The sequence below is a fragment of the Haemaphysalis longicornis genome, unplaced genomic scaffold (genome assembly GCF_048455015.1).
Source record: "Haemaphysalis longicornis isolate Haplotype H1 unplaced genomic scaffold, Haemaphysalis longicornis Haplotype H1 scaffold_2, whole genome shotgun sequence".
In the NCBI taxonomy this organism is placed as follows: domain Eukaryota; kingdom Metazoa; phylum Arthropoda; class Arachnida; order Ixodida; family Ixodidae; genus Haemaphysalis; species Haemaphysalis longicornis.
Genome location: NW_027526295.1, coordinates 124663583 through 124951940, shown reverse-complemented (window position 1 = coordinate 124951940; position 288358 = coordinate 124663583). Strand labels below are relative to the sequence as shown.

The window sequence follows — 288358 nt, the reverse complement described above, 5'->3', positions numbered from 1 at the left end:
CGGATGGAAAAATAACGGTGTTGAAGGAAGTATCGGACGAAATCGCAGACTTTGTCTGGAAGGTGGAGGCCATTGAGAACTTGTAGGATGGCAGCGTGACTAACGTTGTCATACGCCTTGCATATGTCCATGGCGATCACAGATCTCACACGGCGGCATCGCCCTCCAACTAAAACCATAGATGAGAGGTATTCCAACCCATCCTCAGTACCGAGATAGGGCCTGAATCCAATTTGCGCAGGGTGATACCATTGGAAGGTATCAAGCCACCACTGAAGCCGTGTTGCAAGCATTCGCTCTAACAACTTGCACAGCGTCGATGTCAGGGCGATGGGGCGCAAGTTCTGAAGTACATGTGGTGGTTTCCCGGGCTTTGGAATGGGAACAATATCCGCCTGAAGCCAAGAGTCAGGTAGTTGACCGGAGAGCCACACCTGATTAACCGAGTCCAAAAGCGGCACGAGGGCTGGGTCGTCGATGTTCTTGTACACCTCGTAAGTTATGCCGTCGGGACCCGGAGCAGTCCGCTGTTTAGCGTGATCGATCGCTGCCAGGAATTCAGCCACTGTGAACGGTGCCTGAATTCCCAAGACGGCTTCATGAGTAGGCCGTAATCCAACATCGTTCGGCAGGGGGAACGGAGACGGCATGGCCACTGGGACAACATCAAATGCAGGAAACAAGGCCCGAGCAACGTCGGGGGCGAATTGTGCCGGATCCTTGTTTGACGCAATACAAGCGCTGGCAGCTGCATCCGGAGGGCGACTGCCCGATTCCATGGCGCGAAACGTGCGCCAGACAGACGCCGTTGAGGAAGATGGGCCTAGAGAGACGCACCAGTCAAGCCAGCGCTGCCTCGACAGTCTTTTTCGTGCCGTCTGGCAGCAGCGGTAAGGCGCTGATACTGAAGCCTGGCCGGTATGGACGAAGGATCCCGGGCGGAAATTACTTCAGCTTGCTTGCGCTGCGCCCAAAGCTGCAGGAGCCGAAGATCGGGCTTTGGGCGGGACTCCTCCACCCACGTATGTTGAGAGGCGTCCATGAGGACACGCCGTAAAAGAGCGGTGGGGTCCGGGATGGGCGCCGAGAAGGATGCATTCAGTGTGGAACGGAAGGTGTCCCAGTTCACCACTGTGCAACGGCGACGAAGGCGACCCGTCGACTCTGGCATGAGGCCCAGGCGAATGGGGTGATGGTCGCTGCCCCAGCAGTCAGCTTCACGTTGCCAGGATACGGGTTGTGCACCCAGCCACCACGACAAGTCAGGTGAGTACGGTGGCATCCGTGCGTGCGTACACCGGCGTGTCGGGCAAGAGATGTCGTTCAGAAGCGTGAAGCGGGCATCGCTGAAGTGTTCCAGTACCACACGACCACGCTCACTCAAGGACGGATATCCCCAATCACAGTGCGGAGCATTGAAATCTCCTATGCGCATAACATTATGCGCATAACGAATTCGGCCACTGTAGCCACAATCGTAGTCATCATTGTAAATCATCCTCACCTGAACTTCATCACCTTCGCCTTCGTCCGAAATGTCTACTCAAGGGAGGAAGGCGACCTCCGGTATGCGACGTTGCAGAAATTTGTTGAGCTTAAGGAGAAATGTAGTCTGGCGCCATTACAACTGGGGAGAGAGATTGTGGGGAAGCAGGATGCCGTGATGATATGAACCGATTGTAAGCCAGGAGACTGGTGTCCACGCAGACGGATCCGAATAAAGGTGAAGTGGAATCCAGTCGTCGCTACACATACGGACCCAATAAAATGTACGCGAAGATTCCGAAATTCGCAACTTTCGCAACAACAAAACCTCGAAGCAGTCCACCGACCCTCCATCGATGTAAAATATTTTTACCGGGAGCGTTTTACTTACCACCTGCATTATCTCACCTCAACCTATTCAGCGATTCATTCGTTTTTTGGCATTACTTTCTGGCCTAAATTGCTGTTTTTTTTAATTCAGAGGTTTCGCTTTTTATCAGAAAAGAGCATGCTCAAATGTACTGATGGTGCGTCGATCATCTTAGCTAGCCGCAGCAGGTTGATGTTGATGATGAAACAACATTTATTGCGCCCAAAAGATGGTAGTCGACGGCGATAGAGAGAGAGAGAGAGAGAGAGAGAGAGAGATGGAACTTTATTCAGGCATCCGGCGTGCAAAGGACACGATTCCCGGCCACGCAGGGCTCGGTCGCGTCCCCTCTATCTAATCACCCTAAGTCGCAAAAGTCCCAGGGCGTCGGGCTTAGACCCCGAGGCGGTTGGCCTCGGCGTCCGCTCGAGCTACTCGGAGCGCTCCCGGCCGCCACCGTCGGCCCCCGACCCCCACCTCCCGCATGGGAGGGCGGAGTGCCGGGAGGGACGGGCGGGCGCGGGGCCCCCTTTCGCCTTTGCAGAGCCAGAGCCGCCTCGAGCCGCTGGATGGCCCTCCTCTGTTGTTGGGGCTCCGCAGAGCCCACGCATTCGCGCACGTCCGGTGGGTACGGGTCCTGTGGGTCCGGTGGGTACGGCGATAGAGCTGTGATCTCAAAAAGATTCTACAGGCCTCATCGAGAGTTCCATGTTGAATGGCATTTTCTCCGTGACTTCTTTTCCAACGAAGAGGGAAAATCAAATGCAGCTCACGCTGACGCCCAATACATGAAGGTAGCCAACCTGTATGCAACCTTCACGGCCATCACGACGGTTGAAATCCACGATTGCAGCCGAGTTGCTTCTTCTTCGCTGCCGCAACGACCTTTGCTCCATTATTGCTGCTATAAATGCGAGCTTCCTTTACTTTTTCGAAGTGAAAATTATTGAACTTCAACTTGGAGGGGCGTACGCTATGACGTGTCTTTCTTGTTCCGAGCAAGTGTTGCCACGATTACGGGGAATGCTAGAGTAATTTTGTGGCCAATCTTAACCAATCTGCCTAAGTGGGTACGCCTGGCTTGACAAACGTGCGTGGGGGTCGCGCGTTTCAAAATGCTTCGATGCACAGAGCACCTACATGAAATGGCTCATGTCACTGCGTGCGCTATATTTTTGAGCACGTGCTAAAAAGATACCACTGATCTAACTCTGTAGCCGCGATGTAGACCTGCCGCTGACGGCTTGGGTTCGAGCCGCAGCAGGTCTATGTGTCAGTTTTTTTTTTTATTGCCTATTTTTTTCTGAATGAATTTTTTTTTCTACGCTCAAATCTACGCGTCCTTGTTGTTGATAGTGGCGATTTGGTATGTTTTAGATCGCTTTAGATTTGGGGCGCAGCCAATGACCACGTTGAATTACTGTTCTCCATCGCGCGAACAGACATTTCACGTGGGTGTTCTGTGCGTCGAAGTGTTTGGAAATACGCGTAGGGGACGCAAGGCGGTCGTCTCGAGGCACGCGCACGTTCAGCGCCGGGCATTTTCTTGGTTTCTTTACTACCGGGCGGTCGCCGCATTCTTGGCCAATCTCGCTAGGTGGGTATGCTTGGCTTCACGAACGTGCGCAGTGGACGCTGGGCGGTCGTCACGAGGCACACACACGCCACAGCTAGGCATTTTCTTGGTTTTGTTAACTGCGGCCACGAAAAATTGCGGTGTCCTACACACCTTAGTTGTTAAATCTGTGAATGTTGTATCACTCAACAAATTTCACCTTTCTTTCTAAGCGAGCACCACTTGCAATGATGCAAGGTTAACGCGGTGCGTTGTATGCTACTTCCTAGCACATAAGAATCGATATGTACACGTGAAACTGTAAGTAAACTGGACCCGGCTTCCTGAAAGTAGATTAATTTCAATTTTATGCCGTTGCTAGCATAATTGGCGTATGTTCGGCCGGATTTTGTTTTAGAAGGACTTTCATGAAAAGGCACATAGCGGAGAAATACCTTCAAACTGTCCTACCCGTGCTCCGTTTACTTTTTGTTTCCCCTGTACGCACCTCCCCCTTGTCGCAGGTGGGTAGCACACGTGGCCGCTTTCGAATCTTGGACATCGGATCTTAATTTTCACTGAGGTGTATATAAGGGCCTAACAATAATGGAAACGTACTGTTTTTTTTTTTACCTTCTCTTGGAACCATGGCCAGCACCATGTGATAAGTGGCTACTGCGTGTTAGCCTTGGAGCTAATGATCATGCATTCTTGATCTGCATTAGGGCGGGCGCGCTTTTTGTGTGTGTGTGTGAGTGAAATCTCTCCTAGGTGTTGGTTCAAGTGTGCCTATTTTGGTGCACCATTGAGTCTTTTTTTTTCGCTTCACACTCAGAGTTCATGAAATGCCCGTCGTCGAATCGCCAACTGTCTTTCGTAAATGACCAGAGTACTCGTCTTTAGCCGCACCCATATCATCTTGCAAAAAACTTGCGTGGGTGAACGCGTGTAGCCACGATTTCTTAAAAGTGCATTTTGCATCCGTAAGGTGTCGTAACAAGACTTAAAAATATCCGAAAATGGATTTGCAAGCCCTGGACGTCAATTTATACTCACGTGCAGGCATGACTCTCGCGTTTTAATACACGTTTACGGCTCTAAGAAATGCAGCTTTTAGAAAAATGCTCGCTAGACTAGGTATATCTAATTTTATCCGCTAGGATAAAATTTCAGTAAAAGCGGACATTTTTCTATGCAGATTTGCAGGGAAATAGAGAAAGACTCTTAGAGACACATATCTCCATTCTAACACAGGGTATAGACCTTTAAAGATGAATGCTAGTAAATGGATAGTAAGGACAGGTGCGTTATAAGTTTGGAAAGAACGTCAAGCGTCGCCGAGAAAAAAACCTAACGGTGTACTAAAGGAGTCATTTCACCGTTATGAGTCGTCCGAGAAGGAACAGATGCAGTAGGTGTAAGGCACACCATCTAGCTTGCTTCCTTCATTTCTTGCGCACACAGCCTGCTGGCTCGTATTTGGATTTCATTCGCTAGACGATGTTCTCGCACAAATTAGTACAGCGATTTATCGAATAGGTTGTCCGCCGTGGGTAGCGCCTGTACGTAATGAACGTGAACAAAATTTGAACCTACCAACGATAATTTTTTTATAAGACTGCTTGGCTGGATGGGCTCACAAAGGGACACAAAAAAGGCTTGCAAATATGTTTGGTTTTTAAGATTTCATTAGTGTCAAAGAAAAGTTTTTGTAACGGAGTAGGAGAAATTTATTTCATCGAGCAGACGTCTTGATGGCTCGAGCCTTCTTCCGCGTCGGTGAAGCCATCGAGAGGTTACTGGCATTGGAACCACCTAAATAAATAGCGGCTAACGGAAATCTACCTTACTGGTGGGCTATTTAGTAATTTTATATTTATCACGGTCTAATTACTCATGTGGGCATAAATGCATGTCTCAAACAAACGTATTTTAGCCTGTAGAACCTTCTGAAGCGTTGATACACAGCCCCATCGCCATCGACAGCCATTGGCCCTCGGCTGCGAACCATCTTCACAAACTGAGGCCAGTCTCCCTTGACTGGCATCATCATCATCATGGATCGCACTTCACGAGCGCACGCATTGCTTCTTTTTCTTCTCCTTACCGCTCGACGTTCCATTAAAGACAGACCTCCATGGTCGCTTCTCTCCCCCCTTGACGGTCGAGTCTCGTCCTTGGGGGTCGACGGATCCCACATATTCAAAGGCCACAACACCTTCTGTAGGGCCGCCTTTTGCCAGCTAGAGCCGTGGGTATGAGCCTCCCAGAGCAGTGGATGCAGGCTCCTTTCGCAGTCACGAGGCCCTATGTGATATTCCCAATACAAACGGGAATTTACTCAAATTGATTTACATATGAACTGATTGGTTAGGTTCTTTTTGCAACACCGGCCAATTTGGGTGCCATTGTTTGATTACGCCTGAGGGCGTTTTTTTTTTACACCTTCGGGTCCACGATAAGTGCTTCCTCACTAAGGCAGCATTCTTGTATGCTGAAGCGAAGGGTCTGGACTCCATTGACAAATTATTCAAGACACATACCTACATACCAACACAGCCACATGCCGCTACAGATGATTGATTAAAAATGGACAGATAGAACCATTGGTGCAAAAATATTGAGAGACACGTGTTTCAAAGAGGAGGAGAAAATACTTTATTGTGAGCCTAGTGATGTGGGAGTGGCTCCTCAGTCCAGGAGACCATGGGACGACCTCGCTGTCTCAGCCCTGGACACCAGGAGTTGCTGTGCATCTAAGCCAGCGCTGGTCGTCAGGTTCTCCCACAGCTCAGGGAGGGGAAGGGAAGTGGGTAAAGGTGGGAGGGCTGGGTTGTGTGCGCACTCCACGATCATGTGTATGAGGGTACATGGGTTAGGACAGAATTTACATGTGGCAGGGTATTGAGTGGGGTACATCCGATGAAGCCAAGTTGGGTGAGGAAAGGTGTTTGTTTGAAGCCTCCGGAGTATTACTACTTCTGTTTTAGTAAGCTGCGGGTGAGGAGGGGGGAAATGTTGTCTTGATGTGCGGTAATGTTGGGTGATGTCTTGAAATGTGAGCAGGGGAACGAGACTTGGTGTTTCTTCAGAGGCCTGGGAGGAGAGTTCGCAGGCTTGTCTGTGGGCAAAATTATTGCCCGTTAGTGAGGAGTGCCCCGGGGTCCACACAATGTCGAGTTTCCTGTTGGGGGCATGTTGAGCCAGGAGGTTCCACGTAGTTGAGGCCACGTAACCCGACAAAAAGCTGCGACAGACGGCTTGACAGTCCGTAATTATAATCGTTGCGGGTGTTTGAGTAATGGCGAGGGCCACAGCAAATTCTTCCGCGGCCCAGATAGATGTGGTCTTGATTGAGGCGCAGGTGAGGATATTGTCTTTAGTGGCTGCTATGGCTAAGTGATGGGACCGATTGGAGTAAGGGCTGGCATCTGTATACAAAACATTAGGATTGTTTCCGTAGATTTGTTCTTGGGCTTGGCTACGGGCGTGTCGCCGACCGGAGTGCAAAGTGGGATGCATATTTTTGGGAAGAGGGCGGACACGAATGGATTGACGCCAATTATGGGGAAGAGGTTTTTTGTCCGTAATCTGAGGAGTTGACATTTTGAGGTCCTGCAACAGTGCCAGTCCTGTTGGTGTTTGAGTTAGGCGGAGACGTTGACTGGAAAGATGGCCTTCGATGAGTTCTGTGACCGAGTTGTGAATGCCTAATTGGAGCAGTTTAGTTGTCGCCGTGGACATTGGAAGATTGAGAGCTTTCTTTATAGCTTTGCGGATGAGGCGATCAATGGCTTCCGTGTCACTTTTGCTAAGAGTTAGATAGGGGGCGATGTAGATGACCCGTGATATGAGGAAGGCGCGGATAAGTCGTAGAAGGTCTTCCTCCTTCATGCCGCGATGTCGATTGGAGATTCGCCGAAGCATGTGTGTAACTTGAGTAAATACTGTGGTGAGCTTGAATACTGTCTGATCGTTCCGTGTATTGGCCTGGATTGTAACACCAAGTATCTTGAGTGAAGGTCTGGGATGTATAAGGTGTCCATCGAGGGTAATTTGAACTGATTCTTTATTTGCAGGTGGGCTTTTCCGTACAATGATGAGGTCAGATTTTTGAGGGGAACACCGAAGGCCAATTGATGAAGTATATTGTTTTACAGTGTCAGTGGCTTTTTGAAGGGTATCTTGAATTTCACCTAAAGAACCCGTGTCTGTCCAAATAGTAATATCGTCGGCATACAGTGCGTGATGAACACGGGGAATGGCTTTAAGCTGACGAGGGAGGTCTAGGAGAGCGATATTAAAAAGCAAAGGTGAAAGAACAGAACCTTGAGGAGTGCCTCGATCTCCTAGGGTGATTGGATCAGATGTCACATCGCCTGCTTTTAGGATCGCCTGTCTGTGTGTGAGAAAATCGGCAATGTAGGACTACGTACGCAAGCCGCAGCCTGTTTCGTTGAGACGGAAGAGGATGGCAGAATGAGAGACGTTATCGAAGGCTCCCTTTAGGTCTAATGCAAGAATTGCACGAGGTGAATTTTGGGAGGCCGGTATGAGAATTTCTTCCTTTATGCGAAGAAGGATGTCTTGCGTGCACAGGTGTTTTCTGAAGCCGTACATTGTATTTGGGATGAGATCCTTAGCTTCTAGGTAGGGTTGTAGGCGTCGGAGTAACATGCGCTCCACCAATTTCCCCACACAAGATGTTAAAGAAATAGGACGAAGGTTTTCCAGGTGGGGGGAAAATGAAATGTGTTCACGCAGATACCGGTACAACTACAAAGCTGCGCCTTCGCGTGCCGTGTCGGCTAATCAAGAGCAAGAGTGCGCCGTGTGCTGCAGACGTCGCCTTCCAAGCTTCCTCGCTATGCCCTATTGGTCATTTTCGCACTTGAAGCAAAGTGATCTTCGGGAAATGTACATGGGGTTTTTGAGGACATGTCTGCTCATCAAAGGGAAGCGTGGATTCTTAACAACACAAGCGCAGTATAAGAACCAACCTGTATAAACATTTGGGGGAACTTGTGTGGACACGAAGTGTGGACACGAAACTTACTTGGTTTTTTATACTTTTTTGTGCTACAAGAACGTTTTTGTGAAAGAGAATGCCACCTTTTGGGAACAACACGTGGGTTATCGATTTAGCCAGCAAAAGTAGAAAAACGTTTCATTTGATGCGCTCGATCCAATTCCAGTAATGCGGTTTGGGTTCAAAATTGGTGAAAAAAAATTCCACTTCGCGTTTTCTCCGCGTGCTCACTATAATCGATATTTTCCTATAGGCGGCTCTCATAAGCAAGGAAAACCGGTGCAGTCAGTATCGCTGCTCGAAGTACCTCATTTACTAATGCTGAAAACAAAGTGCGTTCCCCTGTTGACAGACACGAGTTCATTGTCCCACTAATCTTCTTGATTTGTATTTTCCCTGTCGCAACCGTAGCAAGAGATCCCATCATAGCGGTCGGGGCATGCGATTGTGTGTGTCCGATTTGGAGATTTCGTTCTCTCAAGAGCATTGCAGACGGGGCCATAGGTGGTAGAAGTTGGGTAAAGTTTACAATGGCACAGCTTGTTTCTGGCGCTTTCTCCGCAGATAGAAGAGTAGCTGGCTACATGCTCCTGTCGCTGGCGCTCTTTTTTCTCGCGGCAGTACTACCTAGCTCAGAATCAGATGAGGCCCCGTGGCGGACCATCCTGAAATACCCGGTCTTCAGCCGCTTTATTGACCAGCTTTCGCATAAGGGGACCCCGCTGGACGTTGGCGTGCCCTCCTCGTGCTTCGCACACCACAAAGGAATACACGACGACATCAGCGTCTTTTTGGAGGGACTCACGTCTAGTTTTCGGTTGTTCACCACGCCCAGGGGTTTCTGCCAAGGTGACACATTTTGCTACTTACCTTACAGCGCAGTCTCCAAGGTCCTTCTGCTCGTTTGCGGCAAGGAATGGACCAGTGTGTGCAACAGCATGGTCCGCCACTACAGCCACCACGTAATAATTTTGTCAAACGAGTTCTACCTGAAGAATACAGGGGTTCACAGTTACCTTCTTCGAAATACAATGACCCGCGCTATCCAGCAAGGCACCAGCTACAACGTGACCTTCAGCGGGAAACACATATACCTCACCTTGGGAGACGAAACAGAGTGTTTGTCATGTTTGCCGGCTGCAGTGCTATCAGGCGAAAAGTTAAATACTACTAGGCAAATTCCCCTCGGAGGGCGTCAGTTACGCCTCTACTGTCTTCATCCATACATTTGCGAGCTCCCGACGTTTCCTGTACTGGTAGATGCACTCCGCCACAAGGGAGCTAACGTCATAACATTCCACATCAGCCAAGGCAGCGTTAGCATGCAGCACGTGGCCGAAGCCTTCTTCATGCCCAGCGAGAGCATCGTCGCCTACAACCCGATCACCGAACTTAGGAGTGCCGTGCGGGTTCCGATGGTAGTGGTGCCCGTCTACTACGACTCGTTCGCGTACTCAGTATTCGCCAGGCGACGCAACCCTCTCCCGAAGGAGGTGGTCATCCTCCTGCCCTTTACTTGGGAAGTCTGGGTGTCGCTGTTGTCTGTGATGACACTTTGCGTTCTGACATTGGAGTTTTTCTCCCGCACTCCGTTTAATCAAACAGTGAGATCAAATTTCGGCAGAAGCAGCGTGGTGCAAACGTTCACAGCATTACTACTCCAACAGAGCTACAGGCTTCCAGCAACCATCCGCAATCGCACTCCAGCGCAGCTAGTGGTTGGTCTTTGGGCTCTGCTCGCAGTTGTCGTAGGCACCGCCTTCAGGGGATCTCTCACGTCCCTGCTGCGGCAAATTCCTTTGGAAGGGTCACCGCTGGAGTTTGCAAATGAACGCGACATTGTCGAACAGGGTTACAAATTTTGCCGACTCACGTTCCAGGGAGATGAAATCAACTTGGATGTCGCCCGGTTGACTCCTGTAAAGAGCATGCATCGTATTTGCATAACAGAAAAGAACGAGGTCAAGTATATGAATATCGCCAGAGCTGTGTTTCTCTTGCATGAGCCGTGCGTCAAGAAAGACGAGAATTACATAGAGCAGTTGTACGAGAATGACTACGCGCCGCTCCCCCAGAAGCTCTCTCCTTACATGGCAGGGCCGTCGATCAGGGCCAGTTCGCGGTACAGAGACGCCGTCAAAAGCGTGATAACCCAGGCATTCGAATGCGGTTTGTTTCACATGCAACTTTTACATGACGATTTCGTGAGAAATTACAAAGCTGCACAAGTGATGCGATCTAGAAGAGAAATTATCTATCTAACAGTTGGTGACCTGGAAGGAGGTTTTTCTTTTGTTGCTTGTGGATTGGGCCTTGCAACTTTCTGCTTGCTTCTTGAACTTGGGGCCAAAGTGCTTAACCTTTTTTTTAGTCAGCGAGGACATCCACAACACTAGGCCCTACCTCGCATTTCGGGCAGTCTTAACGACGGTGACAATCGGATGGAAAGTGCACGTTCACCGTAGCTCGCCAAGACCAGTGAGAGCAGTTTGTTATACGCGTCGTGGAAGGGCCGTAACTTTTCATTAGTCCCCTTAAAGTACTGGGGTGTCGTACTAGCGAATGAAGGTATGTTTTTCAATCGGGGAGAGTACAGGAGAAGAAAAATTATTCTGCAAAGTAAGAAGGCAGTGAGGTAGGAAAAATGAATGAGAAAATTTCTGAGGCAATTTGGAGGGGATGGAAGGCGTGACGGTGGGAATTCCGTTTATTGGTGTGCTGTCCCTCTGAAACAGCTAAATACGGCTTGTGAGCTTCGGTACTTTGAGTTGAAGTTAAAGGACGCCATTATTGTATCAACTACGCCACATACGGCTTGAGTATTTGCAGCGTCTCTCTTGGAGTGGACGTACGGCAACTCCGCTGGCCTTCGCTGTATTATAATCCAAGCCACCATGTAATGACGTCAGTAAGTCGGCTATTGTTCCTGTATGAGGAAACGCGAAGTGCAGCCAAGTTCACAGGAGGGGAGGAATTGCAGGGAGTGCAAGCGATGCACTTTGTTAAGCCCGCGCTATCTTTTATGAAGCCGGTAACCTGCAGTTTTTGTTTGCTTTAACGTGGTCTAGAGGGGTGCGCAAACATGAGGTTCACTTCTGGTTAGTTGATGTTTCCCAGCCTTAAACGTTTCCACTGTCCTAGCCCAAAGTGTATTATCTAATGCAAAGGCAGCAAGTTTTCAAAAGAAACTCTCAGCATCTTTATCACCCTTTGTCCTAATCGTCTTCGATGCATGATCATAGCGCAGTGTGTGGGAAGATATCGCTACTGTCGACGGTGCAGCCCATACGCAGGTCACGGCAGGCAGCATAGTCTGCAAGTTTAGTCGAATTCTGCAAGTCTAGATATGAAACCTTTGGAGATAACAGGTAAAGGTACATAGTTTTCGACAACGGCGTATGAAGTGTGCGAGTATTGGCTGCATGGCGGCGACAGTGTGGTTTGGCAGATTGTCCATGTTTGTGGTTGAGTGTAGCTAGCAGACGACTCGGCTGATACGACTTGTGTAAACGTGCGACCAATGTACTGATGTAATATATGTAACTAAATAATAAACGCCAAAAGCACCCAAACCTGTGATAATTATTTCGGGCATCCGTTTTATCTGCACCGCATTCCACGCTTGTCATCAGGGTGCAGTCAATCATACACTGACTTCGAAGCCGGTCGTATCGGAGCCTTCTGCATGTGCGAATGTGCCATTAAGAAGAGAAAATATTCATCCGCGGCTTCATCACCGACATGAGAACTTGTCCTTTGGGGTTATGTCGGTACGTTATAACAGCGCATGCTTATTTTGTTAGTAATGTTGAAGGAAGCATTGATTTATTGCTTTTTCTACAATGATGTCCGGCGTCCCAATTAGCCCTCGACTTGAGCTTTGTTGGGTCGCGTTATCTGGCACAACATGGAACCTGGCACTACATCGCTCTCCCGAACATTTTTTTTTTAATTGGCTAACCTAAATATGGTATATGCTTTCCTTAAACGTAACTAATATGCGTAGTTACAATGGCTCATAACCCAACGTAACCACATAAATACGGCCGGGTTCGGACTGTTGCGTCACTGTCGTAGTAACGTTGAAGAATGACGTCATTTCACGTCTCAGCCAACCGAACTGCGTGACACGCGTTTTTTTTTTTACGTTCATAATCACGATATGGCTTTTGTGTCGGTACTTTGAACATAGCCTTAGTACTACATCTAGATGTGTAGCGTAACAATACGAATGCCTTATACAGCGCTCGAGCCTAAGCAGGTCCACTGTGAGATATCCCAAGAAACATTGCAAGATTAAGTGGTACGGCCGTATTTTTACAGGTGATGCGTTTTACCATGAAATAACTGAAGCATTCTTTTAACTATCTGCGAAGGCGTTCCTAAATGTACTGAAACAGTGAACTTCAGTTATTGGCGACGCAAAAGATTCAATTAGTTTGTTGCATACACTTTAGTATGTTTAGGGAATTTTCATTTGGATATTCAAACGACTTCAACCGATGTGTCATACCAAGAAACTTCGTGCATTCGTTCGTGCACTGCAGAACAAAAAAGCAGGAAAAAATCCGCAGTTTCCCCGAGACCTCGGCAATAGCATGAGAGGACTCCTTAGAGGAAGAGACATGGTAGGAACGTTACAATTGCAAAAGCTTTTTTTACTCTGATCTTAGAGGAACAAAGGATGGTAGAAAATTCATAGAAGTGGGTGGCGGGTGGTGTATGGTTAAGCAAGTAGAAACAAGTTTACATTTTCAAGGGGACGCAGGAAGCGAGAGCGAAGTCCCACAATGAGCGAGCACTTGCTTGGCTGTCTTTGCTGGTAGGTAGAAGAACCAGATGTGCAAGCGCGTGATTCTGTTTGACTTGTAAGAGTTAAGCTCGGGTTGTGGACGAAGGATAGGCAACGGGGAAATGAGGGGAGCATCCTGAGGGGTGGAACGAGGAGATACGAGAGCAGGTTACGTCGCAGAGGTGGCAGGAGACTATCGGGTTCAGAGGACGTTTGCAGCAGAGCCAGCGGATACGTGGCCATTTTTAACGAAAACCTGGCCCGCCTGCTTCGTTGGAAATGCCGCCGAAAGGCGGTAGTCACCTGCCGCCCGTGCCTAGTAGCGCCATTTTTTTGTCTTCTCTATCCCGCTGTCGTCTCGCCTTCGCCACATAAAGAATGCAGCGAAAGTTGCCTCAAGTCGATTCCCTTTTTTAGGTTCGCACAGTTCACCCGCCCTCTGCGGAGCTCTTTTTTTCCTTTGTTTTCACAACGACTCGCAGTGACATTTTCTTAAGATTGACAATTGTCTCGACCGGTCTGTGAGACCGGTTTTTACGACTTGCTTTTATATGCTTTAGCAAAAATCAGCCCGACGTTCAATAATTGCCTAAGTATTGTAAATTTTCTAATTGCTGACTGAAATTTACTAATTGCTGACTGACTGTAAATTTTTCTGACTGGCACAGTTGATGTTTCTGATGCATGCCACCAGTTTCAGTAGTATTGAATGGTCTTGCCTACATATGCTTTTTCTTCAAGCATCCCTTAAACGTTTCGGCTGGCTGCTGAATCAGCGGACAGACAGACAGGCAGGCAGTGAAACTAGCCTCAAGTCGATTCCCTATTCTAAGGTGGTATTCTAAGTTCGCGCAGCTCGCGCGCCCTCTGTGCAGCTCTTTTTTTTCTATTGTTGTCGGAGCGTCTCGACGAGCCATTTTTGGGGGATTTACAATTGTCTCGACCCGTCTTTGAGACAGACAGGCAGCCCAAAATTTTTAACAGCGAAGCTGTTTGACTAATCGTAATTTTTCGTGTCCGCAGTTAAAAATACCAAGAAATCGCCGAGCATCCGCACGTGAGCGCGGACTTTGCGGCAACCGCCCAGCAGTTAACAAAACGAAGAAAATGCCGAGCGCTCGTGTGTGCGTGCCTCGCGACGACCGCCCAGCGTCTCCTGAGCGCGTTTGTAAGACCAAGCATGCTCACTTAGGGAGATTGGCCAAGATTGGCCAAAAAAAAAAGAAGCTTCAGCGTTCGCCGTCATCGTTGAAAATCTTCCTCGGAACGAGAAAAACACGTCAGAGTGTACGCCCCTACAATGTAAGGTCAAATAATAATCACCTCCAAAAATAGGGAAAAAGGTCATACTTATAGCACCAATGACGGAGTAAGGGTCGTTGCGACAGCGCAGAGGAAGCAAATCGGCTGCAATCGTGAACTTAAACCTTCGTGATGGTTGTGAAGGTTGCGTACAGCTTCCTTACATTCAAGTCTTACGCGTTGGTGTGAGCTTCCGTCATTTTTTTTATTTTCGCTTTGAGTTAGCTTAACCAAGACATAGTTTCTATAACCCTAGCTTCTCACATCTCAACACGCATTCGGCGATCGAACTCGCAGTATAGACGCGGCTATTCATTCGCTTTCAGTACAAACAGCGCAACTTCTACTACATACGGCCACGACTACGTTCCGGTTTTCCCACGTTCAAGCAGCCGCCCCACAATTTCAACGCACACTAAAACTTCGACTAGGAGGGGAAGATCGTGACAAATAGCAAGTAAGTGTCCAAAACTGTGTTACGAAACATTACAAAACTCAGGTATGAACCAAATCAACCATTAAAACACCACACGCAATTGATGCCGCACGTTCCTGTTGTAGAAACAGAAACCTACCAAAGGCCTTGGTTGGACTCTGATTTGAAGAAAGCTCTGCGAGAACAAAACAAAGCATTAGAACTCGTGCCCGAGAGCATGACTTGGCTGCCTTCCGGCCTGTAAAAGGTAAAGGCAAGCGCGTGATAAGTGCAGCGCAGTGATACAGTGTCAATATAAAAACATTTCGCCAACCAACCCACGCACTGGCACCAACTATTCGGGAAAGGGTAAATTCAGTGCAAGGACGTCACATCAACACTCACTGCAGTGCGGCACAGCTGGAGGCATGCTTTAATGTCAAGCTAAGGCCGCACCCTACCACTTTGTGCGCGTTTCCGGGTCTACCCACTACTCACCTCAATCATTATGGCCCAAAAACTTGCCAGAACACTGGCATCTAGGAAAGAAGTAAGCAGAATGAATGGGTGCCCACTGTTCGCTGACTATACACCAGTTGTGGATTTCTGCAGTTCTTGAGACTTACGAGGACACAACCCCAGCAGTGTACAATATATCACGCCTGAAATTTTGAAACGCCTAAACGAAGACAGCAAAGAAGCAGTTTTCTTTTTATTTAATTGATTGATTGTCGGTTTTAACGCGCCGGCACAACGCAGGCGATGAGGCGGGTCGTAGTGGAGGACTCTGAACGAATTTTGGCCACCTGGGGATCTTTATAGTGCGCCGAAACCTCGCACACACGGGCGTTTTTGCTTTTCGCCTCGATCAGAAAAGCGGCCGCCGCGGCCGGGAATCGAACCCGTGACCCTCCTTTTAATAAACACACTATAGGAAGCAGGTCGTCTTCTTTGTATTTTATTGCGTGCCATTTCTATTTAACTTTCGTTTTTTTCTATAATAGTTGCCTTCCCAATCTCTCACATTCACTTCACTGCATTGTAATCATCCCCATCTGGCGTAGCCAGCACTGCCGCAGAGCTCACCTCTCCAGCCCACATTAAAGAGCTCTTTCTCTCTCTCTCCCTCCCTTAAGTCCTGAATGTAGGCAAATGTCTTTCCAACAATTCAAGTGGGTAAGAAAGCGTTCTGCGCGAGCATCTCTACGCGATTTGCCCTAACCAGTTGCCTGTGTAACGCTTTATAAAGGGTTATTAGGTTATTTTTTGAGTAAGCCCTAATTTTACACACCTCCCAGGGCTATTTTTGCTCTGGGAGGTCCAATAACCCTAAGCCCGTTCACTGTTGAGCAACTATACGTCGGAGAATGCATTTATTCATAAGCAGAACTCGCCATTCCATGTCCTGAAAACGGCCTATGACAGCACTTGAGGGCCTGAAATTTTAGTCGACTCTAGTCCAGTTGAATTGTATGAAAACGTTTACCGTGCTTTTATTACGGACTCAGACCCAATAAAACAATATACTACAGGGATCCATATTTACTTCTTACTTGTTATCGTCAAGATACACTCTTTAAATAATATTTTATCGTTTTCAGTTCTTCCCTGTATTTATTTTGACCCCCCGATAAGCTTTAAATCAAGCCGTTTGTGAATATTTAAGGAATATGTTCGCTTCGGAGTGATTATGTTATAGTGCCGGAGGCGGGGAGCGAGTCACGTTGATTTTGAGCTGAACAATGACACAAATTACTTGGGCATTATTGTTTGAACTGTGAGGAATGTCACCGGACCCATGTGTCACTCTTAATACTAAATGTGTCCCCTAGTAAAAAAGTACACACGTTTTTGCGGGGGCTCACAGGAAAATAATTTTCATACCAAACGTCGAAAAATTAAGCTTAAATAGCGCGAAAACCTGGACCATGGAACGTGTGTCATACGGCACAGTTAAATCTTCCTGAAAGTATTAATTTGTTTATCAGGCCGAGGCTTCTAATAGTTGTGCAGTTTATCAATAGTCTGCAAGGCTGCCGTTGAAACTTTTGGACCGTGAGTACATCCTAAAGCACCGACTGGTGAATGGCACATTCCGGATGACCCACCAGAACTTTTTCATGTATAATTAGCGATATGATCACTGGAGAGCGTGCGCGCCAGCCCAAGCTTCAATATTATGACGAACAAACCGAACGCAACTTGAAAAACTTTCGCCTGACATCTTGGTACAGGGCACATTTGGAGCCAAAAAAACGCCAGAAAAGAAGAAAATGTAGAGACAGTGATGGGATATTTGCACAGGATTAAAGGTAATTGAGAAGAACGCTAGTTGTGAGATGTGCTGTCATTCCTAGCCTGACTGACTGCTGCTGTCGTCGTCGCTCGCACTTGTACTTGAGTTCGTTTATTTTTACTTCCTTACCTTTTTCTGACATTGGTGTGCAGCTTCGGAAGAAAACAGCAACCAGTTTAATGTAGTTACATGCTTCACTGAACTGCATCAAGCTACAGTCACCAGGATCGCCACGCGAGCATATCTGTGCTATTATTGCGAAATTCCGTTCCCTTGGGGGCCTGAAGCCCTGCTTTTTCCTGCGCACACCCAGCGTCATCTAATGATTCGCTTGGATCACTTACCGCATTTACTAGCGTAATGATCGCACTTTTTTTCAAAAATATTCGATGCAAATTTAGGGGTGCGTTTATTACGCGGTATATGCTGTTTTTTTTTTTTGCAAAAAGCCTTTTAGCACAAAAAACGCAAGAAATTTGTGGGGAAACATTTTTACAATAATGCTCATGAATCTAATAAAAATAATAAATAAATACACAATAAAAACTTCGCACACCGCCGCCAGCCTCTTTCAAAGTGACGTAAAATGCAGTGTTCTCATGAATTACGGAATGCGCCGGAACGAGTTTTCTGGGAGGTGACAGCACGTCGACCAATAACTGCCAGCCGCTGTCACAATGCGGGGCATCAAAAGAGACGTGACTGCCGACGCAGAGAGCTGAGCGCATTTTTTTTTTCTTTATCTTGTGAGTACGTTACGTGCCCTTAGTGATAGTTTCTTCCTCATCAATACAGAACGCATGCTTGGGGATATCGCGAATATCGGAAATACTGCGGTGGTAACGCCGCTTTGAAAGGGAATGAAAAACGACCACCATCAGCAAGACTTGGCACCCATACGACATATTTCTGCGCAAGTTCAAAGTGCGTTCATTGTACAGATCATCATGAAGAGCTAGTGGAAACGGAAGATTAAACGGGTGGTCCCAGCAGAGCCATGGCGTAGGTCTAGTTTATCAACATGTTTACCATGGCGTAGGTCTAGTTCCTCAACATGTTTGGTGCCGTGAAACCCGGGAGGAACGGCCTGGTGGACACCAGATGTCGGCGCACAACGACGTCGAGGCACGCGAGGCCCGGGAAACCGTTTTATCCCCTGATCCCGTGGGCCTTGCCCTCGAACGGCGCCCCCCATGGCTGGATGCTCGACGCACCGCACCGACCACTTCGAATCCGGAAGTGTACAGCAGCAGCACCGTATCCAGCACACCCTCCCTGTGGACATTCAGCCTACTGAGGACATGGAGGGCGTGAGTCAACTGAAGCGGCTAAGGGATACTCTCCGGGCAAAGATAGCAGAACCAGTCAGAACAACAGACAACCTTGTGGAATCACCAACACCGAAAATAAGTGCGCTTAAAATCCTCCTCGAATCTCTTACCGAAGTGCTGGACGACATAAATAATCTTGACAGACAGACACGAGATCTCCTCAAGGAGGTTGTATACAACCGCCTTGGATTTCCTAGATATCACAGAATACGAAAAGTATTACGAAGAGCCTGACAAATACTTATACATGATTTTCAGCGCGTAGAGGCTATATAACGACAAGATATCGAAGATGAGCTTGATGAGGGAAAAAATGATCATGCAGCACGTCACGAATTTGGAAACCACTCAAGTCGCACCCGTCCAAACATCATGGAGCTCGTTGGTTACCTCTACAGCTGCCTGTAATGAGGTCTCTGAGTGCGCAGATCCATTACTCATAAAGAATACGACAACGGCGGAAACCATCCCACTGCCAGTAGGCGACTTGAGAACTTCCACAAATGTTACGCTGTGGCCATGGATAGATTTTGTACAGCGTGAAGAACTCTTAGCACAACCTGCTAAGGCCGTTCCCGATCATCAGGAGCCCGTTGTTTCAATGCATCTGATCACGAACACTGATGCCATGACACCGACATGAACCGGCGCAAGAGGAGAAGACTTCGGGAGAAGCCAAGCAAACAGAAAAGGACTGCCAAACTAAAGACGAGAAGGAGAGTTTGTCGAAATTCGCCTAAGCTACGACCCAATTCCGTCAGACGGAGTGCAACTAGTCCCTCCACATTTACAAGGTGTGTTCAGACAAAGGATGTTCGGTCGAGGCAAGTGCGATCTCGACCAAGATGATGTGAGAGACCAGCTCGACGCGAGACAGCCCGAATTTTCTTCCCTGCAACACAACAGAGTGCTGATGTACGTTCATCGCCGATCCTTACGAAGACCGTCATTATAAAGCAGCATCGGACGTCAAAGCACCGATGGAAAATTAAGCTGCTGACGAACGGTGACCGAACGGCTAGACGGATTCAAACCAGACTGCTGAACTGAGTATAGTTTTGTTTTTCTGGCATGTTTTTTTTTTTCTCCTCAAACCCATTTTATCCGTAGATGCATCACTATCGTGGCCGGGAAGATGTTGCAGCAAAGGAAGAAGACCGCTTGCCAATGTACAGATCACCATGATAAGCTAGTAGAGAAGGAAGATTAAACGGGTATTCCCAGCAGAGCCATGGCGTAGGTCTAGTTCCTCAAGAATCTTTACATGAGTGCGATCATTATGCCAGTAAATACGGTATTCACTTCTTTTATGCAACTGCTAAAAAGTGCTCCACTGTTATGCCTCAGTGATTTATGGGTATAATTATGCGTTTTGGAACGAACGCCCCCCTGGGCTACTCCAGCAACGCTAATATTTTTCTGAGCACACGTGAGTTTTGTATTCAAAACTATCCTCTTACCTCAATTCTGCGCATTGTTTGCATAAATAAAAGTAGCTTGCTATCTTCTAGGTTGGTTGAGAAGTGTCATATCAACACATTTAATTGACGTTTTGCATCGCCCCGTAAGTACCGGGGTGGTACTTATCTAGAAAAGGAATATCCTCGTTTATGCAGGAACCAACTGACACTGCATTGCACGGTAACGCAAAAAAAATTACTCCCACCTCCCCTCGCGGGAACCCCTGTGTAGATGCGACGCATAGGGGGTTCCGTTGTTGTTTCCGTTAGGTTGATGCTCCCATCGCGTGAAACGTGCCGTGAACCCCCTGCCGCGGCTATGACGCAACGTGGTGCGGCTATGACGCAACACAATCCAACACAATCCACTTTAATCCAATCCAATCCAAATCCAATTCAATCCAATCCAAGCCAAGCCAATCGAATCCAATTCAATGCCCCTCGCGAGAGAGTGCTCGCTATAGGAAAGGAGAGGGGGTGAGCGGCGGAGAGCGCAGCTTGCGCGGCGAGGAGAATGGGGGAGGGGTGTGGACGCCGTATGGAGGGACAACGCCGTATGGAGGGACAAGGCGAGTGAATGAGATGCAGCCGCATCCTAAAAGAAGACCCAGAGGAAGTGCAGTTTCCGCCCCTCCCGTAGGAGTTCCGGCCTTGACCATCCCCACTGATTTCGCTAGCGGAGGTCAACGCTTGGTCCAGAGGTCCCCTCGGCCGAGAACTAGCCTCGCGGGGCGGGCCGAAAACCTACTAAAAAACAGCCTGGCCTCGTTATTGGTATATGCATGGAAGAACACTTTTATATTTGCACCAAATGGTGGGGTTGAGAGGTGGTAGATGGAGGAGGAGGAGAAAAAAGGGCGGAGAGGCCGGGAGGTTACCCAGTTGTAGAGCCCGGTTTTCGGAGGAGAGAAGATGGGCAAGGGGGAACGGTAGGCAGCGGAGAGGGCTAGGGAAGTGCAGAAGGGTTTTAACTTGAAGTAGTGGCACAGACCGTATAGTATTTTGACATCATTTGCAACGGAGTAAGGATATATGTGCGCCACATATCATCGGGTCGTCTTTGATAGCTTTCCCTTGGTAACCGGTACGCCAAAACGTAGTTCGGCAAAGTTGTGGCAGAGAAACCCTAATGACCTGCATGTATGAAGAGACATATCTCTTGAGCAAGGCATGTACCAACGCACAAACGATTGTGCGGATGTTTTTTTTTTTTCTAGAGAACATTGTTTACAAGTCTATGACTTCATTTTGAACTACATGCGATATAATCAAACAGCTCAATTCGGGGTTCTCACAGGAAAGATTTTAACGTTTATATTTGCGACAGTGGTACAGTAATAAAATGGTACTTCTATTTAAGAAAGGCATTTGACACAATTATTCCGCAATCATTGCCGAGCAAATTAAAACCTTCCGTTTCACATGGCCGTATAAGCAGTTCTTTAGTAAATACTTTTCCAATCGCGCTCAGAGCATCTGAATTTCATATTCCAATTAGCAAAATGTTTCCCATGAAGCATGAAGTGCCGCAGGAATCTCGGCTCTGGCTTTTATTAGTTCATTTTTATGCCGATCAACTTCCGAGCTTCCTTTGAAATCAAAAAGTAAACGCAGTTGCACCCAGCGTAAAATCTGCTGAAACAGCTCAGCTGTAGGTTGTGTTTACAAAGATTCTGTTGATCTCTAGCTTCGTTCTCATCGCTAATGTTAGAGTCACCTTAGCTAATAATTGTCATGTAATTTATTCAGGATAGTTCCGGCAAATCAAGAGTTACAGCCGTTTTCTGTAGCCAGACTCCCTCATATCACAATGTATTGACAGCAGACAGTAATTCTGCAATGTTTAAACTTCACTGTAAAATAAATTATAAAAATTAAATGAAAGTCGACGTAATTGTAGAGTCATATAGGCGGTTAATTGTTATATAGATTGTTTCGGCATACGAATTGTTTTCGGTACACTAGAGTTAGACCCTTTTTACTCACACTCGCTCTGCAAATGACGATGCTTCACTGCGCAACAAGTAATGTAAGAAAGCCAGCTTTTGTAAGCAGGCTTTTTTACATTACTTGTTGCGCTTACACCGTCTTCTCAAAGTCGGGCTCACTTCAACATAAATGGATTGCTGAAAGGCATTTTGTATGCAAATACAGGCCCTAGGATTTGTTTTTATTTTTATGAATTTTTCTAGACTGAGAACTGGTTTCGCGCGGCGGGAAAAGCTGCTCCAGAGAGAGCGCGACACGATACCAGTAGGGACTGCCGTCAAGGGCGATGTTAGAGCAGCTTCGCATTTAATACGTTACTTAAACGGACGTCGTCCTGGCAGCCGTGTGCATTATCTGGGAAGTAGTCTCGCCCCTAATATGGACCTTTCTTTAATAGGCACGGAAGAATTTCCTTTCGTTGGTGTAGAAGTCTGTATAACCTATCTCCATTGTGGAGAGAGACAGAAATAGAAAGTTGCTTATTAAAAAATGGGTGCAGTACGTTCTACCCAACCTGGAAGGTGTCGGAAGTGCGGAATTTCCCTTGTGTTATTGTTGGGACTATTCTGCGTTTATCTTGTTCTTTGTGTTTCGCTTTTGTTTTTTTTTTTTTTGCGTTGTTCTTTCCTTTTGCTGTATTTTGCGTTCCTTTTTCCGTGTGTTGCTTTTTTTATGTGTTTTGCGTTTGTTCATCTGTTCTTTCTTTTTCTTTTTGTTTGTTTCTCCGTCGTTTCTTCTCTTCTGTTTGTTTAGTGTGACTTTAGATTTGATTTTTTGGAATTTTAGTACATTTAGTAACGACAGTAGACATGAATTAAAGCTTTCTACATATGTGCATTACTAAATGTGGACGTTTATTGACATTCGGCTTTTTATTGCCAACGCGTACGTAATTTTTTTCGTATTGTTTCTCCTTTCTTCTTTGACAGCATGTTATCACATTGTCTTCTTCCTGATGATTTCAAGACTCGTCTTCTTGTTGCATCGGTTCATCATCTTGGGTTTGGCGCGTGGTGCCGAGTACAAAGTTGCGTTTTCCATTCACTATTACTGCTTTGGTGGTAGTGAAGTGAACCGCCAACGGTTTTTCTCGTGCATTCATTTTAAAGTTTGCGAAGTCGAGGTCTATGCAGGTACCCGAATCTTTGTAGGATGTTTGTAATCCTACGATATGCAGATTAATATAAATTGGCGGTTCATGTGGTGCATTATCCAATCATTTACAAGTATGTTAAAGGGGCACTGACACAAAAATCTTGCATCTTGTTTTTTTTTTTTTTCAATAAGTAGCTATTGACATACTTATCACCTGTAGAAACCTCATTTGCTTCAGCTTGTGACGGTTGTTTAATTAGAGGCAATTTTCGATGCGACCAGTCGCAGTTTCGGTTTCAGCGGGTGCCGCGAAACGATGGATTTTTTGTGAGCAAAGCTGACCACGTGACCGTCGGAGGGATATCACAGAGCACAGCTGCCGTAGCACGGTCGAATCCGCATCTCCGGCAGTTTCTGCGAATGCCCCCACGTACTGATCTCGTGAGCCGTTTAATTAAAAAGCGACCGTGGACGGGACGCAGGCGCTGCGAGCGCAAACGCTACCGCAGCTAAAGAACGACGCGCGACGCTCGAGACAGCGGGTAGGAAGACGCGCGCTGGGAGCAGCCGGCCGGTCTGCCCACAGGTCCGCCTACAGATGCGTTCGGCTTATCACTGCGGCGGATATTCGATTGCCGATCTCGTAAGCGGTGCAGATGACAATTTTAAGTGCGAATGCACTTTATAAGCGACCCCAAACCTTCCACCGCCGGCGGCGTCCGCAGTCCTCCTCTCCCTAGCAACGGCGTGGAGCGGAGAGGAGCGTCGGTAGCAACGGCGCGGTGACGTCACGTCACCACGTGACCGCGCTCGCTCCGCCTCCTCGCCGTGGCTGCGCGGGTGCGCGGGTGCGCGCCGCTCCCCGCACCGCTCCTCGCGCCGTGACGTCATGGTATGACGTCACAGCGCGCCTCCTCTCCCCAGCAGCTGCCGCGCGCCTCTCTCTCCACCGTGACGTCAACTCTCTCCTCTCCCCCTCGCTCGGCTGCAGCTGGCGTGCGCCGCTGTCCCTCTCCCCTTGCGCTCGCCTCCTCTCTCAGCCACCTGGCTCGGCGCGCTCGGCGCGGCGTACCCCCCTATATATGCAGCGATAAACTGCCAGACCTCCGTGGGTCGGCTCGCGCGCGCTCACGGGCGAATGCCAACGGATTTTAACTTTACTCCCCCTCATAGCATCACCCCGTGCATTCGCACTTAACCATGTTCACCCTCGGGGAAATGCTTGGGAGTTTTTCAATGCAACCCGCCATCGCATCATTAACTCCTTTCTCATTTTTAAGCTGCCATAGTTGGAACTTGGGTCCAATTTCGTGCAGCGGTGACAAGCTATCACTCGAGCTACCTGCGCGGGCCTGCGCCACTTCGCGGCCGTGGCCGCCGCCTGCACAGCGACCGTGCGGCTCGCTCAGTGGGCTTTTCGTGTCTCCGACGCGTTTTTGCGTCCAATGTAAATAAGAAGTAATAATAACAGAGTGCCTGGAATCGCTGTACAACTTTGGTCACGGCCGGCTGCCCGATGAGCCGACGAAATCACGGCGCCTCCGCCGCCAACGATCGGGTCGTTCGTTCTCGAGAGCCGAAGCTCCGCCCTTCGATTGGAGCGCGGAGCCGCGCGAGCCGGCGAAAAACGCCGGCAGTGCAGAAGCGGTGAACACAAACTCGTGAAGTGTTTGGATGTTGTTTACGTACAAAATATCCACGGGATGTCGATTGCGCGTGGCCCTCTGCTGGCTGCTCGGTTGCGTTTCGCGCACTTTAAAATTGATTTTAAATATGTTCTGGGCTGCATTCGCCGCTGATATTTTGCATATGATGTATGTGTGTTCACACAAATCTATCTCGGAAGTTACCTCGCCTTCAAAATTTTGTGTCAGTACCCCTTTAACGTTTTAATAAGGTCTCTTACTAGAACAAAGGAAGTGTTCTTGTATTTTGGGTCACTGCGATACCTGCCCAAAGCTTGGGCCAAGTTGTTGACTATACTTTTTTTAGAGTGATTTGAAGTCATCTAAGGGGGTGGCGCTGCGGTCGCCGGAGGGAACGGACGTGTCTCTCATCGGCTCCTGCTACTATGCCAATTAACGCAGCGTTAATTTTCAGTTACCGCGGCATACTTGGTACCAAAGTGTGCGCGAAGGTACGAGGCATCGACCGATACCAGTTGTGACCAAGTGGTGCGTGCCTTTCTCGTTTTTCGGACACTTTTCTCTCATGAAACGTGAACATTTCGCTAGGCCTGACGTAGGCCTCTATGGAGCCCTTTTTTTTTTTATAGTTCTCGGAACTTCTCAAGGAGACACCTCGAGAAAAACGTCTCGAGGAGACGAGGAAACGAGGGGCGTACTCTATGACGTGTTTTTCTCATTCCGAGCAAGGGTTGCCACGATGCGCTGAACGCTTGAGTTTTTTTGTGTGTGTGTGGCCAATGTTGGCGAGTCTTCCTAAGTGGGTATGCTTGGCTTGACGAACCTGTGCTCTGATCACGCGGCGAACGCTGGAATTTTCTTTTTAACATGAAGGTGTTTTATTCCCGGGTACACCAAGATCTCACTCACATCATATCCGTCATGGGAACGACGTCGCCAGAGAGTGTGCCATTGACGCTGCGGAGCCCAGATACGATCCCATGCCCTCTCCAGCCCTCTCGCCGCAACGGCAGGTACGTAGCGCTCTACCAACGGCGCTACAAGCAGCGACGTGTGCAGCTTTACGAACGCGCCTTATGTCATTTCCTATGACTCATTCATATGGTGCTGCCGTTTAGGAGAGGCGAAGCGAAGTAGCCCATCATGACGCTTATGAACGCAGACAGTTGCGGTCTCGATGGCAGCGCCTTCGTGTACGGGGGAAACGCGTGAATTGATTGAGACAAGGATCCGCTATGGCTTGTTTTTCGAGCTGTTGTTTTTGTTCATGTCATTTTGGTTTTGTTGTCCCGAAATTAACCGGTTATTTTGTTTGTTTCTTCGGCGTCACTTCGTCTGGTGGGGTCAGGCTGGCGAACCCTTCGCGCATGAACGTGATTCGTTTAACATTCAACTGCTCCTGTGAAGGCACCTTTCACTTTCTTGTTTTACCGATTCCTGTGAAAGAGGGATCAACCACAATTATTTTTTTTATTTTTAAAGTTCGGATTTGTCGAAAAACACAGGAGTCAATCTGTTGCCAATATGGGCCAATCGCTCTACGCTCGTTAGCTTACCATGACTAATGTGCTCTTGAGGCACGCGTGCACGAGCGCGATTGGCCTTCCTCTGTCGATGCCGGTGCTGTTTTCGTTCGGGGCCACATCCCTGGGGTTTTGTCATAGAGGGATTATTGCGGTCATTAACGAGTACATATCAGAGACCAGACGCATGTCCTGCTAACCCGGTCAAAATGTTTTAGCCTTTTCTTCCAAAAATGACATCATTCACTGATTCTTCTTTAGATCTATTGTATAATTCGGTAACCGTTTCCCCAATTCCTACAGGCTGATTATAGAGGGCCATGAGGTGAGCGTTTTAGCCCCAAAAAGCCACCCCGTTTGTTGGCCAATCCCCCACGTGGGTATGTCCACTAGAAGAGGAACGACAACAACAAAAATTTTATTGGTATCTAACTCCGGACACTATACACAAACTGTTTGCTCAGCAGCTTCACTGTTAAAAGGTACAGCGTTTTTTTGCGCGCTCTTTGTGTATTTTCGCCATAGAGAAACAAGTCAATCGGCGTACACGTCCTTTGCCGTACCTTCTCTGAACCGCCTTCACAAGACCCAGAGTCCCAGCATCATGCGCCGCTACACGTGGATGTGGGTAGTTGTAAACACTCGGCTACCTAGTGAGGTGCACAAATTCTAATCGCACCCAGCCTGAGTGGGGGCAAGGAAATCGGTACTTCTCCATCTCACAAAGCAGAGAATGGTGATGCAAAGTACTCTATTATAATTTCTTGGCCGAAGTGGTGGCAGAAAAGTGCGTTTCTAATTTCATTTTTGATACCTTCATATTTTGTATCTTCTGTGTTCCCATTAATGGTGTCGCGTCATATCAGGGTTAAGGTGTAGAAGAACTAGGTTACACCCCGTTACCCGTTAGCTGCGTATCACACAGTCCGTGTGCGCACCAATCACAATCTACTGGCTCGCTATGGACACTGACATTATGTGAAACACTTGGTGTCCTAGAAGTAGAGTCTGGAGCTTAGCCTTTACGGCTCCTGTTCAAAGATTTTTCGTCATTTCCACAATTGTTCTTTGAAGAAAAAGATTCGCATATGTTTCCACGTGTTCTCTAGGCACGTTTTCCTAAATCTTGCTCAAATAGGCGCCTTGATGCATGTTAGACCGGTGTAGATTTGGGGCACGGCCGATGGCACAGTTCACTTAATGTTCTGCAGCACGGAGGATGTGCAGGCTGCGTACTTACGGAGAACGGAATGTCATGTCCACTTGGAAAGGCAAAGGCCGTAAGACCAAATATTTTCGCTCTTGGTAGATTATTTGTTGGTATTACGTAAATTATGACGCGCAATTAGTTCATTTATTTCGCTCTGAGATATGCCATCCAGACGATGAGCATATCAGTCGCTTGGACACAGCTGCGTGATAGTCGCGTTAATTTCTTCGTACGTTTCATTTAAGTAGGCACCGGTTTCGGTGGTCGCGTCTACGTCGGGCGCGGGAGTCGACACGCGATGTCGACGTGCAGAGGATGTGTACGGCTCAGTTGAGCGGATGCCGCCTTGCCGGGCCGTCTTTTGTGGAATAGGCGTGGACTGCGAGGCGATCCGTGTGAACACTCCGCTCTTTGGCCGACCCCTCTGGGTCCTCCTTGGCTGTTCCGTGGACTCCTCCAGCGACGCCTGCAGCTTCAAGCGGTAGTAGATGATGACGAACACGATCAGTGCGAAGGTGAAAAAGGCGACGAGCGCGTAGAAAACAACGCGTATGCTGCAGCCGCCAGAGGGGCTAGAAGATATGGAGCGCGTAATGGGCGGCTCCGCGGGACTTGCAACGACCAGCTGCAGTTGTGAAGGTCCCTGCGCAAGACAAAAAACAAAGGAATGTTCATCCTGTTTAGTGAACTACCGTATGACATCGTGTGCTATACCGCAGCTTGCATTTTGTACCCCGGCTGCTGCTTTTCTGGAAGTTTCACAGCTGAAAGGAAGCTAGCCATCTCTACACTGCAATTACTGAACAGTTTGTCGTGTTTGCACGTTTTTAATGCGTCCCCCATTGTAGCGCGCAGTATAATTTAGCACCGCAAATCAAAAAACATATCTTGACGCCGCTCATTCCGCGCTCTCCAAATTTTATTGCCCTTAACAGATGCCTCAAAAGTGCACACAACATTTATTTGAACACATTTCGGCACACGCTGTGAGCAGCTAGACGCCTAGAGTGAAGCTTCGCACTTATTGATGTGGCTCCTTTGTCTTTGCCAATCGCGAACGCGCTACTCCGGGACACCTTATGCACGGGACGCTCCAAGGCTTCCCTTTTATTTCCCCCAAGGTGATTACTTTTTGTTTAAACGAAGGCTCCATCATTCATTGAGCCGCTTCATTTCGGTTTCGAGTTACCGGTTCTGAGATTTTTACTTTTGCGCCCGATTGGAACGCACGGGTATTTTTGCCTCTGATTTTCAAAAGGGTGCGGGTTAGAATCGTGCAAATACGGTATGTCTATTATTCGGGCCACTGGGGCTGCTTATTGCGCTCTTTAAGCTTATCGCATTTCAGGGGAACAACAGTGCTTATCAGAAACCCTTAAACATTGGGTTACGGAGCAGCAACTGACCTCGTGATAAAGATATCAGCGCAGGGATTGAAAGCGGGGCTGTTTAAGAAACTTGGAAGCGCCCTAACCGCTTGAAGGTTGCCTACACCTCTAATATTCTTGGGGTTTACCTAAGGAACGCCTTCGGCAATAAAACCCTCCCTGAGCTTGCTAAGGCTTCAACAATCCGCACATGCGAAACAATTATTTGTGGAGAATAGTAAATGTGTCGTCGTTGTTTTCCTTCCGAGAAGTAAAAGCGGAGAAATATTTGGGACGTAGGCGGCACAGGCGGCACAACTGTACGTTCGCGGACAGTTGTGCCCTATACGTTTGGCACAGTGTGCAACAGCAATTCGTCTGATATATTTCGCCTTCTATTTCCCTGCGGGAAATTCCCTGCTTTCAAATAGAAGGCCACATACTCACCTGTGGTTGATTCATGGCCCGCAGCTTGCTGGACAACCGCTGGTCTCGTCGTTGCTGCTGCTTTACGGCCAATGAAGGAACGGTTGGCGCCTCTGTGCTTACGGGGTCCCCTCTTCGAGCCTGGACAGCAGTCGCTGGGGCGGGTACGACGTGCAGTGCACGGTACCCCAAGACCTCTTACAACGGTTCTCTGGTTGCTGGTTGGTTGGTTCTGGTTGCGTGTCTGTGCTCCTTCGTCATCTTCCTCTGCCAAACTGGCCGAGAGTTCAAGATTCTCAAAAAAGCCGAGGTTTAAAAATGAGAAAAGAAACGGTAGTTATGCGAAAACAATGTGTCAAGACATACGGCCTGAGCGGTTAGCGCCTATTATGAGTCTCACGTATCATTTTGTGCATAACGAATTTGGCCACTGTAACCCCAATCGTAATCATCATTGTAAATCATCCTCATCTCAACTTCATCACCGTCGTCTTCATCCGAAATGTGTACTCAAAGGAGGAAGGCGACCTCCGATGTGCGTAGTTGCAGAAATTCGTAAAGTTAATGAGAAATCTACTCCAGCGGCATTACAACTGGGGAGAGAGATTGTGGCCCACAATCCCTCTCCCCAGTTGTGATGTAATACAATCGGTTCATTTCATCACGGCATCCTGCATCCCCACAATTTGTGGGGATGCAGGATGCCGTGATTAAATGAACCGATTGTAAGCCAGGGGACTGCTGTCCACGCCGACGGATCCGAATAAAGGTGAAGTGGAATCCAGTCGTGGCTACATATACGGACCCAATAAAATGTACGCGAAGATTCCGAAATTCGCAACTTTAGCAGAAACCATTCGGCTTACGAAGCTAGCCCGGCCCTGGCCCCGTATCTGCCTTCTTCTTTGAAAATGCCGCTGAAATGTGGTAGTGACCTGCAGCCCATGCCTCGTAACATTACTTTTTACCTTCTCTATCCCGCTGTCAGCTCGCCGTCGCCTCGCAATAAACGCAGTGAAACTAGGCTCAAGTGGATTCCTTTTTTTAAGGTCGTACATTTCGCGTGCCCTCTGTGGAGGTCTTTTTTTTCTTAGTTCTCGGAACTTCTCGAGGAGAACGTCTCGAGGAACGTCTAGAGGAGACGCGGAAACGAGAGGCGTACTATATGACGTGTCTTTCTCATTCCGAGCCAGAGTTGCCTCGATACTGCAAACGCTGGAGTTTTCTTTTTTTGTGTGGCCAATATCGGCCAACCTCCCTAAGTGGGTATTGCTTGGATTGACGAACGTGCGCTCGACGCATGCGGAGAACGCTGGAGTTTCTTTGTGAACATACTGGCCAATCTCTCTGAGTGGGTAAGCTTACCTTGACGAACGTGCACTTGAGGAACTGGTGCACGAGCGCTCTACATTTTCTTGGTATCTAATGGCGGACACAATACACAAACAGTTTGCTGAACAGCTTCACTCTTAGAAGGTACAACGTTTTTTGGTGCGCTCTTTCTGTATTTTCGCCATGAAGAAACAATGCAGTCGGCGTACACGTCCTTTGTCGTACCTTCTCGGAACTGCCCTCACCAGACCCAGAGTCACACCGCCATGCGCCGCTACACTTGGATGCGAGTAGTTGTAAACATTGGACTATCTCACGAGGTGCACAAAATCTTCCTCGCACCTAGCCTGAGTTGGGGCAAGGGAATCGGTACTTCTGCATCTCAAAAAGCAGAGAATGGTAATGCAAAGTACTATTTCTTGGCCAGAATGGCGGCAGAAAAGTGCGTTTCTAATTTTGTTTTCGATACCTTCATATTTTGTATCTTTTGTGTTCCCAGTAATGGTGTTGCGTCATATACAGGGTTAAGGTGTAGAAGAACTAGGTTGTACTCCGTTACCCGTTAGCTGCCTATACCGCAGTTCGTTTGCGCACCAATCTCCATCTACTGGCTTGCTATGGAAACTGACATCATGAGAAAGCCTTGGGGGCCTAGACCTAGATTCTGGAGCTGAGCCTTTCACGGCCCCTGTTCAAAGAGTTTTCGTCATTCACACCATTTTTTCCTGAAGAAAAATTCTCATCAGTTTCCGTATGTTCTCACAGGCAACGTTTTCTATTTTTAGCTCAAATAGGCGCCTTGATAGATGTTAGACCGGTGTGGATTTGGTGCGCGGCCGATGGCGCCGTTCAGTTAACAGACAGACAAAGAACTTTATTCAGGTCCTGAGGAACTGCCTTGGACCGCCCCTATCAAAGGGAGTCCGTGACTCGCGGGCCGCTCCCACGCATAGACCGGAAGGACGTGACCCTCCGCCCTCTCGCAGGGCCTCTGGACAGCCCGAAGCTGAACCGAAAGGCGCCGCTCTTAAGGGCTTCCTCCCAATCCTCTTCTTTGGTGAACCCTGCATCGCGTAACGCAGGACATTGCCAGAGCATATGTGCTAGTCAGCAGTGCGCCTCCCCGCAGTCCGGACAAGGCGGTTCTATGTTTGGCGAGAAGTGGCTAAACCTTCCCCTCAAAGGGAAAGATCCCGTTTGGAGCATCCTGAATGCCGACGATTGCGGTCGAGTGAGGTGAGGGTGAGAAAGCGGAAAAGTCATTTAAGAAAGTTGATAATGAGTCGTGACCTCGTGGAAGGTGAGGAGTGAGTCCCTGTACCTCCCAGCGACCCTGCCTACGAATTCGCCGGGACCGCCGCGGTGACCGAAACCTCGCGCACGGTCATGGGCAAACTCATTAGCGTTGGGAACATCGGGATGTACGTTGGCCCCCATGTGGGCCGAGGACCGTTTTATGGTGTGAAATCCAGCAGCGCCCTCGCTGCCGAGGATGGCCGCTGCCTCTCGCGAGATCGAGCCCGAGGCGAAAGCCCTAGCTGCGGACCGCGAATCTGTAAAGATATCTGGACGCGATGGGTCTTTCATTGCTATAGCAATGGCGATTTGCTCAGCCACCGTTGCCGATACATTTTTAACTGAGGCAGAACATGGGAGTTTGCCACTATGGTCGACCGAGACCACTGCGAAGCAGACGGAGCGCTCGTACTGGGCTGCATCGACAAAGGTCGCGAGTTACGGACTCTCTGCAACCGAGGTCAATAAAGAGCGGGCCCGAGCTAAGCTGTGCCCTACATTGCATTGCGGATGGACATTTCTTGAAAGCGGACGTGCTGTAAACGCACTAACTATCGAGGGCGATAAGGCCACTTTACGCTCATTAGACTCGTTAAGACCGCAGCCAATGAATTCCAGGATGCGCCTACCTGCCCGCGAGGACAATAGACGCACGACCTGAGCCGTCTTCTGGGCCTCGATCACCTCCTAGAGGGAATTATGCATGCCCAATTGCATGAGCTTCTCGGTGTTTGGGTTGAGAGGCAAGCCTAGAACTCGCTTTATGCTTTTGCGCATTAGTGCATCGATTTTGGCCTCCTCCGTTTTGGACCAGTGCAAAGCCGAAGCGACGTAATTAATGTGGCTCATAAGAAACGCATGGTAGAGCCGAAGGAGATTGCTCTCTCTCAACCCTCCCCTGCGGTTAGAGTCTCTGAGTATGAGCCTAAGCATGTTCTCTGTCTTGGAGGTGATGCGGGCTATTATCTTAGAGTTCCGCCCCTTCGACTCCAGTAGAAGACCGAGGATCCTGATGGAGTCTACCCTGGGGATTCTTTGCCCATCCCGTGTGTATATAGCTATGGGAATCTGCTCTAAAGGAGTGAGGTTCCTCATCCCGTGTCGAGTGGGTCTGTAGAGTAATAACTCGGACTTTGCCGGTGACAGGCTCATTCCCGAATCGACTAGAAAATTTTCCGTTATGTCTAATGCCTGTTGAAGCACCTGCTCTACCTCAGCGTCGGACCCTCCCATGCACCACACGGTGATATCGTCCGCGTAGAGAGCATGGTTGGTCCCGCACACCGTGGCCAGTCGCTCCGAAAGGCCCTTCATAGAAATATTGAAGAGAAGTGGAGAGATGACTGCACCCTGTGTGGTGCCTCTCGCTCCCAAGGTAAATTCCTCAGATTTAATTTAACCGATTTGGATGGTAGCCTTGCGATCCCTAAGAAAGGAGCTAACATATGCGTGGAAACGTTGTCCCAGGCCCATATCCGAGATCGCCTCAAGCACACATTTGTGCGAGATATTATCAAAAGCTTTAGCCAGGTCTAGCGCGAGTATGCCTCTAGTATTCCTGGTGTAGTTGTCAATAATTTGTTTATTGAGAAGGAGCATGACGTCCTGTGGGGATAGTGCAGATCGAAATCCTACCATATTGTGGGGAAACAGCTCCTGGCTTTCTATGTATCGGAAAACCCGAGTGTGAATCGTATGTTCAGCCACCTTGCCCACACAGGACGTAAGCGAAGTGGGCCGCATGTTGTCCGGCGTTAGAGGTTTACCTGTCTTTGGGATGAGCACAACCGAGGCCGCCTTCCAGGAATCTAGAACGAGCCCGATCTCTTAGATTTTGTTGACTTCCTCAGTTAACTTCGCAATAGATTTTCCGTCCAAATTAAGTAAGAGCTTATTTGAGATTCCATCCGGGCCCGGCGCAGAGCGCCCGTTGAGCTCGAGTAGGACGTCCCAAATTTCGGATTCAGTGAAAGGTGCGTCCAGCTCCTACACCGTTACCCCCGGTAACGAGGATAATCCGCGTCCCCGGAAGAGCCCACAGGAAGATATCTGTCCGCTAACCACTGCAGGAGGGCCTTTTCGGACACCCCCTTTGCCTTTTGGCTGTGAACGATTCTGTCGATAGCCAATCTCTGATTACCCTTGGACTGAGACTCATCAAGTAATTGTTTGAGGAGGTTCCATTTGCCCCCCACTCTCAGCTCTCCGTTAACCGAAGCACATACTTCGTTCCACTGCTGTTTGGACAGTGCAATAGAGTGGGCCTCAATATCGCGATTGTGCTCCGCAATTTTCTTGCGTAGTCTGCGATTGAGCCTTTGCGTTCTCCATCGGGCTAGGATGGAATTCTCGGCCTCTAAGAGGTGCGCGAGACGCGCATCTATTCGATCAACCCTCAGGTCCGTTTTGACAACCTTGGTCGCAGAACTTGCATCCTCCTTGAGCCTTGCAAAAAGGCTGTCCAAGCTGTCGTATTCATTCTGGTCCTCCTTTCGCAATTTCCGAAAGGCATCCCAATCCGTTACTTTATATTCCCTGAGGGGAGCTGCGTGGATTGCTAGGGTAATAGCCACTATGAAGTGGTCGCTACCTAGATTCTCGTGTAACTTTTGCCACCTTGCTCCGGGAACGTTCTTGACGAACGCCAGGTCCGGAGTTGTGTCTCGGACAACTGACGTGCCAGTTCTCGTCGGGCAGTGCGAATCTGTAATCAGTTCCAGTGAACATTCCGATACCGCCTTTAGGAGATTGTTACCCTTGGTGGATTGCCTCGGGTAGCCCCAGGCGTTATGCGGAGCATTAAAGTCAACGAAAGTTTTTAGTTCTGTAGCAGCGGAAGAGAAATGCATCTCATTGACCCGACGTTGCCGCCGCTCGAGCCGTTTCTCCTGCGGGTGAAATAACTAAGTACACCTCACCCTGTAACCTGGCGGAGGTTCGGGGTATAAATTAGCCTTGTGCTTCTAAAGCAGGGAGTTGGTCCATGCCGCATCCCTCTGCTCAATTGTGGGGAAAGGGTTTTGAACATAAGGTGGAGCCATGGAGATGTCACTCGCATTAGAACCGCCTGAAAACACAACAGCCAGCTGGAATCTACCTTATTCCACGTCTATTTGGTAATTTGATGTTTATCCCGCTCAAATTACTCATGTGGACCTGAATACATGTCTCAAGCACGTTTTAGATGCGGAGCATCTCATGCTTGGGGCCGCGTCCCTCCCTCCCTTGTCGTCTGCCGTCCGCACTCTACTCCGCATGCGCGTCTAATCTTCAGCCCCGTCAGCTCAGACCACTATAAAAAGAAATAGTTAGGCGGCGCCCAGTTTCGATCCCACGACTCTCTGGCCGCAACGCGAGGTACGTGGCTCTTTTCCCACTGCGCTAAAACCCGAGACGGGAGCATGTGCTACGAACGCGCCTATGTCCTTCACTCATTCAAACTGCGTCAAGAAGCTACTGATACAACGAAGGCACGCGAAGCTGAACGTCAACGGAAACGACGAACTGAAAACTAATGGGAGCTTCAGTCGACCCCATGGCTGCTTCACATAGTACTCAGGGTTCCCCTACGGGAAGATGGTGTAATTTTTTTTTAATCCAAAGGCCACAACGCATTCTGTTGAGCCACCTTTAGCCAGTTATAGCCATGGGCATGAGCCATCCGGCGTGGGTAGTGTGTGTTCCTCTCGTAATATCGAAGTCCAATGTCATATCCCCATTGAAAACGGAAATTTACAAGAATTGCTTTTCATCTGTATCTTAAGTTCATTTTGGAACTTCGGATTTTCTGGATGTCATTGTCTGATTACGCCGGAGGCAGTTTTTCAACCTTGTGGTCCTGTAATTACTCCTTTCGCACTTAAAGGAGCCATGAAGACAAAATACAAGTTGTGTTTATTAGAGATACTGCGTAGTCCCAATAACAATTATACCAATATCATCGCAATCTTCGAACAAATAACGGAGATGTTAAAGGAAACGTGTGAAACAGTCGCGACCCCCTAGCCAATTTCCCGCAACTTTTCTATGACGTCACGGAACCTTGTTTGTGCGATTGGCGGCCGCCTAACTGACCTGTCGCGACAACACATGACTGGACGTCTGTAATGGGGCCTCTAGTTCCATTTGACCGCATCACTTGAATGCTAACGTGCAGTTAACGCACTGAAAATGGTTTTATTGTTGGCCCGTATGACGTCATTCTTGCTCATAACACGTCACTGCGGCGCAAAATTTGAAAGTATTTAAGTACTTGCTTTTTTTCGTTAAAAAACATCTTTTGTGGCTGTAATGGAGCTGAGTGAGACACTGAATCCTAGTTCTTTCAAATTAAACGAAGTTGTATTTTGTCTTCATGGCTCCTTGAAGCAACATTCTTGCATGCTTGAGCGAAGGGTAAGGTGTCGATAGACAGGCTGTTCAAGACCCATGCCTACATACCAACACAGCCGCATGCCGCTGCAGATGAATAATAAAAAAAGAACAGACCTGACCGTTCGCGTACGAATTTTGAGGTGCACGTGTTGCAAAGAAAAGTAAATCTCCTCACCAAAATACCGGTGAACCTGCAAAGTTGCATTATCCCGTGATCTTTCGGGTAATAATGAGTAAGTGTGCGCCTTGTGCTGGAGTCTTCGGCTCCAAAGCTGCCCCACAAATCCCTGTCGCTCAATTTCACCTTTCAAGATATGGGTGGTCTTTTAGAAATGCACACGTAGATACTATGAATGCGTCTGCGCGTCAAAGGGTGAATACTTAGTAGCGTGAATACTTAACATAACAGCAGTATAAACCAACCTGTAGCAACATGTCGGGAAACTTTGTGTCTAAATACTCTCACATACGCTGAAAAAAAAAACTTTTATAACTAACGTGCATTTCTTTATTTTTTGTGTAAAAAGAGCGTTTTTTTTCGTAGGCGAGAATGCCACCTTTTTGGCGAAAGAAGTTGGTTATCGATTTAAGAGAGCAAGAGGAGGTAAAAGATCGATTTGATGCATTCACCCCAATTCCAGTAATGCACTTTGGGTTCAGAATGGGTGGCAACAAACAAAAATTCCGCTTTGCGTGTTCTCCACGTGCCCGTTATAATCGATATATTTGTGCCTGCAGGCGTCTCTGATAGGCAAGAAAAACCTGTGCAGTCCGTATCCACTGCTCGAAGTACCTCGTTTGACTAATGCTGAAAACAAAGTGCGTTCCCTTGTTGACAGACACGAGTTCATTGTCCTCCTAATCTACTCCAGTTGTATTTTCCCAATCGCAACCGGGAGATCCCATCATAGCGGTCGGCGGATGTGACTGTCCTATTTGGACACTTCGAACGCTCAAGAGCCTTGCAGATGGAGCCATAGGTGGCAGACGTTGGCTAAGGTTTAAAATGGCACAGTTTGTTTTGTGCACTTTCTGCATGGAAAGTAAAGTTGGCGGCTGCGTGCTCCTGCCGCTTGTACTATTTCTTGTCACGCCAGTTCTACCAAGCTCCGCATCAGATGAGGCTCCGTGGCGGAATATCCTGAAATACCCGGTCTTCAGCCGTTTTATTGACCGACTTTCGCATAAGGGGGCCCCTCTGGACGTTGGCGTGCCCTCCTCGTGCTTCACAGACCACGCAGGAATACACGACGACATCAGCGTCTTTTTGGAGGGACTCACGTCTACTTTTCGGTTGTTCACCACGTCCAGGGGTTTCTGCCAAGATGTCCCATTTTGCTACTTACCTTACAGCGCAGTCTCCAAGGTCCTTCTGCTCGTTTGCGGCAAGGAATGGACTTCTGTCTGCAACAGCATGCTCCGCCAGTACAACCACCACGTGGTAATTTTTTCAGACGAGTTCTACCTGAAAGACGCAGTGGTTCAGAAGTACCTTATTCGGAAGAAAATGACCGGCGTAATCCAGCAAGGTGCCGGCTACAACGTGAGCTTCAGCGGGAGACACATATACCTCACCTTGGGAGACGAAACAGAGTGTTTGTCATGTTTACCTGCTGCAGTGCTTTCAGCAGGAACGTTAAATACTACCAGGCAAATTCCGCTCGGAGGGCGTCAGTTACGCGTCTACTGCCTCCATCCGTACATTTGCGAGCTCCCGACGTTTCCTGTCCTGGTAGATGCACTCCGCCACAAGGGAGCTAATATCACAGCATTGCACATCAGTCAAGGCAGCGTTCGCATGCATCGCGTGGCCGAGGCCTTCTTCATGAGCAGCGAGGGCGTGGTCGCCTACAACCCCGTCGCCGAGCTTAGGAGTGCCGTTCGAGTCCCCATGGTCATGGTGCCCGTCTACTACGACTCGTTCGCGTACTCAGCATTTGCCAGGCGCCGCAACCCTCTCCCGAAAGAGGTGGTCATCCTCCTGCCCTTCACATGGCAAGTGTGGGTGTCGCTGTTGTCTGTGATGACGCTTTGCGTTCTGACATTGGAGTTTTTCTCCCGCACTCCGTTTAATCAAAAAGTGAGATCAGATTTCGGCAGAAGCAGCGTGGTGCACACGTTCACAGCATTACTACTTCAACAGAGCTACAGGCTTCCAGCAACCATCCGTAACCGCACTCCCGCGCAGCTAGTGGTTGGTCTCTGGGCTCTGCTCGCAGTTGTCGTAGGCACCGCCTTCAGGGGATCTCTCACGTCCCTGCTGCGGCAAATTCCTTTGGAAGGGTCACCGCTGGAGTTTAGAAATGAACGCGACATTGTCGAACAGGGTTACAAATTTTGCCGACTTACGTACCAGGGAGATGAAATCCAATTAGATTTTATACGGTTGACTCCTGTAAAGCGCACGCGACGTATTTGCATAACAGAAGAAAATGAGGTCAAGTATATGAAGGCCGCTAGAGCAGTGTTCCTCTTGCATGAGCCGTGTGTGAAGAAAGACGAGGGCTACATAGAGCAGTTGTACAAGAATGACTACGCGCCGCTCCCCAAGAAGCTGTCTCCTTACCTGGCAGGGCCGTCGATCAGGGCCAACTCGCGGTACAGAGACGCTGTCAAAAACGCGATAACCCAGGCATTCGAGTGCGGCTTGTTCCAACGGCAACTTTTACTTGACGACTTCGTCAGAAATTACAAAGCTGCACAAGTGATGCGATCTAGAAGAGAAATTGCTATCTATTTAACAGTTGGCGACCTGAAGGGAGTGTTGTCTTTTGTTGCTTGTGGATTGGGCCTTGCAACCTTCTGCTTGCTTCTAGAACTTGGGGTCAAAGGACTTTACCCTCTTTTTAATCAGCGAGTATCTCAACAGCATAAGACCCTAGAGCGCATTTTCTTCAGTCGTAAGGACGTCGACAATCGGATGGAAAGTGCACGTCCACCGTAGCTCGCCAATTGACCAGTGACAGCAGTTTGCAGTACGCGTCGTGGAAAGGCCCTAGCTTGTCATTAGTCCCTTTGATGTGCTGGGTTTGGTATTACGAAATGGAAGTATGTTTTTTCAATCCAGGAGAGTAAAGGAGAAGAAAAATTATTCTGGAAACAAGTGTAAGAAGGCAGTGAGGCGGGAAAAATGAGAGAAAATTTTCTGAGAGAATTTGCAGCGCCATGAGTTAAAGCTGCTGCTCTGTGGTTATGGGAACTTAAAAGTCCCGATTCTCAGCTCTTGTTATAGCATTATGTTTCCGCCCGTGACCAACTGATTAATCATACCCCAGATCTTGTAGCATTGAATACACCGAACACCGAATCAAAGAAGAAAAAAATTGGCGGCAATCCGAGCTGTGAAGGTGGTTGGAAAGCAAAGCTGTAAACGACAACCGCAGCAATTACCCTTACGACGTCACTTGAATTCCCACGCGTGGATGGACAAAGAGTGAAACCAGTGATCCTGCCTGTCGCACCACTTAGACACCTAAGAACGTGCAGTTACTTCTGCGTGGGTTCGTGAAGACAAAACGCAAGGTTGGTTCAGTCGAAAGATTGGCTTGTTCGAATAGCACTGACACCACTTTTTACACAAACTGCCCTCAAATAACCTGTATAATCACGCAAATAAAGCATAACCATGCGACACCGTGGCTACTTTTCCGCAGTGAACGTATGGCGTATTATTTATGGGCAGCCTGTTGCAGTTGGCTGAGGCCGACAATATTCAACGCAAATGAAACCGGGGTGTGCAAGGTTGCAGAGCGAGATACTTGTGCTTAAATTGGATGCACATCTTTTATAGCAGTAGGAATGGCGGAGTAAACAATGAAAGTTACTAACGAATATGTCAACATAGAAGCATCAGTGTGTACGGCCTGCACTTTTACGGCCATAGCTGCGCAGCCGTCCGGCGCCTTGGGCTTGCCTGACGCGACACTGGCCAACAGGCGTAACCGACTTTATCTTACGTGACCCTGTTTTTCGAGAATACCAAATGTTTCACGAAACCATTACTATAAACCGAAACAAAAATGATCCACGTACAAATCCGGTCAAACACAAAGCGAGGGCAGGCAGAGGTCTTGAGCGGTATCGTAGCGCCATCTAAGAGGACGAAAGGTAAGCAAGGGAACAAAAAACGTCTTGCCGTTCGCTGCATCCTTGTCAAAAATACTAACATTCGTCTATGTCCTTGCCCTGGATACGTAAGCGCTGACACAACTAAACAAACGGCGCTGCGGGAGAATTAGATTATGGCTTAAATTGTTTACTTTTTCAGTGAATAAAGCATCTTCTGCTTTCAGACAAGCGCTGGGGCACTACGAAACATCAATCTTTCCAACAAAACAAACTTGTATTCTGTCTTCATGACCCCTTTAAAAATAGGAGGCGTGAGGGTGGGAATTCCACTTATTGGTGTGCTGTCCCTCTGAAACAGTTAAATACGGTTTGTGAGCTTCAGTACTTTGAGTTGAAGGTAAAGGGCACCATTGTTTTAGCAACTACGACACGTGCGGCTTCAGTCTTCGCAGCGTATCGCTTCGATTGGACGTACTGAACCTACACTGTCTAAGCCAAGGCAGTGCCATCATTTAATGACTGCAGAAAGGCGGCTATTATTCCTGTACGAGGAAACGCAAAGTGTCGCGTAGTTCACCGGACGCGAGGAATTGCAGTGAGTGGCAGCCATGCACGTTGTTTAGCCGCGGCTATTTTTTATGCAGCCGGAGAGCTGCAGTTTTTGTTTGCTTTCACGTGGAATAAAGGGATGCACAAAGATATGAAGAAAGTTCACTGTTGGCTAGTTGATGTTTTTACAGCATTAAATGTTTCCATTGTCCTTGTACCAAGTGTATTAACCAGTGTAAAGGCAGCAAGTTTTGCAAAAAAATGATGTCAACACCTTTATCCCCCTATGTCTATATTCTATATTGTCCTCACTCATGATCATCGCACAGTGTGCGTGAAGTATCGCTAATGCCGACGGTGCAGCTCATATAAGCAGGATAATGCAGGCAGCATACCCAGGAACATTAGTCGAATTCTCTAATTCTAGAAATGAATTCTTTGGAGGCTGGAGGTACGGTACATCGCTTTTTTACAAAGGCGTATGAAGTGTGCGATGTTGCGAGCATTGACCGCATGGTGGTGATTCTGTGGATTGGCGGATTGTTCCTTTTTGTGGTTGAGTGTGGCTAGCGGATGTCTCGGCTTACACGACTTGTGTTAAAGTTCGACCAATGTACTGATGTAATACATGTAACGAAATAATAAACATCAAGAGCATCCACACCTGTTGTAAATACTTATGACCTCCATTTTATCTGCCCCGCATTCCACGCTTGTCATCAGGGTGCAGTCGATGATACATTGACTTCGGAGCCACTCGTATCGGGGCCTTCTGCATGTCAGAAGAGTAAATATTGATGCGAGACTTCATCACTGTCATGAAAACGTGACCTTTGGGGTTACGTCGGTACGTTATAAAAGCGTACGATTAGTAATTTTGAAGGAAGCACTGATCTTTGCTTCTACAGTGCCGTCTGGTGTCCCTATCAGTCCGCGACTAAAGCTTCGTTGGATCGGGTTATTTTGCACAACACGACGCCTAGCACAATATCGCTCTTCTGAACATTTTTAAATTGGCTAACGTAAATATTGTATAGGTTGTATTCGCTGAACAGTGTAGCCAAGGTAAAAATTACTGGTAGCGAAGCTTCCATAGAAGCCCATACGTTCATAAAATGGCGGCTCCTAAGCTGCTTATGTGGCCTAGCGCCATCTGTGTGAGGAGGAAACACTTCGGGCGGAACAAAAAAATTTACACCATCTTCCCGCGAGGGGAACCATGGGGTAGATGCGGCGCATCGGGGGTTGCCATTGCGTTATTCAAATCATCGAACTACGTCATCGGAGCTCCGGCGGCGGAACGACTGTGCGGAGCGGCGCACTTACCGCGTTTATATGCAGCGGAATGAGAGAGAGCAGCGCATGCGCATGCGTTAACCGAGCGCAAGCGCGAGCGCAAGCTGCGCGCTAACGCACAGCTGGCACGGCGACGGGAGCGAGCTGACCGCGCTGACGCACAGATGGCGCTGCGGTGAGAGCGGCGGAGCGCACAGCTGCCGCGCCGAGGATGCGGACTACGCCGCGACAACGACGCGGGACAGGGCGAGTTAAAGAGATGCGTCGCATCTAAAATAAACCGGATGTGACGCAAGATCCGGTCAACAAGTTACGTCATTTTGGTGGCACAAGCACCAAAATTTGACTTAAGCTTTAGCAGGCCTCTGATCTCTGAGGGCTCATGTCATTGCCATCCGACGCAAGTTGGCGAGCCCTTGGAGAGCGTGCTTCAAGTCAACGCCAGCTTAACTAGTACAGACTTGTGACTACAGAAACGTACTTAAGCATACTGTCGTATGGTTCGCATCCGTGTTGCTGAAAAAATCTTGCATTCATGACTTCCACTGTTGTATAAAAGTGAGCACTTCTTTACCTTGATTGCAGTGGGCGGCAAACCGGGGAACCGGGCACGTACCCCGCCCCACTAACTGTTTTTCTGCCGTGAGATACAGACCACAAAGTGACACTCGACGACACTTGTCTGCTGCTAGGCCCCCCCTTCATATCACAAACGTGCCCCCCTGCCCCCGATGCAAATTTCTGCCTACATTACTGCTTATTTGTTTAATTGCATCGCACACACGCAGGTTGCGTGCGTACCTTAAGTATAGATTAAGGTTGTGTAAAGCTTGCGCGGTTTGTGTGCTTCAGTTATAAGAGAACAAAACAACGCATAGTCATGCCATAATCATGACATTTCAATTTTATTTCAAGATAAACATAATTACACCGTACAAAATCAGCACATATGAAAATAAGTACAAAATTTTCGTGGGCAATATATGTATTATGATTTTCTTCACTCCCCAAAAATTGACTTCACCCGTAACACATAGCATTATAAGCAATAAAAGTCTCAACAGCAGAACTATTTCGAAACAGAAAAAAACTAGTGCATTGCCTTAACAAACTATATATATGGATCCAGCTGATGGCACACATTTAATAAATGAAAAATGACCTTTTGCTTGTGTAAGTTCGGCAAATACATATAATTTTAACATTTTTCCCCAACAGGTAGGTAGGTATGAACCTTTATAGACAATATTCAGGGTGGTTAACTTTTTTAGAGTTAATACTGTCAGATTTACAGGCTTCCCAAAGAAAGCAGCGTGCTTCGAACATCTTATGTCATTCATTATGCCGCCTTTGTATCAGTGTCGCAGGAAAAGAAGCAATCCAACGCGCCAGCACAACTGTGCTAATACCTTTTGCCTTACCTTATGCCATGAAGACAAGAGCCTTGTTGCAAATATTATTAATTTATTACCTTGAACACCATCATATCCTTCTAGGCCTTCGAACCTGTCATGTGATGGGTTGTACGAAAGCTCTTTCTTGATGTGCATTTCATCGAAAACGATGCAACAGGCACTGTCACTCATGAAAAAGGCAGCCGCTCTTGAGTTTATAAGGTCGAAAATTTGCGGGAAGAACCCAAGGCAGTCGCTTAAGCCATAAGTGCAAATATCGCACTGAAGGTAGCCTCAAGCGTCGCCTGCAGTACCTATATTTTGGGCTATGGAAGTAGAGCCCTAGGGCAGAGGCTTGTTTTGGTTCGAACAACGGCGACCAGAGCAGCTCACATTGTTCCTCCCCAGCCGAGCCTCCACTCCACGAGTTCAGCAACAGCTGGAGACACGTGTGACCGGACGACTTCCTGATCTGTTAGGGCTTGACGTTGCCTCTCCAATCTTGCTTGCATCCTACGGTTCAAATCCCATTGTTTCCGCAGCTTCGCCTTGGGCTCCTTGGTTTTTCTCTGCACGTCGCGGTGACTCGAACAAGGCACTGTGGGAGATGCGGTTTTTTTTTTTCAGGAGTGCGCTTTGCAGATGTTCAATGTATATTACAAGTCGTTATAAGGTGACCATATGATATTGACCACTCTTCGGGACATTGTTCTGAGATTCAAAAATAAACTTAATTATAGCTTAAACAAACGATCGAAAATGCAAAGCATTGGTGATTGCACATTTGCCATTGTAAACAATTTCTCTATGAAAAAAAAGATAATTCGGCCACAAGGCAGTGCGTGTTCTCTTTATTACCTTACACCTTAGACAAAGAATACTTCTAGAAAATATAGGGTTATACTTTGCCTATTCGCACATAATAACGTCACTGCAGAGTAGACATGTCAGGTGACTTGCATAAAAAACATTTAAATGACTGCGTCAGAAACGTAGTCGTGAAGAATTTTGACGTCAGAGATGCCTGAAAGACGATTACGAGACAGATTGTGTTTAACTTTTTCTACAAGGGTGGATCAGATGCTTTTTTGGATAGTTATTTGTGCAACATTAAGGCATATGGAGTATGCTGTACTCTTGCTGACTTTCATATTGTTGGCTGACATAAAGGGAATGTCTCGGCGTATTTCAGGAATCGCTGTTCATTTCGTCAAACAAAAACAGCGCTCAAGACGGGACAGAAAGACGAAGGCTACACACACAGCGCTGTGTGTGTAGCTTTCGTCTTTCTGTCGCGTCTTGAGCGCTGTTTTTGTTTGAAGTATGAACCAACAAGCCCAAACACTTCCATTGCTGCATTTCCTATTGTACAAGATTGCACTCAGCGCATTGAGGATAAATAAAATAAATATTCGCAGATACACAAAACTTACCAATGTATTGAAACATAGGCTAAATTGAAGGATCACTCTTTGTGGCGCACACGTCGATATGCGCACAAGGAATCACAGAAATTGATTTTCTGTTTTTGTATCTTTAGTGTTACATACATCTTTGCAAGCACAGCTATTTTTCTGAAAGATTACTTTTTGTTCTCATTAACATTTGCGTGTGCAGCAAATCATATTTTAGTCACGATATTTTAACAACTCACGACGATAATATTTTAGGGACCTCTAGACAGATAGCCAATAGCAGGATACCACATCAACAGGTGCCTTGGATTCTAATTAGTGATGTAATCATTTTGAGAACGTACTTTTGCAATAATAATTGATGATCATCAATTATTATAGAGGGTTTTACGACGCAAAACCAGCTGTGATTAGAACGTACTTGTGTACTGGTGGTGAGAGAAGATTGCACGTTGACGTTCAAAACGGCGTGCACTGTGTATTTATGCTCACATTTGCTTGAAACTTCAGCAGCTACGCCAGGAACAGAGTTGATTCTTGGAGTCTGTGCAGCCGACGGAGCCTGTGAAGCCGAATCAGCTCTGGCCTCTTGTGCAGGAACAGCGTTGTCCACGTGCGAGTTGTCCCGGTGTTCTGCGAATTAGGGAGATAACATGGCGCAATATAGCATGTTGAACGAGGCAGCAGTCGTTCAACATGCAAGGCAGCAGTCCTCTTTTTGCTCTTCATCTGCTGCCTTCATTTCAGGAAGCAGTTACCCTCTGCAGCGGATACTTTGCGCACGGCCGTCTTATCAGGCAGTTGGCAGCCCGTGGACGAGGCATTACCTGGACGTACGAGCGCACGCGGCCTGGCGAACCCGACTCTGCAGACGCGATGCGAAGTATTTCTTTTAGGCCACGTTAATCCATGTGAAAATCTGAACCGAAACTCACCTGCAGTTTTGTAAGGCTGGGCATGATTCTAGCCACGGTCACCGCAAGTGTCGTCATGAGTGTTAGATCCTGTGCCTGCGAGAAAGATGTAGTATGCACTTATTGATTTTTTACCTAGGAATGAATTCTTAAGATTCTGTTAAGGAAGTTGTTTTCATCAATTCTCTCCATGTATCAACCCTGCTATGTTAAATATAAACACGCTATTTTTCGTACGAATAAATGTGCACGTATGCGAATTGTAGCGACAGTTAAATCTCCCGCTGGCTATGCGCCAGTCATCATCATCAGCATCATGTAGATTGGCCGTGTCATTAAATCTGTCATCCCCGCTACGGGCAGCCATGGCGCAGGTCTGCCTTGCGTCGTTGTCCCGTAACAGCGAGAAAGACGGCTCAGCGATATACTTATCGAAAATAGAAAATATGGTAGGCACTGCATCTTGACGCAGAAAACCGGGCCGCAGGATTGCCGATTCACGAAAGTGCAGCGAGCACACCACTGTGAACCGCAGCCGGCCCGCGGCGGCGTGAAATAAATTGCCCGGACGCTCAGACGCGAAAGAGAGAAAAGGAGGAGTGCGAGTGGGAAAGGCGAAGGGCGCTTGGCTTTTCCGCCGTTGTGCACACTCCCTGCGCTCTGGGACGCGCCGGAGCCGCCGGAGCTGTGCCCTCTGCGCTAGCCTGTGCTCATGTTACGTGAAGTGTTTCAATCGGCATGTTGTATTTCGCTTTCTGCGACGGCCGCGCTGTGGATTGAACGCCTAATCATTCATATTCTAACGAGTTACGAGTGCTTCAACCGTGCCTGTGTTGGATTTCGCGTTCTCAACAGGTGTTTCCCGCCGCTTATGCACTTACGTGAAGCGGCAAGTGTTTGGATCAAGCCGGTCGTGGTTTGGGTCACGACAGCCGGTCGTGGTTTGGATACACAGTGTGCGCTACCGCAACCGTGCCTCTGTGCGTGATTACGCGTTCTCAGGCGTTGCCCGCTGCTGTAGATTTCGAAGTGCCTCAACCGTTCGCCAATCGCCGTGTATATGAACCGGTTGTTTCTCGAGCGTGTATCTAGATCTACACCATTCACCCTGTGGTGATCGACCGCCGCTGTAAAAGTTATAAAGTCAACCTTTAATTGTCAGGTGTTTCCCGCCGCTGTGGATTTCGAAGTGCCTCCTCAGCCGTTCGCAAATCGCCGCGTGGTTGGAACGGCTGTTTGTCAAACGTGGATCTGCACTGTTTACCCTACATGGAATCAGCTTAACCTTTGGCCCGAAAATTGCATTTTGTGCCCTGATTGTTTCTGCGATAGTGCAGACCACGGGTGCAGACAACCGTGTTGCTTCAGATATATATTTTTTCTAGCGTTCCGTGCTGACGAGACGGCAATTGGAACTCCCTAAAGTTTCGTCAGGCGGAATGATAACTGGCCAGAGTCCTTCAGTGATTTACTATTGCTCTATTTCACGCCCTCGGCCGTTCGCAAATCGCCGCGTGGTTGGAACGGCTGTTTGTCAAACGTGGATCTGCACCGTTTACCCTACATCCCTACATGGAATCAGCTTAACCTTTGGCCCGAAAATTGCCCTGATTGTTTCTGCGATAGCGCAGACAACCGTGTTGCTTCAGATATATTTTTTTTTCTAGCGTTCCGTGCTGACGAGACGGCAATTGGAACTCCCTAAAGTTTCGTCAGGCGGAATGATAACTGGCCAGAGTCCTTCAGTGATTTACTATTGCTCACATGCGTTGCCTCCATCAGGCAGGATGACCTTTAATTGTGTTATTCAGTAAAGCTTGGGTGTTGGGCTAGTTGGTATGAAGACATGACGAAAAGCAGAGCGCTGAAGTTTAAAAGACGACCACAGAATAAAGGAGCAAACGAATCACACCAAGCGTTTCGTTTGTCCCTTTATTCTGTGGTCGTCTTGTAAACTTCAGCGCTTTACGTTTCCTCATGTCTTCATTGTGGCCTTTGGTGTGTGCTTCCGTTGCTAAATGTGTTGTCCGGTGCTTAATCAAATTTCGCCCCCCGTTTTCTTTGGCTACAGCCACGGTAGCCATTGTTTTCACCTGTCGTGCAGTTCACATGGTGAGAGCAGAATTGCTTAAAAATGCTCACTTCTGGAAGCATATTTGGGAAACTGGTCATTATAATGCAATAGTCATCACATCAAAGGCTATGTGACAAACTTGCTAACACCCACGCTTTGCAATCGGTCTGCTGTACGCTGAATTTGCGCATGAGACACTCTTTTAAGAGTGAAGTGTACATGCATGTGTTGCTGCAGGCCAGCTAACAGTGCTGAACTGGCTGTAAAAGTTGGTCTGCCAGAAAAACCACAATTTTTCAAAGCCTTTTCTTTTATTCATCAAACTGGCTTTTTCTCTTTCGCTTTTTGGAAACATATCAGGGCACGTCACAAAGCGCCCAGAGCAAGCCAAGCCCGCCAATTCAGTTACCGCCTTCTTAAAAACTTTTCTAATTGCCCTTCACTTTTCAAAGTTACGTTCTGTCATTCTGTTACATTCTACCTAATGCTACCTTGGTGTGGCGGCGTACAGCAAAATAGGCCACCCAGCCCCATCTCTTTGCTGGCAGGGCATTATGACATCGGCAAAGCTTCCCTAGGAACGCCCGCAGTGGCACCACCTAGGAAAAGCTGCTACGCGAACTTGCCTGCGCCATTGATCAAAGCATTTCACAGCCGTCTTGTTTCCTGCTGATTGTGCTCATAATCCCCTGCTGTCACTAGCTGCTTTATCTGTATGCGCTAAGTCACTAGCTAGGTACAGTACTACAGTCTCTAGTGCACCCACATGCATGCATTTTTGTGGCTGTGCTTGTAGGCAAGGCAAAACATTCTGATGAAATCGACACTGCAACAAAGTGTGGGATGAGGCATCATATTTTATGTTTGCTAGATGAGGTTTTTGTCTTTTAAGAAGCACAAGACCAGGAAAAGTTCTTGCACACATTCATATCCCTGCATCAGTGTTTGCTTCAGAAGAACGCTTCGACTAGTTCCACCAGTCATGTCTTGACATCCGCAATTAGTAATGTCACAAGTTGTCGTGCAGAACAATATATGGGGCAGCCATGCCTGTTTTCACGCCACTTTTGGAATTTTCATGCACTAATAAAGTACTGCTGCTGCAAGTGGCATATTATTTGTATTCACAACACTGTAATTACTGATGCTGGCCAACTTGCTCTTGCACTTTAGTGTCTCTTTAGGCGTCTGTATTGTACCGTAAATCCATTAGGTCCCTCCTGGGCAGATGTGCTGAACTATGCTCCTGTGCTATGTCGCTTTTGCATCCCAATATATTTACTTCCTCTTTCTCTCTTTTTAAGCATAGCAGCAACCTTTGAGGTGCAAAAAGTGTCGAAACATGAAAAAGTTCAGTGTAGTTCTTCGTGCTTGAAATGAGTGAGCTACATTCTGCGCATATTACACCTTGTGGCATTCCTGCTGCCCACAGGCCTGAAAGAAGGACACGACAAGTGCTTGACTTGCAACAAAGTTTATTTGTTTGCACCACAAAGATATGCAAGTACAAAACATCAAAAGCAAGAATCACAAGCAGGAGCCTGCGTCCTAGCCTTATAAAGGTGGCATTATGCGAACCATAAAAACACAACTTCAGTCATATGCATACTCCTATCACTCAGTACATTCACATTAACAACTTCAGCAATTGTAGCAGCACCCACACAAACAAAGCACAGCAACATCTCTCACTAAGTGCATTGGCAAAAAAATTCACCTACACAGTCTGTACAGATGATTAACAAGCAAAGCTGTGACATACAGTTGCTGTTTTATGTGTGATGCGTGGCTTACCCATTGAGCTGTGCTTCACAGAGTAGCTTGCTGCATGTGCGCTCTGCTGCGAGAGACGCCTTAATGTTCCCTTTGATGTGGCATTCCCAAGTAGCACTGTCGGTAGGTGTGAGAGTGTAGCTGCGTCATCTATAAACCTATAAGCCAATCTCTGTCTTTGTCGAGAGTTCGACGGAATGCCATCTGGTCAGGTAAAGGCATTTGTATAAATGTTGCAACAAAATTGACGTTTCGGGATCCGTATGGATCCCTTGTTCATAATGGATTGATGGCTTAGCAGCAGGCTCCTAAGTAGCGTTGAGCGCATGACGTAATGTACGGGAGTACACATGGTTTAGAGTGCCAGATGATCTGTTGATTGTGTTGCTTGTTGTCTGAATTATTAGCGATTCAAGATTGAGCCTCGTTGCGAAATTCTTTCCCGGCGACCACTACATAATTCAGTCACAAATCTCCCATCAAAGAGCGAGCAGCCAAAAAATTGGCACTGCGTGCATAACAAATTGGAAGAACTTCCGAGAAACCACCCCCGCTGATCGGATAACAGTCTCGAGGAATGGACTACCAAGCTCATTCAAGAGGCAAGAAAACACGCCAAGGAACTTTCCCTTACGCAGGATAACCCAGCCATCGATGCCCATCTCCTCCACCTCTGGGACGCCCGTAGAGGGCTAATCAGGCGGTGGAAAAAGAACAAGACGAACCGCAAGCTGAAGATCCGCATTGCGGAAATTACGGCAGAAGCTGAAGTGTACGCCCATGAGCTGAGCCAGCACAACTGGACGCAGTTCTGCAACAAGCTGCAAGGAACGCTGGGAACCCGCCGCACATGGTACCTGCTCCGTTCCCTTATGGGCCTCGGTGAATATAAGGCGGTCGCAGCAGACCAGCTTCGCCGATTAATCCACAATTACCCGGGCACAGAAGAAGACTTGTTGGACGAACTTATTAAGCAAGCCTTGGCGCCCCCACCTCACGTCCAACCCACCCAGGCACCTGACTACACAGGCGATCCGAATCCCAAAATGGACGAGCCGTTCTCCATTGCTAAAATCAAGGCGGCAGCGTACAACCTCACCCGAAACACCACTCCGGGTCGAGACAAAATCCCTAACAAATTATTGCGAAACCTCGACCATGCCGTCCTAGAAAATCTTCTAGTCTACATCAATGAGTGCTGGCTGGCGGGTTCCTTGCCCCCACAGTGGAAACACGCAGACGTCACTTTCATCCCCAAGCCCGGCAAACCCTTGAACTCCAAGAATCTGAGGCCTATTTCCCTGACCTCATGTGTCGGCAAATTGTTTGAACACCTGGTTTACAACCGGCTCTCGCCCCACGTTGAAGACAACGGCTACTTCCCTGACACGATGTACGGCTTCCGCCCACATCTGTCAACCCAAGACATACTACTTCAGCTTAAGGAGGAAGTGCTGGACGACTTTAATAGCCACAGCAAGCGGTCCATCTTGGCCCTTGACATTAAGGGGGCATTCGACAACGTTTCTCACCAAGCCATCCTTCAAGGCCTCGCATCTACAAACTGTGGCGAGCGCACATTCCAATACTTTGTCTCCTTTCTAACCCAGCACATAGCAACAGTGGGCATCGGGCACCGTCGATCCGACGCATTTAAAACCTTGCCAAAGGGCACTCCGCAGGGGTTGGTAGTATCCCAAATACTATTCAACCTCATAATGAGACTTGCCACCCCTACTAAAAGCCATCCCGAATCTTCGCCACGCAATATACGTGGACGACCTAACGCTCTGGGTCCCCACTGGATCTCCGGGCGACCAGCAAGATGCACTTCAAGCAGCCATTCAGGTCACCCAACAATACCTGAAAGCCCGAGGACTCGATTGTGCCCCCGAAAAATCTGCCCTTCTAACCCTGTGCAAAAGGACATATAAGAAGCGTCCAGATCCCATACCAGATCCAGAACTTACCATTAATGAGCAACACGTCCCCAATGTCCCACTCCTATGCATATTAGGCCTCACCATACCAAAAGATGGCTCAGGCGCTCAGACTATCCTTCCCTTGCAACGGACTCTTGACCAGCTCATTCACCTCATCCGCAGGATCTCCCATCAGCGACTTGGGCTACAAGAAGCTGACACCCTGCGCATCATTCACGCCCTCCTTATTAGCCAGGTTACGCCACTGTATTTGGCCCTGAAACCCGCAGAGAAAGAAAAGCTAAACATCGCCATACGCCAGGCCTACGAGGCCGCCCTTGGACTGCCTCCAAAAATAGCAACAAGAAAACTTCTACAGCTCGGCATCCATAATACATGGGAGGAACTGGAAGAAGTTCATTGCATCTCCCAATTCACGCGACTTAAAGGGACATTGAAGTGAATTTGTCAAGCTCCCGTTTTTGCTTGCACTGCGTAGACTGGCTCAAATTAGCACACTTTTCATCGTTTATCCGGTTGACAAATCGGTAATTATTTTACAAAGCGGGAAAGAAGAAAAACTACTATGCGCGGTTTGCGGCGGCCGCACCAACTAAGGCTGTGACGTTGGGAGGAGGGGCGCCGTGATTGGACGATGCCCAAGGTTAGCAATCAAACAAGTTTCAGTTTCGGTTCTGTAAAACATAACCAATGGCGTTGTTGGATGGGCATTCTCGATATCTCAGTAATCATCGTACCGCGCTTCTGCCATGTTGTCGGCTGTAAAATGCACAAGATAAGCCTCCCAGGACGGCTTGTAGTCGTAGCATTCACTAGCCGAGACCTACGCAGTGCATGAACGCCCTCCGCGTACCCGCAGACGCCCAAATGTCATGCGCTTTTCCCCCATATTTGGAGCTTGCCTCCCTCATGCCTGTATCGTAAAAAGCGTGTTCGCACCAGGCCAAGGGTCTGTTCATTCTGGCCTGTGCCCACTGCCTGCAAGCAGTTGGTGCTTATGGCAACAGCACGCCAACGAGAACTCGCTAGCGCGCCAGTGCCAGCCTGCGCGCGTTTTGTGAACTAGTTCGTGTAGCCATGAACGTTGCGGCCCAAAAAAAGGTAACTCAATATAGAAAACATCGGCGGAAAACAAAAAAGTTAACTTACAAAAAAAAAAAAAAAAGCACGTACCCGCGGGGATTTGAACTCGGGACTTGCAAAACACTCGCGGTGACACACCTAGCGCCCCAGACCACCGAGCCACGGAGCAGGATGCGAAGGCCTTGCTAATATAGGGTATATATTGCACAACCGCTTCACACTTTTATTTAGTTTTGGCATTTCAAGCAGCTTAGGTGACTATTTGTTGTACTGCGCTCGTGCAGTAAGCGTCGCCCGAGTTTCCACAGTAGCTCACGTCTAGTAATTGCATTTCGTAGACGGAAAAGCGTTCGCAGATGTGTAGTCGTGCTGCTGATCGCTGTGCTTGTTCGCCCAGTGCAAAAAAGTGCTTCCCGCGCCCTAGTTTTACGCTGTACGGTAAAAATATCAGTTGATTTTATTTCCTTAGTACCTATATTGACTTCGCTGACTCTTCTCCCGCCTTCAAGAGGCCTTATATTTTCCTACTGGCGTACCAGTCAGCGAAGCGTCGCATGTGCGCTTGTGCAGCGCTTGTGTGAAGCAACCTTGACTTGGAGCTAGATACAGTGTACAAACAAACCAAGTAAAGAAAGGCACATTCTGCCATTCACAAACGTGTCCTGGCTTCGTTTCAACTAAGCGAACGAATTGGGACCAAGCAATTTTTTTTAACCTCCTTGATTGCGACGACCCGCCGGCGGCCGGCGGACGAAACGCTGGGCCGACTGACTCTGAAGGCCGGGGAGCCATGCAGTAGCGCAGCCAATTGCCAGCTCATCCCCTCCTGACGTCACACGAAAACGCCACAGAAAATGGGCGAGCGTAAAGAGAGGAGGACAGCATTTTCGAATTAGTTTTTCTACTAAATAAAATCGCGTAAACGCGCCTAGAGTGGTCGAAACATGGCCTGGGGACTCCGGACTACAATTTGCGCTAGTAATCCCGCAATGTTTACATATCACTTCAGTGTCCCTTTAAGCTCACGCCAACCGGCAGGGCTACACTTACCCGGCTCGGCTACAGGCCTCCCCCAAAATGCGAACAGAGGCAATGCATCCCTCTAAACATCCGACAGTACATCACAATCGCACCCATTCCCAGAAATATGCACCCCATCTATAACAAGGCACGCCGAGAAGCCCGGATACGAGCCCTTAGAAAACGCTTCCCCAACTCTCCCTGTACTCGTTACACGGATGCCTCTCCATACCACCAACAACCGGAACATGCCGTGAGTGTCACCGGAGCCAACAGTGCAGAACTGACAGCCGCTACAGTACACACGACATCTATTGAGGCAGCAGAAGGACTTGCCATCGCTCTAGCCGCCACCACTGGAAACGACTACTTCACTATAATCCGCCTGCCGCAACTTCCTGCTAGGTCGAATAACACCCACGGCCTTAAAAATTCTGCAAAGTGTGCACCAGCTCCCGGAAATGCACATCATCTGGACCCCCGGACATGAGTCCTTCGAGGGGAACGAGGCGGCACACGCCGCTGCCCGCGTTCATACACACCGGGCCGTTTCTCAAGAAGGCGAAGTCACGCAGCCCCTTCGCTCTCCCAAGCCCGCTACTCTGAATTCATACGCGGACATCCTCGCCCATTACCGCCACGAACGACGACGCTTCCCGCCACCACATCCCCATTTATCCAGAGCACAGGCGACTGCCTTTCCTCCATGCCATGTACCCCACCCTCTACTACTCAACGTGTAATTTCTGTCACCAACCAGGCACCCTGTACCACATGGTATGGGAGTGTCAGAAAACCCCATCTCTTACCCCAAATCCTCACCCAACGTACGAGCAGTGGGCGGACCAGCTGGCCAGCTCCGACCTCTCAGTCCAGCGTATCCTGGTGGAGAGGGCTAGGGCAGCCAGCGCGGACCAGGGCTTCCCGGACTACAGGAGGCCCCCCACCTGGCGGGCACCTGAAGCTCGTCTCAATAAAGTTTATCCACTCCACTCCGTGGCTATGATGCGCGCGTGGTCCCACTCTATCTTGTGGCCCATCTTCTCGGCATGCTCTGCAAATGCATTCGTCACGGTGTGGCCCTTGGTGACGCCATTTTTGTGCTGTTTAAGACGCCGGCAGAAATTTCCGCTTTCACCAATGTATACCGATTCGCAGTCGGCGCATGGGATTTTGTAGACCACACCAGGGAAACGTTGCCGAGGGAGGATCCTTTATGTTAAGCAAGTCACCCTTGAGCTTGCTTGCTTGCACATGCGCGATCTGCACACCACGTTTTCTGAAGACACGAGCAAGGGCTCCACTTCCAGGCAGTTCCTCCACAAGGACATGACATTAGTGTATCGCACGCCGTTCGATGTCACTGAGCTCTGCACCTTGCTAGGGTTTTGCCTGTCTAACACTTGCTTCTCGCACAAAAGCGAATTCTACAGGCAAGTTTTCGGTACCGCTATGGGAGCATCTATTTCAGTCACGACTGCAAATACTACAATGGAAGCAATTTAAAACAAGGCATTGGAATTATTTTAGCCGATACCCAAGGTGTTCCCGAGATACTTCGATGACTGCTTCTGCGGTAAGGTGTACATCAGACAAACCAGCCGATGCGTAAATGACCGACTCAGGGAACATGATCTTTCCATGAATAATGGCACCGGGTCGCAATTTGCCTCATCACTACCGCGAGTGTGGCAAAGGATGCCTTCCGAGACTGACAGAGACAATCATTATCGGAAAGAGTCGTGACACCGTGGCGCAAGAACTGCGCGAAGCGTATTTTATCAAAAAAAAAAAAAAAAAAACAGCGCAGGCTGTATCAGTGAAGCATCGCTATCCCTGTTTTCGAAGGAGTACCGAATCCTAGACAACATGCGATAAAAAGGTGTGATTGTTGTCTTCAGCTGTGGCTATTTTGTTTTTATAGTATCTTTTTCAGATCTATTATCCTTTGTGTATGTTTGTGCATTTGTAGACAAGCTACTTATATCGCTGTCTTTCCTTGGAATAAATCAGTTGTTAGTAGCGCATCTGTCTCGTCGTTCTTCGTTTTTTCTGTCCTCGTTTGTAGCGCTCGATTTTCCTTAAGCAATGAACCAACTAGCCCAACAGCATATTTTACTAAAAAAGCGGACCCTGATTTACAACGCTACTTGCCCGTACGATTTCGAAACGGAGCTTTTGTTATAGCCGACGCTTCAGCTATCACGTCTCTCTCTTTGAAGGGAACAAACCGCACGCGGGCTGCGATCGATCACTATTTTTACCATACATTATGTGCAAACAGCTTCGTGAATATCAACCCAGTATATTTTGCTTTGCTGCCCATCGGGAAACGAATTATAAAACGGATCTTAAACGATAAGCCAGCTTCCACAGCTAAATGATGCACTAAAGCACGAAAACATTTCCTATCTGCCACTGTTTTCTACTTTAACCAGAGACAGGTGCTGCTGAAAACATTTTACTTTCAAATAAACTAAATCTAACGCTCAAAGTAAATACTTCACTTGGGAATTGAACTTTTAAAAATCTAGTCTATTATTTAGGAGAGAAGTTTCGTTAGTTTTCGCACTTGACGAAGACGACGGCCGATATTTGTGCTGATGTATTTGTTACTTAGAGAAAGGCTGATTTTGGCTCACTTAGCGAGTGAGGCAAAAGTCACACAAGCGTTTATAGCCGCGTGTACAACAACTCTATTTAGGTCGTCAAACTTTTGAAAAGGTCTAAAGGATAGAGGTGGCGTTGGGCCAGCCCAAATATGGCCCATATTGGACGCGGGATGCAAGCGGCCAAAAAGTTATAAAATATCTTTTTTTTTCTGTGGTAAATGCAATAGGAATGACAAATGTAAGGCATGTGCTCATTTCGCGCTATTTTTATCTTTGAGTAAAAATTTTATTTTTAAGTAAAAAGAGGTTTGCTAACACCAAGACATTCGCAAGCGCGTGAATAGTTTGTAGGCTTCTCATCTTTCTTTCTTTTTTTTTTTACATTGAAAAAAAAAAAAAACATGGCGGATATGCCTGCCTATGCGGTTAGTTTAAACCTGTGATGGCGACGGCGCTGGTGTAGCAGAGAAACCCCGGGCGAGCACATCCCTGCACCTGGCGGAGCACCCTGCAAGTCGCCGGAGAATTGCGAGCTTCACGGGACAGGTTCCCCAACCTCCGTCACAGGCAGCTCGGAACTTGTTTCGGCAACTCTCCACCAGGTGCAAACGTCGTCTGCATGGAGCTACTTTGAACGATGGTACCTAGTGTGCAGTGTGCTTGCGAAGCTCAGGATTTCGCCAAGGTGATTTTAATAGCTTAGACTGCTTATTTGGACAAAGAAAAATTTGAGTGCAGTTGGCCTTTAATGCCGAGACATGTGCATTTAAAAATATTGGAGTTGATTTCCCGTGAGTTTTCACTATTCATTTACGACTTGTAGTGCCATTCACACACCTCCGGAGAAAACATAACCCTAAATGAAGAGGCCCACACAAGGGGCACCCTATTAGGTGCCTTCTGTCCCTTCTGTAGTCCGAGAGCTTTGGCGTGCGGCACCCCATCTCTGACGCTGAGGTTCAGGGCGTGAGGACCGCTTGACCTTCTTGCTAGCCGAGCTCTTGGCCAGCAGGCACTCTACCTGGTCCCCGTTTGACCCCAGGGCGACGCCTGGCAATGCTTGTGGGCTGGACCTTGACGGTACAGCCGCACCTCCGGGCGCTGGTGAAGCCTGCCTTCATGGGCAGGCTCCTTCCTGGGGCTCCTTTCTGATCTTGTGCATCTGCAACAGCAGCTGCTGAAGGGCAGTGGCATAATATGGGTTGCCAGCAGCTAGGGAAGGCTGGCGCCACCACTCCTCGTAGATCTTCTGCAGCTCCGCAGTGTCCTACGAAAAATTTGTTCAGGATATACCACAGATTTACTCAAAATTTGTTGCATCTCCTATCTTTACTATTGTCTTCTTTGCACTGCTGAAGTAATAAGGGTGTTTCGTAGGTATTCAACTATGGGCCTACCGGGAAACCCATTAGGGCAGAAAAATGTTCACAGAACTCACCTTCCCCTGCCAAGCTTAGATAACCAGTTTGGACCAGAGAATACTACGCAGGTATTTACAGATTAGTTTCACAAACATTAATGCATTCATTGAACTAAAATAAAACACAAGAAAAAGCTTTGTTTAGTGCCATGTTCAGTTACATAATAATGACTGATTGATTGATTGACTGCGAGGTTTAAAGTACCGAAACTACACCTTGCTTATGAGGCGCGCTGTAGTGGAGACAGCTGGGGTTTAATTTTGGTCACCTAGGAACAGCTAGGAAGAGTTAATGTGCGCCGAAATCTCAACACACAGACGCTTTCGCTTTTCACTTCTATCAGGAAAATTGCTACCGCAGCCGGTATCGAACCCATGTCCTTGGGCTCAGCAGCACAACACCATAGCCACTTTAGTCTCACAGAACCCAAGCAACGCCTCTTCAAAATCCCAGGGTTCCTCAAAGCCTTACTTGAGAGCCCCTGACCTAGCGCTTTCGCAAGGCACCTTTTTATTCACAGGGCCTTAGTGGCATACAAGGACTATTCAGCGAAACACACAGAAAAACATTAAGACCAGAATGTAAAATTTTACATCTCAAAAACTTTCACTGTGCAACTGACTATGTATCTAATGGTATGAGATTGGATCCTGGCAGAGTCTGTTTAACACCACTTCTTTTAAGCTGGGCTGAAGACTGTCCCACCTGGTGGGGGCCCCTAACACCAGCACAGTGCTGTTCAATGAAAGTTTATTCCTCCTCCTCTTAGCACCCTCCCTATGTCAGAAAGGGCCTCGGAAGACATACGACAGCCAGCATACAAAATTTCACACTAGCTGTGACATATGAATACTACTTCATTCTTGCTCCCCTTTACATGCATTGGAAAAACTTGTTCGTCTTGCTTCTGCTATGATGCTACGCAGTCATGTTGGATTGCCTTAATTTTTGGAGTGTCTTTTTTGGCATCCTGTAGCCTTCTTCTACTTAGCTCCTGCAATTGTACCTTCGTAAAAATAAATTTTACTACAAGAGACCCCTGAAAAAATGCATGCACGTGGTTATAAAATAGGTAGCTCTTTCCAAAAGTGGAGTGTGTTGCTGAGAAACAGATCTTGTTCAGGTGTCTAGTTGCTACCTAGGTGTCCAGTAACTGGAGTAAGGGTCACAATTATTAGGCTTTGCTAAAATAAATGCACAAGCACAAGCCACACCTCAACACTTCACGTTGGTGACTGCTTCCAGTTGAGCCCTGGGCCTCCAGCTGTGGCTCGGTATCCATAGGCAGCTGCTGCTGTTCAGGCTCTGCTGCCACCGGTTGGCCTTGCCCTGTGGGTGTGCTGGTGCTGGCTTCTTGGGAGTTGTCCTGTGTTTGCTTTCCCAGTCAAGCTTCCTGAATGCCCCCTCCAGACATGCTGTAAACAGTTAGGAATAGTGAAAACTGACTGTGAATCAGATCGAATATTCTCAAATACAAATAGTAGAAACCAACCGAAAATTACATATATTCGAATGTAAATGGTAAAAGATTACTGCAAATGAATTATTTTCAAATGTGAATAGTGAAAATTCACTTCACATTGAATTTGATTCAAATTGCGCATTGCTCCCACGCCAGGCTGCTGTTAGCTGTGCCACGTATAAAGATGTATTATGAGCTGCACTGTTGTGGCGAATACCACACGCCCATTTATTCCTTCTAAGTGGAACAAAAATAGTAGAGCGAAGGTATGTACTGAGACATATGAACGTCTGGGCCATAATTTAAAAGTAGTTTTACAAGCACAGGCTTTCAGTCAGGCTGTGCCATCTTCATTAGGACAGGTGCATCAGACAAGTCTAGTTAAGTGCGCCGTGGCTGTGCATGTGCTCATTGCTGCCTTTCTCCCGAATTAGAGAATTCAACACTGCAAAACAGAGTTTATGCGATACCTTTCCGTCTACACTGCATGATAGCTTGCTTGAAGCTGAAAATTAAACTGAGAGAGATACCATGTTTGCATAAACGTTGGCACAGGTCACATAAAAGTAGCAATATATGGAGTGTGCTGGGGTACATAGCTACTGACAATGTTCAACGTGATTTGGTGCTCTTCTGTCCAGCTTAGTGAGGGGGCTCACTCCTTCGTCGCCATACTGCCCTCTCCGCCACCCGCAGAACCAGTGGTAGACGGTGCTGACTGGGGGATTTACAGCGCTGCTAGCGAGCAGGCTTTCACCGTCCTCCTGCCTTGCCAGCTTCGTTTTATGAGGAGCTAGTGCGGCTGCTGGGGTCGTATCATCTTGAAAGTAGCGGAAGAATGCGTCACTTTTGTCCGATGTGGGTTTTAGAAGGCGAAGCCCATCGGCGCAGTCGAGCCCGTGGTTGAGCACCTCATGCAGCTTGATGACAGCAGTCGGCGAGACTGGCCAGTTGAGGAATGGGTCGTTCTGCTGAGTTGCTTTTGTGACTTCCTAATTTTGACATCTACAAATGCTTAGCAGTAGTAGAATGCTTTCCGGCAGTTTCGTTCAAGCTTCTGTGCTGACACCTTCACTCCTCGTGGAACACAAACCTGTAAAAAGAGAATATCCCAAATGATCTCAATTCTCAAAATATTATTTAAAGCTTGATATACAATGACTAACCTGCAATATATTTTTTTACTTAAATTACAATTTTATGAAACACAAACGTGTTAAACGGTAATATTATGAATTATTTTAGTTGTGAGAATATTATTGAGAACCAGATATGCAATCTGTAACCTGCAAATGTTTTTTTGACTTCAATTACCCACTTCATCTGACAAGTTTCACAATCAGACAACTAAGAAATGCTGAAGTTCCAAGGTGATGCGCATACTGTATTAAAGATGTGCCTCCAAGTCATGTTCTGATCTACTTCGCGGAATAAGAAATTGTACAGGTTTAGCACTCGCCTTTCACTTAATTTTCCCATGTATGAAAAATGGCGTTTTAGAAAAATTTGTGTTGGCACCAAGCAAAAAAAAAAAAAAAAAACTTGCTCAATCGCTCACGAAATCGAAGCGGAACAGTTGCATGTTATGCTCTTGCATATAACACAATTCTCTCCAAAATAGGACAGTTATATCCTTCCCACATTTCGGTTACGTTTAAATCCACTGAACACGTAATAACACGACACGTTTAAAGCCTCTTTTAAAGCATTTTCAGTTGGTCTTTTTTTCCTCCTCAGCAAGGGGTGCCCCTTTATAGACCGAAGGGGGCAGGAGATAATTGGCTAAAAATCATTCATCTGTGAAAATGTTAAAAGCATGACACACATGCTTGACTCTTTTTGCTCGGACCATACTATGAAGCGTTATTTGTTTGTGAATTAGAATTACATCACACATTATTCTGATATTGTTTAATCTTACGTAAGGAAAAATAAATTAATTTAAACATGAAGTGAAATGCGGATTGTTTTTGCACGGGTGCTTCAAATCGTGGTAAAAAAATCCCAGCCCAACTCAATGTAATGTAATTTAAGTTATATGTTCTTTCACCTCGGCCAAGAGAACATACGAAGGAAAAACGTTATCCGCAGGGCACGCTCCTTTGTAAATATGCCTCGGTTTGGAAACCTTATGCGTTCAGCCCTGCCTTCGATACCCACTCAAGATAATGAATGTCGCGCCAAGGAGCTAGTATCATTGATACAGGATTCCGCCACGCGAGCTAAATTTCCTATTACTTCGGTGCAAGGGAAGCCTTGCAGTCCATGGTGGAATGATGAATGTACGAGGGACTACCGTCGAAGAAAAGCAGCATGGAAAAAATTGCGGTATAATCAGTGTCCTAGTAATTGGAGCAACTTTAAGTATTTTCGCGCTGTGTTTAAACGCACAGTTTCACGGGCAAAAGAGATGTACAACACAAACCGATTCTCTATTCTCTCAGAAGCTTGTAATAGGCGGGCGCTCTTCAGCTTCTTGCGGATAAGGAAAAACGGCGTTACTGCATCAAACCTTGACTCCTTCATTCACACGCCAACTGCCTTAAAAATTCTTCTTGAAAAATTGGCTTTAGGACTGCAGGCTCGGTTCACATCTCAATATTCTGTACTGGCCCCCCAGGTGACTGACTCTCCTTTACTGAGCTCGGCTGTAAATTTTGAGGAGGTTACAAGGGGTGAGTTATATGACGTGTTGCAGCGTGTACCTGATGCAGCACCAGGCCCAGATGGAATTACAGTTCAAATGATAAAGGTGTTGTTCAGTGAGTCACCCAAAGACCTCCTGCATATTGTCAACCACTCTTTGGGTGCCTCCTGGATCCCTTTGGATTGGCGGCTGTCTAAAATTATCCCCTTGCCTAAGAAACCCGGATTAGGATATGCACTGGACAACATAAGACCGATAAGCTTAACGTCTAACCTTGTCAAAATTATTGAAAGAATTTTATTGGCCAGAATTGAGAAGTTTTTACCCAGTTCTAACATATTGAGCCCTCGGCAGGTGGGATTTAGGCCAGGCTGTTCGATATGGTCGGCGCACATAGACCTAGAGAGCCGCCTTCATCTGGCTCGACGTTCTAAAGAGGTCGCAGCACTGGTGACATTGGATGTGGCCAAAGCGTACGATTGCGTTGAACATGGCATACTTTTAGAAAAGATGGTGTGCTTATCTTTCCCGGAATATATTATTTCCTGGGTCAGGTTGTTTTTAACAGGCCGCAAATTCTTTATTGCCCAGCACGGAGTCACCTCCTCGAGTTACAGTCAATCGCGAGGCCTACCACAGGGATCCGTCCTGTCTCCGGTGTTATTTAATGTGTTGCTGAGCGAGGTGCCCGTTATTGCGGGAATTCAATCATATTTGTATGCTGATGATTTAGCCTTTTTCGCATCGTCAAGGAATATACATTCTTTGCACCAGTCCCTGCAGCTGTACCTCTCGATCTTAGGATCGTGGCTAGACGGGCTCTGCCTATCCTTAAACGTCGGAAAGTGTGCCCTCCTGGCATTCCCGGTTCAAGACCCTGTTTCCATTTGTCTGACATACCAACAGAAAATAATTCCACAAGTTACTTCCCTGAAATATCTAGGTGTGATATATGAGAGCAATCTAAACTGGCGTCCTCATATTGATTATACTGCAGCCAAAGCGGGAAGGGCGGTTTCACTGTTAAAAAGATTTTGCAACAAGAAGTCGGGTATGCGTAGAGACATTCTCCTCATGCTCTACCGCCTATACGTTCGACCTATTCTAGAATTCGGATCCATCCTTTTTTCAAGTTATCCGTTTTATAAGCTACGTCCATTGGTTACACTAGAACGACAAGCTTTGCGCTTGTGTTTGGGTTTACCGAAGTACGTCCCTATTCGGGTATTGTACTGGGAGGCTCGCATCCTTCCCCTGATTCCCCGATTCAAAGTGTTGACAGTAGAGGCATACCTTCGCGTAATGGAATTGCCTATTTCAAGGTCGCAAATGGTCTTCGTTCACTCCCCAACGCCTTTTTTCGCTCAGCCATGGCCCAGGTACAAACGCCCGCAGGTGGTGTTTGTACAGTCTCTATTAGCCCCATTAAACGTCAACATTCTCTCGATTTCTTCCTTTGAACCTCGAAATGCGATGGTGGAAATTGATTTTGATAATATTTTCCCCTCCAATTCCAAATATCTGCCGGAGAAGACTATAGCTGGTCTTCTAATCACCCATTTAGAGAAGTTTCCAACCCATGTGGTTGTAGCCACAGATGCGTATGTTCAGGAAAGAAAGGCTGGTATTGGTATCTTTTCACCTGCACTTGACTGGGCATTTTCTTTGCGGCTACCCAATTTCACAACAATATTCTTGGCAGAATTTTTGGCGATTGCCCTTGCTATTAGAAAACTCAATGAAGACAATTCGAAAGTTATTATTGTGACGGACTCGCTTTCAGTCTGCTCCACCCTATCTAATCCAAGATTTACCCCTCTAAGCCGAACGCTCTCGATGCTCCTACCACCCTATGTAAAAGAAATCCGCCTGGTCTGGGTTCCAGGACACAGGGGTATCCACCTTAATGAAACCGCTGATTATCTGGCGGGTGTGGCATTGAATGGACCGCTGGTTGATGCTGTGCCCCCCATAGCCCAAGTTGTTGCATCCCGGTTTCGCAGGTATAGCTCGTTGGACAGCCTGCACCCAGACAGTATCTCTGGATGCCCCGAAATTGAGCACCTCCGGTATGCGTGGAAGAGTGATGTTGTGCAGTCACGATTGTGCGAGGTCACATTGACCAGCTTTCGCTGCCGAGTGCCCAATTTGAATTTCTACCTTCACCGTGCACGCATAGCGCCTTCGGCCCTATGCGAGTTTTGTCAAGAGGAGGAGACAATCGAACATTTCTTGCTGTCTTGCCGGCGGTTCTCCTCTATCCGAAATCGATTCCTGGAGGTTCCCCTCCGGCGCCTGGGTCTTTCCTTGTCTGTATCGAATTTACTGTCATTTGGGGCATCGGGTTTAGGTTTCTGCCACGGGGATGTTTGTCGCGCCCTTCACGCTTTTATTTCACAATCCGGTCGCCTACCCTGTTAAAAGACACTTCGTACTTTCTTTCTCTGGCACGTGTAGTATCGTTTTTACTTCAGTATGTTATAGTTTTTTTTTTCCCCTCAAAATTGCCAACATCACTTCCCTCACAGTCCACAGCTCTATTTTACCCTTAGTTTGAATTCTTGACCAGTTTCCCCAATCTGACTTGGCCAATCCCCCAGAGTGGGTACGCGCCACTGATTTTTGGTTCCAACCAACCAACCAACCCTTTGAAATTGAGCGTGAAAGACGGCGGCATCGATGATTGACCAGTGGCGTTGTTCAGCGTGACGGAAGCAAGTGTGATCAGTAGTAACCAGATTTTTAAGCCACCGCTACTGTAATAAATGCGTAGCCCAAAAAAAAAAAAAAAAAAAACTCGCTGGTGTAGCTTTGCAACTGCAACTGATCAGTCTGTCTTGATTTTACTAGGTCGGGTAGGGGGGTGATTTGGCAACGCCTCCGAGGACCTTGCCAGAATAAATAAAGACACTGCCGAAGAGCATCTATGGTACCTCGTTGGGTTGGGGGCTCCCAGTCGACGATCCACGACGCACGGTTGCCTCGCCGTAGTAGTCAGCCATGCGTACGCATCCCCGCACGAAGCACGTCCACGTTATCGACGCTGGCTTTGCAGTCTAACTCGAAAGGTTGGTCGCGCCCGCGCATGTCACAACGGCTGAAGAAATTAACTGCTACTTCGCCGTCGAACTAGAAAAAAACCGTAAAATTGCAGCAAACTCTACGCCACTGATGCTGCTGGTGGCGAATGAGCCCTAAACAAGAGCAGAGGAGTGCGGAGTACGTTTACTGCTTTGTTCGCACGCCGGCAGAACCCAACATTACTAGATAGATAATCTAGTAACGTTGGGCAGAACCAGCCTAAACATCAAATAGCAGGGAAGGAGTGCGGAGTACGTTTGGTGCTTTGTTCGAACTTCGCACACCGCAACGTTTTTATGGCGCAAGGTTTGTTTTGCATTCAACAGGTGGCGCACCGCAAACGCGCAATTTTTAAATTGTAAGCCGCGGCATCCGCGCTCACGTCTCCGGCTACGGATGAGATTTCTTTTTCTTGGAATGCATTTTTAGCATTTCTGCGCGTACTGTAGCACGATATCACGTTACTGTGATCGCCTACAGCATCAGCAACCATGCTTAAAATAAGACATATTCCCGCTGCATTTTTTATTCAGTGACAAAAAAGTAAATTCTCAACAAGAAAAGTGGGGGGAGGGTTCATTATGAGAGTCAATACAGTAGCTCTCATTTTAAGCACAAAAAACTACACTGAACTTTTTCATGTTTCGACACTTTTTGCACCTCAAAAATTGCTGCTATGCTTAAAAAGAGAATGAGGAAGTAAATCTACTGGGATGCACAAGCGACATAGCACAGGAGCATAGTTCAGTACATCTGCCCAGGAGGGACCTAATGGTTTTACGGTACACTATAGACGCCTAAAGAGACACTAAAGTGCAAAAGCAAGTTGGCCAGCATCGGTAATTGCAGTGCTGTGAATACAAATAATATGCGACTTGCAGCAGCAGTACTTTATTAGTGCATGGAAATTCGCAAAGCGTCGTGAAAACAGGCACGGCTGCCCTGTACATTGTTCTGCAGACAACTTGTGGCATCACCGATTGCGAATGGCAAGACAAGACTGGTGGAACTAGTCGAAGTGTTCTTCTGAAGCAAACACTGATGCAGGGTTATGCAAGTTTAAAATGAGTGTGTGCAAGAACTTTTCCTGGTTATGAGCATTTTAAAAGACACAAACATCAGCCAGTAAACATAAAATATGATGCCTCATCCCAGGCTTTCTTGCAATGTCGATTTCGTGGGAATGTTTTGCCTCGCCTAGAAACACAGCCACAAAAATACATGCATGTGGGTGCACTAGAGACTGTAGTACTGTACCTAGCTAGTGACATACAGATAAAGCAGCCAGTGGAAACAGGAAAATTAGCACAATCAACACGAAGCAGGACGGCTTTCAAATGCTTTGATCAATGGCGCATGCATATTCAGCAGCTTTTCCTAGGTGAGTAGCGCCTGCAGGCGTTTCTGGGGAAACATGGTCAAGTAGCGCGGTAAAGACGGGACAAAAGTAGAGACCACACAGGACTAGCGCTAGACATCAACTGAAATTTTTACTACACACATCAAAAGATATACAGGAAGGGCGCATGCGTGAACATGCTTAAAGCACAAAGAAAAAAGACAAGGTCAAGTGGTGCATTTTGTTACGCACGTGGCAAGTTCGCATCCAGGTAATCTATTTCTTTTTTTGATGAACTAATAGATGCCGTGCTTACACACTTTTCACCGGCTTTCATGATGCACCACGCTTCAAACAATTCACAGCTGGCTTGGTCCTTAAAACAGCACAATGTTACTGTCTTCTCGTAAATTGGAACACAGTGTGGAACGCACCGGCAGCGGCGGCAATGGTCAGCTAAATGGCCCCCCGCAGCGAGCGCTTGAACAGCTGTACGGTGCTCCCAGAGCCTGTCATTTATGCACCTACCAGTCTGCCCAATATAGCATTTTCCACCAGATAGAGGCACTTCGTATACAACACCTTGTTTGCAACCAACAAACAGCGTGGCATGCCTCTTCTTCGGTTACCCTTCCTCTCGCCATTCACAGCAGAGCACATTCGTGCTAGTTTTTCTGGGGCGGAGAACACAACGTCGGCACCACATTTCCCCGCCACCTTTTTAAGGCGGTTGGAGAAATCGTGCACGTAAGGGACGACTACAGGCCTCCTTTCTTTGCGAGGTTCATCTTGCCCTTGACTTGACGTCACGCAATAGGCTTTCAACCACTGCTGCTATTACTTCCCGAGGGAAGCCGGCATCTTTCAAACGTGCAACTTGGTGCTGAACACTATCGGCGACTTGGTGCTGACAAGACTTCTCGAGGGCACCGCGAAGACAGCTAACGCCAATACCCCTTTTCACTATCTTCGAATGCGCTGAACGATAATCCAAAATTGCCTTTTTTGACCGCGGCCGATACGCCCAACACACGTGTGTTCCCCAGAAATTAAAACACACATCGAGGAACTGCAAGGACCCATCATTTGGTAATTTATGAGTGAATTCCAAGCCGTCAGAGCACTCCAGAAATGTTTTCTTAACTGTCTTGACTAAAAGGTTTACTTCTTCTGGCTTCACCGACCTAGTAACAATCATGTAATCATCGACATGTCTAAATATCTTTGCTGTCTTAGCCGTGTCAATTTATGCCTCAATGCTGCAGCGCCAGACAAACGTCTTCAAATTTTCCTTCTTCCCACACACCATATCCGACTGGAATAATCTGCCTGTATCTGTTGTCTGCAGCATTGATGGGATTGAACATATTGAAAATTGAGACAGTATGTTTTTACAAGTTACTGTATTTTACCCTGTGTTGTCGGTTTGTTTATATTTGAGTAATTCCTGCTTGGGTCCTGTGTGGGGCCTGCAGTATGTCATAAATAAATAAATAAATAAGCTGGTCCGCAGCAACACATGCAATGTACACTTAACTCTTAAGCCAAATACAGCCACCATAGCACATTGTTTTCACCTGTTTTGCAATTCACACAGTGAGAGCAGAACTGCTTAAATATGCTCCTTCTGGAAGCGTCTTTTGGGAAACTGGTCATTAGGAATGCAATAGTCATCACTTCAAAGGCTCTGTGACAAGCTTAATAACACCCACGCTTTGCAATTGGTCAGCTGTACACTGAATTTGCACACCAGACACTTTCCTAAGCGGTCGCCAGCGACAAAGAAAAAGGGGGGTGGGGGCTCACAAAAGATTTGAACCCTGGAACAACACATTTAGCAACGGAAGCGCACACCAAAGGGTCATCCTGTCTGACTGAGGAAATCGTCCGAGCAGTAGTAAATCATTGAAGGACTCAGGCCAGTTATCATTGCGCCTGCCGAAACTTTAGCGAGTTACAACTGCCGTTTCGTCAGCACGGAACGCTAGTGAAGAAAAAAAAAGAACGAAAGCAACATGGTCGTTTGCGCTATCACAGAAAAACATCGGGGCACAAAATGCTATTTCCGGGCCAAAGGTTGAGCCGATCACATGTAGGGTGAACGGTAGATCTACGTTTGAGAAACAGCCGCTCCAACTACGCGGCGACTGGCGAACGGTTGAGGCACTTCGAAATCTACAGCGCCGGCCAACACCCGAGAACGCGAAATCACGCACAGAGGCACGGTTGAAGCACTTCACGTAAGAGCATGAGGAGAGGATCGACTGGCGAACGGTTGAGGCACTTCGAAATCTACAGCGCCGGCCAACACCCGAGAACGCGAAATCACGCACAGAGGCACGGTTGAAGCACTTCACGTAAGAGCATGAGGAGAGGATACAGTAGACAGGGTTGCCACTGAGTTTTGGGTCAATATCGCCAGACGGCCAGCAAAAAGTCGCCGAAAGTCGCCATTTTTGCTTTAGAATTCGCCAACAGTGTCGCCACACTAGATGTCTACGGCAACGCCTAAAAATAAAAGCTCCCAATTTTGTATAACCCCATAAAAATCAGCAACGTTCAAAACACTTATATTGTATTGATGTTTTTCAATGCCAGTCGTATGGTACGCTTCATAATGCCTGGTTCTTCGACTAGCCGTTAGCCGGCGCCGCAAGAAAAGCCCACTCTGGAGTAAGCAGCGGCTGTAGTATTGGTGGAAAAAAAAGCAGAGAAGTCGATAAAGTGTCATCCCAAGCAGGGGTAGCGGCAGGGCAGAATTAAAAAGAAATCTGAGTTGAGGGTTAACTAAATTTAAGGATAGGCTAAATGGCGCATGCCGTTACGCCGATTCAAAGGGGAGGCCTTTGATCATCATCATCATCATCAAATTGGCGGGAAAAGCCCACTTTGGCGGCGGTTTGCGCGCAGGCGGCCGCGGCCGCGCTGCAGCAATCCTCCCTGTTCTGTGAGACTGTAGCACAATCAGCACAACCACAGCTTGGGGAGCGCGCTGCTCTTCGAGGCTCGAGCGGGAGCTCTCCGTACTCTTGTGCGCTCCGTACTCGCCACTCTCGGGGCGCGCGGTGGCCCCGCGCCGTTTCACACCGGCTACGTCACCGCTGAAGGCCTGGGTCGCACTAGAGAGGCTTTCTTGTCGCACAGGCCACCCGTTTTCGGGAGCAACGCGGCAGTAGACCATGTACGCTGTCGTAGCATACGCGGGGGCAGCGGAGGCTCGGTAAGCGCCACTCGCCCACACCAGCGGACTGGGCGCACGAAATCTCCGGACAATCCGGCCGCCGAGCCACCGAACGACCAGCGAGAATTTTCTCGCCCCGCCGCGGACCCCTCGCCGCGCACGCAGTCGTTCCTAACGGAGATGCTCCCCTAGATGCAACCTCGTTGTTGCAGCAAGCCAGTAGCTTGATCGAGTCCCTTTCAGGCGCTCTAAAGGTTTCCCTGGAGGCACCGAAGCTGTCAAGGCTACTGGTGAAGCTGGAAATACCAGTTTACCGCGGTTACGAGGATACCATCAGCGTGACCAACTTCACTGAGGCTCTCACGCACTACCAGACAGCCATGGGACTCAGCGACAGCGATATGCTCGCTCGTGTCGTGCCAGTCGTGCTTACGAAGCGAGCAGCGCAGTGGTACCAGCTTGCCGGTCACCGATCCGCCACGTTCACTGAACTCAAGGCGGCAATCCGTCGCTAATTTCTTCCAGTGGACTGCCATCGGAGGACGCGGCGTGAACTGGAGCTGCGCACACAAGCTTCCTAGGAATCCCTCCTAGTGTTTGTGCGGAGTATGGAGAAGCTATATCAAATCGCCGAAACGACAGCCCCGAACGATGAACGCGTCGAGAGGGTTATCAGGCAGGCGCAACCCACTTTTGCGGCGTACCTGCGCGGCGTTCGGTTCCGCGACCTGGAGGAGCGAGCCGCTGAGGCGATGCGGATACAGGGCCACATACTCGCTTCCCGAGCGTATCGCCCTCTTCCTCCGGCAAGCGAGGCTCTTGAGCCCCGCTGCGCGTGGAAGGGAGCTTCCTCTTTTTCTCGCCACCCGCCGGACGCCGCCCACGCAGTCGGAGCGGAAGACAAAGGTCCGTTGGAAATTAGCGAACGAGCTTTGGACCCATTCACTTACGGACGCCACACGGCCAATGCCAGGAAAAAGGCTGCAACAACCGCCCTGAACTCCCAGGTCCGGCGGCAGGCGGAGACACTCCAAGGGATGCCAATCGCGGGAATACCCGTGGTGGGCTGCGCTGTTTTCGTTGCAGAAAAGAGGGCCACATCAAGCGCAACTGCTCCCAGCCGCCGGCGCAGTTGGGAAACGCAGGTGCCGGCCGAGCGGGAAAGCCCGTTCGGCCATCTCTAGGCCGCCCGGGTTAGCCCGTCGGAGGATGCTCCGTTCATCAGTGTCGTCATTGCGGGCCGAGAATCCCGGCTTTATTGGACACGAGAGCTAGCGCTTTGTTCGGAGACGAAATGTTGTACGTCTTGCAACAGCGTTCTGTTCGCCTCAGGGAATGCCGAGCTGTGTTCAGCCTTGCCAGCGTTGTGGCGCGTGCCGGCGCCGCCGCAAGGTTGACAGTTCGATGGTACGGGCGGAGGAGTCGATGTCGTTTTATCCGCCTGCCAAGCCAGAGTGTCCCCGTGATTTTGGGCCGCGACTTTCTTCGGAAGTCCAGAATTACGATCGACATTACGATCCCGCTTTCTGACCCCCGATGCCAACCCCCACGCCGCCGCCTCGACATGCCCACGCCTCGGGCGAAATAAGACACTGAACAGAGACGACTGAAACTTTCGAACACCGCATGACCGCATCACGCGCAGAGGTATTGCGGCCGTGTCAAAGCAACACCATAGAGAAAGAAATACAATTTTTTATTTCTCTATGGCAACACCGATTAGGCAGAGCAACGCCACCTAGACTGGAAAGAATTTCCTCTAGGTGGCGTTGGGCAGAGCCGTCGGGACGGACGGAGAAAGAGAAGTGGGGGAGCGAGAGTCCCAAGCCGAAATTCGCCATAAAATCGCCATTTCGCCATTTGTGATTTTCGGTCGCCACGGGCCTCTCAAAGTCGCCAATTTGGCGAAAAGTCGCCACCAGTGGCAACCCTGACAGTAGAGCGCACACTGCGTATCCAAACAGTTGCCGCTTCACCTAAGAGAACGCGAAATATCCAACACAGGCACGGTTGAAGCACTCGTAACTTCGCTAGAATACGAAGGATTAAGCGTTAAATCCAAAGCGCGGCCGTCGCAGAGAGCGAAATAAAACACGCCGATTGATACACTTGTCGCTTCACGAAAGTGCCCGAGCAGAGGCTAGCGCAGAGCGCACACTTCTCCGGCGATATTCAACGCCGGCAGGGCGGTCCCAGAGCGCGGGGAGTGTGCACAACGGCGGAAAAGCCAAGCGCCCTTCGCCTTTCCCACTCGCACTCCTCCTTTTCTCTCTTTCGCGTCTGAGCGTCCGGGCAATTTATTTCACGCGGCCCGGCGTCTTATCAAGTGGACGTAGGTTTCTACAGAACTTCACCCAGGATTCACGCCTGCAATTTCATGGTTGCATTGTCTAGGCAAGTGTCGCAACAGATAAGTAAAAGAGAAAAAATGGGCGCAAATCCACCCTGTGAATGTACTTGGAAAGCAAAGCTGTAAGCGGCACCCACAACGATTACCCATGCGACATCACTGGGAAACCCTGCTGCGCAGCTCTGATCCTCTAACGCAGCTACGCCTTGTCCAGATGGCCGAAGAAGCCGCCAGGGACCAAGATTTTCTGGCTGACTAACGCGGCAAAGAGAGTCCAAGCTCTCTACTTCTGGGCGAATAAAGTTCTTCTCTCTCTCTCTCTCTCTCTCTCTCTCTCTCTCTCTCTCTCTCTCTCTCTCTCTCTCTCTCTCTCTCTCACGTGGCTCTACAAATAGTGAAACCAGAGACAAATGAAATCAGTGCATGATGCAGGAACGGGGGTTGGTTGAGTTGTATTGGGGAAGTACATGAGTAGAAACTCTTTTTAAAAGGAAGCTCAAACCCGGTGTTAGACGATCTCACTTATCCGTCTCTACCGCCACGAAATCGGCAAGAGATCGAGGAGGAGCAGGAGGAGGAGGAAATGCTTCCATTCAGATTTCTGAACGGCCCAGAGGACGGGCCAGGGGAGTGGTTCCTTCTTCACTGGAGCCCGTATGCATTCAGCGGCGCCTGTGCTCTATCCACCAGCTGACGATGGGTAGGCAGAGAGAAGGACAGCAACATCTTTCATTGCTGTTGTTGGGTTGTTGACGGGAAGAGAGGAGGGTGCTCAGGGCTAAAGTCGCACACCCCGATTATGTGGTGGAGTGTTTCTACTTCTGAGCAAAATTTACATTCAGCGTCGTAGCGATTCGAGTGCATTGAGTGAAGACGTGTCAGATGGTATGAGCCGTAGGGTAGTTGTTCGGTGGAAAGTTCAGGGTGCGGCGAGGGTAGGGTCTGTCTCTGAAGGCAATAATGCTGGGTTTTGTCCCTGAATGTCCTCGTGAAGCTCCATAGCATGGGGGGGGGGAACGGAGTAAAAGCGCAGGCCTTTTGGCGGGCGTATTCGTTTCCCTCCATGGAAGTGTGAGCAGGCGTCTACATGAGCTGAATGGAACCGGTTGGGCAGCGTCTTTTCGAACACGCAGTGCAGCTCGGAACACCCACCCCAACTGGTAATTCTGGAAGGCTTGTTGGGAATCGGTGACTACCTTTCGAACCCACGGTTGAGCGAGAGCCAAGGCGACGGCTGCCACTTCTGCTGCCGTCATGTCTTGGGTCTTGAGTGAGGCGCACGCAAGAAGGTTGGTTATGGTGGTAGCCACAATGATGGCGTACTGCTGCCCTCGGTGTTGGGAGGCGTCTGTGTACATAATTGCATGATCCCCGCCGAGGGTGGTGCTGAGCGCATTAGCCCGTGCGTGTCGGCGAACCTCGTGGTGTGAGGGGTTCATATTTCTAGGTAAAAGGGGGAGCATCTTAGTTCTTGTCGGCAAGAGTCCGGGAGTAACTTACGCGGAGTGAAATTTTTGGGCTGCCCAGGCTGCCCAGCCAATCTGGTCAAGTGTCATGGGTGTAGACTTGTCGACGTATCGTGCGCGGATTGGTAGATTTGTCTCTTGCCGAGGGCACACAAGCCCCATCAGTGCTCGCTTTTCTGCTGCGTCAATCCTCTTGCGCACTGTATGTCTGAGACCTTCATTCTTGCTCCTAAGCACGGGCTTTGCGCTACTGCTCCTTTGAGCAGGCGATGTGGAAGCAAATCCCGGTCCTAAGATTGATGCCATTTTAGCTCTAATGAGGAAATTTCACGGTGAAACAACGGCTACCCTGGAAGAATTAAAAAATGACATTCACAGTATTACTTCCCGAATTCTTGCAATTTAGGGCTACCTCGAAAAAATAGCGCAGATTGAGACCAAGTGCGAGGGCGTAGGTGCCTCCGTCCGTGAAGTCGAATCGAGCATAACCAAGGTAAACGAAGAAGTGACTGACGTTGTGGACGACATGAATAACAGAATGAGAAGGAACAACCTTACCGTCAGAGGTCTTCCTGAGACCAAAAAGGAGGGCTATAAGGAATCGGAAATAATAGTAAGAGAGTTCTTTTCCACATACTTTAAAGTACAAGCTGGCGAAATCGAACGCGCTCATTGGGTAGGTAAGCGGCGCCCCGATAAGTCCAAAACCGACATTTTGCGCAATGCCCCCAAACTGAAAAACCTCGAGTACCCGAAAGTTTGGATAGATGAAGATTATTCGTCTAAAGTACAAATTGCGCGCAAGAAATTGAGGGACTTTGCTAAAGAAAACCGTAAAGGAAACGAACGCTTTTCGCTGCGCTTCAGCTGCCATTACAAATGGCATTGCATGTTTCGATATGAGTTAGGCACCGACAGTATTGTCAAGGTGACCACCAACCGCGAATTTTCAACGGATTTAACAAACCCGCAAGGCGCTATTGTATACACGTGCCCACGTCGCACCATATTTCCGCAGATTGACAAACGGTTCCACTTAATCGAAAATCAACGGCTAGATCTGATATATCAGTGCTGTTAGCCAGCTTCCGAAGCATCTTCAGCAAGCTCGATAACCTAAAAGCACTTATCTACACATGTGCGGATGACATAATCATTGGTTAGGAAAGGTGGCTCTGCGACGAAATTTCAAGCAGTGAACTCAACTTTCCTACACAGTTTGCGGTTTTTCGCAAGGACAGAGTAGTATGTAGAGAAGGAGGAGTTATTATAGTTAAAAAAGATTTCCAACCGTCGGCTATCGTTTACGAAACACCCCTCAAAATTATTTGGGTTACTGCACGGTCAGTTCATATCACTTTCGTTATTGGCGCGTGCTACCGTCCACCCGACAGCGGTCCTGAGTTTATAGACTTGTTAAATGATTCCCTCGAGTATATACCTGAAGACTATCCAAATGCTGTCCTGATTTTAGGTGGCGATTTTAACTATCCCGGCATCGATTGGTCGGCCTCATCCGTTCCCAGTAACAGTTCCCATCGCCACGAATACTTGCGTTTTCTTCATTTGGCGCATGTTCACCATTTGACTCAGTTAGTCGAAGAACCACTCCGGGGCTTAATATTTTAGACCTGCTTTTCACTACCCATCCTGGGAATCCCCTCACCCGCGTTCTGGAAAAGATTAGCGATCACAGGGTCGTTCACTGTTCCCTTTCTCTACCACGCGTCTATAGTGCTAAGGTTGTCAAACACTTGTTTAACTACGTATGCGCTGACACCGAGAGGATGAATAGAATGTATGAAAAATTTATACCTAGATTTGAATCTGATTTTGGAAATCGCACAAAAAAAAACTGGCACCTATTTTGTGACACTATGAAACAAATATAAGAATGATGCGTCCCAAAATTAACCATCAGCTCTAAAACTAATGATCCATGGTTCACACGTGATGTAAAAAGATGTTTAAACAGGGAAAAACGTGCAATCAAAAATGCTACGCGAACAAATTCACCGGAGGACTGGCTTAGTTATAAAAATATTTCAAAGGAATCTGAAACTTCCATGAAAGAGGCCAAGGACAAATATTTCAATTGCACTCTACACAACTTTCTTAAATCCGGTCCCAAAAAATTCTGGCGTGTGGTCAATCCTAGAGAAAGTCCTACTGATTCAGCACTAGCGAGCAATCAAGGCGACATCTTATCAATTGAGCAAAACGCTGAACACTTCAATAATCATTTTGCATCAGTATTTGCGGACGAACATCCACTCGATTTTCCGATGCCGGCCCATCTAGCATTCTCCACCCTTTTCTTTCAATTACCTTAACCGAAGATGGGGTTGCGCATGCTATAGGACGTCTTCCTTGCAAAACAAGCCCGGGGCCTGATGGTATTAGCGCCAAACTTCTCAAAATAACCTGCCACAAATCAGCATACCTATTGACACTCATCTTTCAGCAATCGCTTGATACGGGCTGTGTACCGGAAGATTGGAAATATGCTCATGTTAAACCTCTATTCAAATCTGGCGAAAAGTCCTCTCCTGACAATTACCGGCCTATCTCGTTAACGTGTATCTCTTGCAAGCTACTAGAGCATATTCTTCACTCACACATTATAGCGCACGCAAACAGAAACAATTTGATCATCGAGAACCAACATGGTTTTCGCAACAAGCATTCCTGCAATACCCAACTTTTGAACTGTTAACTCACCTCCATAAATCCATGCATAACTCTGTGCCTACTGATGCAATTTTTTATAGACCTTTCTAAGGCATTCGATCGCGTACAACACAAACGTTTATTAGCCGAAGTCCGTAACCTTCAACTTGATGAAAAAACTACACAATGGATTTCCGAGTTCCTATGCAACCGACACCAATCAATAAAATTTAACAATATAATTTCCAGAAAAAGCATGATCAAATCAGGTGTTCCTCAGGGATCTGTGCTTGGCCCTTTATTATTCTTGGTTTACATTATCGACATCTTATTTAACATTGCCTCTTCAATACGTCTATTCGCGGGCGACTGTGTCGTATATAGAGAAATAACCGAACTAACCGACGTTTCTACGCTACAGTCGGACTTAATGAAACTAGCAGAGTGGTGGCGATTGTGGCAAATGGAAATTAACATTGAAAAACCAAACACATCAGATTTTCTTCCGCTACACCCCACCCTCCTCCCAAATATGCTGTTAATGACACTATAGTTGAGACGTTCTAAACTGCAATTTAACCTGGAACAGTTATCTTGAGTACATTACTAATAAATCCTTTAAAAACTCTGTCTCCTGAAGCGTCGAGCGCAAACGCGGACACTAAACCTCTGGCATATAAAGCTTTGATCAGACCTTCCTTGGAGTACGCGTCAACAATCTGGCACCCTCATACGGCAATATTGACTGATATGCTGGAATCAGTTCAAAATGAAGCAGCCAGGTTCATTTGTTCTTGTTACTCTAGTTATCAAAGCGTCTCATTGCTAAAGCCCAATTTGAACCTTCCTTCCCTTGCCATGCGCAGAAAGTTGTCTCGCCTTTCCTTTTTTCACTCTTTGTATAATAGTAACACAACTTTTCCCGAAGCTTCATTCACCTTGCCCCTCACGTATCTGTTCGGATCGACCATGCGCATAAGATTAAACCAATATTCTCGCGCACTAACAAATACTAGTTTTCACCTCTTTCTTTGTGTATAAACGAATGGAATGCCCTCACTGATCCATCGCGTTTCAAATTTGCTTTATTGTGTTATTAGAAGCCGGTGAAGATATGCAGCGACTCTTTTCGGTGTAGGCTGTGTCTAGCGTTCCGTCCAGACGGAACGATATACAAGTGCTAAAGTTCCGTCCAGACGGAACGGAGCTCTGCGGGTTATCCTCCCGTCCAGACGGAATACAACTGAGAGCTTAGCGTTCCGTCCAGACGGAGCCAATTTGTACAGTTCCGTCCAGACGAAAGCAAAACCGGCTGATTAGACGCCATGCTCACTGTTCCGGTTTGGTGTAGAGGGTGCGCCTCCGACAATGGAACTCTTGTAACGGGTTCGATTCCCCCCGGACATGCTTTTACAATTGATGCGGTGAGAGCAGTCGGCCTTGATATTGCTCTCAACCGACCGCTCCGCTACCGCTCACTAGAGCCAAAGCCGACGTATCCATCGCCAGAGTTCCGATCATCTGTAGTTCGTAATGGTGATTAATAATTACGGTTATTCTTGCTAGTCAATGAGCGGGAGGGGGTCGTTCTTCTGGGTAAATATCAAGAAAAACTAGTGGTCGCGCTGCTCGTTGTGAAGCGGGCGTGGTCGAGCTTGGCGGTTCGTTTGACGGCCGATCATCTCATTGAGAGTGATTATAAATCAAATGTGACTCTGGCTAGTCAATGAGCGGAAGCGGTTTGACCGGTTGGGTAAAAATTAACAAAGGCGATCGGACTAATACCCTAGTTACACGAGCACAGTTCACCACGGTTAAGCGAACCGCGGTTAGACAAAACCGCAGTTTGCTGCGTTACACGACAAACGAAACTGCGGTTACCCCGCTAACCGTGGTTAATGCACACTGAGCTCGGCCACCTCAATTCGGTCACGCGCTACCGCAGTTCCCGCAGCCGCAGTGCTCAAAATCGCACAAGTCAGTTGGGACGCAAGTTGCGGCGCATCAGCGTAGGTGAGAAAAAAAAAAAAAAAAAAAAAAAAAAGCACCTGGCATTCGGAAGAGACGAAGGTGCTCAAATAGCGCGCGCCCCAAAGCTGCCCCTAAGAGGCGCTTGCGTTCTTTGCGTCGCTCTCGCAGTCAGCAGCGGCTCGTTTCCCGATCCACCCTATCAACTACGACAAAAGCCGTGCTAAATTTGTCAATTCCGCGCGTCGTTCGCCAAAGCAGGCAATTATGGTGCGTTTTCAGCACTCGGAAACAATCGGCGCGCGTAACGTTGGGCCGTGCCTGGTAGGGTGCCTGAAAACATGCCGGCGCGTCTGCCCGCACGGCACTGAGACCGGCTCGGGCCGGCACAGACCACGGCAGCAACAGCTTGTCGCCGCTCTCCGAAATCAATCTGATCGCGGAAAAGAACTTCCACATGCGAGAAAGTGGATGTTAGTGTGGTGAAAAATTGTGCTATGGATTGTAATTCGCAGTTGTAGAGATAGCGGCGGACCGGCGGTCAAATATCCACCGCGATGCTAAGACTAAAGTTCCCAACACCGAGCAAACGCGAGAAAACCAAGCGAAGCCCCTTTCCTAAATCTCGCCGCGCGCGAGTGCGTTGCGTTTGGGTCGGAAGCGACTGTTTTAACGATATTTCCTTTTGTCTACACTGCTTCCATTTGGTTTTTTATTGTGAAGTTAAAAGTGTGTTAATTTATTTTTGTTACGCTCACAACCAAGTGACCGCGGTCACCACACTTAAAATTTCGCGTGTAACAGCCAAAACCGCAGTTTGCGATAACCGCGGTTAAGGTTTAGTAACCACGGTTAGACTTAACTGCGGTTACTTCCGCCGAGTCTCCATACAAACTCTAACCCCGTCAAACGGAACTCCAAACCGCTACCTCGACCACGCCCACTTCACAACAAGCAGCGAGAGCAGTCTTTCTTGATATTTACCCAGCCGAATGAACCGCTTCCGCTCATTGACTAGCCAGAATAACCGTTCATTAGTGATCACCATTACGAACTACAGATGATCGGAACTCTGGCGATGGATACGTCGGCGTTAGTGAGTGGTAGCGGAGCGGCCGGTTGAGTGAAAAATCAGGACCGACTGCTGTCACCGCGTCAATTGTAAAGTGGGCGCGAAGAGCTGTTACTAAACGCTGGTACGACCACGCATGAAGCAGGTCTAGGGAATCGAACCCGGTACAAGAGTGCCATTGTCGGAGGCGCACCCTCTACACCAAATCTGAAGAGTGAGCATGGTGTCTAATCAGCCGGTTTTGCTTTCGTCTGGACGGAACTGTACAAATTTCACGCCGGCTCCGTCTGGACAGAACCCTAAGCTCTTATTTGTATTCCGTCTGGACAGAAGAATAACCCGCAGAGCTCCGTTCCGTCTGGACGGAACTTTAGCACATCGTCCCCTCTGGACGGAACGCTACCACAGCCTTTCGGGGCAAGGTGTATTACGCGTGTTGACAATGTGTGCTCGCTTCTTTTCAAGTTTATTACATGTTTTTGCTGGCTCACCACTTTGTTACAGTGCCCTCACCAAATGTATAGTTGACACTGTTGTACCCGCTTTATGTATCCTCCCTTAAGTAATGCTATAGGGGCTTTTAAGGTAAATAAATAAAATAAAATATAAAATAAATAAAAAAAAATATTGGCCACTGCGTGGGTTAGTCGGCGAATGCGAATGAGGCCTGAAAGGTAAGCGGAGTGCAACCGATGTTTCGTGCACCGGCCGGGTTAGCCGAGACAGGCCCGCCATACGTGTACATATGCCATATCTACACTCATCGCTGGCACTCTTTCGGCTTTTTGCAAATGTTTACAAGTTGAGAAAACATGGTACTTACTGAAATTTGTGCTCGGTGTTCTGGAGAATTCTTGTTCCAGAACTCCGAGGGCATTAGCTCGTGATTCAGGGTTGCGCATGTTCCCGATCTTCCTCAACGCGTCATTGAAGCACAGCCTATCACACACATCATCATCATCATCAGCCTATCTACGCCCACTGCAGGGCAAAGGCCTCTCCCATTATTCTCCAATTACCTCGGTCCTGTGCCAACTGTGACCAATTTATCCCCGCAAACTTCTTGATCTCATCTGCCCATCTAACTTTCTGCCGCCCCCTGCAACGCTTGCCTTCTCTAGGGATCCACTCTGTTACCCTTAATGATCAGCGGTTATCTTGCCTTCGCATTACATGCCCTGCCCACGTCCATTTCTCTTTCTTAATCTCTACTAATATGTCCTTAACACGTGTTTGTTCCCTGACCCGCTCCGCTCTCTTCTTGTCCCTTGATGTTACACCTATCATTTTCCGCTCAATTGCACGCTGAGTCGTTCTCAATTTAAGTTGAACCCTCTTAGTGAGCCTCCAGGTTCCTGCCCCGTAGGTGAGTACCGGTAAGATGCAGCTGTCATACGCTTTCTTCTTCAGCGACAATGCATAGGCTGCTATTCATTATCTGAGAATGTCTGCCATATGCACCCCACCCCATTCTTATCCTTCTGATTATCTCTGCCTCATGGTTGGGATCTGGGATCACAACTTGGCCTAAGTAGATATATTCGCTTACCACTTCCACTGCCTCGCCACCTATCTCAAACCGCTGTGCTGTCCCGAGGTTATTGATCATTACTTTAGTTTTCTGCATATAAATTTTCAGGCCCACGGTTCTACTCTGTTCGTCCAGTGCGGAAAGCATGCTTTGCAATTCGTCCCCCGAGTTACTTAGCAAGGCAACGTCATCAGCACATCTGAGGTTACTGAGGTATTCTCCATTAACCCTTAAGCTTACTCCCACCTGTTCCCAATCCAACGTATCACACACAACCTACGACCAAAGGAGCAATCACAGCCTACGGTCAAAGAAGCAACTTACCGTTGAATCGGGCATCCGCTTCGCCGGTCTCGGGTAGCTGCCGCCATAGAGTTGTATGAAACCAATTGTATGAAACCATATGGCTTCCGCTGCCATTGTATTACATACTAATATTAGTATGAAATTCTATGGCCGCTGCTGCCGTCTCAACTCCGCTTCTCGTAGCCGCACCTGCGGGTTAGCTGCTGTCCTCGGCGTTTCACTTGTGTGTCTCGAACTTGAAGTTGGGGATTTTTTTTTGCACATTCTTTTACTCTGAAGCTACGTACCCTGAGGCTGTGCGTGCACTCTGGTGTGTGTGCGCGCACTCAGAAGCGTATGCGCGTACTCGGAAGCCTTTGCACGCACTCAGAAGCTTGCGCCCGCACTCTGAGTCTCTGAAGACTGGCTGCACACTCCGAAAGCTGAGTGCGTACTCCGAAGCTTGTGCCCTTGTGCGCGCACTCTGAAGCCTATGCGCACACTCTGAATCTGCACGCGTAATTTGAAGCTTGTGCGTATAATCTGAAGTGTGCACATGTGCGCGTACTCTGAAGCCTGTGCGCGTATTGAAGCGTGTGCTCGTACATTGAAGTTCGTGCGCGTACCCTGAAGTCTACGCGCGCACGTGCACTCGGAAGCGTATGCGTGCATTCTGAAGCCTGTGCACGTATTCTGAAGCATACAGTCTGAAGTGTCTGCGCGTATTTTGAAGCTTGTGCGCGATACTCTGAAGTTTTGCGCGTACTCGGAAGGTGTGCGCGTACTCTGAAGCGTGTGCGCGCACTCTGAAGCCTGTGCGCGTACTCTGCAATATGCGCGCGATTTTTGAAGCGTGTGCTCGCACTCGGAAGAGTATGCCCGTACTCTGAAGTTTGCACACATACTCTGAGGCGTATGCGCACTCTGAAGACTCTGCGCCCGCTCTGAAGCTGGTGCGCGCACTCTGAAGTGTTACGCATAATCTGAAGCTGGTGCGCGTATTCTGAAGTCCGTGCGCGCACTCTGAAACCTGCGCGCGCACCTTGAACTTGTACGCGTAATCTGAAGCGTGTGCGTGTACTCGGAGGCCTGTGGCATACTCTGAAGCCTATATGCGTCTACTCTGAATCCTGCGCGCGCACTCTGAAGCGTGTGCGTCTATTTTGAAGCCTGTGCGCGCACTCTGAAGCCTGTGCTCATCACTCTTAAACCTGTGCGCGCACTCTGAACCTGTACACGTAATCTGAGCCCAGTGCGCATACTCGGAAGCGTGTGCGTGTACTCTGAAGCGTGTGCTTGTAGTGTCGTGTGCTCCAGAGTCTGTGCTCACAATGCGCAGGCACTCAGAAGCCCGTGGGCGTGCTCTGAAACCTGTGCGCGTAATCTGAACCGTATGTGCGGAAGCTGAATCCTGTGAGCTCATGCAGTCTGAAGCCTGTGCCCTCACTAAACCGTGGGCGCGCACTCAGGAGGCTGTGGGCACACTCTGAAGCATGTGCGCCTAATCTTAACCGTGTGCGCGCACTCTGAAGCTTGTGCCCGCACTCGGATGCGTGGGTGTGCACTCGGAAGCGTATTCGTGTGCTCTGAAGCCTGTGCCCGCACTCTGAATCCTGTGTGCGTATTCGAAGCGTGTGTGCGTACTAGAAGCTTGCGCGCGTGTGCGCGCGCACTCTGCCTATGCGCACGCGGCACACACTCTGATGCCAGTTCGCGTTCTCTGAACCTGTGGCGCTCTGAAGAGTGTCCTTGTGCTCTGAAGCGTGTGCGTGTACTTTGAAGCCTGTGCGCATACTCTGAAGCGTGAGCGTGTACTCTGAGCGTTTGCGTCTACCCTGAAGACTGCGCACTCTGAAGCGTGTGCGTATGTGCGTGTGCTGTGAAGCGTGCGCGTGTACGCTGAAGCTTGTTCGCGCACTCTGAAGTGTGTGCGAACACCCTGAAGTGTGTGCGAATACCCTGAAGTGTGTGCGCGTACCATGAAGCGTAGGCGCGTAGTCTGAAATTTGTGCGCGTAATCTGAATCCTGCGTGCGCGCACGCCGCACCTATGCGCATACTCTGAAGCCTGTGCGGCACTCTGAAGCGCTTCCGTGTGCTGTGAAGGGTGTGCGTGTACTCTGAAGCCTGTGATCAAACTCTGAACCTGTACGCGTAATCTGAAGCGTGTGCGTGTGAAGCCTGTGCGCGTACTCCGAAGTATGTGCGCGCACTCTGAAGCGTGTGCGTGTACTGTGAAGCCTGTGCGCGCGTGCACTCTACGTACACCCTTCCATGCATCGTACGTGGTCATACCGACTGCACCCTCTCTCCAGGAATCGTTCCCGCTTCTCCTCCTGGGACAATATTAGATCGCGTAATCCTCTCCTGAGCTATCTTATTCCCCTATTATACCAGGAAAATAATTTGAAAAGCTGGGGAGCGTGCAAATTGAGTGCACGAGATGGAGCTGTGGTCTTGTGACAGTCGTACGTCCTTCAGTTTGCGACAGCCTTTTGTTCATTTACAGCGACAAGTTGCACCCTTCCACCAAAAGGGCGGGTATCTGGGGCCCAGCTCCCCCTCTTAGTGACGCCACTACTGCTGCCAAACTAGTTCCAGTCGCACCAGCCTCGCTTTGAATAATACGATGCCATAGGAGGGCACTTCATCCATTGCTGCAGTACCATATCAAACCGTACTCTTCACTGCGTTAAAGCTGACAGCACCCATGGCCATGCAAGCCATGCTACCATATCGCTTGCAGCAAACGACAAGGTAGAGGAGGCCAACAAAGGCAAGAGACGTCCCAGGCGAAAAAAAAAAATCAATTGGAGGACCATTTGGACCTGCAGAAAACACAATTGGTTCAATTGTAACCATTTGGGAATGCAAATGGTTCCCTTTGACCCACTTGTTTTGGGCAGGTCCAATTGAGCCTCCAACCCCCGTCGTCTGCTGCTACCGTTATTCCTTCTTTCTGGACAGATGTGCTCTGTGTTGTTGAATCAGCCGGAAGTTTGTGACGGCTGCTTTAGTCGCCGCTGGCAAATCCACCTGACTGATGACGTCGCCTAAGTAAAAGATTTTATAAATTCTTAAATACAGCATTCTACCACCACTATAATTCCAGAATTCACATTGTTTGTCCTAATATGTGTCGTCCCTTCCACCCACTTTTGTATTTTTTAAAATTTCGCTTCCAAAAGCGTTTTTCACGACCACCACTTTTCCTGCTCTCGTCTGTACCTTGTACAGTACATAGAACCCCGATTATACGACTTTCGCGGAACCTTGAAAAAGTGTCGTGAAATGCGGGCGTTAAAATCCAAACAGCAACATTTACGCCTAAAATATAATTTCGCATGACGGATTTGCAAGGAACTTCAATGTAAACTGCAAATTAACGCGCGCTTTTCGGGGTTCGAAAACCCAAATCACTAAAAAAGTAAATGCACAAATAATAATGCAGTGCAGGTGCCAACACGCTGTAATAAAACAAATCTTGTACCTCAGTTCACTGCCGGGATTCCCGTCAGCCAGTGAACCACATGTGGGACACAATCACGAGAAATACATGTGGAAGGCGAAGCTTGTCAGCGTAACCTCGTTGGCGATTCACTGCTGAGTTGGAGAAATGAACACCTGCGCACTGCCCCTGAGACCACTGCGCAACAGGAGTAGACGCCAGCGAGGGGCGGGAGGGAACAGAAACTAAAGATGAGACGAAGGAAGCTGTGCCAGAGAACCGATTGAGCATGCTCAAGGTCCGTGAAACAGTCCCGCGGCACTTTCATTTCGTCCACCGGCCGGTCGAGCATTTCGCGTAAGTGGTTCGTCGAATAACGTACGCGCCGATTAGGCATGAAACTGCGTCGGATAGCAGAGGTTTTAGTGCATTGTTTGTACGGTGCCTTCACCGGGACTCAACTAACCCGTTGGAAAACCTGGGTAGTCATAACACCCGGGGACGTATAATCAAGGTTCCGCTGCATTTGCTTTTCATGCTTGTCTGATTGCACCCTTTGGCGTCTGTCCCTCAATGTTCAAAACATGTTACGTTGTGTGCGTACCCAGTTATGTTGAGTTTTTTTATCAGACCATTAAATTTTGTATGTCCGTACGAGACTCGTCATTGTCATCATATTCGCCCTTGATGCCACACGCAAGAGGAGAGGGAGTTCTTTCACCAGTGCACAGGTCGCCTGCACTCTATTCTTCTGACGAAGCATCTCTCTCAACTCCCCCCCAAACAGCGATGGAGCTCATCTCTCATTCGTGCCACCCGCACGGACCTGCTTTCCGTGTGAACGGCTGGAAATTAGTGCGAGCCACAAACGAGGGAGCACGAAACTTCCTTTACTTCGTCTTGTAATTATCCCGATAGTCATACTCTCACACCGCACAACACAGTCTTCTTCCTCGGCGGCTCATCATCATCTTAAATTGTGGCTGGGGTTGTTCAGGCTGCTCGCAGAATAAACAGGCCTGCTGGTACTGAACTGCCTGTTCCCTTACAAGCAATGCAACCACCATTACCACTGGTTTGCAGCCACGGCTTCTTCATCTCTGTACACACCACTTACTCACCTTCCTCTTCGAAGGATCTGTAACAATCTGCTGCACCCGCAAGTATACAGTACTTGGCAGAGACGAGAATAAAGCGCTCTTTCCATGTGCCTCATGCCATGCACCTGACATCAAGTATTCCTTCCAACAGGCCTATCAACATCAATAACCACTCTCGGTCGCCATCCTGCTGCCTGCCGGCTTGGCCCTCGAATAAAGCGGGTTTAGCGCAGCAGTCTGCTGTCTCCAACCATCGCCTTACAAGACATCCGGCTACTGCGACCCCCGACCTCATCCACCGGACATTCCTAGAAGGAAAAGACGACGCTGCGCTCTGCAACTCTCCTGTACTGCACCCCCTCCCTCATACAATCCTGCAGGGATATCCTCCACCACCCCTATACACCTTCACCTTCTCTCTGCTTTCTCAATTTCCACAGAAGGCCACATGCATACGGAACCAACTGCAAACCCACTCCTACTACCATGACTCTCATTTTCATTGAATCTCAGACCACCCACCCTACGACTGCCCACTGCCCCAGCAAACCTAATACCACACCCCACTTTGTATTTCTTTGACTTGCCAACCTATCTGCTTTTCCGTTCTCTCTCGGGCAGTGGGAGAGCTTGCTGCACAGCAGCGAGCTCAAAGACCAGCAACTCCTGACCCCTTGGGCCAGGACGGCTGCGAAGGCCTGCAGCCTACCAGACTAGGATGGCCACCTACCGCTCAGTTTTGAATAAACATTTTCACCACCACCACTACAGGGTGAGGCGGTTTTTGTGCGTCTATCCATGATGTCCAGCTGATTCAAGGATGCTCACTCTCCTCCATGTCCCCCAGGACAATAAGGCCATGCAATGCTTGACGGAAGACAACAGGTTTCAGAAGGAAAAGAGGGACGTGCTATGGTGCAGGCGTGGTGGTTTCTATTCTGCACCTCACTAGCATGTAAAAAGCATAACGAGGAGCAGGATCTTCACACCCCCTCCTCATCCAAGCTGGAGACACATGTGAAGAGGTTCAGTCACTCTTTAAACCCCCGAGTACCCACTAATGCTGCCCGCATTTTACGACACTCATTCCCAGTCTCGAAAAAGTCATATAATTCTAGGTTCTACTGTATAGGCCGTGATGCTATACTTAGAGTTCTCTATGTGGACCAGCCATGAAGGATGTTTCTTATCCAAATGTCACTGCTGCCAAGGAAGTGATAGACGACTTTATCATGCAGGATATGTTTGGAAACTTGCAAGGGGACCCTGAAGGAGTCCCTGATGCTGAGGGAAAAGCCCCAAGCAACCTCAAAGAGCTTGCTACGCGAGATTGACTGTTCCTCAAGATGCCATGCCATTCCTACGGGCCTAGGAATACAGAGCGAGGCCATCTCCAACAACAAAACAGATGCAAAATAAAGATTGCTTTCAGTTAAAATTACAAATCATTTGAATGAGTCCTTACGACTGGCACGTACATTGGTTATGTTGTGCAGAATTTTGATGCAACAAAATGTCAATACAACCAAGTAAAGCGTCGTTTTTTTACGACTTTGTTACATCAAAGTTTAACTTTCCAACGAGTCACCGCTGTTCACACTTACGCCTTCACCCCGCACACTCACACCTACATTCCCCTTCAAAAACCAGAGACGACACAACAGTAATGATGCCAACTCTCTTCATTTAATGCAAACAAGCACAAAATTTTTTTATCTCTTCTTTTCAACGTTCTACTAGAAGTCTCTCTCCACCTGGCCGCAGTGCTACTAGACAGCTTGCAACAACAAAAAAAAAAAGAAAACAAAGAGGAAGGAAGAAAATCCTACGCGCCATCCCCCGCAATCGAGCGGGCAAACATCGCCTGTACATATGTATAGTGCGGTGAGAGAGAGAGAGAGAGAGAGATAAAGAAGGGAAAAAGAGAAGCCGCTTCGTCGAGTCAGGGGAATAAGAATAATGGGAGTGTCGCCGTTGCCATCAGAGGTTGTCCTTGTGCCACACCCAGCGTCTCGACGTGTGGTCGAAGGCGTGGGTCGTCCACTGCTGCTGCAGCAGCTGGTACCGCTCCACGCTCAGGTACAGGGGTTTTCCTCGTCTGCATGGACACACACACACACACACAGCCAATGTAACTCCCTGCGTGCTTTTGCTGAGAGTGCATTTGCTACAACCGAAAAAACACTCGATGTGGCCAAACTCGTGACTAAACTGCACATTTGGCAGACAGGTAAGAGAAAGAGATGACAGAGCACTTGTCAATGTTGCTAATCATCGACAGAAGTCAGCCATGCACCCGCTTTCTTTCTTTCTTCTTTTTTTTTTTTTCAGTCTTTGGTGCACACGCAACAAGCAACAGAATGGGCCCCTCCAACCTTTCAGCCCAGTGCAATCTGTAGGCAGTTCGTCGAGCAGGTCAGACAACAGACTCACAATGGAATGACCTGAGTACGAAAGTGATTAGTCTCTGTCAAGTGAAAGTTCTCCAGTTGATATTGTGGCCACGCTGGGCCAACAGTGTTGAACTTCTTAGGCACTGCAGATGGCACGATGCGGCCAACAGAACTCGTAGCAAACGAAACGAAAACCTCTGGTTGTATTCAATAAAGCTGCGCTCTCGGCACTGCCTCACTCAACACTGTTCTGCATGCTGGCGAATTACAGTACAGTCAAATCCCGATACAACGAAACTGACGGGACATTTTGCTGAAGTGGAAATACGCTGTGGTGGAATCTGCCCCAACACACCACAAAAGGGCAAGAAATATATCCCTGTACATCATGCACATCACTGGCCACATAATGCAATCTTCAGAAGAAGGAGCACAGTGTTTTTTTGGGTAACAAATGTACCAGTGGTTATCAAACTCTTTTTTAGCTGCACGTAAAGAGTGCAGGAAGAAATGGAGTCACAAAACATTGTGCAGCAAGGCACATCTACCTAGCTGGTTATTTGCACATAGCAGCTAGGTCGTCAGAAGCCCCCCACTTGCTTGCGGCTGAAGCAGCACCCATTATCTTATCCTCCGACAGGGCACCGCAACATCTGACCTTGGCAGGCAAGCGCACGCTTGCCTTTATCGCAAGCACGTGCTCGCGATAGAGGTAGGATAATGCGGGTTCAAGACTAAACAGGAAAGCATTATTTTTGATTGTGACTTTGAGGAACGGTAGAAGGAAAACTGCACTGACAGTGGCTCACTATGCATACACCACAGCACAGCAACACTCAATTGTGTGGTTTCAACTGGATATGGATTGGCTGTAGCTCTGGCTATGCAAACTGTGCCTGCGCCTTGAATAATGATGGCCGCCCACATTACTATCACCAGCAAACAATGGCACCCATCTATGAGTTTTGTTTTTGTTTATGGGTAGTGGTGTATGCACACTGCGCACATTTTGGGTGAAAATAGGCGCCCCCAATGTATAAAAAGTTACAGATGGCTGGCATTACACCTATATTATTGTAAAATAAGTGTTCAAACTCATCCCCACTGAGTGACGATTTTGTTGAAGCGAGAACCAACGAGACAAATGGTTTGTAGTGGCACATTGACTTTTGTGGCTAGCTGACGGGGAATTAGAAATATTTCGTTGAAGCGGAGTTTGTTGTAGCAGGGTTTGACTGTATTACTGCAACACAGAATTCAATGGCTAAAGTAAATGAATTTCACGATTTCCGATACCTGTTAACAAAAACTAAATAAACTGCGCATAAGTCTGTCCCTACCACACATTAGGTTTCCAATGTAAATCACGATATTTGGCTCAAGGGTTTGCAGTGTTGAAGTTTGGCTACATACACCCTCTCACCCAACTTCAAATTCGAGTGTATGACCTTGTACCCTCTCCACCCCTGAAGAACGAAGAAAAGAAAACAAGCAAACCAAGCAGTTCGTCACGACAGTGTTACGGCAGCTCAAACTCGGCCTCAGCGATTCCGGGGCCTCTCAATCGTCAATCGCGGTGGTCCCCAGTCCCCTCTCACTTGAGGTCCCTGTCCTCTTCACCGAAGCTGTCGAGGTAGACGGAGCCCCAGAGGCAGGCCCGCTTGCCCCGGATCACTATGACCGTCGACGAGTTCACCGCCAGGAACATGGCCGTGCCCGCTCCGCAGTTGATTGAGTGCTGCATGGGGCCAGGCAGAGGGGGGAAAAGGAGAGAAGGGAGAGAGTCTTCTTTTTGCTTCGCTAATACAGTTGAACCTCGATATAACGAACCTCGATTTAACGAAATTCGCGATATAACGAATTTTTTCCAGTTTTCTACCAAAATTTTGCTAAATCCATGTATTTTTATCTCGATTTTACGAAGTAATTTTGTGCGGCGCTTTCGATTTAACGAAGTCACGGCGAGAAAGGAAGAACGAAATTCCGGTCGAGGCACATTTATTTTGCCTCTCAGAGCCTACATTGAAAACATTAAGTACTCACATTTACTGATAAAAGGCTAAAATGAAAGAAAAGCGGTGAATTATGCGGTTGACAACAATTAAAAGCGATAAAAGCTGCTGCTCAAAAACCGCTAGCGGTCATGGACGGTTTAATAGTGCCGCCACCATTTTGACGTCTCCATCGTTGCCTACGCCAGCGCCCTCTATGCTTAGGCTGCCGAAGCCTACTTCAAGTGTTTTTTTTTTTTTTTTTCTACGCGTCTTGCTCACGGTGCTGCTGCTCTAGGTTGTGCTCGCTGATAACCACATTAATATTTTGTTCGTCCATCATAGATGAGTCTTATAAGCAGCATGAGCACTCCAAGGGAAAGAAAAGTGTTCCGAACAAGAGCCTGTAGAAGTGTCAGTGAAACCGACGGTAGACCGACGGCCACCGAAGTGATGGATGCCATCGACGTTCTGGGAGGCACGCAGGCGCACGCGAATGTTTAAGAGCAAGCCTTTTTAGCGCTGTCAGCATACGAGCGTCACGTAAAGCCCACCCTGGTCAAGAAACGCCAAGCACTGCTTACGGACTTCTTCACTACGGCTTGAACATCGAGTGCTGGTGGCAATAAATTGCTCTCCGAACGTGGTCAAAACGTGTTCATTAGACAGCTGCGATGCGGCGAAATCGGTTTCTTTAGGGCTCAGCGGGCATACAAGTAATTGCTTAATCAAATTTGGCCAGAAGATATTTAATGTAAGCTTTCCACTCTAGCGGGAGCACGTAAGCGCTGCTCCACAAAGTGAAGCGGTCCGTGTGTACTCCGCTCAATTCTCAATCATGGCTTTATCTCGAGTGTCGTGGTTGCATCACGCGCCCATACTGCAGAGCCTTTGTGCATGAAAAAAGTCTTTAGAAAGCTTTATAGCACCCTTCCGCTGTTGGCCCGCCGCACCCCTCAACGCCGCGGCTAAGCCTACTACTGAACGGACGAAAAGAGGCGTAACTTTGAACCAGCACCTCGCCGGGGTGAAGTTCACGGGGCACGGACGCGGGTTCAATGGACTAACAGCGGCGTTTAGTAGTGACCGAAATGAAAAAAAGAAAAAGTGAAAACCTAGTCCGCTATCATATTTAATGAGGCGTTGCGGAAAAAGCGCCGGTTTTACGACGACACGAACTACGGTCGGCTATCCGAATTCCATTGCCTAAGTGTTGAGGCTCTTAATTCACACAATTTTCGCGGCCAGTTTTAGCACAAATTTCGCTTTAAGTGGAGAGGTAACTACATAGCAGTTGTTTCTGAGCGATGGGCAAGGTTTTGAAACCTCAATAACTGGTTAAATTAACTGTAAAATCGAAACCTCGATTTTACGAAATTCTCGATTTAACGAAATTTTCGCCCGCAAGTACGACTTCGTTATATCGAGGTTTAACTGTATACATTAAACATGCAATTCAAGTACCCCTCCAATATACGCCTCCATCAGAAGACTGCAGATATGTGAGAGAGCACTACAGTCAAGAACACGTGCCATTCGAAGGTACTTTTGATGATTGGCATAAGAGTGAGACGAACTTTACGACGTCACCTTTGAGGGTGGAACAGCAGTGGGTACCGTAGTGGTTCTGATGCTGGTCGGATGCTGTGGTATACTACGAGTTCCCACCAATACGTGACAGCAACTACCGGCATCGGAACCGTTATGGTGCCCACGGCTGTCCTGCCATTACTGCTGGAAGTGACTGGCTGAGCCAATTTTTGTCCAGTTCAAATGACCACACACAAAGGGTTTCCACCAAGATGACATTTCTGGATTTTCCCTGAGTGGATCTGTAGATTTCCCCGAGTGAAAGGACTTAGTGTTACATGAAGAGGGGCTGACACAATGCCACCTGACGCTTTCTCGTGCAAGTAAGTAAAGGGCAAAAATGACTTGTTGGTACACGTGAACGAATACCCTAATTTTGTGTGCACATACAATTTGAATGTTAACTAGTTTTCTTTATTTCATTCCAGCGGGGAACAGAAAGAAGAGGAATAGCTTCGGGGGTAAAAAACAAGTCAAGAACAAAAAAACCCCACAGACACTGTTCAACCCACTGAAAATCGCGTTGGATATTTACAAACAGGAGTTATAAAAAAAAGAAAAAAGCTGCAAACTGAACCAAACACATTCAGATGTAAAGTGATTTGATCCACTGATTCTAACCTCGTTGGTTATGGGGCTATGCTGTTATGAGCGAGTTTCTTTCCCCGAAAGCAGCTGCAAAATCTAGTTAGGCTCCTTGCACATTACTGAAACATGTCAGTTACTTTGTAGAACTAGGGGAGCCAAGCAATGTGAAAGGCTTTTCTTTTCTCTTTGTGGCTAAACAAATTAGACAAAGCAATATCGAAGTTTCAGCATCACTATGTTGAAATAAAGGCTGATCAGAGAGTATGTGGTTGCTAAAAAAAAAAAAGAGAGAAAACAGCTCAGAGAAGGCATAATGCAATGGGCCTTTTCCACGAAATAAGAAGTGCCTGTGAAGGTGAGCGGATGCAGTTGTAAGCCTCCTGTTACACTGTCCAATCTTTCTAATCATGCAGGCCAGACTCATCGATCCTCGTAATCAAACATGCTTCCTGATTGGTTTGATTGTGCCTTTCTTTAAGATGTTGTGCTGTAGGACCATGATGTCCTTCATCAACCCTTCTAAGTTTTCGTAAAAAAAGAAAAAAAAAATCAAATTATAGGCATTAGCGCGACAAAGCTTCACCTGAGCTACAAGGCCACAGCAGAGCTCCAGGACTGGTTTTGACCCCCCTGGGATACTCAATGTGTGTGCAAGCCTAAACACAGCGGCACTTTTGCTTTTCGTCTCCACCTGAAAAAGCAGCCACCACAGCTGGGAAACCAAGTTTTTGTCTCCAGCTGTGTGCGTATCAACCGCGGATGGTGAAAAAGTTTCAAGTACCGCAAAAACGCGACATCCTGACATCGTCGCTCCGTCTCTCTAGAACCGAGCACCTCCCCGGTTCCTCTGCTAAAGACAAGAGAAGGGGAAAAGAAGGAAGGCAGCCCTCACGTGCACGGCCTCGAAGTGTGCCTGCTGGCGGCAGCAGCTCTCGCGCAGGCAGACCAGGGTGCCGCAGGCCAGGCAGACGGAGGGGTCCTTGGGCACGCTGTGGCAGCCGCTGCACGCCCGGCTGTGGTAGTACTGGAACAGCTCGTCGTAGCGCTCCGGCAGGGCCAGCAGGCGCGCGGGGAGCCACGCCCACCGAACCTGCGACACCAGGCCCTGGTGGGAAGGAAGAGGGGTTGCTCTTATTAAGGGCCTGGTCAGCTAGCTGAGCTGCTACCGTAGAAGAACGGTGTGTAGCATGCATAGGGCCCCTCACTTTTTGCGGTGAAACATTTCAAATTCTGCGATTCTAGATAGGGGAATCTGCAAAATTCCGCAACAACATTGGAACGGCACAAGGTACAAGTAACAGTTCATTTATTAGACACTTCAGACTCCTAACATGCTAGATTTTATTTACAACTGAAGGAAGCTGTTGTGGCTGAGCATCTGATGATGCTTTGTGCTTTCTTCACCAAAAGAATGGTGCTTGTGAGGCACGATGTCACCATAGCGACTGAACAACTTTTCTGCGTCAACAGAGTTGATTGGCACAAACAGGTATTTAAGGGCAATGGAAGAAAGTGTTGGAGTCAGGTGTTCCATCCCAGCCCAGAAAGCCAGGACATCAAAATCTTCACCTGGCTTTTCTTGTTTAGAAAGAAATTGTGCCAAATCCCTGTCACTAGACTTGAGGTCTTGGGCAGACTTCAGGTACACTTGCCATTCAGCAGCTAGGGCTATAAATCCAGGAACGGCCCCAAACTCTGATCTCTTCTCTGAGAGACACCCAACTTGCTGGGGATCCAAGCACCTCACACTCTTGAAGAACTTCCAAGTGTCAGAGTTCTCCAAGTATACTAGCGCCTTGGTAGCCGCTTTACTCATTGCACCCTTCATTTGTTTGCAATCTGACGGGCCCTGTCGTGTGCAATGTTCTCTTTCTGTGGCTATGGCTACGCCCCTTGATTCGGGTGGAGGCTGCACCACCTAGCCACTTTTATTATTTGACAAGGTAGGAATACGCAGATGCTAATTTAAATGTTCAACAGTAAAAACGTTGCAGACAATTAATAGAAACCATTTTGCTATTGCTAATAGAAAATACCGCTTTTCCGCCACATTTCACCGAATATATCGTTTTGGGGACATAGCGCCACACTTTTAACGTTTTTTTTTTTGGAATTCCGCGAAAACACTTCAATTCCGCGATTTTTCGCGGAATTGCGGAATCGCAGAAAGCTAGGGGCTCTAAGCATGCAATGCGGATTTGCCATTTCGTCTTGCTTTTGTTGCTGGCCGTAAAATATGCAACGCCATAAAAAAAGGTCATAGTTACTCCCACTGTTTACTGCGCATGTGAGCACGCGCTTTACGAAGAGCGCCCCGTGTCATCCAGGCGTGTGCGTGGGACTTGCAAAAAACACACAAAAAAACAGGTCGCGTGCGTCCGCAGCTCAAGGGGGCAGCACAAGACAGTTCACGCTATAGACTAGAAGTTCAGAAAGCCGGTTGCCGCCGGTTCTAGTGCATGCCCACGCGTTCCACTTTGGGAGCAATGTGAAAGCCTGCCGCCATAATGATTCAGGCCCGCCAGTCATGCATGAGGAAGACGACGAATTAGATGGAAATGATGACGACTACTACTACCACAGTGAAACACGTAAATAAACAATTTCAAACCTAATGCAATGCGTGGTCGTGTGTCCTTCAGTGCTTACATAGAAAAAAATCCCCCGGCTTCACTGTGGTTCAAGCCTTGTGCAATTTAGTTCTAGTTAAAGCTTCACCAATTTTTCTCCCCCCCCCCCCCCCCTTTCTGCCTTGCATGACCCCTAAAGGATTACCAGAGGGCAGGCTTTTTGGCAGCAGAGTCTTTCCTGACAATAGATGCCGCGTGTGGAAAACTGAGCGGTTGGCAAGTGGTGACTTTTCCTCAGTTGTTCGAGGTTGTTCTATACAAGGACTAAAAGGCCAATCAGTTAGCTGAAAGAATTTCAAGAGCATGCGATATAATAAAAAAATGGCGGGTTCAACAGTTAACAGTGTCCCTACCTTGCACTCAGAAAGGTCCCCTAGCCTCCTGCCTGGCAGAAAGACAGCCAGCCTGTCAGTCCGCACTTGACCAAGTTCCCAGTGGCCTCCGTTTTTATTTTCTATCCTTTTACCCTAAAACTTGTCACCCTGGTAGGCCACCACATGAAGTGTTGGCCTACCAGGGTGAAGTGTTGGGCTCAGGGTTTGCGGCATTGACACTCACTCTCAACAGATTGCATAATGTGCCTTGTGTGGATCGATTCAATATGCAAACCTTTCAAATGTTTGCACACCGTTACAAGTTAACATGCTTCTGAGTTTGCGAGTGCAATGAAACTAGTCAAAGTTATTGTTTTATCACAGCACACATAGATGTCTCCAGAAATTCACACTACTGCTTGTTTTACAGCTGTTTTTTCCTGTGGCTCTTCCCGCACCAAATGATTATGGAAGTGGCAGCCTCACATGATTTGCTACACAACTGTGACTGCCAATAAGGTATGACAGAGAATGAAATGAAACTTGGCTCGATCACAGAGTTGTCTTTGCGGTAAAATATGGTATTTGTTTTAAGATTTTTATGCATAGGCTAATTCATATTTGTTTTAAGAAATATGAATCAGCCCGTGCGTAAAAATCGTTTTCCTAGATCACAATATTGATGTAAGAGGACTCTGACTAATAACATCCATCACAGCTCCAGAATGCCTTTGTTAGCACCAAAATTTACCCAAATTGGATGCAATTCACTTTTGCCAGCAAACTCTTTGAACTCGTATCATCCAGAGCTCCGTATCGGCCATGATTGTGTCATTGGCATTCCAGTATATTGCTACAGAGCAAGCAGAAATTGATAGTTCCACCGCACTTGCCGATTGTGTTCTTTCACCTGCGTTTGTTGTAACACCTTTGTAATGCCACAATTAGCTCCATCCGTCAAACACTGTGGTTGCCACAAATGCCCCATCAATGTGCAGTAGAGTGGATGTAGTGTGTCTTACACAACCAATCATTTCTGTGGTTTTTAATGAAGCTACAGGACTTGAAATAGAACCGATGAGCAAGATTTTCGATTTAAAATCATTATTGAACTTCGCACTGCAATCAGCAGCACCATTAGCCCTAAATTCCCCTTCAGCTTACAGTGTCCCAATCAGCCATGCCCAGCATACCATAAATATTCAATTACATGTGGCACAGCGCCATAGTTCCTTTTCCGTGGCTCTGATATGCGGCTTGTTTTCCCGTCGTAAGCAAGTTTCGAGTACTCTTTCTGCTATCCTCGCACCTCCAGTGCTGCCTTTGTACCCTACCCTGTTGTGCACAACAAAGGCAAAGGGAACAGAAGAGAGGGTTTCCCAAAAGAAGACTGGGAGCTTCTCAAACAAGAGGCAGCATGTGGGTCGAGCCCAGTGGACCCACCCTGGCGGCGACGGAGGCCAGCCCGACGAACTGGCCGAACTCTTGGCACCAGGTGCGCAGCAGCAACCGGGGCTCCTCCGTCACCCAGGAGACGCAGGCCGTGGCCGACGGAGGGGCCGACTGGGCGGGGCCCCCCTCCAGTGGGGAGCAGCCGCCCGTGGCCACGAGGCCCAGGAAGTGGCACAGGGCGCCCATCTCCAGGCTGGGATCCTGACGGGGGGCAGTCACCACCAATTTCAACGAGTGCTCAGCTGCGGGCCAGTTCACGGTGTTTTGACATTCTTCATGCACAGTGCGCAGGAACAACAGGGTTCAGAAGAAGAGACGCTGACACGGTGCTAACTCACAATTGGAAGTTTTTTTCAAAAAGGGGGAACACATATACCATCAGAAGTTTCTAACCTTTTCTCGTTGATGGCCACTGGCGCATGCTGTTAAGTGGGTGCGGCAATACTGCCTCACACTGGCGGCTGATGCCACTACGGAAAATCGCTACACCTTCTAGTAATTTGGAGGGAGTTTTATAGGGACACTGAAGTTATTTGTAAACATTGCGGGATTACTAGCTCAAATTCTAGTACGGAGTCTCTAGGCCGTGTTTCAACCACTCCCGCTGCGTTTACGCAACTTTATTCAGTAGAAAAATCAATTCGAAAATGCTGTCCTCCTCTCTGCATCCTCCTTGCCGATTTCCTGTAACGTTTTGTATGACGTCAAAACAAGATGGCTTGGCTTGACTGCCCTACTGCATTGCTTGCCGACCTGCCGACAGAATCAGTAGGCCCAGCGTTTAGTCGGCCGGCCACCGGCGGGTCCTCGCAATTCATTCGCTCAGTTGAAACTAAGCCACGGCACGTTTGTGCCAGGAAGAATGTGTCTTTAGTTTCTTAGTTCGTAGACTGTATCAAGCGCTAAGTCACTCCACAAAAGCACACATGCGACGCTTGGCTGACTGGTACGCTAGTAGAAAAATCTAAGGCCAACTGAAGGCGGGAGAAGAGTCAGCGAAGTTTAAATCAACCAAAATTTTTATCATACAGCGTAAAACCAACATGCGAAAAGTACGATTTCCGCTGGGTGAACTAGCACAACGGTCAGCACCATGACCACACATCTGCTACCGCTTTTCCGTCTAAGGAATGTATAGTTGCTAGACATGAGATATTGTGCGAATTCGGGGGACGCTTATTGCATGAGCACTATACAAGAAATAGTCATCTAAGCTGCTTGAAGTGCTAAAACTAACAAAAATGTGTAAACAGGCTACACGATACATACTTTATATTTCTACTGCCCAGGCAGTGCTTGCTTATGGCCGAGTTGTCTGGAGCCTAGGTATTCTGTTTTATAAGTTGCAAGTTCGAATCCCCGTTAGTCCGTGTTTTTTTTTTTTTTAAAGTTGATTTATTTGTTTTTCGGCAATGTTTTCTATACTGAATTTACCATGTTTGTTCTGTCACGTTCATTGCTCCACAGGCGAGTACCCAGACTGCAGTGAGACTAACACTGCCAACTGCGACCTCTCACTGGCGCGGTGTTGACATAATCACCGATGGCTTGTGGGCACAGCGCTGATCCAACCAACTGTTGGCCTGGAGCAAACACACCTCTTACGACACAGGCATGAGTGAGGCAAGCTTCAAAGATAGGCGGAAAGCGCATCGCATTTGAGCATCTGCGATGACGCGGACGGTGTTCATCTACTGCATACCCCTCGGCTAGTGATTGTTACGATTCAAAGCCATGCTGGTAGGTGTATCCTACGCATTTTACAGCTGACAACATGGCAGAAGTGCGGTATGCTGATTACTGAGATATCGAGAATGCCCATCCAACAATAACGTCGGATGCCAAACATGTTGCTTCACAGAACTGAAACCGAAACTCATTTGAATTATAATCTTGGACATCGTCCAATCACGTAGTACTTTGCAATGACGTCACTGCTGTTGGTGCGGCTACCGTAAACCATGCATGGCAGTTTTTCTTCTTTCAGGCTTTACAAAATGAACACTGCCTTATTGCCTGGATAAACGATGAAAAGTGTGTTTTGTTTAAGCGTCTACGCAGTGCAAGCAAAAACAGGAGCGTGAAAAATTCACTTCAGTGTCCCTTTATAAGCTGCACTGGCATGCACACAACCGGATGGAAGAACCAGCAGGTGATTTCCACATGCAGGAAATAAAAAAAATCGAACAGAGAAAGCGTAGGAAGGGAGCGTCTCCTCCCTCTTTGCCTGGGCCTCCCACATCATGGAGAGGGGATTGCAGCAGAGGAAGACTCACTTTTAAACTACTCGGCCATTGGTGATGTGATACAAGCCACGGCACCAGATTTTTTTCCGAAAATCAAAACCATTGACATCCTAACAGTTCGAATGACTCAGCAGCAGTAGCACTCGGCTGCAAATCCCAAGAACTGAAGGACGAAACGTCCTCCAGTAGTGTACCAGATACCTACCCATGCATACAGCCAGAAAGTAAACACGGTACGGCCATTTAGAACCTTTGTGGCACTGTCAAATCCATTTACGGCAATACCAAAAATCGAAGCAAGCAGCATTACTACACTCTATTACATTCACAACTGAGCATTCTGAAGTGCTCGCACATTGATTCCACAAGCCTTTAACTAACACGTGCTTAACCCAGTCCAAACCAAAGGTGTACGGACACACTGACTAAGCACCGTCCACAAAATCATCGCAACACGAGAGGTCAGACAGAAGAGACGTGCTGTCCCGACCGGTACCATTACTGCCAGCTCTGATTGCATACGCGACACATGCAAGAAAGTGAGGGGGCCCCTGCCGCTTCGCGAGCTCGTCGGTCAGTAGCTCCCCGCAGTTACCGTGATGGCGGGCAGCTTCTCCTCAAACAGGTGTGCCTGCAGCAGGGCCGCCAGGCGCACAAAGGGCCCGCACATGGACCCCACCCGCTGCTCCAGCTGCGCCACGCTCCACTCCTGGCTCCGCTTTGAAGAACAGGGGGGGGAAAGGGGAGGGGAGAGAGTGCGACGCTTTAAGTACAGGGGGGGGAAATGACGAGCTTCGTTCGATAGCACACTTTTTTTTTTTTACTTTTCTCTCTCGCTCTTTGCCAAACTGGGCAGAACAGTAGGCATTCATTTCTCAAGACCACCTGAATGCCACTTGTTGACAGGACGGAGGCACGGCGGCCAGATAATGTAATTGTGAACGCATCGCTTCGTGAACGCAATCTGTGAATGTAATCCGTGAATGTACTCCTTGGCATCCGGTCTCTGTCCCTGCCTCTTTCGCACTGCTACTTTTGAAACTGTAAACAGTTTTGAATTTGCTTGGAAATACCGTAAAACACCCTCCTCAGCAGTAAATTTCTGGCATAAGATGCTTACTCTAGTAGTTAATCTTGCAACTACCGTATTTACTCGCGTAATCCTCGCACTCACGTAATCCTCGCACCCCTAATGTGAGCCACCAAAACTTGGATTTTTTGGTTCCTCGCATAATCCTCGCACCCCCAACGTTGTAGCGGCGAAAGTTGCCTGCTCGCGAAACCCGCATGGCACGCGCTCTCCAACGCGCGCCCTCCCCCGCCGCCTCTCCGTTCGGCGGAGAGCGCTGTGTATCCAAGGCCATCCAGGCGCCCTAACAACCCTAGCAGCGTGTTAGGGCGCCTGTTAAACAGGCGCCCTAACACGCTGCTCACACTGTCCTTGAGCCGGTTTCGCGTGCGCGCAACTAGACGGCGTTCGCGCAGCCCGCTGTCGTGTCGTCGTCGTGGTCCCGTCACTCGCGTCAACGGTAGATAGCTCGCTGCCATTTTGAGAACTTTTTGATCTCTTTGTTTTGTGCTTGGTGCCGCTTTCAAATTGAAAGCGATAGAGTACGCGATCGAACGCGGCAACCGCGCCGCAGGCATGCACTTCGGCGTCACCGACTTCAATGTGCGTTACTGCAGGGGTAGGGCACGCACATGACGACTACGAGATAGGGCGCGCGCCAGAAAGCAAAGGCGGCAATTTCATGATCGCTGATCGACGAGAGACTGTTTACGTTGTAAATAATAAAATAAAAAGAAATAGATGCTGTTGGCAACACTGAGCTGACATATACAAAAAACGACCGCTACATTTAGCGGGATTGGCAGGAGGAAGTTTGGCAACACTGTGCACCGGATTTTTTTTTCCCCGCATAATTCTCGCACCCCTAACTTAGCATTGACTTTTCCGAAAAAAAAGTGCGAGGATTATGCGAGTAAATACGGTACACTCCTGGCTGGGCACTCACCGTGCCTGACCCCATTTACCAACAACAGTGCAAGCAGTGCATGCCAAGACCTGCGCGGACTCCCCCCACACGTCGTGCTAGACCCCACAATGTGTGATCCCAGGTAGCCCACAACACACAGAACACGCTCTGTTGCTCCCAGAGTGGTCGGCAGACATAGCGAGGTGCTCACCAGATGGGCATCCATGTCGTCGTCGTCCAGGTAGAGCGCGCTCTGCTCCAGCTGGTCCACCAGCACGCCCAGGATGCAGTCCACAGACTCCAGGGGGGCCTGCACCACCAAGGGATGGGGCACTCTCAGAACGACCCAGCGCTGCACTGAGGTCACACTTTGGGGTGGAAACAGAGGAAGTGCCACAAAAGCAACCGCAAAAGCAAGCAAGGAGGGAGCCACGGTGAGTACAAGGAAGAACTACAGCTCAGCCAAGTGTACCGTCCCATTTCCCGGCTGTTCACTGCACATGTAGGTTAGGGCTTTGTGTTCTTTCTGAAACGCGTTTGTCATGCGATTCTTTCGAAATGCACTCCCATCAGTTCAAGAATGGAAATCGTTTTTTTAATGTTGAGTATGTAGGAAAGCATGGCTTTAATTAGGGATGGGCGAATATTCGGTATTGTCGAATATTCGATCGAATAGCTCTCTATTCGTTATTCGCTTCGATCCGAATGCAGGTATTCGATATTTTCGAATTATTCGATGCTCCCGAATAGGCAGCTAAAAGCCAAGCTTTTCGGTCAAGCTTTCCGAGAGTTACCCCAGGCTTGGCTCAAGACCCACCGACGCGGACATTTCTATTATCAGTGCCAGCACTGCCGAGTCCTTGCCTAGAGGTTGACGAAGCTCTCGGCCGCCAGCACACTTAAGTTAAAAAAAAAAGGCGGCACTGAAACGACACCGCTCCGAACATAGCGGCACCAAGCCAGCAGACTTGTACAGGCCGCCATTTTGAATAGGCTCGCACAGCGCGGCAGTACGCCGCACTAAGCGAGCCTATTCAAAATGGCGGCCAGCCACTTGCGCTTTGCTTGGCTACGGCCGAGGATACTAGTGGCTACAATACTTCTTTTTTTAGCGAAGCTTCTAGGCGGCGCTTAACTCTGCGAGTTTCTAGGCGGCGCTTAAACTGCTGCACCTAGAGCATGTGGCGCAACAGGCCTTTCTTCATGAAAACTTGTGAATACAGCAAAGGAAGCTGTGTGTAAGATTTTGCAATAAATGTTCAACTGGTAATAGTTTTACACAATGCTGTGCCTACGTGAGTTCTAATTATTAGAAAAAAATGTGTACATTAGTCAGGTCACAAGTTGCTCATTTGTCTTTGTGATTTGCAATGTGTACTATTCGAACTATTCGATTCGAAATTATTCGACCAAATAACTATTCGCTTCGAATTCGCTTCGAACCTCAAAATCTATATTCGCCTATCCCTAGCTTTAATGCTTCCAGCCAAAATATGCTACACCAACTGTGCCCTTTTGGGTGCACAGGCTACTTAGCTTCGGTTGGCAAGAATTTTCTTATCTTCGGACGCACCTGTGCTCACCTTGATATCCACTTTTCTTTTTTTTTAGTTCCCTTCTGTGCTGGTGCACCGACCAGTGCTGCATTTCATCCTCACTCTTCTGGCGCAAAGTCGGTTGTGATCCACGCACATTTATGCTGTGTGGGTTTCAGTTTGGGGACCAGCCCAGCAGGAACAGGGACACCGCAAATCCCTAAAAGAAAAAAAAGGAGGAGAGGCCCACCTGTGGTGAGCTGGCATGGCTGCGGTGCTTGAACTGCGTTCGGGCAGCCTGCCCCAGGTTGCAGCTGATGTGCACCAGGGCCTGGACGTAGCTCAGCGTGTACAGGACACGCACCAGGCACGTGAAGTACGCTGCACACCAGGGGGAAGAGGGGGTGACTCCAGGGCTGCACTGGGCTACCAGAAAGGGCAGCTACACCACCGCTAGAGGGCAGCTCGAGGGGAGCGGTGGCACATGTGGAGTTTCGTGGTTTCACAAGGCCATGGATAAGGTAGACTAGCAGACCATTACTACTACAAGGTTTCTCAAAGCCATGGATAAGGTAGACCATTACTTCTTCAAGGTTTCTCAAAGCCATGGATAAGGTAGACTATTACTTCTACAAGGTTTCTCAAAGCCATGGATAAGGTAGACCATTACTTCTACAAGGTTTCTCAAAGCCATGGATAAGGTAGAGCATTACTTCTACAAGGTTTCTCAAAGCCATGGATAAGGTAGACCATTACTTCTACAAGGTTTCTCAAAGCCATGGATAAGGTGGACTAATACCTCTACAGGTGTTTCTTACCAGAGTAGCTGCCAGAAGCTTTTCAGCCTCCCTGCATGTTTCGAACTATCTGAACTTGCCTATCTACACCTGGGCTGTATGCAGCTAAAGCTTACTGACACATTTTTGAGTGGACTGCAAAAAAAAAAAAAAAAAAAAAAAAAAATCCTTCCACAAAAACATACTAGCCACACTGGGACCAAGCTTTTAAGAACTTTTTTTTTGTTTTCCAGCCATTTTTTTTTAGCTTTCCAGCCAGACAGGCCCTCCAAGTACCTCCTGTCGTATTAGTGTGTGGGTCCAAGCACACACACTGCCATCCCCAAATGAACCCAAGGGTGGTGGTGCTCCAACCCAACCCTGCTAGGTCCTCTTGAAACATCCTCTCCTATTGCACGTATGCTCCAGCAGCCCCACACTGTACTACAGTAGAACCTTGTTACAAGACAGTTTTTAATTAAGGTTAGTTGCGCTTCTTGTGATCACAAAGACGGACACAGGAAAAAAAAACGTACACTTTCCTGAGAAGACTGCGCTACTGAACAACAGACTTAATAATACTTGAGCTTTACTGAAGCTTTATTGACTTAAGCTTTACTGAACTTCATTACTGAATTACAAGAGACACTTGGTTACAAGAGACATTTGAATGAAGACAGTTCGGTTGGTTTCCCTATGTTCGCCGTGTTAGCAACACTGCATACAAGAGACCTTAGTTACAAGAGACACGTTTCCCAGGTCCCTTGAGTGTCTCTTGCAACGCTGTTTTACTGCATACACAAAATCGACCGGTGGTGCTCCCAGCCCCCTCGTTACCCTTGTCCAGGTCCAGGGGAAGCGCCAGCAGCAGCTGCAGGAGCACGGCCGACGGGTCACACACCAGCAGCGGCACCTTGCGCTCCATGGGCGTCAAGCTGCAGGGACGGACATGGAAGGCTCACCCCTCGGCACTCGCAACGGCCAACAGGGCAGAGCGGAGAGTGCCCCCGACCTACCTGGAGAGGTTTTCGCTGAGCACCATGCCCGAGAGCTGCGACCAGAAGGGGGCCTGGCGGCGCTCCATGCACATGTCCGTGTGCAGCGACAGCATCCGGAACAGGGCCGCTGAACAGGGACAGAGGGGAAGCGGTTGAGTCTCGCCAAAGGGGCAGGGAAGGATCTTAATGCGCAGGTTTTGTAGTTGTGTCCATCTCTGAAACACAATCACAGTTCTACCCTGGCTGTCCGCTTGTACTTTGTTTTACTTTACTCTTCTGTACTCTAATGTACTTTACTGTACCTTTCCCATATTGTTCTTTAATGGTAGTGGTGGTGATGTTTATTAACAGGTGGATCTAGCACTGCGTGATATGCCGGCAACTGCTCCCCCGATCAATACCTTCTTGCCGCTATGCGCGGGAAATCACCAGGAGACTCTTGTGCTCTACATGTTGCTTGTACTTTATTAACTCAAACGTTAGAATTTCCAGCTTGTTTGATTTTGCTTCTTGATTATGGGGCCTCTGTCAGGTTTTGTAGCCTTTAGTATAACTTCTCCTCCTACTGCCTCCTTGTACTTCTGAGGAAATAAAATCTCTGGCGGAATGGCTTCACAACGTTGGGAAGATGCTACGAATTTATTTAGAGCCAAAGGTTTCCCTACAGTGCCCCTAACAATGCACACACAAGTTCCTTACAACGCAGCTGTTAGGAAGCTGCCCAGCGTAAGTGCTATGGTGTGGCCAAAAACTCGTTACATAATTTTCGCATGTGTGCCTTCACACGGAGAGCAAGAGAATGCCTGTTTGCACTGCCTCTCAACACTGTGCCGTTCACCTACCGTAAAATTCTGGAGAAGTGCCCCCACCCATGCAAGGCCCCCCCCTCCTAAACACACTGCCCATTTCAAATTTCCACATCATTCCAGGAAATGCCCTGGCCAGTCTATAATCCAATCCAATCCAATCCAATCCTGGTTTGCAGCTTGATAGCCCGATCTCTATGCGCCATTTCTTGTTTTTCTTTTGGCGGCAACACACTCGATTTTGTTGATAAGGCATGGGCTGCTGTACACTAAGATACTGTGTCACGGTCTTTCGGGACCTGTGGCATAACCAAAGCACTCGATCACTCGGAGGAAGGTAACCTGCATTGTGTTCTGCAGATGTTGGAGCCAGGGCACCAAGAGACCGAAGCTGATTTTAAGAAAAATGCTGCAAGCTTTCGTTGGCACTGACTCAGAGGAGTCTTTCAATGGTTTTCAGTGCGATGACTAACATTCTTTGGCAAAATGTTAGATGCATTAGCAATCTGCTTTTTTTTTTTTTCCTGGTGGGGGATCTTTGTCGCCGCCATCTTGAATTTTTGTGTCATTCCGGGATACCACCCCCGCCCCACTTTTTAGGTGATCTCAACTTGCTTAGAGGGGGGGGGGGGCAGTTGCTTGGAATTATATGGTACTTTCACAAACCTTCACTATCCTTTAACAAATTTTGTATAATGTTGCATGCCCTTCCCGTAATACTCCCCAGTAAGATTCAAAGTATATGCATAAATAACGAAAGAAAGATTGCGAGATTTGCCCATAGCTACAAAATGAAACTACAGGTCGTGTACGCATGAGGTCGCATCGAGCCAAGCCACAAACTCTGCCCACACAAAGAAAGGGAACCCCTGAACAGCAAGGGAACAAGGCCCATACCCTGAAGAACACCACAAGCATTCTGCCTCTGCATGAACCTCAGCAATGCCTGCCTCTTTCCCAATAAACCAGGCCAACAAACCCACGCAGCCAATCAAACTTCTCATGGGGAGAACACGCATCAGCACTCACAAGGACACAGGTCCACACAGGGCAATATGCTTAAAGGGACACTGAAGTGATTTGTAAACATTGCGGGATTACTAGCGCAAATTGTAGTTCGGAGTCCGTAGGCATTGTTTCGACCACTCTGGCCGCGTTTACGCGAATTTATTTAGTAGAAAAATCAATTCGAAAATGCTGTCCTCCTCTCTTTATGCTCGCCCATTTTCTGTGGCGTTTTCGTGTGACGTCAGCAGGAGATGAGCTGGAAAATGGCTGCGCTACTGCACGGTTCGCCGACCAGCCGACCTACCGATCGAGTCAGTCGGCCCAGCGTTTCGTCCGCCGGCCGCCGGCGGGTCGTCGCTATTCGCTCGCTCAATTGAAACTAAGCCACAACACCTTTGTGAATGAAAGAATGTGCCTTTCCTTACTTTGTTAGTTTGTACACTGTGTCAAACTCAGAGTCCGGGTCGCTCCACACAAGCGCTGCACAAGTGCACATGCGACGCTTCGCTGACTTTACGCTAGTAGGAAAATCTAAGGCCAATTGAAGGCGGGAGAAGAGTCAGCGAAGTCAATATAGGTACTAAGAAAATAAAATCACCTGAAACTTTTACCGTACAGCGCAAAACTAGGGAGCAGGAAGCACTTTTGCGCTGGGTAAACAAGCACAGCGGTCAGCAGCACGACCGCACATCTGCGAACACTTTTCCGTCAAAGAAATGCAATTGCTAGACGTGAGATATTGTGGAAGTTTGGGGGACACTTACTGCAGGAGTGATATACAACAAATAGTCACATAAAGTACTTAAAATGCTTAAAATAAATAAAAGTGTAAACTGGTCATACATTATAAACCTTATATATCCAAACCGGCCAGCGCCGGCTCGTGGCCTAGCGGTCTGAGGCGCTGGAATTTGTTTTGAAAGTCGCAAGTTCGAATCCCCGAGGGTACATGTATTTTTTTTTTGTAAGTTGATTTTTTCGTATGCGGCCGATGTTTTCTGAACTGAGTTCACCATTTTTGGGCCGTAACGTTCACTGCTCCACGAGCGAGATCACAGAACGCGCGCGCATACTGACAATGACGCGCTAGCGAGTTCTCGTTGGCGTGCTGTTGCCACAAGCACCGACTGCTTGCGGGCAGTGGGCCCAGGCCTGAATCAGCACACCCTTGGCCTGGTGCGAACTAGCTTTTTACGAACAGACATGAGTGAGGCAAGCTCTGAATATGCGGGAAAAGCGCATGGCATTTGAGAGTCTGCGGTGACGCGGAGGGCGTTCATCCACTGCGTAGGCCTCGTCTAGTGATTTCTACGATTCCAAGCCGCCCTGGGAGGTTTATCTTAGACATTTGACAGCCGACAACATGGCAGAAGCGCGGTACGGCGATAATTGAGAAATCGAGAATGCCCATCCAACAACGCCATCAGATGTCAAGCATGTTGTTTTACAGAACCGAAACCGAAACCGAAACTTTTGATTGCTAACCTTGGGCATCGTCCAATCACGGTGCCCCCCCTCCTGACGTCACAGCCTTTAGTTGGTGCGGCCGCCGCAAACCGCGCATAGTAGTTTTTCTTCTTTCGCGCTTTGTAAAATAATTACCGATTTGTCAACCGGATAAACGATGAATAGTGTGTTAATTTGAGCCAGTCTACACAGTGCAAGCAAAAACGGGAGCTTGACAAATTCACTTCAGTGTCCCTTTAACCCTTTGAGGGTTTTTGCAGTACGTGTACTGCGGCGGTTTTCTGTCCCGCAAGGTCTTTGCCGTACGGGTATGATTTCGAGCATCCGTTTGAAATTTCGCGCCATATTAACGATGCATGCTCCCTGGGAGGTGCTGCCACCTCCTGGGACTTACAAGAAGTGTTTGAAATTTGATTGTGCTACCTCCTTGCGGTGAAAAACAGAACTCTCTGGCTTCGGTGCGTTACGGCGTCTGTACGTGTCAACGCGTTTCGTGGTTTCAGTTTCGCCACGATCGCATCGGAGGCGCGCAAAACTTGATCGGCGCTCGCTATCAGGGGCAGCGGAAGTTGATTTCAATCTATATTGGCGCTGCTCTTATCGTTTATTACCCACGCTCACTAGGTATTCTTGCCCTCCTTGCTTGGAACTGAAGTAACCTAATCGGAGGCTCCGTTGCGGGGGCGGCGGAAGTTGATTTCTATCTATATTGGCGCTGCTATTAGCTTGTTTATCACCGGCGCGCATGAGTTATTCTCGCTCTCCTCGTTTACTGGGTTGCCTTTGAGTTCTTCAGATGCACGGCAAAGTGGCGATATGGCCCAACGAACTGCCCGCTCTGATGACACCGACCACGATGACTCTTCTGACTCTGAGTTTGCTCCTTTCACCGAGTCTGAATCGGGAGACAGTCTTCTTCGGAAAAAGACAGCTCATTTTCAGACATGCGCTTTATGCATGCAGACTGCAATAAGGCACTGTGCGTAGACCCGTGTTTCAAGGAGTACCACACTCTGAAATACTATTGAACATTTTTCAGTTCTAAGTGATGCTGACCCCAAAATACTGTTCCTGATAATTTTTTACCATTTAATCCTGACTTTAGACATTTTGTACATTCCAAATCCGCAATAAACTAATTTGACCACCAGGGAAAGTTTTTAAAAAAAAATTCGACCCTCAAAGGGTTAAAGATCTGCCCAAGAAAGTTTGCTCTAGAAAATTCATCTAATGTTGTCTGCACACAAACAAAAGCCCACGCAGAGATTCCACCGGGATGTTCAAAAAGCGGCAGCAACCCACTGTCCATGTAGGAGAGGAGGAGGAGAAGCGCGGAACTCACAGAAACAGGACTTCTTCCCTGGATGTGGCTCACAGAGGTTTCCCCTTCTAAGCACTACCTCTGCTTCCAAGTTGGTCCTGGCACGTTCAAGGGCGAAAGGATGAGGAAAAACAAACAAACAAACAAAAAAACATTACAGGGGTGCTAAATTTCGCCACTTTTTGCACTCATGTGCAAAGCACCATCTATAACACAACCCCGCATTGCAGGGCAAATGACCAGGACACCTCGCCAACCCTTCAAACAGTTGCGATCAGGATTAACACTAGCATGTCCCAGTTTTTACACCATGCAGGCATTCATGCCTCGTTTTACGTCCACCGCTGCCAAAAATGTCAACCACATGAGTACACTACGTCTTGCAAACTGCAAAAATGGTCCGATGCAGAGCTGTCAGGGCTTGAATTTGAGACCTTTCATGTGCAAAGCAGTTGCTGTACCGGTGCACTGCACTCCTCCACAAAACAATGCAAAAAAGAAAAGCGTTTCACCATTGGGGGATAACACTACTTTGCGTGCTCTAGGAAAGAACTGCAATACTGCCAAGTTTCACTGCACGAGAGAACCGCTCTGTGTGCTGAAGAGTAATTAAAAAGTCCGTAGTTTAAGGTTTAATACTATTTCAGAAGTTTGAGTGTGTATTGTTACCTACACATGTACGCATACACAGACATCACAAAAAACCTCTGAAGTCACCCAGCCCTTCTTATGAGTTGTGAATGCGAAGGCAATAATGTCCATTTCTAGCGCCGAATGTTAGGCCTAACATCAGGCTGGCACATAGCCACATTCACAGCCAATAGAAATCCAGGAGCCGTTTCACTGCTACACACAGTGCCGATGCCGGCTTTTTTTTTTTTTTTTACTTAATGATCCATCTGATTGCTTTTCCATAAATCACGACTCTTCAATCCGACCTTGCCACACATTTTCGCTACATGAGTAATGCAGAAGAAGGGCTCGCAGTTAAGATTCAACATCTGCAACCCATGCCGTCTCAGTCCACCCGACCCGACTAGAGTAAATGAGAATAGGATCTAGTTCAGTAATCGCTCTCTCTCCAGAGCCTACAGGTAAAAGTCCCTCCCTTCATCCTGACCTTGCAATGGAGCAGAGGAACAGGACGAGGCTGTGCGGATTGGGCAGATGGGAGGTGGTGCGGTACTGGCTGAACGTGGCGTTGGTCAGGTCCTCCATGAAGGGCCGCATCTCCTTGGCCCACGGCTCCTGCTCCAGGGGAAAAGGGCAAGGGGGGTGGGGTGGACACAGAGAGGTGACACCTGTGAAGTAACACCACGCACTCCACCTCTTAAACTTGTCTCGCTAATTAGAACATCCGTGCCAAACTTTGCTGCCTTCAATAAAACATGTTGGACGAGTTGGTACATACATACTTGGAGGCTTAGCGTAAAGGCGATGAGGACGGCGACAGATGAGACAGGCGTGAAAGTTTTGTGGGCTCTACATGGGGAAAGCGAAGAATGCCTGCTAGAACAGACAACCACTTCTTCAAGAATGTTAAAATTACACCCTTTTGTTAAGGTTTACACAGGTTCAAGAACGTGTGTTCCGGGGAGAGTGTGGAGAGCTCTCGCTTCAAGAGAACCCTCCATTATCAACATTGCGAGGTCTCCCCCATCAATTTATTACACAAATGTAAATTTCTTCACTCCTTTAATGGTTCATTGAAGGGTTTCTCCAAGAAACCTGGCCAGGGACGTCAGCTGATGCATGACTTTCAATGCCGCCCCAACACAGCTGACATCTAAGATGGTGGGAAGCAAGCCATCATCAGCCACCAGGCTTCGCAGTCGGCCGACAGGCAGCTTGGCTCGTCTCAGCTCTGCTGACCACCATCATCGTCAGCTGCTCATCAGTCCAAGAACAAGTGCTTGGAGCACGTTTTCAAAAAGGTTGCGCTGTTTTACCAATGTGATGATTGCATTTGAGAGCTGTTTTCGCGGGGGAGGGTTTCACTCTGTGCGCTCACCTGGCCATTATTCATTGCCACACAGTAAGCAATACAGTGGAATCTCGGTGATACGAATTCGGTTGATACGAATTTCGTTGTGATACGAATTTTTAAAATTCCCCGGCGAAAATGCATTGTATGCAATGTAAAAAAATTCGGTTGATCCGTACGCATTTATCACCTGGTGCGGGTGATACGAACACGGGAGCCGCGAGCAGACGACTGCGGCGTGGACGGGACTCGGGAGGCGGGAGTGTTGGTGTGGCCGTGCGGCCTTGGTTGCGCGCGGGCACAAAAGCATGGAGCGTGAACCGCATGGAGCGTTTTCTGCTCGCGAAAACGCGCCGCGCTCGCCACAGGCGCGCTGACCCTGCCGCGTAACCACCTGCACGCGCCGCGGCCGGCGGCGGCAACATGGCGGCGGCTTCGGCCGCGAAGTGGTGTCGGGAGCTCGAGCGACCGCTTCTAAGCGCTCTCTAAAATGCCGCTCAAGGCACGCACGAAGTTGCTTGAGCGGTAAAGGAGCTTATAATGTAGGTGGAAACGGTACTATAAAACATCATCCGCGCCGGTAGTGAAAGCGCCCATTCAATATCTGCTGGGGTGTTAGTCCTAAACATCTCCGGCGGGGCCACCGGGCTGTCCGGAGCGTTTTCAAACTGCCGCCATGAAGAGCGCACCTCGCCATTGGCGCAAGTCGGCAGGCTCCTCCCACTGCCGCGCGCGTCGGGCGTCATTTTCCGAGCGAGGTAGCCTCTGTCGCGGAGGCGAAATCGTCATCGCGGGCGTGAAAATAATGCGCGCGCAACGCCGACGTGCACGAATCGCATGCGGCTCGCGTGCGCACGTCGCGTCGAAGGTGAGCACGCGTTCTTTTGACTCCCGCGTTGACGATTCGGGCCGGCATCCCGGCGCCAGCCTCTGCTGGGGTGGTACCTCTGCCCACGGCCGGGCTAGAGCGGCCGCGTGCGCACGTTGGTATCGACACAGCGCGCGTCGCCGCCCTACCCCGGCCGTGCTCAGCCTTGGTTGCCGCCAACGTTGCCGCGAACGGCAGTGGGAGGAGCCTCATGAGTCATGACTTGCGCCAATGGGGAGACGTGTGCCTCATGGCGGCAATTTCGAAGCGCTCGCAGCAGCTTGCTGGGCCACCTCCGCGGCGCATATTTGGCGCGGATGATATTTTATAGTGCAGTTTTCTCCCACTTTATGAGCTCTTCCCCGCACGAGCAATTGAGTTTACACCTTGAGCTGTGTTTTAACAAAAGGTTAGAAGCGGTCGCTGAACTACTTGCACCTCTTCAGGGCAACAGCCGACGCCATGTTGCCGCCGCCTGTCACATGCGCGGCACTATTCCATTTTTTCTCGTTTTCTGATGATACGAATTTTCGGGTGATACGAATATTTTTGCCGCCCCTTGAGATTCGTATGACCGAGATTCCACTGTATTTCCTTGTTAATAAAAGATACCAGTTCCAATTTTGAGCTTTTGGTTTTTTCTATAAACAGCACAACTCGCACAGAACTTTGGTTAAATCAACCAAACTTCAAATTCGGCACCTTACATCTGATAATTCGCTATATGTAGTATCAGTGTTTATCATGGCCAGGCTTGATGGTACTATACTTGAAAAAAGCGGGGGGAGAAAAATGAAGCTAACAATTACCCTATAAGCAATTAAGCATGTGTGAATAATATACATTTGTTGCAGACATTCAATTAAATAACACACTATTCACGTTCCCCTTGATCAGAGCACCAGTATTTGAACACTGTGGCTTATTCAGAATGAAGGAAAATAGTGAAAGTGTATGCGTGGATCACTCAGACAATCCTCCACATGTGGCTGCCGTGGCTACAGCGCCGAAATGGGAGGCAGGCACGAGACAAGGCCAGATGACAGAAATCCTCAAGGGGGTTTATTATCCAGATTACCCTAAGCGTTCCTTTCTTCCAGGAGTCTCTCGTTGGTTCAGCGACCAAAGCCGTCTCGGCCGCGAACAGGTAGACGATGTTGGACCAGGTCTCTTCTTCAAGTGACGTCACGTAGCTCTACCTACCGCCCTGTTGGACAGCCGATTCCACGTGACCCGTGACGTGACCATGAATGCACACCTGGCTTTTGAGTGAGGGGAATGGCGCCTTCTCGCCGGCCATTTGCTGGTTCCCGAGATTCCCCCTCTCCACAAACGCTATGGTGCCTCTTTGAACGTTCAATTTTTCCCCAATTGACGAAAATGGGACATTTTATAATGCCTGAACCTCCCAAGGCACTTGTGCATGAACACTCGCTGCCTCTGATGCAAGCGCGAACAGAGTGCGATGAAATGCATTCGCCGGGAAATCCTGCTACCAGATGTCAATACTAAATGTGCCTGGCAAAATTCACTCTTTCTTAAACTTTGAGCTCTAAGACGCTTTGTTTAAAGGTTCATTACCTGTGGAATATAAGGCTTCACACCTTCGGTTAACACCCTCCCACCTCCTTTCAAAGAAGACTGCATCGATGCACTTCAGGGGAGTGCATCTATTACGCATGTTGAGTCTTAGTCTGCTTCTTCTGTCCAGCGCAAATGCAGCATTAGATGGTCAAATAAGTGAAAAGGCTTACACTAGTGTCTGTAACTACGAAACAGCTCCTTGAAAAGCGTTCCATCGTATCAGGCGTTCCATAGCAGGAGGTAGCAACAGGATGCCATGCATTGATTGATTGATTGATTGATTGTAGCGTTTAACGCGCCGACGCAACGCAGGCGATGAGGCGCGTCGTATTGGAGGGCTCCGGATTAATTTTGAACACCTGGGGATCCTCAACGTACGCCGAAATCTCGTACACATGGGCGTTTTTGATTTTCCACTCCATCAGAAAAGCGGCCGCCGTGGCCGGGAATCGAACCTGCATCCTCGTGCTCAACAGCACAACGCCTTAGCCACTGAGCCACCGCAGCGAGTGGAAGAACACAGGTGAGCGAACAGACAAGCAGTGAAATTCACCGTCGTCGCTAACTCTCCTGTTCCACAACGGCATGAACGCACAGTGGTGCAGTACGTAGGAAGCGGCAAGATTTTTTGAAAAGACGTAGAACAATGCGAGGTGAAACAAGGTGTCTTGGGTGTTCAGCTGTACACTAATGCTTTTGCATTCACCACAACCCATAGGAAGAGAGTAAATTGCTGGGCTAGTTTAGTTGGTTCACAGAGTATACCTAAAAATGGAACCAGTGAAAAGGAAGCAGGGCAAGAAGAGAAGACACATAAGCAACACCGGTGGACTAACAACTGGTTCACTTGGAAGAAACATCGCATTTATACATGTTTCCAGCACACATGCACACCTTGACCAATGTGGAGAAAGGAACTTTGAGGATATCCGTTTTCAGTTATGACAAATGACGTATCGCTGACACAAATAAGTTTATTTTTTCTGATTAAGAACGCCCCGAGCAGGTCGCACTCATGTCCTGACTTTCCATGTGTTGATGATCTCTGTAAGTGCCTTTTTTCGCACCGGTCAAAGTGTGCGTGTGTGCCAAAAAGGCAGATAAATGAGAGGTTTCTTCTGAGTAGAGAGTTGTTAGTCTAGCCGTGTTGCTTGTATGTCTCCTCTTCTTGCCCTGCGTCCTCTCCACTGGTTTCATCTGAACCCCTGGAGAGTGCGTAGGTGTCCCTCAGACTTTTCTCCGTCCCGTCTGCCCTTCTCCGCACTCACCTGGGTGGTGGAGGCGGCGGGCCGGTGCGCCAGCATGCCGGCCAGGTCCTGGGCGAGCTGCTGCAGGGGCACGGGCCCCCTGCGCACCAGCAGGCCCCTGGCCCCCTTGCCCCCGTCCATGGGGGGGTGCAGGGGCAGCACCGAGTTGGCCAGCTGCCGGCACAGCGGGCACCAATACTCGCCACGCTCCACGGCCACCGTCTGCAGCCGCTGGCTCTGCTGGCTCTGAGGCCATGCCGCGGGAAGAAGAGGGCGCAGAGCTAGATTAGGTTACGGGCTTCTGCGTGCCGAAGCTACACTTGGGCTATGAAGCATGCCACAGTGGAGGGCTGAGAGCACTGTTTTTTGGTGCACGGTTCAGATTTGGTGCACGGTTCACGGCAATCCCGACCGTGCACCGAAATCTGATGACATGGGCATTTCCGCTTTTCACCCCATCTGAAATGCCGCCCCCACGGCTGAGATCAAAACCCGCATCTTTGGCCTCAGCAGCACAACACCTTAGCCACTGCGCCATTGCGATGGGTAACTAACAGCAGCTGACAGCAGCATTTGCTGTGTGTGAAATGCCTGCACAAGTGACAATCAGCTCTCACTCTGTTCCAGCAGTGTTTAAAAGTAACAACACAACCAGAAAAAGCCTACACTCCTGCACTTTTCTGGCAACCGCACAAGCCAGATGTCAGTTCCAAGCTATTCAGGTGTACAAGGTCAGCAATTACCCAAATTTAGTGCCGGCATGTATAAAAACTTTCACATCATCAAAGTGCAAGACACACTGAAGGAGGCAATGCACCAGAAAATGTGGCACTGTACAGTCACCCCAGTGTGCAGACTGAGAGAAGAAAACGACGACGACGGAGAAGGCGCCGAGCACCCACCCTTTGGGACAGCATGTAGGACTTGTGGCAGTCCAGGTGCAGGTAGTGGCCGCACGTCTGTACATGCACGCCGCCTTCCCAGCCAATGTTGACCGAGTGCGACAGCGGGTACTGCATACCGGGGGAGAGAGGGCGAGAACAAAATGCAGAACAGCCCTTCCGCGAAGATAGAACACCAATGAAGCACTACTGGCAGATTACTATACTGAGCTGTGTATGGTGACTACCTATACCATTTGAATAAAGACGCATACACGTAACGTGTTTAGAATTAACTCTAAATTATTTCTCATATCATTTCATTTGGGATATAGTTTCGATAAAACGAGATTTACATCAGTTTCCTGTAACCAGACTCCCTCCATCGATGGTATTACATTGGCAAGGCAGCAACAAACTGGGCTCTGTCGCTTCCGTCATGTAGTGGTAGCGTGGTGGATGAGCGGTGAGCAGAAGAGCTGCTTCAGTGTTGATGACAAAGAGCCCAAGGCAAAACTTAATTGTTTTACTGCATGGCGAGAGATGAACAACTACAACACAGGAACAGCACCCTCCCGGGCGAGCTTACAGCATGACTTGAACAGAGCAATAGCAGGATCCGATGCTGTCGACTGAATGAAATGCGCACCAAGGGAATATTTACTTATAATCCAAAGTGCCAACGGTCAGTAAGCATTCACAGTGCTTTGCACGCAACCCGAACAGAGCAGAACACTCTTTCCCAGGTTCATGAGAGCCAGCGCGCATTGAGTCAGGTTTGAGTGAGGGGGAGAGGAGATTATGGCAAGCAGAGTGTGCTTGTAGGTTCAAGTCTCTACCTGCTCCCACTTGTCCCAGATTTTGCAACTGCCATGTGCACGAGCCACCGCAGCAAGCGCCTGAGCAGCGGAAACACTCCGGCTTGTCGTAGCATGTTCGAGGAAGGCAGGCTCTGCCACTAAGCACAGGGAGCGTCCCCGCACTACACCACACTTATAGCAAGCGTGCACAGGGTAGTGGCGTGCTGAATCTTAACAACGGTGATGTACTGACAGCGGTTGGGAAGTCTGTAACGTTAACAACTTCACTCTGACAAAATTAATCACGACAAGTAAATGACACCCTGCATAATGATAAGAGTTCCACTAGCAGCCAATTTCAGTGCGATTTTTTTCTAAGACGCTAATATTAGATAGAGCTACAGAGCATTTCACGCTAGCTCTGGAGCGAGTGTGCGATTCCTTGTCAACGTGACCCGATGGACGCCCACAACTTTGGTCAGGACCTAGTGCAAGATAGCTTTGCTGTAAAAAGGGGACTACAGTCCCGGCTTTAGATCCGCTGACTGCCACATGTGTGAACATAGCAGGAGACACATTGCTGGCATGTAGTTTTGTTAACCAAGGTGTGAAACAGTGCTCCAGTTTTGCAAGCACAGCGCAATCTCGCCTCGCATCCCTTCACCAAAAAATTACGCCCACCTCCCCTCGCGGGAACCCTGGTGTGATGCGACGCTGAGGGGGGTTCAAGCGCAAGCGGAGAGCAACCGTTGATCGAAAGGCTGCTGGAGAGCGGCACACCGGTTATATGCGCAGCGCGCCCGAAGGAGAGGAGACCGCGGAAGAGAGAGTACTGCACATGCACCGGCGCCAGTGTGTCTGCCGCGGCTATGACGCAACACAATCCAACACAATCCACTTTAATCCACTTTAATCCAATCCAATCTAATCCATTCGAATCCAATACAATGCCCCTCGCGAGAGAGGGGCATCGGAGAGGAGAGGGGGTGAGCGGCGGAGAGTGCAGCTTGCGCGGCAAGGAGAATGGGGGAGGGGCGGACGCCGACAACAACGCTGACAACGCTGCATGGACAAGGCGAGTGAATGAGATGCAGTCGCATCTAAAAACTGAAGGAGACAGTTTTAGTACAGAAACGAAGTTGCGACAGGGCACGCTCTCTGTATCTGCCCTGCACTACCCCTGCATTGCCCCTGCATTGCTGCTGCACTGCCAATGCCCCCAATCCTACTCACGTCGTCAAAGTGCATGGTGAGTGTCTCGAGGCGCTGCTTCATGTAAGCGGACCGGCTGGTGTCGTGCAGCAGCTGCAGACGCTCCTCATCTGAGCAGGGCAGCTTGCGCTCCGCATCCTCCGCCTCCCGAGCGTGGCCCAGCACTGTGGAGTAGGGGGAGAAACAGTGCCACTAATTACTCCTCTGATGGCCAAGCATGCTTCCTCTGAATCTGGCTTAAGGGGGGACGTGGCTTTCAAAATCAACTTTTTTATTTCTTTGTGGATTTTGATGAAAATTGGCACAGCAACTGGAAATGCTTCTGTGATAACACCATAAAAATTTGAAGTTAATATTTTGATAACTTTTTTATGTATGAAATTTTCTTTCTGTTCCGCTTGTACCGAGCTTGAGCGGCTTATAAAACACGATAGAAAACTTGTTCGAAGTGCTTTGCATTCCCAAATGAATGGACGAGGTCGTGACAGTTTTGGAATTTTTTTTTTACAACACAATGTTTTTTAGTTTTCATTTTTTTAGAGGTTAATGTGCAACAGGCATGTCAACTGTGAACGATTATTTGAATAAAAAAATCACAAAAAACAAATCTGGAAAACTAAAAGTGTCACGACCTGAACAGTTCATCAAGGAATGTAATGCAAGAAACGGAATCAAAATAGACCCAGCAGTCACGAAGAAATCCCTGGGACAAGCGACACAGGTGGCAAAAAAAACTGTTTTGAGAAAACGGCTTCCGAAGTTGCAACATAGGTTTCACATATCAAAAGTCGTCACGGTTGTAGCCTTTCATGTCCTTTTGAACATGGGGCTTCTGGAAGGCCTTGCCTTGAAATTGGAGTGCCTTTTCAGCCTTTCTCTTTCCAGAAAACATCATTTTCAGCTCCTCCGTGAAGAGTACATACCCCCCTTTGCAAACCAAACGGAGGGGAGATGGGTTTCAATGGGCTTTCAGTGCAAAGTAGGTTAGTTGGTTGGCTGTATCGCACTGGACAACCTCCTTTTGCAGTGTTGTCACCATGGCAACAAGTTAAGCATTTTTTTAACTTAAATTTGAACATTTTTGGCTTTCTTTTCATGTTTTATCTTGCCTGGCACAGCAACTTAGTACTCATAGTGCAGGTGTTCATTGCCAAAAGTTTGCATACCACAAGGTTGAAAATGAGCTACTTTGAAGCTTGGTAGAGTATTCTGCATAACTCCCAACTTCAATGCAAGAGCATATTTTTTTTACTACTTTTGACATTCAAGGCATCCAATATTTCTCGCAGCACAGCCAGTATGCCCTGAGCAATGGTATCAATAATTTCCCTAAAAAAATCACTGTTAAATGCTGCCACAGTAACGTACATTTTTAACGCAGAGAGCATATTTTTATTCCTATATTACTAACTCAAACCTGTTTGCATGAAAATTACAAGTGCACGGGAAACATTGCGCAAGAAAGGCGATATGGCTCGCGCGCATCGCAGCGCACGCTTACCGCGACATATCGAGCTTTGATTATACCTGATATGGCTGGTCAGGTCGCTTTTAAGATTAAAACTAACGTCGCAGGCATTAATTACAACTACTGGCGTTCAATCGTAACCGGTTGCCCAGTCATGTGATGCTCCAATGCGCGTCGGCTATGCCGTGCGCGCCGCAGCGTTTGACGCGTCGACCGTTTCTTTCTCAAGGCTAGCGAGCCCACAGTCAAAACACAGCAATAACTAAGCGTGTAAACATCGCAAATCCGACTAAAAGTTCACTTCACGAACCGCTATCGCAAGCGCGCACACCGCGTCACCCTCCGGGGTCTGGCGACGGTAGAGTCACGCGCACCACGAAGCGTTCGATGACCTCCGCCTTTCGAGCCACACAACTTCCCGTAATCTGGCTCGTTATCTCTGGCATTCCCATCGCGATAACGTCCGTGTTGAATACCACAGATTGAACAGAAACTCGGCCGAGCGAAGCGGCGAAAATGAACTCAATCCGCTCGCTACGCAGCTCAGGCGGCCGCCATCTTGCGTTGCGCCCGCGACATCCAATCAGGAGGGTCGTCGTTCTGCGCCCCGACCGGAGGACCAATAGCGCTTCAGCATCTATTTCTAGCTTCGTTTGTGCGTCGTTTCTTTTCTGCCGTTTGTGCGTTTGTGAATGAACGAAGATAAAAGAGACGAGCGGAACCGGAAAAACGATCGCTCGGCCGATCTAACCATATCAAAATGACCGCGCCCGGTGGCACCGTTGCTGCCGGGATAGAGCGCTCCGAAAATTGCCGTTTTTTCGCCCTTTTGCGCTGATAGTTTGTCACCGCGCCTGACAAAAGTATTTTTTTATGCCACTTTGCGACGCTTTTCAGCGTAAAAACTTTGCAGACGCACAGAATAGGAAACATAGAAGCCGAATATGCGGGTTTCAAAAAAACGATGTTTTGGTCATTTTTCCGAAGTTGAAAGCCGCGTCCCCCCTTATTAAGTACATCAAATTTCACGCACACGTGGTCCCCAGTACGCCAAATTCTATTCCCTAGCGAGTACAAGCCCAGTATTTCCTGTGTGCCCCCAGCGCCCCCTACTGCTTCGATTCTGCCAGTTCTGCCTATTCGTTTCATAAATAAAAGCAGTTTGATATTTTTTAGGTGGCTTCACATATCAACATATCACCGGAAGCGCCTCGCCTGTACCTGCCGTGAAATGGAATATTCCTCCTTGTCCCCCCCAGTTTCATCTACACTGAAAACACAGCGGTTCCCGTGAGCTAATCGCTGAACTGTTGCATCGCCCGCTGGAGCAACACTCAACATTTCACACGGAACAATGTTTCAAAGAGTTACAATTGTGTGTGGACACAGATCCGTCTGTAGGCCTACTCATGGTAAATAAGATTATTCGACTTTTTTTTCACCAACCGCTGTAGCACAAGTTGCTGATCACCCCGACACTATTCTATTTGCTTGCCACACCCCAAACTCTCAACAAGCACAATTTATTTTAGGGTACAGCCCTCTGGCAGCCGTTACCTGGGCTTTGCGGCGGTGGCGGCGGCTGTGTAACTGAGTGACCGAATGCAGCAGTGACGGCAAAAAGAAAACAAAGAGGAGCGTCTGCTGAAGAGTGAGGAGGAGGAGGGCGGCACACACGGGTATGGCGTCACCTCTCTCACTGGCCCCCCCCTCACTCATTTCATGCGTCGATGCCAAAGCCCTGACACTTTCCCTAGACGCTGCTCCGTTTGCCGCTAATCCAAACCACGTGACGTGTGCGGGACGTTCAAACACGATTCGCAACAACATGCTTGCTGCTCCCCCGTGCGTGACTTATCCGAACCAACATGATATTTGCGTGGGAGGTTAAAACACAATTTGCAACGATATGCTGGTTGGTGACAGCGACACGCTGCAAGGTAACAATAGAGTAGCATGCGCCGCTGTGCGTTCACTGATCACGTGATCGCTTCCTGAGACGCAGCAGATATGCGCTGTGACCGAAAAGACGGCAGCTCGTGCTGCACCCAAAGTTCGCATTAGGAGATATACAGTGTGGACCGCTTATAACGTATGTCGCGGGAGCCGCAAAAATCCGCACTATAAGCGGTACCGCACTATAACCAAAACATGCGCGAATCCAACCACATCGCAACGTACCTCTCAAGTCATCCTTTATTTATCATCACTCAAACGCACGGCACTTAAAAGCAAACGCCTGGTCTTTATATCGTTTTTTTTTTCCACATCAGCCGCTGCTGCAGGGTTCTGCGCATTACAAGGCGGTCTTACAAACAGCGAGCACGGCTTTAACTTCCGTTGTGTTTGTTTTGGAGGATCGTGGCTGCGTTTATGGAGTCTATGAACAGATGCCGCGGAACGTGATAAGAACGCCAGCGGGATTTTTTTTACCCCACCTTGCGTTCACGATGCCGAAGGCGGCTGCTTATCAGCGCAGCGTACTGGTGGTGGAAATCTTCGGCTTCGCGCGGCTCGCTTGTTCGGAAAGGGAAAGGGCTTATCTGCACAACGTTCTAAAGCCTGAACCGCATGGAGACGAAGGCGCGGCGCATGTAGGCTCCCTAGGCCCGGTTGCAACTGGTGTGGTGTGCCGCGCGGAAAGAGTGGTAAGAGGCGGCAACATGGTGTCGGCCCTGGCCGTGAAGTGCTGCGGGCAGCTCCAGCGACCGCTTCTAACTGCTCGCTGAAATGCCTCACGAGGCGCAAGCGAGGATGCTCACGCAAGAAAAGAGCTTATAATGTGGGCGAAAAGAGGAATATAAATTGCCATCAACGTTGCTCGTGAAAGCGCCCATCAAAAAACATCGCGGTGCTAGGCCTAAACATCTCTGGCGCGGCCAGCCAGCTGGTCGGAGCGTTTCGGATCTCCCGCCATTAGGTGCACGTATCCCCATTGGTGCAAGTCATCAGGCTCCTCCCACTGCCACGTGAAGAAGCCACCGTGAGCGCAAAATCGTCGACACGAGCGTGAAAAAAATGGACGCGCAACGCCGACGTGCACGAATCGTGTGCGAAAATGGGCCATGCGGTGCACGCGCAACAACTTGCCGAGCGCGGACGGCGAGGGGGGTCGCTATCTTCCGAGATGCGTCAAGCAAGGAAAGTTGTGGTTATCACGTACGCGCGAACTAAAGGGTGCCTATTTTTTCTTGTGTGTCGAAGTTAGAGGAGAGCAAGGGGTGTGCACTGCATCAGATGGCCGATTTCACCCTTCTTTTTTCTTTTGCTACCCTAAAACGATGCCCCAGTTGCGCCGGTCGATAAGCAGTCCCGCGAGAAAACCGCACTATAAACGGTATTGGGCTTCAGTCAACCGCACTCTAAGCGGTATGCTTATACATTGAGTTCTATGGGAGGTGAACTGGTGGTCACAAAAACCCGCGTTATATCCGGTCCCGCACTATAAGCGGTTACGTTATAAATGGTCTACACTGTACTATAATCATCACTGAATTTTTTCATCAACTGCATGCTTTCTGAAAAAAAACAAAATACTGTTACTTTTTATGTCACAATCTCATCACTTTTTATTTTTACATTTTTTGCAAAAAACTTGCGCAAACTTTCCCACTCCAGTGGTATTACTTTGCAAAAAATTAACACACCTTAGACTTCAGAATACAAGAAAAGGAACGCCACTTTATGTTGACATTTTACTGAAGGCAACACTACACTCGGGTACAACTTAAGAACGACAGCGAAACTTGCCCAAGCAGCTTATCAACGCAGCCAGCTGTTACTTCTGTTGTTTCGAGTATTTTGAACCCACACAAATCGTTTCCACGACTTTTTTCTGGTTTAAAGGGACCCTGCAACACTCTTTGAGCAGTGCAAGTAAACCTGCGCGACGTTTAGATTACACTGCCAAGAATACCTGAGCCACATATTACACGTGCACGTGAAGCGGTGAGGCGCAAATCGATGTGAAAGACGCGGAAAAACCATCCGCTCTCTCTTCAGTTGTCCTCATTATGCGACCCCTGGCATGGCCTAAGGGACGTCACATAGGCCATGGCTGCCCAATCGGCTGTCACTGGTCAACTTCGCAGCTAGATTCTCCCATTTCCATCGTCGTCATCGCTGTGTACGAACCTCTTCTATGCCTGAACCTGTAGGCACAGTTTTGCTGTTTCTTTTGTGTTTTGAGTGCGCGCGGAGTTTGAGTGATGAGCTCAATACTTCCCTTTCAACGGGACCACTCGACTACAAACGTTTATTGCTTCAAAAACGCCCTACCAGCCCGAGCGCACACTTGCGAGCAGGCACCCATGCCTGCTTTTTTGTGGCACCAGACCGGAAATAGGCCCCTCCGCGTTGCAGAGAAAAGGAGAAAACTACCTGGCATGTGATATATCGAAGGCCGCCGAAGAGAACACCACGAGCCACCCCCCTCTCTGGGAGAGAGCGCGCAGCTTTCGTCGCGTTGTTCGCGGTCGAGTTGAGAGGGAACGATTATGCGCGATTTCTCATCGCGCGTAGTTTCGTTAATTGTGAACGGATTTTCATAATTCTTGCGGGAGGAGATTTCTGGGACAATAGACTTTATCCCAAAATACATTACTAGTAGTCGATGGCAAGTGTTGCAGGGTCCCTTTAATGTGCTTATCAGCTACTGCAGCGACGAGAAACAAACTACGTGAGAAAAAGCAGACAATGTCACACCTTTCTCCTTCCAAAACGCGTCCCATCGTCGCCACCTTTACCGGATTGAGGCACTACGTGACCTGTGGCCGTTTCTTAACTTGTACCCGAGTGAGTATAGTAGCCACTCCGACCAACCAAGAGAAAAAAAAAAAAAAAAGAACACACACCCTGCGACCAGGGACTCACCACTAGTGGCCTGCAGGAGCACCACCATGCCGATGGGGCGCGCCACCGTGGAAGGAGACGTCTGGCTGCAGATGACGCACTCGTACTCCCTGGTGACGGCCATCATGGGCTCCGGGTCCGACGATGCCTGCTCCCCTGCCGTGCACTCTTCTGTCTCTGACGATGGATGTGGGAGGAGGAAGGGAAGGGGGAAAGACTTTTAGTGGCGGTCAGTTCACCTGTAACCACCTTCTCCTCCTTTAACCCAAATCGACTAGATTCAGATTAGGGGGGTTAACACGCTGAAGCCATAGGGGAGGGCTCTAGATTAACACTGACCACCTGTAAATCTATAACATGCGCCCCCAATTCTTGACACATGAGCATTTTTGCTCTTCGCCTCCACCTGGAAAGCAACTGCATCAACCGGGAACCTAACTCAGGTCCTTGTGCTCAGCAGCACAACGCCGTAGCCACTGAGCCACCGTGACGGGCAACCCAAACCAACCCCAACGCCCTTCCCCCCTTCTTCCAATTCAGTATTCACAAAGTAAAGCTACCTACAACCCTAAATTCATACAGTCAACACTGGTTGACTGACGAGCCCAATTTGGAATCTATATGACAAGGAGTAGACTACAATAAAAAACAGTCTTCAACTATAGTTGGCCACCTTGTTGACATTGTTTTTCCCCTTGAGCAGGAAGGCATGAACTGAAATGAGACCATTGTCTGCAATACGGACATAGCGATTTTATCTAGCAAGCAGATCTGGGAAAAGACAAAGAAATCAGCCCTCGACCATGCTCCTCTGTAACAGGAGCTGCTAAACCAGTTTTTAGTGCAATATTACTTTTCACTGCGATGATACAGATTCAAATCGACTCGAACCCAAACACAACGAAAACCGGTACGAGTTGACGAGTAACTGGTTCTAAAACAGCCTACTGAACTGATGAATTCCTGCACCCACTGTGCAGCTGACTTCACCGGAAATTCAACACATCAACTTAAGGGGGGACGCGGCTTTCAACTTCGGAAAAATGACCAAAACATCGTTTTTTTGAAACCCGCATATTCGGCTTCTATGTTTCCTATTCTGTGCGTCTGCAAAGTTTTTACGCTAAAAAGCGTCGCAAAGTGGCATAAAAAAATACTTTTGTCAGGCGCGGTGACAAACTATCAGCGCAAAAGGGCGAAAAAACGGCAATTTTCGGAGCGCTCTATCTCCGCAACGGTGCCACCGGGCGCGGCCATTTTGATATGGTTAGATCGGCCGAGCGATCGTTTTTCCGGTTCCGCTCGTCTCTTTTATCTTCGTTCATTCACAAACGCACAAACGGCAGAAAAGAAACGACGCACAAACGAAGCTAGAAATAAATGCTGAAGCGCTATTGGTCCTCCGGTCGGGGCGCAGAACGTCGACCCTCCTGATTGGATGTCGCGGGCGCAACGCAAGATGGCGGCCGCCTGAGCTGCGTAGCGAGCGGATTGAGTTCATTTTCGCCGCTTCGCTCGGCCGAGTTTCTGTTCAATCTGTGGTATTCAACACGGACGTTATCGCGATGGGAATGCCAGAGATAACGAGCCAGATTACGGGAAGTTGTGTGGCTCGAAAGGCGGAGGTCATCGAACGCTTCGTGGTGCGCGTGACTCTACCGTCGCCAGACCCCGGAGGGTGACGCGGTGTGCGCGCTTGCGATAGCGGTTCGTGAAGTGAACTTTTAGTCGGATTTGCGATGTTTACACGCTTAGTTAGTGCTGTGTTTTGACTGTGGGCTCGCTAGCCTTGAGAAAGAAACGGTCGACGCGTCAAACGCTGCGGCGCGCACGGCATAGCCGACGCGCATTGGAGCATCACATGACTGGGCAACCAGTTACGATTGAACGCCAGTAGTTGTAATTAATGCCTGCGACGTTAGTTTTAATCTTAAAAGCGACCTGACCAGCCATATCAGGTATAATCAAAGCTCGATATGTCGCGGTAAGCGTGCGCTGCGATGCGCGCGAGCCATATCGCCTTTCTTGCGCAATGTTTCCCGTGCACTTGTAATTTTCATGCAAACAGGTTTGAGTTAGTAATATAGGAATAAAATATGCTCTCTGCGTTAAAAATGTACGTTACTGTGGCAGCATTTAACAGTGATTTTTTTAGGGAAATTATTGATACCATTGCTCAGGGCATACTGGCTGTGCTGCGAGGAATATTGGATGCCTTGAATGTCAAAAGTGGTAAAAAAAAATATGCTCTTGCATTGAAGTTGGGAGTTATGCAGAATACTCTACCAAGCTTCAAAGTAGCTCATTTTCAACCTTGTGGTATGCAAACTTTTGGCAATGAACACCTGCACTATGAGTACTAAGTTGCTGTGCCAGGCAAGATAAAACATGAAAAAAAAGCCAAAAATGTTCAAATTTAAGTTAAAAAAATGCTTAACTTGTTGCCATGGTGACAACACTGCAAAAGGAGGTTGTCCAGTGCGATACAGCCAACCAACGAACCTACTTTGCATTGAAAGCCCATTGAAACCCATCTCCCCTCCGTTTGGTTTGCAAAGGGGGGTATGTACTCTTCACGGAGGAGCTGAAAATGATGTTTTCTGGAAAGAGAAAGGCTGAAAAGGCACTCCAATTTCAAGGCAAGGCCTTCCAGAAGCCCCATGTTCAAAAGGACATGAAAGGCTACAACCGTGACGACTTTTGATATGTGAAACCTATGTTGCAACTTCGGAAGCCGTTTTCTCAAAACATTTTTTTTTGCCACCTGTGTCGCTTGTCCCAGGGATTTCTTCGTGACTGCTGGGTCTATTTTGATTCCGTTTCTTGCATTACATTCCTTGATGAACTGTTCAGGTCGTGACACTTTTAGTTTTCCAGATTTGTTTTTTGTGATTTTTTTATTCAAATAATCGTTCACAGTTGACATGCCTGTTGCACATTAACCTCTAAAAAAATGAAAACTAAAAAACATTGTGTTGTAAAAAAAAAATTCTAAAACTGTCACGACCTCGTCCATTCATTTGAGAATGCAAAGCACTTCGAACAAGTTTTCTATCGTGTGTTATAAGCCGCTCAAGCTCGGTACAAGCGGAACAGAAAGAAAATTTCATACATAAAAAAGTTATCAAAATATTAACTTCAAATTTTTATGGTGTTATCACAGAAGCATTTCCAGTTGCTGTGCCAATTTTCATCAAAATCCACAAAGAAATAAAAAAGTTGATTTTGAAAGCCACGTCCCCCCTTAAAGAAGTGCTGCCTTAACATGAGCGCATTACTTTAACAACGCCGACTGTATGTTAGGTGTTTTATCGGGCACACAATAAACGCGAATGAATGAATATCACGCACAAAAAGAGGAGGTAGGAAAAATATATAACAAGGAAATGTCGGGGTCACAAAATATTGCACTGGGGGGTGGTGCGCCTATCTTGTGCGCCCATTTACCCAGAGCTCACACTGTTTACACATAGCCTTCCACGCCACAAGTACCCCTCCCAACAGCTGTTGTCAATTCGGGGCACAGACCTGCATGCATTCCCGTATACAGCCCACCAACAGGTGGCCAGCAGATCCCCTGATGAAACTTAATTACCACGAGGCCAAGGAAGTGAGTGAAGATGTTGATAAAAAAGGACGATGAAAAATGATTAGGCTTGTGCAAACAGTAATATTTTAGTTCAAAGCGAATTCGAAGCGAATACTCTTTGGGGTCGAATACTTTCAAAGCGAATTCGAATAGCTGTCAGGTGTCACTGAGCTTTCTGCACTGAGACACTGAGCTTGCGGGCCTGGCAGGACCTTCATAAAAAAGTTCTATATCGGGCTGGCACCCGTCGATGGATTGGCCATGTCACTTGACTGATTGAAGCAACTGGTGTCCACTGAAGTTCAAGTGCGGTGAGCAATCAACACCTGCTCACTGCACGCGTGCCACGCGGTAGCCAAATTGTATAATCAACACCTGCTCACTGCACGCGTGCCACGCGGTAGCCAAATTGTATCATTAGTTTCATTCTTTGAAACAATGAAACGGGAGCCTTGACTCTGTTGACGAATTTGCGGGCGTAAGATGGCTACGACAACGCTCTGAATGTGGCTTAGCTTGTATTGGCTCCAAATCTAGTCAAGCTGTAGGCCTGATGTCAATGCCACTGCGGCTTGCCTAACGAAACCGAAATTCCTGATAGTACTTGAACGCAGTTTGGATATTCGTTTGAATATTCGAAGCGCTCGAATATTCACACAAGCCTAGAAATGATGGCAACGATCGGACATGTTTAGTTGGTAAAAAGGGGTAATACAATTCTTTTCCACGGGGACATGGCTCTTCACCCTTTCAGGGCCACGGACGTACATATACGTCCTCTGCAAACACCTTCAAAATGGTCAATAACGTATATGCACGTCATCGCTTGTATCTTTAAAAAGCGCGCCTTTTTCACCAACTTCTCTTGCTTGGGATGTGCTGCCACACTGCAGAAATACGTCAAATAATGTTCTTGCATCGATAGCTCTTCTTTTTATTTTTTTATTTTTTACTTCGGCGGCGCGCCAGCTATCGTTTGCGCATCCGGTAACGAGGGGGCGCGCTGGGTATCGGCCACCGGGCGCCTCTTGCTTCTTGCGCCTGCCACAGACCAAGAACACCTGCGAAACTGATGAGGCTCTTTTCTCCCCTTTTTTTTTTTGTTTTTTATAGGTGCTATTCGTTGAAAAGTTTAGCGGTCAATTTCTTCGCCTGGCAACACTGGAAACGGCCGCAGAAATGGCCGATGCGCCAAGGACACGGCGCGGCTTGGGCCACTGCGCCCGCACACCGAAGAAAAAAAAAACACCGGCGTGCGTCATCTGCTCCGTTCCAATCCGATTCTAAACGGTGGTGTCAACAGAGATGTTATTAATCCACTCACATTGAACTCGAGGGAATACTGTGCGTTCGATGAGGTATAGTTTGTAACGTGAAACAGTCATGTGTTTCACAATCGTGCTTAGCATGGACAAGTACCGCCACCCCGCGGAGCCCGACGTAACGAGTGACGGCACACCACGGCCGGGCTAGAGCGGCGGTGCGCGCTGTGTTGATACGGCCTTCGCAGCGAAGGCGGCGGCGGCGGCAAGAACAATGCAGCCCCGTCTCGACGTAAAGTTCCGCCACCAATGCGTGCACGCCACTGCTCTAGCCCGGCCATGGGTGCACTCACACGGTTGCATGGAGAAGAGGGGTGCCTGATCTGCGGGCCGTGCGCACAACATCACCTAGCAACAGACACTTGGCCACAGATATGGCGGCGCACACTTGGTTGCCTGCATGCATTCTGCGCCGTTGAATACCGGCTATAGGAGCGGTGTGCCCGTCTATTGCTCAAGCATTGGGCCGCGCGCGCGCAGCGGCCTGTTTCGGTATTGTCCTCCTGGCGCTTCCCGCTTTTTGCGCCCGCAAAACTGATGTCTATCTGATTGATTCACTCAAAAGGTGCCGGCTTGTTACTGTCTCGTTTTTATTAGAATTTTTCTTGTGTTACTCATGAATAAACCACATGTGTAGACAACACAAACGATTTTTTTGTCAATTTATGGTCACCCTAAAAAAATTACAATAATTTTTTCTCGAAATAGCATCATTCGAAGAATTTCAATCAGCAATAACAAAAATCGACCCTGGGGGGTCGCATTTGGTGAAAAAATTCAACCCTCAAAGGGTTAAAAGAATTTCTTTTAATTGCGAAATAAACTGAAACTTGTCAGCCCTGCTGAATTTTTTCCACTGATTTCAAATATGTCATTATTTTTTGCTTAAGTCAAATAGTTACCAAGATAATTAGATAATTGATCATTTTTGGAGGAACAATACACAAATCAGTCTTAGCCATAAAACTGCAGTCTTTATATTTTCCAATACTATAAATGCTGGTGAGTGCAATACGAGAACTGTTTTTTTTAAGCACCGCTTGGAACTAATTTTACAGCTCATTAAACTTTGGTGTTTGAAATGGGCATTCGAAATGGTTCCTTGCCAATGGTGCCACCGATGTTTAATGAGCTGTAAAATTAGTTCGAAGTGGTGCATCAAAAACCTGAGTCTCTTAATGCACTCTCCAGGGTTTGTAGTATTGAAAAATAAATAAAGATTACAGTTTTATGACCGACACTGTCTTGTCTATTGTTCCTCTGAAAATGACTAATTATGTCTAATTATCTCGGTAACTAATTGGCTTACTCATAAAATAACGGCCTATTTAAAATCAGTGGGGAAAAAAGCAGCAAGCCTGACAAGTTTCACAGAGTTTACTTAACAATTAAAGGAGAAAGCTGTTTTAAGAGCAGTGTCCCCCTTAATCCCCTCCCCCCCCCGCTCACCGATCTCCATGGCCTTCTTGAGGAAAGACTTCTGCCGGTTGGCAAACTCGGCCATGAGCTTCATCTGGCGCTCCTTGGCCCGACGCCTCCTGCAAGGCAGCCATACACACACCCGGCTCACTCAGAAGACCCAACAGTGGACAGAGAGAGACCCTTCGTTTTTTAGGTGCGGAGTGCCTTAGGACCGCACAATGTCCGTCCGCGTCTGTGCGCATAGCATTTACAATCCCGAAAAATCACACAGGCACCGGCAGGATTCGAGCCTGTGCCTGGTAGACCAGACAGAGTTAGTGTCAGTCGTCTCACCCATTCGGCTATGACCGTGAGTTAGTACCCGAGACTCAAACGGCTTACTCCCTCGCCTGTAACAGTGCGGAGTACCTTAAGACCACCCAGTGTCCGTCCCCGTCCATCCGTGCGCACACCACCATCAAGCGAGAATCAAGAGAAATTCGATTTGAGCCCTGAGTTGCAGTTTCAATTAGGGAATAATCAAGGTTCAACTCATGGCTCAAATCGAATGACGGTCGGGGCGCATATCGGAAGTCACTCGAGGCACAACTTGGATGTCATTTCGAGTCCCCGTACTCCGCACCCTCGCCATCATCCACAGAGTGGAGATGCTGCCATTTTTTTCCCACCAGGTCTCCCAACAGCAAGCTATTGACATGGAGGTACACTCTGTGAAAAGCACTCCACACAGCCCAGTCTCAAAGCCCAAAGAAGACTCCACCTTTCCTCCACTTAACACTTAAACAGAGGTTGTACAAGAACGGTGCAAAGACCCCCACACAAAGCACCACTGCAGACTGAGTCTGTACAGCTCCTTTTTCTTCACCCCCGCAAAAATCATACAGAATGAAAGAATCATTGTTTAGTCGCCAATGTTCCAAGATTGTAACATATCGAACCGGATTTGTTTTTTTGTTTTTTTTTCCAATATAGCACCACATTGTTTTCGTTTTTGCTTTCGCATACACAAATTCTTGAGGGAAATATAGCAATTTTAATTGTTTTATTAACTCATTTAGAAGCTCTAGAAAAATATTTGCAAGAGAACACATTTTGCCTTCCTTCGCTGCCACGCATTTGTTGCATTATTTTACAGGAAAAAGAAATTTTGCGATACGCAAAGCAGAAATAAAATACAGTGGAATCTCGGTCATACGAATCTCAAGGGGCGGCAAAAATATTCGTATCACCCGAAAATTCGTATCATCAGAAAACGAGAAAAAATGGAAATGTGCTGCGCATGCGACAGGCGGCGGCAATATGGCGTCGGCTCTTGCCGCGAAGAGGTGCAGGTAGCTTCAGCAACCGCTTCTAACCTTTTGTTAAAACGGAGCTCAATGTGTAAATTAAATTGCTCATGCGGGAAAGGAGCTGACAGTATGGGAGAAGCACTATAAAATGTCATCTACGCCAAATATCCACCGCGGAGGTGGCCCAGCCAGCTGCTGCTAGCGCTCCGAAATTGCCGCAATCACAATGAGGCGCGCGTCTCCCTATTGGCGCAAGTCGTGAGGCTCCTCCCAATGCAGTTAGCGGTAACCGAGGCAGAGGCTGGCGCCTGGGTGCCGGGCTGAATCGTCAGCGCGGGCGTCAAAAGAACGCGCGCTCATCGCCGACGCGACGCGCGCACACGAACTCAAGCCTGAACCGCATGCCATTCGGGCGCGTCGGCGTTTGCGCGCGCGTTCTTTTGACGCCCGCGTCGACGATTTCGCCCCCACGCCAGATTTTACCTCGCTCGTAAAATGACGCGCGACGCGCGCGGCAGTGGGAGGAGCCTGCCGACTTGCGCCAACGGGGAGGCACGCTCTTCATGGCGGCAGTTTGAAAGTGCTCCGGACAGCCCGCTGGCTCCGCCGGAGATGTTTAGGCTTACCACGGTGGCGGATATTTAATAGGCGCTTTCCCTAGCCGCGCGGACGATGCTTTACAGTGTCCTTTTCGGACTCATCAGCTCCCTTACTTCATAAGCAACTTCGTTTGTTCTTTAAAGAGCGGTCAGAAGCGGTCGGTCGAGCCACCCGCCCTACTTCGCGGCCGTTGACGCCGCCATGTTGCCGCGGCTTACCGCGCCGCGCGCCGCATGCGGGTGGTATTCGCGGTGGCGTCAGCGCGCCTGTGGCGTGCGCGGCGCGTTTTCGTGAGCAGAAAACGCTCCATGCAGTTCACGCTTAATGATTTTGTGACTGCGTGCGACCAAGGCCACACGGCCGCACAAACACTCCCGCCTCCCGTCCACGCCGCAGTCATCTGCTCGCGGCTCGCGTGTTCGTATCACCCGCACCGGGTGATAAATGCGAACGGATCATCCGAATTTTTTTACATTGCGTACAATGCATTTTGGCCGGGGAATTTTGAAAATTCGTATCACAACGAAATTCGTATCAACCGAATTCGTATCACCGAGATTCCACTGTATCACCAAACAGTTCCAAATTGCACGACAGAAAAATTAAAAACTAATACATAAATACACTCTAACTTTCAGTTCCGAGAGTTTTATGGGAATGTTCCTTTTTTGGAACATTGGCGTTTCACAGTGGCGTGGACAGGCACCCGCAGTTTCTGTTTTCTTTTTTCTTCTTCTTTTTGGCTTGTTAGTAGCAACCTGTAGGTGGTGCTTGGCAGAAACTTGAACACTAGCTTTTTTTTTGGGGGGGGGAGTACAGTTGAACCCCTTTATAAGAGACATGTACTGGGGAGCAGCTTCTGTCTCTTATACGAGATGTCTCCTATAAGCAGGGAACTATGTTTTCACTTACTAATCGGACCCTAGTTCAATATGGGCACCGTAAAATAAGCTCAAAAGCATGCTAAAGCATGTTGCAAAAGATTCATTCTAATTTATGTTTGGCTTCCAGAATTTATGAAACAGTTCTGAATCTTTGTTTGCTTCATGACTGTATTTACACTGTTTTTAACAACCAATTCTACAAGCTTTTTTCCCTTTCACTGTTTGTGGAAGATGAATCGTAGATGTTGAGTTCACAAGAATGATGAATAGGCAGAGTGCACAGCCTCTTCCGCTGTGTGCTCAGGCTATTCATTACACTTGCAGGACTCAACATCTGTGATGCTTCTTGATTGGGAGCTCCGCGAGTGGGACAGCCCGCATGTGCGGTCATGCTCCAATGGATGGCAGTAAGTTTCAACCGCTTCTGTAAATTGCATTTCCATTGGCAGGGCTTCTCATCGTCATTTCATAGCTGACTGAATCACTTTGTGTTTGCTGAAATTTTAATAAATAGCGACTGCAGGCGTCTGTCGTCCACCTGTGCTTCCACAATGGAAGCAACTGCAATTAGCGACTGACGGCACTGCATCTGAAGTAAAAATGTCTGTTACAAGCGAGATTACTGATTAGAGCTCAAGGATGACTTGTCCTTCATAACCAACTGTCTTCTACATCCAATGTCCGTTATAAAAGAGGTCAATTTAATGAGAAAGATAGGGCAGCCAACCATGTGGCTGAATAGTGTCTCATACCCATTTGTCTCTTAGATCCATGTCTCTTATAACGAGGTTCAACTGTATCTCAAACCCACCTGGCACGTGGAAGGAGCATTTTGTGCCTTTAGAAACAACAGTGATAGCCCCCAATAGGTTTCACCAGCCGAAAATTTATATATTTTTTTTATGTTGCAAGCAAGACTTGGTTGAAAGCAGGTGAAATGATGGGCAAAGATATAGTCAAAAGATATAGTCATTTTACAATTAGATCTCCAACTGTTTCCATCAGTTTTGATCGTTCCATGAACGCCGCAGCATTAACGATTCAGTGGTGTCATATTGTGGCAACTACGCGTGCAAAACGGTCGTTCACGGTAAACCTGCTCCATTTGGCAATAAAACATAGACTGGCTACAACATACGAAAAACGAGCACCTTTATCCGATAGAAATATGTAGCGGGAGCAATAAGAAGGATGAGAAGACACCTCTCTGATTCAGGGCTGTTTGCAATACGGTATCTGTTCTGTCCGCCACTATACAGCACAAAGTCTACCCTGACAACTTTTTCACCTCGCACAGTCTCCTGACGACTGGCTGATAAGGGGATACATAGAACGGGGACTGTACGAAAGACGAGAATCGGTGGTTGTCTGCTGAACATTAAAGACGTCCGTAAGAAGGAAAGGGGGACTTTCTACTGCAAGTTAGAAAAGTGCCTTTCACCGCATGCAAGCTGAAATGGCAGCGGAAAAGAAATACAGTCGAGTCAACTTATAATGATACTGTGTATAACAATGTATCAGATATAACAATGAACAACTATGGCATCTTTGTATGCGTTGCACCGTAAATTAAACCGCTCATTACAATGCTCCAGTGCTGCGACATCAAATATAACGATTGAATCCGATTACAGCGCGTACCTTGAGTTTCTGCTGGCTCGGGCCACGATGCGCCTCATATCCTTTCCATTCCTCAGAAAACGACGTGACTGCACTGCTTACGAGGAGAGAGAAGGAGGGGAGCAGTTTTCCTAACAAACACCCCTCCCGGCGCCGCCACTTTGGCGTCGTCCCTACACCCGCTGACGAACTCGTGCCGCTCGCTCGCGCGTTTGCCTACGTTCGCCTCTTGTGTCACGTATGCACCGCTTTAAATTCGACTGGGTGCCTCTTCAAATGCCTCCATTTTTCCACAGAACGGACGTCAGGGCCAATTTTTTGTAAACTTCCGAGTGCCTCACTGAAGAGGTGGTTGTTGCGCGGATACGTGCTGTGGACAGCACTGACGGTGACACTCGGAACGCGGTTGAGCAGCCTACTCAGGCAGGGTCCTCGCAAAAGGCCCAACGCATGATACAGTCCCTCAGGGACTAAGCTTCTGCCAAGGGCCTTTTGCTCAACTAGGTGGAGCACCTATAGATGCTCTTAAAAAAAAATGCGCACCAGCTTTCCATGCAGCAAGCAAAGCCGACTGACTACGGCTTCTTTACAGCAAATAAGTAGCAGTACGACCTTGCGTGCATGCGAATAAAATGTTTTGATCTCTGTTTTGTCTTTATTTTGCCGGACCTTGCTTATAACAATTATCGGGTATATCGATGAAATTTCCTTAGCACTTAAATATTGCTACAAGTGACCTAGACTGTTGTGCAAGCGCTTACATTGCATAACGAATGCCCCCTGAATATGCGTTGATTTCCGGGGTAAAAAAAAGTGCTTTCATTATGAGAGTAACTATGGCATTAATGCAGGGTTATTCACAGGACCTCCAGACTGCCTGTAGATATTGCAGAAAAAGCCTCCTCTCGCAATTCCTGTACCAGGCCATGCCGTTCCGATGCACCAACTTTTCAGACAAGTACAGATGGAGCTGAATCAGTCACACCCACCAAAGCACTGGAGGTGCAGCCTAACTCAAGTTCGACGCTACAAAAAAAGTCCGACGACACCTAACCACTTTTTAATGGTTCGGAATAAGAAACCTTCAACGTCTAATCGAACACCACGATGCTTTGCTTCCACCTTGCATTCTCAAAGGGCTTCGTCATCTAGATGCTTCAGACAATTTGCTGCTCTGCAACCTACTTCTGCCTTACACTTTCAAATGGCTTTGATCAGTCTCCTACACATTGCACCACTGCTTGTCCCTGCTGCCTAATACTGACAGTGGGTTTTGCTACCTGTCTGTTTCCTCAGTTCGCTGTGTACTGCCACTCCCTTGCTACTTCTGTGGTGCACTGGTACGGACGACCATCTTTCACTACTGCCTAGCTAGTGCGCACTATGGAATGCCCCACGCCAAGGAACGCTTCAAGGGCACATCGTCCATAAACCACTTCGCAGTTACGAACGCCAGCACTCTTTTTTTTTTTTCTTGCGTAATTGAAGGGCCATTTATGCCTTCGTGCAAAAAGCGCACATGCACGTCACGAGGGACGAGACTACACGCACCTCTCCTCAAGTCCTCAATTGTGTGCTATGGAACGCTTTACACTATGGAACGCTTCAAACACACAAAGTCCAGGAGCCGTTTCGCTGTTACAGATGCCAAGGTTGGCTCTTTTGCATTCAGAACGGGCCATTCCGTGCTTTTCCATTAGAAGCACACATGCATCATCACCCAAGGTCAAAACCACACGCACCTCTCCTCGCGGTCAGAGGCCTCCCGCGCCGCGCCTGACGTGCTGGGCCTGTCGGAGCTGGCCCCGTCGGCCGGCTGCAGGGGCCAGAGCTTTTGCCGCTGCTCCTCCACGGGTGAGGGGCGGCCCGTGTCCGGCCGGCACGTCAGCCGCACCAGCTTGTCCAGAACGAGGCCCACGAAGTGGGGGCCCGCACCCAGACGACTGTCGCTCCCCTCCTCCGGCGCGGCTTTCTCGTCCGGCGGCCGGTATGAATCTGGCCGGCCGGACAGCTTGGCGTGCAGTTGCAGCAGCACCGACACCAGGCTCTCGTTCACCTCGGCCGCCCGACGGGGATGGTTCGACGGAGGGGGAAGCGCCTGTAGAGAACAGGTGTTGCAGATTACGACAGCTGTACGAGCACACAGGCCAACCCAAGCGTCCTACTAACTACTCCCTGTACAAATACATGTATACATTACAAGGTCTCTACCAGACTTCACCAAAATTTTTACAAGATGTGCCATTTCTTAGGGATGGTGCCTAACACCACATTATCTAGGAAGGGTAAAGAACAAAGCAGACAGCAAGACCAAAATAACAAAACTTGCAACGCTAAAAGGCATAGACGGCTGGTACTAAGCAGTATCGCATTTTACATCATTAAACAGTGCTTGAAGATAAGGACGACACAAAAAGGGTTAATACAACCGCGCTTATTGTCTTCTATTGTTGTCTTCAAGCACTGTGTAACGATGTACAAAAACCAATTAGCCCAACTGTCGATTCTGCTGTACCGTCTATATTTGTACCAGCAGATCCGGCAACAACGAACTTTCGGTTACAATGGACTGTTTCTGTTGGCTTGTTTGGTCCCCAACGCATTTTAAATGGAATCCATACTGCTCATAATGGATGCGGCTAAAGCAGACTGTCACCCACAACAAACGAAATGTTGAGGAAAAAAATTGTTTCGACTGATTGTTGATAGTGGACTTCCACGGGACGAACAAAAAGTAGGCCTTTTCAATTTTTATTTTAGCAACGAAACTGCCATGTCTGCCCACACTGTCAGCATGGAATGGGTCACTGGCACAGCTGAGCCAAGCCAGTGCCGGAGGCCATTTTCTTTTGAGTTCGACCAGCAGCAGGGTAGCAGATTTCAAAGGCGGATAAACTAAGCGTAACTAATAACGCCAAACAAAGCAAAAAACCAGCAGACATTGCCAGAAGAACTGGCCTGTCTAAGCAGGCGGTCAACTCGACCATCAAAAACAAGGATGCAGCTGAAAAACGTGACTCTGGTGAGATTGAAGAACAGTGCTTTAAAAACAATAAGCGGTGCACCCGGAGATCAAGTCTGCCCTCATCATGCAGTCTGTTACGTAATATAGTAAAAGCTTGTTAAATTTGAACTCCAAGGGGATGCTACCTCTTTTTGAATGAATGAAAGTTAAAACTAATTAAAGTGAAGTAGTACAAAAGACATACAATGCGACTGTGAAGCAGTAGAGCATGTCAGCAACTGAATGCAGCAGGGGTGGAACAGGGTCCATGGGTTTGGGAGCAGTCCTGGGAGCAGGCAAAAGTGCCTTTTGTAGCAGGCTCGGAGCAGCCAGAGAGACATTTTTGGAGCAGGTTTGGAGCAGCCAGAATTGCCATTTGGAGGAGATGTAACACCATTTCACAGCATTTTGGTGCCTCCCTAATCTCCCTACATGCCACTGTGAAAGTCCTCTGCCGAGTATACCTGTTATCCGGCTGCTATCTCAGGCGATCTACCATGCACTAAAACCTACTCTGAACTAGGAACGCAGTTCTTGTACTATATCTAGAGGTTTACAATATGCAGTCATCTACTGTCGGCCCCAGTGAGTGCGTTGCATTACTATACCGTTCAAAGGCCAAACCTCACGCGGATAGTCGAAAGAGATCACATAAGAGGCCTTGCTTCGTGTCCGATAAAAGGCAGTGTTTATGTGAACTCATGGCGGCATGCTGTAAAACAAGGTGTTTGCTTGCATTTTTTTCTATCGAACAGCGGTTTTAGAGCGTGAGAAGCTGAACACAGCTTTGTCCTTGCCCGTCACGGGGTTGACTAGAGTCGACGAGCTTACGGTGTGTAGACTACGAAACTAGAGTGCGTGAGCAGGCACAATCAATGTGGGACAATCCTCCACTAGGTAACGCTAACCCCAAACTTGAATTAAAATTGAAGTTTATTTGTTCATTTCTGAATACAGAATAATGGAGAGAAGGCAAAAGGCTACAAACCTTCCCCTCCGTTTCACAAAGAGTTCATTTCAAGTTTCAAATTTATCTCCGCTTAAAGTCCACCGGCAAAAATGAGTAATTACCTCAAAACAAAAGTGCACCGAATTAACAAGTGAGGGAAAAGCGTCCAAGACCCTGTTAGTTCAATACATGCAGAAACGGAAAGTTGCAGGCAGCAAAGCTAGGATCGCCCAAAAATGGGCAACTAAATTGATGTTCACCTCCAATAAACTACAGTCTAACCTCGATATAACGAACCTCGATATAACGAAGTTCGCGATGCAACGAACTTTTTATGTTTCAGTTTCTTGTTGCTATTAAGGTGCATGTGTTTTTACCCTCGATTTAACGAAGTAGTTTTAAGGCACAGTTTCGATGCAACGAAGTTTCTGCGAGCACAGAAATCAAATTTCGGCAGATCCCACTACATCATTTGTAAATAACGCTCGAAATAATTCACACCCATCTCATTGCGACCGGTCCCGTGCAAGTGCGGACACATGATGCACGACTGGCCTCCCCACTGCTTCCAATCCTATTTGGTTTCGCAGGTGCCATGTTTGGCATTGCTTCACTACCGACGAGTGTTACACGAGATTCCAAAAGCTGCAGTGAGACTTCGTTACCTTTTAATAAACAACGGGGGAAAAATTTGTAGTTCAGCATAGTTCCTTGAAGTACAGTTGATAAGTTGAGCTTTTAACGATTGCACCAGTAACGATCAGCCTTTCAACAAGAGCTCGCAGAAACTTACCAGATATTTCGACCAGGTTGCTCCTGGAACACAGCTTTTTTTTTATTTCGAGAATTAACAACTGCAAGGCTTCTCTTACACCGCGACAGCACTTGGCAGGGTAAGCGTCGGCACTACTTCAGGCGTAACTTTTGGTAAAGTGTCAGACATCACGCAATAATAATAAGCACTGCACTTGTACTACAGAGCTAGAGCAGCGCATTAAGCGACCCAGCGGTAATCAGGTAGTCGACGGCCTGTACCGATTTACCGCCCGAGCGCGCACACTCGGGCGGTAAATCGGTACCGGACAAAGCTTCAGCGCTGACAAACTGAGTTCCACCATTTTGTGGGCACCCCCGCGTCCCGTTCCCATCAGTCCGCAATAGCACGTGACCGGTCCCAGTGTTGCTTGACGCATTAGAGGACTGCCGCTGAGTTTCACCGAGTTTCGTTTTCGTATTTGGTGAATCAGAATGCGCCCGCCCCGGGGTAGTCACTCTAGCATGGTGCGCGTTTCGCGGCATCTTTTACCTCGAACCATCAGTCAAGATTTCCAAATAACTTCACTATACAACACTCGCTGGTCGGTTTGTTATAGTTTCGTCTAAAATAATTTTTTAAAATCAATATCTTCATGAGGACATCATTTGTGTCAGTGAAAGGCAAAAATCTCGATGCAACGAAGTTCGCGATCAAACGAAGTTTTTTCCGGAAAGTACTGCTTCGTTATATCGAGGTTCGACTGTACAACTTTTCATGTAGATATTATATTACCTGTTTGCGATGAGGCAAAAAAACATTTTACTTTTGGTCATTTGCCACTGATTGCGGCACAGCGGCTCACACCAGCAAACACAACTGTGCAAATGCAACACAGAAACTCAAACAGCCGGCGCGTAGTGCTGTGGCCTTACGGCTAACCCACAGCCAAGTTCCATAGCCGCTCATAGCCTTGATGGAACCGAAAATACGATGTTCCAGCCAGGTTTTCGGGCACTGGGCTTTATGGCGGTTGTATCTTGCGGCTCAATTCACGTACTGCGGTGTAGGAGGGCGCTAATAAACAAGTTTGGCACAACAGGGGCGGTTCAGTGCAGGATGGTGCAGGTAACAAGTTAGGCGCTCAATGGTGCAAATGGTGCAGCTGTTCCACCCCTGTTCCACCCCTAGAACGCTGCATGTGCAGAGATGCTGCAGGCATGCAGAAAGAATAAATTGTCTGCAGCACTACACGAAGTAGTAGTGGTCGCAGTTCCCACTTTATACTCATACTCTTCACCCCCCCACCCTCGCTGTTCGGATGCTTCAAATACAGCAGACTTTTTTTTTTTTTTTTTTCCGGATACAAGGGTGAGACAGCCCAAACAGATTTGGGAGCAGTTTTTGGAGCAGCAAAATTTCGATTTTGGAGCAGAAGAATCTTGATTTGGAGCAGTTAGGGACATTTAATACATCGTCTTGTGAGCTTAAAAAATCATTATTTCAGCAATTTCAGGGTCAAGTGCACATTTCAATCAGTTTTGAATACACAGAACACTCAAACTGCCTTACCTGAATGAGTTTTTAAGAGTATCACAACGTACTAACTGCACTACCTTTTTCCTAACTGGTGATATTGTGTTGCGCCTGCACGCAACACTGACAACAAAACTGCCGCTAACATTAGAGAGTTTTAGCAGTCCGTCTGTTCTGTTTGCTACCGGGTTGACGGGACCGGTCTGCGCCTGCGCGCGCGGAAGGGCAAGGAGGCGCGGACAAGGCGAAGGCAGGTCCGCGGAACTAATCCCCCAACGGCTACGAATGACCAAGTGCCCAGACGAGTCCCGGTGAGCACGGTAACTACGTACACGACGGAACAGACGGACTGCTAAAACTCTTATCAAATTTAAGGGCTCCGCAATTGTGGCGTTTTTTTGCTGTTTTAATGCTAAAGTTATTATTTTTGTAATCCCAGGCTGCGTTGTACAAACGACTGTAGTCACGGCAACAGTTGAGCAGCTTCGAGCTAACGATCGCATAGCCCAACCAGCCTACCCGTTTCAGTCCCCGGGGCGCAGGTTAACCCTATGGTCACTTGAGTAGCGTTATGGTTTAGCCACCTAGATTTTGGCATAAAATTTCACTTTGCATACATCAAGTGTTATAGTCGCGTGCTCTTGCAACCGTGTAGTCCTGCAGCTATTGGGCGCTGCCGGAACAGATCGCGGCGCCGCAGCAAAGCCCGCAACTTTCGTGTCGACCGTTCCATCCCCGAGGCTCACGATCGCGCTTCGAAGCAAAGCAACACCTCAGCATTTTACAACAGCACAACCAGCCAAAAAATTCACTTCACGAACCCGATTATAGACGCGCGCACCGCGTTTCGCACTCAAGGACAAACCACGCCGAAGTCGTAGGCCTCACATTTCAATGAACTTTTTTGCGAGCCGCGCAACTTCCCGTAATCTGGCACCAACCTCAAACCATATCCCCGCGTTAACGTCACTGTTCAGAGCCACAACAGATAGAATGAATAGACTGGAACCCAGCTGATAGCGTAAAATAAACCAGGGAAAATATCGGCGACACGCACTGTGCGCGTTGGTAGCAGCCAGATCAGGCGGCGGCCATGTTTGTTGCCACAGCGATGCGTAATCAAGAAGGCCGTTTCAGCGAACCCCGACGGAAAGCGAATCGAGTTTTTAGAAGCTATCGCTTGCTTCGTTTCAGTCTTTCTATTTGTGACATTTCTGTGTTTGCGATTGACCGATGATAAAAGCGGTGACCAGGATGCGGGAGGCTTTCGTCCCCGCCGAAACTGACATGAGCATCAAAATCCGTGCCGTTGAGGCTCTTCTGGAGCAGTTTGGCGCAATTTTCGCCATTTTCGTGCTTTTGGAGCAGCTTGGCGCAGGAACATGGAATTGTATCAGAAAGGCGCAATATGCGCAGCTGTCTCACCCCTGCGGATAAGAAGGGTAGTTGTAACAAACAGACTGTATCTCTTTTTTATTGGCATAAGGCCAGCGATGGGCAAAGAGCACCAGAAGCCACTGTTCGTCATTCTAAAATGTTTATCACAACTTTTTCATTGTAGCAGAAATTTAATTTAAATAGCATTCGTTGCACCGGGGGTTCACAGAAAAACAAAAAACAGTGCACCACTAAAAATGGTAACAATTTCCTGAAACAGCCACCCTGCGGCACACACGAGCAGTGGAATGTCTAAGCTAACTTGTGCATACAGTCGAGTCCACTTATAACGATACCGTTCATAACAATACATCGGATATAACGATGAACAACTATGGCACCGTCCACTTTTGTATGGTTTCAATGGTAAAGCAAACCGCTTATTACAATGCTCCAGTGCCGCAACATCGGATATAACGATTAAATTCGGCTACAGCGCGCACCAAAAATGTAAACTACCGCCAGCTCCCATGTGCCTTGAGCTCTGATGCGCCGCGCTTCCTTTCCACCCCTCAGAAAACGAGTCGATTGCGCTGCTTACGAAGAAGCGAGAAGCAGAGGGGAGCAGTTTTCCTTCCACATTTCCCTTGGCAGCCATGGGGACGACGCCAAGGCGCCAGTGCCTTGGCATCGTCCCCATGGCTGCTCACAAGCCTTGCACCGCTCGCTCGTACGCTCGCTTGTTGTGTTACGTGTGCAGCGCTTGAATTTGACTGAGTGCCTCTTCAACTACCTCCATTTTTCCGTGGAAAACATGTCAGGGCCAATGTTTCGGAAACGTCCGAGTGCCTCACTGAAGAGGCGATTGCTGTGTGGATACGTGCTGCTGGCAGCGGTGACAATGATGACCATGACGATGCAGTTACGCAGCCTACTCCGGTAGTGTCTTTGCAGGAGGCCCAATGGGTGATACAGTCCTTCCGGGACTTCGTTTCCGCCAAAGGCCTTTCGCTCAGCTAGGTGAAGCACTTAAAGATGCTCTTGAAAAAAATGCGTGCCAGCTTAGCATGCCGCAAACAAGGCTGACCGACTATGGCTTCTTTTCAGCAAAGGGGTACCGTATGTATTCGAATATAGGTCGACCTTTTTTTTCCGAAAATGTGCTTAAAAATTGAGGGTCGACCTATAATCGTGACCGAAGAACCTCGACCTATCGTCGTGATCAAAAATGGCGAGCGCACCGAGCAATCCGTTTCTCCGTCACGCCCGGCGCTCCTCAATTTGAGGCGGCAGCGCGGAGCATCTAGAACAAAGACAGGCAAGAAAATAATGGAAAAAATAACAAAACAATCAGCGTAAGAAAACCACCCACAGTCACTGCCGGCTATCGCGCATTACCTGCGGCCGAACCGGACACGAGCGAGCTGACGTACTGGCTAGAGAGCCAGATTGGCTTGGCTTGGTGTCTTCGGAGCCGCGGTAGCGGCTAGCGCGAGGTGGGGGTAAAGGAGTAGTCTAAGAACGTTGGGTAAAGGTGACTTTCGCCACCTAGCGTAGCCACCTCGTGAATGGAACGGCGTTGCCTGCTTCGCTCGCTGTCTCCGCTGTCTCTACTATCTCCCGTTCTCCGTTTCATGCGCTTTCTTTGTGTTTGCTTCGTTGTGATTTGCGCATACAACGTGTTTCTCGTGCGCATTTCGCGATGTCACGTCGGACTTTAAGCGGCGGGTGATCCTGTTTGCTGAGAACTTGAACAACTGCGCCGCTCAGCGAGAGTTAGTCGTTAATGAAAAGCTGATCAGGGGATGGCGGAAACAGCGGGACGAGCTTTTTGCTTGTAGGGGACTGCGTCGTGCGTTTTGTGGCCCTACAATTGGGAGGCACGATGCTCTCGAGAAAAAACTCCGGCTGCACATGGAAAAGGAGCGTGCGAAAGGACACTGAGTGTCCTGCGAAGGACCAAAACTACACAGTTAGCGCAGCGAGGCGGGATTGGCCGTTCAGCCTTCAAAGCCAGTCGGGGGCGGGGGTGGGTAATGAACTGCGGCGCATGCGGCGCAAGTTCCGACGACGACGCAGTGTGTGGCTCCGACCAGTGAAGTGACCGCGTTGTAAATAAATGGGAGTTTTAAAAGTTTCCTCAAGTTTTTTTCTTAAAAGTATGGGTCGACCTATAATCGAATATATTATTTTTTTTTCGGCGACTTCAATTTTTAGGGGGTCGATCTATATTCGTGCTCGACCTATTTTCGAATAAATACGGTAGTAGTACGACCATGCTAGCATGCAAATAAAATATTTTGAGCTGTTTCGTCTTTTATTTCGCAACCCGCTTATAATAATTATAGGTTGTAACGATGGAATTTTCCTGGCACTTGGACATTGTTATACAGTTAAACCTCGTTGTAACGAAGTCGGTAAAATTCGTAATTTACTTCGTTACATTGAAATTTCGCTACATTGAAATTCGCGGTTATAATGAAGTGTTCATCCCGTGAAGCGTTTCCTGAAAAAGAAAATGTGGCGCGCATACACGGCCGGCGCACTGTTTCTGTTTCTATCGGTGCTTAATTGCCTACGCGGGCATCAGCGTGATCCGCATGGAGCGTTTTCAACCCGAAAAAACGCGCCCCGCAGAACACAGGCGCGCTGACGCAGCCACGGAGACCACCCGCGCGATGCGGGAAGCTCCAGCGACCGATTCTAACCGCTCGCTGAAACGCAACTCGAGGGGCAAACGAGAGGGGTAGGCGAGAAAAAAGGCGGATAACGTGGGCGAAATTTTCACTGTAAAACGTCATACGCACCGCTTACGAGAGCGCCCATCAAATATCCTTCGCGGCGGCCTTATCGTCTAGCCAGCCAGCATCCCCGAGCGCTTCGAAGCTCCCGCCATAGGGTACGCGCCTCCCCATTGGCGAAACTGGTCAGGCTCCTCCCACTGCTGCGCGCAGCGCGAGTCACTTCCTGCCGCCGGCACGCAATCGCGGACGCCGGTGTGAAAAAAAAAAAAAAAGACGCGCGTGCAAGGCTCATAAAGATTCACAAATGTTTGCTGGGACGACGAAACCCAACAAGCATGAGCGAACTCGAACAAAGTGCAAAGCGGCGGCTTGCGGCGGCGGCGGCAACGCCAGTGGCGGTTAGGCTTACCACCGCGGAAGATATTTGATGGGCGCTTTCGTAAGCGGCGCGTGTCACGTTTTACAATGAAAATTTCGCCGACATTATCCGCTTTTTTTCTCGCACGCCCCTCTCATATGCGTTTCAGCGAGAGGTTAGAAGCGGTCGCTGGGGCTACCCGCATCGCGCGGGTGGTCTCCGCGGCTGCGTCAGCGCGCCTGTGGCTTGCGGGGCGCGTTTTGCATTTTTGCAGGGAGAAAACGCTGCGTGCGGTTCACGCTGATGCCGATTAAGCCGTAGACGATTAAGCTCCGACAGAAACAGTGCGCCAGCCGTGTATGCACGCCACGCAGTTTGTAGGCAAGGGACTTAATCAAAGACTCCGTGGCTGGCTGCATCCGCGGCATTGGGCGACCCGTGTCGCCGTTCGCGTTTTATTGGGACCCCATTTCGGCGCTTGCGTCTCCCAAAATCTACTTATACAACTTAAATATCGTGCCTCGTTCTCCATGAAACTTCGTTACATTGAAATTCCAGCAAACGGGACTTCGTTACACAGAGGGTGAAAATACATGGTGTGCATACACCTGAAGTTACAAAAAATACCGTGGTTCGTTACATCGAGGGTTTCGTTACATTGAAGTTCGTTACATCGAGGTTTAACTGTACGTGGACTACACCGTAGTTCCTAGCGCAAAAAGAGACGAGAGCACGGAAGAAGAATGTGGACAACACAGGGTTCTCGTCTTTGTTGTAGTCTTATTTGCATTACCAAGTATACGTAGAGAAATATGTATAGAGTAGAAAACTCTTGTTGTACGGAAGCCGAAGCATATTTTTTTTACCCTTTTTAAATAACCTGTTGGTCGGCAATCCCATGTTTTTAACTATGAGTCTTCTACCCAACCATACTACGTTTCGTCAAACCTAAGATTTGGCAATACAGTTAAACCTCGTTATAACGAAGCGGGATATAACGAACTAATGGATATAACGAAGCAATCATAGTTCCCCTTGAAATTCCCATAGATACCCATGTATTAAAAACCTCGTTTTAACGAAGCTAAAATTTCCTCGCAATGGGTATAACGAACCTTTTTTTTTTTCACAACGAATGTCTACGGACTATTTCGCTACCTGCCAGGTCAATTTCTTATAGCGCGTGACCGGTTACGTCGCATCACTGATGCGGTGATTCAAAACTCGCGCCCGCAGGGCCGCCAACTACAGCGCGCTGCAAGCGCCTGGCAACACGCGCGAGGGTGCGCCTCTCCCGGCACCCCCGGCACGGAGGAAATCCCTTTCTCGTGGCCTCGCCCGCACCCCACTCTTCTCCTCTTCTGCTGCGCGGCTTTGTGGCTTTGTTGCTGCTTTTCTGCGTGCACGTCGACCGTCGAGTTGCCGCTCAGCTATTCTTTCTGTTTGGTCGTTCGAGCTCCCGCCGCCAGAAAAGAGATGGACGACGCAAAAAGAAAGCGCAAGACGATATCGATAGAACAGAAGGCGGCTATGCTGAAAGCCGTAGAGTCCGGCGTAAAGAAAAAAAAAGTAGCCGAAGATTTCGGCATAGCGTTGAGCACGCTATCGACGATTTTAAGTAGCAAAGCAGCTGTCGCCGGTGCTGTCGCACGTGGCGTAAAAGGCGACAGGAAGAAGCTGCGCGCCCCCGCCTTCGAAGCCGTTGAGAAGGCGGTCTTCAAGTGGTTTTTGGACGCAAGAGCAAGCGGCATTCCAGTGAGTGGGGCACTGTTGCAGCGGAAAGGGAGGGACTTTGCGTGCATCATGGGGCACGACGACTTTGTGGCGAGTGCGGGCTGGCTGCAGCGCTTTAAGGAGCGCCACAACATCGTCGGCAGGGCCGTCTGCGGGGAAGCGATGTCCGTCGACCGCGAAGCTGCACTGCTGTGGGTGGAAACGAACGTTGGGCAGTTGCTGGAGAAGTACAGTCCCAAGGACTTGTTCAACGCGGACGAGACCGCCCTGTTTTATCAGATGCTGCCGCAAAAAACCTTGGCCCTCAAAGGGGAACGCTGCCAGGGCGGCAAACAGAGCAAGGTCCGCGTGACCGTGTTGCTCTGTGCGAACATGGATGGGACTGAAAAGGTGCCGGCCCTCGTCGTCGGCAAAAGTGCATCACCGCGATGCTTTAAAGGTAAGCGGAAGCTACAAGTGAGTTATGTGTCCAACCGCAAGGCTTGGATGACACGAGACGTTTTCGCGCAATGGCTGCGGGAGTGGGACGAAAGGCTGGGCAGACAGAAGCGAAAGATCTGCCTTGTCCTGGACAACTGCTCGGCGCACCACACTGCCGTTGTGCTAAAAAACATCGAGCTGTGCTTCTTGCCGCCAAACTGCACTGCGGTTGTGCAACCCCTTGACCAAGGGGTTATCATGACCTTCAAATCCGGCTACCACAAGCGTGTCATTGACCGCATTCTGTTCAATATGAGCACGAAGCGCGAGACCCAGATAGACCTGTACATGGCGATCGAGATGCTGCAGGCTGCTTGGATGTCTGTACCGGCAAGCACGATCGCCAACTGCTTCCGGCATGCCTCTTTTGGCGTCAGCAGCGGCGAGAACAACGAGGATCTCGGTGCTGCCGCCATTGAGGGGGCTGCGGGGGACGAAGCCCTAGCGTCATGGGACGCTCTCCTTGACGCCGGCGTTGTGCCCGACTGCGACACATTCTGCACCTACGTCAGTGCCGATGCTGACGCGGTGACGACCGAGGAACTTACGGAGGCCGAAATTGTGCGCTCAGTGACGGGGGCGCCTAACGACGACAGCGACGAATGTGTCGACGACGGCCCGGAGTGCAGTGGTGGCGAACCCGACGTACCGACGTCCACACAAGCCCTGGATGCGGCAGACCTGCTGCGCCGCTTCTTTGGCGCCCACGATGACGGCGAGGACGGACTCGAGATCGCGGCTGCAGCTGAGAAGGCCATCATTCGCTTAAAGAAGACGCGGCAGAAGTCCATCACGGACTTTTTCACTGCTAAATGAGCCGCCAGCTCGCGTCCTGTCAATCGAGCGTCGATGGGCCGTTTGGCGTAAATAAAGTAGCGATTCCTTGCTCTTCATTTTTTCGCTTGATTTTCTCCGCGCGACGGCCGTTTTTTTTTCGCGTGGCGCGCTGTTGTGAGTTTCGGGGGTGAGTACATCCTCTCTTGTTTGAAAATTGTCGGTACAAATGGACATTGGCTATAACGAACTATTGGTTATAACGAAGTCATTACGACCCCCCGTTCAACTTCGTTATAACGAGGTTTTACTGTATGCGCAAGTTATCCCCATGCCCACTGTGGTGGCTGAGTGGCTTTTTTTTAAGATAATTTTTTTAAGATAAGATAAATTTTTTTTAGGCTGCTTTTAAGATAGGGGCGAAAAGATAAACGCCCGAATATCGAGATTTTGGTGCATGTTGAAGATCCCCAGGTGGCCAAAATTAACCTAAAGCCCTCCACTACGGCACGTCTCATAGTCTAGCTTCGGCGCCTTTTAACCCCGCAATCGACATCAAATCGACAAGTTACCCCGGTACCAACTAGACCAACCTTCCGCTGTAACGGATGTCTCGTCCCATCTCACCTTGAGGGTGGTGCTGGGTGCCAGACTGGCGCACGGGGCCGTCGGTGGCAGCTGTGGGTGGCTGCTGCGTCCAAGGCCCCCCAGCCTGCACCGGGGCAGCCCTCGGGCGCGTAGCTGTTGACTCAGTGGGACGAGCCCCCGCCCGAGCAGAACCAGGGGCCCACTGGGGGCGCCTTCGGCCACACTCGAGCTGCTCCCGTCTGAGGAAGGCGGGGATGGGTGCCTCGGCCGTGCCGGCACCAGGGCACTACTGCGGCCGCCTGACGTGCCCTCCTGAGACGACGTCCCCGGAACCCCCTCCACGTCCGTCCTCGAGGTGGTGGTGGAGGGAACGAGGCTCGTCGCAGACGGAGCAACGGTTCCGGCCATGGCGGAGGGGCCTGCAACAAGACGGCCACGCCGGTTCATTACAAACAAGTTGCCCTGTAGAAAGCGGGAAATGCCCTCATAAAAACACGCTCGATATATTCTTTCGAACAAGATATAAGCTCTTAAATTTTGTTTCTTTTTGCCCAAAACAAACTCCACTGACACTTGGTGCTAAGATCAAAATAACAGAAAGAGGCCGGACAAGGCGGCCGGTTTTTGCATTTGCACTCGCTGCTTAATTACCATATAAAGCGGAATATAGGTTGAGATTTTTACTGAACAATTTGCCGGACAGGTATATCCCTCGACCTATATAGCAGTCACTGGCATAATTCTAGTCGTTTTTTGGCAACCGGGCAGCCCATCAAGCCCATCTAAACCCCAAAGGCACCATCGCCACCACCATCAATCGGACGCACCGCCATCTTTGTTTAATTGCTTTTTTTGCTATCAGTGAATGTGTGCGTACTATTTTCTTCTTTCCCCAAAATAAGTTTAGGCCCTTGGTGCCAGTTCACAGCAGCATTTAAACAAAAATTTGAAAGTTTTCCACGACGTGTCTGCCTTGTGCCAGTTCGGTGCCACCAAAAGAAGTGTGCGTTACTGACGTTAGTTGAAGGGGCAGCTCTCGGTATGCATTGCTCGGAAGACCTTGTTTCATGAGCGCTGCTCTGTGCACCTGTGCTTCTGTACAAAGTGGCGACTTTTGTCCGTGAGCGTCGTGCGACGTCTCTACGAATGGATACTCCAAGATGCTTGCTGGCTGCCTGCACAGACTGGCTCTCAGTATGGCCTGTACACGAGTGTCCCATTCTTTGCGCTCGCTTCACGATGACAGGGTCGTGTGAGTGTTCAAGTGCTGTACAAGCAATTCCCTGGGCTGAATCGAGGACGATTTGCTGTGTGGGCAACAGCCAGCGAGGAGCAGTCGTTCGACGACATTTTGGACAGCCCTAACGAGTAATCTGAGACGAAACAAGTTATAGCCTCAAGAAAACGATGTTGTGTACCGAATTTTCTTTTTAGCATTTTTCGGCTACAAGGTGAGGAGGTCGACGTATATATTCCACATTATACGGTAAGTTCTCACAAATAAAGGAAGCGCGTTTCTACGCTCTAGCATGACTTGCGCCAACCTTACAAGCTCGCATCGCACACATGATGACAGCTGGCAAACTGCCTCAGAATGCACAAAGCGCGGCAGTAAAGTTTTTCTTTCTTTTTAGTAATTTATGATTAAGTGCATGAAAATTACACCACGAGAGGTAATTTTTCGCAAATTATGCGAAGATGCAACTTACACCGCAGATATGTTAGTTTAAATACGTACTTCACAAACATGCCATGCCAGATCATGCACTAAGGCGGTATTTACTCACACCCCAATCATATGACACCCCGGTCATACGATGTTTTTACGTGCTCGAGAAAGTCGTATATTCGGGGTTCCACTCTATTAATAAAGATAGAAGCAACAGCATGGTTTCTTTGTTTTACTTACAGAAGAGTGTCACTTTTCAACAAAGCTTTTTTTTTTCTATGAACTAATTGGAAATTACAGCTTTCGTATCTGCATTGACCCTAAACTATTCAAGTTAACTATTACTTGCCTCGTATTCGCTTCGAAAGCCAACAACGCTATTCACACACGCCTCCTACTTTTGCATTTAGGACAAACTGTGCCACTATCTACCATTCAGTACAAAATTTTCCCACACCATATGTAAGTCACGCGCTCTCGTCCTCTCGTCTCGTCACGTGCTCTCATCACATCTTTTAGGTCGGTGTAAGCCGCACCATTTTTCTCAAGAACCGTCAAGGCAGGCCACCACTGTCCTATTTTTCTGTGACAGCACTGGGACAACACTGGGACTATCGTGAGACCACCAAAGACTGTGACTGCACAATCATTAAAGGGGCCACAAAGCCAAAACGCAACATCGGTTCATTTAAAAAAATTCCTTGTCCTGGTAACAATAAAGTCGAATTCCGCTACAACTAAATTGATGGGACGTGTGAAAAATTTCATCGATAGCGGAAATTCGTTGAGGCGTAATCTGCCCCAACACACCATGGAACGGCAAGAAAAATAGCTCCGTATTTTATTCGCCCATTGACTGCATAATGCAATGTTTAGAAAAAGGAATGATGTGCAATTATGTAGTGTTTATTCGGATAGCCATCAGTAATCTGTTTTTTACCGGCACGTAAAGAGTGCGTTACGGGGGGGGGGGGGGGGGGTAGGGGGGATGAAGAAATGCAGTCACCAAACATACTGCTGTACAACAAGGCATATCTACTGAGCCAATTACTTTCAGATAGCTGCTGGATATGGATTGGCTGTAGCTCCGGCTTGACGAACTGGACCTGCGCCTCGCATAAAGATGGTCAGCCACATTGTTATCACCAGCAAGCAATGGCGTCCATCTACGAGTACGTTTTTGATTATGGGGGGTGGTGTGAGCGCATGGCGCACGTTTTCCGCGAAACTAAGCACTCTGAATGTATAAAAAGTTACAGGATAGCTGGCGCTGCTCATTTTATCACAAATGTTCAAACCTATCCTCACCGAGCGAAAATTTCGTTGAAGCGAAAGCAGGGCAAACAAATGGTTTGTTGTGGTGCGGACTTTGTCTCATTGACTTTCTATGGCTGGCTGACGGGGAATTGGAAATATTCTGTTGAAGCGATGGTCGACTGCAACGCCAATGTTATCGCAAATGTCAAACAAATAATGTATGTATTAAAGCACGCAGAAGAAGCCGTGGCAACTCCCCAGCCAATTTCTGGTGAGTTCACTGCGACATCACAGTACAGTAAAACCTGGTTACCAGAGACACTGTTACAAGAGACACTTGGTTATAAGAGACATCTGAATGAAGGCGGTTTGGTTGGTTCTCCTATGTTCACCATGTTAGCAACATTGCATACAAGAGACCTTGGTTACAAGAGGCATGTTTCCGCGGTCCCTTGAGTGTCTCCTGTAACGAGGTTTTGCTGTATCTTGTTTGTGTGCCACTGACTTAGTGTTTTTTTTTCTTTTTTTTGGCGCTACACGAAGTTATAGATTACCACTACCAAGTAGCCCAAACTCAAACTCTAATAAGCCACTGGCAAGAAACATCACTAAATGATCGCAGTGAGACCTCTAGTTCCGTCTGATCATATGAATTCAATGGCGAACAAGCAGTTTACACTGATAACTATGTGTATAGTGCGGGCCCTAGTGCGGGCCCTGTGTGTTTAGTACTGGCCCTTCAGTGTTCAGTGCCGGCCCTGCCTATAACACGTCCCCGCGGTGCAAAATTTCGAAGCTTTTCAATACTTCTCGCGTTTTTCATTTTAGAAAAATGTCTTTTGTGCCTAGGGTGGAGCTCGGTGAGCTCCCAAGGGCTAGTGGCATTTTCAAAGTGAAGTTGTGTTTTGTCCTGGCCCTTTAACATGGCCGCACTGCAGCAGCGGGCGCACAAATTCAGTGATTCAGCGGAAACTTGTCGGGATGAAACATGTTGCGGTAAAAACGACTGACCCTGACCAAAAGAAACTGCTAACACTTTAAAAACAAGCATTCAAAAGGTGTTTCAGCTTTGCTAAGGAAGTGCCATTCACAATGGGCTTTGTAAATGCCTTGTTTACAATGGCCCATTGTAAGGTCAAACACCTTTTGAATGCTTGTTTTTAAAGCGTTAGCAGTTTCTTTTGGTCAGGGTCAGTCGTTTTTACCGCAACCAGCAGCAGGAGGAGGATTCCCTCACCAGGAGACGGTGCTTCCGCTGGACCACCACTGGTAGAGCCGCTGGCCCCCGGACTGGGCACCAGGGCGGTACTGGTACCGCCCGGAGCGGCGTCCTGCGGTGCGGGTAACGCAGGCGTTGAGAAACGTGGCATCCCTGGCGCGTAAAAGGGAGGGGGAGGTGGTGGGCTGTAGAAAGCCGGTACCACAGTGCCAGCGCCCGGTCCCACTGGTACCAGAGCCCCCGACTCCGGTGTTGGTGTTGGCGAGGTTGAGGGGGGCAGGGCCAGGGGCTGGCTGGACGACGGAAGCTGCAAGGAAGCTCCACCTGCGACAGAGAGCAGGGAGCGGTTGCAGCAGGCGTCTCGAAAGCACCCTTGCTCTTTACAGTCTTAAGACTTGCCAGAGCGAGTCTGCGGCTAGTCCGAGGATCCCTATACGTACCATAGAAATATAGGTGACAAATAAACGACAGATTGCTTCCTGGAAAGTCCGTGGTGAGTCCGAGATTGGTAATGGAAGAGCCCCACTATTGCCGCCTGATCCTAGTTGATCAGATGGTGCCTACTGGAGCGTTAATTCTTTCTTTACGGCACCATAGGCCATTGGACACGGAGCTCCCATAATTTCAAACGTCCCGCGAAAACTAAAAATGGCGCCTTGTGGACAAATAACTCCATCTGGCATATTTATTGACAACTCCTTTTTCAATTTTACTATCTTTTGTTGACATTTCGCGTGCGGAGATGGCACCGAGAGTGAAATTAGAACCCGCGATAGCGGCGAGTTGTGCGGAAATGGCGTCCACTTCACGGCGCACTCCGCAAAAGTGGACAGCCATGGCAGGGACTTCGGCAGCTGCTGCTGCTGCTTTTTGTTACCCCGGCAGCAGCGATGACTCCAGCAACAATGTGGATTTGTCAGATTTTAGTTTTAACAGGGGTGAGACAGCTGAATCAGATTTGGGAGCAGTTTTTGGAGCAGCGAAATCTCGATTTTGGAGCAGAAGAACCTTGATTTGGAGCAGAAGAACGACATTTATTGTCACCTTACGAGCCTAAAAAATCCAATTTTTGGCAACTCGAAGGGTGGGGGGGGGGGGGGGGGGGGGAGTGCACTTTTGAACGTACCTAACACTGAAACAGCCTTTCAATAAAGTTTTTTCTACCAGAGTACCACAAGGTACGAACACTGCAATACCCTTTTCCAAACTATTTTTAAATTCTTAGGCTCTATGCCTAGATAGCGTGGGTGCAGTTGAAAATATCGAATTGAAAAACTAAGCAATCGTATGGCCTTTTTGTTATCATGTGAATGCCGAGATTATTATTTTTGTAATCGCAGACTCGGCTTTACACACAAGTGTAAAGCCACGGCAAAAGTTGTGCAAAGCGAGGTGACAGTCGCCGCACCCCACCAGCCCTCCCATTTCAATCCCCAAGGTGCACGTTCACTCCAAACATAATATGAACGTTGGTATGTTTAGCCACCTCCCATTTGGCATTAAATTTGACTTCGGGTGGATGAACCATTCTCACTAGCACGCAATAATAGTCCGTCCCGCTACTGGACACTGCTTGCACATTTTGCGGCGATGTAGCCTGCGCCGCCCCATTTGCAGTGTCGATCATCCCATTACCGCCGCTCGCAACCTCGCTGTCAAAGGCAGCAATAACTCTGCGTTTTATAACACCGCGAAGAATCCAAAATATCACTTTAAGCACGCGCACCGCGCCTCACACTCAAGGCCGAAACACGGCGAATTTGTGAGCGCCACATTGTTTTTGATGAATTCCCGTTTTTGGAGTCGCGCAACTTCCGGCAACAGATCAGACGACTAAATGTAAACGCAGCCATCCCCATAACTAAAACCATGGTAGAAATCGGCGTGAACCACGAGCAACGGCTTCGCCAGGCAGCCCTGTTTTCCAATCTTCACCACACCAAGATGGTGGCGCCCAGTAATGTCGTTCTGGAGCACGACCGTCTAAAGCTGGTCGTGTTCGAGAGATACGGGGCTCCGGAAATCGCCGTATTTTTTTTTTCAACTTGCACGAGTGGTTTGCCGCCTCAGTACACAAGTATTTTTTCTATAGGACTTTGCAATGGTTTTCGATGGGAAAACTTTAAAAATGCACAGAATATAACGTGTGCAACCCTACATTGCGACTTTCGAAAAAACTAATGTCGGGGACAATTTTATGGGTTTTTGTATTGCATGATTAATCAATTCAACCTTTACAAACAGCATCACCTTGGGGGTGGAGGAAAATTATGCCGTTAGTAAGCATTTTTCCCCACTGAAACTCACGGAAGCATTAAAATCCTTGGCTGTCAGACTGTTTTGGCGCAGTTATTGCAATTTTCGAGCTTTTGGAGCAGCCTGGCGCAGGAAAACACTTTTGTATCAAAACTGCGCAATATGCGCAGCTGTCTCACCCCTGTTCTAATGAAGATGTTCCCATTCAACAGCCTCAGACTTTGACAGGTGCTGCCAGTTGAGGTTCGTTTTTTACGTCTTTATAAACAAAACGTGCCGCCTATCTGACGATTGCAGTTTTACTCTTATGTGTAGGGTCTGGACAACCTGCGGCAGGGATATTTTGCCAAATGCACTTTGTCGTATCGCGTTCTCACCTTCAAGGTAGCCCGGCACTCACGTCATATTAAGCGCTGCAGAGCAATGCACGCCACTGCCCAAGAGCACTAAATTTGTTTTTGTTTTGTTTTGTTTTTTACCGCTGCAGTGATAATGATTTTGTGTGAGAACACAAACAAGCATGCTTGGATGCATATTTTAGAGAGACCAACATGCTCTCAAGTAGCTTTGCGGAGTGGCACAGCCGCCAGGGCCAGAAGGTTGACGGGCCCGCAAAAAATCTATAACTTGGTGTACAGCGTTGATGTATACAATGAATCATAGTTTAGAAACACAGGAACAACTTGTATATCTTAGAATTCCTAAAATAATTTTTAGGCTCAGTACAACAGCCCATATACATTGTGCGCATACTTTTTTGTGCATTTTTTTTTTCTGTTCAATTGACCAATAAACTGCAACCTTTCAGAAAACTGCTGTGATGTGTTTGAAAGAGCAATCCATAAGCTATAATTTCATGCGTAGCAATACTAAATGTGTCCACTAGCTCATGAGAAAAAAAGTTTAGTGCAAGCACTAAAAATCGGCTGTTTTTCCGCCGCAACGAAAGAGTTAGGGCCCCACTTGTGCACGTCAGCCAAACGAGTTTTTAATCTCCGAATTCTCTCAACCCTGCTTAGTTTGCTATCCATCCTCCACATGTAAGCTCGAGCACAAACTCGGTTCACCGCATGAACCATTTACTCTCCGCAACTTCACTTTCTTTCTGCTTAAACATTCTCCAACTGAACTTAACACCTAACTTACATCCACTGACCAATCTGAATCTATTTGTGTTTTGAGTAGCCAAAGAGAGCAACAAATTAGACGTACAATGTCTGTCACGATCTCCGAAGAATCCTCCATTCCTCCAATCTGAACTTGAACACCTACTGACATCCACTGACCAATCTGAATCTATTTGTGTCTTGAGTAGCCAAAGAGAGCAACAGATTAGACGTACGACGTCTGTCACGATTTCCGAGGAATCCTCCATTCCTTTGATCTCAGTTAAAGCTGAACGCCACACGAAACGGCCTCCAACTACCCCCGACAACCCCAGGGGAGACGGCCCCCCCTTCCTCACCATCGGCGGGGCCCTCGGGAGCGGTGAGTTCGGGGAAGGCCCCCGCGAGGGGGAAGAGGAAGGCGTCGTCGCCGAAGTCGTCCTCGTCGGGCTCCTGGTCCACCTCCATGTCTTCGACCCCCGAGGGGGCCAGGGCCAGGTTGCTGGGCAGCAGGACCGAGCGGATCGTGCGCAGCGCATTCTGCACCACGCACGTCTCCGGGTACCACTCCGACAGCCGGAGGTCCGTCACCTCCTCCACGCACGACAGCTCGTCCTAATTGGGGGACATCAATCGCTGCATTCACGCCACAGCCGTCACAGCCCCAAACCTTAAGGGGGGACGTGGCTTTCAAAATCAACTTTTTTATTTCTTTGTGGATTTTGATGAAAATTGGCACAGCAACTGGAAATGCTTCTGTGATAACACTATAAAAATTTCAAAGTAATATTTTGAAAACTTTTTTATGTATGAAATATTCTTTCTGTTCCGCTTGTACCGAGCTTGAGCGGCTTATAAAACACGATAGAAAACTTGTTCGAAGTGCTTTGCATTCCCAAATGAATGGACGAGGTCGTGACAGTTTTAGAATTTTTTTTTTACAACACAATGTCTTTTGGTTTTCATTTTTTTAGAGATTATTGTGCAACAGGCATGTCAACTGTGAACGATTATTTGAATAAAAAAATCACAAAAAACAAATCTGGAAAACCAAAAGTGTCACGACCTGAACAGTTCATCAAGGAATGTAATGCAAGAAACGGAATCAAAATAGACCCAGCGGTCATGAAGAAATCCCTGGTACAAGCGACACAGGTGGCAAAAAAAAACGTTTTGAGAAAACGGCTTCCGAAGTTGCAACATAGGTTTCACATATCAGAAGTCGTCACGGTTGTAGCCTTTCATGTCCTTTTGAACATGGGGCTTCTGGAAGGCCTTGCCTTGAAATTGGAGTGCCTTTTACAGCCTTTCTCTTTCCAGAAAACATAATTTTCAGCTCCTCCGTGAAGAGTACATACCCCCTTTGCAAACCAAACGGAGGGGAGATGGGTTTCAATGGGCTTTCAATGCAAAGTATGGTTAGTTGGTTGGCTGTATCGCACTGGACAACCTCCTTTTGCAGTGTTGTCACCATGGCAACAAGTTAAGCATTTTTTTTACTTAAATTTGACCATTTTTGGCTTTTTTTATGTTTTATCTTGCCTGGCACAGCAACTTAGTACTAATGTGCAGGTGTTCATTGCCAAAAGTTTGCATACCACAAGGATGAAAATGAGCTACTTTGAAGCTTGGTAGAGTATTCTGCATAACTCCCAACTTCAATGCAAGAGCATATTTTTTTTACTACTTTTGACATTCAAGGCATCCAATATTTCTCGCAGCACAGCCAGTATTACCTGAGCAATGGTATCAATAATTTCCCTAAAAAAAATCACTGTTAAATGCTGCCACAGTAACGTACATTTTTAACGCAGAGAGCATATTTTTATTCCTATATTACTAACTCAAACCAGTTTGCATGAAAATTACAAGTGCACGGGAAACGTTGCGCAAGAAAGGCGATATGGCTCGCGCGCATCGCAGCGCACGCTTACCGCGACATATCGAACTTTGATTATACCTGATATGGCTGGTCAGGTCGCTTTTAAGATTAAATCTAACGTCGCAGGCATTAATTACAACTACTGGCGTTCAATCGTAACCGGTTGCCCAGTCATGTGATGCTCCAATGCGCGTCGGCTATGCCGTGCGCACCGCAGCGTTTGACGCGTCGACTGTTTCTTTCCCAAGACTAGCGAGCCCACAATCAAATCACAGCAATAACTAAGCGTGTAAACATCGCAAATCCAACTAAAAGTTCACTTCACGAACCGCTATCGCAAGCGCGCACACCGCGTCACCCTCCGGGGTCTGGCGACGGTAGAGTCACGCGCCCCACGAAGCGTTCGATGACCTCCGCCTTTCGAGCCACACAACTTCCCGTAATCCGGCTCGTTATCTCTGGCATTCCCATCGCGATAACGTCCGTGTTGAACACCACAGATTGAACAGAAACTCGTCCGAGCGCAGCGGCGAAAATGAACTCAATCCACTCGCTACGCAGCTCAGGCGGCCGCCATTTTGCGTTGCGCCCGCAACATCCAATCAGGAGGGTCGTCGGTCTGCGCCCCGACCGGGGACCAATAGCGCTTCAGCATCTATTTCTAGCTTCGTTTGTGCGTCGTTTCTTTTCTGCCGTTTGTGCGTTTGTGAATGAACGAAGATAAAAGAGACGAGCAGAACCGGAAAGACGATCGCTCGGCCGATCTAACCATATCAAAATGGCCGCGCCCGGTAGCACCGTTGCGGAGATAGAGCGCTCCGAAAATTGCTGTTTTTTCGCCCTTTTGCGCTGATAGTTTGTCACCGCGCCTGACAAAAGTATTTTGTTATGCCACTTTGCGACGCTTTTCAGCGTAAAAACTTTGCAGACGCACAGAATAGGAAACATAGAAGCCGAATATGTGGGTTTCAAAAAAACGATGTTTTGGTCATTTTTCCGAAGTTGAAAGCCGCGTCCCCCCTTAAAACAGCAAGCATGCTTCCAATAAACACAGGATGACGCGGGTTTAACGGGGTACACATGTCTTTGATCAAAAAACTTTACTTTCACAGTTATAGTGATAAAAATTTGGGTAGATATGTAGTTTTTCATTGTGATTGTAGATATAAAATTTGTTTTTGTGCGAAAGAAATAAAATCAAATTTGTTCAGGTTTTTTATATTCGATTTTTTGACAGCTTTTGTAAAAAGACTGCCAGAGGGATGCAGGTGAACAAGGTACCAGGTGGGAACCAGAAAAACTTGTTTTGCCTACCAGGCCCAAACTTCAGACGGTCGTAACTTCTGCTACAGACCAGTTAGAATGATACTGTTAGTCTTATTGCACTCCTTGATTTGTGCACAGCTCACTGGTACCTTGTTCACTGGCATCCCTCCAGCAGTTTTTTTTATAAAAACTGTCAAAAAATCAAATATAAGAACCTGAACAAATTTGAATATATTTGCTTTGCACCAAAACAAATTTTATATGTACAACCAGAATGACAAACTACATATCTTCCTCAATTTTCATCATTGTACCTGTAAAAATAAATTTTTGTTTTAAGACCATTGTGCCTCCCTCCTTAAGGCTGAACTGCAAAAATTCTCTTTTTTGCTTTTGACAATAAACTGGCTAAAACAGAGCAGCAGGAAGATTGAAATAACAACTGGCAAGAACACATGCATCACAGTGCATCCCACCTTGCAGTAAGCTGCATTTTAGGGCAAAATTCTCGTATTGCTCGCATCCTAGCTTTATACTCTGAAGACATGTCATCGCTGGTGTGGGTTGTAAGCGCGAAAATATGGTATGTCCTTCAAATTTGAAAAGGCCTTTCAACTGTCCTCCCACACACTCGTACAATCGCACTCCTACTTTCCATCAGAGGTGCAGTGAGTGAAAAGGAACAATACAAATGGACCGCTTTTCTAATGGGTCATCTCTGTCATTGCTTTGAAAAACAACAGCTGTTTTTAGAGTAAGAGCAGGTGGAATTGTTAGTTGAGAATAACCAAGGAAGAATGACGTTGCTCACACACAAGCAAGACGTGTGGCGCTCATTGCATGTACAAGTCACTTGGGTAGATCTCACCAACTCGTAGGCTGCAAAACACTTTGCTGAGACAACAGGACTACAATCACGTGTTTCGTGAAGTAGCTACTCAAAGTCATATAAAAAGTGGACGCTAGAAGTTACTATGCTTACCACCTTGAAAGCATGAGAGAAAAGAGAGACAGGGATTATAAGCATGTCTGGTGATGCTGTTGACATGTGAAAAGCAGCAGTGGACTGTGCACAGCGCGAACAAAAAAAAAAACCACAAAAGGAAGAAAGAAAGAAAGGAAGAGAAAAAAGAAAGCACAGCTTGACTAGTGGTGCAAGGCTGGAGAAACAGCAGAGCTGGTGGCCCCTCTGCCTTCGTCGGAGACCCAGCTGTTGTATCATCATCATCAGCAGCAGCAGCAGCCCATTAGGTCCACTGCAGGACTAAGGCTTCCCCCAACGACATCCAACCGCTCCTGTCCCGCGCCACTCTGGTCAATTCTTTGCCTCTGAATTTCCTTCTTTCATCCCTCCATCAGGTCATTGGCTTTCCTCTTTTTCCAGACCGGTCCCCCAGTGTCCACCCTGCCACCCTGGCAGTCGACCGACTGTCATTCATTTCACTTAATTACGTAGTCACCCCGAGTCCATTTCTTTTTCGTTATTTAAACTACCGTATTTACTCGCGTAATGAACGCACTCGCATAATGAACGCACCCCCAACTTTAGTCGCCAAAATTTGGATTTTTTTTTCTCCCGCGTAATAAACGCACCGCCAACTTCGATCCCCTGCAGTCCCGTCAACAAGCTTTCCCACTTCACTCGCTTCGGCTGATGATGATAGTGCATGTAACTGAGAGCCATCTGTCGGAAGGAAAATGAACACTCCCCACCGCGGTGTCAGTGGGACAGCCAATCAAAGCGACGATGTTCTAGCCCTACTTTTTTCTGTTATCCGTTTGCTCGTTTCTCTGCTTGTTTCTCTGCTTGTTTCTATCCCTGTGTTGCGTTCTACCGTGGGCGATGGGCCGAAACGTCAGTTACACGGCCGGGTTTAAGTTACAGGCGGTGGAGTACGCGCTGAAGCACGGTAATCGTGCTGCCGGTAGGCACTTCGGAATTGAGGAAGTCCGCGTGCGTTACTGGCGTAAGCAAGAGGACAAGCTGCGCACTACGAATCGGGATCGTCGTGCCTTTAGGGGACCGAAGACCGGAAAGTTTCCTGATGTGGAAGAGGAAGTGCTACAATACGTCCGGGACCTGAGAAAGGAAGGCTGTGTCGTTTCTCACGAAATGATCCGTACGCAAGCGCGAGCCACAGCCAGGAAGCACGGCATCGCGTCCACCGCTTTCAAAGCGAGCAATGGGTGGACAACCCGCTTCATGCGGCGCAACGGACTGTGTTTGAGGAGGCGCACCTCGCTCTGCCAGCGACTGCCTCCTTGCTACGAACAGAAAGTTGTGGATTCACGGGTTCGTGATACGTCTGCGGCGGGACCGACAGTTCATTCTGTCACAAATCGGGAACGCCGACCAAACTCCCATCAACTTTGACATGCCCATGAGCAGGACGGTGAATGAAAAAGGAGCACGCAGCGTGCTCGTCAAGACGACAGGCGCTGAGAAACAGCGTTTCACCGTAATGCTGGCCATCACGGCACACGGAAGGAAGTTGCCTCCGTACGTTATCTTTAAAAGAAAAACTCTGTTGAAGGCCAACCTTCCAGCCGGCATACACGTACGAGCCCAAGAGAAGGGCTGGATGTCGGCCGACCTAATGGCTGATTGGGTCCGCACAATCTGGGGACGGCGACCTGGCGCCCTGCTTCTCCTGTCTCTCCTCGTGCTCGACAGTTTTCGCGGCCACCTGTGCGAAAACGTACGCTGGGAACTGAAGGAGCTGCGCACCGAGATCGCCGTCATTCCGGGTGGCCTCACTTCGGTGCTGCAGCCCCTTGATGTCTGCGTCAACCAGCCCTTTAAGGACGGTGTGCGGCGCTTGTACACTGACTGGATGGCCGGGGGAGGGCACGCTTTGACGCCGACCGGCAAGGTTAAGAGGCCATCCGTCGAGCTTGTGTGCTCGTGGATTTTGGAGGCTTGGCGCTCGCTGCCAGCCTACTTGATCTCCAAGAGCTTCAAGAAGACCGGCATCGCAAACGCACTGGACGGCAGCGAGGACGACCAGTTGTGGGAGCAAGACACGGAAGCGGCCAGCGACCTGGACGACGGGTCCAGTGACTCAGACGAAGAGTGAGCGTCCAGAAACGATGAGTGACGTGCAATAAAACGGTGTCTGTGTGCAAATTGTGTACGCGTATATTTCCTGCAAAAGGTAGGTTGTCTAACGCATTTTTTTTAGGATTACTGCCTTTTTTGATCATCCCGAAAAATGTTTCTGAAAATATACCGCGCGTAATAAACGCACCCCTAACTTTGCTTAAGTTTTGCCTAAAAAAAAGTGCGTTCATTACGCGAGTAAATATGGTATGATATATTCTACTCTGGTTTGTTCTCTGATCCAGAAAGCTCGTCTCCTGCCTCTAAGTGTTACTCCGATCATTATTCGTTCCACGGCCCATTGAGCCTACGCAAGTTTCCTTTCAAGTTGTTTAGTCAGGCGCGAGTTTCCACATCCCCTCACATTGATTTCCAAACTTGCCCCTCAAAGTTCTCCATGACTGGCAGGCCTGGGTCGTTTTGTCCGCAGGCTTTCACGTCTCTCCCAAAGTGGACCGTGTTATAGCACGCGCTGGAACCCACGGCGAAGTCCAAAGCCAACGCCTCCACTACAAACCCAAAGGAAATGGTGCGCGCCCGCAATGTGGTGATAGCTCAATCGGACAGACGGCGGTTTCATGACGCGAGAAACCCAGGTTCGAGATTCCGACGACGAGAAGCGTTTTTTTTTCTCTTTCCAATTGGCTGCACATGTTATTGTTCCCCGTCGCTGCTAACCCCGTACCCCTCGGGCCTTTGGGGTGGGTGGCCCAGTGTTGCTGGTTTCCCGGCGTAAAGGCACCAAGTTCGATTCCCGGACCACCTTTTTTTTCTTGAGGCTCCAGCCTTTTTTGGTGGGACAGACAGATTTGTGTCGGCCTCCACAGCTCTGCTGTTAAAAGAAAACAACGGGGGACAAGTGTACACGACCTCCAAAGTGATGCCACGACTGTTACCTCCTAGACGTCCCTCTGGCTTTAACAAGTCGATTTCAAGTTCCCGTATATTGCAATAAGAAAAAATTAGCGCTGTTTACTATCACCGATTTGTTTCATACTGACGATGACAGCATAAGCATTCCATCCTCACCACACTAGCAGTATCAAGCTCTCATTATCAACAATGGAATGAGCGAATTCCAGCTTCATCTCCAGCAAATACCCGTCCATGTTCACTTCATCAAAGCAGAAGGAAACTGTACTTTGAAACTGCTAACAACTGCAGCACCAATTTCTAGTCCACGAGAACCCCGAAACGAAAATCCGTGGTGGCAGAGCACAAAGGCACCAACACGCGCTGCTTGAGAGGTCAGAAAACAAGAACCAGAACAGCATCTGCCCACCTTGTCCGAGACCGAGTGTGGGTGGAAATGGAGGGCCATCTCCAGCAGGTAGATGGTGAGAGCCACAATCTGTTCCGGAACCTCGGGGTCCTTCAGGGCCTGCAAGACGAACGTAGGAAAATTTTTGCGCAGTGCAGACGTGCCTGAGGTTCACTTTGTGATGCAGAACGAAGGCATCCACTATGACGCATCCTTTCTATAGCAGTGCCAATACCGGAAATGGGAATAGGCATAACAGGAAGTGGGTGTGGGCATGTTGTCTGCCAGGTGCAAAGGCCGCATTGCCAATCAGTTAAAAGAAACATTAGCAGATAGCATTGTCCAGTTGCTTTGTTCAAGCCATTATTTAGCGACACTACGTTGATTTCAAGGAGGAGAAAGCAAGTTGATGTAGCACCGTGAAGTGCACCACCTTACTGCGTATGAAAGGGTTGTCACTTTGGGACAACCTCTCATTGAACAAATTTTAAAATTATTTTTCTGAATTTTAACGACCTGAGTTTGGAGATGCAGCTTCTGTGCAAGTGTATACAATTTGGCAGGACTTTACAACGAGCGCCCTAGAACAATAAACAAAGTTTTGGCATCCGCAAATGACCCACCTGTGCCTAAAAATTTTTAAAATGCAATACAACAGGAGATTAAGGGGGGACGAGGGTCTTAAAACTAACTTTTTTATTTATGGGTAGAAACTTATAAAAATTTGCACACGGATGTGCTTTTCTCTGTAGATTTCAAATATGCAATTATATTTGAGCTGGTGCTGCTAGTTCAAAAGTTATCATACAAAGTCTAAACCACAATTAGGTAATTTCTTACGCAGCTTTAATGAACTTTCGCATTGCATTTTGTCGCTTTTAATTACATGAATGGATAGCCAGAGAGTTCCCATACCCGATGACATTCTTCGTTTTTCTCTAAAGTCACGGCATCCTAAAAAATATGTCAAGTACAAAAAATGGCAGTATTGGATATTTTGGCTCATCAAAATAACTGCAAGTCATTATTTATGCGTAGCCTAAACAGAAAAACTAAGAATGTCATCGGCTGCCTCAGGCTGTACTGAAAAAAATGGTACCAAGATTGACCTTATGAAGCAAAAAGAAGTTTCCAAAAAGCTGCGTAAGGCTGAGGGAAGTGACCAAAAATATGAAACTGAGAAAACTGCATTTGAAGTTTGGCCATGTGTTATGAGATGAACCGTCAGTAGTGTAGCTTCAAAATTTCCCACTAACAAAGACATGTTCTTCCCATTTTCAAATCTGTCTTTGGATTCCAAAAATGCCAACTAGAACTGCAGATACAAAAGGCCAAGTAACGGACCCCATCAGGAATTTAGCAAAATTTATCGACTTCGAATCGGTTGGCATTTTGTTAGCGTTGTGAAATCTGGTGGCGTCTTGCTGGCGTCGTGAAAACTGCAACAGTCCTTCGTGAAGTGCCATCATCTATTACAGTGCACTGTGGTACCCAGAATATTGTACACGGCAAAAGTGTGAGGGTGAAACTTGCTTTAGGTGCCCCCCTTTTTTTTGTTCTTTGGTGAGGCTATTTCATTCGCGGTTTTTATGCTGGAAGTTTGAGAGGATACAGTGGTGGGACACTGCGCAGTGTGTTTTCCGCAAATGCATCATGTTGTTAGCCTCAAAAGGGTCTTTTGGGGAAAATAAATGTAGCCGAAAGGCAAACTTTCTTGGCCTATGGGGATAAACCCATAGACGCCTTTTTCCTTCAAGCCGTGCATGGTGCGGCTATCTCCATCGGACATCACGGTTGTGTACCGCAGCCCATTCTTGGAGAGCGAGCGCTTGAACATTATCATGGCTGCCTCTACCTCCATGCGTCCTGCACCATAGTCAATGTTTCGCTGACACTCATGGTCTGCCAGCCAATCTTCGTAGCCCTCATCTGAAGCTTTGGGTCCGATGGCGCAACCTAAGCAAAAGTTAGAGAGGACTACATGATCAATCACCAAGCCGGTGTACACTTCAATGATGCAGCCCACTCCAATGTGTGACAACCATCCCCTTGTCATCCACGTGCCATCAAACATCACATCTACGTTGTTTGGCGGCTGACCAAGGTCCGAGTACAAGTCCTTGATGGCACGCACACTATCAGCTTCAGAGGCTGCTGCAGTGTCCTCGCAAACCTGGACCACTTTCCTCAAGTGCGCTTGGAATGAATGTCTTGTGGTGCACGCCTCTGTGGGACAAGTTCATACCAGCACAAAAATCTGACAGAGCAGTCACCCCCTTCCCGATGCTTTGAATACTTTTCAAAGCCCTCATATTCACTTCAAAAAGAGTGATATTGCCAGATCCTTCGGTCGTTGGCGAGGAAAAACGTTCTACACGGTGTTCACAAACCGAGCACGTCACCTCGAGCTTCACGGCGAGGCCGTACTGCCGGTCAGGCTTCCTCAAATCCAGCGCCGCCAGCCCGCACTTGCCGCATCTGACGTGCGCAAAAAGGTCCTTCAGCATTGCAAAATCATTAAGACAAAATCTGTGCCGGATTCTTCCTCTGAGTGCGCCAAATCCACTTCAAGGAGGTCGAATTTCCACTGCGTTGCTGACTTGGTCTCCATTCCGCGCTTGACCTCGTCCGCTTGTTCCGTACGCGCGGCGATCTCCTCCGCCGTGTAATACCTCGTGTCAAGCCGGCAGGACGTGCTTGGACCAGGTATGGATTCCGGAGGTGGTTGGTCAGGCGATGGGGCAGGCGAGGCAATACGAGGCGGCGAACGATTCTCATCCGGCGGAGTCGAGCGGCCCGAAGTCGCACCACGCGACCTTGGGATAGGCGGACGACGCTTTCGCTTCCCGTGTGCATGACGGGTCGTCTTCTTCAAACGTACGTCTCCTGGCATCATTCGCGAAAGTACGCGATGGAAGAATTAAAGGAAACTGTAAAAAAAAACTGCTCTGAGCGAGCGCTGCGCCAGAAGAGCGGACTCCGTCAGACGAGCGTAGCAGACGCCATGATGGCGACCGCCATGACAGCAGTCGCGCCGACCAATGGGAGGGGTCGTACGGCGAATTCAAACCGCGCGCGCCCGCTCTAGCCAATCGGCGGCCGAGAAGGTGCCTTCGGAAAACTGGCAAGGGCGGTCGTTCTACTCAAGCGACGCCATTTTGAGATATCGGAAAATGCGCACAAAGAAACAAGCTTCAAAACAAGACCAAGATGGCGGCGATCGGTCGGCTGCTTCGCCCGCGGGGCGCGCGGGAATTTGAAGCAACTTTTGCCCAATTCGGGGCATTTCGTGGCCCTCGAGGCGTTTCAAAACATCATTTTAGAGTATTTCCCGATGGAATTTCGCGTTGATATTTTGAAGGCAGGTGCTTGAAGGTACAATAATTCCAAAAATTGGATTTTCTCAAAATCGATATTTTGGCCATTTTTGACCATTCTAAGACCCGCGTCCCCCCTTAAAATCAAGGGTGATCGGTTTGAAGAGCAGGCGAGCACAATTTCACCGTATCAGGAAGAGTGACACTACAGACACATGGATGAGCAATGGGTACTTGTGTCGTACCTTTATACGGTAAAATCTCGATACGAATTTTGCGGGACTGCGAAAAATATTCGTATCATCCAAAATTCGTATGAACCAACACAGACCAAAAAATTGAACAATAAAAAAAAGTTTCCTTTATTTCTTCTCTTAATTTCGCGTAAGGAAATCCATGACGTTTTTCTGCTTTTTTTTTAACCCCCATGTCGCTGAGCAGTCCTTTCTGGACCTTCGTCTCTTCATTTGCGGTGCCCAAGCTCACTACAGGAGCGTTTTTGCACGCGATTCATGAACATGATTCGTGCACATCAGTGTTGCACACGCAATATTACACAGTGTTAGCAGTCAGTCCGTTGTTTATGTAGTTACCATGTTGACCGGGACCCGACTGCACCGGCATGCGCGGGACGGGAGAGGAGGCACGCCCCACCGTGACGAATTCACGGGCATGGGGAGAGCTGGCCCGCAGAACTAATCTCCCTACCGCGAAAAATTCGCAGGTGCCCAGATAGGTCCCGCTCAACACAGTAATCGTGCACAACACGGAACATACGGACTGCTAAAACTCTCTATTTTCACGCCCGCATCGGCGCAACGCGGGCGTGACACGCGACGCGCAAGGCAGTGGGAGCAGCCTGACAACTTGCGCCAATGGGACAGCGTGCGCCCCATGGCAGCACTTTCGAAGCACTCGAGACAGCCGGCTGGCTCTGCCGGAGATGTTTAGTCTTAGCACCCCGGCAGATATTTCATGGGCGCTTTCCCTAACTGCACGGATCATCTTTTATATCACCGTTTTCGGCCACATTATTAGCTCATTTACCACACTTCATCTGTGCTTTGAGTTGCATTTCAAAAAGCGGTTGAAAGCGGTCGTTCGGGCGCCCCGCACCACTTTGCGACCGAAGCCGCCGCCATGTTGCCATGGCCGGCTGCGCCTCGCGCAGCAGGCGCAGTGGTTTCACAGCGTGGTTTCACAGTGTGGTTTCACAGCGGCGTCAGTGCGCCTATGGAGTGCGCGGAGAGTTTTCGTGAGCAGAAAACAACAGCCCGGCCGTTCCTGGAGAAAGAGCGACAAAGAGGGGAGAGAAAGCCCGTACGTCAACCTGGCTTGTTGGCTTGGCAGTCGGGCACCTTGCCGGATCGTTCGTGCCGGGCCGCGCAAGTCCGTTTGTAAGAGCCGAAATTTTTCCCATTGCAAACAATGCGATTTCGCCAGGACTTATCAGAAATTCGTATCATCCCGAAATTCGTATCACCCAGAATCGTATCATCGAGATTCCACTGCATAATGTACAGGTACGGCACCCAATACCAGTAGAGCGACCCTACAGGCACATGCATGGGCAATGGGTATCTGTACCGTACCTTTGTATGATGTACAGGTATAGTACCCATACAAGTACAATACTTGTAGCGCTGCTGTACCTACCATTACGATACCATATACCCGAAGTCTGATATTGTACTCATACCATACTGTGGGTATGCAACGGGTACCTGACGTGTACACATGACAAATGCCACCCGTCGAAAAGGATTATCACTTTGTGACAACCTCTCGCTGAACGGTTTTTAAGCATTTTTCTGAATTTTAATGACAACTACCATACTGGTAATGAATGACCCATACCAGTACAGTACTGGTACTGTATTATCCCCTGTTGATGCCGCACTTGTCATATGATTCGTACTTGTACCATACCAGTACCGCATGGTACGGGTGCCCATTCAGCGGTACAGGTGGCCCCTTCCTCCCCCTCCTACCTTGTAGAGGATGACGAAGAAGGCGGCCTGCATGGTCTTGCACTGCAGCAGCTTGCGAGGGTCCACCAGCTCAGGGTGCACGTTGCGCGGCATCCGGAACGGGGGCCACGGGGTCGCCGCACTCCCCTTCAGTTTGCCTGACTGGCGCATGCTGCACACCGGGGGGAAGGAAAGATGGAGAGGATCAGAACCACCTTGCAGGGCTGTTCAGAATTAAGGCCATTCCACTAACCGGCCCGACGCTTTGTCTGGATATGGATTCTTAGCTGACACTAAAAATACAACAGAAGTCGCAGCTTTTGCTGATGATAACAAGAGCACGTATTGCCCTCTCGTGGCGGCGCAAGGCACCACAGTGTCGTTTTAATAGATGTTTCTTTTTTTTTTTCGAAAATCCGTAAAATTTCGGGCAAGATTCGTAAAATCGTAAAACGGGTCGAAATTCGTACATTTTACGGAAAATTCGGAAGAGTTGGCAGGTATGCTAAACGTGAAAGCTGTCGGAAGTGTGGAGCAGTGATTCGCCATAATGGGCTGCAGCGCCGTTATCCGCTCATTGCTACCACCCAATGCAATTCAAATTTCCCGCCTCCAAAGTGCTCGCGCGCCCCCTGCCTGAAACTGCACCAGCGGGAGTTGTGTTCTTTTTGTGCTTGCTTTTTCTCGCACATGTTCCGGCGTTGCACTGCCACTTTTTTAACTTACTATCGTAAAGACGAACCCAATGAGCGTTCCTAACTAAATGGAACACGGGCGCTGCCGGTTAATTACGTATATTTTACCTCAAACGTGCCCGCAGTTTTCTTTGTGCTAAACAACGGGGAGATGTATGACAAGCGCCAGCGGTTCACGAGTTTCAAGCGGTTACGACTATTTAAACCGCGTGGTTTTAGAAGCCTCTGCGGAACATGCAACATCGACACGTTATTTTCCGTTCATAATCTAGACCTTTTATTGGTTTTAAGAAGCCTAGCATAAATTTACGCCTCTTAGGATAAGATAGGCGACGCAATGTTGGCACTGGCATCAGTTCCGCTTGGACAGACACTTGGGTGCGATGGCATTAATTCCAGGCACAGCTGATGACCGTGTCTGCCGCACAGTGTGCAAACACTGAAGAAGAAACAACTTTACTATGCATGCTCAGCACTTGCTGACATCACAGAATGTTTTTTTTTCTTTTTTTGGCACAATATCACCATCGGCAAGCCAAGCCTACCAGCACGCATCCTCCTTTCCACAATACTCCAGAGTTGCTGTGCCTCATTCTAATGTCAAGAAGATGCTCGCTGGCTCCTGCCTTGATGTCCTTACGTGGATGCTTAATGAACACGGCTGATAGCGGACGGTCTGTGACACCAGAAAATCGCTCGGCAAGTGCTCTTACACTAAGATCTCGGCAGGGTTGATGGGTCTGTCCCATGGGGCATGGTCTCGAGGAGGGCTTGCCATAGCCTAACATTGAGCCAGACCGGCCAGTTTGTCACCATCCTTCAACCAACCCAACTAGAGAAATAAACAAGGGCAAGGTTGGCAAAACGCTTCACCAACAGATCTGGGGCGGTATTCTAGAGTTTTGTTCCTTTTGTGTCCCTTTCAAAAGTGTCCCTTTTGGCAAGCCCTGATTGGCTAAAAGCAAACAACCGGAAGTGATGTAACGCAAGCACGGCAAACCTACTGCCAATGCTCACTGCTTCACCGGAAGTACGTCACGAGGAAGGGACGCAAAAGGGACGTTTTCAAAAGAGACAGTTACGAGAATACCGCCCCTGGAGCATTATGTAGAATGGAACCTACACACATTACAACAAATTCAAATATCCACCAGCCCAAATTGGAGCTCTAATGAGAAAATGTTGGCGGTGGTTGAATGAACAAGGCCCAAAATGTCCTTTTCATCACGGAAGGAAAGTTAACAGTGTAGACCATTTATAACGTAACCGCTTATAGTGCGGGACTGGATATAACGCGGGTTTTTGTGACCACCAGTTTGCCTCTTATAGAACTCAATGCATAAGCGTACCGCTTAAAATGCGGTTGGTCGAAGCACGATACCGTTTATAGTGCAGTTTTCTGGCGCGGGTCTGCTGATCAACCAGCGCAGCTGAGGCATCGTTTTAGGGTAGCAAAAGAAAAACAGAAAGGATAAAATCAGCCACCTGATGCAGCGTGCACCTCTTGCTCTTCTGTAACTTCGACACACGACACACAACACACAAGAAAAAAATAGGCCCCCTTTGGTTCGCGCATATGTGATAACCACAACTGTCCTTGCTTGATGCACTTCGGAAGATAGCGACCCCCCACCCCGTCCGCGCGCGGCAAATTGCGTGTACGGCAGGGCCCGTTTTTGCTCACAATTCGTGCACTTCGGCGTTGCGCGTGCGTTTCTTCTAACGCTTGTGTCAAAGATGCCGCGCTCGGGATGGCTTCCATGCGTGGCAGTGGGAAGAGCCTGGCGACTCGCACCAATGGCGGGAGATTGGATGGTGGGAGATTCGAAGCTCTCTGAGCAGCCAGCTGGCCGCGCCAGAGATGTTTAGGCTTACCAGCGCGGTATTTTTTGATGGGCGCTTTCACAAGCAACGTGGATGGCAGTTTATATTTCACTTTTCGCACAGATTATCAGCATTTTTCATGCGTGAGCATCTTCGCTTGCGCCTGGTGCAGCATTTCAGCGAGCAGTTAGAACTAGAGCTGCCTCCACCACTTCATGGCCAGTGCCGACACCATGTTGCCGCCTCTTACCATGCCGCACACGCCAGTTGTATTCGTGCCGATGTCGCCGCGCCTGCGGCGCGCACTGCACATTTTCGCGAGAAGAAATCACTCCATGCAGTTCACGCTTTAGAACGTTGTACAACCGAACAAGCGAGCCGCGCGAAGCCGAAGATTCCCACCAGCAGTACATTGCGCTGTTAAGCAGCAGCCTTGGGCATCGTGAAGACAAAATGGGCTAAAACAAATCCCGCTGGCACTCCCATCACGTCCCGCCCCATCTGTTCATAGACGCTAAAAACGCTGCTATGGTCCTTCAAAACACAAACACGACGGAAGTTAAAGCCGCGCTCGCCGTTTGTAAGACCGCGCTTGCAATAAACCGTGCAGCAACGGCTGATGGGAAAAAAAAAAAAGAAAAACGAATTACATGCCGTGCCTTTGTTTTTAAAGGAGCCATGAAGAGATATCACAAGTTTGGTTCATTCAAAAGATTGCCTCGTTAGAATCATACTGACACCACTTTTAACGTAAACTTCGCTCAAATAAGCTACATAATTAGGAAAAACGGGAATGGTCATGCGACCCACCAGCTCATTTCCCGCAACAGAACCTGTGATGTCACATGGGCTAAGCTCTGCGATTGGCGGAGGCTGGCAGAAGCAGACGCAAATTAGGTAGAGCTTACAAACTAGACGAACGAGCGATTTGCGCTTAAATTTAGGGCACATTCTTTACAAAGCAATAGGAATGATGGGACAAACAGTGGAAGTTACAAAAGCACATGTAAACATAGAAGTACTGATGCGTTCTGATGTTCGTACTGCGCACAGCATGCTTTGGTTTAGCTGCACAGCACTATGGGGCTTGGGGTTGTCTCAGACGACACTGGCCGATTGACGCAAGCAAGCATTTGTCGAGCGAGCACTGTTTCAGGGAACGAATATTTTCTCCCAGAACAAAAACAAGCCAGGTTTAAATGCGGGCAAAAACAAACCAAACGCTTGCCACGGTATGGTGGCGCCATCTAGGTTACGGAACGTAAAACAACGTGGGAACAAACCAACACCGCTACAGGGTGGAGACAACCTTTGAACGGTCTCGTGCCGCCGCAATTGGGCCAACGGGCTCAACGCGTTATTCTTTTCGTTTCCCACGAGACCTAGCAACGCGAAACAGACAATATGATTCAAACTTCTTCAGTAAACCGCGTTGCGGCGATAATTTTAGCGCGGTTTTGACACAATGACTTGCTTCGGCGGCGAGCGAGCAACCGAACATGGCGGCGCCAGCGTTACATGTCTCTACCCTGTACGGCGGATGCGTGAATGAAGGTACTCTAGGCTGCAGAGCGGTCGGTTCCCGTGATGTCACTTGGGACCACGAAAAGGCACGATTGAGCGGGAAAATCGAAATTTTAACCTAAATTGTTTAATTTCTCAGTGAATAAAGCACCGTTTGTATCCGGACAAGCACTGGGGGCACTATAAAACACGAAATCTTTCGAATAAAACCAACTTGCATTTTCTCTTCATGGCTCCTTTAAGTGCCTGTGCGTTTGAGTGATGATAAATATAGAATGACTTGAGAGTTAGGTTGCAATGTGGTTGGATTCGCGCATGGTTTGGTTATAGCGCGGTACTGTTTATAGTATGGATTTTTGCGGCTCCCGCGGCATACGTTATAAGCGGTCTACACTGTACCAATAATCCCTCAAATCTGCCATCACAACTGGTCCTCAGGGAGAGGGTATTTCCATGTGGCAATAACCAAGATGCAAGAGAGAGAGAGAGAGAGAGAGAGAGAGGGGGGGGGGGGGGGGGAGGGACTCACAAGTGGGTGTATCGGTCCATGGAGGCCTGGTAGTCCTTGCGGTGCACGGCGCGTAGCAGCACGTGCACAGGGTCGTACTCCTGCTCCCACACAGACCCCTTGGGCACATACATGCCCTGCAGCAGGTTGCCGCCGGCCTCAAAGTTGGGCTGCTTGTACACCGCCACCTGCGATGGGGGAGAAGAAAAAGAAGAGCAGTAGGCACAGTGGAAGACTTGAGGAACACCCGCGCCTATTTATATGCATCTCTGTGCCCCATATCCTCAAGTGATATAGGGATAGTGCTTCTGATCTTGTTTGCAATTACCATATTTACTAGAATTTAACGTGGACCTTTTCCCCAGAAAAATAGGTCCCAAAATCACATGCGTGTTACATTCAAGTATGACTGAAAACTGTGGCGCCGTATCGCCATCGACGTTTTCAGATGGCCGTTTGGCTACTGAACGCATAGCCAGCGCTTCCTAGTCGGCGCATGTTTGCCTTTGTTGTCTGCGTAGTCTTTTCTTGCGTTCCTCTGTTCTTCCCACCATGGAATTTCCCATTGCGAAGACACGGTGGGTTCACCACGATGCTGCGTTTAAGAAGAAAGTAATCTTGTGCGTGGAAAGCGATGGAAATTGGGCCGCGTCACGTGCGTTCAGTGTTCCGTGCAGGACTGGTGCAAACAGAAAGAGAAAATTTTCACAAGCAAGGCGACACAGAAAGGTTTCAGCGGACCAAAGAGGGGGCGATATCCCCAAATTGAAGACCCGCTGGCCGAGTACGTGCAGCAGCAGCGAGCGGCTCAGAGACCCGTAACAACGGAGCTGCTGGGGCGGTGCTGTTTCGGACCGTCGTCGTGGTGACCGTCTTGCTAGCAATAACCGGGACATTTCATTTCGTGCCACCTTTGAAATAAACCTTGCTTGTTCCAAGTGAGAAGAAGCTGCATTTTTATATTAAATATTGAAAGTCTAGTGCACGTTACAATCGAGGACATAGCGTTTTTCTTCTTCTTCGGACCGTGAAAAACGGATGCACGTTACAATCGAGGGCGTGTTAGATTCGAGTAAATACAGTAACGCCGTCTTCGAATGATGCTGCTGGCCACCACTACACAACAATGATGTTCTGCCCCATCTTGGCGTCACATCGGTGCAAAGCAGTGCGACTGCGTCCTATTGCCAGCCTCCTCCGCTTAGAGGATGTAGCCAGGGCTGCAAACATTACCCATTCAAGCCCACTGCATCATTACAGAACAGTACGCCCCCTACCAAGCCGCGCAACATTCTTTGTCCTTAGAGCACTTTGTGTTCACATTCAACAAGTGGTTGCTGCATGGACACAGTTGAGTCGAGAGCATTCAGGGCCCAGAAATCATTCCTAAGGTGAAAGCTTGACCACCAACAGTACAACCAGTTAGAAGAACTTCAGCTCATTATCTGCCGCTAAAAGCTAAGGCTGCTTCCCCCAGCCAACCAGAGTGCAGCGGGCAAAGACCCGTGGAGGAGTACCTCCTGGAGGTGGGCCTCGAAGTCTCGGCTGTGCGCACTGGTGCCGCACTTCTCGGGCAGCAGGTCCATGAGCTGCGAGTGGGTGCGGTCCCCCATGCACAGCAGGCTCACCATCTCCTGCCGAGTCACCTCCGCCTCACTCATGCCTGCACCGTTCACATGGTGGGGAACAGGGCAACAGAACTGCCGTTCCTCAAAGAGACCTCACTCTGTTACACTCCTCCCCCCCTGTTTCACTATCGCCAGTAGGTTACTCAGATAACAATGCAATGGCTTCTTCAATTCCTTTTACCAAGTTTTCCACTCAAAACTCCCACTCCAAAGCAATTTCATGCTTGCTTTCTTTGCTGTGGCATTTCTTTACTAATACGGAGGCTTCATAGTCTACCATTTCGAACAGCTGATTAGCAATTATTGTGATCTATTCCATACTCAACATCTAGATGAACACAATTCTTTGACTCTTTCGCGCATTTGGTAATGATGAATAGTCAAACTCAACACATTTGCACAGCCCCTTGCCAGTTGCATTAAATTAGCCCCCGAGGACAACTGTATCAACACCATCACAGTCAGGGCTGTTAGAAGGCATCTATGCTGTCGAGAAATGCAAGAAACGTATGTTCTGGACAATGTTCCGAGAGCAGCGTGAAATCTAGTACAACAAGTAAAAATGTTCCCAGAAACAACAACACACATTTTAGGCATATGGGAATATTGAAAGCTTTCGAACATCAAAGCGAATAATATGGCAATCAATTTAGTCCTGAATCGACTAGGAATGCTCGAAAACTTGCAATTTCTTAAGGGTATTTCGATGCTCAAAAATGCAAATAAATACACATTGACACTCGGTTAAACCTAAATTTAACGAACTCACATATAGAAAATCCCCAAATACACTCAAAACAATCGGAGCAAGATCCTTAGTTGCTTTCTATTCTTTTCAATGCTCTGAATGCAACTTCAATATGTATTATTATTCAATACATATTAATATGTATTAACGTGTTTTCAATATGTATTAACGTGTTTTTGCATGCACATGCATGTGTAAATGACTCCTCATGTGTCATCATAGGCAAGTGGATATCAAATTTCTGATTCTGCATAGAACATCAGTAACAAAATGCATTGCGAATTGCATGCTTTTGTACACAAATGCAGCTCTATACGATGGGGAGGCCCTCCCATCATTTTAAAAGCCAACTGCACTCAAAATTTCAACCTCTTAAAAACCTTATTTCCGTATAGTCTTCCTAAAAGGACCGCAGGATACAAAATATGACGGCTGAAATACGCGTGTTCGCGCCGCAAACAATTATGAAAAATCAGAGATTTTGAAACTGAAATCGAGAAGGGAAGGCCAAGCTGAAGTGACGTTCCAGCCAGCCCAGTCGGCGAGTAAGCGGCCGCACGCGGTTGGCCGGACGGAGCAAACCTGCGCACAAGAAACGCTCCGCCTTCACTGCAACCCTATGAGCAGTGCACCCAGCGGGGCTCGACCACTGGCTGGCAGTAGGAAAAAGTGTAGGGCCGGCCGCAATGTCACATCTGCTTCATGGCCGTTCGCGTGATCTACTGGCAGGTGCAGCGTTGCCTGCGACGGAGCTGTTTTAAACGCTTATAACCAATTAACAATGCCTTTCACGGGGCCACCAGTCATGTCCCAGTGGGTTTGGTAGTACAGTGCGCAACACCCTTGTCTATAACACTGAGTTCAACTTGAACTGGTTACCTCTCAAAACTGCGGACTCAAACTTGTTCCAAAAAACGTTGAGGTCAAAATACCGTATATACTCGTGTAAGGGCCGCCCTCGTGTAAAGGGTGCACCCTTACTTTGGAAGGGGAAATTTAAAAAAAAAATTCGAAAAGTCCCGCCACAAAGATGTAGTTAGTTCAATTGCGGCTAGATGGCGCTGCCAGCTTTTCCGCTTCCGCCGACAATGGACGGCGGCGCGGCGCCATTATTCCTTTGTGTAGCCGATGGTGTGGCGCATCGTTAGTGTTGTGTTGTTTCTTCTGATCGGTGTCGTCTGTAGTAGTGAGTCCTGTTTGAGCCAGCGCAGGTGAGGGACGATGGGCAGGCGTTTGAGATCGTTCACCGCAGCATTTAAACTGCAAGTGATTGAATATGCGGAGGAGCACGGCAAGCGGAAAGCTGGACACAAGTTTGACGTGGATGAGAAGCACGCGCGTTACTGGATAAAACAGAAAGATGCCCTCGCCGCTACCAACAGGAGCCAAAAGGCGTTTCGCGGCAAGAAGTGCAAATACCCGGAACTCGAAGGCGAACTTCTCAAATATGTCGTCGACACTCGAAGGAACGGCTACGCCGTATCAACTTACATGATACGCGTGAAAGCCCTGAACATCGCTCGCCACATGGAAATACCCCAGGCACAATTCAAAGCAAGTCGGGGGTGGGTTACGCGGTTTATGAACCGTAACCAGCTCTCTCTCCGCCGCCATACGATGCTTTTTCAAAAGCTTCCAAGCGAATACGCAAGCCATGTGATTAAGTTCCATCGCTTTGTGAATGGTCTGAGGAGGGAGCATCAGTACGACCTCTCCCAAATTGGGAATGCGGACCAGACTCCTGTGTGGTTCGACGCACCAGAAAGCACCACAGTGGACTTGAAAGGCGCGAAAAGTGTGTCTGTGCGCACGACCGGCGCAGAACGTCGAAGATGCACTGTGATGCTATGCATTACGGCAGACGGCAGAAAACTTCCGCCGTACGTCGTATTTAAGAGAAAAACTCTCCCAAAAGAGAAGTTTCCTCAGGGAATCATCGTACGAGCCCAGGAAAAGGGTTGGATGTGCGAGGAATTCGTCGCCGCCTGGATCAAGACCGTCTGGGCAAACAGACCTGGAGGCCTGTTACAACGGAAAGCCCTCCTTGTTCTGGATAGTTTCCGGGGCCACTTGACGGACCGCGTCAAGAACCGACTCGCCACGACTCGTACGGACTTGGCCGTTATTCCTGGAGGACTGACGAGTGTGCTGCAGCCACTCGATGTCTGCGTCAACCGTCCGTTCAAAGCGGAATTTCGCCGATGCTACTCGGAATGGATGGCTGGAGGCCATCATGAGAAAACCCCTACAGGACGGCTGAAGCGGGCATCGCTCCAGCAAGTGTGTGAGTGGATTTTGAGCGCGTGGAGTGCCGTGTCGTTTGAAGTAGTCGCGAAAAGCTTCAAGGTGACTGGAATTTCGAACTGCATGAACAGTACTGAAGATGATCGTCTCTGGGAGGACGCCGACGCCGAGGTGAGCTCTTCCGAGAACGAGGAGAGCGATAGCGAGATGGAATTGTATAAAAACATTCCTGGCATGTCATTTCTGACTCTCTTGTACTCCGCTACTGTTGAGGAAACAGTACAGACTTTGGGTGAGCTCTCATCGGCCTGATTCGTGTAAGGGCCGCACCAAGCAAAAATTTCGAAAAAAAAGTGCGGCCCTTACACGAGTATATACGGTATATGGTCAAGACTTCAGAATGACACCATAGTTTTCTCCAAATGTTTTTCGGCCGAGGCAAGATAAGGCTATAAGTACGAAACCTGTGTTATAGACAAGGGTGTTGCCCTCTGTACATACTGTACAATAAAAGTAAATTTGGTTGAGATGAAATTTGAGCGCAGTTGGCCTTTAAAGCTTCGAGGGAAAGCAAAGGGGGCATTTCCCATAATCCTGCCCTTCGTTCCCAACGACACACACCTTCCCACAGGCAAAAAGAGGGGAGAAAAAAAAGAGAAAAAAGCACACACAGACGCACCGAGGTTGGTGCGGACGCTGAACAGCATGGCGAGGAAGGTGAGGCAGGCCTCGAGCATGGGCAGCACCTTCTCGGGCTCCAGGAACGAGTTGGCGGCCCGGCGCTCCTCCGACAGGGACAGCCACTCGAGCACGTGGAACCGCTCGAAGACGGTGGTCAGGAACCAGTCCGGGTCCAGCCGGGTGGCGCACAGCTGCAGCAGGAACAGGTCGGCGTCCACCATGGAGTTGCAGAAGTGGCACTGGATGTACGTCATGGCCTGGCCCTTGATCTGCAGCCCGTTGCGCGTCCACAGGCCGCACAGGATCTCGTGGAAGGCCACCTGCACGACAAGACGGGAGGAGAGGCCCGTTAAAAGGTTGTCTTCCCTCCCAAAACCAGGCATTGTAACAGCAGGGAAAACTGCAGCAACAAGACGGGCGCCGTTTGTTTCAGGGGCCTCCAAGGCCATTTCCATTACCTCGGAAGCCCCTGAGAAATATTCACTTTCAAAATGAACGCCCCACAAAAGCTTGCTGAGAACCTGCCTACAACACGCACACTTTTGACTGTTACTAATACTCTGATCAAACCGGATAATGAGCGACGCGAAGTCAGGTGGCGAGAACTTCAGCTCCACATCAGTGCGTACATTGTCTTTGACGCGGTGCGCTAAACAATTGTCCAACACAAGGGACACACGGCGGCCGGCGTCTGTGTCAGCCGCCAATGTCCCTTGTCATCCACGCCTTACTGTTTGTGTGTCGGCCATGTTCAGCTCCCCAAAGTTGGCAAAGTCAGATTTCTACTTTTTCCATTTACAAATGGTGCCCTCTTGTCACTCGTATCCGTATTCACACATACAGAAGTGAAATGCAGAGCTTGCTCTGCTTGCCGCCATGGCATCGGTCCCCTTTCATAAGCAGTGCGCGATTTGACAGCACCTGATAAGAGAGTCCAGTTTCGTCACTGTTAAAAGTATCCACAGGCGCATCAGCACTCCAACATTCCCAACATTTCTCTCTCAATCCACACAGCCTATTGAGACGCATCAGCTCATGACAACTCCCCGTTGACAACTTTTCAGCCACTCACGTCAAGCCTTGAACCTGTGCGGCCAGCCACTGCTTGCCCGAAAATCGTTGTGGCCCATCATGTAGGTGAAACACTTCACCTCCTATTGGAGGACAGCACCACATACGTGGGGAAGGAAAATTCTGTGCCTCGGTGGACGTAAACCACTTGAAAACTGCCTTGTCCCTGTTTTCATAGTTTCACAGACTTCCAGCATCAGTCGCTTGCGCTGACCACTCTTGCCACTCTGCAGCGAGGCGAGTAGAGTGTCTATTGCCTTTCAGTATCGTTGACAGCGAGCTCTGAGGAATTGAGAAGCGTTCTGCAGCATCCTTCTTTTTTTCACCACTGGTCTTTAAGAGCTTGTATAATCTGCACCTTACCTTCAAATGAAAGCACTTTTCACTTACCAGGACTCATCATGCCAGAGCTCTAACAGAAGCCCAGAAAAGTGTCGCCAGTACTCAGAAAGCAGAGAGGAAAATGTTACGATGTAAGCACACGCTCACTCGAATGACCTACGAAGCATAATAAGCAAAGCAGCGGTGGTGCTGAGGCCCTCCAGTGGCCGTAATTTAAACCAAACTTGCAGTATGTGTAAGTGTGGTGTCCTGGAAGTCGAGATGGGATTTAAGGGGACACGCTGGTCGAAAAATGGCCATTTTTTCGAAATATGCCGTTTTTTTGTTTTCACTGGCATTATCATCTTTGACTATCCCTCTTTCATGAAAAAAAAATGAAAACGAAATACGAACGAGAACTTAGTGAAAACCGTGTCTGAATGACTCGCGGTGAGCCTAGAAATCACGCAATCAAGCCGAATTTCGGCCATCTTTGGGAGTTTTTGCTGCACGGCAGCGCGGCTGGCCGCCATTTCAGTCACTTGAGAGAGGTAGACAAAGCCTTCTTTTCTCAATCAAACTGCTCGCCAGCTTCGTATCTCCGCGTAAAAAAAAAAAAAAAAAATTTTCTTCCCGCTTGTTTTGAGAGCTCCCACTGGGTATTTAAATCACGTGACGCGAAATTGGGACTGCCATTGGCTCTCGCCGCTTGTGAGCCGCCATCCCTGCCGTCGTTCCGTTCGCTACTTCACGCTATCATTTCTATTTCCTTATCGTGTGTTGTTAATCATGAACGGTGAGAAGAAGCATGACTTTCATCACCGCAAGTCCCGGACTTCACACATACAAGGGAAGGCGGAAGCGGCGCGGCATTGCAACGATTACAGCCAACGCCGGCACGACCGGCACGGCGAGGCCTAACGGCGACGCACCTTCAAGCATTGCGAGCGCGGCTCAATCAGGCGAGGCTGGTTTTATCAGTGACACTATCAGCTTTGTAAGCGCATCGGAGAAGAAGTTTCAGCCTTCCAAGGCGGAGAGACAGTCGGCAACGAAAGTGGTGCAAGTGCAGTTATCTCCGAAGTCGACAGTCTGAGTGACCTTGAGAGCGGCACCGTCTACGCGATGTGCGGGAAGTACGAACTCGTCTTAACTGAGGTCACAAACAAGCGGAAGGGCCTCGCATCGGTACTGGAACTCAATTGCAAAAACGTGGAGTGCCCTGCAGGAGTGGTTTCTTCTATCTACTCTTCGCAGCACACTGCCGCCATCGGCCGCGGAGGCTGCAACCCGGAACTCTGCAGGGGAAGTCCTTGTGATAGTTTCGCCATCAATGTGAAAGCGGTACTCGCTTCACGTGCGGTTGGCATCGGACACGATCAGCTGTGCAGGTTTTGTGCCATTCTTGGTCTACCAAAACCACTGCACCAAAAGACGTTCCACAACATTGCCAAGAAAGATGCCGCGGCCACAAAAGTCGTCTCTGACAACCATGCTGAAGCAAGGCAAGTAACTGCGTTGCAAACTGGTCACACTGACGTCAGTGCGATGTTTGATGGTACTTGGCAGAAACGAGGACACAAAAGCCACAACTGTGTTGGCACTGCCATTTCTCTCGACACTGGTCTTTGCCTAGATTTTGAGGTGCTGTCAAACTACTGTCAAGATTGCAGCGACCCCCAAAAGCTTGATTGGCAAGAGGAGGAAGTGTGGCAAGCCTTTCATGCCCCTGTGTGTGAAAAAAATGTCGACTACTCGTCCCATGCCATGGAGACAGAAGCAGCACTGCGCATCTTGCACAGGACGGTATCGTACAACCTGCAGTTCACTGCAGTGGAGACGGCCACTGCTCTCACAGTGTTGTGGTTCAACAGGGGCCACACTAGTATATTGAGCAAGTTCTCCAAGAACTGGGAATCTTACTTTCAGAAGAACTGGTTAAACTAAGCAGTGAAGTGACCAGCAGAGGATCAGGCAGATGTCTGCCAGGCTGACTGCTGAGGCTGGGTCCCATCGCCACAGCCTGGTGAAACGGGCCTGTACCGATGACTCCATCCGCAAGAACCGTGAGGGTGCAACTTATGCAGCAGGAGCGTTCTAGTTTTAGTACCTCAGTGTGGACATTTCAGACTATATCCTCACCAAGTTTCATGTTGTTTGAGCAAGAATTTCTGAACCTGCCAAAGAAATAAACTTTACATTGCGTTTTTCTCAGTTTGTTGTTTTTGTCCATTTTGTGAGTTTGTGCACACTTATTTTCCCACTTAAAGTTGGCGTATCACGATGAAATTTTGCACAGATGTTCATTATAACATGTAGAGTGCTGAAATCTTGTTAATTATGCAATTTTGTCCTTAGATATTTCTGATGGTCATAAAACAAAAATATACAGAACAAGAAAAGGCACACTACCAGTCATTTTTTTTTTCGTGGTGAGGAAAATGAATATAAGGCTTTTTCAGGTAGATTTCGGCACTCTGCAGTTCGTAAGGAATCATCGAGGCTATTTGAAAAGTTTCAGGAAAAATTTTTACTATAAAAGAAAGTGTGCACAAAAAAGCCATGCAAGTCATGCAATTGCAAGTCATGCAAGTCATGCAGTTTTTCTGCAAGTCATGCTGCGTAACATTTTATCCGGAGCAGCTATTCGAAATCTGATTGTATACATGACCAGAGGAGCTGAATCATTACAAGCTGTGAAAATTTCAGCCTCCTAACTTCATTATTAAAAAAAAGTTGTTTCGAGGAGCATGTCCCCTGAAAATTTAGCAATACTAGTGCAACAGGCCAGATGTTTATATGTGAAAGTTACCATAGTTGAGACAAAAATATGCAAGTCCCCATACAGTGTAGATGGCTAAATCTCTAAGCTCAGCAGCAAGACTTTTGCAAGCACTTTGCTTGTATTCATCTGGAGACAACAGAAACACCAGTGTAGGTTGCAGGAGTGAAAGGGTAGTACAGTTGAACCTCGATATAACGAACCTCGATTTAACGAAATTCGCGATATAACGAATTTTTTCAAGTTTTCTAACAAAATTTTGCTAAATGCATGTATTTTTGTCTCGATTTTACGAAGTAATTTTGTGCGGCGCTTTCGATTTAACGAAGTCACGGCAAGAAAGGAAGAACGAAATTCCGGTCGAGGCACGTTTTATTTTGCCTCTCAGGCCCTACATTGAAAAAATTCAGTACTCAAATTGACTCTTGAAGGCTAAAATGAAAGAAAAGCGGTGAAATCTACGGTTAACAACAATTAAAAGCGAAGAACGAAGCTGCACAAACCGCTAGCGGTCATAGACGGTTTAATAGTGCAGCCACTATTTTGACGTCTCCATCGTTGCCTACGCCAGCGCCCTCTATGCTTAGGCTACCGAAGCCTACTTCAAGCTTTTTTTTTTCTACGCGTCATTGCTCACGGTGCTGCTGCGCTAGGTTGTGCTCGCTGATAACCAAATTAATATTTTGTTCGTGCATCGTTAGGTGAGTCTTGTAAGCAGCATGAGCACTCCAAGAGAAAGAAAAGTGTTCCGAACAAGAGCCTGAGGAAGCTCGGTGAAACTGACAGCCACCGAAGTGTGATGGATGCCATCGATGTTCTGCGGAGGCACGCAGGTGCACACGAATGTTTAAGACCTTGTTAGCGCTGTCAGCATACGAGCGTCACGTAAAGCCCGCCCTGGTCCAGAAACGCCAAGCACTGCTTACGGACTTCTTCACTACGGCTTGAACATCGAGTGCTGGTGGCAATAAATTGCTCTCTTTGAACGTGGTCATCTTCGTTTCACCAGCGTTCATTAGACAGCTGCGGTGCGGAGAAATCAGTTTCGTAAGGGCTCAGTGGGCATAAAAGTAATTGCTTAATCGAATTTGGCCGGAAGATTTTTAATGTAAGCTTTCCGCTTTCCGGATCACGTAAGCGCTGCTCCACACAGTGAAGCGGTCCGCGTGTACTCCGCTCAACTCGCAATCATGGTTTTATCTCGAGTGTTGTGGTTGAATCACGCGCCCATACTGCGGAGCCCTTGTACATGAAAAAAGTCTTTCGAAAGTTTCATAGCAGCCTTTCGCTATTGGCCCGCCGCGCCTAAGCCTACCACTGAATGGACGAAAAGAGGCGTAACTTCGAACGAGCACCTCGGCGGGGTGAAGTTCACGGGACATGGACGCGGGTTCAATTGACTAACAGCGGCATTTAGTAGTGACCGAAATGAAAAAAGAAAAAGTGGAAACCTAGTCTGCTATCATATTTAATGAGGCGTTGCGGAAAAAGCACCGGTTTTACGATGACACATGAACTACCGTCGGCTATCCGAATTCCATTGCCCAAGTGTTGAAACTCTTAATTCACACAATTTTCGCGGCCAGTTTTAGTACAAATTTCGCTTTAATTGGAGAGGTAACTACATAGCAGTTGTTGCCTAGCGAGGGCCAAAGTGTTAAAACCCCAATAACTGGTTAAATGAACTGTAAAATCGAAACCTCGATTTTACGAAATTCTCGATTTAACGAAATTTGCGGCCCCAAGTACGACTTCGTTATATCGAGGTTTAACTGTAATAACATTATGAGTGAATGAAAAGATGGTGGGGGTGCCGTACAACAGGAGCACAGCAAATGTAAGAACGCTCGTGCAGAGGATTTTCTGACATGTTGCATAGAGTCACAAGAAGACGAAACCACTAAAAAACCCAAGTCATCCTTAACGTTTATTGGCCTTAAAATACCAACCTGTTCCAAATGTAAATGAATCTTGAGAAATGATCTGCGCACTTTTATTGTTTGTTTCGTTTTTAACAGTTGATTGATTGATTCAAACCTTTATCGGAGGAAAGGGGGGGCCGGGGGCTGTGCATGGGGGAATGGTAAGTGAAGGGAAGGGGGAATAGCAAAGGTCTTCGTCATACAATTGAATGTCCCCTCTTTGAGCACTCATTTTGCGTCCATGATGTTAATAAAGCTCTTCTCAGGATGGGTAGTCACCCCCAGGCTACACTAATCTCGCAAGGTCGCTCTGTATACCATAATTGCCTAGTGCTTGCAGGAAATCGATGCCACGATTTGGAGGGTGTAGAGTGAAAAGTCCCAACCCTTGTTGTAACAGGCTTCATCCACATTCCGTCCAAAGCCTGTTGTAACAGCATTTAGACTGTTCACAGTTCTTTTAGACCAGACTAAAACCGTAATCGCTGTCACGGTCTGTTGTAACAAGTTTACACTGTACCAAAATATTTGAAGTGTCGCCTGCTTCAAGACCTCTCGACAGATCACTCCCGAATCGGAGAAGCCTTGTCCACGGCCCTGACAGGCAAGGCAAGCGGGGAGAACAGGGAAAAGCAGGCGTCCACCCACCAGGGCCTGCAGTGGGTGGGCCATGAGGGCCTGCAGCACATCCCGGTCCGGCAGCAGCTCCACCAGGGTGGCCCCCTGGCGCGTCACCGCCTGGCACAGGAACACCGCAAAGTAGCGGTGCAGCGGCAGGTGGAACGACACCTGGTACGGGTCCGGCTGCATCGTTGCATTGCACCACAAGGGGGAAAAGGTTTGGAAAAGGGTGTGACTGATCGGTCGGCCACACTCGAGGACGGAACCTGCATTCGCGACAGTGCCTAGAAAGTTATCCCTCATTTGAACCCGTGTAAACAATTGCAAGGCTAGACAGCAATCTTGCTACAGTAAAAACTCCGTTTCAAGAGACACTCAAGGGACCCCGGAAACGTGTCTCTTGTAACCAAAGTCTCTTGTATGCAATGTTGCTAACATGGCGAACATAGGAAGACCAACCACCCCGTTTTCATCCAAATGTCTCTTATAACCAAGTGTCTCTTGTAACAGTGTCTCTTGCAGCGAGGTTTTACTGTACAGCCTGCAAACTGCAGTCATTCTGTTCACACACTGATTTCAAGGAAGAAAAGTTGAGGCTCTTTTTTTGGGCAAAAAAGCAGGTGCTCTCGAGTCATGTTCAGCCACTGAAAATCTTCACTGCTGGAATATCGCTGCCCTCCGAAGGCATTTTTTCATGGCTTAAAGGAGCCATGAAAAGAAAATACAACTTCGTTTAATTTGAAAGAACTAGGATTCAGTATCTCATTCAGCTCCATTAGAGCCCCAAAAGATGGTTTTTTAACGAAAAAAAAAAACAAGTATTTAAAAACATTCAAATTTTGCACCGCAGTGACGCGTTATGAGCGAGAATGACGTCATACGGGTCAACAATATGACATAATTTTCAGTGCCTTAACTGAACGTTGACAATCAAGTGATGCAGTCAAATGGAACTAGAGGCCCCATTACAGACGTCCAGTCATGTGTCGTCGCGACAGGTGTCATCGCACAAACAAGGTTCCGTGACGTCATATAAAAGTTGCGGCAAATTGGCTAGGGGGTCGAGACTGCTTCACACGTTTTCTTTCATATCTCCGTTATTTGTTCGAAGATTGCGATGATTTTCGTATCATTGCTATAGGGACTAAGCAGTCTTTCTAATAAACCCAACTTGTATTTTGTCTTCACAGCACCTTTAAGAGGGGTTTTGTACACATTTCCTTTGACGGTTCTTGCAGCTAGTAAGCTCCGATTACTTATTTTTTTTCCTCCTAATGTTCCTTAACCAAAGGCACAAACTGCTGCAGAGAGCAAGAAATTAAGGGGGGACGTGGCTTTCAAAATCAACTTTTTTATTTCTTTGTGGATTTTGGTGAAAATTGGCACAGCAACTGGAAATGCTTCTGTGATAACACTATAAAAATTTCAAAGTAATATTTTGAAAACTTTTTTATGTATGAAATTTTCTTTTTGTTCCGCTTGTACCGAGCTTGAGCGGCTTATAAAACACGATAGAAAACTTGTTCGAAGTGCTTTGCATTCCCAAATGAATGGACGAGGTCGTGACAGTTTTAGAATTTTTTTTTTACAACACAATGTTTTTTGGTTTTCATTTTTTTAGAGGTTAATGTGCAACAGGCATGTCAACTGTGAATGATTATTTGAATAAAAAATCACAAAAAAACAAATCTGGAAAACCAAAAGTGTCACGACCTGAACAGTTCATCAAGGAATGTAATGCAAGAAACGGAATCAAAATAGACCCAGCGGTCATGAAGAAATCCCTGGTACAAGCGACACAGGTGGCAAAAAAAACTGTTTTGAGAAAACGGCTTCCGAAGTTGCAACATGGGTTTCACATATCAGAAGTCGTCACGGTTGTAGCCTTTCATGTCCTTTTGAACATGGGGCTTCTGGAAGGCCTTGCCTTGAAATTGGAGTGCCTTTTACAGCCTTTCTCTTTCCAGAAAACATCATTTTCAGCTCCTCCGTGAAGAGTACATACCCCCCTTTGCAAACCAAACGGAGGGGAGATGGGTTTCAATGGGCTTTCAATGCAAAGTAGTTTAGTTGGTTGGCTGTATCGCACTGGACAACCTTCTTTTGCAGTGTTGTCACCATGGCAACAAGTTAAGCATTTTTTTTACTTAAATTTGAACATTTTTGGCTTTTTTTATGTTTTATCTTGCCTGGCACAGCAACTTAGTACTCATGTGCAGGTGTTCAGTGCCAAAAGTTTGCATTCCATAAAGATGAAAATGAGCTACTTTGAAGCTTGGTAGAGTATTCTGCATAACTCCCAACTTCAATGCAAGAGCATATTTTTTTACTACTTTTGACATTCAAGGCATCCGATATTTCTCGCAGCACAGCCAGTATGCCCTGAGCAATGGTATCAATAATTTCCCTAAAAAAATCACTGTTAAATGCTGCCACAGTAACGTACATTTTTAACGCAGAGAGCATATTTTTATTCCTATATTACTAACTCAAACCTGTTTGCATGAAAATTACATTACAAGTGCACGGGAAACGTTGCGCAAGAAAGGCGATATAGCTCGCGCGCATCGCAGCGCACGCTTACCGCGACATATCGAACTTTGATTATACCTGATATGGCTGGTCAGGTCACTTTTAAGATTAAATCTAACGTCGCAGGCATTAATTACAACTACTGGCGTTCAATCGTAACCGGTTGCCCAGTCATGTGATGCTCCAATGCGCGTCGGCTATGCCGTGCGCGCCGCAGCATTTGACGCGTCGACCGTTTCTTTCTCAAGGCTAGCGAGCCCAGAGTCAAAACACAGCAATAACTAAGCGTGTAACGCTCGCAAATCCGACTAAAAGTTCACTTCACGAACCGCTATCGCAAGCGCGCACACCGCGTCACCCTCCGGGGTCTGGCGACGGTAGAGTCACGCGCACCACGAAGCGTTCGATGACCTCCGCCTTTCGAGCCACACAACTTCCCGTAATCCGGCTCGTTATCTCTGGCATTCCCATCGCGATAACGTCCGTGTTGAATACCACAGATTGAACAGAAACTCGGCCGAGCGCAGCGGCGAAAATGAACTCAACCCGCTCGCTACGCAGCTCAGGCGGCCGCCATCTTGCGTTGCGCCCGCAACATCCAATCAGGAGGGTCGTTGTTCTGTGCCCCGACTGGGGACCAATAGCGCTTCAGCATCTATTTCTAGCTTCGTTTGTGCGTCGTTTCTTTTCTGCCGTTTGTGCGTTTGTGAATGAACGAAGATAAAAGAGACGAGCAGAACCGGAAAGACGATCGCTCGGCCGATCTAACCATATCAAAATGGCCGCGCCCGGTGGCACCGTTGCGGAGATAGAGCGCTCCGAAAATTGCCGTTTTTTCGCCCTTTTGCGCTGATAGTTTGTCACCGCGCCTGACAAAAGTATTTTTTTATGCCACTTTGCGACGCTTTTCAGCCTAAAAACTTTGCAGACGCACAGAATAGGAAACATAGAAGCCGAATATGTGGGTTTCAAAAAAACGATGTTTTGGTCATTTTTCCGAAGTTGAAAGCCGCGTCCCCCCTTAAAAAGTTTTCCATGGGAGAAAACAACACTCAAAACACAAAACTTTGTACCCTAGCTAACAAATGGTGTTCAGCGTTCCTTATCAACGGTTTGCCTGATTCATATCTGAAGAAACCAGCGCACAAAAACGGGGACAGAAAGAGGAGGAGGAGGACAGCACTTTCCCTGTCCACATTTTTTTCAGGTATGAATACGCAATGACTCACCCATTCGATATTTTGTCCGTCGGATACCGTATTTTCGCCCATATAACCTGCCCCAAAAATGCGAAAATTATGCGGGTGAAGAGGTGCGGATTATATGTGAGGTATTTCGTTTGGCGAGCTTCACCTCAATGCGCATTGGGCCATGATGCCCCAACAGCAGTAATAGCGACTAAGCCACGGTTATCCCATTGACAGTGCTTACTTTGAAGACACAGCTCAACAATATTCCTACCTGGAAAAATCTATGCGGCAAGTCATCTAGTTACGTGGTCAGCTAGGTAAGTTCTTTTGCATAAACAAATGTGTCATGTTGCTTGAGTAGTAGCTTTGGTCCATTCTTTTATGTATAAAATATGCGGGCACCACGCGGGGATATTTTTTTATTCATCGACGGAAAGTGGGGGTGCAAGTTATATCCAGCGGCAGGGGTGGGTTATACGCACGAAAATAAGGTAGTTCAAAATCCTCTCAGCAAAAAAAGGATTAACCGCAAGGGGAGGCCCGGGCCAACAAACCAGCACGAAGACCAGCTTCTGAAATGCTGCCACAATGTGATGGTGGCAGCCAATGACCACAGCTATGGGTCCATTTAGATTTACAAATCTATTTACTAACCTGGTTACTCTGCTGCTGATAAGGCTGTCGGAACTATCGCGTAAGAGGGATACAAATATATACATACCCCTGCACCACAACTGGCTTTGCTCCGCTCTTGCTCTACAACAGCTCATTGTCAAAGACACCGAAAGCACTCCGAGAACACTCACGGCATCAGTGTGTGAGAAGCCGATGCTGTCGAAGAAATCCTCCAGTGCCTCGAGGCAGTGCTCCAGGACATTCTTGGACAGAGGCAGCGTCTCCTGCAACACGGAGGGACAGAGTGAGGGGGAGGAGGAAACAACATCAGCTTCCGCACTCTCTCACTCACCAGCACGAAAAAAAGAAAAAAGTAAAAGAGATGCCATGAGCAACCTTTTTCTTAACTTGTGCACTAACCACGAAAGAATGTAGTTACTTTGGTGCTTGTTCTTTAGAATGGTGTGAATGTTAAAATTTCACATTCAAATCAAATATGTAGCTTCAAATTGCAAAATAACATTGACCACTGAATAAAATTCTGGACAGTGCTACATCTACTTGAAGTTTCAAACAACTTACAAACAAAAAAAATGTCAACTTCGCAAGGAATCCCAAAATTTCGACTTCCCCTACCGAGGTTACCAAAATGCAGCGTTTCAATTCCATTTAAACCGCGGAATTCATATATACCTGCACGCAAAACTGCACTGTTTCGCCCCCCTCCCCCTTCCTTGTAACATTTTGGATGGGTCTGAGGATATAAATATTCTCATTCTCTTTTTGCAAAAAACTGTAGCAGCAGAATCATCATCACTGCAACATGCATCATCGTTATCGCCTGCACTTTACCATCATCATTTTCACCCATGCTGGTCTCGGAAGAGGCCAGGCCACACGCACAGAATAAATTGGGCTTCCGTTGCAGCAAGACGTCTGGCGCTGTCTCTCTTTTGCCTGGCATGCGCTCTACAAAACGTTTATTAAACCAATCTAGGCACAACATGGTGGTTATGTGCAGGAGCAGGTTATACGCAAGAAAGTATGGTACCACCACAGCGGCCCTTGCATGCATTCCAGCCCTCATAGCTGCCCAGGAAATCAGAGAACTGAACTCTCCCTTGGATACTCGAGTGCCGACGCAGCTGAAGTGGCGGACAAGAGGCACCCAATTAAAACAATTGAGAAGAGGGTACAAGAAAAGGCCTCCTGATCCCTGAATACTCAAATATGAATCCAATAGTACCCCTGCAAATAGTCCGAATCATGAATTAAATACCCACTATTCAATTTTTCGAATAGTGGAGTAATTTCCAAATCTGCCTGGCTCAGCAAAAGCGAGATGTTGGCGCAAACAGTAGAATCTTGATGATATGGATCTCGCAGGACCGCAAAAAATATTCGTATCATCCTAAATTCCTATGAACCAACACAGACCAAACAATTGAGCACCAAAAAGGAAGTTTTCGTTTGTTTCTTTTCTTTCTTTCGCATGACGAAATCCGCAATGTTTTTCTGCCCTTTTTTTTAACCTCTATGTCGTAAAAGATTCCTTTCTGGAGCATGTAAAACTTCGGACTCATCTCCTCACTTGCAGTGCCCAAGCTTACTACAAGCTGTACCAGTCAAGACGTGAACCACATGGCGCATTTTTGCAGCTCGCGATTCGTGCGCGTCGGTGTTGCGCAATGATATTTTTACTAGGGATGGGCGAATATAGATTTTGAGGTTCGAAGCGAATTCGAGGCGAATAGTGATTTGGTCGAATAATTTCGAATCGAATAGTTCGAATAGTACACATTGCAAATCACAAAGACAAATGAGCAACTTGTGACCTGACTAATGTACACAATTTTTTCTAATAATTAGAACTCACGTAGGCACAGCATTGTGCAAAACTATTACCAGTTGAACATTTATTGCAAAATCTTACACACAGCTTTCCTTTGCTGTATTCACAAGTTTTCATGAAGAAATGCCTGTTGCGCCACATGCTCTAGGTGCAGCAGTTTCCGCCTGCTGCTCATTCATAGAGTTCCTGTATATAGCTCCCGCAGGGAGCTAAGAGTTGCGCAACCGACCGCCATCTTTGTTATCCGGATTGCTGCGGGAAAGCCGCCCGTCGCGGGTGAAGGAGCCTCGCCGCCACGCTTCCGACGGCGGCCGACGCGCGGTGGGGGCGCTTCGGTCGGCGGCGCCTCACGCTTCTGCTGCTGCTGTTCCTGGGCGGGGCGTGGTGCCGCCCACGTCGGCGGCTGCGGCGCAGCCGTAGTGGGAGCTTCTCTGCGCGGCGTGGATAACCGGAGTGTCGCAATCACGGCGGCGCGTGGAAAAGGGTCGCGCGACTCTTAGCTCCCTGCGGGAGCTATATACGGGAACTCTACTCATTCACAAGTTTAAGCGCCGCCTAGGAGCTCCGCTAAAAAAAGAAGTATTGTAGCCACTAGTATCCTCGGCCGTAGCCAAGCAAAGCGCAAGTGGCTGGCCGCCATTTTGAATAGGCTCGCTTAGTGCGGCGTACCCATAGGCGTACTGCCGCACTGAGCGAGCCTATTCAAAATGGCGGCATGCCTATTCAAAATGGCGGCCTGTACAAGTCTGCTGGCTTGGTGCCGCTATGTTCGGAGCGGTGTCGTTTCAGTGCCGCCTTTTTTTTTAACCTAATGTGTGCTGGCGGCCGAGAGCTTCGTCGAACCTCTAGGCAAGGCAGCAACTCGGCAGTGCCGGCACTGATAATAGAAATGTCCGCGTTGGTGGGTCTTGAGCCAAGCCTGGGGTAACTCTCGGAAAGCTTGACCGAAAAGCTTGGCTTTTAGCTGCCTATTCGGGAGCATCGAATAATTCGAAAATATCGAATACCTGCATTCGGATCGAAGCGAATAACGAATAGAGAGCTATTCGATCAAATATTAGACAATACCGAATATTCGCCCATCCCCAATTTTTACGCCTGCATCGACGATTTCGCGCCCGCTGCAGCTTCTACCTCGGTCAGAAAATGAGGCGCGACGCGCGGTAGTGGGAGTGGGTAGAGCCTGATGATTTGCACCAATGGGGGAGGTGCGCTCCTCATGGTGGCAGTTTCGAAGCGCTCGAGAGTTGAGACAGCCGGCTGGCTCCACCGGAGATGTTTAGGCTTATACCACCCTGGCAGATATTTCATGGTCGCTTTCACTAGCAGGGCAGATGATGTTTTATAGTACCGTTTTCGCTCACATTATCAGCTCCTTTACTGCACAAGAAACTTTGTCGTGTGTGCCTTGAGCAGCATTTTAAAGAGCAGTTAGAATCGGTCACTTGAGCACCCAGCACCACTAAGTGGCCGCCGCCGCCATTTTGACGCCGCCAGTTGCGCTGTGCGCAGCGTGCGGATGGTTCTGCGGCGGCGTCAGAGCGCCTGTGGCGTGCGCGCCATGTTTTTCCAAGCAGAAAACAAAAGCCTGGCTGCCCCTGGAGAAAGAGTGATAAAGAGGGGAGAGAGCGCTCGTACGTATCATCCGCCAGGCCGCGCAGGACCGTTCGTAATAGCTGAAATTTTGCCCATTACAAGCAATGCAACTTCGCCAGGGCTTCCCGGAAATTCGTAACATGCTGATATTTGTATCACCCAGAATCGTATCATCGAGATTCCACTGTACTAATGCACTGCTACTGTTGCACATTCTGCTCATTTCTGTCTACTTGGCAAGCTTCATTCAAATCGCGCTTTCGACGAGCGTGCCCACTGGAGGCCATAAATTTTCTCATGCAGCAAGGAGTAGTTTGCGATCGCACCAATGAGGTCACAGTCAACTCTGGCGGCCATTTCGAATTCTGAAACCGGACATCAAAGGAGCCCTAAACAGGGTTCCGAAGGCTGCGATTTTATGCAGGCTATTATCCAGGGAACACGCTCCCGCAAAAATTTGATTGATTGATTGTACATTTTAGCGTGCCGACGCAACGCAGGTGATGAGGTGCGCCTAGTGGAGGGCTCCGGATTAATTTTGACTACTGGGAACCTTTAACATAAAGTATACACACAGGCGTTTTTACTCTTCCCCTCCATCAGAAAAATGGCCGCAGCGACCGCGAATCGAACTCCCACAAAACAAAAAAAAAACAAAAAAAACACGGGAAAGTTCTCAAAAATCGGCCATCTATAAGGCCTGCAGCTTTCGCTCTTTCCTCGTGCCTCAAAGCACTGTGGACGCTATGAGCTGACCAGCTCTAAACAAGATAACCTAGAGACACCGGTCAAGGCACTTGCGTTATGAGGCATGCACAGCCATTGGCGCAGCTCGACAGTACGTCACGTTTTTTTTAGCAGCCGACGGACGCGCATGCTCCGCCCACTACTGGCTGCGCCAAGCGAGGGCCGCCACCGTCCGCCATCGGTCCGTCAACAGAAATGGGGGCCTCACCTCATCGCGGAGGTGCGAGATGAGTGCCCACAGGGGCGTGGCAGAGGCCTCGAGCTCGGCCGAGAAGGCTGCGTAGTATGTGTTGGGCTCAAACTCGATGTGCTGCGTGAGCTCTCGCTGGTTCACGTTCATCCCTGCACAGAAGGGAAAACACACAATCAGCGACCACGGCCGAGACTGGGCGCTAACCGACGCTAACCCTTCCGGCTTCCTTGCCTACGATCACAGGCTTGCCCAGTGAGACAGGTCATTTTCCCATTTTGCATACCTGACAGGCTTTCTCGAGCAAAGGGTAATCGCCGCGTTTTTCTTTCTCACTCAGTGACAGCTTTACCACAAGGGGATGCACCCTCGTCACAATTACTGAAGTTACAGGGTGCTGCGTGAAGGTTGGGTGTGTTACGTGAACGATTTACACTCGTCGTTGACATGTTTTTCCTACCCCTTCCACCGACGCGTCAGCCTTCATCTGAATGTCTTCGATGCATCCAAGTGATACCTTCGAGTAGTGGGGTGGGCTTGTGCCAACAATGGCATCACTCCGCACATCAGGATCCATAGGTATGTTCATAGCCTAGAAATAACAGCACCATTTGTAACGCAGTGAGTGGCCAGTTGCTTAGTGGGGCCTGGAGCATGAAGAGCTAAGCATTATCAGTAAGTACTCCAGCTCAAAAGACTAAACGGCCAACACAATCCGCAAAGAAGTTGGTGTGCATTTTTGAACAGCGCAACCTATTGTCAGGAAGCCAAAGATGACGCACTTGCTTCGAAGGAAAAACAAGCTTATTGGAGAGAACTTGTGCTCCCCTAACAACTAAAAAAAAAAAATAAACACGCGGCGAAGCAGCAGTCAACAAAGTGGCACGCGCAGGAGAGTGTCGGCGAATCGAATGCCGCGGCGTCCGCTTTGCGGGCATTTATCTTTAGGCGCGGGTGTTCCTGGAACCATCGAATTACATCGAGAACACTGTAGATCAAAAAATTACTCCCACCTCCCCTCGCGGGAACCCCTGTGTAGATGCGACGCATAGGGGGTTCCGTTGTTGTTTCTGTTAGGTTGATTCTCCCATCGCGTGAAACGTGCCGTGAACCCCCTGCCGCGGCTATGACGCAACGTGGCGCGGCTATGACGCAACACAATCCAACACAATCCACTTTAATCCAATCCAATCCAAATCCAATCCAAGCCAAGCCAATCGAATCCAATCCAATGCCCCTCGCGAGAGAGTGTTCGCTATCGGAGAGGAGAGGGGGTGAGCGGCGGAGAGCGCAGCTCGCGTGGCAAGGAGAATGGGGGAGGGGTGTGGACGGACAACAACGCCGTATGGAGGGACAAGGAGAGTGAATGAGATGCCGTCGCATCTAAAAAGACTATTCTAGGCTAGCGATGTTAGGGCAAAACATTCTCCCAATCAAATGAGATAACCCGTGCGGCATAAGAAAGAAAGAATGGAATACGCGCTTCACTTGGGACACAGATAACACAGCCTGGCGCAGCTGGGCGGTAAAAACAGTACAAATAACCAAATCCAAAGCATAGTTTGCGGCAATATTTTTGCATGTGCAACTAGCGGAAATAACTAGCTATGCATTTCCTTTGCACATTTGTGCTTGCTTAGTTTGTTCTTGATGATACTATTGTCACCAAGCCAGGGATGACCCGAAATTCTCATACTCAATAACGTTTAGTGAAGTGAATTTGTGTGCTCCGACAAACTATTGCAAGAACACAGGTCAGAGGAGCATTCAAGCAGAGTGATCCGCGCAGTCAACTCACAGACAAAATCAGAAACTGCAAAATTTGGCCCATATCTCAGAGCACAGTCCATTTTAGAACCATCCCATCAAAACAACGACATGGTCGAACAAACCAGACCGACCTACTAGCTACTATTTTTCCTCGTCGCACAAGACAACTGGGCAGGTCTTGACACCGAAAGGAATGAGTGGATGCTCCATAAATAAAGGACAAGACTGGCTTTAGAGACAATGAATCGCTCTTATTCAGCTATCTCCGTTCGTGAAAAGTGAGGATCAAATGCAGTGCTAGTCAGTGCAGCGGCATTAGATACAACTAAGACATGGTCTGCAATAGTTGTTTCATTCGTTTAGCGGGTGATGTACTTAGTCTTTGCCAATTCACCAGGGAGCATACTCATATGCTTAGGCTTGATTTGAGTGTTTAGATTAGTTTCTTTTTTTACCACAGTTTCAGAAAAAATATTACAGTACGCGATGGTTTGTAATCGCGTACCAGTGAGCAAGACCAGCAGCCACAAGGAAAAGGTTTTTTTGCGTTTCCTGATGATACGACATGCGAGCATAAGCTGAAGGAGATACCCTTGCAATAACTGTGGTTCTTACCACTGGCGTCGTGCCAGGGGTAGACTCATGGGGCCTGTAAGCCACCTTCAAGGAGTGTTACACCTGAGGCTCTTATTCTAGTGAAGGTGCCACAGTTGTTGGAGGAGTTGGAGCCTCAAGTGCTCATTCTGAAGGCGAGAATACCGCACTTACACGATTCTAACGCGCACTTTTTTTCCGGAAAAACAGGCCGAAAAATAAATCGCATGCGCGTTAGAATCGGATACAAAACCGAAACTGCCGAAACAGCGGAAATTTCGTCCCACCCATTGCCATCGCCATCTCATGATGGCGCCAAAGCTTTTAGCGACGATTTTTCGGACACAGGAAGCTTAGGCACCTAGGCATGGCCTAGGCTTTTCTATCGGCGTTCACACAAATCGTCAAATTGTTCAACTTCCGCGCTTGATAACAGCAATGGCAGCAGCGGCAACGACAGTGTGCCGCTTCCACGAGGGGCTTACGAGCGGCTCTCACGCATTCCAAACGAACGGTCGGCTGAAGCATGCGCCTATGGAGAAGCTCGCGAGATGGGCGTGCAAAGCGTGAGCCACGATCCCATCGATTATGGTTGAACATTCGTTTAGAAGTGTGGCATCGCAAACGCGCTTGACGGCACCAAGGACGAGGTGTTGTAGTCAGCGGAAAGCAGCAAGGAGCTCTCGGAGAGCACGAGGAGTAAGATGAGCGAGATTACTTGGGGAAATAAATCGCCCGTTTCTCTCGCATTCGTTTTTCTGGGTCACAAAGTTCCGTGCGCGTTATAATCGGAGGTGCAAGTTTTTTCGGTTTTCTTGCCAGAAAAATCGGGTGCGCGTTAGAATCGGTAACGCGTTAGAATCGGTGGTACGTTAGAATCGGGTAAGTACGGTAATTTTTTTGTTTTTCTTTTTTTTCATGCAAAAAAAATTGTGTTACTGCCACACACAAAATGGCCCTTTTGGAGCTAAATTCCTGAAGCCCTTGTGCAAGCAGAAAGACAGAACTGTATGCACAACCGAAGTTTGTTATCCTTAAATAAGCCAAAGTTATGATGTTTTGGAAACTTTGAAAGAAAAAAAATTGTCAAGAATAAAACACGATATTCAAACAGACAATATGATACCAGCGTAGTTTTGGGTGTTCGTACAGCTAAGGGCCAAATCTGGCCTGACCTGTACATTGGAGCTACTGATTGCCACAAAGGTACTAATCAGTAGTAGTCGGTGCTGATTGGTACAACAGCTGCACTCTGTGCCGGCAGACACAAACACCGCTGTGGACGAAGCGAAGCTGATGAAGTTGAGGATTGAATTCAGTGCCACCTGATGGCATGCACTGTCCCCACCTAGCATCCTTTGGCGCACTGGTTCCCATAGGCGCTAACTGCAGGTCACCACCAATGCAGCTGGTCGTGGTACAGGATAGCATGGCTGTGCATGGCTAGGCACTGGCAATCACGGAGTTTCGTACTAATATGTACCAGAAGGACAGCTGTTGCTGCAATTGTGCTCCATCGTGGGCGCTGCCATAACACCTAGCAACGTTCCTCTCGTACTTGCCTTGGCTAGCCACATGGCCTCTTTTCACACCTAAGACAAAATCAACAAAAAATAACAAATTTTTTGGCCGGTTTGCCTTGTATGAAGCTTGTGAATGATGCCCAGCGAATAAATCTCTTGGAGAGCCATATATCTCTAATAATTAAACAATGTTAAATAACAGTTTACAATAACATTGTTGCTTTTTGCAGCCACAGGCAATGTTTCAGCCTGTCCGTGGCCCACACCAAGGACACACGGGACGTTCTTACTACCTGGTCCATGATGGCAGGCTTGCTGCAGCACAGCTCGCCTAGACGGTGGTGCCACATTTCCCTCTAGTACACATTAGCATGAAAGTATGCTAGCAATGGCGTCTTTTCTCCAACACACTAGGATGTGACCTGTGGAGGCCTTACTTAACTAAGGGAGCCACGAAGACGAAATAAAGCTTGCTCCATTAAAAACACTGCATCGTCTCAATAACATTGATACCAATTTCATCGCTAACTTCACACAAATAATCGAGATATTAAAAAAAACACACGAAGCGCGACCCTCCAACGACTTTCTGGCGGTTTCTCTATGCCACAGAACCTTGTTTGTGCAACTGGCACCCGCCGACCAAAGCCAGTGCCAAGAAACATGACTGGGAAATTGTAATAGGGCCTCTACTTCCGCTTAATCACAACCCTTAAACGTGGATGTGCAACAAACACACTGAAGATAACATTTTTAGTGCTGGCCCACATTATGTCATTCCTACCCATTTCGCGTCACTGTAGCGGGAAATTTGAAAATTTTTCCATATTACTGCGATGCAGTATACCTCTAATCAGCCAAGGAAATTTTTGTGTCCACATCAGCAGAAAACTCCCCGGCTACTACTGGCTACACAAAGAAACATCCCAGGCTTCTATTGGCTACTGGCTCCACCCAGGCGACACAAACAAACTACTGGCACCGCCAGGGGTAGAATTTGGGCCTGAACAGAAGCAAAGTGAGAGTCTGTCATCTTGCCAATTAAGCTACACCCACACGTGGAGACGGGGAGACAGACGGTGGTTTGGATTCAGCGCCTGAGGAGGGGGAGGGTGCTTTTTGATGGCGGCGCACGAGCCAAGATTGAGGGGGAGGCAGTGAGAGAGATGACACCATAGCAATGCGTGCCACCCTCCTCCTCCCCCTTCGAAAGACACTCCTCTCAGTTTTCTTTCTGCCGACGCTGCTGCACTTGGGACACCGCCCCCGCGAATCCCAGATAACGGCTGGCAGAGTCTCTAGCTTCACTCTTTGCAGAGCCATGTGTGTGAATTCAAGCGACGCCGTGTGGGTAATCGTTGCAAGTGTCGTTCACACCTCCGCAGTCCAACCACCTTCACAGCGAGGATCGGAGCCAATATTTTAGGTGCAGAGTACCTTAGGACCACACAATGTCCGTCCGTGTCCGTGTGCATAACATCGAATGACGGTCGGGGTGCAACTTGGATGTCATTTTGAGTCCCCGTACTCTGCACCCTCGCCATCATCCATGGAGTGGAGATGCGGCCATTTTTTCTTGAATTTTTTTTCGGTAAAAGAACATCATTTGTGGCTGGATTGGAGCTCAGTGATTTACCAGGGGCTAGTAGTGTACCTTCAAACTAAGAAAGTTTGCCCTTCGCTTTCACAGCCCCCTCAATTAATAAGGCACCGCGGGTGCAGAGGGGAAGAGAGCGGAAGAGGAAAAGGAGCGGGGCAAGCGACGCACCCTGGAACATGGAGAGCAGGGAGAACCACATGTCCAGGAGGCGGGCGTCGTTGAGGAACTCCATGGCGACGGGCCGGTGGGTGAGGATGTTGTTGAGGTCGCTCACCAGGGGCCAGTAGCAGTGGTCCTTGGCGATGCGGTGGCCGCAGTTGAGCACGTAGTGGAAGTTGCGCTTGCCCAGGCCGCTGCTCTCGCTGGGCCAGCCGGCCGACCGCAGGGCACTCGGGTGCACGATGTAGATCATCATGGCGCGCAGGCTGATCACCATGACGTGCAGCAGGTGCTCGCGGCGCGTCATGCGCAGCGACAGGGCCTCGTTGGAGAAGAGCTGCACGCTCACGTGCACCACCCGGTTGGACAGGGTCTCCGAGTCCGACGACTGCGTCAGCATGTGGCTGATGCGGCTGTAGTGCTGCACGAAGGTCTGCGTGAAGGCCTCCTGCGAGGAGGCGGGGGGAGCAGTTTGTCTCGGCTTCGACGAACTGCTATATTAAAGTGCTGGAAGCATCAGGGAGAGCGAGAGATGCTGATCTTTCCACCTACATGATGACAGGCACTACACTAATGCTTCCAACACCAGAAGAAGAAAACACCGAAACACGCAAGTGTCCCAAGTTTCACTTCACTTCATTTATTAGGCATTACACAAAGGAGGTGAGCCAAATACATATAGGGGAGACAGTGAGTAATTATAAGATAAACACAACCGCAATCAAGAAATTACAGTGACAAACATGCATCAGTCAGCACAACTAACCAAAAAAAAAGGGCAAATAAGAGAACTAATACCGAATACACAGGTTCAGTTGCAAGACTAAAAAAACAACACAGAAAAACAAAAGACAAGCAAGACCAGTAAGGCGTATGAATCAGCACTTATGTCCGTAGTTGTATCGAAGGCTAAGTTCTAAGCCTTTAACGGAAGGCTTTAATTCCCCTGTGCTGCGAACTGGTTAAACACCTACACAATTTCAAATAATGTGCGATGAATAAGTTTCTGTATTATGTACAACCTTAGGTCACATAACAGCTGCACTCGTGTTAGTGATGCCATCACACGAGCCCGGTGTCGCTGTTCCCCACAACGCCCAGGCTGGCCGCAGCATCAAGCAGCAGCCAGCGAAAGAGAGAGCCAGAGGAGAGGGGGGCCCCACCTTGTAGTTGTTGTCCGGCAGCATGTTGAGCAGGAAGCAGACCAGCTTCTGGGGGAACTCAAACTTGACCATCCAGAAGACCAGCTCCTCCAGGAAGCTGTTGTGGACCAGCACGGGCTGCAGCGAGGCGATCTCTGCGACAAGGACAGACCAAGAGGCAACAAGAGTGAGGGGCGCGGTGCCGCTCGGCAGTCACAGGGCGTCTGCAGCGCAGGCAAAAACCAAGGCCACCCTGTGCCAGGCAACACAGAAGCAGCAGGCTCGTCTACACTAAATTATCAGGGGGGTTGACCGGCCCCCCAAGCTAGTCAAACGTTTCGCTTTCACCGTCAATACACTGTCCGGCAAAATCCTGTGAGAATCGCAGCAAACGCTCGTCATGCCACAACTACTCACAAGTGCCCTGTGGGGAAGCATGCCTTCGAAAAGTCTGAAAGTATGGAGTGCAAGACCGTTCGAAGCGCAAAAAATAAACTAGGGACGACAAGAGGGCACAGGGACACGCGCTACTTCCAACTAAGATTTATTAAGAAAAGAAGGCATATATATACACAAAAATCGTGCGCACACCGGTACATTCTTGAGGTCACGCCACGCACACCCAATACACGCATGATAAAATCTGAATACGATAAAACAACGATAAAACAACGTCCCTAGTTTATGTTTTGCGCTTCGAACAGTCTTGCAATGGAATACCAACTTGCCCAGAAGTCCGCCTTAATCAGTATGGAGAGATTGCTTTTTACAAGAACTTGGTACTTGATACCGATATTTGTGGTCCCAAATGCGCGTAGTATCATGTAACTTCCACATGAGTTCGGTATATGTGAAGGCATGAGGACACCTACGCACATTTTATGGGATCTGGATGCGCAAGGGTGAATGTCCAGATGAATGCCCGAGACAACCCCGCTTCCTACCTGGCATCATTGAAGGACAGATGCTTTGCTCTGCGATCTGTCTGTGCACCCATTGGACGCAGATCGAAACCATTCGAAAGCGCACACTCGTTCCTACCACCGTGTGATGGGAGAGGTGACGACTGTGGTGAACTTCGCTGTTTGTTTGTTCGCTCGTTTGGCTGCATCGTCCCGCGCCCTTCACCTGCACTGTACAGGTGTGGTCGCTACTGCCGAGTTTAACCCTGTGCTGCGGAACACCTTGCGCTACGGAACACTTCCTGAGGTGTTTTGCTGCCCCAAACCCTAACGCCAACACCAGCTTTTTCACTGAATAGGCAATTACGCTTTTGCATTTGCATCCGTGTCGAGTATATTGGTGTTTGAGGACCACTCGTGTATTTGGCCTGGTCAATACGATGAAAGAAGTTCATACACTCTTTACTATCTTTAAACATGGTCCAATTACTCGGCTGGACTGTCAAGACAAAGCACTGACTTGCTGGTGCGACCAAAGCCAACTGAAAAATGTTCCGCACTACAGCGGTTCGTCGTCCCCACGTTTGGTAGTCCAGGGAGGGTAGCAGCACTATATGCAGGCCCAAGAGTTCCAGCTAGTCGGGTGGGAGCCCAAGCGGGGGAGAATGCTGGCAAGCGCCACGGTCAAGCTTTTTGGCCATGCAAGTACTAGTAGCACTGCGTGCGCCCCTGCCACCGCTGGAGGCCGGCTCACCTTTGAACATCTTGTACTCAGAGACTGCAACAGAAGCGGGAGTTGCACCCTGTCAGTCCGAAGACACATGCCCTTTCCCTCCAAACTTTTAAAGAAATCAACACGTACAAGTCAGTGTACGCTTAAGATGACGATGATGGTGGCACAAGGGCTACTAGGCCAAAGAGCGCCAGCCAAACAAGAATGATGTTGGATCTCTGGCGAGTTGCATGCACCGTGTCTTGGCTAAAAGATGGGCATGTAAAATTGCTGCACAGGGCTACTGTACGCTTCAGACTACTGAACCGCTTTCCCTGCTACTTTTGGGGAGTGACCAATGGTATGACATCAAAGCAGTGTCATAGCCTTGCACACTAGCTGGCAGGAGCACTGGGGCTCTTGCCGTGGACCGTCCAAGAATCTGTGGCACGAACTAGGCCAGCTGAGTTGTCCGTTCTGGCCACTGTTCACCAAGACGCTCAAGCGGCATCACAAAACAGAGCAGCTTGCCAGCAATGATAGCGCTAACCTATACCTAAACCAACATTGCGAATTTCAGCCACACTACGTCCACTTTGCATGATGTCCACAGCTTTGCTGCCTACCCAATAGCGAAAAGGTCGTGGCCTGAGAACTAGCCGCTCACTTAATGGAGTTTTTGGGAGTTGGGTTGTTTTGCCTGCCACGGGCATTGGCGTGCCAGCAATTGAGTGCCGAGCTTGCACAAAGCAGCAAACGCTCACGCCAGTGGGCTGAAGCTGCAAGTGCAGTGTAGAAATACATATGTTGCGGCAGGCACTTGTAAATCGAGCAAGTTCCATAAATCACGGCAATGACTTGGCTAACAGAGCCCCCCCTAAATGCCCTGCAAGCAAGCGCAAGCAACAAAACACTGAGACACCTGATTTTAGAAACAGTAACGTGTGTCTCCCAAGGATGTTGCTCTGTTCAGTCTGTGTACCTTTTCATGAAAACATTTGGTGCAAAGCAAGTGAAGTATCAAATGTCTTTCCATCCCCCCTGGTTATTCTGTGTTTGATTGCTTACATAAACAAAACTGTACTCGCCATTTTGATGTAGACACAGCCCACGCCTAAAATTTTAAAACGTTTCTTGTTTATTTCCTGCATTTAACACCAGGTGGATCAGAAGATACCAAAGCCAGAAAAGCTGAAGCATCTGTGCGCATGATCACTTTCCCTTTTTTGGAGGAGCTGTTGCACTCTGCCCAAACCCCTTTCAGAGATAGAAAACTGCCAATAGTTTCATAAAAATTTAGTTACTGCTTTTTGTCCACCCACCTTTTGCAGTGACCACTGTCTGTAGCAACTCAGTGCAAGGCAAACCAAAAGTATCTGCCATTACACGTTTGTACAGGCCCACTTCAAAAGAGCATGAAAAAAATGCCTTCCAGACTGTTCCCTGTCTCTACACCGTCCTCGCTTGCCTATGCCAGACTCGAGACCTCTCCTCAGTGACGTCTCACCATTGTACTCGGGAGGGCACTCCCAGTTGCGGAGGTTGCGCTTGGCCTCCTCGTAGCACTCGGCGTTGTGGCGCAGGAAGGTTGCCATCGCCTTGTCTTCCACGTCCAAGGCAGCCGCGCAGGTAAGCGTGCGGTAGCCCAGGGGGTTGGTGAGTGCGTGGGTCATCACCTGCCGCATGACGGCACCCATCTCGCTCAGCTGGTGCAGCATAGTCAGGAAGGCGTCTGCCTCCTGCACCGCTTTCTGGCCCACACTCCCTGAAATGAACAGCAGGGGCCACAGTTCGCAGCCTTGAGGGCTCCTTCTGGCTAAAAAAGGGGGCATCGTACGCAAAAACAGTGCGCCGAACAGAAACTGCATAGAGTGTTTGCATAGGGTGTTTCCATGGGGCGTTTGCTAGGCAATGCATTCCATAGCAAAACTTTTAGTTTTCCCGAGTAAAATTTAAAAATGCAGAAAATTCCCCAGCATTTCCCCACATTTCTTCTGTACTCACCAAGTAACCTGAGAGTTCTTTGTTTAACCAGGTTTGCAGCCCCCATGTAAACTGCACAAACAGTTCATCACTACACCATCATACAGACGGTGCCCCTATTTGCCAACTCACTTCTCTCCTTCGGTATGTTTTTGTTGCATGTGTGCCACAATTAAAGTGCATTAATGACGACCCGCACGAATAATTCCAAATGTCACCTAATTTATTAAAGCTCCTCTTCATTTGTTTCAGCCATACAAGTTCCAACAGGAACCCTTTTAAGAGCAACACTCGAAACAACTCCCACGTGCTTTCTCCACGCCTTCCTGACTTTAATAAACACTCCACTATCCACTTAACGAAGTCTTTTTAAGCCCCTTTACACACAAAAATGTACGCACGAAACAAAGAAAAGCAGCGGCGACAGGGAGTCTCCCTGGGGCGTACCCTCCTCACCAGCGTCGATGCTGTCGCTGTGCTGGCGCAGGTGCTGCACCAGCCGCAGGATTACCCGGGGCATCATGGACTCAGCCACGCACAGAAGGTCAGGGGGCGCCGGGGGCTTGCCCACCTGGGCCTTGGGGCCGTGCCGGTGGCAGAACCTGGGCGCATGACCCGTGACCCCACGGCCCATTCACGGATAGATGTTGTCATTCATTGCCAGCATGACAACCATTATCATCATCACCCCCTTCATCATTCTTAGATCATCTCTCCATCAAATTCTGGCTCTTCCCCTACTCCGTTTACCATCTGTAAGAGTGAACTAAAATACAGGGAGTGTCCTGATCGGGTGGAGGCTGCGTTGCTTTCTGCACGGACTTGCTGGTTGGGGTGCTGAACTTTTTCGTAGCATTGTAGCCGGTGAGCTGCCACCGCAGGCTGGAGAAAACACGGAAAAGCTTGTGTGCAGATCTGGCACCTTTGGTGCCCTCAGTGCGAAAGTTTGTTCGCGAGTCCTTTTTACCAAGTAAAAAGCTTCCCTTTTCAAGGCCCAACACGAGAAAAGGAATAAGCCTAAAAGAAATACCGATTCTCATTGCACTGCACTTAGCGGTCACAGCGGCTAACAGGGTGCTCCAACGGCTTTTTGTTAGCCGCTTCACGAAACCAAGAACTCCGGAAAATGTAGCAGCACAATTTTTAGAGGCAGGACAAGACCTGCGCTGAATCGTCGGCAGTATGCTCCAATTAGAAGAGCAGTCTTCGTTCAGAGGAACTGCATGCACATAATCAATGGTGGCGATCACGGTGCATGTTCCTCGAGGCAAGCCATCGCTGGTACCTAATGCAATTTGTACCCTCTTTCCCAGTTGTCCAGCAACCTACATCTTCATCCCTACAGCGAAATACAGGCCATAATAGAAAAGATCAGCTGAACAAGCACAGCAGAAGACATAAAGCCATGCGAGCATTTTCCAAATCTTTCAAACAGTGGCGCTTTAAATGAGAGTGCGCTGCACGAAGCTACAGAAGACTGAGTGTTCACAACTTGCAGAATCCACAAGCTGCCATTTCCTGCGAGGTACTGCTGCAAGCTCCCGCCGAGCGGTTACTTAGAGTAATTGCGGTGGTGCACCCTGAAATATGTCAGAAAAGGACAAAAGGTTCGAATCCCGTATGTGCCACGGCTTAATTGAAATTTAAACTGCTCCGTCTCATTCACTGCATACAAATATTAATGTGTAGCAATCTTTGCAGAGTACCCCCCCAGCCAGGAGCGTGTAACGCCCTGCATTTCCGCAAAAATGCCGATTTCACGAAAGCTCCAAATGTAATCGTTAGAATAACAAAAATGGAGATAATTGGTCGAACGAAATTTCGAAAAAATAAAAAATAAAAATATAAAAAATTACGGAAAATGTCAAAACGTATACCGCATGGCATTTCCACAATAATGTAGATTTCGCGAAAGTTTTACCTGTAATCGTAATAATTGCGTGAATGGAGATAATTGAATGAACGAAATTTTGAAGAACTAAAAAAATAAGAAAAATATAAAATAATTACGGAAAATGGTGAATCGTGCAATGCCCTGCATTCCCACAATATTGCAGATTTCGGAAAAGTTCCAAATGCAATCGTTAGAATAACGTAAATGACAACATTTTGTCAAGCGAAATTTTGGAAAACTAAACAATAACAAAAATATTAAAAAATTACGGAAAATGTAAAAACATACAACGCATGGCATTTCCACAATATTGAAGATTTCGAGAAAGTTTCCCCTGTAATTGTAATAATAGCGTAATTGGAGATAACTGGTCGAACAGTATTTAGAAAACACCAAAATTTCACAGGAAAAAACTCACACTCAAGACCGCCGGCATAAGAATGCTACGCATTAGTAGGTAATTCTCTGAATTTCTGCAGGATTTTTTTTATTTTGAATTGAAACTCAAAAAAGCTATCCTGCGTCATTAGCAGTGGCCAACTGCACATATAGCACTGTGTGTAATCATTCACAGGAAATAATATAATCATTTTTAATAGCAATTTTTGACAGCAAATAACCACGGGCAGACAATTAGCCTTTCGTCTAGAAAGCAAAAGTGATTTTTAAGAAACTGGTGATAATAGTGTGAGGACTAGAAAGCATAATTGGCAGATACAGTTTCAGCATTGGAGACCACAAGTTAGAGACCATATTTCAGGTTAGAGACCACACTTTTTCAACTGCTTCTTAAGTATGCTACTCGTTGCATGTCTCGAGACTTTTGCAGCATTGCAGAAACACCCACAGAATGCAAAATGAACCCCATAAAGCAGCGTTTCTTGAACCGCATTGCACATTAATTAAAGTACTATCTGTGTTGTTTTTTTTTTACATGAGCTTTGCCATTACCCTCCAGCTTCCCTTTTCGTTGCAAACTGCTCCAGCAAGAAATCTTGGCTAGGGGAGTTCAGTGTTTTTAACGGCCCAGAAATACCAACTGCACACACGCACGCACAAAAAACGCTGTTTTCTCAACTTTCGCTTCTCCCGCAAGTGCCTTCCCTCGTCTTCCCATTGTTTCCAGAGAAGAAATCACGGAGTTTTCTCCTTTTGCACAGCTGCCTTACGACATTTAGCAATGGTGCACAACACTTTTAAATCTCCCATAGGCCATTTAACCGTCCTCAAATTATTAAACCTTGAGGATAGCACTCCATGGCCAATAAGACGCATGCAGTATGCCAATAAACCCCTTTGGCCACAGACAACAGACGCCACCCCCCCAACCCGACACGATCGACCATCACGCAACGCTCACCCGTCCTCGCGCATGACGCTGGCGTCGCCGCAGTCGCAGGCGCCCCCGGCCTGGCTGCGGAACATGTTGAAGTCGTGGCCCTGGTGGTTGCCCTGCTGGAAGCAGTCGGCACACAGCGACATGCACGGCGAGATGCCGCACGTGCGGCAACGGTAGGCCACGAAGTTGGCTGTCCACACCAGGCCACACGTGGTGGCGTTGTCGTACCGCCGCACTGCACAACAACAGGAGGGTGCAGGAAGGGTTGGCGAACGCCCTTGGGCTCACACAGAGGGTCAGGATCTATCCTTTGTGAGGAATGGGGGCATTTCCATGCTTGAGGCGTTCCGACACTTGCGAAAGAATGCCACGCGTCTACGTCCATTTGCTGCATGGAACTATTGTATTTCAAAACAGGTTTATCCTTTGCATGTACAAATGTATGTATATATGTGCATATATATGTGTACATTGTGTTTATTTTTTTTTGTTTAAATAAATAAACTTCAAACTAAGTACAAACTAAATAAAACTAAAAATTTATACTAGCAACGCAAACGAGATTAATGAGAAGCTTTCCTAGCCGCACAGCTCCTAAAAATTATTCTACTTTTTGGCCTTTTTGCTGGTACATCGAGCAAGATCCAATGGTGCAGCAAATTCTTACGCAAGTGCAAAATGCAAATAAATGTACATTGTAGAAGCCAGGCATACATATCACGTTGCACACTATAACAGCCTCTACAACCAGTGAAGCAAGCCTCTAAGACACGCTGACTGAATTACGCCCTGAACCAGTGTACATTCAACTTGCACAGCCCATAAAATAGACACAAAAATTTATTATAAACATCACTTTTTGAAGAGCCGCGAGCATAAGAAGAGTGATGATAATACGTGAAGCACACAGCCTTTAGATAGAATGTGTTTTCAGTGTAGTTTCAAGGGGCACTGACACAAAAATTTTGCATCTTTTTTTTTTGTTGCGATAAGTAGCTAGTCACCCACTTATAACCTGTAGAAACCTCATTTGCTTCAGCGTGCCACGGTTGTTTAATTAGAGGCATTTTCAATGCGGCCAGTCGCAGTTTCGGTTTCAGCGAGTGCCGCGAAACGATGGATTTTGTGGATTTTGTGTGAACAAAGCTGACCTTGTGACCGTCGGAGGGATATCACAGAGCAGAGCCGCCGTAGCACTGTCGAATCCGCATTGCCGGCAGTTTCTGCTAATGCCCCCACGTACTGATCTCGTGAGCCGCTTAACTAAAAAGCGACCGTGGACGTGACGCAGGCGCTGCGAGTGCAAATGCTACCGCAGCTAAAGAATGACGCGCGACGCTCGAGACAGTGGGTGGCAAGACGCGCTGGGAGCAGCCGGCCGGTCTGCCTACAGGTCCGCCTACAGATGTGTTCAGCTTAGCACTGCGGCGGATATTCGATTGCCGCTCTCGTAAGCGGTGCAGATGACAATTTTAAGTGCAATGCACTTCTTAAGCGACCCTGAACCTGCGTCCACCGGCGATGTCCGCGCACGTGGAGATGGGCGCGCGCAGCCTGGCCGCTGACATGGCACATACCCACGTGGGGGATTGGCCAAGAATCGGGCGTGAGAAGGGCTAATGCACCCGCTTAAAGGAGTACTGACACGAAATTTCAAAGCTGAGATCCGCTCTAGCAATCAAGTACAACGACAACACAAATAGGTGTCTGTGAATAAATGCATCTTTCTTTCTTTGTAGTTGTGTGTGTGTGTGTGATCTCTCTTTCGCGAACATTACCGAACCGCGCAAATTCAACTCGTGCATTCGCACTTTCACATTCTTCCCCTCGGGGAAATGCGGGGAATTTTTTAATCCAACCCGCCATCGCATCACTAACTCCTTTCTCATATAAGCTGCCATGGTTGGGAGTTGGCAGCGGTAACAAGCTATCACTCTAGCTACCTGGGCCGGCCTGGGCCAACGCGGCCGTGGCCGCCGCCTGCACAGCGACCGTGCGGCTCGCTCAGTGGGCTTTTCGTGTCTCCAGCGCGTTTTCGCATCCAATGTAAATAAAAATTAATAGAAACAGAGTGCCTGGAATCGCTGTAGAACTTTGGTCGCGGCCAGCTGCGCGATGAGCCGACGAAATCACGGCGCCTTCGCCGCCAATCATCGGGTCGTTCGTTCTCGAGAGCAGAAGCTCTGCCCTCCGGCCCTCCGATTGGAGCGGCGAGCCGGCGAAAAACGCTGGCAGTGCGGAAGCGGCAAACACAAACTCGTGACGTGTGTGGATGTTGTTTATTTACACAATATCCACGGGATGTCGATTGCGCGTGGTCCTCTGCTGGCTGCTCGTTTGCGTTTTGCACACTTTAAAATTGATTTTAAATATGTTCTAGGCTGTATTCGCCACTGGTATTTTGCAGATGATATATATGTGTTCACACCAATCTATCTCCGAAGTTATCTCGCCTTCAAAATTTTGCGTCAGTACCCCTTTAAGTTTATGGACGCCTCGACTTGGAGCGTAGCCACGATTGCATCAAAGTGCATGAGGAACGCCAGTTGGGCCTCTTCTGGTGCCTCTCCATTGGCAGTTCGCACGTATCTCACGGCTGCCGCCATTTACGAGTTCCTGAGGCACAGTAAGAATCTCGTAAAACAGTGCAAACACACACGAACAGAGGAAAGGCAAGCCACGCAAGAGCTGGCGAGTCTTTCCTTTCTTCAGTCGTGTGTGTTTGCACTGTTCTAAGAGATGAATTTCCACCAACTCGCCCAATTTACTATGTTGCCTAGTAAGCCACAACGATGCTGTCTTATCTTATGAACTTCTAACGACATACCCTCCGGAAAAAGAAAAAAAAGAAAAGCTGTTCCATTCAACGTAAAAGCAGTCGGAAGTGCAGAGTAGTGAATTGCCATAATAGGCTGTAGCGCCGTAATCTGCTCACTGCTACCACCCAATGCAATTCAAATTTCCCTCCTCCGCAGTGCTCACACACCCCCTGCCTGAAACAGCACCAGCAGGAGTTCTGTTCCTTCTGCGCTTGCTTTTCCTCCAGCGTTGCACTGCCACTTTTTTTCACTTACTATCGTGAAAACCAACCCAAATGAAATGAACACAGGTGCTGGTGGTTAATTACGTATATTTTGCCTCAAATGTACCTGCAGTTTCCTTTGCGCTAAACAACGGGGAGATGTATGACAAGCGGCAGCGGTTCACGAGTTTCGAATGCTTATGAATATATAAACCGCTTGGCTTTCGAAGCTTCTGTGCGTTTCCCTACGACGAAACGCCGGGCTCAACTTGGGTCCGTTATCTCGCGGCACCGCCTGATTCCGGCAGTCGTTTGACATCGACCGTTACAACGAGCTATGACGACAAGGCGAGCCCCTGAAGTGTTCTGCACTCAATATTCGTCTGTCAATACACTTCAGGTCCCTCCATCAGAACTTCATCCTGTTTGATACGCATTTTGGCAACAAAGGCACAGCGCCCAGTGCCATAAAGCATTGAACTGCTGCATTGAAAAGTTGTGCCACTCCACAGCTATCTTGCAAATCTCACTTCTGTCAAACTGTTTGCCCATTGCTTACACATATCAAGATGCACCACCATCCCCATCACGACAGTTTCCTGCCAAACTGCTGGGGGCGCTGCGAGCGGCCAAGGCGATCGGATGTGCGTTGCATTGGCTCCCGGTCTAATGTCAAGTTTCGTGCAGAAATTTTGATTTTGAGACCAAACAGAGTGTCAAAGGTTGTTCGGCAAGTGTTTCGGCACCACTGGACACCAATTTTTGGAAGATCGGCCCACCCGACAATGCCGGATCCTAGGCCTTATTCTCAGGAACGACGGGAAGGCAGACGCAGCCGTGAACAAGATCAGCTTAACGTCCGCTCAAGTCTTGGAAATGCTGCGGCGCGTGGCAAAGAAGAACAGAGGAATTAAACAAAACGACGCACTACGCCTTGTACAGGCCTTCGTGATCATAAGGATCACATACTCGGCACCATACTTGAACCTATCAAGAGCACAGAAGGAAAAGCTTAACAATATTGTGAGAAAGGCAACCAAACAAGCCCTCGGACTGCCCGTATACACATCAACAAAACGACTGTATGAGATGGGAGTCCATAATACCGTGGACAAACTCGTGGAGGCACACCTTTCGAACCGAAGAGTGCACCTAAGTAAGACTAAACACGGCAGAGAAGTCCTAAGAAAGATTGGATGGAAACCAGAGCCAAAGCAGGCAATGGATCGGGTTCTGGAACAATGGCGGGCCAAGATCACTACAAAACCCCTCTCCCGTAACATGGCACCTGGAGAAGACAATGCCAGAAGAGAGGAGCATGCCCAAGCCCTGGAAACACATCTGGGCAACGTCATATATGCTGACACGGCTCTGACCAAAGGCTGCAGCAGGGCCTCCATACTCGTAACGACACGGGACAGACTCATTGCCACGGCATCTGTGAAAACCACGAACACCACCACTGCCGAGGAAGTGGCAACCGCCTTGGCACTATCCCAACCCGGAGTCTCGCACGTAGTCACGGACAGCAAAAGGGCCTACACAGGCTACCGCAGGGGGGTGATTTCCTCCGAGGCAGCAAGAATTCTAACAAAGCACAGAACAACACCGGACACAGACAGAGAGAGTTAGTCTAGGCACCCGCACATTCCACGCTTGTCGGCAACGACATGCTGACTATTACGCCCAAGAGATGTCCTGCCGGGTACAGGAAGGAGCGGGGGAAGACTTACCAACACCCGTCACCATTTACAAAGACATCGTCACGATGTATAGAAAAACAAAGACAGAAACTGCCAGAGCCACATCACACCCTTAACCGCAGGGATCAGTCTATATTCATTAGAATACAAGCGGGATCCTTAGCACACCCGATGCTACTGCATAAATTTTATCCCCAACAATACTCGGACACATGCCCTTTTTGTACCACAATGGCAGGAACCTTAAGACATATAATATCGGAATGCACAGCACTAAAGACACCAACACCACAACTACCCATACCCCCCTCAACCCCAAAAAGCAAAGATAAATCCTTTGGTCCAGCCCCTTCAGTAATGTCCACACGGACCTAGCGGCCCGTGGGCAGGAGGTGCTGGCCAAGGTTGGGGCCTACGAATAAGGCCACACTCCAGCGACGGCCCCACAAGGCCACTCTTCTTCTCTCAATAAAAGTTACTACTACTACTGCTGCCAAACTCCTCCTTTCAGTCAGTGATAAACAACATGGACTGTGCGACTTTTTGCTAGTACACAGATTTGAAAAAAAAAAAAAAAAAAAAAAAACAGTTCAGCATCTACATGTTTCTCAAACTTTGGTCAACAACTTCCCTTAAAACAAATACCAACCAAACAAAAATCAGCTAGACCACTGCCACATGTCGAGACCAGCGCGAGCACTGTAAGAACAACTGAAATGTATCACAGTGGGTTGGTGTACAATTGGCCTCTTCCTTCCAGGCCAACCACTGCTTCCAGCTGACTCAAAAAAAAAAAGTAGTCAAACAACTCCAACAATGCCACCTTCTTTCTCCAAAAGAACAGCCCAGCTCGTCCCTTTGCCCTATTGTTGTCGGTCTGCTGCTTTGCTCGCACAGCTGCTCTCCCATACCTACGAGCGCCAATTCACAAAATTCCTCAGCTTTTCTCTACTTTTTCTGCCAAGTTCCCCCATCTTATCATATGTCTATTGAGACGAAACATCTAGTACCGAAAAAGAAAAGAGGCTTGAGCTAGCACCGAGCTAGATTGCAAACTAGTGCGATGCCATTTCAGCCGTTCACAAGGAGGACCATGAAGGACGTGTAGCTCCTCTTCCTCTTTCTTTTCCTGTCTTGACAAATAAAAGGTCAATAAACTAACGCTTTGGTCTTTGGTTAAATACTTTTACGGTAAATTTTGTCAGTGGGACTGCACAATAAAACCACAAACAAGAGCTTTGCTAGTTCGCTCCGGTGTCCCTTCAATAAAGCAAACCCTTGCCAACATTCCAAACAACAGCCACAGTCTCAAAAGGTCAGGGCCACCTAACAACAGCTGCTAGCTGGATCATGAAGTCATTTTTTAGGGGGGCACTGACAGAACCTGAACAGGAAAGTCTGTTCGCAGGATACACAATTCTACCAGCAATGGCTTGATCTACTCCTTGGAACTTTAAATGCAGGAGTGTTCAACTATTTTGGCAACATAGCACTGATTTATAATGAAGGTTCGTGCCTGGTAAGGAACTGAAAGAAAAACAGTAGCTGTAAATAGCTCCCTGCCGGTATCACTGAAACAACCTCCGGCGAGAAACGCTCACTAGACCGACCTCAATGCAGGCATAGACGTGGCATGAAATAAAGCAAGACTAGGCACCCCTCACAAGCTGTTGAATGTCGACCGCTTTGTGGAGTTTTGGTGCACCAGCACTTTCCATTCACATCTCCTCCAAATGTTTATGTAGGCACGTAACTGTTGAGATAAATACTCGGAAGACAATGAAGAAATGTCAACTATGACTTTTTAACTGATCAGGAAAAGTTGTCAGTGTGAGCACAGCGCAAGATACAATGACTAATACCTGGAATTTGCAGCATGATGTTGTTTGGGGGCTTTGCCTTAAATGTTTCACAGCCCAATCAGGTAATTATTCATTTGCAGACATGCCTAGATTTACTGGTACACGCACGTGCAGATATAAATAGCAGAATTTTCTTGGCAAACAGACAAATCAACAAAGCGAAGCCTGCTTCACGAGTATGACCAAGCTGCACCACACTCAAGTACTAGGGTTGGAAATTACCTGCTTAGTGCTCAGCACAGCCCAACTCGGTTCAACGCATATCGATATTGATTAACAAGTCCAAGTCACACATGCAAAAGCAAAAAAGGCACAAAAGCAGCGTAATCTACTCAGCATAACTGATAGGCAGAATCTAAATCAATTTTGTGAAATTTCAGCCAGCCTACTAAACTTTTATATTTCAAGCAGCCGCGGTGACGGTCAGAAGTGCTGGGTGTGTTTGCTGCAGCACCCTTTATTAAACTCGACCTAGATTGCTGGAAATTACTACAGTGGGATCAGTGTTTCGTGAAAAGTAATGTCACTTGGCATACAACCAAAGCCCCCAGAATGTGGGGTAGGGCGCATTGAAGATTAACCTTGGATCTACCTTTTCGACTCCTCCTAAAGTACGATTTCCCCACCAGTGCCTCCCTTGCCAACCAACTCTAAACACTTTCAAACTGGGACTAAGCACTCAAACTACCCCTGAGCTCTGATGCGTGCAGCTCCATATTCCATTTGGACCGAAACTACAAGAACCACTGCAGCTGTGCCATGCTGACGCCTAATTCGCCCTCCTTCCAGAGCAGCCAAAGCATATCTGCGACTACCAATAGGCGCTCCTCATGCACGTATTACCGGTGCACTGTCAACATCTAAAGGTTCATTGGGTATTACACATTCTGGAGGCTCCGCACAACTTGTTTTTAGATTTAAATGCGATGGCGTGAAAGGAATTCCTCACTCCAAAAAAAAAAAAAGAGTATGGATTATGCATCGAATTGTGCTTATTCTTACGCACTTAAGATGCAGGAAGGAAATCTTCCCTGGCCCATGGTTTCCCAGTGAAACATGTGGCAAGCGGCACTGGACAAGATAAATGGTAATGTCACCAAAAAATGCATGACCTATACAATTTATAATATGAAATCGAATGACCGATGCAGGAGGAAACAATAGAGTTTAGGAAATTAAAACTCAGAAGGACTCCAGTGAGGGGAAAAAAATGGAAGAAAGTTACTGAGACTTGCGCATGAAATAACTCTGCATATGTTTTAAAGAAATAATGGAATTTCTTGAAAATAATTTGCTCTTCACAACATTTTCTCCTCATAGTAAAGCCACCTCTTCTTTTTTACTTTCCACTTTCAGATTTATGGGTACAATATGCAGCGAAATAACTTTGTTCCAGATCAGCTGAATCAAATTGGGAACTGTTTTATTTCTATTACCGCTTGTTGGAAACAGCAGCAAAGTCCCCGAAATACAAGTGAATAACGCATTAGTTCTCAAGCATGAAAAAGACAAGCAACCTTGCTGACAAGGCGGACAACTCGTTTTTGCGAAGCTGTCAGTCTCCCTATATTTTCCTGCGCCCAGACTGGAGTGTCACAATTAAGCGTAGGCCAAAACAAACAATCACGGAGTAAAAAGTAACCAGAGTTCGAAGAGTGTAACACTGGGAATGCATAAGGACGGTGGGATAGAATAATTTATTGACGTTATCAACGCTCTTATTCCATCTGCGACCCGCCTCCAGCAAAATATGTACAGTTGAACCCCGTTATAAGACACACGGATGTAAAAGACAATCGGGTATAAGAGACACTATTCACTCACAAGGTCGGCTGCCCTATCTTTCCCATTCATTTTACTTCTTTTATAACAGACATTGGCTATATAAGACGGTTGTAAGAGACAAGTTATACTTGAATTTTGATGATCAATCTCGCTTGTAACAGACATTTTAACTCTAGATGCAGTGAGACCAGTCACTAACCGCAGTTGCATCCGTTGTGGGAACAAAGGGGGACGACGGACATCGCTATTGCAACTTCAGCAAACACGCAGTGGTTCAGTCAGCTATGAAACGATGACGAGAAGCTGGCAATGGAAACCCAATGCACAGAAGTAATTAAAGCTTAGTGCCAAGCGTACGAGTGAGACTGCGCATGCGGGTGGGCGCCTGCACGAGCCGAGAGTACCAGGAGAGCGCACTGGCCTCTCCCGATCGTGTAGCTCCCAATCAAGAAGCATCGCAAATGTTCAGTCCGGAAGCCTGATGAATAGCCGGAGTGCTACACAGTGGAAGAAACTGTGCACTCTGTCTATTCATCAGGTCGTCAGACTCAACATGTGCGATGCCTCTTCTGCACACAGCGGAAGAAGAAAAAGCTTGAAGGGGCCGTTGTAAAAAACCAGTGTAAATACAGCGGTGAAGCAAAGAATGATTCAGAACCACTTCATAAATTTTGGTGGCAAAACGAATTATAAAAGACTGTTTGCAAAATGCTTTAGTGTTCTTTCATGCTTATTTTTGCCATAGGGTGCCCACACTGAACTGGAGGTAAAAACATGGCACCCTGCTTATAAAAGACACCTCATATAAGAGACAGAAGCCGCTCCCTGGTGTGTGTCTCTTGTATAAAGTTCAACTGTACTAGATGTTCTGAAAGACCCAACCATTTTTACTGGGGTCTGATTTAGGAGCAACTCTACAGACTATGTGGGTGAAAAAGAACAGCTTTTGTTTTGTTAGCATTAACTTTTAGGAAATATCAATGCCCACACACGGAAGCATGTAAGAGTCACATTTACGTGACCTGCCAAATCAATATGTGAACCGTCAGAAAAGAACAACCTTGTGTAGTCTGCATATTGCAATGCAGCAAAGAACAGTGCAGGGTTCTTTTAGTAAATAAGGTTTGTTGGAACAAACTTGTGCTCCGCAATAAACCAAAAGAAAACGCAAGTGCCAAAAGAACAGTTAACAAAGGGACACGTGCAGCCAAGCATCAGCGAAAGGAATGCTGCATCATTTACACTCCATGCATTTATCTCGGATCCCTCCCGGTTCCAGAACCATACAAATAGATCGAGAACATAGTAGATCAAACAAGAAGTCTAGGTTAGTGAATACAAGGTGACATACTTCCCCTATCAAACAAGATTGCTCAGCGCGGCCTATGACAGAAGGAGCAAACGTGCACTCTGCCAGAACTATTGGATAAGATAGCCTGGCAAAGCCACACGCTGCTAACAAAACATAAAAAAACATATCCAAAGGCATAGTTCATGGCAATATGCGAGACATTCAGCAATTTTATCAATATAAACAAATCTCATTTAATAACTAAACGGTGCAAAGAAACGGACCTAAAATGCTACCCTGTGGCACTCCACAGTTCACCAACTTTGTTGCCGTCTTCAGTTCACCAATTTCGACAAACTGTGATTGATGCCGTAGGAGATAAGCTATTAAAAAATTAGCGTTCCTATGAAATGTCTATCAGTCCAACTTTCGAAGAATTTCACAACTAACATAACCAAAAGCTTCTGTCAAATTGAGGAAAACGTCTAGAAACATTGTTATTACTCGATATTATCTAATGCGCACACTTTTCCGTCAAGTAGCACCAAAACTCAATCGAACTAAACCCAAAACCGCTGCAACTGGTTGCCGGCGGGTATCCTTTTAGACTTAAAATCCCCATCCTGTTGCATGCAATTTGTGAATACAAAAGAAGACAGCAGAAAACTTCAAGACAGAAACGCAAGAAGGATCATGAGGTCTTACACGCAGGAAAAGCAGCTTATTAACCCTGATGATTCCTAGCAATCATCTTTAGGCCCACATTAGCACAAGACTTCAATTTAACGTGAATGACAAGTGCTTTGAAGAAAGGACAAAGCTTAGGTATCAGTTTTCGAAAGGTGACTGGTTATTTCTCCCAAGAATAATCAATTACACCTGCCAATTACTATAAAGCATTTGCAAATGCAACCATTAGTTCTCAGTAACTCCTGCTTTACTAAAATAATGAAACTGATGTCTATACAAGCAGAAAGTTCAGAGGACTGTGATTTGGGCCGCGCTGTCCTGTCTACTTCTCGTTCCTTTCTTGTGCTGTGTTTTTTCCGCGCTGATTTTCAATCATGAAGGAGAAAGTGTTTTTCCTTAGACAAGCATCTTCCGGTCATAGCACTCCTAACGGCCCGGCCAGAAGAGAAACACTAGAAAGGCCAAAATAATATGCACACTAGTCCAGATTTTTCACACTGTTATATTATATGGGCCCTCCCCAGGTCTCAAAACAAGGTGGTCAACTGCATCCATCCCCCCCCCCCTCCTCCCCCCCCCCCCCAAAAAAAAATAGACGAGCAAAACAAGTGGGTGTGGCCGTTTCTGCATTTTTTTATTTTGACCAATGTTCAAAGTGGCAGAAGTCTGAGAGGCTACAGAGACATGGGTCATCTGACATAGCCCAGCCCGAGTTTTCTGGTGCAGAAATTGACCAGAAGCGAGTTAGCAAAACTTCATGGTCCAGGAATAAGAAATCCAGGACCCCCGAAAAACTGCTCACAAGAGCTCTTACACTGGCACCCTGTGTGCTGCCCAACTGCTGGCAGACGTGCACTATGAAATGCGTGCTTCGGAATAGGAGTTCTCTCCCAACGCTTCAGATGTAACGAGTGCGGCCCGAGGAAGAAAAAAGGTGTCATAATAGCAGTTAAAACCGTTTCAGTAAGGGGAAAAAACGCACTGACGAGCTCCGTCCCGATAGAGCTCAGTCCGTATGGTACAATGGGCTAACGCCGAGAGCTAGACCTCGTACTGGCCTCGAGCGTTAAAGATTAAAGCGAGGCATGAGGCTTAGAACCTCGCCGCAGTAAGGGTCGGCAGTCACGCATGACTAGCGAAGCGACCGACGGCCGCTGATTCGCAAGAAAGGACCGACCCACGCTCTCGCTAGCCACCGGAGGCTGAGAGATCAGCTACGCAAAAGTTGGCAATCGCCGCACTGGTTTCGCAACCCGTCTGCCAAGTAGTGCAGACCGTGCCAACGCAGACACAACACCGACGACGGGCACGCGTGAATGGAAGTCTGCTTTATTGTTTGAACAGCAAGCAAAACACTTTACAGTCGTTTCAGCTTACAAACAGCTGCGCTCCAAATGTCAACAGAACGCAAAACAAAATTCGCCGAGCACCTACGACGACGAAACCCCGCTACCGAGCTGAACCCTACATCCGCAGGACATGCGCCTTTCATTTCGGCGTCTGGCACTGAAATTGAGGCCCAGGTTAATTCATCGAAACTCCGAACAAGCCGTCCGTGGCGAATAGACGAGTGCCTTGGGTGACGCAGTTACGAGTGCTCTGCGTATTTACTGCTCGCGACCGAAACCGCGTAAGCAAACCCTGCAAAGCCCCTTTCCCACAAAACCGGGCAATGTTCGCCGTTTCCTGCGATAGCATAACCAAACCAACTTCAAAAGCGAACGCGATGGGTAGGATATCGTGCTAAAATCGCCAAGTTTATTGGGCGACGCGCGCGTCTCGCTCGTAGGAGCGCCTACGCGTCAAGGTGAGAGCCAGCAACGTCCCGTACGAGGCTACAAGTGCCCGACGGGAACCGAGGCCCGGTGGTGACGGCGACCACACTGCAACGACGCGAGTCGCTTTCTAGCGTTACTCGGAGCCCGGTGCTCGCAAGGAGACCCTCATCGCGATATGACACCTCCGACAGAGCTCGAGAGGGGGGAATGAGTGCGCTCACCTGTCTGGGAAAACTCGTCCGGGGTCTTGCCTCCTGCCATGAGCCATTTGCACCAGTCTATTGTGTCCCATATGCTTATAGGCTTTCGGGGATCGAGAATAAAGTCCAGCAGTTCGTTTAGCTGCTTCGGGTTGCTTGTTCTTGCACATTCCGATTGAAAATATGCAGCCGCTCCTCTTTTTCCCTTCTTAATTAGCACTTCGGCGGCCATTTTACACTTCCATCTGCCGTCTAGCGTTGCCAGCCGATTCTTGAGGAACCCCCAGAAACGGCGTGGAGTCGGGGTCAGTTTCGGTTGCGTTTCCATGAGCCGGAGGCGACGAGCCCGCTCGATTTGAGTTTCTCCCGGAATCGGCCAGGCGGCATTGTAGCTTCACCCCCTGCCTCAACTCCCGGAGCTTCTTTTTCACGGCGAGGCTGTTAATTGTGGCCAGAGCAGCGCATGTGTGCCCTTTCAAAAATTGGACAGTTGCTCCTGGAAAGGAGCCCGCGGCGCGGACACGTCCTGTTTCTCATTTTCGCAGTCGTTGTTAATTTCATTTCTTTTTATTTTCCGTCTAATTATTCATTTCATCGTTAGTCTAATTACTCTCCTATTTTTCAGATCTCGTCAATATTTCGCCGGGTGTAGCCCAACAACCCATTCCCCACGGCAGAAATAAACCTTTTCCCCTCCACACCATTCCCGGAAAGCATATTGCCGTATTAACCTGTTCCGTTCGAGCTCCTGAAAGGCCCCTCTCATTTGAGCCTCAGCAAAATGTGCTGTTGGGACAGCTGGTGCATAGCAACTCCCAAGATACGGCGCTAAAAGTGATCCCACGCAGTAAGGGAGACAGACAAATGAGCCTGTCTCGTTTCAACCCATTCTTATTCGAAGTTATTTCTAATTTCCAATATTCCGCATTACTGTTTTTGAAAGTGGCTGCCGAATAGTTCATGGAACAGTACATGAGCTAATGAGGAACCCTTTGATTTTTATTAATTTTTCGCGAATCGGTCATACATACATATATTTGTGACCGATAAAAGTTTGCGAATGCCTGACACCGATGTTGCTCTCTTGACAAAGAATTTGCAGCTGTGAACCGCTAGTGCACGATACACAAGACATCGAGAAGGGGCGTGCCTTGGCTTTGCCACGGTTGGTGTACGTAGGTGTGGCAATTGAATGGACAGACGTTTTTACGGTCATTGCGTAGAGCGTATAGTCTTCTATTCGTCTTCGAGAAACGGATAGCAGCAAGTGAGGGCATCTCGCTGGCATGCTATCATCAGCGATTGGCTTGAGCTTCCCTTGCCTCCAAAACACTTCCGAAGCCTCTGGCTACGGGTACCGGTAAACCACGGTAGAGCGGAAAGAAACTTTAGGCCTAACGTCAGGCCGTCGAATACCTACGTCCACAGCCACGCTCATGTGAACGCAGGAATATTACCTTGCGATCTTCCCAGAAAACTATGTGATGCACATGTCGTTTTCTTTCATCTGCAGCCTTATTGCGTTCGTTTTCCGGATCGTCGAGGTGACGTTGGATTCTCAACTACGTCTGATCAGGGTTGTTTACACACACCTGGTGTCCTTTGTTCTCAGCGTTCCAGTGGCATACGAACTGCCATATATTCCTTCCGCTTATTTTACTACATTATTCATCGTGATGATGATGATCGTCGGTGCTCAATGGTGCAAGAAAATGAACTGCTTATAAAAAAAGGCGTAAGGTGGAAATAAGACTGTGTAGTTAAAGTAAAGGTGAGTGCTCAATACAAATACTATACAAAAAAAAAATTAAGGTGGCTGGAGTATAGGGGCAGTTTGGGATTACGAAAGATACAAAATGAGCTTTATGATTGTCAGGCGATGAGGCGCGCCGTAGTGGAGGGCTCCGGATTAATTTTGACCACCTGGGGATCTTTAATGTGCGCCGAAATCTCGTACACACGGGCGTTTTTGCTTTTCGCCTCTATTAGGAAAGCAGCCGCCGCGGCCGGGAAATGAGCTTTAGGCATTTATACCGTGATAGGTACGTGAGAAAGTGCTTAAAGGGAATCATGGGGTCGTAAGATAAAAATAAAGCAGAACGTAGTGGGATACGTTGCCTGCAGAGTACTGGGGAGTGTTTGCGCCGTGTTTTGTCGAGTGTTTGGCATTGAATTAAAATGTGAAGCACGGATTTGCACTTAGATGAGAGTGGGTTGCGTGTGTGGGTGCATGTCACTTGTCAGTAACCTGAATAAGGCCAATTGTAAGAATCCGTTTTGCTGTATCTGCCCATATGCGCTTTTGACATGTTTTCTGTCAGTGTTTTCTCAGTCCCCTACGTGAGAACGGCTTTAAAGGAGCCATGAAGACAAAATACAAGTTGGGTTTATTAGAAAGACTGCTTAGTCCCGATAACAATGATACCAATATCATCGCAATCTTCGAACAAATAACGGAGATATTGAAGAAAACGTGTGAAGCAGTCGCGACCCCCTAGCCAATTTCCCGCAACTTTTCAATGACGTCACTGAACCTTGTTTGTGCGATTGGCGGCTGCCTAACTGACCTGTCGGGACGAGACATGACTGGACGTCTGTAATGGGGCCTCTAGTTCCATTTGACCGCATCACTTGAATGCTAACGTGCAGTTAACGCACTGAAAATTGTGTTTTATTATTGGCCCGTATGACGTCATTCTTGCTCATAACACGTCACTGTGGCGCGAAATTTGAAAGTTTTTAAATACGTCTCGCTTTTTTTTTCGTAGTGTCTAGAGTTACGTCAGACGGAACCCAAAACCGAAAACTAGAGTTACGTCCGACGGAACTTTAAGCCCGTTTCTAGAGTTACGTCCGACGGAACTTTAAGCTGGTTTCTAGAGTTACGTCTGACGGAACCCCAAATTGAAAACTAAAGTTACGTCCGACGGAACTTTAGGCCAATGTTTTGAGTTACGTCCGGCATAACGTAAAGCACAAAAAATTTACAGCTCTTGAAGACTCTTGAACCAATTTACATGGTTCAAGAGTAATTAATAGGGTTGGGTGTCAGTTAATATTTCAACTCGATTAATTGGCATCGAATAATTCGATTATGCATGGATTATTTTGTGTGGTTTTTTTAGAAAAAAATGACCAAAAATAATTATGTAGTAGTACATATCAGATCAATATGCTCATACACTTGTTCAGACACATTCCGGATGAGGTAAGTACGTCATAATCACGGCGCATGATGCGGACGCGACGCTTATCAGCTCGTTCGTCACTCACATTTTTTCTCACGCCGCGCTTTGTCTTCGGCACGAACAGAGGCAAGGGGCATCTGAACAGTCGAAAAGCATCTAATAGCCGGATTTCCGGATTACAATGTTTCTTTTACTTGTATTTCCTTATATATTATCTGCGGATGAATCGTGACCGCCGCACGCAAATGGCGGCAGTTCTCGGCCACACTCGGCAATCATGATGCCAACTCCCATTTGGGCGGGCGAGAAAGTTCAATGAAAACTACTCCCCTTGCCTCTGTTCGTGCCGAAGAAAAAGCGCGGCGTGCGCGTGACGTGTACAGCTCTGAGTGCCATGAGCGCGTGGGCGTGGCTTTGCGGCGCTCAGCTCCCGCATGGAGCCCGCTGTGCGCATCTGGAGAGCTGAGGTTCTGAGCTCTGTGGCTCTGCACGCAATTACAATTTCAAAAATCTAATTATCGATATCAGATGGACTCATGATCCTTTACAAGTTCCCTATTACAACCAAGCACCTAACTAGAATAAATAGAAAGTTAATTAATAACTTCTAGTTAAGTATGCCATGGCACTTGAAACCGTTTTATAGCTCCCGCCACGGTTCCTGTTCACTTGGCGCAATTAAAACAATTTTAGCTCCGAAAGCCTATTTTTAAAAATTACTTCGTCTTCCCGGAAACACCCAGTACATATATCCGCCGCTGAAAATCGTTCGTCTCCGTCCACGGGGACGACCTGCTGTATCCTAGCGATATACAGTTTCGATGTAAAAAACAAACGCACGAGGAATAAGATGAATACTTGACGTGTTGAACCCTCGATTTGCTACAATAAAGGAAAGAAAAAAATGCTGGTCATACACGACATGTTAAAGCGAAGCTTTTTATGGACACGCGAAAGGAACATCCGGCGCTGCCGTGTACGCAGAAAACTCCGCCGGCGCAACCGCATGCCATACGCTAAAAAAGCAATACAGGCTGGAGAGGAGTTAGAAGTAAGGGGAGAAAGATTGGCTGAGTTTGTAGATGACGTAGCTATACTATCGCTTCTACCGACCCTAAGTGGGAACGGCGCATCAGACGGAGCGGAAACGAGTCTTTCTGGAAGCAGAGCGCGAGCGCAGCGCGCTATCTACGTGAAGCGCAGCTCAAGCGACAACGGCGGGTAGGTTGTAATAAATAAAAAAAAATGAATTATTTAATTGAAAAATCCATCAACCCAGCTGGGATTCGAACCCACAGCACTGCATAGTACATCGTACGTCGTGTATCGTACAAGTGACAGATTACACCTATGGAGCGGGGAGGTTCCCGTTTGAACCCATTCCCATTTCACCCTTCCCGCTTGTTCCGTCCCGTTTCAACCCGGCGCAAAACGACCTTCCCGTTTCGCCCTTTCCCACTTGGCCCGTTCCCGTTTGAACCCGTTCCCATTTTAACCTTCCCGTTTGTTCCTTCCCATTTCAACCCGGGGCGAAAGAACCTTCCCGTTTCCCATTTTCCCGTTTAGCCCCTTCCAGGAATAACGTACCCAGTATATGAAACGTTATAAAAACATTTTCATATTGTTTTTCATTTATTTCCGTTTGTTCACAGCCGCTGCGATAGCATGCTCAGTACATCCAGAGTCCTCAATTGACTGCTTTTCAAACGTGGGTTTCACTTTTTGAATCTAGAGACGACGACATTTGGTTACAATTCGTCATACCAAATAACAAATCTTTTAAATTAACAAAGCCTAACAAACAAAGTAACAATTAACAAATTAATAAACAAATCTTTTAAATTAACAAACAAGTCTTTTAAACTAACAAACCAAAAAATGATAAAATAAAAAAAGCCCAGAAAAGCGCCGCGGAAGCACAAATAAAAAATCGCAAAAACACCCTCACTTTGAAAGAAATCGTATTTGGCGGACTAACACATGTAATCGTTATAATAGCGCAAGTGTACATCAATGTCGAAAATAAACAGATGAAAACTATAAAGATAAAAAGATGTATAAAAATAAAGTAACCCTATGTATCTGGATACATATGCCACATCTGGCCATAAAAAATCGCAGTCATGAGAAGCGGTGAAAACTATAAACTTAGCTTTGCGTTTTATTGATTCTGTTTATTCCCGTCACTCTGGCGTACTCAGTTTGCATAGTAGGGCAAACCTTCAAAAACTTAAGCAGCGCAGGGTCGTCTCTAGCCTAAATTTTCTTTACTAGAGAAACTTAAAATTGTCGCGGGAATACTACCTCTAAGGGCCTTTCAGACGTTCAGCGAGAAGACATCATTAGGCAGCCAACCAGCTGAACGGGAAGGTCGTTTCGGGAACTGGCGCACACGGGACGGGTCAAGCGGGACGGGCGTTTCGGGAATGGGTTCAAACGGGAAGGGGTCAAACGGGAATGGGTTCTTTCGGGCTACACCCATTGATTGTGGCTTGCTTAGGATTTCTGCTTCAGTCTTAAGGCGAGCTGCAACCAGTTTTGTGAAGCCCATGTCGCCACTTTGGATGCAAATAAGCCCGGACTGAGCACTTCTGCAGTGCAGCCTCAGAAGTGCTTCACCTCGTATACGTTCATATGCCTTTGTAGATATATGGGGCTGAGAACAACACAGCGACAAGTTGTTTCCTCGGACCATGTCGGCCTTACTTTCTTAAAATTCCTTACTTGTTCAAGCAAGAATAATGCGGAAGACACGTTAACTTTTCAGCGGCCTTTTGCCGTATGTACGAAAGGTCCGCACTGAAGGAATCCTCTCTCAGCTGTTGCAGCGGTTTAGTCGCACAATTTGACTCATGAGGTCGCTTTCCTTCCTCTTCCACTTAACTTTTTCTGTAGTCAACAAGGTTGACGCCGATCTGTTGTCAACATAAACACCTCCATCATGCTTGTCTTCAAGGATCACCGCTCCAGGCTGTCCCGAATATCCATCTGGTAGCGTGTCCACGGGGGCGTCGTCAGGCAGGGTTTCTGTTGTGGCAGCACACGGAAGCGGGATAGAGCGAGATGTAACAGCTGACGAAGCGTCAGCGCACCCTGCGTCCCCAAAACGAGCCCTTTTATTCGAGCGCTCTTGATGTTCCGGCGAGCTCCGGTCCGGTGCTCTGGCTGCAGAAAATTGCATGCAGATGACAACGAACGCGAAAAAACGATGAGAATCAGAGCTATTCGCCTTTCCCATTTCCCCTGTTCCCATTTGAACCCGTTCCCATTTGAACCTTCTCGTTTGTTCCCTGCCGCTTCAGCCCGGTACAAAACGCCCTTCCCGTTTCGTATTTTCCCATTTAGCCCCTTCCCGGAATAACGCACCCAGTTTCGACTCAGGTGACTCGAACCGAGGCGTGCGATTTTTAAAATTAAAGTTGCGTCCGACTGTATTTTAACCTCATGTTTTGAGTTACGTTCGACGTAACCGAAAGTCAGAAACTTGCGCCCGCCGTAACCTGAAAATTAAATTGAAGTTACGTCAAACGTATTTCACCGTAAAAAAACGTTACGGCTGGCGGAGCCAAAGTATGAAGACGCCCTATAAACCTGCAACCTTTTTGCAATGGTCCGTTTTACGATACGCGGCGCCAATTAAAAAACAACACGTAGGTTGCTGCGTTACGTCCGACCCGGTACAGCACACCTTCCGTCTGCTTCTGCGTTGATCGAGCGCGGTCTGGTACGTGTTACTCGCATGCGTACGCCGCGGCAGCGGTGATGGTGCCAGTCCGTACGGTTGCATAAACGAATGCACTTATATGCAACGCACACAAAAAAAGAAAGAGCGAGAATTAACAAAATAGAACCTTTCAGCGGTCGCAGTGCCACTCTGTAGCGCCCGCAGCTCTTCTCAAGAATGAAGTTGGGGTTTTAACAAATGCAACTATTAATTTATTAGGGGTAGTACAGGTATACTGTTTTATTTGCAGGAAAAAGATATCGCGAAATATTATTACCAAATCTTAACTAACTACAGAAAAAACTAATTTTATGAAAGCGAGAAAGGGCCAAGCCATGGTGGTACGATCAATTTTAATGTGTACGTCGCTAACGGTCACTTCATATGCAAATGTCTGTAGAAGAATGGCCATTGAAGTCTAAAGCTGAAATTTTTCCTCGGAGGAAACGGTTCGCACATATGTTTCATCCAGGCGTTAAGAACACGTACCCCAAGCCGTTTTCTCTTGCGTGTACTTTTAACGGGTAATACATAAGCGGGCACGCAGTGCGTGGAAAAGCAAAACCACACAGTTATCCGTCTGTAATAGCGTTTTAGCATATCATTACCGTGTTTGCGTCACCGCTTACCGTGTTACCGGAAGCCTCTGGCGACGGTGAAGCCTGTGCCGACAAGTTACCGTTCGCGGTAACTCTCGCGCTGCGCAGTCGACTCCCGCAAACACGGTAAACGGTAATGTAAACACGGTAACGCTATGCTAAAACTCTCTTTTATTTAGCACACCGTTTGCGGTTTGCGTATTTCGGCCGCCGCGGCGCAAGTAGCGACATCTGATGAATTAGTGTCAAAGCAAATCACGCATAATTTTTTTTGCTGATATCTATTTGCTTTTGTTTAAAGTAGCTGGAATATTTCACTTTTCGGGTGAAGCGTTCACAATAACTGTAGTTGCTTTGACAATATAGCCATCACCTGTAGAGCTTAAAAAGAAAACGTGTCGGAAGGACCCTTTAAACCTAGTAGAGTTAGAGTCAATAGGCGGTTTTAGCATATCGTTACCGTGTGTGCGTTACCGTTTACCGTGTTACCGGAAGCCGCGACGGTGAAGCCTGTGCCGGCAAGTTACCGTTCGCGGTAACTCTCGCGCTGCGCAGTCGACTCCCGCAAACACGGTAAACGGTAACGTAAACACGGTAACGCTATGCTAAAACTCTCTTTTATTTAGCACACCGTTTGCGGTTTGCGTATTTCGGCCGCCGCGGCGCAAGTAGCGACATCTGATGAATTAGTGTCAAAGCAAATCACGCATAATTTTTTTTGCTGATATCTATTTGCTTTTGTTTAAAGTAGCTAGAATATTTCACTTTTCGGGTGAAGCGTTCACAATAACTGTAGTTGCTTTGACAATATAGCCATCACCTGTAGAGCTTAAAAAGAAAACGTGTCGGAAGGACCCTTTAAACCTAGTAGAGTTAGAGTCAATAGGCAGTTTTAGCATATCGTTACCGTGTTTGCGTTACCGTTTACCGTGTTACCGGAAGCCGCGACGGTGAAGCCTGTGCCGGCAAGAGACCGTTCGCGGTAACTCTCGCGCTGCGCAGTCGACTCCCGCAAACACGGTAAACGCTAACGTAAACACGGTAACGCTATGCTAAAACTCTTTTATTTAGCACACCGTTTTCGGTTTGCGTATTTCGGCCGCCGCGGCGCAAGTAGCGACATCTGATGGATTAGTGTCAAAGCAAATCACGCATAATTTTTTTTGCTGATATCTATTTGCTTTTGTTTAAAGTAGCTAGAATATTTCACTTTTCGGGTGAAGCGTTCACAATAACTGTAGTTGCTTTGACAATATAGCCATCACCTGTAGAGCTTAAAAAGAAAACGTGTCGGAAGGACCCTTTGAACCTAGTAGAGTTAGAGTCAATAGGCAGTTTTAGCATATCGTTACCGTGTTTGCGTTACCGTTTACCGTGTTACCGGAAGCCTCTGGCGACGGTGAAGCCTGTGCCGGCAACTTACCGTTCGCGGTAACTCTCGCGCTGCGCAGTCGACTCCCGCAAACACGGTAAACGGTAACGTAAACACGGTAACGCTATGCTAAAACTCTCTTTTATTTAGCACACCGTTTGCGGTTTGCGTATTTCGGCCGCCGCGGCGCAAGTAGCGACATCTGATGAATTAGTGTCAAAGCAAATCACGCATAATTTTTTTTGCTGATATCTGTTTGCTTTTGTTTAAAGTAGCTGGAATATTTCACTTTTCGGGTGAAGCGTTCCCAATAACTGTAGTTGCTTTGACAATATAGCCATCACCTGTAGAGCTTAAAAAGAAAACGTGTCGGAAGGACCCTTTAAACCTAGTAGAGTTAGAGTCAATAGGCAGTTTTAGCATATCGTTACCGTTTACCGTGTTACCGGAAGCCGCGACGGTGAAGCCTGTGCCGGCAAGTTACCGTTCGCGGTAACTCTCGCGCTGCGCAGTCGACTCCCGCAAACACGGTAAACGGTAACGTAAACACGGTAACGCTATGCTAAAACTCTTTTATTTAGCACACCGTTTGCGGTTTGCGTATTTCGGCCGCCGCGGCGCAAGTAGCGACATCTGATGAATTAGTGTCAAAGCAAATCACGCATAATTTTTTTTGCTGATATCTATTTGCTTTTGTTTAAAGTAGCTAGAATATTTCACTTTTCGGGTGAAGCGTTCACAATAACTGTAGTTGCTTTGACAATATAGCCATCACCTGTAGAGCTTAAAAAGAAAACGTGTCGGAAGGACCCTTTAAACCTAGTAGAGTTAGAGTCAATAGGCAGTTTTAGCATATCGTTACCGTGTTTGCGTTACCGTTTACCGTGTTACCGGAAGCCGCGACGGTGAAGCCTGTGCCGGCAACTTACCGTTCGCGGTAACTCTCGCGCTGCGCAGTCGACTCCCGCAAACACGGTAAACGGTAACGTAAACACGGTAACGCTATGCTAAAACTCTCTTTTATTTAGCACACCGTTTGCGGTTTGCGTATTTCGGCCGCCGCGGCGCAAGTAGCGACATCTGATGGATTAGTGTCAAAGCAAATCACGCATAACTTTTTTTGCTGATATCTATTTGCTTTTGTTTAAAGTAGCTGGAATATTTCACTTTTCGGGTGAAGCGTTCACAATAACTGTAGTTGCTTTGACAATATAGCCATCACCTGTAGAGCTTAAAACGAAAACGTGTCGGAAGGACCCTTTAAACCTAGTAGAGTTAGAGTCAATAGGCAGTTTTAGCATATCGTTACCGTGTTTGCGTTACCGTTTACTGTGTTACCGGAAGCCGCTGGCGACGGTGAAGCCTGTGCCGGCAAGTTACCGTTCGCGGTAACTCTCGCGCTGCGCAGTCGACTCCCGCAAACACGGTAAACGGTAACGTAAACACGGTAACGCTATGCTAAAACTCTTTTATTTAGCACACCGTTTGCGGTTTGCGTATTTCGGCCGCCGCGGCGCAAGTAGCGACATCTGATGAATTAGTGTCAAAGCAAATCACGCATAATTTTTTTTGCTGATATCTATTTGCTTTTGTTTAAAGTAGCTGGAATATTTCACTTTTCGGGTGAAGCGTTCACAATAACTGTAGTTGCTTTGACAATATAGCCATCACCTGTAGAGCTTAAAAAGAAAACGTGTCGGAAGGACCCTTTAAACCTAGTAGAGTTAGAGTCAATAGGCAGTTTTGACTCTAACCGGTAAGTAATAGGCCGGTAAGTTACCGTTCGCGGTAACTCTCGCACTGCGCAGTGGACTCCCGCAAACACGGTAAACGGTAACGTAAACGCGGTAACGATATGTTAAAACTGCCTATTGACTCTAACTCTACTGGGTTTAAAGGGTCCTTCCGACACGTTTTCTTTACCGTTTACCGTGTTACCGGAAGCCGCTGGTGACGGTGAAGCCTGTGCCGGTAAGTTACTGTTCGCGGTAACTCTCGCGCTGTGCAGCAACACGGTAAACGGTAACGCAAACACGGTATCGATATGCTAAAACTGCCTATTGCAAAATAGAATTTGCCCACGCGCTCAATATTCAGGCAAGAAATAAGTAAAATATGTTGTAGTAACTACTCAGTAACCTAATTACACTACCTTGCCCAGCACAATTTTGGAGGCCTAAAAGCCCACTGAACACAAAACGTCTTATAGATGTCCACCATGGTCTTGCAAGGTCTTAGACATCTTGCACTATGCGAGTTAGCTATAAGACGTCTATTTTTTGTCTCAAAGATGTCTTAAGAGAGATATCTACAGGACAATTGTGCAAGATCTCCGACGTCTTGAGCTCCGTGAGATGTTGATAAGTCATCTTTACTAAGATGACTAGAAGACGTACGAACCTCAATGTGTACAAGACGTTCCCAAGCAGCAGAAATTGCCAAGCCCAAGCACGGCAAATCATCAGTGGCCAATGCAGGGCCGTACCCAGAGGGGGGGTTTGGGGGTTCGAACCCTTCCCGAAATCTTTTCCAGGCAGCACGTAAACAATACTTACTGTTGCTTTCAGCCAAATTACCCCCGTCCCAAAATTCATAACACCCCCTGAAAAAAATTTCTGGGTACGGCCCTGGCCAACGTGTCCGAGCTTGGCAATACTTCGGCCGCCATTATTGGCTGGCGCTTGGGAAAGTTGACAAGCCAACAAATGGCCAAGCTCTGCAAGGCCAATATTGAACAAATCTTGGCAAAGTATGTTGCCATGATAATGCCTATGGGTGCACCCCGTGAATTCTCATGCACATTTTTGGCTTTGTGGCCAGTCTTTATGACCAATGCCTATTTTATGGGATGCCTCGCTGCCCGATTTCTGCTTTATACATGCCCTTTAAAAGGAATTTATTTAACGTTACTCATTTATTTAATGCGCACTCGTTAAATAATTTCCTGTACAATGCATCTATAAAACAAAAATCGGACCGCGAGGCACAATAAACAAAATGCATCAATTTTGCGAAGCAATTACGGGACTTGCAAAACAATTCAGAAACAAATCACCAGGTCCCTCTGTGTAGTTGTTTTTATTATGTACATCAAATTTACAACGGGAAACCTGGCTTAACCGTGGCAAGAATAGGAACACAAACACGAAAGCAAATAGAAACAATAGTCGAGAAAAAAAAGCGCAGCTCATGAAGCGCGAACCGATTATGCTTCGGAAGACAACTACGCCGCAGTGCCAGCCGCAGGATGGCACGAAGGCGGCAGCTGTCTCTCAACAAGCCCACAGTAAGACAGCTACGCCGCAGTGCCAGCCGCAGGATGGCACGAAGGCGGCAGCTGTCTCTCAACAAGCCCACAGTAAGACAGCTACGCCGCAGTGCCAGCCGCAGGATGGCACGAAGGCGGCAGCTGTCTCTCAACAAGCCCACAGTAAGACAGCTACGCCGCAGTGCCAGCCGCAGGATGGCACGAAGGCGGCAGCTGTCTCTCAACAAGCCCACAGTAAGACAGCTACGCCGCAGTGCCAGCCGCAGGATGGCACGAAGGCGGCAGCTGTCTCTCAACAAGCCCACAGTAAGACAGCTACGCCGCAGTGCCAGCCGCAGGATGGCACGAAGGCGGCAGCTGTCTCTCAACAAGCCCACAGTAAGACAGCTACGCCGCAGTGCCAGCCGCAGGATGGCACGAAGGCGGCAGCTGTCTCTCAACAAGCCCACAGTAAGACAGCTACGCCGCAGTGCCAGCCGCAGGATGGCACGAAGGCGGCAGCTGTCTCTCAACAAGCCCACAGTAAGACAGCTACGCCGCAGTGCCAGCCGCAGGATGGCACGAAGGCGGCAGCTGTCTCTCAACAAGCCCACAGTAAGACAGCTACGCCGCAGTGCCAGCCGCAGGATGGCACGAAGGCGGCAGCTGTCTCTCAACAAGCCCACAGTAAGACAGCTACGCCGCAGTGCCAGCCGCAGGATGGCACGAAGGCGGCAGCTGTCTCTCAACAAGCCCACAGTAAGACAGCTACGCCGCAGTGCCAGCCGCAGGATGGCACGAAGGCGGCAGCTGTCTCTCAACAAGCCCACAGTAAGACAGCTACGCCGCAGTGCCAGCCGCAGGATGGCACGAAGGCGGCAGCTGTCTCTCAACAAGCCCACAGTAAGACAGCTACGCCGCAGTGCCAGCCGCAGGATGGCACGAAGGCGGCAGCTGTCTCTCAACAAGCCCACAGTAAGACAGCTACGCCGCAGTGCCAGCCGCAGGATGGCACGAAGGCGGCAGCTGTCTCTCAACAAGCCCACAGTAAGACAGCTACGCCGCAGTGCCAGCCGCAGGATGGCACGAAGGCGGCAGCTGTCTCTCAACAAGCCCACAGTAAGACAGCTACGCCGCAGTGCCAGCCGCAGGATGGCACGAAGGCGGCAGCTGTCTCTCAACAAGCCCACAGTAAGACAGCTACGCCGCAGTGCCAGCCGCAGGATGGCACGAAGGCGGTAGTTGTAGTTGTAGTTGTAGTTGTAGTTCCAGGAATGCCACCGTCCCCCGTCGGTCAACAGCTGCGTTGGCGACGAGGTCCTTCCGCAGCATCCCCAGGACACGGCTCAGCAGCTCGACGACATGAATGTGAGGAGCACCATTCACCGTTCTTCGCTCTCCCGGTTGCAATCAAGACGTCTGGCGGAGCAGCAGCCGCATGTGGTGGCACTCACACCTACCCCGCCCAGAGAACGAAGTGAGGACGGGTCCTACCACTTTTCAGACATCACGACGCCCACATCCTTGAACAAAGATAACGTGAGCCTTGGAATGGAGCCCTGCAACAACTCCAAGGTGCCGGTGGAAGACCACATTCCGCTTACCACGATGGGTAACATGAACTACCCCAGGAAGAGAATCTTGTGCCGACCAGAAGGCAAAAAGACGACCGATACCAACATCTTGGGAAACTCATCCACAAACGTTTATGAAGAATCCATTGAGGATCAGGACATCGTTTCAGCTAAAAGTGACGAGGCCGAAGCCAGCGGCGAGGTAGCATCAAACGCCCGAACGAAAGATGAAAAGCACGACGACCATAAGGATACACCTGCTACAGACAAGGATGCTTTTGCGACAATTAGCGATACCGACAACAAAAATCTTGAAGGCAAGCACGTGGACAAAAGACGGACTTACGCATAAATGAAAACGAGAACCAAATGACCATGAGAGGGAGGAATACCTTCAAACAAACGGACAGCATTGACAGCAGAACACGCCGCTTAGAAACGCCGGAGAGGATCTTTCTGAAATATGCAGTGAAGAATTCCTCATCAATGGAAACAAGCTTTGCTCTAGCACTGGCCAGAAAGAAAGAGAACCGAACCACGAGACATAACCAACGGGAAGAGACCTGCAACGGACTCTTTAGCCTTTCGTGGGTCTGTCGAGACAGAGCCAGGGGCCCACGCAAACAGCTCGGTGGTGCACCTCTTTGCAGTGTGGCCGAGTGTAGAGACGTAAAACATCAAGCAAAAAACTGAGACCTAGGTCACCGGCCAATCCACTACCAAACCGAGGAGGACAGCCGCCGAGTGGAAGTGAAGAAGCGGGGAATCCGTCCTGGGGAGAACAAACATGGCGTCTTGAGAATCGGACGTGGTGATATATATATATATATATATATATATATATATATATATATACATACATACATACACATATACATATATACATATACATATACACATACACATACATAGTAGGATTCTACATTTCACACACTAGTTATTTCCCACCCCGCAGCCATCCGCGCTCAGCAAACATTCCTTGCGAGCGCCGGCTGCGTACGGGTCCGTTGTTTGCGGAGGCAGACAAAGGCAGGAGGCGGAGAGGGCAAAACACCATATGGCAGCATTTATTGCCAAGTGCAAATCAAATATACTGCATACAGACTACTCGTAGGCCATAACGGTAACACTGGAAGCGTGGCATTAAACAACGCTAGAGATCGAGATGGTTTGAATCACCGATGGCATACCGGAGCAGCGGAGCGCTGCGCGTGCGAGCGCGGTTGCAGTCTCCCAGCTCGCCCGGACACGTCCCATTGTGGTGCGTTTCCCAGGTCCGGACTGGCCGCCGAAACGTCCGCGCGCCACCGCATCCCCAAGACAAGAGAGCGTCCTCTCGTCATGCGACAACCCACCAGACCTCGCCATTTGGTGGCGCTAGTGCCGAGGAAGAACTGGTTCTCAGGTAAGGCAAAGGGGAAAAGGGTCAACGCCTCCACCCTGGCGACAACGAAGACTCCGGTCGCTGGCGCCCTCTCGTATGGTTCCCGTCGCGCGAGCGAGGCGCATTGTGCAACGCCAGCCGCGATGGGAAGCTAGCCAGAAAGGGGTTCGCGTGAAAGTCGCGATCCCCACATCCCTCCCTCCTAAATTTCTTGCGTACGCCGGCGAGAGCTGACTACAGGACTAGAGGCGACGAAAAGTTCGTTCGTCGATTAAATCGTTAGTCACTGCATAGCGTTCCCTACGCCGGCTTCCGCTTGCCCAATGCCACCGCTGGCAATGTTCCAGCAGGCGCGGTCATCACCCGCTGATGTCTGCAGGCAGGTAGATCCGTGAAGAATCGCACCAGCCAGCCCAAGCAAGCGTTGCTAAGGTGGCGGTGCATCCGTGATGGCCCGTGGCCGCAAAGTAGAGACTGCCGACTCCCTCGGCCAGGCTGCACCACTCCGCTTCAGCAGGCTCGCCAGCTGCAGACGACCCGTCGTCCGGCGCAGTAGTCAGCAGCATATACACGCTCCATCATGTGGTCCAAGCCTGGGTGGCTCAGCTGCACAAAGAAACTCCCCGCACCTTCAGTGTAGGGCAGAAAAATAGCTCTCCGAACGCACCGCCTTTGTGGCGCGATGCTAATGACAACTGCCAGGTTGTCAGCATTGTCATCGCTCTGTTAATGTCAACAGAGCCTAATAACTTGTCCAAACCCTAAAATGTATACGGCGGGAAAAAACAGGACCGCGTAGCCCCGTAGGAAAAGGGCGCGTGCGCAGGTCGCTATTCATAAAGCCGGTCGTGCTCCGGCACACCGCGCACTCCGGCGCCGCTAGAGCCATCTTATTGGCCGGCGAGTCCTATGCCGTGCGTGCAATGCTTTTACTTTTTTTTATTAATGCGTGCTCGATTCGAAGACGTTTGTTGTGCACTTTCGGCGTTGAGAGGCCGCGATATGGATTTACGCGAACTACAGTGTGAGAGCAGTCTGGAAAAACTAACCTGACCTGGGCAATGGTCGTGCTTGCGCGAGAAACGCGCAGCGCCCCGCGTCGTATGTTGCACCTGGGCGTCAATATTTGTGTAAAGCACAAAGCTACATAAAAATCTGCCAGCCGGCGCCCGCGTGACTGCACAAAGGCAATCGTAGGTAAAAACTGTCGGCAGCTTATTTTAAGCAACGCACGTACATACCGCGGTTTGCTTGTGCATGTTTACGCCATTTGTTTAGATACTCTTATTTATCATCGCTAGGTAGCTACTCCAGGATACCGATTATTAAACCAAACAAGCCGCGGATCTCGTTAGGGGCGAACGGATCTGATAGTACGGTGAAGCTAGAATGTATTGTTCATATCGTAGCATCGCCCCCGCTCCCCCGCCGACCTAACGCTTGTCATATTCGACCCGCAGCCGTAGGACACCGCGGGACGCTGCCGCTTCCCACCATTTATTTAGCCTACGCAGGAATTTAGATCAATGGTCATAATATAGTTTTACACCTACAATTTCATTACCCAACAGCGCTTGCGCAAGATTATTCAGCTTACATTTGAAGTGACCCCAGTTTGCGAACTGTAGTGAAGCAATATTCAGTCAACTGGGGCGGGTGGATCGCCATATCCCCCCTTAACAACAAGTACCCATCTTCCAGCCTCTCCCTCACACAAACCCCTAACAACTCCACAATTCCGTAAATATTTTAAAATGACTGCAAGCCAAGCAGCCTCATCAAGAAAGGAGCATTACTAAGCCCTAAGAATACCCATGCACACTCCAAACGAAAAATATGACGCGTTGGGTGCGCGCAACACTTTCGAAGAACAAATCAAGGTGCAAGCCGTGCAACACTCTGCGCACCTGGAGCACCTCACCAAGATAACCGCGAGCAGACACCTATTAGACAGCCTCCGCATTTTACATGAGAAGACCGCCTTCGACAAGATCTCCACCCCTGCGGAGAGAGCTGCGAGTCCAGGAACTCGAGGAAATCTGCACGTTGTTTGTATTGACACAGCCACGTGGAGCTATGGTTTCAGCCGCCATTGACTGCTCGAGCAAAGTTCTTGACCCCTGCTCTACCCAAACCAAACACCCGAAGGAGGACGAAGAACTGGCCTTTGCCCTAGCCCGTTCTCGTTCTGCACGTTCTAGTCCATAATTTCCTGTTCGCGTTTCATTTGATGCCGACAGTGCATCCCAGCATGTAGTGCAACTAGAAATGATCACTTCTTTCGCACTGTGAAGCTGAATGTGTAAACCATGCGATATGGGAAGCAGATCTTGCATTTCAGTATTTGTTTATTTAGCATTATTTTTAATTGGTTAGCAATAGTAGTTCAAACCTAGAAGTTAGAATTGGTGAAACTTGTATGTGATTGCAAAACAAAAAACTGCTTCCCATGTTTCATTCTCCACAACTTCTGGTATCTATTCATGTCTTGCTGGCAATCTTGTTGAATAGTTTTTTTCTACTGCTCTCATAAACAACCAAGGAATTTTTTCTAAATTAACACAGAAACTAGTTGCCTCACATCAAAACTAATTAGATATTTGAAATCAGCTAAAAAAACTGAACAAGCCTATGAAGTTTCATCAGAATTGGTTGGAAAGCAAAAAAAAAGATGTTTCTGGAACCAGTGTTTCCATGGAAAGCCTACAAAACGGCCCTTCACCTGCCCACCTTTACACCCTCACAAAAACTCTTGGGCACCCACAACACAAACTCACTCAAGTTCACCTTCAACTTGCCACCTAGCATAATCAGAAGTTCCAAGCAGGAAAATTGACCCTGAATGCAATACTGCACCGGCTAAGGAAATGATTACACACTTGGTGAAGGGGCGTGTTGGCTATTGAAATGACCTTTACATGAAGTTTTATTCACCACGCATAAAATTAAAGGTAGAAACTAGTAGACACACTATGCAGAAACTAGCAGACACCCGAGACAAACTATGTCACTGCGATCGCTAATCAGCTATAGTGTCAGCTCTCAGATTTTTTAAAATTAAAATTCGGGATTGGATGGGAATAATACACACGCCTAAAATGCGATCTCAGTACGCATCCCCGTCGCCAGTGTGTTTTATGGTTCCAGGTGAAGGTGGGCCTTGTGAATGCGTTGTGGCTTTCTACTTAGAAAGCCGACTCGGTAGCCGACCTGCAAACCTAGCAGCTACTGTAACTGCTGAAACGTTTATGTACGTATTGAAAACCTTTCAACACAAGTATTTGTACAATGTTAAATTGTATATGTATTTCTAAACATTTTAAAAATTCGCAGATCTAAAAATTTCGATTTAAGAAGTTCTAGGGCGTTATCAGCAAAACCGTTTCTCGTCAAGGTGCTTTAAGTGATGCCCTTTCATTTGGGATAGAGAATATATACTCGACAATAATCGGTTGTCTGTCCCTTTAAGACGTCTCACTTTAATGCACCATGAGTTGCACTTGTAAGAAGGCGCGTGCTAAATGTAATGGGGAAACGTATTGTGGCGCGGAAACTATCAAGGCCGCGCCATAATTGAGGACGCATGCACCTATTGCTTCTGTAAGTCAGGTATGAATGAGCACAGCAAAAGTTACGTAAACTACGCAGCGATTCGTGCTGGCACGCATACGAACAAATCAGGAGCAAGGATAATCAAACGGCCCATATTCAAAGCTTTCATAGCTTGAGACTTGTCATATGGAACTACTCTATTCAGAAGTTGCTTGTAATCGGTCGGCCTGAATTTGTAGTTGGGATAACATACTCTGCACGCGAAACAATACTATCACAGCCGTGATATACTATTATAGTTACAAAAACATCACTGTAGAAAGGACCAATTAATAAATGTAGGTACCACCTCCAGGGAGGCCAGGAGCCGTTGCGCATTACTGGCTCTATGGAGTGGAATCATGGGCATGGAGTGGAATACAACACATACTGCAGGCATTTTTTACAGCAAAGCTGTATACCTCTACCCCCCCCCCCCACCAACGGTTTCATCGACGTAAGCAAAAACGATCCCTGTGGGCAAAAAATGCCCGCCAATCCACCCTACGAAGGTGGTTTGAAAACGAAGCTGTAAACGACACCCACAGTGATTACCCATGCAACGTCACTTGAATTCACACACGTGGCTCTACAAAAGATGAAACCAGAGACAAGTGAAATGCACTTAACCATACCCTTTCTTGCATGTTCTTTGTTAAGGTTAAATGAATGCAGGATTTATGAACGGTGGTTGGTTGAGTTGTATCGGTGTAGCACATGAGTGGACACTTTTTTTGCAAAATGAAGGAAACTCAAACCCGGTGTTAGACGATCTCACTTCTGTTTCCGTCGCTTCCGACAGAGGCGACGGGATCGGTGGCAGAGACGAAAGAGAAGTGCGATGCCATGCGTTGTGAGATTCCTTTTATATTTATATAACCGCATCCTAGCGCATGCACAAGGAGCGCACACGGCCGCCACACGTGCCGTGAGCGGAGCGCACAGCGGCGCGAAAGGTAGCGTGACGCTATCACATGGCATTCAGCGAGAACGCAGGGGGTAAACCCGCAGATGTGCTCGGTGAGTGCACCGTCTGTCTCCCGCGTGGGCTCTCTCCGTGTGATACCTAGCCCTTCGGTGAGCAACATTAGGTTGGGTTTTGTTACCGACGTCTCCATCATGACTGCAGATAACAAAAGTTCCGCTCTTAGATGTACTGCTTATATCTAGAAAAGTAAAAAATCCTCGACTACCAAGCAAATTGCGTTAGTGCTCACATGAAGTCAAACAAGCCGATATCAGTGGGCATGGAGGTGCAGCAACGATGCGCATCTACAGCGACCCTTTCGCTTTTGTTGTGCAGATTTTGACCTTCCTTGCCTCGTGGAAAATTCTTCCGCTCCCGCCTAAGACACTGCAGCCAACTGCGCAACTCGGCGGCAAAGGCTTCCAGGCGTTGCATTCTGCAGTAAACACTCCGGACTGCCAAGCGCAGCAACCATTTTTGTGGAACGACTCCCCGGCCCTCTGCGCACCGCCGTCATCCAAAGTGACCGACGCATCACCGCAGCTCTACTTAAACAGCTGGGACCCGAGGATCGCCTTCAGTGGGCATGGAAGTGCAGCAACAATGCGAGTCTACAGCAACCCTTTCGCTTTTCTTGTGCAGGTGGGTTCTGCTCCTTCCCTTTATAGCAAAAGATCAAACAATGTTTGCTTGCTGCTGCTTCCATGCCCTTGTGTAATGATTGCTGTGACAAGCGAATGTGTTCATGTTGTAAAACTGCTGATCATGTCTGGCGATATTCAATCAAACCCCGGCCCCCCAAAGGATGTTCCTGACAAACACTACAACGAGCTGCTTTCCCTTATTAAGTCATTGCATAACAAGATAGATGTAAAGCACGATGAACTGATGGAGTCTATTAATGAAGTAAAAGAGGCGCAATCATCCCTTGAGCAACAGATTACGGATCTCGATAATAGGCTTTCGGAAGTTGAAAAAAATCGCGCCAATCCACCCCGTGAATGTGGTTGGAAAGCAAAGCTGTAAACGGCACCCACGACGATTACCCATGTGACGTCACTTAAATTCACTCACATAGGTCTACAAATAGTAAAACCAGAGAGAAGTGAAATGCACTTAACCACACAATTTATTACTTCAAAAAATATTCTTGGTAAGGTTAAATCAATGCATGATGCATGAACGGTGGTTGGTTGAGTTGTATTAGTGTAGCACAAGAGTGGAAACTTTTTTTATAAAATTAAAGTAAGCTCCAACCCGATGTAAGACGATCTGACTTCTCCGTTTCGGCGCCGCGGACGGAGGCAACGAGATTTGCGACAGAGACGGCGGAGGAGGAGCAGGAGGAAAAAATACTTCTGTTCCGATTTCTGAACGGCCCAGAGTGCAGCCCAGGGGAGTGATTCCTTCTTCTGTGGGGCCCATATGCAGTCCGCGCGGCCTCTGTTCTGTCCAACCGCTGAAGCTGGGTAGGTAGAGAGGGCCTAGACAGCAGCATCTCCCATTGCTCTTGTTGGGTAGTTGACGGAAAGAGAGCAGGGTGCTCAGGGCTAAAGTCACACACCCCGATTACGGGGCGGAGTGTTCCTACTTCTGAGCAAAATTTACATTCAGCGTCGTAGCGATTCGGATGCATTAAGTGAAGACGCGTAGGCTGTGGGAAGAAGCCCGGATTGTATGAGCCGTAGTGTAGTTTGTTGTTCGCTGGAAAGGTCAGGGTAAGGCGAAGGTACGGTCTGTCTCAGAAGGCGACAATGCTGGGTTATCTCCCTGAACGTGACAAGCGGGTCACTGTCCTCTTGCAGCTCCATTGCACGGGAGGTAATAGCGCAGGCTTGTTGGGTGGGCGTATTGGTTGCCCTCCATTGAAGCGTGAGGGGGTGTCCAGGTGAACTGAATGGAAACGTTTGGGGAGTGGTTTTTAGCACGCGCAGTGCAAGTCAGGACACCAAACCCGACTGATAATTCCAGTAGGCTTGCTGGGAATCGGTGACTACCCTCCGAACCCATGGTTGAGTGAGAGCCAAGGTGATGGCTGCCTCTTCTGCTGCCGTCATTTCTTGGGTCCTAAGCGAGGTACACGCAAGGAGGTTGGTTCTGGAGGTAGCCACGATCATGGCGTATTGCTGCCCTCGATGGTTGGAGGCGTCTGTGTGGATAACTGCAAGATCCCCACCGAGGGTGGTGTTTAGCGCTTGAGCCCATGCTTTTCGGTGACCCTCGTCATGTGAGAGGTTCATATTTCTAAGAGAAGCGAGCATCTTTAGTTTTAGTCGCCAAGAGTTTGGGACTACGTCAAGCGGAGTGACATTCTGGCTGTCCAGCCAATCTGGTGAAGCATGCGGTTACGTACCCCAGTTCTGAGTCGGACCTTCTGGTTAGAAAGACGGCCTTCTATGAGGTCTTCCACCCTGTTGTGGAGCCCCGTGCTAAGCAGCCTCTGTGTGGACGCACTCATGAGATCAATGGCCTGCTCGACCGCCTTTCTAATCATTATGTAAAGCATCTATATGTCCTCCTTGTCGAGAAGAGGACAGGGGGTTGGCGTAAGTGACTCTCCAGAAGACAAAAGCTTCAATTAATCGAAAAGTAGCGGATTCCTTTAGGCCTCGCTTCTTGGTGGCAACTCGCCTGATCATGTGTATGATTTGATTAATGCTGTTTGAGGCGCTGCAAGGAGACGTCCCTCTTGGTGTTAGCCTGGACATGAAGGCCCAGGATCTTGATGCTGGAGCTTAGAGTGATGGCCTGGCCATCAAGGAGTATTTGAATGTATTCCTTGATTTGGCGTGAGGGCGGATGACTAGGAGCGGTAATTTTTACGTGAACACTGGAGGCTACAGGCTTTAGCACATTGGCGTTCTAGATGTGAAATGCCATGCATTGGTGTGACCTTCCTTTAATTTTTGTAACTCTTAGCACATGAGCAAGGTGCGCACAGGGCCGCTAGAGGGGCGTGAGTGGTCGCGTGACGCTGTCACGTGGCATTCAGCGAGAACGCAGAGGTTAAACCCGTAGATGTGCTTGGTGAGTACACTGCCTTTCTTCCCCGTCTTCGCGTGTGCTCGTAGCTTAATCGGTAAGACAACGGGCTCTCGCTTTGTTAGTCTATTAGTTCCAGGTTCGATTCCCGGTGGTGCCAGTAAATTCTTTTATTTGTTCGCTGGAGTTTTCTGGTGACACCAACGGTCGCGAAAGAACCCTTGGGGGGTAGAGGTAAAAAGCTTTGCTTTAAAACATTTCAGCTGCCCCGAAGGGCTGCCCACGCAAAATTATCAACCACAAGTAATGGCGCTGAACCAATGGCTAGATGACTTTGAAGATCGTTCACGAAGGGAAAATTTAATATTTCATTGCCTTGCAGACAGCTCTTCCGAGACGTGGGCAGAACCACAAGAAAAGGTTTGTGCAGTTCTGAATTCCGTATTGAACTGAAACTTGACTACTAGCGACGACCGAATATCTCGCGCCCACAGGTTAGGCAAGTTCATTCCTGGTAAATGTCGGCCAATTATTGTAAAGTTCTCCTCATCCAAATGAAGAAACAGCATCTTGAATTCCAAAAAAAAGCTGAAAGAGTCTGACGTGGTCGTGAACGAAGATTTTTGCAGGGCAACGAGGAGCATGAGAAAAAAGTTGTACGAGTACGGAAAGGATAGCGGCCAGCAGTTCACCATTCGCTATAACAAGCTTTACCTGAACAAAAAGTGCTATGTCTACTCTCCTGCTACCGATAGCATATGCGAACTGGAAACGAACAAGCCAAGGCAGATCGATGATACGTCCGGGGGTTCAGATACCGTGTCATCCTAACATCTGACCCGCGCCCAAAAAATAACGACAAGAACCTGTCAGTCTTATTTTCAAATGTGCGCAGCGTCACTAACAAGCGCGATGCCTTGTTTTCCCTTTTTGATGACTGCGCTGCAGACATAGTAGGCAAACTCGGAATTGTTTTGTTGCGATAAAAATTACTTTGTATACCGAGCTGATCGTTGTAATCAACCTGGTGGCGGTGTATTGATCGCTGCAGCCGATTGTCTCACTTCCAGTATGGTGATAACAAATTCAGTCTTAGAAATTATCTGTGTTTCGATACACTTAAATAATCAAAACGCCGTGTTTCGCGCCTGTTATCGTCCGCCCAATGCTACATCTGACTTTTGTGACAAAATACATGACGTTCTTAACAACCTGGTCTTGAAATTTTCACATGCGCCGTTGTTCTTGCTCGGGGACTTTAACTTCCCCAAAATAAACTGGTCAGTGCCCTGCTCTGCTTACAGTAATCTATCAGGAGATAGTACTACATTTTTTAACATGTGTCTCGACTTTAATTTGACTCAGCTAGTTGACAAACCAACCAGAGTGGGTCCGACGTCCGCTAACATACTAGATCTGGTCCTGAGAAATGTTCCAGATCTTGTGCGACTCCTAATTTTCCTTCCTGGTTTAAGTGCTCATTGTTTCATTCATTTTACCTTAGAAGCTGAGGTTTCGCGCCGGCTAACACACACCAAAGCAATAAGAAATTACGCCAAAGGAGACTACGCTTCAATTAATACAGAACTCGAATGTTTTATCGATGCCTACATGGTAGGCTTTTTTGATCGCACGGTTGAACACAGTTGGCACTTGTTTAAAGAAAAAGTTCCGTTTTTGACTAACAAATATATTCCTTTAGTTGTTATTTCTGGCAAGCAACGCTCACCTTGGTTCACATCTGATCTAAAACGACTGCAAAACCTAAAGAAACGCTCATTTCGTGTAGCCAAACGCAAAAATGAGACATCCCGCTGGCTTGCTTACAAAAATATTTCCGACGCTTATCGTGCAGCCATAAAAAAAGCAAAGGACGTCTTTTTTACAAACACTCTCCCCTCGCTTCTCCAAAGTAACCCAAAAATGTTTTGGAAGACAAGTAGACCTAATAAAAAATAACTTATATCTCTTAGATATGCTGACAACCAGGTCATGCGCAGTGACGAATGTTGTCGCGTTCTGAATCAAGTATTCGCCAAGTCGTTTTCGAATTGTCCTGCGGATGTTGTGCCGCAATTATGCGATTACAACTTTTTTCCAATGGATCCTATTGTAGTATATCCTGTTGGAATTATGAAGCTGATTCATGACCTTAAACCTTCCAGTTGTGGCGTAGACGAAATTAATCCCAAGCTCTTAAAAAACACCGAAGTTTATTCGTCAATAATCCTGCCACACATCTTTTTTCAATCCCTTCAGCGATGTGCTGTGCCAATTGATTGGAAGGTGGGGAAGGTCGTCCCTGTTTTCAAATCCGGTATCCAAAGCTCTCCTTTAAATTACCGGCCAATAGGCAGTTTTAGCATATTAGGCAGTTTTAGCATATCGTTACCGTGTTAGCGTTACCGTTTACCGTGTTACCGGGAGCGGGAGTTTCCGTTTACCGGTGAAAACGGTAAGACGCATTTTAGCGTACCGTTTTTCGCTGGTTAGCGTGCGGAAAGTTTAACGTAACAGACACAAAATGATGATGATAGCAACATTTTTTTTGTCGAATATATGTTGAATTCCATCAATAGCATTTATTTTTCGCAGTGCTTGCTTTTTCAGTCTTATTTATAGTCAATTGAGGCCCAGGAAGCCGTTGGCGGTTTTCTGATTAGGCCAGACTAGCCTATCACAAGCCAAGCCAATCTCCTGCCGTCGAGTCCGTCATGGTAGAGTGTACTACTCATGGCAGTGCCTTGTAGCAGCGTGTAGTAGCTCAGCTGCTGTGCTCCAGTTCAGAGTTCACCTTCTGCTATGGCTCAATACAGCAGCGTCCTTTCAGACCCGCTGTTGATGCGGTGTCTATCTTGGCGCGACATCGAGGATGCGTACTTGTTGGAACTGGATCCGGAGCCGCGCCGCAATCTAGCAGCACGTGGACTGCTCAACGTAGCAAGGCTAGACAGCCCTGAATTTGAGCGCATGTTCAGGTTTAAGAAAGTGGACTTTGAGTATTTATATTCCTGCCTCATGATGCCTGACAAGGTCGTGAGCGCGCAGCGTGTGCCGGTGCCAGGACGCGAGGCGTTATGTATGACTTTGAGGCGTCTTGCCTACCCGAACCGACTGGCCGACCTGGAGATGATGTTTAACCGGCATCTTTCTGTGATTTCGAGTGTGGTGAATCAGGTTCTGGCACACGTGGAATACCACTTCGGTCACCTGCTTTACGACCTGACTACACACACGTGGTTGAATTTGGACAGCCTGGAGCGATTTTCCGAGGTAAGAATACATATTGCATATAAAAGAGGGGCGCATAAAAAAAAAAAACACGTAGTGCAAACAGAAACAAGCATTACAATTACATCGCTGTCTGTGGCATTACAGTGGAGAGGTGCATACACAAAAAATATAGTACCCACACAAACAAGACAGGCCTTTTCAATCTCCACCTGGGCAATTTTTACAATGCCTTCACGAACCCCAAATGCCAAAGAAGAAGCTAGACCGTTCTGTTCTGGAGGTCTTACGATAAAAGATAACTCTAGCAAATCAGTTGAGCTATATCCATGCACTTTTTGATTGTGGTCGAGTCACAGTGGCATGTAATGTGACAAAACAAATATTTGTCACGAGGTAGCATAATTTGTAAGTAATATGTAAGTAAATATTGTCGAACAATATTCGCCCTAATTTTTTTTCTTGGCTGTAGCGTGTGCCAGCCTCATTGCTGTTTTAAACTAAGCATGCTTTGTCGTCTTGTATTACTTTCAAAAGCATATTGCACAGATAGTTTACCAACTTGTCTAATTTCACTTCATGCACTGCTGTTGGTAGATGCCACACAATACTGATCTAACAAATTTATGCACTAAATTTTGGGCAATCTGTTAAGAGTTTTCTCATGCTCCTGCGTAAGAAAGCCTTTGAGACAACAGAAGCTAAAGTAAACCCCCATTACAACAGAGTAACTTTACCAAAGTACCAAGTGCTTTTACCAAAGTGCCACGCTGTGCCAACCGATATGCATGCATTTTAGATCAGATTACTGCAAGCATGCTCATGGCTTATTCTGCTTAAAATGAACTGGCAAGTTGCGGATCCACATCCAGGCGAGCAGATGCAAGAATTATTGTGATTGAAAATGGGGCTCCTCAGACAATTGCTATCATTGCTATTTCCAGGCTGTGCATGCCAAAGGTGCCCCCCTCAAGAACTGCTGGGGATTTGTCGACGGAACAGCCCGCCGAATTTGTCGGCCAACGGAGGACCAACAGGAACACTTTTCAGGCCACAAGAGGTGCCATGTGCACAAGTACCAGGCAGTGATGTGCCCGAACGGCATAATTTGTCAGCTGGATGGACCCTTCAGGGGGCGGCGACATGACGCAGGTGAGCATGGTTGGGACTTTCGTTACAGGGGCCATGAAAACAAACTGTTCATCTTACTAGCCTTTAGTAACTCACTTATCTCCAATACACCTACAAGATACATATTTTTAACCGTACAAACTCAGTATTTCCCCCTCCCAATTTGCACAGTACTGCTGTTTCCACTAGCTGGAAAGCAGATGGTGGGGGGGGGGGGGGGGGCTAAGCAATTTTTGCTACTTGGCGAGCATGCATCGTTGAAAATTGAGCGCGAACTTAATTTCCAACGATGCATGTTCACCAACTAGCTCGACTCTCCATTTTAGTTTACTTCTAAGAATAAAGCCACCCCTCCTTATTGCAGCTTTTGCTAAGGAAAAAAATTCCTGCGTGGCAGGCTTGAAGTCGGGAAAGCTTGTCAGTAGCCGAAAGGTGCATCAACGAATGATAAGTACTACTTCGTAAAGCCTGGCAGCGAGCAGCTATACCATTCAGGTAGTGAAAAAATATGAGCTGTTTATTTCGGGCCAATAAACTGCACATGCACTAGTCAATGAAAAACAGACAGCAGGCTTCCACCCAGTTTATTGGTAAAAGTCAATGAAAAACAGAAAGCAGGCTTCCACCCAGTTTATTGGTAAAGGCAAAAAAACAGCTCCACATTTTTGCTGAGCCCATCCGCGTGTTAGGTACCCTAAGATGCAAGTTGTGACAAGAAAAGTATTTTAGATACGAAAGTTAATATGCACCGTTCAAGCCATTCAGGACAGGTACAAGCCGACCAAACTACATCTTAACACATGATTTTGCATTGTGCTTGCGTTTGTGTTACTGGCCTTTTGTGTGAGCTGCTTCTGTATTTCAGGAATCCTTAGGGAGACCCGCCTCTACGACAACCTGGAAAAGATCACGATGGGTCACCCATATGTGATTTATGGCGATCCCGCTTACCCTCTCCGGCCGCTGCTGTACAAGCCCTTTGGAGGTGCCAGGCTGCAGCCCCATGAAGCCTGGTTTAATAAGCGCATGAGTGCTGTCCGCCTGGCGGTGGAATGGGGATTTGGGAAGGTGGCAGCGGAGTTTGCATTTGTTGATTTTCACAAGAATCAAAAAATGAGCAGGCAAAATGTTGGGCGCATGTACAAGGTCGCCACGCTCCTTGCAAATGCACATACATGCTTGTACGACAGCCAAGTTAGCATGTACTTTAATTTGGACCCACCTGCCCTTGATGAATACCTTGTTCCATTCTCGCCTTCAAATGTGTAGTTGCCCGTACCAAGAGCTCCGTGTAAGTTGTCAAGGGGGTCAAGGGGGCATTGTTACAGTTCCCAAGCTCAGCACTTTTAAACATCTTCTTTATGACAGGACATGAAGGGGCCATGCTGACAAAATACAAGTTTAGGTTTATTTGAAAGATTTCATGTTTTACCGTGCCTCCAGTGCTTGTCCGTAAGCAAACAATGCTTTATTCACTGAGAAGCTAGCCAATTTAGGTTAAAATTTTGATTCTCCCACCAAATCATGCGTTTTCATGACATCTGCAATGAAATCACATGAATTGGTCTTCAAGTTACTGTTTCCTTGTTTCCCATTAGTCAACCTAGATGCCGCTACCATCTAGGCAGAAGGCAGAAAACGGTTGCCGTTTTGTGCCTTTGCTTTATTTTGACCGTATTTGTACCTGGCTTGTTTTTGTTAAGGTAGAACATAATTGTTTCATGAAACATGGTGTTCACTCGACAAATACGGTCACGTAAGACACAGTTGCTTACGCCACTCGGCCAGTGTTATCTGAGACAACCCCAAACAGCCACAGTGCTGTGCAGCTAAAACATGCCTGGTGCGCGCAGTACCAACAGCAGTCGGCATGAGTACTGCTTGGTTTACGTGTAATTTCGTACCTTCTGCTGTTTACCCCACCATTCTTACTGCTGTAAAAAGAATGTGCCCTAATTTTAAGTGCAAATAGCTTGTTCGGCAAGCTTATAAAAAGCCCTGCCTAATTTACGTTTGCTTTTGATGCCCTCAGCCAATTGCAGAGCTGGCACAAGTGACATCACAGGTTCTCTTGTGGGAAATGAGCGAGTGGGCCCTTCCCTTATAGGAGCGAAGCCTCTTAGCAGCGTCGTCTCATGTAGTCATGGTACTAAAACACCGGGACACTTGTTTTCCAATGCCTCGCGCTAAATACGCTCCATGCTTCAAAGACTTTTCCAGCAAAGCTGTATACCTCTTACTCCCACTGCATGCTTCGCCCATCCCCAAATTTGACGTTGGTGGAGATGGACCAGGATTATTTTTTCCCAATTACATAGCTTATTTGTGCGAAGTGGTGTTAGTAGGATTTTAACGAGGCAATCTTTCGAGTGAACGAAACTTGTCTACATGGCCCCTTCTAGCATTTACATGGGCATTTTGAAAATACCTTCTGTACTCCTTTACACCGCAATACTGTGGCATTGTACTTGCTTTTTTCTTGTGCTCTTTCCATGTGTGCTGTATTGTGTACTAGCAAAAAATAAAATTGCTCGTACCTCGTTTTAGATCTTTTTTTTGTTTTGCCCACTAAACTTTTCATAGCTGATCAACATTGCTCACCACTAGTCACAAGAATTTGGCACTTCTAGAGCACCTTGATTGTTCCAGGCCATGCAGGCCAGATGTAATGGCGAGCGAGTACGGGATAGTGGACCACGCACTCAACGTGCCAGTGACACGGCATGATTACATCAGTGCAGCTGCATCGCACTTTAACCATCATCATTCTGCCAATTTTAGCTAAATAAAGTCTGGCCACAGCTGATTAACTCCCTCCCCCTCCCGGCATCATCTTGAACACCTGTAGAGGGGCCTTTTTCGCAAAATCTTAGCCTGCATCTTGTCATGGTGGCAAGCAAGCACGAGATGGAATACAGAGCCATGGTTGTTTAGGCGTTTACTTTTGGATCTTTTCGATGAGGCTCTCGATGAGCCTCAGCTGCGCTTCTTGGTACGCGATGTGCGAGCGCCGCTCTTCAGCACTAAGGCGGCGCTCCTCCGCTAGGGCCTCCCGCTCCTTTTCGCGTTCACGCATGTTTTCCGAGTGCTTCAACATCTCGAAGTCTAGTCTGCGCTCCTCCAGTGCGAGCCGCCTGCATTGGGTCTCCTGCTCTCGCTTGTCTCGTTCATCGAGAAAGTCGCGGGTGGTACCGTGCCTTTGCATACCTGCATAGAATAGACAAGAATAAATACTCATAAATGCAATGAGTATTTTTCACCTGAAAAGTAAAAAAAGTCAGCTAAAGAATAAAAAAATTAAAAAATGGTGCATGCTAACTAATGTGAGCCACAAGGGGAACCTAAGTGCAAATTACTGAAAGTTGGAGCGGAAGTGCAGAACAGCACAGTGACTGGGAAGCACCAGGGCATGTCAACAATCTGGTGCTAAAATGCATTCCAAAGCACACGCCAGTGCCTAAGAAATAAGAATTCATCTACTCCAGCCCCCGTATGGTGGGCTGTGTAAACTGGTGAAACGTGGAGAGAACCTCATTACGATTGGCAGATGAGGCCGTCGTGATTTGCTTTTGCTGGACTTTGTACAACCAGCACACGTGGACTGTGACAGCGCGGTACGTGCATCACCACGCAGTTACAGTAGGCTTGGTAGCATTTCTTTTTTAACCCGCAGTTTACAATAGTTGTGCTGGGTGAAAATGTTATCTGCTAGAAGTTATGTGAACAAGGCTAACTGCAGTAAGTCAAGGGGCTGACATCATTCCTCCTCACCTCGTGCTGGAGTGGTTCGGCTGTTGCCCGGGTGGATGACCTGCAGAGGTGACCTTTGCCGAGGAGTTGGTTGTGGGCTACAGCGGCTGTGCACCACAGGTGCTTCCTGACAGCTCACGCCGGTTAAAACCAGGCTTGTTTCGCCATCAGGACTGCGAGTGCTGCCGGCAAAACTCTGTGGGGGCGGTGGGCTCTGCCGGTCGCTCGAACAGCCAGGAGTGCAGCCATCAGAACTCTGTTGGGGCGGTGGGCTCTGCTGGTCGCTCGAACAGCCAGGAGGCGTCTCGGCATCCACGTAAATGCCTTCGAGCAGAATTTCCGCAGGTGACAGTGCCTGCGCATCTTTGACAAGCCCGAAAGCACGAGTAGAAAGGTCATGGCAGTTCAAAAGCATCACAGTAGCCAAGCAATTTTAACTTCTCGTGTGTGTTGGCTGATGATTTGTGCGTTTAGTACACAACAAAGTTACAATGCATGAAATGATCTTGGAACACCAATTATAGCTTCGATTCCCCTGTTTAAAATACACAAAATATTACACGGCACACTGTGCCACAATAGTGAAGCCAAGAGTCTGTGTAAAAGTACGTACTGGTCCCACTGAGAAAGTAACGACACATTCAGCAAGTAGGGAGTTTGCAGCAGTGTCGGCAAGCTGTGTTGGAATGCGGAATGCCAGCAGTGTACCCACTTATTTGATTTGTGTATGAAAGTAAGCATTTAGGGTCAAGTCCAAACAATGTCAGCTGTAGCTGAATAGCACGGACTAACTTCATATGCTCAGTGTAATCAGCAGCAAGTCTCAACTACAGTTCTGCCTCGATGCAGGGCAACAGAAACTAATGTTGTGTACTGCAAGAGGCAACTCGCGGTTTCCACCCAAGGAAATGAACGAGGTAATCATACTCTCTTGTCCAGTTCGCAACATGTACGGCGTCGCATAAAAACCATTCCACGTAGCGTGCACGTGATGTCAGTGGCTGTAGCCCGACACAGGACCACGGTGCGCTGACGGGGCATGGGCTGCACTGAACAAACACACGAACAAAATGAACAGCTAGCACAGAGTCTGCAAAGCAGGATACACGAGGCCGTGCTAGCTGCCTACCTTCATCTCTGCTTGGGCTGAGCCCCGCTGCTAGCCACTCGGCATGACCGTCCAGGGCTACCAAGACCCTGCCGTCAGTGGCAGGGTCTCGAGCGGTACAACGGGCTGTAGCCCCAACCCGCCGACTGTTCTCCGTCCTCCCGCGGCTCTGGCGGAGTGCAACCCGGCGAAGTTTATGTCCGAACTCCTTGCAGAGGTCGGCAACCTGCTGCAGGAGCTGGTCCATTGCGGAATAGTCCTCTTCGGTCCCCGACCTGGTTACAAGACGTATAATTTGCAAGGAGCCTGAATGCTTTTCACAAAAAACGTGCAATGAAAAACACTTACCGTCTGATGCACGCCCGTTCTTCATTCAGGAAGCGGGTGAGGACCAAGTCAACGCGCTCCTTAACGCTTCTTTGGTTGAATGGCTTACCCGTCAGCGCGACGAGATTTTCAGTGACCTCAGCCCATAAATGCTGGTCAGCGAACGGGTTCAGGTTCACGACTTCTTGCAAAAGCGCAACGTCATCCGCCACGGAGTAGCGGATTCTGTAACGCCGCTGCATGTTCGTATCGCGGTTGTCGATGTGCGCAGCCGCCATAGCTCTTTTCTCCTCAACCTCCGCTGGGCAAAATGACTTGGCTTGGCTACTGGCTCTTCTCGCGCGTTCTCGACGTCCCGGGATATCGCGTGACCACGGTAAAGTCGTTTCGACGCAAAATTCTATGCCGGTAAGTTACCGTTCACGGTAACTCTCGCGCATGCGCAGTCGACTCCCGGAAACCCGGTAAACGGTAACGCAAACACGGTAACGATATGCTAAAACTGCCTATTGTTACCGTGTTTACGTTACCGTTTACCGTGTTTGCGGGAGAAGACTGCGCAGCGCGAGAGTTGCCGCGAACGGCAACTTACCGGCACAGGCTTCCCGGTCGCCAGCGCTTCCGGCAACACGGTAAACGGTAACGCAAACACGGTAACGATATGCTAAAACTGCCTAATATCGTTAACGTCTATTTCCTGTAAACTTTTAGAGCACGTCATTTATTCTAACCTTCTATCATTCCTGGAATCCAACTCCTTTTTCAGCCCATTTCAACATGGCTTTCGGAAAAATTACTCATGCGAAACTCAGCTTCTAACATTCACACACGACGTTGCATCAGCTCTGGATCGCGGTTCATCTGTAGACTGCAAAGCGTTTGGCAAAGTGTCTCATCAATTATTACTTCTTAAGCTCAGTACCCTAAACATTGACCCTAATGTGGTTAAGTGGATAGAATGCTTTTTGACCAATCGCACCTAATTCGTGACTGCTAACGAATGCAATTCTCTCCCTACTGATGTTAAATCCGGTGTACCACAGGGTTCGGAGGTAGGTCCTCTGCTATTTTTAATATTTATTAACGACCTTCGTAATGGTATAAATTCCTCCATAAAATTATTCGCTGATGATTGCGTACTTTCGCGAAATTTGTGACCGAACGGACAACTTTAATTTACACGCCGACCTCGACACTGTCTCTAAATGGTGCAGCAAATGGCACATGATACTTAACACAAACAAATGCAAAAGCATGACCATTACGCGCAAACATTATTCCCAGCAGCCCTTTAATTACAAAATTACCGGAGCCACTCTCGAATACGTTACATCCTACAAGTATCTTGGTGTTCATATCAGCAATGACTTAACATGGCACACACACATTAATTATGTCTGCAGCAGCGCAAACCGTTCCTTAGGATATATTCGCCGTAATTTCTCTCATGATCCATCCCCCCTCAGGTTAACACTTTATCGGACACTAATTCGCCTTAAACTAGAGTATGCCTCGGAAATCTGGGACCCTGCACAACAAAACCTAATTTCTCTTCTGGAATCTGTACAAAACCGCTCAGCTCGATTTATACTTTCCAACTACTCCCGTACCTCCAGTGTTTCACTAATGAAAAATAACCTGGTTCTACCAAGCTTGCACCATCGCAGAAAAATTTCACGACTCTCTCTGTTTCACAAAATCTATTTCCATAACCCATCTATAAGACGCGACCTTTTCTCACGGCCCGCGTACATATCATCCCGCATCGACCATCCGTTCAAGGCAACAACGTTCCATCTGCCCGCACCAACGCATTCTCATATTCATTTCTCCCCAAAATGTCTGAGGAATGGAACCACCTTCCCCACCACATTGTGTCCATTGAAGATCCGGCATCATTCAAGAATGCACTTTCTGTACATGTAATGCAGTAACCTGGTTTCCGGAAATATGCTTGTGTTTACATACTGCCTGTACTTCTACACTGTTACCTGTTTTCATGCACTGTACCCGCCCCCTCTGTAACGCCGTAAAGGCCCTGAGGGTACTCTAATAATAATAATAATAATAAAACCGTGCTCTCACCAAATCCGACGCCAAGACCAACGCCGACGTATACGCTCCCTTCCGTCGCCACCAGCTGCATGGACGACCGCCGGCTTGCCCAAGAAGGGAGGCGACGCACGTAGTTCCAGCAACACAATGCCCGTCGTTCCTTCAGCGACGCCTATTTTGTGCGCTACCTAGCCAATCAGAGGGTGGCAAAATAAAAAAAAACGAACTAAGCGATTACAACAGCCCGAAGACGGGACACGAGAAAGGAGGAGACAAACATGTGCACTGACTATCAACCACATCTTTTTTATTGCATTAGGGCGCAACCTTTGTACGAAAGAGTCAAATCTACGCAACAATAAATAACAAATAGAAGAAGGCGACGGTGCTGTACGAATTCTTAAAGCACACAATGATGGTAGGAAACCCGTATCAATTCGAAAGATATGCGATCCCTTTTCCGTTCACGCGAGACACTGGGCATACGAATACACTCGTCGCAGCATTGTGCGATACAGAAAGCCTCGTGGGTCACGCGTGCCCTTCTTTTTTTTCCAATGCACAGCAAGCTGACTGCCAGCATGACCCTTTGAGAAAGTTCTCGTAGTCACGCAGGCGATCGTCAATGCAACGTCCTGACAAGACAGCGGGATTTTGTGAACAATTCTGTGCCTGCATTCCACAACCGAGCATATTTCTTTTCGCAAGACTTTTCTGCGTTATGCACTGCGTTCCAAAAAAGTGCGGGCCAATTCACCCTGTGGAGGGCGTTTCGAAAGCGACGCTTTATACACCACCTACCACGGGTGCCTACGGCCCGGTTGCGTTATTCACACGTTACACTGTACCTGTAACACGTTATTTATTATTTCACTTCAGCACAATGTTCAGAACGGACTGATGACCGGTGTGATACGCACTCAGACTTTGCGTTTTCAGCGCAGTTATATTATTCGTGAAAGTTAACTCAAAGCACATTCCACGTATGGTAGTCGGTTGTTTGGTATCGGTATTGCACACGAGTCCAAACTTTTCGAGGTCTACCTGGACAAACCACTGGTGCACACGGCCGCCACACGTGCCGTGGACGGAGCGCACAGAGGCGCGAGAGGTCGCGTGACGCTATCACGTGGCATTCAGCGAGAACGCAGGGGGTAAACCCACAGCTGTGCTCGGTGAATACACCGTCTGTCTCCCCTGTATCTGCGTGTGCTCGTAGATCAATTGGTAAGACAACGGGCTCTCGCTCCGTTTCTATATTCGGTATATGCACGAACAGGAAGCTATCGGTTTTCAGAAGGTACCTTATGCAGGAAACACTAGAGTAGGTGGTGATAGAAAATTCCTCATACGTCTCCTTCGTGAGGAACTCGCTTGGATCGCCACAACTTCTTTTAACATCTTCCAAGTACATAGGCATGGTAACCTCCAGCCACTCAAGCCTGTCATAGTCAGCATCGCCGTAGTGCCGGACATCGGGGAACTTTTGGCGCAGGTGCCGGGTTGTATTGCTCATGTCCAGAAGTATGAACTCCTGATAGAAGTTCCTCATGAATGTGATGGTGTGGCCTGCAGTTGCGAACAATGGGCTGCATGTGTGCCTGGCTTGTTCTTTTAGGTGTTACAAGGCAGCGGTCACAGCCGGAGGCAGAACTTGAATGAATGGTCCTTCTCACGTTCATCTTTTCGATATTATTCGTATGGACGGGCTTTCGGTGTAGATAACGGACCGGTTTCACCGTCAGGTTCTCCTGCAGGTCATACACATACTTTAGGTACGATACCTAAATTTTCCCCTTAGGTCCTACGTCATGAGCGTGCGTTCTTCATTCTTCAGCACATCGCAGGAGTCGAAACTTAGGAGTACAGGTTTGTTACAGTCGCACGGGGGTTCTACTTCAAACGCCAGAGTGCCCTGGTCCAGCATCTTCATTTTGACTCGGTGGTGGTCGGTGACAAGTTGCACTATGCGGCAACCACAGGTTTTTTTGCTTTTTTCATCACAAAGAGTACTAGCTCGGGAAGCTGACTACCCGTTGGACGTTTAGTGAAGAAGTAGCCTACTGGGATTGCGTACGACGAAGACAATCCACTTAAAACGAAGCAGAGGAGGGAGTGGGCTAAAACAACATCGTTGCTGCTAATCCAACATCCGCTTGCCTAACAAAGCATGCAGTCCCGCTGCTTGTTATACTGAAGCTTTTCCCTAAAGGCCAACTGCACTCAAATTTTCGACGGCGTAAAAATAAGGCCATCCAACAGGGCCAATAAAAAGAGTGCGACATGCAAATATACTGCGTTTCAAGCGTGAATGCGGGCGACGCAAATAGCTCGTGAAGATTGGTGTTTTGGGAACCTAAACTGAAAAACGCGGCCATTACCGGCGGCCGGGCGTCACATAGGTGATGGAACGGAAGCATGCGCATCAGAATCAGAGGCCGCTCACAGCAGCCTCCAAATGCGCGTCATAACGCCGCGTGTCCCTTTGTTATTTCCACAGAAGAAGTCCCACTAACGTCTGCCCAAGCTAATGAAGTTAGGCGCAATTCCAACACCACGTTGCTATCGATCAGGATGAAGAAGACCGTCCAACAGTTATTTTTGCATCAGAAAAAGTTGCAGTGACATGTTGGACGCGATAGCGTTACTTTGACGCCGAATGAACGTTTTAGAAGGGAGTTGCTGCGTTTACAATTTCTGCTTTCCAGTTACCGAAGGTTAGCCAAGATGGTTTTAAATTGCCCTGACACACAAATAACAGACGCCATCTACGCTTGTGTGGCTGAACATGTGGGAGTGAAGGTTGCGGCTGCTTGATCTTGGTCAGTTTCAGCGACAAGGCGACACTATCTGTCGTACAAAGCGCTTATTCCCTCATGCTGTGGCTCGTCTAAGCGTTTTGGTTTTGGTTTTTACTCTACGCTACCTCGAGCAGTATTCGCGGGGTGACCACTTTTGAACCACACCCCCTTCCGTAAGCGCCCGGCAGCGTATTCCCAAACCATATCTCGTAAGGGACCAGGACGACCCCCCCCCCCCACCCCCCCTCCCTAAATAGTGCCCCAGCATCGTGATGTCACCGACGTCACTTCCACTGAAGCTGTAGCCAAAATGGCGGCGCCCATTTGAAAGCAGTCCTGCTGTGGCGTCTCAGACTCTCAGGCATTGCGCTTGCTTTGGATCCCAGGATGCGTGCTTTGACAAACTACGCGCACCGCTACGTATTGCTCAAGTCGTCGCTACGCCTTTGCGAAAGTTCGCTGCACGTTTGCTTTTGTCGTGAGAGGAGCGCAGCGCTGGCGCAGTTAGAATCTCGGTGATTTGCACGTAGGAGGCATTTGCACGCAATCTTTTGGCTGATACCTTCAGTGCTAGGTGCATCTACTCCAAATCATTACGTCCCCAAAGCACTGGAATCGCGAAACAGTAGCCTATAATCGATATCGGCGCTCTGCATGTAGGTAGGGGGTAAGTGATTGCTATCACATGTACTCGCTCGCACGCGTACGGAGTGAATTGGCGTAAAGCTTGCCGACTTACCGCACAATTATTCTTCCAATTCTCCGCCTGCGCGTCGCTTAGGCCTGGGCGGCGCTCTATAATTTTGCCCTATTTTGAGCATGTTAGATGCGTTTTGCTATAGTGGCCAATAGGCAAGCTCTGAAATTGTTCGACACGTATGCATATTGCGTAAGAATTCTGGCCTGGTGCAGAGGTAGTGCAGAGTGCTTCCCCTTCTCTATACACACGCCCACACAAACATTTTGCAAAGTATATTTCACCTTACGCGCTGCGCTGCAACGGCGTACCCGTACGAAAGCAGTCGCTGTTCGTTTTAATCGAGACAAGCTGCTTTCTCAAGCTGATCCACTTTCAGGCACGAAAACTCTTTATTACTTAAAACAAACTGAACGTCTATATGTACCCTTGTGTCATCTTCAAATAGGCAGCGTTGGTATAATGTTGACACATTTTATAGCAAAGTTTTTAAAAGCAAAGCTTTTTACCTCTACCCCCCAAGGGTTCTTTCGCGACCGTTGGTGTCACCAGAAAACTCCAGCGAACAAATAAAAGAATTTACTGGCACCACCGGGAATCGAACCTGGAACTAATAGACTAACAAAGCGAGAGCCCGTTGTCTTACCGATTAAGCTACGAGCACACGCGAAGACGGGGAAGAAAGGCAGTGTACTCACCAAGCACATCTACGGGTTTAACCTCTGCGTTCTCGCTGAATGCCACGTGACAGCGTCACGCGACCACTCACGCCCCTCTAGCGGCCCTGTGCGCACCTTGCTCATGTGCTAAGAGTTACAAAAATTAAAGGAAGGTCACACCAATGCATGGCATTTCACATCTAGAACGCCAATGTGCTAAAGCCTGTAGCCTCCAGTGTTCACGTAAAAATTACCGCTCCTAGTCATCCGCCCTCACGCCAAATCAAGGAATACATTCAAATACTCCTTGATGGCCAGGCCATCACTCTAAGCTCCAGCATCAAGATCCTGGGCCTTCATGTCCAGGCTAACACCAAGAGGGACGTCTCCTTGCAGCGCCTCAAACAGCATTAATCAAATCATACACATGATCAGGCGAGTTGCCACCAAGAAGCGAGGCCTAAAGGAATCCGCTACTTTTCGATTAATTGAAGCTTTTGTCTTCTGGAGAGTCACTTACGCCAACCCCCTGTCCTCTTCTCGACAAGGAGGACATATAGATGCTTTACATAATGATTAGAAAGGCGGTCGAGCAGGCCATTGATCTCATGAGTGCGTCCACACAGAGGCTGCTTAGCACGGGGCTCCACAACAGGGTGGAAGACCTCATAGAAGGCCGTCTTTCTAACCAGAAGGTCCGACTCAGAACTGGGGTACGTAACCGCATGCTTCACCAGATTGGCTGGACAGCCAGAATGTCACTCCGCTTGACGTAGTCCCAAACTCTTGGCGACTAAAACTAAAGATGCTCGCTTCTCTTAGAAATATGAACCTCTCACATGACGAGGGTCACCGAAAAGCATGGGCTCAAGCGCTAAACACCACCCTCGGTGGGGATCTTGCAGTTATCCACACAGACGCCTCCAACCATCGAGGGCAGCAATACGCCATGATCGTGGCTACCTCCAGAACCAACCTCCTTGCGTGTACCTCGCTTAGGACCCAAGAAATGACGGCAGCAGAAGAGGCAGCCATCACCTTGGCTCTCACTCAACCATGGGTTCGGAGGGTAGTCACCGATTCCCAGCAAGCCTACTGGAATTATCAGTCGGGTTTGGTGTCCTGACTTGCACTGCGCGTGCTAAAAACCACTCCCCAAACGTTTCCATTCAGTTCACCTGGACACCCCCTCACGCTTCAATGGAGGGCAACCAATACGCCCACCCAACAAGCCTGCGCTATTACCTCCCGTGCAATGGAGCTGCAAGAGGACAGTGACCCGCTTGTCACGTTCAGGGAGATAACCCAGCATTGTCGCCTTCTGAGACAGACCGTACCTTCGCCTTACCCTGACCTTTCCAGCGAACAACAAACTACACTACGGCTCATACAATCCGGGCTTCTTCCCACAGCCTACGCGTCTTCACTTAATGCATCCGAATCGCTACGACGCTGAATGTAAATTTTGCTCAGAAGTAGGAACACTCCGCCCCGTAATCGGGGTGTGTGACTTTAGCCCTGAGCACCCTGCTCTCTTTCCGTCAACTACCCAACAAGAGCAATGGGAGATGCTGCTGTCTAGGCCCTCTCTACCTACCCAGCTTCAGCGGTTGGACAGAACAGAGGCCGCGCGGACTGCATATGGGCCCCACAGAAGAAGGAATCACTCCCCTGGGCTGCACTCTGGGCCGTTCAGAAATCGGAACAGAAGTATTTTTTCCTCCTGCTCCTCCTCCGCCGTCTCTGTCGCAAATCTCGTTGCCTCCGTCCGCGGCGCCGAAACGGAGAAGTCAGATCGTCTTACATCGGGTTGGAGCTTACTTTAATTTTATAAAAAAAGTTTCCACTCTTGTGCTACACTAATACAACTCAACCAACCACCGTTCATGCATCATGCATTGATTTAACCTTACCAAGAATATTTTTTGAAGTAATAAATTGTGTGGTTAAGTGCATTTCACTTCTCTCTGGTTTTACTATTTGTAGACCTATGTGAGTGAATTTAAGTGACGTCACATGGGTAATCGTCGTGGGTGCCGTTTACAGCTTTGCTTTCCAACCACATTCACGGGGTGGATTGGCGCGATTTTTTTGTTTTATAGCAAAGCACTGATATACTCGCACGATGCTGGTAACGAACTGACTGCACACCGGCATAAATCTTTCGTTGAATGCCGGCGTCACACTTACACGGATGCTTATCAGGTAGGGCAAAATCCAGTCTCAACAGTGTTTCCTGATTAGAACCGCTATCAATCATTGCAGCTCGTTATTCCACATTCAAACAACCGCGCCAAAAAGGGGGTAAGATACTAGCGCCACAGGCGGCTGCTTTACACAACAAAACAAGTGCGAAGCTGTGGCAGATTTGCGAAGCTTATGCGTGGGGAAGGGAATATCGTGAAGGCGGTGTTTTTTAGGACCGCACACAGAAAGAAGAGTAGGTTTTGCTAATAAAGCCGTGCAAAATTATTATGAATTCTGCAATTAGTTTGCAAATCTTTTTTAAATTTAAATGTGGAAGAAATTGAGATGCAACTTACTGATTATTTTCAAATTTTCAAATCTGGGGCGCAGTGAATGCCGGGAAGCCTCCATGCCAGTATGGTCCCTAGAAATATGTGCTAGTCTGCCGTCCGCCGGCCGCGAAGGGGGCTCCTCCGTGATGCATGCAGCGGCGGCGCTGCAGTCAATCGGAGCGCGGTGGCCGGCCGGCGCGATGGGCAGCGGCGGACGGCGCTCTGCCGTGCCGCTGCTGCCTTCGTATATTCTGCCCTGTTTCTGGGCGGGTTCAGCCAATTTTAATTGCCCCTTTTCGAACCCTATCCGCTTCTGTCGATAAACTTGATTAGCAAAATAAGTTGGTTCTTACCAGTACGAAGAGTTTTAACCGAAGCGTGAAGTGACCGGAGTACGTTTTCGCGTATTATGAAGGATCGAGTTTCCTAAAAACCGCGGAATCGTGTCGCTACGCTATTTCGATTTCGGCACATACTCGGGAACTTTGCGAACACTGCCGGCACGGCATCGTCTTCCAGCTTGGAAACATCATGCGGGACTTCAGCTACATTACCAAGCAAACAACCGTTCTTTGTGAATATCCCCGCCGTTGTTAACTGATGGATTAGTCAGCGCCTGAAAATGTGTGTGTGGTGCGTCGGCGCTCCGCTTTTTTGTATGGCTCTTTGGAACCGTATTTCTTTGCAAGTTTCCCAAGATGTTGTCCCCTGTACATGTATGTAAATAAAGCAGCTCGAACCGGTGCCTTCTGACCTTTCGCATCGTTGATCTGGAGGCCCTTAAGGGCGCGTCTTCGCGGCCCCCTCAGTTACGTCCAGTCAACTGGGAATCTGTTAAATGTAAATTCCGAATAAAAAAACAAGACGTGTGCACATGCATACGAAGTTTAATCACGTTCAGTCATCAGATAAAGTGATTTCTCCATAACTCGAACTCGGATATCTCGAAATACCGGTTAAGTCGAAACCTTTGTTTGCCGTGCATATACCTGCCATAGGCGACATTTTCCACCCTTTGTCTCGAAACGTCCATTTGGGGATCACGGATATCTCGAAATGTTGACAATGAGGACGCAATGCAACATATATATCCGCTGCAGGCAGCTGATAAGCTCTCGGTTAAAGCTTAGCTCCCATTACCCGCCGAACACCGTCGCGAACGGCCAATTTGCGCGGGGTACGCACTGTGCGCGGCCGATGTCCCCTTAGGGGAGTGCTGTCCGAAGCCTACATTGTTGATATAGCTGGGGAAGACGCTTCTGATCATGTGGACGACGACGGGTCTCAAGAAGTGCCAAAAACGGCAGGAACAAGAAAAGCATTAGCTTTGCCTGCTTCACAGCAAGATAGAATATAGCGTTGGCGACCAACAGTTGATGCGGCCTTGAGAAGCTCGAAAACACTTTTTTGGGACCAGATGCGAAGGCGAAACAGGCGTGCATCACGCAGTTCTTTTTCCGCAATACCTAAAATTTTTTTTTTTTTTTGCAAATTATTTTGCCTGTATTCCGGAAGCGTCCCTGTGCATTGGATCGTTTGTTACCAGAACTAGCTATTATTCCAGTGATCTGGCCATGCATTTTTCTCATTTCCCTTAAAACACTCCGTTTACCTCGAAATTTTCAAAAATTTGGATACTATCAAACCTCTTTTGCGTGCCTGTAATTTTCGTGAATACCACGATTTGAAACATTCACCAGCATTGGGTTCGTGAAACTGATTTTTAATAACACCCCGCTGCAAATCAGTAACTTTGCTTGCATTCCTCATTGCACAGGTTCTTTTTGGTCACCCACACACTCGGAGGGAATCGCGACACGCACGCGGGGAAAGCAAAACGGGAGAATATTTGTGTTATGGCCAATCATTATAATCGCGGCTGTTTGAAACCAAGGAGTAAAAATATTGAGGTTGATTTATACTGTCATGGCCATATATACCTTGCTTTATCCCCCCTCCCCCCTCCCCCCGCACTCAGCCCAAAGTATATAGGAACAAGTTTTTGCTGGCAAAACATTTTACTCAAGCTTTCGCTTTTCTTTTTGTCAGCCTACCAGCCGTCTGCGTGCTTGTCACCGTCAATGACGTTCGGGAATGACCCGGTAGTTTTGATGTGGAACAAACGCAGCTTCTGGTGCCGCAGGGAGCTCTTTTTGAACGGGATTCACTGTCTGAACATTGATGGTTGAACGCGAAGCTTTCTTGTGAGGGATTCCTTGTCGTCTGAGTTTTGAATTTGACTCATTGAGCTTTCACTTTGACTCGAACGCATTTTGGACTTATGATCGCGTCGGATTTGACATCGACCCTTGGCCATTTGATTTCATGCGAAGAAAGCTTAGTGTTCAACCATCGCTGCGGAGTGGAAGAGTGGATAATTTTTCTGGCTGCACTCCTCTCCAAATCCAAACTGCTTTGACCATGTTGGAAATGCGCATTGAGATAGACGTCGGCTTCAAAACGCGATGGAGCCAGCTTCGATTCTGACCACGGGAAGCGTTTTTTTTTCCCTCTCACTTCACTCACAAATATCACCGTCATCAGAGACAGTTGGCTTTCCTGCAATGCTTTTTCGAGGCGACATACGCCACCAGTGAGACATAGAAAGCTTCACTTTAATAATGGTTCAAGCGGTAGTGAAACGGCTACGCTGGTTGTTGCGGTTTCATCCTTCGGTCTCACTCGCGAAATTCAGCGGCCGCAAAGAGGCTCCAATTCGCGAAAAACTTGGGGCGTGAAACTAAAAGGTCTTATAGTACTATCGTACCTTCAATTGTGAGCTGATGTACCTCGTACCATTCGATTTCACCGCTCTAAGTGGCCGACAAACCCCGATGCGCGCTCGCGCTCCGCGGCAGTAGCGCGCGGCACAGGCCGGCCGCTCTCGCTCCGGCCGCTCGGGCGCTCCGATTGCTCGCAGCGCCCTCTGCGCAGCGCTGTGCGTGCATCAGCGGCGCGGACACGCCTTCCCATAGAGAAAGCGCGCGGACGGCAGACTAGCACAATTTCTAGGGACCATAATGCCAGGAAGCCGTGTTGCACCGGGAATGCGCTCTAGCTGTGTTTCAAACCGTTTCCTCTTTTGTGGTGTTACATTTAGCTGAAACCGTCCTTCCGTGTCGACGTCTGTCGTTAGCTGTGCCAGCGACTACAGTAGGTTTACTGTCAGCAGCGATAACGCTGGTTGTGTGTGTGAAAGAAAACTGGAAAGTTCGTTGCGCTCTCAGCGGTGGCTTCTAGTTCACTGTAGCGATTTTAGTGTGAACAGTGTATTGGTGAAATGACGCCTTCAGAATTTAGTCGAGGTGGCAGAAGTGGCGTCGTCTCAAGAAAGAGGTGTGCAACTTATGGCTCCCAGCTCGGACACACGCGGCTTCGGGAAAATGTTTTGTTGTAATTCTTCTGGGACACACTTCAGGTGAGTGTACGCTTAAAAAACTTTCCCTGCCAGACTATGAACTTCCAGCAGCTTCCAGTGTGAGGCTTGTGTTATTCGAAAGATTTCGTGTTTTATAGTGCCCCCAGCGCTTGTCCGAATGCAAACGACGCTTTGTTCACCGGGAAATTAATCAATTTAAGTTAAAAGTTTGATTTCCCCTCTAAATCGTGTGTTTTTGTGGTCCGCAATGACATCACAGACCGCCCTGCAGCCTAGGGTCCCTTGATTCACGCGTCCGCCGTACAGGGTGGCGACACGTATAGGCGGTATTCAATGAAAAGTTTGGCGGGCGATTTCTCCGCCTGGCAACACTGAAAACCGCCATGTCGGTGGCCACCGTGCCAGCGCGTGCTCTTTGCGTCCGCATCTCGAAGAAGAAGAAAAAATTAGCGCCAATCCACAACAACAACGAACATTTATTAAAAGGGATGGCTCAAGGCCACATGGGGGAGAGAAGGGAGGGGAGATGAAGACCTCAATAGTGTCCCAACATTGAGGAGTCCAGAACGAACCGCCAAAGTGCGGATAAAGTCTGTTTGATGCGGCCCTTCGGACGGATCCAGTCCTCGTAAGCGAGTACCCAGGCAGGCCGATGTGTCTCACGTGGCCCTACGAGACCTATGCAGTCCCATACAAGGTGTTGGATGGTTGGCTTCAGTGACTGCCCACATGCGTAGCAGACGTACAAAGGGTCGGATGGTGATGCCACCGCAGATGAAAGGTCTTCGGAAGCTGCTGCCGTGGAATTGCCGCTCCTCATTGTTCTATTCGAGGCGTGCCTCCACCTGGCCACGACGTCATCTGTTAAAGCGTATCCGGAGCGCGCACGGTTCAGGAAGACATGTGCAGCACGGCTAAGCCCAGGAGGCACCGGGTCCGGGTTGATGGGCACTGTTGAAAGGATCTCCTGTCGGCGGCGCTGTTTGCGGCAGCGGCGTTCGCCATCGGGATCAAAGCAGAACTCCTCAGGGAGGGAGCCGTCAAGCTGCGGGCGGAAATTTCGACAAGCCTCGCTCGCCAGCTGATGGGCCCACTCACTACCGAGGGCTCTTGCGTGCCCGGGTGTCAGGCGAACGGTCACAGTAATGCCAGTGCGCAGTCGCAACGTTGCACAGGAACGTTTAATGTTATGAGCGACTGAGTGCCGTCTGGGTGGTCCAATGAGATAACGTAAAGCCTCTGCGCTGTCCGTAAATATGCTGACGTTTCGGTACGTCTGGGGATCAGCTGCCAGTAGGCGTACAGCCAGCTGGACCCCCTCGTCGATGGCACGAAGCTCCAGCGCTGTGGCGGTAGGTGGTATAGTCATCTTGAAGGTGCGGGTTGTGTCTACGGCCGGTACACATGCAACGGCGGCGAGGGACGCCGTTTGTAAATGGCGCCGCCACAAAGCAGCCACGAAGACAGAAAGTGTTGATGAGTCTTCTGTGTTCAAGGGAGGGGCGGTGACCGAAGGAACATGTCTATGCGATTGGTAAGTTCCTTGGTGACGTGGAGTGGGTGCTGGCCGTTGCTCAGTAATGAGCTCATCCTCCCAAGGTGGAATGTGCTTATGTATGGGTGGCACAGACGTGTCGGAATCCTCACCGGCATGGCATAGTAAGCGGCGGCCCTGGTGAGTGAGATTGCGACGGTCTTTCGCCCCCTCTGCCCTGGATTGGATTATGCTTTCAAGAGTGGGAAGACCAGCGTACCGATAGAGCTCCTCAATCCTTGTGTGTCGTGGAAGCCCAGTTATAGCTCGAAGCGCTTCCCGGTAAAGGACTTCTAGCTGGTGGGTCTGGTGTTTTGTGAGGGAATAGCACATGGCGCCATATGTGGCTTTGGACACAAGTACACTTTGCACTAAACGCCGAGCTACGTCCTGCGATGCCCCGCCAAAGGTGTTGGAGATGCGGCGAATGAGGTGCAGGAGGCTACGCCACTGCGGCCGAAGTTGCTTGATCCATTCTGTAGCGCCACCGTTCTGGTGAACGGGCACCCCGAGGACACGCACCCAATCCTGTGGAGCAGGCTGAAGCGAAACGCCGTCAATGGTTAAATGAATCCGGGGGCGTTCTGCAGGTGTGCCCCGTATCGCCAGGAAGTGTGTTTTCGCCAGCGATATTTTCATTCCAGTGGGAGCTAGGAGGGCGCTGAACGTGTCTAGGGCCTTCTGTAATTGACGCATCGCGGCATCGGTTGTGGGGTGATCACTTGCCTCAGTCCAAATTGTGATGTCATCGGCATAGGCCGTGACATGAACACCTTCCACCGCAGACACCCCATGAATCAACTTCCTGAGAGCCAAATTAAAAAGAATAGGGGAGATGATAGCCCCTTGGGGCACCCCGCAGCAGTTGGTGAAGGAAATGGTGTCGTGGCGGCCGGATCGAATCTCGTATGTGCGGTTAGCCAGGAAACTCCGTACAAAATTTCGTAGCCGCTTACCAGGATAAGCATCTACTAGGGCATCGAGTACCGCTGCGTGTGATACGGTGTCGTAAGCCTTTTGCAAATCAATAGCAACCAGAATGTGTGGCCGCTTATACCGGCTTGCTCGCACCAACTTTCGTAGAAGGTAAAAACTGTCGTGGGTGCTTAAATTTGGTCGGAAGCCTGTCTGAGCCGGGTGGAAGTAGTTGTTTTCTTCTTCCAAGTGATGACTTAGTCGAGTCGTGGCCATCCGCTCAATCAACTTACAGGTGGTAGACGTAAGCGAGATTGGACGTAAATTTGCAAGGACTGCAGGATCCTTGCCTGCCTTGGGAATGGGTACCACAACAGCGTGCTTGAGGGCTGGAGGGACGACGCCACTGATCCATATGTCGTTAAGTGCCTGAAGAAGCTCTTCTTTCTGTGCTACTGGCAGATTGCGAAGCATTGACCAAGACACACCGTCTTTTCCTGGTGTGCTAGACACATTGATTTGCTCAAGGGCAACCGTGAGCTCAGCAGATGTAAATGGCATCTCAATCTGTTCGCTGTCGTCCACTGGCTCCAGAGCGTAGATATGAGGTGGCGGTTGAGACGGGGGTTGGGGAAAGAAAATACGTGCCGCCTCTCTTTCGAAGACCTCACGGGATTGCCCAGTTCGAAGTAGCACTGTATCCACTGTACCCTGCAGCTTTGTACGTCCGGCTAGGCTTCGGAAGGTGCTCCACAGTTTCCGGGACCCAGTGTGAGAGGAAAAAGAGTCGCAGTGCTCTTCCCAACGCTTGCGGGCAAGGAGCTTCGCGTATTTTCTGATGTTCGCTGTCTGGTGGCGGAGGCGCACAAGGTCAACATAAGTGCGACCACCGGTCCGATAGCGCTCCTGCAAGTCGTCGCGAACATTCCATAGATTGATCAGGTGTCGATCAGGAGCAGGAGTGTCTTGGTCCACTTCGACGACCGTTGTAGCACCATTTGCAGCGATCAAAATGCGATTTAGCAGAATTGTGAGTGAGTCTAAGTTCGCGTTGCGATGTCTTTCTGTTTCGAAAAATTGAAGCTCCCTGAAACGGGGCCAGTCTACATACCGGACCTTCTTGTTAATTTTCCGCGCGGTGCCGGAAAGCGTGATCCAAATGGGGAAATGGTCACTTCCCTAAGATGAAGAGTCGCATTTCCATAACGACACCGTGGAAGGAGTGGCCCAGGTCAAATCGGGAATGGTGTCCCGCTGGCTCGGCGACTGCCCCAGCCGCGTGGGGCACGACAGATCATTAACAAGGATGAGGTCCGCATCTTCTGCTGATTCCTCGAGGTTGCGGCCGCGGATGTTGGTGACGCGATATCCCCAAGTCGTGCTGAGGGCATTGAAATCACCCCCAATCACAACTTCGTCCCGGGGGTACAGAGCACGCAACTGCCGCATCCAGTCAAAATTTGCACCTGGTAATTGAGGACGCACATAGGTCGATGCCACAAGTAAGGTCCTCCCTCCAAAGGACACGCGGACAGCCACTACTTCCTGAACATCGTTGCACATGCCTGCAGTAGGCACCTGGCAGTGAGGGGTTCCTCTCAGAACGTATAAAGCTGTCTGTTGGATCACTACGCTGGTAGCTTGGTCAGAAATGGAGGCGTAGCGAATGGTGGGTACCTCATAAGAATGGTAGCCTTGTATGCCCGGGCCTTTTCCTTTCGTCTCTTGGAGCAGGACTACCAACGGCTTGTGATCCAAAGCCCGCAGATGTTCATTGAGCTCTGCGGCATTGGCGCGCAAAAAAAAGCGTGACTCGTGCGTACGAGCCCGCTGTGCGCCCGGACTCGCAAGCGGCACTTGCTCTATCGCGCCAATCCACCGTGTGAATGTGGTTGGAAAGCAAAGCTGTAAACGGCACCCACAACGATTACCCATGCGGCGTCACTTAAATTCACTCACGTCGCTCTAAAAATAGTGAAACCAGTGAGAAGTGAAATGCACTTAACCACGCCCTCTATTACTCCAAAGAGATATTCTTGGTAAGGGTAAATTAATGCATGATGCATGAACGCTGGTTGGTTGAGTTGTATTAGTGTATAGCACATCAGTGGAAATGCTTTTTTTATAAAATTAAAGCTCAAACCCGGTGTTAGACGATCTCACTTCTCCGTCTCTGCCGTCGCGGACGGAGGCGACGAGATCGGCAGCAGAAACGAAGGAGGAGCAAGAGGAGGAGCAGGGGGATGAGCAGGAAATACCTCTATTCAGATTTCTGAACGGCCCAGAGTGCGGCCCAGGGGAGTGGTTCCTTCTTCACTGTAGCCCATATTCAGCCCGCATATCCTGTGCTCTGTCAACCAGCTGAAGCTGGGCAGGCAGAGAGGGGCTGGACAGCAGCATCTCCCATTGCTCTTGTTCGGTAGTTGACGGATAGAGGGGAAGTTGAAGAGGGGTAGTTGAGGGAAAGAGGTGCTCAGGGGCAAAGTCGCACACCCCGATTATGTTGCAGAGTGTTCCTACTCCTGAGAAAAATTTACATTCAGCGTCGTAGCGATTCGGGTGCATTAAGTGAAGACGCGTCGGGTGTGGGAAGGAGCCGGAGTGTATGAGCCCAAGGGTAGTTTGTTGTTCTATGGAAAGGTCAGGGAAAGGCGAAGGTAGGGTCTGTTTCAGAAGGCGATAATGCGTTGCTATGTCCCTGAACGACACAAGCGGGAGGCTGTCCTCGTGCAGCTCCATAGCACGGGGGGTAAAAGCGCAGGCTGTGTTGGTGGGCGTATTCGTTTCCCTAGTTGCCCTCCATGGAAGCGTGAGCGGGTGTCCAAATGAGCTGAAACAAGCCGTTTGGGGAGTGTTTTTCTAGCCCACTCCGTGCATGTCGGGACACCCAACCGGACTGGTAATTCCGGTATGCCTGTTGGGAATCGGTTACTACCTTCCGAACCCCTGGTTGAGTAAGAGCCAAGGTGATGGCTGCCTCTTGTGCTGCCGTCATGTCTTCGGTCTTGAGTGAGGCACAAGCAAGGAGGTTGGTTCTGGAGGTAGCCACGATGATGGCGTACTGCTTCCCTCGATGTTGGGAGGCGCCTGTGTAGATAACTTCAAGATCCCCACTGAGGGTAGTGTTGAGCGCGTGCTTGTCGGCGACTCTCGTCGTGTGAGGGGTTAGTATTTCTAAGCAAAGGGAGCATCTTTAGTTCTTGTCACCAAGAGTGCGGGAGTACAGTCGGGGACTTAATTTTGCAGACCACGCGAGCGCGTGGCAAAAGCCACCGATGCGCGCTCTGGAGGCCGGGCGCCTGTTGTCGAGACCGGCGCGGCGCGCATGCGCGTTGTTGTGCCAGAGCGCTTGGCCCAAAGGCGTTTCACGAGGCGACGCGCCGACAGCGAGGCTGAGTCACGCCTCTCTCTTTCGTCGCTGCGGCGCGGCCGAATCCTGCATCTCGAAACGCTGCGGCGCGGCCGAATCCCGCATCCCAGGACGCTGCGGCGCGGCCGAATCCCGCATCGGCGAACGACCAAGCAAGGGCATGTCGCTACGCCCGGAGGCGAGGTCACGGAGACGGCGGGCGCATCGCCCTCCCTTTCCCCATTGGCGGCGCAGCTGACTCACCGCTTCGCTACCATTCGTCGGAATTCAAACTTCAGGCAGCGAGAGCCCTGATTGGAGCTTTTCGAACTTCTCGGGGCCCCAACGAACTTCCCGGGCTATAAAAGAAGCCCGGAGGCTCTCATCGTCGGCTTTCCTCGGCGGCTTCTCTCCGGCACCAGTCTCTTCGGAAGCACCGAGTGAAAGGGGTGCTGTCGCCTTTGTGCGAGTTATGTAACGTTTGCTTACCTTGTACATACTGTATATAAATGTTACTTTAAGTTTTCGTCGGCTCGAGAACTTCTTCGCTCGGCTCTGCGCCGCGTCGATAGCGGACGGAGCAAGGCAACATCGCTACACCGGTGACTGCGCTCGGGTGGCCAGTCGCAACAGCGGAGACAGTGTCGGGATGGCTGATTCCCAACCTCGGTGACGAGCAGGAAGGCGAGTCACAACCTTGGCGACCGCCCTGGGATCGTCATTCCCAACAGTGGTGCCAGCGGTGGGATAGTCATTCCCAACAGCGTCCTGTTTTACTTGCAGGCACGCCGATTTTCTCGCTTCCTGCAGCGGTGCTGCAATGGTCACTCAAGCACCGCATAGCGACGCCTTTGTAACATTCCTTTCTTCCCGATAGCACATTTGGGGCCTAACGTGACGATTGCGAGGACTTTGGCGCAAGTGCTGCTCGCGTCCTGATAAACACTTGCGCGTCATGTTTTATTTGTTTGTTTTGTGCTTTATCGTTAATAGACGATGAGACCGGCGGCTTGCGAACGGCGTCCACGAATGAAGCTCGTACGAAGCACAGTCTCACGGTACCGCGCTACTCACGACGAAATGCCAGCTATATGAATAGCGAACCTTTATTCAATTGTGTTATTTGGTCACCGAACATATATTCCAGCTCGCTCTCCTCTGCCCATAAAGTAGGCGATTTGCAAGTTTGATAAAAGAAATTATTTCGATGTTTTTGCTGCCTACTTCATTACTTAAAAATGATAGATATACGTACTCACATAAATTGTCTGTTCGCTCTGCCCGTCGCATCTGTAAAAATGGCACCTCGGGCTCCCATTGAATGCCGTAAAATTATTCGCTACTTTTGAGAAGCTGTTTTTCAAATGGACATTTGCCGGCTTACTAATAGGCCAAGAGATGCTGTTAGCCGAGGAATTCATTCCTACGGGGATGAATTGCTTCAAGGCCGGAGCAATTCTTCAAGGTCGGCTTGCATTGATTGATTATGAGTTTTTAACGCGCCGATGCTACACAGCCGATAAGGCGCATCGTAGTTGAAAGCTCCGGATTAATTTTGATTACCTGGAATGTGTAACATGCGCCGAAATCCCGAACACACTTGAGCATTTTCGCTTTTCGCCTCCATCAGAAAAGGGCCACCTTGCAGACGCTCAGCGGAGCGGAAGGACAAGGTCAGCAAGAAAACAGGAGGACAAGCTGATTGTTTTTCAGTTGTTAAACACCCGTTCATTAGTGACAACACATTCGAAAGGCCCGAAGTAGCAATTAATATTACGGCGAAAAGTAGCGAATAAGGTTATGGCCTTCTTCGACGAGAACCACAGGTGCCGTTTTGAATATGCCGACGCGCCGAACGAACAGACAATTCATATGGGTATGTCTTACAATCATTTTTAAGTAAGGAAGTGGACATTAAAATAAAACGGAGGGTTTCTTTTATCAAACTTGCAAATCGCCTACTTTATGGGCAGCGGAGATCGAGCTGGAATATATGTTCAGTGGCCAAATTACACTATAAACAAGGTGAATAAAGGTTCCATTTCGTCGTCGGTACGCGGTACCGTGAGACTGTGTTTCGTACGAGCTTCATTCGGGGACGCCGTTCGCAAGCCGCCCGTCTCATCGTCTATAAACGATAAAGCACAAAACAAACCAAATAAAACATCACGCGCAAGTGTTTATCAGGACGCGAGCCGCACTTGCGCCAAAGCCCTCGCAATCGTCACGTCAGGCCCCGAATGTGCCATTTGGAAGAAAGGAATGCTACAAAGGCGTCGCTATGCGGTGCTTGAGTGACCGTTGCAGCACCGCTGCACGAAGCCAGAAAATCGGCGTGCCTGCGAGTAAAACAGGACGCGCATGTGCGCCGCGGCGGTCTCGACAACAGGCGCCGGGCCTCCAGAGCGCGCATCGGTGGCTTTTGCCACGCGTTCGCGTGGTCTGCAAAATTAAGTCCCCGGCTGTACATCAAGCGGAGTGACATCGTGTGCTGCCTAGTCAATCTGGGGAAGGATTCGGCGACCCGCCGCAGTTCTGGTCATTCGGAGCTTCTGTATAGAAAGATGGCCCTCTATCAGCTCTTCCACCGTGTTCTAGAGCCCCGTGCTAAGTAGCCTCTCTGTGGACGCACTCATGGAGAGACCAATGGCCTGCTCAACCGCCTTTCTAATCATTATATAGAGCATCTTTATGTGCTCCTTGCCGAGAAGAAGACAGGGGGTTGACGTAAGTTATTCTTGAGAGGACAAAAGCTTGAACTAATCGAAAGGCACCGGATTCCTTGAGGCCTCGCTTCTAGGTGGCAACTCGCCTGATCATGCGTATGATTTTATTGACGATTTGTTTCAAGCGCTGCAAGGATACGTCACTCTTGTTGTTGGCCTGAAAATGTAGGCCCAGGATCTTGGTGCTGGCGCTTGGAGTGATGGCCTGGCCATCAAGGAGTATTTAAATGTGTTCCTTGAAATGTCGTTTGGCGCAAGGGTGGACGACAAGGATCTGAAATTTGTCACGTGAACACTGGAAGCCACAGGCTTTAGCACATTGGCGTACTAGAAGTGAGATGCCATGGGTTGGTGTGAGCGTTCTTTAATTGCTATCGCATGGCTTTCAGCGAGAATACATTGGTTAAACCCATAGATGTGCTTGGTGAGTGCACCACTTGTCCTCCCCGTCTCCGCGTGGGCTGGTAGCTAAATCGGTAAGACAACAGGCTCTGGCTTTGTTACTCCATTAGTTCCAGGTTCGATTCCCGGCGGTGCCAGTAAATTCTTTTATTTGTTCACTGGAGTTTTCTGGTGACACCAACGGTCGCGAAAGAACCCTTGGGGGGTAGAGGTAGAAAGCTTTGCTTTAAAAAGAAACACCAGCGCACGTCGTCTGCTGCGTTTCAGACCGATTATCGGTAGTGGCGTCAACAGGTATAATATTATTCGCACTCACATAAAGTGGTGGCGCTCTTCCTACCCTCGAGCACTTCGAATCCGCGGAGGATGAAACCGCGGCGGCGAACGGCATAAGTCCGACGCTGCATTTGGTTGCCGCCGCGGATGTTCTCGTAATTAGATAGCGGAAGGTTAAGGCGATTAAAGGTTGACTCCAGATGCGTGCGTCGCATTGGGGAGAAGCTGCGGCAATTAAATAGGAAATGTTCTATATTTTCCAGTTCGTCGCAGAAAGGACACTGTGGAGATGGAGCCAGACGAGATTTATAAAGATAAAAATTTAGTGGGGGAATTTTGCACCGGAGTTTAGTGATTGCTACCTCGCATATCCTCGTTTCACAAAACATTGGTTTCCATGCATGACGAAGGTGGCTATAATCTCTAGAAGATAGAAGGGCGTCTTGCTTATAAGCCTGGAGTAGCTGTAGACGTTTAAATCTCGCCCCCAATAGAAAACTATCATTTGGACATTGCACGACCACAGGGCCACCAAGAGACACGCTGGCTAATTGATCAGCCACTTCATTGTATGAGATTCCTGCATGTCCTGGAACCCACACTAGCCGAACCTCACAAAGCTGATGCGGAACAAATGATCGGAATGTGCGGATAATTGGAGAATCTTTTTCGGATGTTAATGCGGAACACACAGAGAGGGATTCAGAAAGTATAACTACATGGGAAAATCTATGCTGAAGTTTTTGAAGAGCCAAAATTATTGCCAATAATTCCGCCTGGAAAATAGGTGTGAAATCAGGTAACCTGATCGAAAAGGACCAATCGAGGTACTGGGAGAATATTCCGACTCCAGCTTTCTCATCAACTTGTGAGGCATCGGTAGCAATGGCGATATGGGAATGAAGGGTTGACAAATGATCCTCCAGCAATCCATTTAGAATTCGGGCTGGCAACATCTTGGCATTCGGGGGGAAGATATTATCAAAGATTATTTCAACAGATGACACACTAGAACAAGTAGAGGGGAGCCGGAAAAGGTCTGCGTGAAGTGGCTGAAGCCATGACTGTACTAGATCCATCTGGGGTCTCTGGAACCGCATCCACTGAATGCCTTGAAAAAGCTCAGGCCTCAGACGGAACATGAACTGTGCGTCATGCAGTGGGGGTTCAAACAATTTGACAAAGGTATACTACGGTCAATAATTGGAATCTAAACTTCAGTGGAGGAAATCGTGCCTCAAGGTGTAAAATAGGGTTAGCGACATATTTTGGCAGTCCCAAGCATAGTCTCAAAGCCATTCTCTCGACGATAAATAGGGGATTTAATTTGTACGCCGCACAACCAGAAAATAGGACGCAGCCAAACTCTAATACCGGGCGGACATAACTGCGATATATCATTAATAGTGTATCTCTACGCAACCCGAATTTGTGGCTACATAGCCTGCGGAGCACGCCTGCAGCTCTTTCTCCTTTAGTAGCAATATGTTTAATATGAGGACGCCATGTAAGCTTGTCATCATAGATTATACCGAGATATTTTAATACTGTGACTTGACGGATGGATTGCTGTCGGTACAATAGGCATAAAGAAATGGGGATGGTAACCGGAAATACTAAGACCGCACATTTTCCCACATTAAGTGACAAATGTAGCCTGTTAAGCCAATTATCTAGGGTGGCCAGATAGTTTTGTAGTCTTTGGCACAAGTCATGAATGTCTCTGCCCGACGAGTAAAAAGCAATATCATCGGCATAAACGTAAGTTGATATGCCATCCATTATGGGAACTGATCTGAGAAGAATATTAAAAAGAACCGGAGAAAGGACTGACCCCTGAGGAACCCCTTGAAACTGCTGATATTGCGATGATGATAAGCCACCTTTTGAACAGAAGAATGTCCTTCCAGTTAAAAACGCACCAATCCACGATTGGATGTATAGAGGGATTTCGCTACTCTCAAGATGTGACATTAAGGTAGTGTACTCTACGCTGTCATAGGCCTTTGTTATATCAAGAGTAACAAGTGCGCTTACGTGTTTTAGACTACGGGCTAGTTTAACGCGGCTCTCAATGTCAATATGAGCCTTCCAAATGGAATTCCCGGGTCTGAAGCCAATTTGAGTGGGGCTTAAAATCTTATTGCTTTCAAGAAATCGCATAAGGCGACCATGCAATTTCCTCTCGACGAGATTTACCAAGTTGCTAGTTAGGGAAATTAGCCTGATGTTATCTGGGACGTAACCTAATCCTTCGTTTTTTAGCAAAGGCACTATCTTAGAGAGTTTCCATTCTGGAGGTATCCAGCTTTGTTTCATTGACGTGTTTACTATGTTGAGTAAATCTTCAGGGGTTTCCTCAAATACAAACTGTATCATTGGCACAGTAATGCCATCTGGCCCCGGAGCAGCCTCAGACAGCTGTGAAACAACGTCAGCCAATTCCGACATTTTCACTGGGTTGAAACCAACATTAGAAATTTGACTGACAAAAGGAGCGGAGAACACAAAGAAAAGCGGGATTTAAGTTCTTGTGTAATTTGTTCGAGAGCTTCAATAGATTCCTGTGTTGAATGAACAACACCGAATTTTCATTGTGGAGCTCTTGAACCACCTTTCTCGAGCGAAGAAACTGGTACAGCAATCGCCTATTCTTTGGCTTTGAGAGAGCGGCAAACTTCTGGGTGTTATGAGCTTCTTTCGCTTTAGACACTGTCCGTTTGAATATGGCGGCCGAAAATTTGTAATTGGTCCAATTAGACGGGCATTGGTTTCTTAGCAGTACCTTCCAAGCCGCCTGCCTTTGATTATACGCCCGTGCGCAATCTTCGTTCCACCACGGGCTATTGCCATCTTTTTGAGAAGAGATAATGAATTGGGAAGACCTAACAGCATCCGAAATGATCGAAGTAACTTGAACTGCCCTGCGTTTCTCGTTACCGAATGGAATAGATTGAAGTGCTATTTTTACTTTGTTTTGTATACGGTGTAAATTTGTATGCCGAATCATACGAGCACGTGGGGACCTAGAAGGGCACACTATCTCAAATAAAATAGGAACATGGTCACTACTTGTCGCGTGATCCAGAGTAGACCACGAAGAGATATTGCCGGAGTTTGAAAAAGTCAAGTCGAAGACTGAAGTCGTCTTCCATCGAAAAAATGTTGCTGAACCAGAGTTATAACAATGCATATTGTTATCATTCATCCAACCACTTAGCCGCCTACCACAGGAATCTGTGCGGAGCCCCCAAGAGACATGGTGTGAATTAAAATCACCGCAAATAATAACGCGATGCCCACACGATTGCAAAACAGCATCGAGAGGAGAGGTAGAAATGACGCCTTCCGGAAAATAGGAGTTAACCACCGAAAATGCAAAACACCCGGGCAGGCTAAATGTAACTGCTAGAATTTCACAATCCACCGACATGAATTCAAATGACTTATGGGCTTTATGGCAAAATTGCAATCACACGAGAATTAACAATCCACCTCCTCTGGTTAGTCGATCTAAGCGGAATATCCGATAATTATGGAAATAAAATGGCCTACACGGAGTCAGCCAGGTTTCGTGCAATAAAATAATGTCTGGTTGTTCTTTAGACACTATGAAATCAAGGTCTGTGAGAGCTGACATGACAGAGCGGCAAACCCAAATAGACGCAATAACTAGTAAAGTATATCGTCTTCTTCACTTCTTCCAGAGAAATTTTAAGGATGCCCTTCAAACATAAAAAGAAATGCTCCATTTCACAAATATAAGACCAGTGCTTCAATATACATGCAAAGCATGGGACCCCTCCACTGCAATACTACAAGAAAAACTAGAGAGATTTCAAAAGCGAGCTGCTCCATTTGTAACCAGCAATTAGAATTTTAATGTCAAGAGCTCACAAATTATAAACAGTCTTGGATGGAAGTCGTTGCATCAGAGAAGAAAACTGCTAAGGTTGAAATTTCTGCACAACATTTACAATAACCGAACCGGAATAGATAACGATTTATATTTCATACAGCCACACTATGATCCCCACGCAGAGACAATGCACGAAAGATTAGAGAGTACCAATGCCACATTAATGTGTTCAAACATTCATTTTTTTACTAACACTATTAGTGACTGGAATAAACTCCCAAACGAAGTGTTTCTTGCCACTAACTTTGCTGAGGCTATCGAGCATGGTGTATAATTTTTTTCCAGATATTTTAATCATGTATTGTTGTTCGAATAAGTGTTTCATTGTTATTTGTCTCACACTGACACATTTATGTACTGTATACTGCTCGAAATTAAACCCCCTACAATAATGCCCTGCGGGCCCTGTAGAAACCTGTAATAAGTAAATGAATAAATAAATAAACGTTACCTATGACCCTTCGTATGTGTTTAAGCTCGTGTAAATTATTTTGTTCAAATTATTAAACACCTTTCATACGCCCTATTCTAAAAGGAAAATGGTACCGCACAGCTATCATCATGATTACTTTACTTTAACTACCCTAAAGGGATATCATCATTAGTACATTTCATTGCAAAATACATAGATAATTTCCTAAGAGGCCGGCCGATAGAGGGGTGGGGGGGGGGGGGCGCTCTGATGAGAATCGGCCCCCTCTCATGCGGGACCCTGCGGACGCCTATGCGCTTTCAGCTAACGGGCTACGGATGGGGCTTGTCCGAAAAGAACCACAAGTGAGGCGGAGGCATAGCTATAGCACAGGATCTAACATAATCAATGTAGACTTTGAGGCAGACCCCTAAGCAACACTCCCCTAGACTAAAGCGGTCTTATTAAACCGTTAAAAGGACGTAAACGGCATTTTATACGCGTCATAATGATGGTGTGAAAGAGCTTGAACCAAATTGATTGGTTTCATGCATCGTATTTTGAGTTGCTTTATGTGGGGAACAAACGTGAGCTTTATCCCCCCCTTCGCGGATCCCGATTAACTTGTGTTCCTCCCTGACAGTAATTGATAGACCGTTCAGTTTTATGTCAGGGTATGGGCGGGTCACGCGACTCTTAGAGAAGGCCCATACCCAACCTCAGGAGCGTCTGACGAGTTTACGGAGCCGCTAGTGCATCTAAAAACCCAACACATCTGCCTAGACTTCATTTCACCGCATATACCCGCAGAAACCACCATCTCAACAGTCAGAGCACTGAAGCAAACACGAGAAAAATAATGGACGGCTGCGTAGCCCAATGCGGAGGTAGAGGAGGATGGGGTAAACTTTATTTTGCCAAGCTCTGTTACGGGGACGTGGTGGCCGCCGGCTTTAACCTGGCGGCGACAATGGCAGCCCGATTCGTCAGGGAGGCTTGAACCTCCGGATCAGAACTGCCCAGCGCCCTCTCCCAGTGCTCGTCGCAGGTGATGGAGGGAAAAGGATCATTGGGATAAGCCCACATGGTGTGGGATAAGGTGGCGGGGATGCCGCATGATGGGCAGTTCGGGGAGGGAAATAAGGATGGGTGAATGTGATGGAGCAGCGCGCGACAGGGAATGCTGCCAATGCGGAGGCTCATTCCAGTAACGACGGGAGCGCCGAGTGGTGCCGCCACCCGTCCAGGTGCCCGGTCCCGATATAATGGTAAAATGTGAAAGGACGGTGTCGAAGGGGAAAAGCGCATTGGTTTTGGACCTCACGTCAACATCAGTTCCAGCCCCAGTCTCACTCAACGTCAAACTCGTTTGATGAGTTTGTGGTTGAAATACTACGGCCTGACTCACTCAGCATGTTACATACTTGGACCTCATCTCAACATCAGTTCCAGCCTCACCCTCACTCAACGCCAAACTAGTTTGATGAGTTTGTGGTTGCAATACTACGACCCCACTCACTCAGCATGTTACCTACTTTGACCTTATCTCAATTTAACCCAACGTGGTAATGTTGAGGTCCACTGGAGGTTGAGGTGGATTTCATGTGGTCGTACCCTCATGAAGTTGCCCACCTCTGCTCTCTAATAAGCATTCGTCCTTGCTAGAAGCTGTTTTCAGCTCTTTTATGTTGTGCTCAAGGGTAGAAATACGAACATCCTTACTGAACACGTAGTTTGACGCGGTATCTCAGTTCTTATTAACGTTCATCTGCCAGAAAAATACCAAAATAATGTCCCAACGCGGAGACTTTATATACTCTGATAGGACTTCTTAAAGTAATGCCAAATAAAAAAAAAGCCATTGTGGTTTTGCCCATGATATTGCTCCCTCTTTTTGCATGTATACTCCTGCTATCGGATTTGCGCGATTTGGAATTTTCTTGTCTAAAAATGGAGTCTATGGAGAGGCTATCTGTTTCTAGCACAAGCAACATATATAACCGTTTACTAATTACTCGAAGCCAAATAGATCGATGCTATGTTAAAAACGCGAAGTTTATTGAAAAGGGACAAAACATTAGGCTTTCTCGCGTCTAATCAACTGTTACAATAAAACAAGGTATGTTAAAAGCTGCATTACCACTTTTACCACGCACCACCGCCATCAAAACGTTAAAAAAATGTTCCACTATACATATGTCTGTCAGTAAAAATGCGCCGTTCTCCCAAGCTGACAGCTTTACCGGACCAGTTCGAGGGACAAGGATTCGTCACAATTAACTGCTGCGAACAACGCAGGAATATCAGTTGGAAGAACGGATTGCGGAAATATCTCAAGCATGTATCCAAAAAAGAGGTCTTTTGTGCAATCACGCAAGCATTGTGACCACTACTACGAATGCTACCAAAACTTAGTTTCACAGGTTTTTTGTTCTTCACTGGAGCTATTTGGCTAAGCTGCTGCGCCAGTCGGCTTGCTCCGTGGACAAGGGCTCGACGACCGCTATTTTCGCGTTGTTCTCCGTTTGGAGGTCCCAGTGGACGCGGCTGCCCGTTGTACCGCCGCCACCCCGACGTGGGCCCGGGCGTCAGCCACGGTCTTTCTGGGTACGCGAGCACCATCTGAGGTTGCCGGTGGCCGTAACACGCAGGTAACAGCGTTGTCTGGCAAACTGGTTGAGGCTGACGCCTGACCATCAAGTACCGACTCGCCAGGAAAACCTTTGCGGTAGTAGCGGACCGAACTTCCCTGGAACGGAACTGCTGGCTGTTCGTAACGTGGCGCTGACGCTGTTTCCGGTTGCACAACTGCCGGATGTCCCCAGCTGGAGTGGTAGCCGGAAGCGGGATTCATGGGGTAAAGGAAGTGGCCTTGTCGAGTGGCCTGGTCAGCAACTAGAGCGGGCGCAGAGTGAGCTATAGGCGGAACAAGAACGACACGCATCGGCGGCGGTGCTGCGGCGGGCGGTTCCTTACACACGATCACCATTGGCCACCTTCGGCTCGAGCTCCGCCGGGCGGCAGGAATGTAGGGCACAGGCACCGGGAAAGGCACGGGAACCTCGACCGTGATCACGCTCAACTTAGGTGATGGCGGATGTTTCAGTATCGGCGTCGGTGTTGCCGTCGTCGCACTTTCCTTCACAGGGGACGCACGAGTTAGGGGCGCTGATGGCTTAGCACTTTTGGCGCTCTTTTTCCCTTTCTTCTTTTTGAAAACTGTCGTTTTCCGCTTTATAGTCTTCACGAGCTCCTTTTTCTTTTCTTCCGTGTCAGCAGTAATAAACTGGTGGGCCAGTAAATAGGCGAAAGGAACGGCCACCGCCCCAAGTAGCGTGCTCATAGCAAGCGCGGCCCAGAATCCCACCACGTTGTCGGTGAACAGAGGGCACACCGAATCCATTCCAACCGATAAAACGCTGAACGGGTAGAAGCAGTCTCCTGGCGCCTTCCGAGGGGTAGTATTGCTACGACCAGGGTGTGGATCTGTCTCAGCCGTTTCATTTGACTGAGAAGACTGCCGATCAGGCGGATCAGGGAGTTGCTGGAATAATGCAAACGGGCGGGTAGCGTTGTTGGGAACGACCTGTTTTCCGTGGCATGCTGGTAGGTCACTGATGGACGTGGTTCCTTTCTTGGTGCACTTGTTCTTGAGTGTGCTGGGCACGAGACGGCAGAACGGATCTGGCCGCGAGTGTGGTGGCCAAACTGAAATTACCCCGTCGTCTATCACCTGGTACTGCGCCAGACGGTACGGAGCGCAGACGTACGTGTCCATCAAAACGCAAAACGGCAGCAGCTTGGCGAGCACGGGGTACGACACCACCTGATGCAGCATGAACAGAGCGACGGCGGCGAGGAGGAAAAAAGAAACCACACGGATGATTCTCCTGCTTTTCTTCGGAGCTGCCTTACGAGAAGGCCAGGCAGCAATGGCCACGAGCGCCGCCGGCACGGCCACGGCTACGGTGATCGCCAGCAGGGCAAATGGAAGCATCAGCGTGGCGCCCTCGAGCATGTCGCGAATGGACGCGTAGGCACGCTGAGAGTGTTCCCAGCTGGCCAGGTCACCCCTCAATCGGTTGAGGCTCTTCAGCGTGGCCGCCTGGGCCTTGTCCAACTGCGTGCGGTCAGCGTCCGTTTTGAGCAGCGGCTTCATGTCTTGCACAGCGGCTATCGTGTAATTCTTAAGTAGCCGGAATGACCAGTGGTACGCCTCGGGCGCGTATTCGTTTAACCCGAGCAGCATTGCCGAGCGGGTGCTTATGAGCGCCAGAAGACAGAAGAGCTGACCGCCTGTGCAGAGCAGGAGCAGTAGCAAGGCGAGTATGAAGACCAGAACACTGTCAGTGGCGATTGTCTTGCGCCTCACGTAGCAGGCGACGAGCGGCAGAAAGATGGCCAGTGTTAGCAGGGAGAATGCCATGAGAATGTAGAGGACGGTTGAGGTGACGTCAACATTTGGCTGCGCCTCGCCCACGACAGAGGCGAGCGAGGCAGCGGAGGCGTCTTCGGCCAGCTCAGAGAACACGGATGCGTCTGTGGGCGGCGTGGTGATGAACCACAAAAAGTCCTGCCCTTTTCCTGCGTACCAAGGGCTCTGGCTCTCCGCCGGGACATCGAACTCGAGCAAGGACAAAGGCGGAGGCTTGGTAGGCCCTTTAGCGGCCATGGTGATTTTTCTCAGTGCTGCTGCTGTTCGGTTGGTTTTCTGCACAGAGTGGTACATATCCACTCGGGGGATTCGCAATCAGCCTGCGACGCAAAACAAAGATATAGCGATCTTATTTTATTTTGATGAGACTACGAGTGAAGAAAAAAAAATCAGGGAAGCTTGCACTGACGTGCAAGACTTCAATGGCGAAGCTGTTGTGGGTGAGCATTGCCGGGCACACAGTTAAGTTTCAGTATGATTACTTAGTTGCGGTGCTAGTAATCATCGTCATGTGCATCGACTCTTCTTCTTCTTCGCGGTGAGTGGTGGACGCAAAGTCATCCTTAGCGGTGTAGACTTTACCAGCTGAACTGGAGAAGCATGCACTACATCGCGCAAGGCTTGAACCATAGCGAAGGTGCAGGATTTCTCTCTATGTAAGCAATGAAGGACGCATCACCCCGCATAAGTACAAATTTGAAATTGTTGTTTTGCGTGTTCTGTCGTTGTTTTGCACTGTGCTAGTAGTAGGCATCGAGATATGCATCGATATCGTCGCGTTCCTTATTGCAAGCATTACATGCGCAGTAGCGCTGGACGACAGCACTTTTTCTTCCCTGGCTGACCTCACCTGCCCATTAAAGATGTTTCTCTCTCTCTGGAGTTTTTCTTTGTTTTTTTTTTGCTAAAGCCACTGCAGCAGCCAGGGACTCAGCGATCGCCGCGAGGGACGCGCTAACAAGCGCTTGGAACTTTGTCGCTCCTCGTTGTTTTTGACACTTTTTTTGCTAAAACCATTTCTGGTGTTTATAACGAATGGCGATCACTGCGAGGCACGCGCTCACGACCGCCCCGCATTTTCTTGGTATATTTCCCTGCAAGGGCGGACTTGCGGCTTGTACAAAAGCTCCGCTGTTAAAATATAACAATAGTGTATAGCGTACAAAGGTTTTAAGACATAGCTGGAATATGCAGTGAAAGCAGTCTTCAAACACAATGAAATAATGAAGAGTGGTCGGAATACCTGTTTGAAGAAATCCTATGAAAGAAGCGCCAATAAAGAGGAGTCCTTTCGCAGGTCGTTCCGTAGAATCGCGATGTTTTAAGCGAAATGCAATTAATGAAAACTAGAGGTATATTTAGTCCTATTCCGTTAGGTCAACTTTAGGTTACGTTTAGGTTAATTGGGTTAGGTGAGGTGGCGTTTAGGTTAGGTTAAGTTTGGTTGGGTTACGTTGGATCGGCCTTTTAAGGTGCTGAGGCTACGGAACGACCTGGAAACTCTACCCCCAATGAAGATAACTGGAGCTGAAAAAAAAAAAATGCGCCAGAAAATGGTGGAGTGGAGATCACTCTTGGCCTAGGGTGGTAAAGCCAACTTGCCCCTGACCTGGGCAACTCCAGATCCGCATACTACTGTAGCGGGAGTCAATGAGATTAGGTGGTCGTTGAAGAATTTTGTGTGTCGTGGAGAAGGATCAGGTATTGGGGCCCGGGAGGTGGTCAGGACTTGGCCTGACGCCCTCGGGTCGCGCAACATCTGCTCCCAGAGATGAGGGAACGGGGTGGTACGGGTCTGCGAGGCATTCGCAGAGGGAATGGTAGTGAGTGTCGACTGCCCCGCAGGCTGGACAGGTAGGGTCAGTAAAGAGGTGTGGATGACTGTGTATCAATTGTGTTTTGTGCGGGGAGGTGTGTGTTTGTAGGATGCGCAGCATGTGGCTTGCCTCTGAAAAGAGCTGTGGGTGCGGGGGTGGGTATCGGCGGCGGAGAAGGCGGTAGTGCAGGCAATATCCCTGTATTTCAGGAGTGATGTTGGCTTGCCTGCAGGGGAATCGCGTGTAAGCGTAGTGGAAATGGTGACCCGGTAAATTAGTTCGCGACCACATAGGTCCACCACTTAATTAGCGCCTATGGCCGCACACCCGTACTATGCAACTTCAGGGTATGAAACACAAATCTAAGCGTCTAAAATCTTGAGATTGTACGCAGTTTACAACAACATAAAAAGTGACACCAGGGAAATTATTTTAGCCTGGTGTGTTTTGGCACAAGCTGTGTTCCTGTGAATGCTCTGGCTGAGTGAATGCTCTGGCTTAGTTCCTCCTGAAAGCAAGAACGCAAGGCTTGTTGGTCCTCGGAAGGTAAAGGCGGCGCCTCGCCAAGCTTTTTCCTTGAGCATTGATTTTGCTTAATCGCCGTTTGGCCTGGTGCTGCTAATGCGGCTAAACGAGGAGCTGCGTCAGTGGTGTTCACAGGGCTGATAAGGATTGCTTTGACACCATCCCTAAAATAGCATATTTTGGAGCCGATGGTGTTCTGCTTACTTTCAACGTCCTGCACAAGTTTTTGACAGTTGTATTTAGTGCAGCTATATTTACTGCAGAATCGAGAAAAAATTGTTACTAACTCTTTGAGACGAACGAGTTTATTAACAGTATGTTGTACATGATCACAGGTGCAGTGCTCGTCATACTCGTGCCATAGTTTATTCAAGGCGAATAGTGCAAAACATTACCGCTTCCAGGGGGGCACGCGATGCTTAACCTTACTGAAAACAAAAAAATGACCAAAGTCGATACTTAATGACCATAAAACGAAAACAAAAACACTTGCCAAAATAAAAAGGATGTGACCTAAATAAAACAAAATTGGCCGCCTATCTGCTCCTTCCGTTGCAAATGTCGACGAAAGACTATTGAAATTTGACAAGTAACTGCCTCCCTTCACTTCCCACTCACCTCTCATGCTGTTCCTCTCCCGTCGCGCTCCTCCCAAGGTAAACACGCTGGAGGTTTGATCAGGTTAATTTAAATTTACCGTGTTCCACTGCTCCCGGCCAGGTTCCTCGATGCTAGCGCTGCCGTACGGGGGAGACGTGAGTGAATCGAGACGCCATACTTCAATGTTTATAGAACCACGTTTCCCTTCTCCATGTGCGTTTCAAGCGGTACGTGGGAACTATCCGGAGGAACCTTTTGTAACTGTTGCCATTTGATGTGTTAAATTGCCGCCAGAGGCTACAGTGGCGCGGGCGACAGCAGGCGACGGAGTGAATATTAGATGCAGAGCATTTCAGTAACTCACGATGTCACCCGCGTTGACGTCCGTAGTCGTAGTCCGCACCCCTCCCCCTACACTGTATAAAAAAATACTATCCGGCGCCTGGTTTCGATCCCTCGACCCTGCGGGCGGAACGCAATGTACATGGTGCTCTACACACTGCGCCACAAAGCCGACACAGAATGGGAGGCTACGAACGCGCCTTATATCCTTGACTCATTCAAACTACGTCAAGAAGCTGCTGATACAACGCATTCACTACCACCAACTCCCCAAACACTAAACGTTAACGCAATACACCCACCCCCTATGCGACGCATTTACTCGAGTCCCCCTCGCGGGGAGATGGGCCCGATTTCTTTTTCTGCAGTGGATGTAGTATTTCATTTGCTATCGCAAAAATTAAGCAACCATGAATTTTTTTTTATACAGGAACACTGGAAATGTCACTAATGTATTGATTTTCTACCTCACATTTGCGTAATGCTTCGTTCTCGTTCAACAATAATGTTGAAAATATGAACGTTGCCACCGGACGTACACGTTTAGATTTATCTGTGGGTATGTAAGCCTATTGGGCAAATTCTGTTTCTCTTTGACCGGGTGGCTGAGTCGAGTTACAGACATACAGACATACATGCAGACCAAAATGTTTGCGTTTAAGTAGCCGAAAAATACTAAGGTCTTTAAAATGCAAAATCATCGATAGACCGAACCGAAACCTTTACATTTCAGAGAGATGTACCCGAACGAAAATGTTTGCTATACATTATTGCAGGCAATCCTTCAGCGATTATTGGAGAGTTATCGATACCCACTAGCGGACGTAGAATATCGTCTTATCACTACTGTTTAGTGTGTAGCACCTAAAGGGACCTTGCCACACTCTTTGAGCAGTGCAAGTAAACCCACGCTACGTTTAGATTACACTGCCAGGAATACCTGATCCAAACATTACGCGCGCACGCGAAGCGGTGGGTGCGCAAATCGCCGTGAAAGACGAGGAAAAACCAACCCCGCTCTTTTCAGTTTTCCTCGTCATGCCCCTGGCATGGCTTCAACGACGTCATTGTGGCCATGGCTGTCCTATTGGCTGTCGCTGGTAAACTTCACGGCTTATTTCTCGCACTTCCTGTGACGATCCGCCATCGTAGGCGCTGTGCACCAACCTCTTCTATGCTTGAACCTCTACGCACAGTTTTGGCTTTCTTATCTGTTTTAAGTGCGGGCATAGTTTGAGTGACGAACTCAATACTACCCTTTCAATGAGAGCACTCGACCACAAACGTTTATTGCTTCAAAAACGTCCTACCAGCCTGAGCGCGCACTTGTGAGCCGGTATCTGTGCCTGCTTTTTGTGGCACCTCACTGGGAATAGACCCGCAGCCCACGAGACGTCAGCTCTGGGGCTCCCCTGGGGTGTGTGTTTAGCCCATTCCTCTTCAACCTCGTTCTGGCTCCACTCCCGGACTGCATCCCGGCTGGGATTGCTCCAGTGGGGATGGCAGTCTATGCCATCGACATCGCCATCTGGGCACACGGACCAACGAGACTACTCTCCGAGGTGAAGGCGTGCCTCCAGGGGTGCTGTGGGCAGTAGCCGCCTTCCTGACAAGCCGTGGCCTGCAGCTGTACGAGGCAAAAACGCACGCCTTGGTCTTCCACCCGAGGGGCTGCAGGGCACGCAAGGCGACACCACCACTAACCTTGAATGGCCAGTCCCTCCCCTGGTACACCAGGACCAAGTATCTGGGGCTCCTGGTCGACTGCCAATTGTCCTGCCTACTTGTGGTCAAGGCGCTCCGGCAACGCACAACCAGGGTCTACCAGGGCGTGCGGAGGTTGTTGGCGCGTGGTCAGGACTGCACACACTTCGTGGACCTGCTGTTGTTCCACGGTATGGCGTCGTTCGCCATCCTCTATGCTGTGCCTCTGGTGCAACTCAAGCCGCGCCGGTGGGAGGAGCTGGAGGTGGATCAGCACCGGGCTATCCGCCTTTGCCTGGGCCTTCCCAGCACATCCCCGGTGGCGGCGACGTACACGGAGGCAGCCTCCTGGCCTATCCAGATGCGGGCCCTGAAGGTGGGGCTCCACCACATCCACCGCCTGCAGGGCACACCGGACGGCGCGGCACCCCTCCAGCGTTACCGCAGCCGGCCCAACTCTCGCTTGGGCATGCGTGCTCAGTACTTATGAGAGCCATAATGCGCTGCCGCATCGGTCCCGCCTGGAGCAACCACCACCAGGCACGGGGCAGGCTCTATGCATCGCCACCACAATGTCGGGGGTCCGTAGCAAGAGGTCTACTCCACCCCAGGCCATCTACCAAGAGGTGGTCGCCCTGCTGCAGGACGACGCTGCCAGACTTCTGCAGGTGTACATGGATGTCTCCGTGCACAAGTCGACGGGCAGAGCAGGAGCTGCCTGCACGGCCATAGAACTTTGCACCAGCCAGGTTTGCTGCCTCATCTTTCGGCCTCATCCACCTACGCAGAGCTGGCTGGACTCCACTTGGTCGCGGATATTCTTCTAGAGCAGGGTACCCAGGTCCGTGGGGCCATCATCCTGACTGACTCCCGGTCTGCCCTCCTCCGTCTAAGAGCTGCCGACCAGCCAGCCAGCTCCAGCGGCTACGTAGAGCGGTCGCTGTCGGCCAAGCTTGATGCAGTGGAGGCCCAGGGGTGTCCACTGCGACTTCACTTGCTACCATCACACGTGCGCATCATGGGAAACGAGGTTGCAGACGCCCTGGGCAAGGGTGCTGCTCTACAGGCAGGGGTACCAGCCTCTCGGGATGTGGTGTCATTAGACGGTGC

At 48.3% G+C, this 288358-nt stretch overlaps 5 protein-coding genes across 9 annotated transcripts; 1 reads left to right on the top strand and 4 right to left on the bottom strand.

Annotated features, from left to right (window-relative positions):
- Positions 1 to 49461: 49461 nt before the first annotated feature.
- LOC144168273 (uncharacterized) lies at positions 49462 to 76108 on the bottom strand. Its single transcript, XM_077697289.1, has 4 exons — positions 76103 to 76108; positions 59925 to 60309; positions 59083 to 59270; positions 49462 to 57701 (listed from the first exon to the last, which is right to left on the bottom strand). Exons 1-4 carry the CDS (start codon positions 76106 to 76108, stop codon positions 57552 to 57554), a joined length of 729 nt encoding a protein of 242 aa, XP_077553415.1. The 3' UTR covers positions 49462 to 57551.
- Positions 76109 to 87118: 11010 nt separating this feature from the next.
- On the bottom strand, positions 87119 to 254350 carry Ubr3 (Ubr3 ubiquitin ligase). 4 transcript variants are annotated; one of them, XM_077698228.1, is made up of 35 exons: positions 220029 to 220370; positions 207698 to 207911; positions 204891 to 205045; positions 203968 to 204225; positions 200868 to 201001; positions 199714 to 200152; positions 194077 to 194210; positions 189865 to 189957; positions 185364 to 185519; positions 178618 to 178939; positions 174836 to 174981; positions 173340 to 173506; positions 168789 to 168939; positions 163502 to 163600; positions 156331 to 156586; positions 152812 to 152933; positions 152628 to 152721; positions 148504 to 148883; positions 135909 to 136264; positions 129801 to 129889; positions 123462 to 123617; positions 117143 to 117285; positions 115131 to 115241; positions 114250 to 114474; positions 109666 to 109793; positions 108567 to 108643; positions 103962 to 104070; positions 103783 to 103880; positions 102420 to 102550; positions 100846 to 100944; positions 99254 to 99376; positions 96404 to 96613; positions 92909 to 93121; positions 89446 to 89585; positions 87119 to 87552 (listed from the first exon to the last, which is right to left on the bottom strand). In XM_077698228.1, the coding sequence occupies exons 1-35, from the start codon at positions 220333 to 220335 to the stop codon at positions 87435 to 87437; spliced, it is 6153 nt and encodes a 2050-aa protein (XP_077554354.1). In that variant the 5' UTR covers positions 220336 to 220370; the 3' UTR covers positions 87119 to 87434. The 4 variants fall into 4 exon arrangements, with proteins under 4 accessions (XP_077554354.1, XP_077554355.1, XP_077554353.1 ...); XM_077698229.1 differs by lacking the exon at positions 220029 to 220370 and adding an exon at positions 254268 to 254350 and having other exon boundaries at positions 152628 to 152933; XM_077698227.1 differs by having other exon boundaries at positions 152628 to 152933; positions 204900 to 205045.
- LOC144169187 (uncharacterized) lies at positions 245300 to 248781 on the top strand. The gene is made up of 3 exons (XM_077698225.1): positions 245300 to 245908; positions 246811 to 247018; positions 247863 to 248781. Exons 1-3 carry the CDS (start codon positions 245438 to 245440, stop codon positions 248264 to 248266), a joined length of 1083 nt encoding a protein of 360 aa, XP_077554351.1. The 5' UTR covers positions 245300 to 245437; the 3' UTR covers positions 248267 to 248781.
- On the bottom strand, positions 249504 to 251424 carry LOC144169186 (uncharacterized). Its single transcript, XM_077698224.1, has 2 exons — positions 250769 to 251424; positions 249504 to 250204 (listed from the first exon to the last, which is right to left on the bottom strand). The coding sequence occupies exons 1-2, from the start codon at positions 251160 to 251162 to the stop codon at positions 249936 to 249938; spliced, it is 663 nt and encodes a 220-aa protein (XP_077554350.1). The 5' UTR covers positions 251163 to 251424; the 3' UTR covers positions 249504 to 249935.
- On the bottom strand, positions 251442 to 252545 carry LOC144169185 (uncharacterized). Of its 2 annotated transcripts, none has more exons than XM_077698223.1 (3): positions 252204 to 252545; positions 251877 to 252130; positions 251442 to 251791 (listed from the first exon to the last, which is right to left on the bottom strand). In XM_077698223.1, the coding sequence occupies exons 1-3, from the start codon at positions 252458 to 252460 to the stop codon at positions 251742 to 251744; spliced, it is 561 nt and encodes a 186-aa protein (XP_077554349.1). In that variant the 5' UTR covers positions 252461 to 252545; the 3' UTR covers positions 251442 to 251741. The 2 variants fall into 2 exon arrangements, with proteins under 2 accessions (XP_077554349.1, XP_077554348.1); XM_077698222.1 differs by having other exon boundaries at positions 251442 to 251796; positions 252204 to 252533.
- Positions 254351 to 288358: the final 34008 nt, after the last annotated feature.

What these genes read in the sequence shown, in the direction of transcription:
- LOC144168273 (XM_077697289.1), bottom strand. An exon ending in ACCAAATCACGTTGAACATT is followed by an intron (nt 59,271 to 59,924) that starts GTCAGTAGCTAT and finishes AACTGTTTACAG; the next exon opens with CATGTCTGGAGGGGGCATTC. An exon ending in AACTGGAAGCAGTCACCAAC is followed by an intron (nt 57,702 to 59,082) that starts GTGAAGTGTTGA and finishes AATTTTTCGTAG; the next exon opens with GACACTGCGGAGCTGCAGAA.
- LOC144169187 (XM_077698225.1), top strand. Translation starts at nt 245,438, where the DNA reads ATGGCTCAATACAGCAGCGTCCTTTCAGACCCGCTGTTGATGCGGTGT. An exon ending in GCCTGGAGCGATTTTCCGAG is followed by an intron (nt 245,909 to 246,810) that starts GTAAGAATACAT and finishes TGCTATTTCCAG; the next exon opens with GCTGTGCATGCCAAAGGTGC. An exon ending in GGGGCGGCGACATGACGCAG is followed by an intron (nt 247,019 to 247,862) that starts GTGAGCATGGTT and finishes TCTGTATTTCAG; the next exon opens with GAATCCTTAGGGAGACCCGC.
- LOC144169186 (XM_077698224.1), bottom strand. Translation starts at nt 251,162, where the DNA reads ATGCTTTTGAACTGCCATGACCTTTCTACTCGTGCTTTCGGGCTTGTC. An exon ending in CCGAACCACTCCAGCACGAG is followed by an intron (nt 250,205 to 250,768) that starts GTGAGGAGGAAT and finishes TATTCTATGCAG; the next exon opens with GTATGCAAAGGCACGGTACC.
- Ubr3 (XM_077698226.1), bottom strand. Translation starts at nt 220,335, where the DNA reads ATGGAAACGCAACCGAAACTGACCCCGACTCCACGCCGTTTCTGGGGG. An exon ending in CCTACATGCTGTCCCAAAGG is followed by an intron (nt 114,475 to 115,130) that starts GTGGGTGCTCGG and finishes GCATGGCCTCAG; the next exon opens with AGCCAGCAGAGCCAGCGGCT. An exon ending in ACGACATGGATGCCCATCTG is followed by an intron (nt 99,377 to 100,845) that starts GTGAGCACCTCG and finishes TGTTCTTCAAAG; the next exon opens with CGGAGCCAGGAGTGGAGCGT.
- LOC144169185 (XM_077698222.1), bottom strand. Translation starts at nt 252,460, where the DNA reads ATGGCGGCTGCGCACATCGACAACCGCGATACGAACATGCAGCGGCGT. An exon ending in GAACGGGCGTGCATCAGACG is followed by an intron (nt 252,131 to 252,203) that starts GTAAGTGTTTTT and finishes TCTTGTAACCAG; the next exon opens with GTCGGGGACCGAAGAGGACT. An exon ending in CAGCCCAAGCAGAGATGAAG is followed by an intron (nt 251,797 to 251,876) that starts GTAGGCAGCTAG and finishes GTGTTTGTTCAG; the next exon opens with TGCAGCCCATGCCCCGTCAG.